This window comes from Rhinolophus hipposideros (assembly GCF_964194185.1).
Source record: "Rhinolophus hipposideros genome assembly, chromosome: 4".
Classification (NCBI taxonomy): Eukaryota; Metazoa; Chordata; class Mammalia; order Chiroptera; family Rhinolophidae; genus Rhinolophus; species Rhinolophus hipposideros.
The window spans coordinates 44,757,302-45,045,659 of NC_138050.1; the positions used below are offsets into that span (position 1 = coordinate 44,757,302).

At 37.7% G+C, this 288,358-nt stretch overlaps 1 protein-coding gene and 1 pseudogene across 2 annotated transcripts; both read left to right on the forward strand.

Moving 5' to 3' along the window:
• Nucleotides 1-100,577: 100,577 nt before the first annotated feature.
• On the forward strand, nucleotides 100,578-221,227 carry KCNU1 (potassium calcium-activated channel subfamily U member 1; the record flags this gene model as incomplete). Its single annotated transcript, XM_081046664.1, has 27 exons — nucleotides 100,578-100,724; nucleotides 103,424-103,543; nucleotides 117,986-118,047; nucleotides 119,163-119,253; nucleotides 120,830-120,941; nucleotides 121,886-121,961; nucleotides 123,372-123,447; nucleotides 128,337-128,507; nucleotides 129,427-129,518; nucleotides 131,466-131,576; nucleotides 136,405-136,510; nucleotides 137,621-137,703; nucleotides 138,916-138,985; nucleotides 142,720-142,872; nucleotides 146,336-146,448; nucleotides 146,838-146,906; nucleotides 150,524-150,613; nucleotides 150,751-150,848; nucleotides 157,072-157,195; nucleotides 195,287-195,374; nucleotides 198,791-199,015; nucleotides 200,385-200,571; nucleotides 207,272-207,346; nucleotides 210,316-210,455; nucleotides 216,302-216,496; nucleotides 218,236-218,346; nucleotides 220,955-221,227. 27 exons carry the CDS (start codon nucleotides 100,578-100,580, stop codon nucleotides 221,225-221,227), a joined length of 3,258 nt encoding a protein of 1,085 aa, XP_080902790.1.
• A 14,362-nt stretch (nucleotides 221,228-235,589) lies between these two features.
• On the forward strand, nucleotides 235,590-237,758 carry LOC308496879 (exocyst complex component 3-like; annotated as a pseudogene). Its single transcript has one exon. The product of its transcript is annotated as an exocyst complex component 3-like (transcript).
• Nucleotides 237,759-288,358: the final 50,600 nt, after the last annotated feature.

Genomic DNA, 288,358 nt, shown 5'->3' on the forward strand with positions numbered 1-288,358 from the left:
GTGAGAATTAAAAATTCCAGAGGTGTCCCCACAATATTATAAGATTTATCTTTAGGAGCTCAACCAGATTTCCACAGTAAATACAAGAGAAAAATCCCATCATGCTTCTGGCAGGGGAGGAGAAAAGAAACCATTTTGAAACATGTCAGAGTACTATTGACATGTTTCAAAATGATTCTATTTTAGTCTATTCTTCTTAAAAAGGCCTTCACTCAAGGGAAATTAGCTAACCAGAGCCAAACTTACTGGGTTATTATCAGAGCCTAACTGATCTGGGGAAGGGAAATACCCAAAGCCAGCCTGCAGTAGCCTTCCACGCAGGAGAAGAGAAATACCCAACTCCAGTTTACTCTAGCTCTCCTGTCCCATCTAAAGGGAGAAAAAAAACGGAAATGAAAAAAAAACAAAAAAAACAAAAAAACCCAAGAAACATGTGTGATATTCACAGTTCACAGACATAGGCTCACTAAAAAAGTGAGACCTGATCCCAGGATTAGAGAATGCTCCCTCTCCCTGCCATGTCACCACCACATTACTAAACGTCTATTTACAACAGTTCTTTTTACATGGCATATTATGTCCAGCAATCAAGAAAAATTACAAGGCACACCAAAAGGCAAAACCACAATTTAAAGACACAGAACAAGCATGAGAACCAGGCATGGCAGGAATGCTGAAATTATCAGACTAGGAATTTAAAACAATTATGGTAAACATGCTGAAAGCTCTAATGGGTACAATAGACAGCATAAAAGAACAGATGAACAAATGTGAGCAGAGAGCTGGAAATCCTAAGAAATAATACTAAAAAGAAATTATATATATATACCGTGTTTCCCCCAAAATAAGACCTAGCCAGACAATCAGCTCTAATGCATCTTTTGATGCAAAAATTAATGTAAGACCTGGTGTTATTTTACTATAAAAAACAGGAATATAATATAATATAATATAATATAATATAATATAATATAATATAATATAATATAATAATAAATACCGGGTCTTATGTTAATTTTTGCCCCAAAAGATGCATTAGGGCTGATTGTCTGGCTAGGTGTTATTTTTGGGGAATCACATATATGTAAAAGAAATAAAGAATGTTTTGATGGGCTTATTATTAAACTGAAGATGACTGACAAAAGAATCTTTAAGCTAGAGGGTATGTCAATAATGTCCTCCAAAACCAAAAAGCAAAGTGAGCAAAAATTGATAAAAACAGAGTATAATATCCAAGAACCATGGGACAACAGTTGCACTATAAATGGTGTAACATATGTATAATGGGATTACAAGGTGGAGAAGAAAGAGACAAAGGAACAGAAGAAATATTTGAAACAATATTTCTTGAGAATTTCCTCAAATTAATGTCAGATGCAAAACCACAGATCCAGGAAGCCCAGAGAACACTAAGCAGGATAAATGTCAAAAATACCATACCAAGGTATATTATTTTCAAGTTACAGAAAATCAAATATAAAGAAAAAATCCTAATTGAAGCCAGAGGGACAAAAAAACAAAACAAAACAAAATCCTTACCTATAGAGGAACAAAGAAAATAATTACATTCAACTACTCCTTAGAAGCAAGAAGAGAGTGGAATCAAATATTTAAAGTGCGGAGAGGGAAAAACCACCAATCTAAAATTTTGTATTCTGCAAAATTATTCTTCAAAAGTGAGGTAGAAATAAAAAGTTTCTTAGAAAAACAAAATTTGAGGGAATTTGTTACCAGTCAACCTGCCTTGCAACCAATGTTTAAAAAAATAAAAGTTCTCAGAACGAAAATAATATAGATCGGAAACTCAAATTTACACACACAAAAAGAGGAGCATTGAAGAAGGAATAAATGGAGGTGAAATAAAATCTTTTATTTTTTTTCTGATTCTTAATTGAGCTAACATAACAGTTCCAAATAATAATAGCAATAAAGTATATATCTTGTGTATATCTATAAATATATATGGCTGTATATATTCACATATATGTGTATATGGCTATGTATGTTTATGTATAAATGAGATAAATGACAGTAATGATACAAGGGACAGGAAAAATAGGATTATTTTATTATATGGTACTCACACTATCCATGAAGTCATCTAGTGTAATTTGAAAGTGGACTTCTATTAGTTGTAAATGTATAATGCAAACACTAGGGCAACCACTTGAAAGGTTAAAAAAAAAGTATAACTGATATGCTAAGAAAGAAGAAAAAATGGAATCATACAAAATTCTCAGTTAAAACCACAAAAGGCAGAAAACGAGTGGAAAACAAAAATAGGAACAAAGAACAAGTGCAACAAATGGAAAAGAGTAATGAATATTGTAGATCCAAATATATCAATATCACTTTGAATGCCAATGGTCTATTAAAAGACAGAGATTGTCACAGTGGATCAAAAAAATCGCACCTTGTTCAGCCAGCACAAGGACCATTCCAAGAGAGGCAGAAAGTCCAAGATTTGCAGGGGGTTCAGAGAGACGTAGATGGTGAGTCAACTCAAGTCATTGGCCACAGGTCTCTCCAGGGAATTGTAGTTCTTGACCAGCTCTTTGTAGAGCTTCCTCTGGCACTTGCCTTGTAGGGATACCTATAGGAGCAACAGGCCCAGTGCCAGCTAGATGCCTCCCCATCAGTGGCATGTTGGGTCCCAGTAAGTTGGAAGAGGCTATTGTGGGAAAATGAAACAATGGAGGATACACAAAAAGAGTAGCAATGTAGGCAGGAGGAAGATGACCAAACAGAAAGAGTCACGATAGAACAATTTCCCTACTCTCACCTTCTTGGATGACAGAAGAAGGCTAGTAGTTACCACGTTTTCCCGAAAATAAGACCTAGCCAGACCATCATCTCTAATGCGTCTTTTGGAGCAAAAATTAAGATCGGGTATTTATTATATTAGTTTATATGATATGATATATGATATGATGTGATGTGATATGATACGATATGATACCTGGTCTTATAGTACAATAAAACCAGGTCTTATATTAATTTTTGCTCCAATAGCCACATTAGAGCCAATTGTCCTGTTAGGTCTTATTTTTGGGAAAACATGGTAACACCAGAAGACACTTCATGTTTCTTTTACTGTTTTTTAAAGTTACACAGTTTATTCTATGCTTCAAATTCTGACATTATGAATCATTTCTGTTATCTCTTTTGAGTGCCAAATTGAAAGAGCCTAGTCAGGTATGGCTAAGAAGAACCTGAAAAATTTTGAGTCCAAACTGACATAGCTGTTATCATTCCAGTGCCCAGAAGATACAGGCCATGACAGTATGACCCTGACAGCCCTACTAGGACATAGACATCCTGTTGGAGTGGTCCCATGGCAGACCCAGTCATTGAGCCAGTACAAATCAGTCTTACCCAAGTACGTAGTCATGTTAGTTCAGCCTTTGTAAATTCAGCATCCAGGGTATCCCTCCTTGACTGGCCATCCATTTCTCATTTTCCTCATCTTATTGGGCCTATCTTCATGATCTCCAAATGTTGGAATGTCAAGAATGGAGCTCTAAGATACCTAATTTCTTTCTATACCACTAAAAAGGGGATTTTCGTCACCTTGTCAGTGGGATGTTCCCTGATCAACCAATTTAAAACTGATCTTCCCAACAGTCCATATCCCCTCCCTTTGTTTTATAGCTTCATAGCACTTCTTCCCATCTGCCATATTATAAACTAATTCGTTTGTTTATTGCCCATTCATCCCTGCCCATTAGAATGTACGTTCTATAAGAGCAGAAACTGTTTTATCCCACTTCTAGAATATTTAATAGATGTTCAATAAACGTTTGTTGAGTAAATGAATTATTAAATAAATGAATATATGCATAAAAATTATAAAAGCATATCTTGAAAAACATACTCTAATTCAAAATCTTTGCTCTCTCAACCATCGTTCCCCTGCTGGAATATCTACTAAGTGGTGTGATTATGTATATATCTTCTATCTCAACTGGATACTGAAGGACAATTGCAGTCAAATAATTCTTTTGGTTTGATATATTGATTCCTGTTCTGCTAAGAGAAAAAATTCTTTCCTAAATTCAAAATAGCTCCTTTAAGAATTCTCATATTCATATCTGATCTAACCAAGTCATGGCTTTCAAATTAGCCAAACCTGGAGGCCAAGAATTTTATCAGGGACAGAGGCTAAGGAGAGGAAAACAGAGGCCCCTTTTTCTGGAATTATTGATGTTTCTTCTGACAGAGGCTCATTTGGCACCCCAAAGACACAGTGCAAAGCTGAACTTTAATTGTCCTTGCAAGGACTGGCATTTCTTATTATTGCCTTATACCCTTTAGCCACTACCATTTTAGTTTTATGCATGTTCACTAGTGCTGTCTTTTTTGTTTTATTTATTTATTTATTCATTCATTTGTTTACGTACTTCTTTTCTTATTTAATTTTTGCTGGAGTTGGACTCACCAAAAGAAAAACTTTTAAAGATAACAGATAACTTCAACCCAAATGAGCCTTCTTACAAAAAAGATTTGTTTGGCTTGTTGGCACCAAAAGCACCCTAATTGCTATCAGGAGCTCTAGATTTTATCAATATGCGTAGTTTAGTATAACAAAGAGAAACCTTTGTTATATAGCTTTTTGTTGTTCTGAGCCATGGAATTTAAAAAAAAAAAAATGAATACACTTTGTGCTATGTTCTCCTTTAGTGAGTGTGACAGAATATGTTTCTTCATTACATATCAGAATATTGGTATTCATTCATTCATATGTTCATTCATTCATTCAACAAATATCGAGCACTTACAGTGTGTTCAATATTGTTAGAAACTGGAGATACAAAGAGAAGTATGACCCTGCTCAGGAAGAGCCCACAGTATGACGAGGGTCATTGTTCTGTATCATTTATTATATCGTACTAAAACTAGTTGATGTCAAAATGTCATGGTTCTGATTTGCATTTCCCTAACAGCCCGTGAAGTTGAGCATCTTTTCATATATCTGTTGTCTGTTTGTCTTCTTGGGAGAAGTATCTGTTCAGGTCCTCTGCCCATTTTTAAATTGGATTGTTTGTTTTTGTTGTTGTTGAGTTATATGAGTTCTTTATATATTTTGGATATTAGCCCCTTATTAGAGGTGTTATTTGACTTTGGGTAATGAACACACAATGTAATACACAGATGATGTATTATAGAATTGTACATTTAACCCCTATGTAATTGTATTAACCAATGTCACTCCAACAAATTTAAAGAGTCAGGAGTGTTACTGGAATCAACTTCAGAGAAATGATACTGACCAAGATTTTATCAAGTAAGATTTTAGCAATTAGGGAAGTTTGCCTTCTCTCTTGCTGGGGGTAGTAGCATCACTGTAGTGGATAAAAGAAGAGAAAAGAAGTTGTCCTGGGGAGGACATTCCAAGCCAAAGATCATGTGCAAAGATAAAATAGGTGGAATAAGGACTGAAATTCCATGCAGCTGGAGCACACGATAGAAGAGAAATACTTGCCTGGGAATGGAAGCAATGTCTGTATTTCTCCATATCAACAAGACTATTTGAATTCAAGACTGCTGTGTGATTTCCCCAAAAGTCAGAAGTCACTTTTGGCCTCAACCTTTACCCAACTCTCCTGAGGTTTCTGAAAAAAAATCAGGAATAATATGCAAATGTGGTGCTTCCAATGAAGTATAAACAGCACTGTTATTGCTATCAGGTAATGGGACTCACATTAGAATTTAACCATTAAACAGGTATTGCTCTGTTGCATATGGCTGAAGATGAGTCGTTTTCTTAGTATCCTTCATCCTCACCATTAAACACATAATAGGAGAAAGAGAGGCATAAAATTTTCTCTCTCCATGCTGCCAATGCTTCAATACGTAAGTAGAACAAAACAGATGAGTCAATTTAAAACTAGAGTTCCCCCTTCTACCTGTCCAATAAAAGTGATTGTTTTGAGAAACTAACATCAGCTCTGATATACTCAAAATAAGAGCTTGCTTGCCCTATTTTGTATGAATCCAAGTGTAATCCTCCGGGTTAGTCTGGAAAGCTAAGTCAAATATTACAAGGGACCATTAAATTGAAAACGAAGTCAGAAATGAGTACAATGCAAACGTATTAAAGGGAGGCAATTAAATGCAAACAAACACTATTGCAGTTTCTTCCTAAGGAAATATAATTAGATTGCCAAGTAGATTGCTTTTGGATTATTTGGATTAAGTGTTGCATTCTTGAAAGCTTAGTGACTTCCTGGCATTTCATTTCCTTGGAAACCACAAGTTTCCACTATTATAGGTTATGCAGATTCTCTCATACACTTTGGGAATTTTTCTACAGTGCTTTTGTTTCTAAAACTGGGAATCACAGCATTTGAAATAAGACATTGACAAGAAGAACAAGGATTAAGGTCAAAGAATTCTGGCTGATTTGGAAAGCATGGGCAAACAGCATCATTATTACAACCTCAAAATACACTCACTGAACTCCACAGATAAGACAGCATGAACAGCCATTCTTGCTCATAAGGTGACTTTGAAAATTTAATAAGCTATAATCCACATTGAACAGCCCTTGCAAGAGTTAACTCAAGACCTTTCTCTTTCTTTCATTTTTGCCTGCTTCCCAGCCCTTGAGACCTTGAAAAATAACCTTTATTTACCATGTTGTTAGCTTCATACTGAGTTGAAAGTCACCTCCCAGGAGGAAACACTCCTGAGATTTCACCTGTGTCTTATTAATAAAGTTTCCATTTACAGAAAGAACTTAGGCATCTAAATAAAGAACCATGCTGCATACACAATAAGAGATGAAAAGGAGAAGGCCAAGGCGATGCCAGTGGCAAAGATTCATTGGGACAGCAAAAAATGCGGGGCCACTGACTTCTTGTCTGAGCTAGCCAGACTCACCAAAGAGCTGGAACCTCAATTACAGCACGAACTGGATGGAGTCAGATTTCACCTATTAAAATACATGGGCATACAGCTATAAACTCGGTGCAGACATCCTGATTTAACTGCTCTGATTTAAGTGTTCTTTTATAATTCTGAGCCTTTCTGGACTTATTTTTGTAGCTAGCCCAACCTAAGAGAGAAAGCAGTATCAAGTCTGGTCCTTAGCAACATTATGACACGGAGAAATTGTGCTTGCATTTCATTTACACTTCTCATAAGTTGGCCACCAGGAACAGTGTCCATCTCTTTTTTTAAGGGCCCAGGTAAGTCCGTTCAACCCAGACTGACCTGGTTGAAGTTTGAACTGACTTGCTCACAATCCTGAACCTTTAACTTCCTTTTCTGTATTCTGTTTCTTCAGGCCTGTGTTTCACTAAGTGCACATAATTAATTGGTTTAATGGATCATATTAATTAAATATGTACAACCTGGTGATATACTGGCTGTTTTATTAGATGCTTTCTGGAAGCTTATCTTCATCTCAACATAAAGTTTTCAGAATTGTGGCAAAACAATCAGTTTAATGGGGAAGGTAATTGGTATAAGAGAACGTTGTTTTGTTGCCTATCTCTGCCCGTCAGAACAAAGGGTTCGTTGCTGTCTGAGGATGGTTCATAATTGTACCAGACAAGAGAACAGCCTAAAGTAGGGCTTTATACCAGGGGTCAGCAAACTTTTGCTGTAAACAGATAGTTAATATTTTAGGCTGTCCATATGGTCTCTGTTATAACCACTCAACTCTTCTGTTGTAGTGGGAAAGTGCCATCGGCAACACATAATAAGTAGAAGTGGTTGTGTTCCAAGAAAACATTTTTTTACAAAGACACTCAGTGGTCCAGATTTGGCCCACAATCTATAGTTTGCTGACCTCTGCTTTATACTAATCAAAGGAAGACACCAGTTACCCATCTGCCCCAGGTAAGAGTCGACATCCAGACACTTGGAAGAAAATAAAAAAATAATTCTTTTAGAAAGAAGATACTCTTGTGTGTGTATGTATGTGTGTTGGAGTAAGAAAATACACACACGTGTGTGTGTATACCGGGTGTGCCAAAAAATGTATACACATGACTTGTATTCATCTTTTGCTATCGGTACATATTGAGTATTATAATTTTAATACTTTTTTCCTTTTACAGACACATATATACACATATATATTGTATACATATATGTATGGAGCATTATTTTCAAGGCTCTTTATAATCTCCTCTGTGGTGGACTTGTGCTGTCAATTCAGCTAACCTGGAACGATGTTTTCTACAATCCCGTCTTTGTATATGTCCAGCTTAGCATGGGTGACAAGTGACATTTTGAGCTGGTTTTGGAAGAAGTCAGGCTGGAAACAACCACCACTGTTTTACACTGTCAAGGTTGGTACAGGGAGCGGGTCCTGTTGCAGCCACGCATGTTGCTGCTGACCTGCTGCCCCCCTTGTTGGTGTGAAGCAGCAGCTGAGCCCCCAGCTCCTCTAGAGCCTGCCAGACTTCCTCCTTCAGTTTTTTCAAATCCTGGGCAGGTTCACGTGTAGCTCTGTGGAGGACACCAGCTTCTTCTGCAGCAGTTCCCTGGCATCAATGAAGCTAAGGGCCTGGAGGTGGTGAGGGGCAGATGGAGGTTCCAGTTTGTCCTCATGGGTTGCCATTCATTGTGAGAGTTTCTGTTCATGCTTCTCCCCACCTTCATCATCTCTCCTTCCTGACTGTCAACGGTGCTGACTTCAGGTCCAGCCACAGATCTAACTGCCTTACATGGACACTAACTAGCTCCCCAAACTGCATAAGGTCAAATTCTTAAAATGATCCCCTATTCTGCAACGCTCATCGTGATTCTGCTGTTCTCATCGAACTGATGAGATGTATGATGATGTAAGGAATTTCCCATTCAGAGAAAGAAAATCCAAAAATTAACAAAGGAAGGTACTGTTTCTTTTAAATATTATAATAATGGTGATACTCACTTCTCCTTTGTGAAGGTCACAATAATTCATGCAACCCTGAAATTCTGTAAATACTGGGTTTCTATAATGATGTTGACCTGTTCACATGACATGGACTCTGATTTCTTCTCCTCTAGGGCCAATGATACACATTAGTGAGGTGGCTGGTGGAAGGCCAATGTACCAGTCTCTTGCCCCCAAACTAAGCAAAGCCATCTGGCTCTAAAACGAATTGAACCCACGTCATTGACCTCAATTAGCCCCAGACTTTTAACCAACTGCAGAAATTAAAGCTGCAATTAATCCATTGTCCTCTCTTTGATTATTCCCAATTGCAATATTGCATCTATATTTACCTTCTGAAACCCCAAAGTTCACGTTCCTAGGCAAGCCACATTGGAAGGCGTGCTATCATAGCATTATCACTATTACAATTTGAAGTATTGCAGATCATACTTTTAACTGCATCATCTAATCTCTGTCCCCAAACTCATGCCACATTAGATAAGAAAAGGACTTCCAGAGAAGTGAATTCACATGCCTATGTAGTTAATGAGAATTCATGTCCATTCCCTCTCATCTCGGCCCTCCTTCACCAGCACTATTTACTTACTTGGCTTCTTAGAAAACAAAAGCATCCTTTCAGTTACATTTTGCTCGTGTTCAATGAGATAATTTTGTTGGTTCAGTTATAATTTCCAGTGTAAAATATATTCAAGTTTCATTCATCTAAGTCACTGGACCAGTTGCAATGTGTTTCATACTTTCTGCTGTCTTAATTGCACTGTTAACAAAATTTAGAGGACAGAGGGAACTGCCTTATTATATGTAATAATGCTTTCAACTACCTAATTGCTTCTGCTAGTTATAGTGGTTTGTTTCCTAAACTCGGAGCATTGACTTCGGATAATTTTCAGCAAATACCCCACATCTATGCTTCTTGATGGATCAGCTCATTTGTGTTTGTTTCTACTGTCCTATAGACCAGCTCAGATAAGAACTAAATCTTAATGGATAAAGGTCACAGGAGAAAGACTGCTGTTTCTAGTTTCTTTTTCCATTTTAGTCATGTAATGCTATATATCTCTATTACAACCAGCAGTGCTCTTAGTTGAAAATCTTTGTGAGGTCCATTTATAGATATAGAAAAATGGGTGCCAGTCTGGAGAATGTGTGGAATGATGCAGTTGGTGTATCAACTAGAAGGATTTTAGAAATGCATTTTTCATAGTGTGGTAGACTGAAAATGGACCCAAAGATACCAGGTCCTAATTCCTGGAGCCTGCAAAAGTTACCTTATTTGGAAAAAGTCTTTGTAAATGTAATTAAGTTAAAAATCTTGAAGTTAGGAGATCTCCCTGAATTAACTGTGTGGACCCTAAGTGTAATGACAAGAATCCTTATAAAAGAGATGCAGAGGAAGATTAGACAACAGAAATAATAAAGTTTAATAAGGTCACAGGGTGCAAGATCAACACATGATAATAATATCTATATACTAAGTTAAAATCATATCATTTATAATCACGCCAAAGAAAATAAAATCGCTTAGGTATATAATGAACAAAATAGCTACAGGACCTATATTTTGGAAGTTATAAAAGTTTGATGAAAGAAATCAAAGAAAAAATTTTAAAAGGTAGAGATATATCATTTTCATGCTTTGGAAGATTCAATATAGGAAATTCACTCAACTAGACCTCTAAGTTTAATGTAATTCCTATCATAATACCAGCAACAGTTTTTTCTAGACATAGATAAGTTTATTCTAAAATTTCTATAGGAAAAAGACAATCCAGAAAATATTTGCAAACCACATAGTATCTGACAAAGGACCAGTATCTAAAACAACCAATCCTATCAGAAAATGGACAAAAGATATACACAAAGAGACATTTCACCTGAGGACATACAGATGACAAATAAGCACATGAAAAGATATTCAACATCATTAACTATGTAAACAAATGTAAATTAAAATAATATTAAATGTAAATTAATGAAAATTAAAACCATAATGAGATATGACTGCACATTTATAAAAATGGCTTATTTTTATAAATAATTTTTATAAATATCAGCCAAAAATACTGATAATACCAAATGCTGACAAGAATGCAGAGAAACTGAATTACTCATATATGGCTAATGGGAATGTAAAATAGCATAGTCCCTCTGGAAAATATATTAGCAGTTTTTTAAAATATTAAACATACAACTACCCTATGACCCCATGATTGCACTCCTAGACATTTCCTCCAGAAAAATGAAAACTTATGTTCACACAAAAACTGTACAGGTAGAATCACCAAGAGGAACCCTGCCACAATACATGGCCTGCACTAGGGAGGCTCTTTGCCCTAGTGGGCAAATAATTCATTGGTCACATTGTCTTTAAAAAAACAAATGGAAACAACTTAAAGGCCTATATGTAAAGGGACTAGTGAAAAATGGACAATCACTGTATAACGGTTAAAATGATTGAAATAGTTTTATGTATCCTAACAAGTTGTACTCCAAAATATATTAAGTGAGAAAAAAGTTTAAAAAAATTTGTTATACTATATTTGTGTTAAATCATATGACATACATAAATCATATATTTATGTATGGATTACACAGATAGGCTATAGGTATACATGCATATAATGCATATATGTATATGTATAAATACATATTTTTAAAAATAGTTCAGGAAGGAGGTATACAGTTTAAATTAATTCTTCTATTTCTAGAGTAGCTTAAGTTGAATTTTCTTTTCCTTCTAATTGAACACATTCTAATGATATGCTCTGTAAGACTGAATACATTAGGCTAATTGAGGAGACACATTATTCTCTATTTCTCTATATCCAAAGGTACTATACATATTTGTTCCTAGTAGAACAGCATAATACAAGGAACAGAACCACATGGATTTATCTTAATTCACCCCCATTAAATGGATTCTAATCCATTTCCTTTCCTAAATATAAGAAACAAGAAATTGTTCCATATACTTTAATATCTTTTCCTGAAGCTTAGAAAACTATAAGGAAGGGCTATCTCTAAATTATACTAGAATTCTTATACTATAGAGTTTTGCATTTTTATATCATTGTGTGGCCATCCGACAATCAGAATTTTTAAGTGGAAAGAAACTTTCTCTAATCTACCATCCTAGATTTTACACTAGAAAAGTAAAAAGATTTACCCAGATCATAAACTAGTAAGAGAAAGATCTAGACTCCTAAGTTCAAGTTTAATATACTTTCCATCATACCATATGGCCAAATAACTAATAAAAAGGTTCTAAAGTGCTTTCAAAAGATTAGTTGGGTTCCAAGTCCTTGAAAGGTTGATACATTTCAACCACTCTGGCAAATGGTCCAGACAACAATATGTGTGAGGAATCTCTACTCTGACCTGTAAAAACAAAAGCTGGAGGTTGTAGAAACCAACAACCAACATCCACATAGACACTGTTTAATGGACGAGAACAAATAGCCCTTGTTCTCATTAAAGAGCTTTCTGTGTTGGCTCCAGAGTATGCTCATAAATGTAATTTACTGTTTGGCTGTCAAGGCCTCCTGACAAATTGTTCCCCAGTCCTTTGATTGTCTTGAATAAGTAATCAGTTGACTGGCTTAAAATATCAGGTGACTCAATTGAGCAGCAATATAGAATGCATGTTTTTCAGAATAGTCTTGTAAATCTGGGTAGTACATCACTTCCATCGAAAAAAGATAAAACAGCACAAGAGATGTGTGAGGCTCAGAAATAAACCCTTGCTGCCAGCCATGGAAAAGAATAATACAGTGTGATATATTCATTATATTTTAAATTAAAAACGGGGAGAAAAGAAAAAAATAACAGAAATTCTAAAATTCACACCCAAAATTACCAGATGTTATAGTTCCCAGATTCTATGGTTTCATTTTAAGTGAAGCTTACTGTGTGATCTTCTTTCAGATTATGTACTTCATGCATGTCCTTGCCATAGCATATACCCTGGAGAGAGAATGACTGGGTTGGAATTCTGTCTCCTCCATTGTGACCTTAGATGAGTTGTCTAACCTCATCTGTACAGTGTAACTAATAAAAATTTCTACGTCACGTAGTTATTTTATTTCTGATCCAATACTTGCCCAATCAACAGGTGCTCCATAAATGAATCTCAACCAGGTGTCAGGAACTCTGCTCTGCTGGGATCATATGAGATAAGTAAAACATGGTCTTATAATGGAATGGAGGAGAGAATAAAAACTAAGACAAGATCAGTGCAATAAAAAAGTACAGGCCAAATTTTTCAGGGATTCCGAGCAGAGTAAAGTCATGTTCAATTGAAGAGAATTGGAAATTTCTTCATGACGAGGGAATGATTTCAGATAAGACCTATAAGATGGGTAAAATTTTGATGATATGCTGGTGGGAATATAGAGCACATTTCTTGAGCACATTGTAAAGTATCATTTGGTTGAAATAAATAGTGGAGAAATGGTGAGACATAATGATATGAAAGCTAGGCTAGGACAATGTCAAACTAACATGGTAAGGAATTTTGAGTTACTTTTGTAAGCAAAACATGCTAATGTTCTGAGCAACATAGTCATGTGATTGCAACTGGGCTTTAAGAATATTAATTTAAACATGGTTTACACACATGTGAATTGGGAAGAAGAAACTGTTAGTAGCAGTAGGGATACCGCAGGTAATATTGTAGAAATCTCCTGAAGACAGCTGGCAAAGTGCCTGCCCTCATGAAGCTCACATTATAGTGAAGGAGATATACAAAATATCAACCAATCAATCAATCAATCAGTAACAGTATGGTCAGGTCATGATAAATAAAGCAAAGTAAAAGGATGGAGTGCGATGAGAGAGGGTTGATATTGTATATAGTGATGACCAGAGATGAATACGGTAAAGAGGTGAATTTTGAACAAAGACTAGATAAAGTGAAAAAAACAAAAACGTTTTCATTGTTGGAAGAAGAGCAAGACAGCTAGCAAGCATCCCTGGAGTTGAGTGAGCAGCGTAGGAAGAAGTTGGAGATGAAGTGGGAGAGGAAAGAGAGGTTCAAGTCCTATAAAGCTTTTAAGCCATGGTAAGGAATTTAGATTTTGTCTTGAAAAATTGAGGATGGTGTTTGGATTTCCTCCACAATCAAGAATTATTTGATGTTTTTGTTTTCTCTCAGTTTCCAAGCCATTAAGAGCAATGTAGACACTAACTAACACAGCTTCCTCTGGTATTTTATATTTGCCCCTCCAGTGAGTAATCTGGACTTATTTTAATGTTCTCTTACTTGTTTAATCTATCGGTGCTCTGGAATGTCACCCATTATGCACAGAGAGCTGTATACTCTAAAGGGAGTTAACATTTACATTATCAATTATCTCAGGGAGAGAGATGCACTTGAGTATCAGGAGGACCTTGGAGGCCAGCTTTTGGCAGGTGAAAAGCATCTGTAAGTCTCTGGACTGTTACCTGGGGCCTGGATTTCACAGCATCTAGTTTAGTGGTGCCCAGTTACACCAGAACCACCCACAACATTTTCAAAAGTAAAGATTTTCAGGTCCTATGCCTGCTGAGTCAGAATGAGTGGAGGAAGAAGGGGAATGGACACATGAAAACAATTATTTAAAGCTTATTCTGAGCAATCAGTCATTTGAAAATCACTTCCTAGTTGAAATTCAGGGTACTATTACCACCTCCTCCCTAAAGCTCCACCCTCACTCCTTCATGCTTGTGAAAATAGACTTTAGTCACATAGAGGCATCCATATGGCTTATGATCACTAAGCAAGTTTAGTCAGTTGTTACTTTTGGTATTCATTCCCATTTTGTTATCTGTCTTTGGAATAGTCTTATTTTTAAAGCTACAGACTGTCTTCTGTTGCTCCATGATGAAATCAGGGAAGAATTTTGAACTCATTTGAGCTCATGGTATCAGTAGCTATTACTAAACAACCAAGAAGGAACAAGGTTAATAGAAGGACAAAAGGGAGTCAAAACTTTGAGGTTCAGGGTACCCACCATGTAGAAATCCTTTCTCCACTGCCCGCCTTGAATATGTATGGCCTGAGTTTCTGCAAGAAGCTTCAGATTTCTTTTTGTGGGGAGCCAAATAATCAGAACATATAAGTAATCTGGCATCATAAAAGTCACAGCTACTTTAGCCATTCCTTGCTCTGCCCAACTCCAGTACTTTACAAAGTAATGAGCAATAGCTCTTCTAACTCTTGCATGGGCTATTGAATCATCTCTCTGCTCAGGGGTATTTTTCCTCCATTGTATTATATGTCATATGTAGAATATTTAGAATAGTGTAGTATAGTATAGTATAGTATAGTATAGTATAGTATAGTATAGTAATTTCTCCATATAGTAATGTTTTCCCTTTCCTGAACAGTTAGTAACTGATTGCCACATAGAAAGCATTTGTGGAGGTGGTTGGTTGGTAAATAGAAGAGGAAGCTGAGGGAACTATCATATCAGAGATAATGTCTGCGGTCTCTGAGGCTGCCACATCCCTCATTCTATTTCGCCCTTATTCCTCTTTCCTAACCTACAGTAAAGTCTGCAGTCAGCCAAATGCCTGCTGACTCTCAAATATAAACCTGACCCTAGAGGCTCACCACCACAACCACTATCAACATCATCAATCCAGATGAACATGGCATACACATCGGAAGATAACCAAATAAAGTCACACAGGCCGTGTGCAAATGCAATGGAACAGACCATAAGTGTGATATAGAACATAATCACAGGAAAGGATAGAAGACATGATAGAGGAGATGAATCTTGGGAATTGAAGAACAGAACGAAATCAAGTGTTGATAGTTGGGAGTGGGCTGAATTCAAACAGGGATTGTAGGCAAACGGGCTTTAGGAAGCTAAATCTGGCCTTGATACTGAGCATAGATTTGAGGAGTTGATATTTAATAAAAGGAAAACAACCAGGAGTGTCTCACAAGGAAAATGGTCAGAGCCTGGATGATAGTGCCAAGATGAGTAGAGATGAATATATGACAAGCAAGTGTATTATTTTTTTCATGGAAATCAGTAACTGACTTGCTTTAATCAATGAATCATAGCCATAGAACGTTAGAGTTGGAATGGTCTTTAAAATGTTTCCCATTCAATCTATCATTTTACAGATAAAGAAATTAAATTCCATATTAAGAAAGCATTTTAACTAAAAATACACTGTACTTTTATTCATCTCCTATAAGAAAATATTAATGAAATAGATAATTTTCTAGGAAACTGTAAGTGAATAGTTAACTGAAGATCAAAGAAAGAAATGTGATCAAAACAATAAACTACTGTTAGAAAGAAATGTAAAAAGATGCCAAATAATTACTTTCAGAAAATATGCTAATTCCAGATGGTTTTATGAGTTAATTATGTCAAATTCTTTTAGAAAAGGTATAATATGAACTCCTTTAGAACACAAAGACAGAAGTCTTGAATCATTTAAAAAATATAGCAAAACCTCAAAAACAGAATCTGACAATGAGTTTTAAAAAATTAGAATCCAGTCCTATTTGTGCATATAGATCCAGTTATCCTTAATAAATATTATGAAATCAAGTCCAGAAGTTTATTGAACAATATATCAAAACCAAGTAAGATTTATTCCAGTAATGAAAAAATGGTTCAACAGCATCTATTAATTTTATTCAAAACAGTATTAGATAGATGTATAAAATCATAACATCAAACAGTAGATGCCTGGAGGATATTTGATAAAAGCAACACCATTTCATATATATATATATATGAAATATATGTATATACATATAAATACATATATATGAAGTATATATATATGATTTATATCTGTATGATTTTTTAAACATATAGTTAGCATACAATATTATATATTAGTTTCAGATGTACACAATAGTTATTCAACATTTATATACCTAAAGAAGTGATCAGCATAAGTCCAGCAACCATCTGACACCTACCAGGTTACCACAATATTATTGACTATATTTCCTATGTTGTTTATTGCATTCCCATGGCTTGTTTTATTCGTGGAAATTTGGACCACTTTTTGCCCTTCACATTTCCCCCCATTTTTAATTTTCAGTTACAGGTGACATTCAATATTATTTTGTATTAATCTCAAGTGTACAGTATACGGTTAGACATAGTATAATAAGTCATCCCCCTGACTAGTCTAGTCTAGTACCCTCCTGGCATAATACATGGTTAATACCATATTATGGACGATATTCCCTATGCTTTACTTTACATCCCCATGATTATTTTGTAGCCACCAATTTGTACTTCTTAATCCCTTCCTCTTTTTCACCCACCACCCCAAGACCCCCTCCCATCTGGCAACCACCAAAATGTTCTCTGTATCCATGAGTCTGTTTCTCTTTTGTTTATTTATTTTGTTCTTTAGATTCCACATATAAGCAAAATCACATTGCTTTTGCCTATCACTGTCTGACATACTCCACTCAGCACAATACCCTCCAGGTCCATCCATGCCACTGCAGGTGGCATTAACCCCTTCCCTTCCCTGGCCGAGCAATATTCCACTGTATATATGTATCCCCTCCTCTTTATCCATTCTTCTATCGACAGACACCCAGGCTGCCTCCACATCTTGGCCATATGGATGCGTACGTCCCCTTGAAGTAGCCTTTTGGCTTTTTTCGGATAAATACCCTGAAGTGGGACTACTGGGTTCTTGTCTCTTGTTTAGTCTTCGTATAAAGTCTGTTTTGTGTGGTATGACTACTACTACAACAGCTTTTCTTTTCTTTTTATTTTTCATTTCCATTTTCATGAAATAACTTTTTCCATCCCTTTACTTTCAGTCTGTGTGTCTATTAATCTGAAGTGAGTCTCTTGTAGGCAGCATACGTAAGGGTTCTGTTTTCTTATCTATTCAGCCACCCTATATTTTTTTTTTATTGCAGCATTTAGTCCACTTACATTGAAAGCAACTTTTGATATATATGTAGTTATTGCCATTTTATTATTCATATTTTTTTTTTACCTTTTTTCTCTATCTTAAAGAAGTCTCTCTAAGATTTTTTGTAATACTGGTTTGGTGGTGATGAACTCCCTTAGCTTTTTCTTGTCTGGGAAGCTCTATCTTCCTTCAATTCTAAATGATAGCCTTGCTGGTACCTCTATGATGCGAATGTTGGTGTCCTTGATGTTGTCCCAGCAGTCTATTAAACTCTCCTCATTTTGGGAGGATTCTTTTTGCTTTTCCAATTGGGTGTTTTCTGCTACCTTGTCTTCCAAATCACTGATCCAATGCTTCATCTACTCTGCTGGTGATTCTTTCTAGTACATTCTTCATTTCAGTTATTGTATTCTTCACTTCTGACTGAAGAATTGAAGGTTCTTTTTTATGGTTTCTATGTCTTTTTTTATACTTGCTATCTGTTTATTGAAGTTCTCACTAAGTTTGCTTATATGTGGAATCTAAAGAACAAAATAAATAAACAAAAGAGAAACAGACTCATGGATACAGAGAACATTTTGGTGGTTGCCAGATGGGAGGGGGTCTTGGGGTGGTGGGTGAAAAAGAGGAAGGGATTAAGAAGTACAAATTGGTGGCTACAAAATAATCATGGGGATGTAAAGTAAAGCATAGGGAATATCGTCCATAATATGGTATTAACCATGTATTATGCCAGGAGGGTACTAGACTAGACTAGTCAGGGGGATGACTTATTATACTATGTCTAACCGTATACTGTACACTTGAGATTAATACAAAATAATATTGAATGTCACCTGTAACTGAAAATTAAAAATGGGCGGGAAATGTGAAGGGCAAAAAGTGGTCCAAATTTCCACGAATAAAACAAGCCATGGGAATGCAATAAACAACATAGGAAATATAGTCAATAATATTGCGGTAATGAGGTAGGTGTCAGATGGTTGCTGGACTTATGCTGATCACTTCTTTAGGTATATAAATGTTGAATAACTATTGTGTACATCTGAAACTAATATATAATATTGTATGCTAACTATATGTTTAAAAAATCATACAGATATAAATCATATATATATACTTCATATATATATATATTATATGTATATAAATATATTTCATATATATATATATATATAAACAAAATGGAGGCAAGCAACCTACCAGAGACAGAGTTCAAAACAACAGTTATAATATATGTTGCCTCCATTTTGTTTAGTTATCTTTCTGGAGTTTTCTCCTGTTCTTTCATTTGGAACATATTTATTTGTTTCCTCATTCTGGCTGCCACTCTGTGTTTGCTTCTATGTATTAGGAAGGGCTGTGTCATGCTGGGCTGCCGTGGGGTCTCTGCTCCCGCTCCCCATATAAGAACACAGGATGTGGCTAGGCCAAAAAGGAACAACCACGGAGCCATAGGTAGGGGAGTCATACCACCACAGTCTCACTGAAAGCTGGATTCACATGACATGCGACCTGCTGTCTGCTTTCTGCCAACTGACCGACTCTCTCCTCGACTCTCACTCTCAACTCGACTCCCCAATGCAGCCGCGGCAGTTATATCAGTGGCCAATGACTCAAGGGCTACAGCTGACGGCCAACCAGCCACAGCTGACAGCCATGTACTACCCGAGCCAGCACCCCCCCGGGTGAGGCCGAGAGCCTGGAAACTGCTTTCTGGAGCTCTGTCCCCATAGGCTGCTATGTTTCCCAGTCTTGCCGGGTGACCTTATGTAGTAGGGGTCCCATGGGGCCCAGTGGCACAGTCTCCCTGGTCACCTGAGCTGGATACTCCAGGAGTATCCCTTGTGTGGGTTGTATATGCCTCCAGTTATAGTTAAGCCTTGATTGCTGTTGGCATGTAAGTAGGTGGTATTGACCCTCAGGCTGAGTGGCTACAGCTTATGGGCTGCTGTTCCAGGGCTTATCCCCAGAGTAGGATTTGCCCCAGTGGACTCTGGTGCCTATTAAGACTGCTCTTTGTGTGTGCTGCTTTGGGGCCTAATTGGGTGGTGCTCTCTTGTGGTCTGAAACCAACCTTCGAGTATGTTGTTCTGGGGCCAATTTGGAGGGGCTCCGGTGCAGACCCAGTTCCACCACTGCCTATGACTGGCCGGGGAGTACCTGGTAGGAGCTACAAAGTGATCCCCAATTGATTGCTGCCTGTGCTGGACCTAGAAGTGTGTGGAGAGGTGTGGGGACAAAACCCCAAAAAACAGTTTCCAGGCTCCTGGCCTCACATAGAAAGGTGCTGGCTCGGATGGTGGCTGGCAAGCACTGACTGCTGTTAGGCAGATTATGTAGATCCTGCTTCCTGTGTCTCCAGCCCAGCCGCCAGCGAGAATAGGGTTTGACTTCCCTATCTATGGCTCCATGGGTGTTCCTTTTTGGCCTTACCGTGTCCTGTGTTCTTATGTGGGGAGCGGGAGCGGAGACCCTGCATGACAAAAGGCCACACTGTGAACTGAGGATGGCTGCCACTTGTACAGGGTCTGGGTTAGCTCGGAAAAAAGCCAGGACTCTCGGAGGCCTGCTGCCATGTGCTGGCTCCTATAGGGTTCAGCTGCTGATAAAGCCTCCTGCGGTAAGCAAATTGGGTTAGGCAGGGTCTCAGTGAGTCAGACAGGTGGAGCAGTGGAGCTCACCAGGCCAATCAGATTCAGATTTGGCCTGTGGAGGCAGGCTCAACACAGGAAAGATGGCGCCTGCCTGCTGGCTCCACAGAAGGAAGGTCCCACACAGAGAAAATGGGGACTGTCCCTCCAGTCCTCCCCCATGAAGTTACACAACTTAATATCTCCCCATATTTCTCTGATGCCCCCAGAGTCACCATCCCTCTGCTGGAGTCCTGGGTGAGTGCCTACGTGGGCCCTTTTTAGAGGATGTCTGAGTTTTCCCAAAACCTTCTGTCCCACCTGGATGGTCAGAATCCCTACTGTTTTCACAGCCAGAAGTTGTGGGGCATCCTTTTCTAGGCACCAGTACTCTGGGCTAGGGAGTCTAGTATGGGGGGTGGGGTCCCTTGCTCCTTTGTGGGGAACCTCTGTGGCCAAAATATCTCTCCTGGTTTTCAACGACCCCACGTGGGTGTGGGACCAACCCGTTTCATGTCTTTGCCCCTCCTACCAGTAGACATAGCTTCTTTATATCCTTAGTTTTAAACTTTCTGTTCAGCTAGACTTCAAATGGTTCTCCAGATTGATTGTTCTATAATTTAGTTATAATTTTGGTGTGTTCACGGGATGAGGTAAGCACAGCATTTATCTTCTCTGCCATCTTGGATCTCCCCTCATATATATATAAAATGTATACATATATATACATTTTAATTTTAAAAAATCCCACCTCAAAAAACTAGGAGTAAAAGTTTATTTCTCTAACAATATAAATATTATGCATCTCAAGCAGGACCATACACCCCACATTAACAGACAACTTTTCATCTTCTATAACCCAGGAATAAGACAGGTACATCTATCACGACTGCTAATTTGCATTGTTCTGGAAGTTTTATCCACTATAATAACAAAAGGACTAAAATAAACTTTAGGTATTAGAAACAAAGATTCAAAACTTTTATTATTGTAATGATATTTTCTAATGCCTATATGAAAAACTAAGATAATCAACCGGAAAACCATTAGAAATAATCAGAATTTAGTAAATTAAAATCTAATAAATATAAAAATAAAAAATCTTTATATATCTACAAAACCAAGTAGAAAATATGGGGAAATGACCCCATTCATAAAATTTACATAAATGAGCCAATAAATATTGTAATAAATCTAGTAGTAGTTATAATAATTGCTCTTATTTATTGAATAGTTATTACTATGTCACACACTATGATAAGTGCTTTTATATATATTATCTCATTTAATACTCAACATTCTCCTGTAAGGTAGATACTGTTATTAATCCCATTAAGAAACATATATGTTAGAAGGTTAAGTGACTTGTTTAAGTTTTCTTTACTAGTAAGTAAATATGCAGAAATGGAAAACTAACTTTAAAACTTTATTGAGTGGCCTAAAAGAAAGCCTGAATAAATTGAGTAATATATCTCGGGATGGGAAGATTCAATATCATAAGTTATCAGTTTCCCAATATACATGTATATGTTAAATCCTAAAGTTTATTAAAAAAAAATAAAGCATAAATCTGAAAGTTTGCAGAGAAAAAAACATGAAGCAGTCTGAGGAGAAGCCTCAATCATGAATATTTGGATGTATAATATAAACCATCAAAAGCTGCAAAAGTGTATTGAATGACTTGGCAAAATATGTATCATACATATTTATGTGGAAAAGCAAGATGCAATATTTTCTGAGGTATTATTTCTTAGAGCAATTCTATTTACGGCAGTGCTTAATGCATGCCTGTCTTTTCTTGTGGCTTCTACAGCTGCTTCAAAGATACCACACCTTCTAGATAATTGAGGATGGCATTCTTAATCATAATTTTCTTTTTCCTGGATTAAATAATGTTCATAGGTAGGGTGACCCATAGAGTCTTAAGTATGATTACAAATTTTCCTGGCTCAAAGTATTTTCCATAAGCTTCATTACAGGAGTGTGTACTCGTATATATGTCCTGCATGCTCACTCAGGATTGTAGAGAGCACTCTAGAATATTTATTTGTCAGTAGGCCTCATAGAGTGGCTTCTCCTAGGTCTTGTGGTTGATCATCAAAACTGTTTCCCGTCTCTCATGGTTATACAATTAGATTACATTTACCAGGCTACCTTGTGTGTAGTCATGTGACTAAGTTCTAGCAAGTGAAGTGTGAGCCTGGCCCATCCAAGAGTCTCTGTTCTTTCCCTCTCTGCTGGCTTAATATAAACACACACGTGTTCAATATGGAAGGAGGCTGGGTTCCTGAATTGTTGCTTAGAAAGTAGTTGTCCACTCATTAGGAGCACCTTATTTCAATTTGAGGTGAGAAATAACCTTGCATTGTGTCAAACCACTGAGGTTTGGGAACTATCTTTAGAATAGTGCTGCCCTGACACAGCTTTATAGTCATACAATAAGATAGAGATATACAATCACACACCAAAGCAGCAAGTTGCCATAATAGCAGATAGAGAAATTCTCCCGATTATATCATCATATGAAGGTCAAGAAAGATTCTGCTCATCTTGTTCATCAGCATACATAGCCAGAGAATTCCCAGCTCCTGTGGTCAGGTTACTAACATCCTTGCAGACCATACAGGCATTCTACTTTGGTTTCTGCAGGAAAGAGAAGCAAGCCCAATTTCCTTTAATGAGAAAAAATAGGGATATTTGATAACTGGACAAAAATGATGCAATGAAATGGGATATAACACCTGCAATCTGTGGTCAAGGTGATGCCTGTACCTATTGCATGCACTTCCCCTGCCCCTGCTGCCAAGTTGTCTTTGGACCAAGATTTTTCTGTTTCTCACTGAATGCAGGTGAGGCCTCATTTGGCAGAGCAGTGTATGTGACCTGGTCCTAAATTAGGATATTTGAGTCATAAAATATTTAGGCTTTTATATTATGAGGTGTTTCTATAGGTGGAGCACTGTAGCAAATGTTTTGTGTGCATTAATTATCACACTCAGTTCTCAAAACTATCCTGTAACATAGCTCTATTATATAATATAGTTCTATTATACCTATCTTATTACTGAGGATATGTTAAGTTCATTGGTGTCCAGTTTCTCAACTACGTAGAAAAATAACAGAATTAAGGAAGAAAATAAAGAAAGAAAAGCTAGAGTATCCTTCATTGAACTGAAAATCATCCCAGTGAACAAGAGATGGCAAGATACAAGAGATACAATAATACAGAAGGAGATAGAGGTCCTAGCATTGATCAAAGAGACCTGCCTATTATCAGATTAAAGATTGATTTATATTGTCATTGTTATTGATTTTTTAAACTTTAATGTGGTTTGTTGGCCCATTTTGCTGGTTATGAGGAATCCACTTATGCATTGGGAGAAAGGCCATTTGTGGACCAAAGGGGAAAATCTGCTTTTCTCAATCAATCCAAAAGCCTACAATTCATTTTATGACGTGCAAATAATAGATGGGCTTATTAAACAGAACAGCTGGCAAATGTACCTTGGATGTGAGTGGAATTCCCTTTTCAGATATACAACTAGGGAACAAGACATTCTTCCCCACAGGCACAGCAGGATTGAGTTAAGAGGCCTTCTCCTGTCTTCACTCCTCTTCTTTGATGTGCAGAAGAGATGAAATACATGAGCAACTAGACTTATCCTGCACCAGGCTCCTCCTGTCTGCACAGTTTACTTGCTGGAATTGTAAATCCTCAAACTCAGTGCTCTACTACCAGCCCCTTTTATTTCCTGTTTTTTTTTTTTTTTTAATTTTTATTTTCTGGAAAATATACTGAGATAGCCTCGAAGTTTTCTGTTGTTGCATCCTCGGGTCTCTTGTTAAAAAGTGGAGGAGGAAAAGGGTGCTGCCTTGAAGTTCTTCAGAAAAGAAAGTCTGATCTCCTTTATGTTTGTATCGCATCTGTCAGCAATCTTAAGTCCCTTTTTGCCACCATGACCTTCCAAACATCGGAAACTACTGTTATAATAATTGATTTGGTGTGTGTGCATGCATGTGTGTGTATATGTGTGTTATAACTATATCTTTTTTTCTTTCTCCAAATTTTCATAAGAATTTCAAGGGAATTGGGATTGTGAAAAATCACCATTTTGAACAAGAAACAACACTTTCTTTTGAAAGGGGACATAAAATGCATAATATTTTTCAACATAAATTATATTAGTGAATTTAAGACTCTTGTGATATTCCCTATTTGATGTTCTTGCCTCTTTGTCTTAAATCATATTTAAAATAGGGAAATGGTCCACTGTTGCTCAAGGACAAGCTTCTCTTGGCCCAAAAAAATTTAGCCTCTTGTTGAAAGCACTGTGAAAATCTCTAGACACCTGGGTCCTAATGGATAACTTCACATTTAATGAAGCATTCTCCTGAAAGAGCCAGGAGCTGCCTTTCAGGGATGGGGTGAATCAAGGTTAATTTACATTTCTGATCCTATTCTCTGCATTATTATATCCTGACATACTTCAGTTTCTAAGAGACAACCAAAATAATACAGTAAAGCACAACTTTAATGTTATTACAAGCCAGGAAAAGCCATGATTAATTACCACCAAAGCTGAAGGGAAGAAGAGAGAACTCCAGGAATCAATTTAATTAATTACTTGGTTTAGAATTTTAAAATCTCTCTAAACTTGGTAAGAAAGGATTGACAGAGAATAAATGGTGTTTGCAATTCATGAAATTTGCACAAGCTCTTAATCTAGAGAACAACTAATGTGTCTTTGAGTCATTTGCTTTATTTTTAAAAAACAAACAAATGACTCTGTTTTATCTATTTTGGTAAAATAGGTAGCCATGCTGTCCGGGGGTTTCAAAAGGCGTTTGCAAAGAGGCGGCTATCTCATTTCTGCTGTGTGCAACTTACATGGTATGCGTGTGCTGGTCCCCCTCATGCTAATCAAAATCTCACAGAGACAGACAGCATCTAGACTACAGGGTAACAGATAGAATTTTGTAAATATACAATGCATTTGATCAATGGACATAAACAACTCAAACTGTATGTTTCAGCTTGAATGATCCACTCACCCACCTGGCACCCTAGATTAACAAAGTGATTGAAAACTCTCTTCCTTATCATATAATTGTAGAAAGGACCCAGGAGATCAACTTTAAGTTTGTTAGGGAAATGATAACATATATTTCAGGCAGCTTTTATTTCTCTGAAGTGGACTGATCAGAGTGAGAGAACTCGCATGCCCAGCTGTGCATAGCTGTACACAACACAGCTGCCCCGTTGGTTGCCTTAAATCCTTCCCACTGAAGCCTGTTGACCTTGTGTTCAGGGAAGAATAACATCAGTGAACACCATTAGCAGTTGCTAATGATTGATGAAAGCTTTCTATTTATCAAGTATGGTGTTTTTATGTGTTATCTCACTTGACTTTTTGACTTGTGACAGTAACCCTCTGAGGTTCTACAGTTAGGAGTGCGTAGGGTCAGAATTTGAATTCAGGCTTACCCGACTCTACGCAAGATCACTTAGAGAAAAAGAAATCTTTATTTTATAGAGATTTTCATGATGTGGTAGTCACCAATAGTTCCTTAACTCAAAGTAGAAACATAAAATGGAATATAATTAGTATTATTTATAATCAATGGCTGGTCATGACCTCTCTCGTGTGAGGTCCCCAAAACTAAAGTTCAGATCATTAATGCACCTTCCCCCTTCCTAAATCTTCCATCAAAATCTGAAATTCTCAATCCATTTTTCCTGAGGAAATACCTTTAGATTTTCACATTCCACAAGGAAAATCTGACCCATCACCTCACTGCAGATATCATTTGGGTAGTCAAACAATGAAATGAACAAGAATACTTTCAGCACGATGGCTGTGCACCAACATTATTTTGTGTGGAAAGTCCTTAAGCAGAACATTCGGGATTAGAAAATATTTCTGAGGTGAAACAAAAGTGAATACAGAATAGAATAACATTTTATATACAGGTTACTCTCTAATGTCAGCTCATAAAACAAAAATCACATATATTGAAAATTACCTGTAAAAAATTCTTAGGAAAATGGCATGTTGGAAGCTATACCATCTCACAAGTTCAATACACCAGTATTTGATAAGACAGCTTTTTCTTTACTCAGGAACAGAAGAAGGAGTTTGTTTAAAATTGGGACTATGTTGTCTAAGAAGCATATACCTCTAAAAATTCTAACTTCACTGGATGTGGCTAAAAACACTCATTTCCTGCTCCTAACCCTGAAGCTTATTGAGTGGGTTATTTAGTTCTACTATTTAAATTCTCCTTTTCCCCCTGTCTTCTCCTTGCCTTTTTTTTCTTGGCCACCTTTCTCTCTCTATCTCAAGTGTGTTTAACTGAATTCATTTAAATTAAAAATGCATGTAACAACCTGATTTAAAATGGGCCAAATACTTTAATAGACATATCACCAAAGAAGACATAGAGATAGGAAATAAGCATGAAAAGATGTTTCACATCATATGTCATGAAAATTTGAACAACAAGGAGATACCACTACAAACCTATTAGAATGACTGAAATCCAAAATACTGACAACACCAAATGCTGGTGAGGATGTGGAGCAACAGGAACTCTCATTCATTGGTGGTGGGAATGAAAAATGGTATAGCTACTTTGGAAGACTGTGTGTCAGTTGCTTACAAAACTAAACATGCTCTTACCATACAGTTTACCAATTGTACTCCTTGATATTTAGCCAAAGGAGATGAAAACTTATGTCCACACCAAAATCTGCACATGATGTTTATAGTGGTTTTACTCATAATTGCCAAAACTTAGAAGCAACCAAGGTGACCCTCAGTAGATGAATGCATAAAGAAACTGTAGTACTTCCAGACAAGAAATATTATTCAATGCTAACAATAAATGAGTTATCAAGCCATGAAAAGACATGGAGGACCGTTAAATGCATATTATTAAATGAAAGAAGCCAATTTGAAAGGCTATATGCTGTATGATTCCAACTATACAAGATTTTAGAAAAGGCACAACTATGGAGACAGTAAAACAGTAAGTGATTTTGGGAAGATTGGGATGAATAGGAGAAACACCGAAGATTTTTAGAGCACTGGAACTACTCTGTATGACACAACAGTTGTGGATATGTCATTATACTTTTGTCCCAACCCACAGAATGTACAAGAGTGAACTCATGTAAACTATGAACTTTGATAATGATGTGTCAATTCAGATTTATTACTTTTAAGAAATGTATCACTCTGGTGAGGAATATTAATAATGGGAGAGTCTTTACATGAATAGAGGTCAGGGGCATATAGGAAGTCTCCGTACCTTCCTCGCAATTTTGCTATGAACCTAAAACTACTCTAAAAAATAAAGCCTGTTTTTTAAAAATGCATATAAAGTAAGTTCACTCTACCTTGTTGACTCCTACCTACAGAAGCGTAAAACTAGCTGGTGGCTCATCCAGCTTCATTTTGGTAAATGGTCATATTATTTTGGAATAGTTAGATAATGGTTCACTCCTATGCCTCCTAATAAATTAGAATAGCTTTACCATCTTATCATTTGAGCCAAAATCATTTAGAAATGATGATGGTGATAAATTGAAGATGATGATGGAAAACAATAGGAAGGGAAGGAGACCGAGAAGGAGAAAGGAGGAGGAGGAGGAGAAAGAGCAAGAGGGGGGAGGGTAGGAGGAGAGGGAGGGTAGGAGAAAGAAGGGTTAATATTGTAATGTTTACAGAATACTTATCATGTGCCAAGTAGGAGAAAGAAGGGTTAATATTCTAATGTTTACAGAATACTTATCATGTGCCAAGTGGTATGCTAATAGTTTTTCTTGGATTGTAGGAAATCCTACAACAACCATAAGAAGTTGGTACCATTTTTATCATCCCCAATTTAAAAATGAGGAAACTGATGCTTAGTAACTTGCCAGAGTTAGTATCTGGTATAGCCAGTATTCAAACCCAGGCAGTCTGACACTAGAGCTTGAGCTTTTAACGATTATTACAGTGTGTGTCTGAGTCATCTCCAATTCTGCCTCCTGAACACTCAAGTTTCTCCTGCCACATGCCCACATGCATGGCTAGATTCAGACTTTCACTTGGGTTTTAACAATTGATATCTGCCCAACTAGCATTTTTCTTAGTCTGCCTAACTAGCTTCTGTCCATCTTCAAACTATTTTTCCCAGTGCTATCAGATGCTACTGAAAAACAAATTTGTCTTTAATTCCCTATGGTAAACCTATTCTATGAGTCCCCATCACTGCATAAATATAGTCAAATTCATTAATGTGGCATACAGAACCTTCTGTGATCTTGCTTCAGTTTATCCTTTTAACCTCATCCTTTTCCACATCCTCACACCTACCCCTAGCTCAGTTATATCAAATGATTCTATTTTGCTTAGAATATCTTCCCACCCATTTCTAGATCCTTCTCTTTCTATAACACTCTTACCCATATTTCTGATCTTACCTTGAATGATCACCTCTATTGTGATGTTCTTCCTAGCCTCACTAGGTGAGGCAGACCCTTCCTTCTCTATTCTCTCATAGTTGCTATGTCTACCCCAATGACAATACTTAACCTCTTGTTTGATGGTTGTGTTAGTGGAGGCCTGTGAGCTCCAAAAGGCATTGACTATGTAACATCCAAGGCCACCTACAATCCAGTCTCCACCTGTATTTGGAGCCTTATCTCACCACACATAACTGACATGCATGCTATGGTCTACCAAATAACATCCTCCATATAGCTCAAGATTTATTGTTTCTGTGTAATTAATTGTTCAGACCATCAATTGTATCTGGATCCACCGCCCCCCCAACCCCTCAAATCCCCACTTACCAAAATTATTCTTACATTTTCAGGTCCAACCCAAATATAACCACCTCCTCAAAATGTTCACCACCCAGAAATGGTCTCTTTTCCTTGAAATTGCCGTAGAGCTCTCTGAACTTTGGCCTCATCTCCCTGCCTCACGCCCAGCCAGGTAAGATGAACAAATAAATCAATGTTAATGACTAGCCCTGTTGGTCATACCACTTATCCTCGTAATACTCTTTTGCAAAAGAAAGGGCTCATGGTGGCAACAGTGGGCTAAGAAATAGTTAATACTACAAAATGGACTTTGGCTTATGCTTCTGAGTCTGGTTTATATCAAGATTAGTTCTGTCTGATCTGAATGTATTGAACTGGGAGTTGATAAAACTCTCACTGGAGAAAAACAGTCATCATAACTAACATATGCTTGTGTTTACCAGGGTCTGTGCCAAACATTTTGCGTGCTTTTGCTGATTCTTCTCAGCAACCTAATAAAGTAATACTATTGCTAATTTTACACCTGAGGAAACTGAATTGTAGAGGGGTTATGTAATTTATCTAAGATCACAGAGCTAAGTGGCAGATCTGGAAATAAAATCCATTTCTTTCTCACTCAAAGCTCAAGCGCTTAACCATGATGCTCCTTTCTTTAGAAGGCTTTTTTGTCTGACAAAAAAACCCAGCTCACTTACCATGGTAGAAGGAGGAAAGCAGTAATGTCCTATTCTCTGTAGACTTACTTAAAGCCATTAGCACTATCGATAATTTTGCTGCATATTTTTGCTGTGGGGGATCTGTCTTGTGCATTTCAGGATATTTAGCAGTATTCTAGCCTCTGTTAGATGTGAGTAGTATCCCTGCACCTCCCTCCCATCCCCATTTTTGGCAACCAAAATGTTTCTAGACATTGCCAAATCACACCCGCTGACAATCACTTGATTGAAGGAAACAGAAAGCCTCCTTGTTAGTATAGCATGTCTCAATCACAATTCAAGAAAAATGCTAAATAGAATAATGTTACAAGAGAAGGAACTTAGACTAGAGCAGTTAGTCTTAGCTGAGTGGCCATTAGAGCTAAATTTCCTGAGGTGTTTTCTTTAACATTCATGACTGTCCAAGCAAAGTGTATCAGAACCTTGGACAGCAATTAGGGCAGCTGAGGCAGTCACATAAATCTTCCCTCAAGAGGTAAGTTGAAGACCAGAGGCATTCCAAGGACGCTTAGTCTATGTGGAGCCAACTTCTAACATTTTACCCTAATAAATTCTAGCTAAAATGGTCATTGAGAGTGCTCCTTCAGGAAGAACTATAAAGGAGCATTTTGAAAGGAAATATGAGGAAAAGGATGGAGGCTATCCCAAGTTTGCCACAGTAACAGGGCCAGGTATTTCTCCTCCAAACCCTCTGTCCAGCATCATTACAGAAAATGAGGGCATAGTTCTTGGGTTTGGTTCTGCTACAGTACCCGATAAAAGATTATAAATAACTAAAGACTAAACAAAGGATGAATTAACTGAATTCACTGAGGGACCTTTGCATTTTTAAATGGGGTAAAAGCTTAAAAGTCACATATTTTTTAAAAGTTCTAATGGTAGAAACACAAGCAGTGGCTTTAGAATCTTTGCTTGGAGTTAGATGTGTTGAGGGCACTCTTCTTATTAGCACCTTAGATTTTACCTTGTATCATCATCCTGGGCTTCCCACTCACTAGAGGAGATTTCATTATAAAATGTAACTCTTAAGCTGACCCCAAAATTAATCAACAAACACAAAGGATTCATGAAAAGTACCCTATGTACGACTTACTCCGAAGAACCATTATGAGGACAGGCAGCCCTGTGTTCTCATGTTAAGTATTTAGTTGCATTTTTGAAGGATGTTCATGTTGAAATGTACTGTTGTAATGAGAACATTTTGGAAATGATGTGGCTTCTTCCCTTAACAGCTCTAGACTTAGGGCATGTCACTCAATTTCTTTGAACCTCAGTTTTCTCTTCTTTAGGATGAGAATAACAATATCTACATTGAAGTGTTGCTGAAGGGTAGTGTGATTTATTTTTTCCTCTTTTTCCTTCTGGGTTTTTTCATGCTTGCCAGGAAGGCTATAAACTCTTTAAGGACATCATATATGCTATTATTCCAGTACAAGATTGTTTCTCTCCCTTTCTGTTTATTCATGGCTGCATTCATTCATCCAGTAGATTGATTTTCTCTGCTGCCAGCCAGCAGTTCAAAACACAAAGAAGTCCTGAATACTCAGCTCCATTCACTTTGGCCAGCTCTTTCATGCACTCTGTGCTGTACAAATATCTGGTATTTTCTATTACTTATGCTGCTGTCATTTCTATAAGACTCCACACAGCTTATCCTTGGTCAAACCTGGGACATTATTCAGATTTTATCACTGACATGTGTTGCCATCCACGGAGAAGTTGGGAGGATCACGAAAGGCTCAGAAGTCCCTCATCTTCATTTTCCCATTTCCAGCCCTGACCATCCAAAGGTCTATGGAGTACCAACCAGGATAGATAGAACAGAGCAGAGAAATAGGGTAAGAAAAGGAATTGCTTAGCAAAATGATGTTTTTTAGACCAAGGTGCCATTTAAATGGTGTTTGGCTGAATTTGGACTTCACTGGTGTCTCCGTTATCTTAAAAGTCTATGATTTTATCTTGTCCTAGGACATGTGCTGACAGCAAGTAGCATTTCTTAGCAACTATCCAGGAGAAGTTTCTGGGAAAAACTTCAGAACAAGGAGGCTGATAGTCTCCTTCAGTCCAAATAACCCTTGAATTAGGGGTAATTTTAAACATGAGTTCTCTGGATTCATAGGGTCCTTCAGAAATGTCTATGAGAGGGGTGTCTGGTTAGTTCAGTTGGTTAGAGTGTGGTAGGTTAGCTCAGTTGGCTAGAGCCTGGTGCTAATAACACCAAGGTTGCCAGTTTGATCCCCACATGGGCCATTTTGAGCTGCGCCCTCCTTAAAAAAATAAAAAAGCCTATGACAGGACCACCTTAGAAAACTAGGTAAGGGACCTGAGTTTGGGGCTCCAGGCCATCCATGCCTACTTAAATCACAGCAGCTCAGATTTAATCTATTTTAAATATATTAGAAGTATTCATGAGATTTTTTTTTTTTTTTTTTTTTTTTTTTTAGAAAACAGTTATATTACTAAAAAGACATTTGAATACATTTGAAGTGGTGCTTTTGGGACTTTATCTGGAAACCTCCAAACCCTGCCTATACTGGATGCTTTTCTTGTTTTTGAAAATCAATGACTTAAATAGCTACAAAAATGCAAAGGATGTTCAGGGGAAACAAATAAAACAACAGTGACAGTGGTCAGAATTTGGAAGTGTTCCTGAACCAGAAAACTTGTGAAAACTAGCAATTGCTTTCTGTCTTTTTTCACAACACAACTTCTTAAAAACATTATATTTCTCACTATCTTCACTTCCTTCTCTCTCATTCACAATTTAATCTGATGCTACCTGACTTCCATTCTCATTGCTCCACTAAAACCAGTGTTCCTTGTAATTAAATGAAATGAACATTGCTCAGCCCTATCTCACTTGATATCTCAGCAACATTTGATACCAATGGCCAATCCTTCTTGGAACCATGCTGATCCATTAGACCTCATGGTTTCAAATGGATCTGGTTTTCCTTCTGCCCCTTATCCATTTTCCTTGCGGAGTCTTTCTTCTTCTCCCACCCTATCAATTCTATCTTAGGTTCTCTTATCTCAGTGTTCTGTTTTCTTTGATGAACTCATTCATGGCCAAAATTTCAATTACATGTAACTGCTAATGATTTTTAAATGTTCCTTCTAACTCTGAGCTATAGACCCACAAAGCTTCATTTGGATTTCCCAAAGTCACCTTAATTTCAAAATGTCTGAAGTCGATTTCATAATCTTCCCTACTACCTGGTCCTACATTTTTTAGCATAGTCATCACTACCACCGTCTGCAGAGTGGCCCAAGCCAGAAACCAGAGCATCATTCTTGACTCCAGAATCCTTAACTTTCCCTTCCCTCTCCTCCTCCCTCATATTTAATCAATCATGAGGCCACCATTTAGTTCTTAAATATTTTTCATATATTTATGCTTTCTTTCCTTCCCACTTCCAGGTCTTAGGTCAGCCCACTCTCATTGTCCATCTGAATGGCAGAAGTGACCTCCTAGCTGGTCGCCCAGCATTCATTTGTGCCTTTTTCAACCCATTCTCCATATTTCAGGCAAATCAATCTTTCTAAAATGCAAATTTAAGTAGAGCTATGCTTTAATACCCTTTATTTGTTTCTCTCTTTTCCTGAGTAAGTTCAAACTGCTTCAGCATGGCTATACAGCAGTGTATAAAATTACTCCATCTTGTCTCTACAACCTCATCTCCTGGTATTCTGTCAAAATCTGAATTTATACATGCTTCTTGTTCTATGGCCTTTCTATGTGCTATGATTTCCTTTGGCTGGGATGGTCTTCTCCCACGTTTTTATGTAGCTAACCATGACTTAGTCTTCAAATCTCAGTGTACACATTACTTCCTGCAGGAAGTGTTTACTAATTTCCCAAATCTTGGTAAACTTCCCACCTATGGCCGTCCTTCCTTTCTGTATATGAGCACTTATCCCATTGTATTGCCACTGTCTGTTTATGTTTTCTATCCCCCTTCTAGACTTTAAGTTTGAAGAAGACAGAAAACTGTTATGTCTCTAGCACTTAGCAGCACACTTGTATTCAGTGAACAATCCCCAATGAATGAAAACTGAATGGCCTCTAGAGAACAAAGGAGAAAGTATCTTAATTTAGAGACTCAAGATAGTTGACATTTGAGATATATAAAAATAAGGACCTAAAGATAGGCAAACAGTGATGAATTTGGTTCCAGCATAACAGGGATCATTTAACATGATTTGAAGTATGAGCCCTATAACTCATGTAAAACAAAATATGTAAATATGTAGGATTTAAGGAAATCGGGAATTGACCACATAGATGTGAAACCCGGCTAAATATTTTAACTGGACATCTGGGACTGATGTGGGAGAGTAAATGTTATAAAGGGAAACCTAAAAAGTAACAGAGACTCCCAAATATAGCCCTAAGCTTTTGGTGGGGGACAGTGCTCAATCAATAAATATCTTCCAGAAGCAAGGGCTATGCTAGGTCCTGAGTAATTCAGAAATCTCTCTTGGTTTAATAAATTCACAACATTGGGCAAAAATCACCATCACGAACAACAAGGAATAACTGAACTGAATTGGTAGGCACAAAAGCTAGGAATGAAGAAAATACTGTAATCGTATACCTAAGAGAACAACTAATTCTACTGTTCAACTAGACTTCCTAGGAAAGATACCAATTTTATTAAGCCACAAAGAACAGATGAGTAGGATTTAATCTGACAGAGAAGAGAGGTAGGGAAACTTTAAGAAATTCTGGTCAGAGAAAGGAACAATCACAAAGCAAGAATCATAAGAAAAAGCGTGTTCAGGAATGATAAGCAGACCCATGACACGCATCATAAAGTTGATATCGGTAGTAGAAGGTGATGAGGTTGAAAAGCCAGTAAAATGCAGACCTTACACACCCTGCTAAGGTGACTAAAAGCATTGAATAGACACCAAGTTTTTCAGGGAAATTAGTAACATAATCAGATTTAACCTTTAGAAAATCTCTCCAAACTGATTGGAAAGTAGAGAGACTAGAAGAGGCAGTGCTTAGATGAGTGCTAAGGCAATAATCCAGGGAAATTTGGGTAACTTTAAACATAAATGGCTCACTCACAGAGATGATGAAGTGTGTGTTGCAGGCAGGTATGTTGAAGGAGAGTAGCTGAGGTACAATCTGTACTTTTCCAAATCTAGATATTTTCACAAGTGGTGCTGTAGCAATCTTATTCTTCCACACAGTTTTAAAAGGTCAAATTCCAGAATTAATTTCAGGAGGTGAAGGGCAACTCAGAGAAAAGATAATGAAGCATATCACAGGAAATAAAACAAGGTATTTCCTAATCTTTAAAATGACTTTGTGCTGTCTAAGTAAATCCATCTGTCATGTTTCATCTTGTCTCTTCAGAGCACCTTCCTAGATGCTAGGGCAGTATTTGTCTTCAGTGTATTATATATAAAATGTTAAAACCCCAGGTATATTGAGAATGCTAAGATCAATGCATTTGTTAAAATATCGATGTAACAAGAACAGCTGGCTTGTTCCCATCTCTCTAAAAAAAAAAAAAAAAAAAAGAAAAGAAACAAGAAAGAAAAGAAAGTCTTTCTGAATGTTCCTGGCAGATCTGTCATCTCTTCCTCAAGCCAAGTGACAAGTGAGTTATACAGTGGGGCTTCAAAAGGTTCTAAACATATTGAACAGCAGATGCTCTGAAACTATTATTCAGAGAGAATACTCAGGCCCCCTATTGCCCTCTGATTCCCTTGAAGCAATTTATGACCTATTCTCTCTTTGCATCAGTTACATTATGACTACATTAATCCAAAAGATGCATTAACCTCTCCTCTACTTCAATTTCTGAAACCTCCTCCCCACACACACACACCTCACATCTCACCACCATATATACACATTATGCTCTTTCATATATTGTCTAAAGCACAATTATTTCAGAAATGTGTTAGTACCAAAAATGACCCATTTGATATATACTGAACTTTTACCTAATTCACTAGTTCTGGTCCTTTCTGCTTTTGTTGCACTATCAATCCTCCAGCAGCTTTCATTTTGGAGAATAATGATCTTTCTTCTTATTTCCATTTCATCTTATTTCTCAATCAATCTCACCTTAAAATTAACCCAGGTTAGCACTTCATATGATGCTTGCCTTATATGAAATTCTATAGATCGTCCTCAGATCCACACATTAGAGGTACTCAATAATGTTCATTATAATGCTACATTCAATGAAATCTTATCTTTGACATATTGAGACTACAAAATACTTAGCATTTATAGATCTTGTTGAATTCATGGGTATTACCTACACAGCAGCAAATCATGAAAATTAGAGTTGGAAAAGTCTTATTAGGACTGAGAGTCTATCCCCAGAGGCTATGTAAGAATGTTACTTATAATTCAACATTTATTAAGCCCCCAAAATGCACTAGGTTTTTTATAGAACAAAGAGCTGGACAGAGTCAGAGGCTAAGTTATGTACAATAATGCACCATCACCCTGTCCATTTTTCTGTCTAAAGGACTCCAGATATGGAGCTTCTAATGTTTTCCACAAACAATAATTCTATGGCTTATAAATTTTTCTTATGAGAAGTTCCTTTTGGTATCTAGTCTATATATGCATTTGAAGAGAAGCTTAATTTGCCTTATGCCAGTTAATAAACAGGGGCAAAATAAACCTACAGAATATGATCACTGGGAATTTCTTCTTTGTGAGTTTCACCCAATTTCCTTTTGTGTCTTAAAGCAAGACAGAAGAAAACCAATTCTCAGTGAACATTGTTTACATATGTTGTAATTATTAAATAGTTGCATAATGTCTCTGTTCTTTCTCTTCTCCTTTCTTCCTCTTTTGATAAATATACATTTGTAAATATTCTTATCACTTACTATAATACTTTACACAGTGCTTGGGACTGTGGTAAGCATTCAATCAATTTTTGTTATGTAAATATATAATGAAGACAATTTTTTTCAATAACATATGATTGTGGTACACTTGGTACATCTTTGTATTGTTAGACTAAGAGAATTGGGGAAAATACACCAGTACTTTGAGTATTCACCGTGCTTTTATTTTATTTTTATTTTTTTCACCATGCTTTTAAAAAGCCACTGATTCAAACATACCATTCTTTAGGGCACCTCTAAGATATATAGATTCATATATCATAAAGAATTCAAGTTAACAAACACTCACACCAGAAATTTTGATTACCATTCAAAAATTATTTTGGCTAAAATATGCCATTGCCTATTGAGTGAGAAGTTTTAATATGAAATAAATTAAAATCAGGTCACTGGGAGCAGGGGTGGTGGGAACTCTCAAGCTAACTAATCTTTTCTCATTTTTTCTTCTTTCACTGAATTGATTGAACTCAGAAGTATTGGTCTCGGATATAGACTTATTGTTTAAATAAACATACAGGTGCTATCGAAACTATATAGCCAGTTGATGCAGTGAATATATTACTACATCTCACCACTATTTCAATGCCAAGATCTATATTTTCAACGCAAATACCTCAGATTGCAATTTATAAACATTCTCTCATCTTGGCTCTGGAAATCACATGATAATTATACTTAACTCTAAGATTTTTTTTAAATCCCATGCTATTTGCCATATTATAAATGAGACATTAATTCTCAGTTCTCTTGCCAATAGGAAAATGGACACTCTGCCATATTTACTTTTCCAAATGCTCTCAATTTATCACAACCTTTCTTCTATCTATCTCTCTTGCTGCATCCCTACCCCAACCGAGCAGGGGACATATGCAGATGTACCACTAAAGTATTTGCCTGAAAACAAAAATATTTGTCATAAGGGAGACCTAATATTCTTAAACCTGTAACTCTGAGATGTGAAGAAATGAAGTGTGAAATATTTGCAATTGAAAGTGCAAAGATCTTCACTATTTAGATTACTTGGTTGGCAATCACAATAAACCTTAGTAATGTGAGAAGGCTTCTTTAGGAATGTAGCTATGGGAGAAACTGGAACAGCTCTAGGCTGTCAGTCGGAGACCTGTGCCTCAGATCTGCCACTAACTAACCATGTGACCTTCAGAAACAATGCACATGACTTTTCTTGGTTTTAGTTCATTTGCTTACAGAATAAAAATATTGAACTCGATTATTTCCAGGGTCTTTGCAGCTAACAAGCTTCATGCTTTTAAATGTTTATGCTTTAAAAATATGTTCTACAGATCTTGATATGATATAGAGGATATGATTTCATGCTTAGTATCATAACTATGTACAAAAAAACACCCCTGCATCCATAAGGTAGATATGAGAATGCCATTCCTTAAGCGTTCAATCTTTCTTTGTCACTTTGTCTCAGTCCTGTAAGGTACCTTCACTTTATAGATGAAGAAACCAAAGCTGAAAGAAGATAACTTACTCTATTACAAGGTGTTGTAAGAGGTGGGGCTAGGGCTAGAACTCAGGTCTAACTGCAAAGCGCATGTTCTTTCCATCATTTTCATCAAGAATGAACCTTAAGCACTAAGTTAGAGTCTGGTACTTCATTTACAATTTCTAATTTTTCGTATTCCAAGAGCCACTGAAACATAATAATTATACCTAATGTATGTGAACCTTTCCAGAGTGTCAGACACTGTTCTAAGCAATTTATGTGTGTTACATCATTTAAATTTTACAACAATCCTAAGGGGAAACAGATTATCAGACTTAAGATTTGAATCCCTATTATCTGATGGCAGAGCTTGCTACCCTACCCCATACTGTTTCTATACTAAACACCTCCTGATTTGAAAATGAAGTTCTTTCTCAAGCAAATAGATAAAATGCTCACAAAGTTGGGCCACTGCATTGTTACCTGAAGGAAAAACATTTTCTGGCATGGGTCTCATTGTGGGTCCTATTTCCAGGAATATCCAAAAATAGAATGTTCGGTCAAATTGTGGCTCCCTCATACTCCAGAGTGCTCAAAAACATTTCCAGGAACCATCAGTTACTGCTGCTCATCTCCCTGCTCTGCCACCTCTTTTAACTTCAGCACTCATCTCTAACCTGTTCCTGTTCCACATTTAACCTGTGAGGGGTACTGATAACTAACCGAGTGATATGGTCCATTGTAATAGTCAAGATGTGCTTCACTATTTTCCACAGTTGAGTATTTAATGTGACATGTAAACTGGATAGGTGTAAAATGAATTTTATTTTAATGGATTTTAAAGTACAAGAACCAAGAAGCAAGAGTGTATTTATATAAAGTAGAGACTTTTCTTTTCAAATGTATCTGCATTGTATTTTCAATTTTTCATATATCAAGTTGTTGTAAAGATTGGCATAGCAGAAAAATTGAATGTTTGAGAAACATCAATTCTTAGGTTTGCTTTTTAAGGAAAAGATTCCTTGCAAACCCTGCTGACATGTCATTCTTTGGTAAGATTTGCATTTATACTAAACATGCCTACAGTATCATATTCAGAGGGTAGAATTCATAGTCTCCCATGACCTAGAAATGCTAAATTGTTCATTTCCTCAGAAGGGTTATGCTTCTGGCTGTGACACACTGAATAAATCCATTATATTTTTGTCAGAAAGTAGTACCCCAATTTAGATTGCTTAACCTAAACAGTCTACTGTGTCCACAGATAAAAACTGACATGAAAGAAAACAACTAGCTATTGACTGAATTTAGCAAAGGTTCCGTTTTACCCTCTTCAAACAACCAGTTCATTAAATTGATCCACTTCCCCAGGCCAGTTTTTATGTGTCAAAATAATTTGGCCCCAAGAATATTTTCACCTAACACAATGAAGAGAACAAGTGTCGTGTGACCTTATTTCTCCCTTAATTTAATAAATACTGGCCACTAATCTTGATTATTGAGCCTCTGAAATGATGAAAATCTGGGAATCCTTCAATGGCTCCACAGATCTGCTCCTTCTTTCTGGAATGTTCTTCCTTCAGTTACCTGGACAGCTCACAACCCTTTCTATTTCACATCTTTATCTGTGAGGCTTACTCTAATCAGCTAATTTTAACCTACCACTGCACTTTCTATCTTTTTCTGTATTTTTCTCAGTAACACTATTACCTCTGACTTTCCATATTTTCTCCTTTTTTTAAGCCTTCCCACACTACAATGAAAATTCCATAAGGGCAGAGTTTTGACTTTCTTGCTAGCTGCTGTACCCCCAATGCCTAGAACAGTGCCTGGCCCCTTGTAGGTGCTCAATAATTATTTTTTGAATGAATGAAGACTTGATATCCCCCAAATATAGGTTTGTAACACTTTTGGTACATCCTATAATGTTTCAGATTTATATCTAAATGTAACTTTTTATCAGGAATACTGTCTATTAAGTGTATTATTTTCTATTATTGTCTATTAAGAGATTTATTTTCTTTTCAAAACAGTTACAAAAATGTTGGTTGAAACATCAGTGTCTTTTTACAAAGATTTTACAACTCCAGGAATCACTAAATTGCTTGATTTGGTCCTAATCTTGATCTAACATTGTCTTCAGCAGGATGACTTTGTTCTACTCACTTAGATCCTTGGAACCTCAGTTTTATGGGAATGTAAATTAAGTAACACAAACTAAATGATGCTTGATTTTCATTCCATACTCTGAAATTTTATAATTCTTGGGATATTTTCTTCCATCCATCCAATATTTTAAGCATTTCATGTGTGTAGAACATGTACTGGTTGAAAAAAGATATAGACAAACTAGACGACCTTAGTGCTTATTCAAAAGATATAGAAAACAACAAATCAGGAAGATCTATTATCCAGATTTTTCCATGTAAATTTATGGCAAAGTTATTTAAAAAGTCAAATGCTTTACCTTCCTTGCCTTTGTCTCCACCATTGACAGTTCTGAACTTGTGAATTATACCCTACATAAGCACGGCTTTGCGATTCTTTTTTTATCCAGATTACAAAGCCACTGAACTGCCTTTTCATCTTGGATGCTACATTGAACATACTATACAATTTTTCAACACCATAATTTGATCTGAGAACATCTGTAAAAAATCTGGAACACGTTTTTCTTCTTCTCAGCACTTGACTACAAGCCTTACACATCAGACATTCTTCCACAGTTTCTGTGACATATTGTTGGGCAAATCGTCAGCAACACTTCTGTTTTGGAGAGTGCCAATATGAACAGAAAACGAGCAGATTAACATCATCATTAACAGAATTGTTAACTACCGGCTCACCTCTGGATAAATCTGTTCTTTAAAAATAATAACCTAGTGGCATTTTTCCCACTGTTATTTTTCCCTTGAAATTGCTTCTTATATACAATCAAGATTATTTCACTCATGTATTTATTTCCCCAAATAATGTAAGTTTCCTAGAAAGAACTATAAGACTTTCCCTGGGGTCAGTTTCAAAAGGTAAAAAAGTTCAACTAAGCACTCAAATTTTACTACTATTATGCACACATAAAACCTAATGTTTACTTTCTCTTATTGTATTCTTCCTTCTATGCCTTATAGTCTTCTAGGCTTCATTTCTTCCATTCCATAGAAAATCAGCAAGAAATGCGACCACAGCCTTTGATTTCTCCCTCCCCATTTTTCCCTTGTTTTCTTACTTATGTTCTATTATTTGTTTATTTTCATCTTATTTCCTTGTAAATTTCTAGCTTTCTGATACTGTTCTTTATTCTTTCTCTTTATCCTTGGAGGATTTTATTTTATTTTCTCATTCTGATGGGTGGATTTAAACAACAAAAATTTATTTTCTCACAATTCTAGAGGATTGATCTGGAAATTTGAGATCAAGATGTCAGTAGGGTTGATGTCATCTGAGGGCTCTCTCCTTGCTTGTAGATGGCTGCCTCTGGCCATATCTTCATAGGGTTTTCCCTCTGTGTGTGTGTGTCCTAATCTTCTGTTCTTATAAGGACACCAGTGACATTGGATGGGACCCATCCATATGACCTCATTTTACCTTAATCACCACTTTAAAGGCCCTATCTCCAAATATTATACAATCACATTCTTAGGGACCAGGGATTAGGGCTTTCAAAACATGAATTTGTTGGGGGTAGGGGGAAACAGGACACAATTCAGCCCATAACTGGTTTCTTCCTTTTTTCTATCTCTGGTTATTCAGCTACTATTATTCTATTCTTTCCTATTTTATTTTTGTAACTTACAGTTTTAGTCGGATCTCCATTCTTTTTCTCCTCCCATGCCTCAAGGACAATTTTATCCCCACTCCTCTCCAGGACCACTCACCCTTCAAAATCACAGCAACAACAAACCCTTGTAGATTTTGGTCTTGAAACTAAAGAGAGGAGTTAGAAGGTAAGGTGCGAAGGTGAACTTGCATGCCTACTCCACCCTGAACCAGATACTGGGAAGTCTTTTCTAGCCAGCATACGACCACAGACAAAAACAAGAAGGGAGAAAAAAAGGACAGGCTGCCAGATTTTATCTTTGTATTTGTTTCCCTGATGGATTAGAAGTATGTTATCAATTTTTTTCATGTTAAACTTCCTGCTGACTCTTCACACAATAACTAAGCAGAAATACATCTGTGTTTTTTTTTCGTTTCCACCATTTTTACAGAAGGAAAAGTTACTAATCTTATCAAATACCTGCTGAAATACTGCTCTGTGACTGTGGAGTCATAGAGCTCCAGAGAAGTTCCCATGGTTTTCTTACTCAGAGGTGTGGGGAGACCAACAGTCAGTCCCTGACTGACCCCTCTGCTGTAGGCATTCTTACCTCCATTCTCTTGCTCCAAGTGTTTGTTCAATATAAACCTCCATTCTTTTCCCAGACTATAGTACAAAAGAGCCGCTACTACTCTGGAGACATACTGTGCTGTGTTCAGTTAGTTCTGAGTCCCAACAGACAGAGAAAGTATATGCTTAGGGTACTCTGCAAAGCAGAAGCACCAAAAAGATGTTGGAAAGAGCTTTATATTTAATAATGATATTTCCTAAGAAAAGTATTAAATGAGCCAACTTTGGGGAAAGAAATAGATCCTCACTGGACTTCCTTTGTTTTATTTTACATCTTAGTATTACTATGTTGTAATTTTAATGACATATCTGGGAGCTATGGTCACAACATAAAATTATAAGTGCCGCTTTTCTAATTGTCTTAGTCCAGCCTGTTTGATATTTCAAGTGCAATTAGAAATAGTAAATTCTTTATTTTAAGAAGTCTAAATACAAACTAGTATTTTTAGCTATTGTTGAACAGTTAGTTTTTTAAAGGCATTGAGTTTGAGGCATTGATAAAAGGCAGGATTCAGAATATTCACGGGTTCTGAACTTGTAGCATTTTTATTTCATTGTGAATTTTACATATATTTCCCCAACTCTTTTAAATTCTTACCTATTGATAAGTAGTTTGTCCATGGGAACCAATCTGACATGAACTGCTGGGTTGCCTCCCTAAGGAGTAAACCATAGAGTGACAGCTCAATCCTTGGCCTGACCCCATCTGCATGCCTCACTTCCATGTAGAAACTAGGCATATCCCTTTCCTGGTAGGGAGAATTAAAGAACTCTAGGCTAAGGGTTTTAAAAAACCATCCAATTAGCCTCTCTGCCCTTCTTGGTCTTAAGGTCCAGTAACTGAGTCCCAGTACTGGTAAACTGCCAGCCTCGCAGACCCCCTGGGATTGTAGACTTTCTCCCACTCTTACAAAAGCACTTGCTTTCAACCCCTGTGGGACAATCTCTTCACAATAGGAACACATTCAATCTAAACACAACCCTGGGAAGGATATGTGACAGATATCAGCCTCATTTTTTCTAAGTATCTTCTACCAGTTTTATTAGTGCGGAAATTAAAATTCAGTGAGTTGCTCTTAAAGCCAGATACTCTGATTTAGCATATGTTGTTCTATGTCAGCTCTATTTCTCTTATCCAACCCCTCTCCTTTGCAGGTAATGTGCTTCTTGCTTTCCACGAAAAAACTGACACCCAATTAAAACTGGAATTTAAATACCCAATGATTATGCATGAGCAAAAATTAGAAAGGAGAGTCAAAGAATCTGGTCTAGACCTCAGAGCAGCTCATCCCCTGGTAGTCCAGCACAGACTCCATGATTGCCCTGTGTGCTTCTGGACAAGAAGGAACCAGTATTGGGACCCACTTGTGGCCTCTTGTCCCACCCTTGCCATTACTACATCACTTACAAAAGCCCAAGGTTAAGAGTCTAATGCTGATCTTGTTCATGTAAATTGAAGGTGTCTTTCGCTCAGCTTCCCTTGCTTAGCAATTTACAGTACAATTTTTGTGTTGAAAGCCACAAAGCTCAGAAAATAAGGTAAATACTAGAATAATTTAAGAACCAATGTTGCATTCACTAGAATTCTGCTCCTGGTTTATCTAGATATTTTCCACCCAAGTGAACTTTAAATGACTTGTATACAATGTATGTCCCCATCCCTTTCAGAACCACTTGAATAATGTTGTAATTAATATGCACAGTCACACAAATTTGCCCATGAATATAAACACACTCTTTACTTAGCATACCTACATTTATACTTATTCTTTAAAGTAAACCTCAATTGATTTAAGTGAGGTGTACAACCTGTAGCAGAACACAGAGCATGCAGAATGTACTGAAAATGATGCATACAGAGTACAAACAGTATTAGGCCCGTGGCAACATGACTGATGGGCGTTCTCTGTAGTAAAGTCCACTGAGTGGGGAACCTCTTGCTGTGTGATTAGACAGGTGATGTGCGAACCCTAATGTACAACGTGTCAGAGCAAATGATTTGAATGAGTCTCTGTTCAAACTTCCACAAGGCTATAACTGATTTTTAGTTTCTGTTTTTGTTTTCAATCAGAGCAGAGCAATAGCAATTTAAATAACCTTTTAAGGCAGTTTCCTTTTTACTGCTGGATATATCGCTTGCTAGGAAAAGGGCTAAATGTTCAGCGTGCTACCTTTCCTATCAGGAAAGGAGGAAGGAGGAGTGTCCTTGGGGTTCAGTCTTCTGTAGGATGATGCCTTTTATAAGTGGGGAGTGGGGTTCATGCCTATCCTCACAATGTCGTTGGGAATAGGGACAGGAAATTTGAGGCAATTTCCTCAATGTCTTCATTTTACAGATGTGCCATTTGAGAGCCAGAAAAGCAGTGTGACTTACTTGGGCTCACACAAGCTGTTGACAGCAAGGTCAGGACCTAACCAAATCTCTGAATTCCTTGCCTCAACATGTTTAGTACTTGGAGATGGGAGGAGTCAAAGATAATCAACTTATACATTAGGCTATAAAAAATTTGATACCTGAAAAATCTTTTTTTTTAACGAGCAAGACTGACCTCCAAAAAATGAGGTAGAAAGTGAGCACTGATATCCAAGGGAACCATTACCATTAAGAAACCTGCCTTTTCTGCTCCAAGAATTATTTACACCCAACTTCGCATACTCAGGTCTTCATGCCATGGTCACAGGCCACTTCATGCCATTGCCACGGTGCTCTGGGAAGTCATGCAGCAGGGGTAGAATGTCTGAGGACCTTAGAGCCCATCTACTAATGTACTACCCATCACAGAACTCTTCCCTATAATACCACTAATAGGTATTGATGGTTCAGCCTTTGCTCTAGAACTTCCAGTGGCAAACGCTTGCCATATTCTGAGGCAGCATGATCCATTGCATAATGTTTTTTTTTTATCTGAAAACTGATGATCAGGACTACAAAGTATGATTGTATAAGCATTTTGAGATGTGCTCAATGATGTCCAATGAAGCAGAGAAAATGGCGACTCAAATGTAATAGCCCTGTGCCCTGCAAGTTATTGTGTCTACCTGAATGAAGGGCATTCTTTGTACAAAAGTACCTGTCTCCCAAGTCAGTCATCAGTGAAGTTGTCAGCAGTTGGGCGAAAGGGAGGAGAGAAAATCCAGCTTTTTCTAATTTACACAGAGTATGGGCTAGGGGTGGCCGTAGTGTCCTTATGTACACTGCTTCTAGGCATCAAGCGAGAACTGAGAAGGAATGGCTGTAAGAGAAGTGTACTGAGCTGGGTACTGAAGCCCAGAAGTGATTTCTCCCATATGGCAAGTAGATAAACCAATACTTTGGTCTTATAGCACCAGCACATTTTGCACTAAACAAAAGCTGAGGTTTCTGGACTCTTTTAAAGATGAAGGGAAGCAGTATGTGGGGAGTCTGGTGGGACAACCTCAGAGGTGAAAGTAAAGAATGTACTACTAAAGGCCTGTTATTCTGGACGGTCTCCTAATGTACTGTGTTTCCCAAAAATAAGACCTAGCCGGACCATTAGCTCTGATGCGTCTTTTGGAGCAAAAATTAATATAAGACCTAGTATTATATTATATTATATTATATTATATTATATTATATTATATTATACCCAGTATTATAGTATAGTAAAATAAGACCAGGTCTTGTATTAATTTTTGCTCCAAAAGATGCATTAGAGCTGATGGTCCAGATAGGTCTTATTTTTGGGGAAACACGGTAGCAACATACCAGACTCTTTGAGCATCCAGCTCCAACCTAACTTCCCAACCTCATTTCCTGCCATTTTGGAATTCCCTCACCTTACTCACCACTTCCCTTCACCAAAATAACACCACACCACGCTTCTCACCATTGCACAAACATCAGGGGTTTTGGCCCTCCATCCCTCTATGTTAAATTGTTCCCTGGGATTCATTGTGCTTCTCTTCTGAAATTAACCTGGCTTGCTCCTATCCATACTCCTGACTCAGCTCAGTAGTAATCTCCTTAGGGAACATGCCTTCCCCCAATCTGTTTCTATAAGACTCAGGTCTCAAAGATGGGGACCGTTTCTTATTTGTCTTTGTGCCCTTGGTATTTAGAAAGAATACATGAATTTTTTGTTGTATCTACTTCCTAATCTGTGTTGTTCCAATCAGCCCTTCACTGGACTTTGCTTTCATGTGGTTGTAATTTTCCTACACTTGTTTTATTCCCCAATTCTTGAAATTCCAAATCAGCATGATTTTTAGAACTTCAGTTTCCTCTTCTAAAATTGAGTCAATAATGTAAATATGTAATAGGTTCAGAGGATTAAATGAGATAACATATGTACAATGCTTAGCAAAGTGCCTGGTATATTAACAGCGACTAGATTATTATTGGTTTATATTCCATTCTCATAATGAATATGCTTTTGGATGTGACTGAAGGGGGATTTACTAATTACTAAAACACTAACCTTCTAAAACCACTGATGTTAAACTAAAAGAAAAATAAATGTAAAATCAAAAAACAACATGAATTTTTCTTTAAATTGTGACCTCGCCCTCCCCACATCTATCACAGCATATTGTTGTTTCTTTGACATTTTGGGGAACTCACTACCAAGTTTTAAAATTTCCAGAAATCCATGCATGGCTCTTCGAAGACTCAGTATCCTTAATTCTAACTAGAAATGAGGCGCAAAATGTAGGGGTAAATAGCTGGTTTACTCTTGATTCATTTCCCTGTTAGCTCCTTGCTTAAGCTAAATATCCACATTATGGAAGAAGCCTGCCCAAGTATAGTCTAAATATTTCATAGGGTATTTAAAATCCGTAATCATTGATCTGAATTCAGTTGACATTGGGATCAGACTATCACTGTCTTCCACATAAAATCCATTTTATTACAATTGCAGGTCACAGGTCGTGACTTACATGACTTAAGATTTTCCTTCATGAGGCTAACTCATCTCCCTTCCTCACAGACCCCATCTGCATCACGTTTTTAAATCCCATCTAATTTAATTTTAAATCATTCTAAAGCATATCAAAATGAGGCCCTGAATATGTTTTCCAGTTAATGAAAACTGGTTTTATTGCCACATCCACATGTCTCAAAGAAAAAGTTTAATCTTACTCAGTTCTGTCACAATTATTGGTCAGGATGAAAGCTATTGATTATTAATGGTAATTACTTGCTTAAGAAATCCCTCCCCAGGTTCTGAATTTCAAATCACAGCCCCTCCAGGCTTGCTGGCAGAAGCTATTACTGGGACTCAAGAGAGGGAGGGAGCGCAGGTGGCAGCTCTTTCCTCCAGGAGGCCGCTGAGGAGATTGATGAAATCACAGATAGTCTTTAACCAAATACCAAGCCCACCTGACAGAAACCACACAGCAATTCAAAGGGTCCAGGAGCAAGAGCGATGCATTTTAAACACACTCCCAGCCATCGGTCTGTCAGTAACAAATTAGACTTGTCACTTTCTCCAAGCAGATTTAGTGAGGACATTACCAATGTTAATGATCTGTGCTTGCCATGGGAGGAAGAGGCTGGAAGCAGAGTTTGGTTGTGCCTAGGGAACGCTTTGATTTTCTATTCATGTCTTTTCTTTTGGCCACATAGTAGCATGACAAGTGCCGCTTTTCCACACTCATCCTTCTCTCAAGTTTGGGAAATGTCAGATGATATGAAAATTGCTCATATGTTCTACTCAACAGACAGGTTGACACATACCCACTGTTTACTCCTATGTAGAAGTTCAATTTAGGAATGTCAGGGGAATTAACCTCTGTGTGTGAGTGTGTGTGTGTGTGTGTGTGTGTGTGTGTGTGTGAATGGAGGGCTTGTTTTCAGGATGTAAGTTTTCCTAGGTTGTCTATGGAGAGGCACTGTTTTAAGAGTAATGTGTTTTAAATAGGATCCACAGTCTCCTGGACCTTGCAGCCACTGAATCCCATTTTCTAGAAGAAGGTTATAATGGTGAACTCTCTATATAAAGCACTTCCAGATTTGGGAAGAAAACTCTTTTAATTTATCCCCAGTAATTAAATTTTTTTCTTTAATGCGTAGCTGCAATGCCATTAAGTACGCTTTACTTTCCTATCCCATTTGTTTTCTGAAAACTTTCTCAGAAAAATAAATAACAGTAAAAACAAGATGTCTCTCCATCCTCAGTGCAGCCATTTACTCTATAGTAGATCATGGAAATCAGTCCACCTAAATCCATTAAGCTCCAGCAGTTATTTCAGTGACCCAAATTCCAAAATTTGAAAAGAAAAAAAAAAAATGAATGTTGATGGATCAGGTTGAAACTGGTTGAAAATTAAATATATCAAGCACCCACATAGATTACTAAATATAAGACAGACCGAAACGTTGTGTTACATTAAAGGACATAAATGATTTCAAAGAGAAGAATATAAGGCCGGGTACATTGAAACTGGGCTATTTATAGACCAAAGTCTTCTGAGTTTGCCATTAGCTTTGCATTTGCTGTTGAAATCAAGCAGCCCCTCACACAACTGACAGGCCCAGGCCCAGTGATCTACAAATGAGTTAATAAAAACCATAACTAAGGATGATGCAGAAAGGAAATTTATTTCATGTTCTTGATATTATGGACTATTCATTAGTCATTACGATTCTTAGGGTTGTGGTGTGTGTGTGGGGGGGTGGATATCAATGGGAAAGAGAACACAAATCAAAGGGATAGATGTTGCTGTGCTCATTTCCCTGCAGACTTGACAGAGTCATCTTTGTATTCAAGCCCTAAGTCTGTAGTGGCCCAGTGGCCCGAAAAAACACCAAGAAGAAGAGGGAAACCAAACAACAAAAGCTCAAACAGGCAACTCCAAGGGAATCTTACAGAAGCAGTGCTAGTTAATTTTTCCCCTTCTGTAGCCCACCCCAACACCTGCCCCAGCACCGAGGCAGAGGCAATGGAGCTGTGTGCCCCTCTTCTTACTGTAGGCTGACATCGTCTTTGCTTTGATTCTCTGGCCTTTGAAGTACACACACATACACACACCAAGCTGAATTTCTACAGGGCAAACTTCAGTGTGTTTTTTAAATTTTGTTTTGTTTTGTTTTTTCAGGATTTTTTTCTTTTATACCCCCTTGTCTTCTTGCCTTTTTCTCATATACATTTCTTCTGCATGCACTTCACCTCCAACCCCATTTTCCTTTTCAGACCTGTCATACCTAACAATTCAGTAAAGAGATGACTAAGTTCTCTGAGGCATCTCCCGTTGGGAAACTTTCCTCGATCAGAGCGGATTTGAATTGACTGCATTTTTGATAAGTCCTGAACATAATGTACTATCAACCAGGGAATGAGGAAGCCAGTGGCATTTGGACTGAGTAGCTCAAGGAGCATATTTTTCAGACATATTGGATTTTGCAATGTCCGCATTGGATTTTGCCCCACAGGTATGCTACTTATTTATTCCTTTAATTTCTAGGCCTTTGTAGATTTAAGAGGGCCTGAATCATAGGAGAAAATTACAATGAAGGCTTTTAAAGTTTAGCACAAAACCCAATATGAAAAAAAATTAAATGGATGGCAATTCTAAATTTAGTGAAAAATTGTTTATTTCCAACATGTTGTACAACTGTTTAAAGTCTAGCAGTCAGCAAAGGATAAACATGAAATAATACATGTTGATGTATATATTTGTCAGCTTTTGCTGTAGCAGCAAGGCTACTCAAGATCTCAGTAGCTTATAATGCCTTTATTTCTTATTTATGGGTCTGTGGATTAGGTACTGGCTCTGCTGGGCTCCGCTGGGCTTGACTGGGCATGGCTCCAGTTTGTAGTTTGGCTTCATATCTGCTCTCCTGGTTCTCTTTTTTGGGAACAGGGCTTAAGGAACAGCTTCTCTCTGGGGCATGATATTCAGGTGACAGAGGATAGAAACTTAAGAGTATGAGCAGAAATACAGAATTTCTCTTAAATCCTTCACTTGGACCTGGCATAATGTCACTGCTGCTCACATTTTATCATTCCAAGCAAGTCATATGACCATGGCCAAAGTCAGTGGGGGAGTGAATGATATGGTATAATAGAAAATAAATATTTGGTCATTGTTTCTAGTTCCTCACACAGAACTCCTAAAACTCTTGGAATTTATTGTTTTTCCTATGCTAAAGAGAAGACTCAAAGGGCGGGGCCTCGAGGTAGCCTTACGATGGGGGCTGGTCACCAGAAAAACCAACCTGTGAATACAGAGTTAGAACTTTCAGCCCTACCCCCAAGGAAAGACAAAGAACTGGCCATGGGGTTCAATCGCCCATGTCTAGTGATGTAACCCTTTGTGCCTATATGACAAAACCCCATAAAAACTCCTATGATGGGGTTCAGGGACCTTCAGGGTTTGTGAATACAGTGATGTGCTGTGAGGATGGCATGCCTGGAGAGGGAGTGGAAACTGTGTCTCCCCACTTCTCCGGCCTTGCCCTGTACATTTCTTCCATTTGGCTGTTCCTGAGTTGTACCCATTGTAATAAATCAGTGGCATAACTGAAGGGCTTTTCTGAGTTCTGTGAGTCATTCTAGCACATTATTGAACCTGAGTATGGGGTGGTGGTGTGGGCAGAAGGGGTTGTTGGGACCCCTCAGTTGGTAATCAACAGAGAGAAGTGTAGGTATCCTGGGGACCCCATTTGCAGCTGGCAACTGAAGTGGGGGCAGTTTTACAGGACTGAGCCCTTAACCTGTGGGGTCTGTAGTAACTATGGGAAGTTAGTATCTGAATTGAATTGAATTGTTGAACACCCACTCAGTGTTGAAGAATTGGAGACTTGGAATGACATGTTTGGTATTGGAAAATACCATACAGAAGGTTATTCTAATCAAGGGACCCAAGCTAAATGAACAAATAATTACTTATGAATAAATCAGACAATTGACTATAAGGTACTTTGGAACATACTTAAATGTGTTAAAAATACTTAGTACTATTGAGTATTAAGTCTATTGATTTTTCAGTCTACTTCCCACCCAACGTAGCAAACAATAGCTTCTGGTTTTTTTCATAAAAACATCAGCATCATTCAGCATTAGTCAGAAGGTGTCCTCTATTTCCTACTATACATTTCATATAACTTGAAACAATTAAAGCAGAAAAATTATGGGGATATATTCTGAGTCCCTAGTTAGGCTTCAAGTACTTGAAGGAAGAGACTCCATCTTTTATATACCCTGTGCTGATTTATACAAAGTCTGACACATAGTGCCAGGTACCTTTTACTTATTGATATCCTGTAGTTCTAGGTAGCAGAACATTTACTCTTATGTGTATCATTATAAAGGCATCTGCTTAAAGAGTGTTTAAAGAATATCATATATTTGTTTTCTCAAACTCCATGCACGTCTCTGGCTTGTTTCCCACTCAAGCCACACAGCAAAAAGAAATAATGATAATAAAACAAAACAAAAAGTAAAACAACACGGACAAGTCCATTAGACTCCTGGGTTCTTCCCTTTCCTTATCTCCTTTGATCCTCATGACAGCTCTGTAAGGGGGATACCCTCCCACACCCACACCCCCTTGTCCAGATAAGAAAACTAAGATTCAGAGACCTAAAGAATTTGCCTACAGTGACACAACGAGCATGTAATAGAACCAACATTTGAACTTCGTCCTGTACAACAGGACTTTTCTCTCTACTCAGTATTTTTTTGTCCGAAGGAAAGGTCATAGACTTGACTTTGTCCCAAGGAAAGACTAAAAAATGCTGTCATGTTGATTATGGAATCTATCAAATGGTACCTGTATTTGGAGAGGAAAGCAGTAAAGTAAGACTATTTTAACCTAAGTAAATGAAACTGGTGTTAGCTCTCTCTGGCATAAGTTATTGTTCACAGCTAGGGCTTATTTGCTTATTTTTCCAGAGGCCTATGTACCTTACATTATACAAGTGTATGACAAATGACAGCCCCCTGCCAAAGTAGGGAAAAGATCTGATCAGACAATTTACCAAAGGAGATAAACAAATGGTAAATAAACACATGAAAAGATAGCCAGCATCACTAGTTATTGGGAAAATACAAATTAAAACCACAGTGAGGTAATACAGTACACCTATTAGAATGGCTAAAGAAGGGGGGAAAAGACAATTACAAGTATTGACAATGATGTAGAATAACTGGAACTCTTATACACTGATGAAAAGTAAAATTCTATTACCAAAATTGTACAACCACTTTGTAAAACAGTTTGGCAGGGTGTTTTTTTTTAATGGTAAACAAACCATTTGACCCAACTATTTGATTACTAGATATTTACCCAATAAAAATAAGATATGTATACAAAAATATTTATTCACAAATGTTCATAGCAGCCTGATTTGTAACAACCAACACTGGAAACAGCTCAAATTTCCATCAACAGATACATTCATAAATATAGTGTAGTATAACCACACAATGAAAACTACTCAGTGATAAGAATAAATGAACTAGATACACACAACCACATGGATCAATCTCCATGCTAAGTTAAATAAGCCAAACCTCTCCAAAAAAACGATATGATTCAGTTCATGTGAAACTCTAGAAAATGCAAATTGATATAATGACAGAAAGCAGATCAATGGTTGGACAAGGATAGGAGGTGGGGAGACACAGGAAGGAAGAATTACAAAGAGCGTAAGGAGACTTTTGGAGATGATAAGTGTTATGTTTTTTTTGTGTTTTTTTTTTTTGATGGTGGTGATGGTTTCATGGATATATAGATATATAAATAAATTTATTAAATTTTACCCTTGAAGTATGTGTTGTATATCCTGCAATTATACCACAATAGTGAGTGAAATAAATCAGACAGAGAAAGATAAATACCGTATGATTTCACTTATAGGTGGAATCTAAAACACAAAATAAATGAACAAACAAAACAGAAACAGAGTCATAGATACAGAGAACAAACTGATGGTTACCAGATGGGAGGGGAGGGCCTGGGTGAAAAGGTGAAGGGATTAAGAAGTACAAATTGGTAGTTACAAAGTAATCATGGAGATGTAGAGTACAGCATATGAAATGTGGTTAATAATATTGTAATAACTACATATGGTGTCAGGTGGGTACTAGTAGACTTATCAGGGTGATTATTTCATAAATTATATAAATGTCTAGCCACTATGTTGTGCACCTGAAACTAATATAATATTGAATGTCATCTGTAATTGAAAAAAATTATACAATAATCCTTTTTATAAAGTACATCATAATAGGCATATTGTGAAGAATAGATGACTTCACACATGAAAACTTAGAACAGTGTCTGACAAATTGTAAGCATTTAATACATGTTAAGGTCTTACAACTATGTTGTTATTATTATTGAGAGGGATGTTGCAGTCATTGCTGCCATTAAATATAATCTACAAAGATCTACTTTCTACTTTCTGCAGCAATTATCTTTCTATGTCACTGCTCAACCATGACAGAGTCGACAAAATCTAGGGCAAAACCTTAAGACTAACTCCGACCAAAACACATTTTGTCATGTCTATATTTCACAATGCGAAAGGTATATTAGGAAAACAGAATCTGTTCTGTCTGAAGTCAGATTATTTCTACTAAAGAAGGCTTTTGCTAATCCTTAATGAGCCATAATAATTTAGCATTACTAAACTCAAGAGGTTAAGTTTTCCTCCATCTTCCCTTTTCACTCACTCTGAATGCTGAATGGAACCCAAAAGTTTCTGAATGTTTTTTACTGTTTCTTGGGGAAAGGGAAGTGAATCTACCCCAGCTCTAAGATTAATCAGAATCCACATGCTTTGGCAGCTGTGCTAATTTCCTGGGTCGTAAAGAAAAAAATGATTTTCTCTTCACTCCTTCACTCACGCACCATGGTGTTCTAATATCACTGCTAGATGGTTTACCTTCATTGTGTACAGATTCCTGTTGAGACCCAAAGACACTGTAAGAAGTGACCTTGGAAATGTGACAGTTTATGAGTTTCTCTTTCGATTAGAGCGTTGGGCAAGAAAGGACCTGTGCTAAGAACACTGGGTACTAGCCAGAAAAGTCACCAGCAAAGGGGCTGTAAATTGCATCTTGGGTGGAAAGGTGACAAGAGTCAGGTCCAGGCTGAACAGTGATCAAAAGTACAAGGAGGAAACTGAAACTTTGCAAAGATTAGGTTAGAAAAACATCGATGCTATTAACATTTCTAGCTTTGAAAATATGCCACCCTGATAACTTTTATCTTCAGTATTTCACAAGATCTTATTCTCCAACTTTGTCCTGGCTACCTTACACATACTCTCTCTATTTTACTGAGCACTAGGAGGGGACAGAGGGAAAGATGAAATTCATGGCATCTTTATCTTCCTCTAGTATAAATTTTAGCATGTTTTGCCATTTTCTTGGCAATGTTCTCTATGGAGACTAAAAGAGAAGGTTGAACTCAGATTGAACCAAATGTGATGCTTCTCAAAACTACAAGTGATCAAACAAAATGCCACTCCATTAAAGGCAGGAGAACTGTTGGGCTCACCATTATATCCCCCAAATTCTAGAACACATTGACCAATAGAACACACTGTACTTAAAAGAGAAACAGACAGAAAAAAAGTCTTATTTTACACATGTAAACAGTTATTCATTCACCTCTATTTTAAAGATGATAGTAATAACATATGGACGATAAGGGATTTTTCAAAGAACAAAACGTTATTAAGTCACAGAGCCAATATTTTTATAAGTAAACCTTTTAGTAAGGTATGACAAGCATACAAAACCCATCATAAGTATCTAGCTTGATGAATTTTCACAAATGTAACTACCACCTTGGTGAAAAATAGAAAAGTACCCCAGAAGCTTTCCCAATGTCCCATCCTAGTAAATACTTTTCTACAAATTAACCACTATTCTTACAGCCAATATTATAGATTAGTTTTGATTGCTTTTGAATCTCATGTAAATGGAAAGATATGGCATGTTCTTTTTGGTGACTGGCTTTTTTCACGCAACATCAGGTTTGTGAGACTCATACGTGTTGTATGTACAATAATTTCTTCACTGTTCTCATTGTATGATATTATAAATATGTTGCCATTTATCTGATGGACATTTACTTTTTGTTCTGTTTGAAGATGTTACAAATAGCACTACTATGAATATTCATAGAAGTGTATGGCTCTACTGGACATATTCTAAGGAATGTTGAAGCTGGGTCCTGAGTATGCATATTTCAGCGTTAGTAAACATTACCAAACAGATCCCTAAAACGGTTGTACCAGTTTACACTCCCACTAGCAGTAGATGAGAGTTCCAGTTCCACATTCTTGATAACACTTGAAATTTTCATTGTAGCAATTATGGTGGGTGTGCTATGGTACTTCATTGTAGTTTAATTTGCATATTGATGATGACTAATGAAGTTGAGCACTTTTAGATATAGTATTTAATGGCCATGTGAATAACCCTTTTGTGAATTGCCTCTTCATGACCGCTGCCCTTTGTTTTCTACTGAAATTTTTTCTTATTAATTTTTCTAGGATCTTTACCTACTCTAGATGTGAATATTTTGATGAAATTATTATTGTAAATACTCTCCTCACTCTATGGCTTGCCTTTTTTATTTTCAAGTATATATTTGAAAAATAAAAGTACTTAATTTTAACAGGTTTTCTAAGTCAATTTTTTTATAATTAGTACTTTTTCAGTCCTGTTTTGGAAATCTTTACCTAAGATCATGAAATCATTATCCTATGTATTTTCAAAAAGATTAATCATTTTATCTTTTCCATTCAGATCTGTAATCCATCTAATGTTGATTTTTGTGTATAGTGTGTAGCAGAGGTTAAGATGCATTTTCTCGATATGAACATCCATTTGACTATACCATTTACTGAGGAAATAAAACCCATAAAATGACATTTCTCCCATTTCCTTCACTTTCAGTCTATATGTGTCTTTTAATATGAGGTGGGTCTTGTGTAGACAGCATATGTGTGAGTCTTGTTTTCTTATCCATTCAGCTATCCTATGTCTTTTGATTGGAACATGTAATCCCTTTACATGTAAATGGACTATTGATAGGTACATAGTTATTGCCATTTTATTATTCATATTTTTGATCTTTTACTTGTTTGTTTTCATCTTTATTCTTCTTAAAGAAGTCTCTTTAACACTTTTTGTAATACTGGTTTGATGGTAATAATTCCTTTAGATTTTTTTGTGTGTCTGGGAAGATCTTTATCTCTCCTTCAATTTTAAATGATAGCCTTACTGGCTAGAGTAGTCTTGATTGTAGACCCTTATTTTTCATCACTTTGAATATGTACTGCATTCCCTTGTGCTCTGCAAAATTCCTGTTGAGAAATCAGCTGACAGTCTTATGGGACTTTCTTTGTAAGTAAGTAGTTGTCTTTCTCTTGATGCTTTTAGTATCCTCTCTATGTCTTTAACCTTTGCCTTTTTAATTATAATGTATCTTGGTGTGTGTCTGTTTGGTTTCATCTTGTTTGGGACTCTCTGCACTTCCTGGGTTTGTATGTCTATTTCCTCTGCGAGGTTAGGGAAATTTTCAGTCATTATTTCTTCAAACAGGTTCTCAATCCCTTTGTCCATCTCTTCTCTTTCTGGTACTCCTATGATGTGAATGTTGTTATGTTTAGTGTTGTCCCAAAGGTCCCTTAAACTATCTTTGTATTTTTTTTTTATTCTTTTGCTGTTCCAATTGGTTGTTTTCTGGTACCTTGTCATCTAAATTGCTGATTCAATCTTCTGCTTCATTTATTCTGCTGTTGATTCCTTCTAGTGTTTCCCACATTTCAGTTATTATATTGCTTATTTCTGACTGATTCCTTTTTATGGTTTCTATGTCCTTCTTTATGCTTACAATGTCTTTGTTGAAGGTCTCACTGAGTTCCTTATATATTCTCATAACCAGTATTTTAACCTATGTCTCTGGTAGTTTGGTTGCCTCTATTTCATTTTGTTCTTTTTCTCAAGTTTTCTCCTATTCTTTTATTCAGGACATGTTTCTTAGTTTCCTCAGTCTAGCTTCCTCTGTGTTTTTGCTTCTATGTGTTAGGTAGATATCCTATGTCTCTCAGTCTTTGCCAAGTAGACTTATATGTTAGGTGTCCTGTGCAGTCCAGTGGTGCAATCTCTCTGATCACCTGGGTATGTGTTCCAGGAGTGTCCCTTGTGTGTATTGTGTGTATTCTCCTGTTGTAGTTGAGCCTTGATTGTTTTTGATACGTCAGTGGGTGGGTTTAACTCTCAGGCTGAATGGCTCTGAGGATTGGCTGTGCCCATAGCATATACGCTGCTGTGTATGGCTGATCTCTCAGAGGGGACTTTGCCCCAGTGGACTCTTGTGCCTGTTGACAACACTCTTTGGATGTGCTGCTAACCAGGTAGTGTTCTGCTGTGGTCGATGCTGATCTCTGGACGTATGATTTCTGGTGTCTTTTGGGAGGGGATCCTGTGCAGGCCACTTTCAGCCATGCCTGTTACCAGCCCGGGGCTATCTGGTAGAAGCTACAAAGCTATAGGCCGTTGATTGCTTTCTGCATTGGGCCTGGAGGCATGTGGGGGTGGCCTCGCTGTCAACTGAGGCTGGCTACCACCAGTATTGAGCCTGGGGCAGTTTAGCAAAAGCCTCAGGGCTCCTCTAGGCCTGTTGTCACCTGCTAGTTGCCTGTAAGTCTCAGCTGAGGAAAGAGCCTCCTTAGGTGTGTGGGCCATGCTGGTTGACCCAGTGTTGAAAATGCCCCCAGTGATGCCTCCTGAGTTGGGTGAAATGGGGTCCTAGGGAGTCACAGGGTGTGGCTGGTGGTTTTCACAGAGTTAATGCAGATTCAGTTCTTGTGCCATTGCTGAACCTGTGGCCACCGCAAAACACCCCAAAAATACCACAGCCAGCCCTTACTTGTTTCAGGCCAGTAGAACCCAAGAGCTGCCCAAGAAAGTCTGCGGCATGAGATGGGGCTGACCATCTACCACAAAAAGTTCCCCAGGCTGCCTCAGGCCATCTGCTGCAGTAAAAGGCTCCCACAACTTGTGGAGCCGAGAGTGCCCCTAGGGATGCCATACTACATGGGTAGAATTCCAGGGAGTAACCACAGTGGTGTGTGCATAGATTTTACGAGACCCATGTGGTATCAGACTTGGCCCTTTGAGGGAGGGTGCAACACAAAAAAGATGCTGCCCTCCTTTAGGCTACACATGAGGTGGGTTCCACACAGGGATAATGGCAGCTGTTCCTCTAGTCCTTGCCATGCAGCCATACAACTCAGTCCTTTCCTATATGTCTCTGGCACCTCTCCAGTTGGCAACCATCCGTCATAGCCCAGGGTGAGTGCTTTCAAGTGAGTGAGTCTGTGTGCAGACCCTTTAAGAGGATATCGGGATTTCCAACTGCTTTCTGTCTCACTGGGACTAACGGGTAGAATCCTCACTGAGTTTCACTGCCAGATGTTGTGGGGATTCCTCTAACTATCACAGGACCCCTGGGTTGGGGAGCCCATTGTGGGATCCCCTCACTCTTCAGGGAGAACCTTCACTGCTGTAGTATTCCTCCTGGTGCTCAACCACTAGCTGTGGGTTTAGGGTCCGCTCATTTCGCATCTCCACCCCTCCTACCAGTCTTGGTGTGACCTCTTCTTTAAATCACTAGTTATAAGAGTTCTATTCAGCTAGTCTTCAGATGATTCTTGAGGTTGATTTTTCTATAATTGAGATGTAATCTTAATGTAATCCTGGGAGGCGACAGGCATAGTGTTTATCTATTCTGCCATCTTGGATCTTCCCCAGAATCCTAGTGACCTCATTAAATTATTCTTTTAATTTCTGTGTAGATTTTTTTGTGTTTACTATTTGCACACTAAGGCCTTGTATAAATAACGACAATTTAATTCATCCTTTCAAATCCTTACCATTTTTACTTTATTTTCTGATCTTTGTGCATTGTCTAAGATTTTCTTACATGTTGGGTAGAAATGGAAATAGCATAAATACTTATCTTTACATTTAGCTGTCAGTAAGACACCACTAAGTATATCATTTGTATAGGTCATTTTTTGATAAATGCTGATCTTATCAGATTAAGAATGTTTGTGTCTATCACTGATTTGCTAGTTTTTATTATGAATGGCTATTAGATTTTTATCAATACTTTTTTGGCATCTTTTGAAATTAGTATATTATTTTCTCCTTTGTTCTATTTATGTAATGAATTTTGTTGATTGAATTTGTAATGTTAAATCACACATACAATCATAAAGTAAATCCACTTAAATTGTGTTACAAAAAATATTCTTATGTATAGTTTGATACAATTGGCTAATGTTTTATTTAAGATTTTGCATCTATGTTCATGATTTACTGATCTATAATTTTCCTTTCTTATATTGCCCTTAATACAATAATTTTCTACCAAGATGTTGGTAACAAAATTACTCAAGCTTCGTATGAGTGTTTTCTTTCTGTCTTTTATTCTATTCTCTGAAAGTGTCCATGTAAGTTTGGTGTTTTTTAAGCTATTTATTCACTTAATCGAAATTTTTTAATTTGTTGGCATTTTTTTCTTAAAAAGATATTATTTTTAAAATCTGTAGATTCTTTAGTGATGGTCCTTTGTCCATTCCTGGTATCAGTAATAAGTGCTTTCTCTCTTTTTTCTTGTAGGGCTTTATCAATTCTGTTGGTCTTTTTAAAGAACCAACATTTTTTGTCATTGTTTTTTCTCTATTGTGTATTTGTTTTCTACTTCATTTATATCTACTCTTTTTATGTTTCATTCTTCTACTTTATTTGAGTTTATTACACTGTCCTTTTACTAACATGTTGATTTTGATTGTCAGATAATTGATTTTTAGCCTTTCTTTTAAAAAATATACTATAAATGACACTTTAAGTATAGCTTTAGTTTCATTTGACAAGTTTTGGCATATTGTATTTTCATTGTCATCCATACAACAAGATTTAAATCCAGAATTTCTAATTATAATCCAGAATTCTTTCAGCTGAATGTATTAGTTTTGTCATTATTTCTGTCATTCATAAATAAATGGCATTCAACTTTTATGTGAAAATACATAGATACCAAAGGGAATAAAATTGTCATTTTTAATTTGCGTATTCTATGTTAGTAAATGATCAAGCTTTTTGTTTCTTCATTTATATTTTTATATTTAATGCTCACAACAACTTTTGATGGTATGCATTATCATCTCCTCTCTACAAATGAAGAAACATGAACAAACAGATTAAGGGATTGTGTCCATCCAACTAATATGCAGTAGAATCGGGATTTGAAGATGAACAAGATAAACTTCTCTAGCTCTAAAGTTTGTGTTCTTTTTCTTTCATTTTTTCCTACTGCATGCTACGTATACATATATATAACTACGTACATATTCAAGTAATAGAATCTAAGAATTCTAGAATGAGCTATTTATACCCTTATATTTTGCAGGTAGAAAAACTAGATTCCAGAAACACTGTAGGGCTTACCCAAGGCCATTTTGCTAGCAAATTGTTGACCCAGAAACAAATCTAAGATGTCTTAATTTCTAGGGCAGTGATCTCCCTGCCCTCCTAAATTGCTTCCCAGTTCACCTTTTAGGAACAGTCAGTGGTAACACCACATCATCAACAAAGCTTATATAAGCACTCAGTTTACTTGATTGCAAACCTTAAAATGAAGTTAGTCAGTATTACTATAAAAGAGTACAGAGCACTGATATTGTAGATTAACTCCTTTAAAATATTTAAATAACTCCTTCAAAAGTTTTCTTGTCTCTCATTGGTCTTTCAAGTCACTGAGGGGCGTTAATGTGGAGAATACAGGATGAGAGTTCTCAAGTTGTCACCAAGAGTATTTTCTGGAAGTGTGAAAAACTGTTATCTGAGTTGAAACTTGACTTCAGGGAACAGAGTATGTGGATTCAAGCATGTGGATTCTATTAGACTTGACTAATAAAACTCCACCTGCCAGTTTTTTCCATCTCTTGGCCTCTGGCACTTTTAGCAGCTTACCCCCTGCCCACCTGGGAATTCTGTTAAGGGTACCTAAAGCTTTGATATGGGGTCCCTGTGGGCTGTGACAGGAAAGAGAAGATTGTAGCTGCATGATTTAACGTCCTTTCACTATCCATATTCTTTGCCAAAGAGAATCTCTGTCACATCAGCTAAAGGCAGAGATGAGGCCAGTGAGAGAAACCAGAAACTATACAATTCTATTCTGAAAGAACACATCATCCAATGAATGCCTAGTAGCTTTTGCTGAGAGACAATAAATGTTAGTGCTCTACAGTAAAGAGAAATGAGAGATCCTACCTATTCCCAACGGAGAAAAAATACATCTCCACGTGTGACAAGTAGTTAACATTATGGATAGCATCTGTCTGTGCTCTTATCGTGATGTAAATTTGTTTCCTATTCGCTGACTTGAATAGTAACAAAATAATATTAAAATGTGAATGAAGCACCAGATAAAAATTTTGTTATAACTTCCATGATAATCTGGCTGTGGCGGGAGAAGTTTAGGAGAGAACAAAAGCAGACAGCAGTTATTCAACTCTAGTATTTACAACCTCTGTTGGAAAGCCAATCTGTTTGTTAATAATAAGCAAAATGCTTGTTGGAATAAATAAAGTTTCTAAGCTTCGCCAACATTCTATAATTGAAGTTTCCATAAAATTTCTGAAGTGCTTTGTACTAACTTGTTGACAAGATTGTTTATCATATCTTTTAGATGAAACATAAAATGAAATTTTGGCCACAAGGCTCATAAAAACTATTTTATACTTATTTCCCCCAGGAGTAGACATACTAGTTGTGAGGTTCTGAATAAATATACTTCAGGTTTATCCTTTATATTAAGCTGCTCAGATGCAGGACTCATATTTTTAATATACTTAGTATAGCACCTAAGTTAGGTGAGTTTGAAGGTGTGCATTTACAGTAATAAACTGGACACTTTTAAGACTTATGGGATGGTAACAGAACTACGTGAAGTGAACTATAGCATTTCAAGTGGATATAGCAGATTTCATTAATGATCTTTTTATTCTTTATATACGTGGTTTCCTCAGGGGGATGGCATGACTTTCAGAGAGCTGCTCACTTTTACCGTAAGGCTAAGTGCTTTTAAGAAATAGAGATACAGGTTTACTCACTGCTAAATTTATTTAAAGAAATTAAATCAGTTTCTTTAGTATTACTTTTCAATTCACTTTCTTTAGTATTACTTTTCAATTCACTAGTTTTATGCGTACAGTCAGTCTAGAGTTTAAATATTTTTAAAAAACATTTACTTCAGTAATTACATTTTTTCCCAAGATTTATAATGGGTTCTCTTTCATTTTCTACCTATTCTTGTTTTGTTTCTGTATTTGTGCTTTTCTATTAATAGTTGTTATATGTTTATATCCTTGATTATATGAACATTTATAGAAGTTTTTCAAAATAGTTTATTAATTTCATATCATCTAGAGAAAATTTATGTTCTGGTTATCGAAATTTTATAGTCTTCCTTAGCATGAGTTGTCTACTTGTGTTTTGGAATTTGGATTTGTAGCTACACATGGAGAAGGGAATTGCTCCTTTTTTCTCTTCATTTATACCTGCTCTCTAGTTGTAGCATCTGTCCGTAGTCTCTTCCAGGATCACAGCCCAGAATTTAGTCTTGTGTTAGTGATCTAAAGACCTAGTTACGGAGCCTGTGGGTGGTTTGGCTCAGATTTGGTCTTCAGACTCCATCATGTCCGCCCAAATTCCCTCCTGAAAGAAGCAGCCACAGATTCTGGCAGCTGCCAGCAGTCGTGTTTTCCAGCTTCCTTTCACAAATGAGTTGGGGAAAAGGGACACAATTTTCCCAGTTCCTAGTTTCAATTTGTCATTTTGTGTTTTACCTATCACTTTTAAGTGTTTCGATCCATAAAGAAGCTTATTTCTGAAAAGCATGTATTTTTATTAAAATAATGATAATAATTTGTTTTAAACACTACTGGATGTGGGATGCATTGGCCAATGGTTGTGAAAGTCAATTTTAGGATAATCTAAGTAAAAAAAGGTGATCTCAGGAGCTACAGAACAATTTCAGAGTTGCAAGTGTTCACAGTTGTCATTGATTCCAACCTCTTTATTTTAAAACAGTAGAACTGAGTCTCAGAGAGGCTGTCAGTTGCTTCTCCAACATTTAGATCCCAAGCACGTGAGGAAGATGGGCAAAGTGACTTCATTCTTTCACTAAGGTGAAGTCTGGGATAAGTCTTCTTTAAGATGAGCTATTTCCCCTTCAGGAATGCTGTCCAAAGGCCAAGGGAACTTGTCTGCATTGTGGAAACAGAAAGAAATCAAATTGTTTCTAGCCTGCGCCACACAAACCGCAAGGCTGAAGGAGCGAGGTCAATCAATATGTGTGTTATTGCATTTAGATCTGGCTGGAACACTATCATAGACAAGCCTTAATTCTGGTTTCTGCTTCTTGTAGTTGCAAAAGTCTTCTGGATCCCTTGTGTTGAATTCTTATTGGTAATAGTTGGTAATAGTTGTTGGAAAGTGTCAGTATTCTGTGTATGGACAAGGCTATTCACATCTATAAATTGATTCCAGGAGCCAAGTGAGAACCCTCTTAAAGTGACAAAGTCAAATTAACTTGAAAAAAGCCACTGACAAGCATAACAGAACTTTCCAAAAAAAACATATGACTTAATAAATTTAGATTTCCTTTCTCTTCCACTCCAGTAACTAAATATAATACTAAAATCTTTCTGGGTTTTACATATCTTACATAATTTAATTCTCAATAAAACTATGGGAATTTATTTTTGTAATAGCTACTGTGATCTTCACTCACATCTCTTTGTCAGGACCCATTTCCCATGCAGCAATTGCAGGGGAATATTAGTTCTGACTATTCACAGCTGCCTTCCTCTGGAGAAAGTACCCTTGGTCTCAGGGAACTGCCACACTTAAGATTTTTGCCTCTTTCCAGCATGTGGCATATGGCCACCTCCAAAGAGCATTCATAGTATTTATGTGGCAAATACATCCTTTTTTTCTCTCAATTAGGAAAAAAGGTTCAGAAGCAATTCTCACTCACCAGGGGCTGACGGACAATAGGGTACATTTACAATCTCACCTGTTACTTCATCTGTCCTTCAAATAGCTTTGGATTGTATGACCTTTCCACAGAATATTACATTGGTCCATTCTATTGATATAATGCTAATTGATCAAAGTGAGCAAAAAATGGCAATTACATTGGAGACCTTGGTAGAAATGTGCTTCAGAGAATGGGAGATAAACCCTATAAACACTTTAAGGCCTACCATATTAGGAACAATAGTATGGCTTTGGTGGTCTGGGTGCACTAGAATATCTTCTGCAAAGTAAAGGAGACATTGCATCTGGCACCTCCCATCAGTAAGAAGGAAACATAATGCCAGTTAGTTCTCTTCAGGTTCTGAAAGCAGCATATTCCCACTTGGGAATACTGGTCTTAATCATGGTGAGGACCCAGTGGACTCAGGCCTGGGTCAAGATTCCATGTTATCATTTGAACCCTATGTACACCACGGCTTAATGGGAGCCTGATGACTTTGTATCCTGGAGTTTCAATGTCAGCACGGACTCAGTATCTAACAGTGCTTAAAAGTTCTGAGTATTTCTCTTTCCCCAGCACACATTTAGCTGGGTAAATGGTGGTAGGTCCCTCTAGAAAGGACAAGTGTAATCACTACTCTATGTTCTTGCCAGAGTGTTGCAGAATCCTTCTTCATTGCAATGGACCTGGGGTCCACTTCTTCCCAATTAAGTGGATTTTAGGTCTGAGTACTGGCTCACATCTAGAACTAGGCAAGAATGCTGACTATTTATCATCATATGGAATAGCCTTCCTCAGTCTCCTGATCATCTATTCTTGACTTATTTGTTGTATAAAATAGGTATTATTTTTGGTGACTGCTCATCTGTTTTGCCCCCAAGAATACTGTGGCCTAGTAACCATTTTCACAGCTTTCCGCATCCCAGGCTTCTCAGCGACTGCTCAGACCTTGACACTCATTCCAATAATCGTTCCTACTTGACTACACTCTGTGAAGTGTAGCCACATGGACTCTATGATATCAGAGCCTATTATCTCACTGCTATTAAGGAGCCCAGTTGTGTTTCAACATCTTCTACTCTTTACCCTGGCCTACAGAAGGCAGAGTACCACTCAGCTTTCCAATGATATGCTTGTCCAATTCTCCAGGACATTCCTCGCTGCTTTGGTAACTATATTGTCCTTTGAATCCTCTGGAATGCAGTTAGTATGTGAGTTTTCTGGACTTCCTCTAGTATGGTCACTTCTCTGGGCTTTTTGATCCCTCCTTCCACCGTGTTCCATGAAGTTCTAGCATTTCAACTTAACTTAGTATGGGCCTTAGCTTTCTACGAGTATCCTATCAGCCTATTTGCATCATCTCCTAATGGTCTTCACCAGGGCAAATACTACTCATATTCCATATATATAAATTCTCCATGAAGTTGGATAACTTTATGTTCTGCCCCTCTTGATTCAGTACCCTCAGGTTCTAGTTCCATATGGATGCTCCTTGCTGTTGCCACCTAAATCTTTAGTTTCTTCAGGCTCTTTCCTCCCTTAGCATACCCAGCACTTCCCAGGCAGGGCTATGTATCACTTGACCTTAGTTGTTTGACCAATGAAGGCTATGAGAGTATGTGGGGGCAGATTCTGAGGGGGTGTTACCATGTAAGACAAAGCATCTGAACAGTCTTAAACAAACAGGGAGCACTAGTCTTTAACTGGGGGAAGTGAGTCACTTCTGCAATCTCAGGCAGTCTTAGGATGTAAGATTTTCAATTGCATAAACTCAGATGTACCAACCCAGGTGTCAGGGTCTTACTTCTTTCCAATCAGGTCCCTGACTTTGGTGTACCAAACTTACCAGGGCTGAGACGTTAACCTTCTTCGGAATTTTACTACCCTTGCGCATTGGATGAAAGGCTGCCCCTGGAAAGGGGGAGTACTTTGAGTGAGGCAAGCTCCCTCTAGTTGAGAGCAATTCCCAGAAAGGAACTCAGTTTGAGACATCGGAAAAAAACACTTCTGATAGCTGGGGGAGGGAGTGTTTCAGTCCTAAAAAGGCAACCTGGACTCTATACCATAGCAAATTTTATAGTAAGCTAGGTTTATATCTCTCAGGGATAAGGGTCTGAGTCATCTCACCAAGCAATCAACCCAAACCAGCAGAGGTGACAGCCAAGCACGAGATTAATCTACAGTGTTTGGAGGAAGAAAGAGCTAGTGAGTGTCAGTTATTACCTTGAGATCAGCTGCACCAGTATAGGCTAATGTGGGCGAGTGACCCCTCTCTTGTAAGTTTCTCTAGGAATGGGACCAGTGAGAATTCTGAAGAAAGTGTTCCTTCATAGGCAAACTTACTGTATGAAGCAAATGGATTTGATCCAATAAGGAGTACAGTGTAGATGATTTTATCTGGATTTTCTTTTGGGCTCAAACCACCAATTCTCCAGAACGGGGATTACTAACTGCTAACAGTTCATGGCTGTGTCCCTCACTGAGAATTACCTTCCACCAAGGGATCTGCTTTGCTCAAGGTTATGCTCTTTTCCAGGGAGGTGTCCCTCAGGCAATGACTGGCTGATATAGGGATGTAAAGACTTATCCCCTTGGCTTACTTGAGACAATAGAGATCTAGGGTCCCCTGACCTGATGTGTCTGACTTCTCTGTAGGATCAGCTGAGTCCTTAATTGCAGCCACATTTCTGGTAGCTTCTCTTTCTGCACAATACTGCCTTTTTCACATCCTAAAAGGCATATATTCCAAGTGTTACTTCCCTTCAGTGTTCAACTGTCTATCTCACAAATTGTTTCCAAGGAACCAGTCTAAAGAGTTATTATCATTCTTATGTATACATTAGAGAAAGTGTTCTATAATCTTATGGTTAAATCTGTCTTTTATGGCCTGTGCCTCTGAGCTGTGACCTTTGCAAATATTTATTTGTGCCCCCCCCAACCCCTATGTTAGGTGAGACAGGAAGACTAGAGGGTACTATAGTGGGGTAAATGCCCTTCTTCCAGGTGAGATGAGGCTCCAGTAGTTTTTTTATCCTTGAAAATAGGCCTTTGGGAGAGTGGCCTGAGCATGTTCAGAATGGGTACCTTTCTGCTGCCTCTGTAAGAGCCATAAGAGGATCTCTCTTCGTTCTTCAATGTGTGAATCTGGTGGGGTTTTTGAAGGTTAAATCTACTAAATTGTGATGGTTCCCCTCAGACTGTGGCCTCAAGAAGTTTCCAGTTCTCATGTTAGTCCATACTCAGCCTCCACTAATTTGTCAAAATTACCAGTTAAATATTTCTACTATTTAATTGCTCAAGTGACAACTACCCCAAGTAAGAAGATCTTGGCTGTGACTCTCTCGATTTTCCTGTCTCCAGGTTTTGATGTGGAGGTTTTTCCTGAGAACTCAACTCTCTAATAGGCCCAAGAAAGGTCATTAATTATCAGTTTTTTTCTTATCGTAAGTAGGGAGTGATGACTTCTAGCTCTTTACATATCAGAACTGAAACTGGAAGTCTTCTAGTTTCTTAAAAGAAGTTAGTGTCACAAAAAAAAAAAAAAGACGGAAGGAGACTATTCTAGAGGAAAAGAGTATTAACATAAATACTACCAAATGAAATGTGTGTTACTTTATTGGATCCTAGTTTGAACAATATGTATTTTTTAATACCACACATTTTGGATACAATTGGAAACATTTTAATATGCACTTGGTATTAGATTATATTAAGGACATACTACTATGTTTTGATAGTATAATGGTATTGTTAATGGTTATTTCAAAAACTATGCTTATTTTCTGAGATGCATACTGAAGAGTTTAGGCTAAAATGTCATGATATCTATAATTTACTTTTAAAAATCGAGAACAAAATAAGCAAAGTAAATATGTCAAAATGTTTATTAAATTATTAAATCTAGGTGATAAATATTCACATACATCATATAGATAGGTACATATGGGTGTTCATAACACTGTCTATTTTTCTAGTTGTTTAAACTTTTTCATTATAAAATTTTCAAATAAATTTAAAATACAACAAAATTAATAAAAATTTAAAGTAAATTTACTTTGCCATGTAAATGAGTATAAAATTGTACATGAGATAACAAATAATGCAAGGCATGTGGAAAGTGCTCAGTAAGTGCTATATACGAGTTCGGACAATTAAGTTTGTGAACTCATCCTAGAAAAAGTGCTACATACCTCCTTGCTAAATATCACTATGGTCACCTTCAAAGTACTCCCCATGGGAAGCTATGCACCAATGTCAGCACCTAGTCCATCCCTCAAAGCAGTTTTGGAACTTTTTTCTGGAATGGCCATCATAACTGTCGTCAGATTACCGTGGATGTCCTGAATATCATCAAAATGTCTTCCTTTCAATATTTCATTTCTCTTCAGGTAAAGAAAGAAATCATTGGGGGTTAGATGAGGTGAGTAGGGAGGGTGTTCCAATACAGTTATTTGTCTACTGGCTAAAACTCCCTCACAGACAGTGCAGTGTGAGCTGGTGCATTGTCGTGATGCAAGAGCCATGAACTGTTGGCCAAAAGTTCAGGTCGTCTAACTTTTTCACTCAGTCTTTTCAGGACTTCCAAATAGTAAACTTGGTTAACTGTTTGTCCGGTTGATAAAATTCATAATGAATAATCCCTCTGATATCAAAAAAGGTTAGCAACATCATTGCAACAAGTTCACAAACTTAATTGTCAGAACTTCATAATATTATCCTCCAACTGGGAATTTTCTATTCTAGAATAAGAATCCATGTGTTGGCTTTGAATAAATAATGTGGTCTTCTGAAATTAGTTTCACTTCACCTAACACTCATCTTTTTAGGGTAATGAAGGGCAAATCAATGTTGCTTGTCAAACAAACACTATTAGCATGAATGCAGCATATGTTAATGCTATTGCATCTTCATGATAAATGATCAGTAAGTGAGGCAGATACTTACAATACCATCCCAGCTGTGAATTTCCTGACATTTGGTAGACTTCCATTAAGTGATTGATGCTTATTGAGGAACTAGCAGGTCAGCAAATTTCTGGATTTTCTGTACTTCAGAAAATGTTCCTGTCCATGAAGATATGCATACAGGAGGTTAACATGCATTTAGTATATGAACAGTTTACAAACATTGGGTTGTATGTCTTCTTACCACCCCATTAAGTTATTTGACAATTCTATATTCTATGAGTTACAAATTACTTTCAAAATGAATTAGGACATAGAAACTATCTGGTACAATTCTCTCATTTCAAAGATGAGAAAACTATATATAGTTCAACAAAATCAAAGAACTGCCCACCAGAAAATGGAACTCTCAAGTTTTGAGAGACATATATACATACATATATATATATATATATATGTATGTATGTATGTATGTATGTATGTATGTATGTATATATATATATGTATGTGGAGAGAGAGAGAGCTATAGGTATAGATATATAGATATACATATCTATATATATATGTATATATATACCATATATATACATTATATGGCATATATATGTGTGCTCAGTAAGTGCTATATACGAGCATATATATATATACATATATATGTATATATATATATATGTGTGTATATATATATATATATATATATATATATATATATGCCATATAAAGGAAGCTTTTCCAAAAAACTTTGGAAGGGACTTCAAAATAACTTAGAAGTTACTTTGTATTATGTTCTCAAATAACTTTGGTTCCATAAAATACACATTTATTAATTGTTTACCATGTGATAAGCAATCAGGATACTAAAAGAAAATTATGTGTTTCTTGCCTTCAGCAAGTTCACAATCCAGTGGGGAAATTTAATGAACAAAGGTAAACAAGTTTACCATGGAAACATCAAATAGAGAGGAATGGATTATGCCAGGGTTGACCATGAGAAGAGAGTAGATGTCACAGAGGAAATCGATTTGATTGGAATTAATAAATATGTATTCACTAGATGAAGTAGGAGTGACAAGGGACAGCATGAGCAATAACACAAAAATATAAAATGTAAAAGAAAGGTGGAGCATGTGGTATGGTTTTGCTATGCAGTAGGAAGGTGGGATATCAGGAGGTAAAACTACCAGGAAGTATCCCTCAACTATGGCTGCATATTAAAATTAAAAAAAAAAAAATCACCAGGCAACTTTCATAAAATACTGATGTCCAGGCCCCACTTCCAGGCCAAATTATACCTGGATATCTGAGGGTGGCTTCAAACATAGGCATTTGAAGAGTTCCCCAGGAAATTCTTATGTGCAAGATTGAATACCAGTGAATTAAGGTGAACTTACTATGAAAGGGAAAGTCTTTAGGTCAAGTTATCTGGATCATGCTTAGCTGATGAAGGTTCAGATCCTGAATATTAGATGACTTCATTTCTGAGCAAGTAGTCTCCCTCTAAAGACAGTGATAACTCAAGAACCTAGCTTTTGCTGGAACTCTTAGTTTTAGTTATTAAAAACCTTTCTAGGGGCCGGCCCGGTGGCTCAGGCGGTTAGAGCTCCATGCTCCATGCTCCTAACTCCGAAGGCTGCCGGTTCGATTCCCACATGGGCCAGTGGGCTCTCAACAACAAAAAAACAAACAAACAACAACAACAACAAAAAAAAAAACCAAAAAACAAACCTTTCTAATTCTCTGTAATAAAGTAAACATCAGAATCAGGATAAGAAACTCAATCTAAAATTAAAAGACTGTATTTCCCCAAATCTAGCTCCTACCCAGACATCTGATGACACTGGTGTTAAAGAAAGACTAATGCAGGACATTTTGAACTTCCATGGTTTTACCAAATCGTCATATTACAATCCCAGCCCAGAAGTTCTCCAGCACTGTTGTAATCCAATCATTCAACTCTCATTCCTTTAAAAAAATGTTTAATGCATATCAACTGTGTGCCCACCACTGACCTAGGTTCTGAGGAAACCACTGCAAACAAGACAACCCCAAGGTCTGCACTCATGGAGCTCACATTCAACCACAGAATTTTTTTTTCAGTTTGTTTTAGCACTTCTAATTCATCCTCTTATTCTTTAAACAATACAAAAAACTCAGAACAAATTTTGGGTTTGATTAAAATGCGTAGTCGTTTTTTTCATCTCTCTTCTTATTGTCCTTTTCCATTCATCTTCATGATTAAATATCTTAAAAACATCACTGTCAGTACATGGCGCTCCCTGTTCAAAAATTTCCAATAAGTCTCCATGGCTTATCGGAGTGAATTTGTGGTCATTTTTCAATCTCCTCTCCCATCTCATCCTTCTTTGAGGATCACTGTTGTGTCAGCTACTATTATTGAGATGAGTGGGACACATTCCCCAGGTGTATTAGGATGGAGAATAAAATACAAATTCCTTACATTATCTGCAGCCATGCCTGAGCCCATAACATCCTGTTCAATTTTATCAACCTCTGATGTAGGAACATTAGTGCCTACACTGTTATTTACATGATTTGTACATCAGCGCCAGAAATTTCTTTCCTCACCTTGTTTCTCTGACTTAAAAAGCTCCATTGCTTTTGGCCTCTTACGTTCTTTGGCAATTAAATTTTTTGTTTTCTTGAAATATTGCTCATGTTATTTATTTTTCATCTCAATTTACTTGAACAGATGAATAGCCTCTTAAGGGATCAAGGTAGTAATTCATAATTGTGTGCATTCTTTACCGCATCTGGAAGTGGTGTGCACATAGAGTAGTGTAGGAGGAATGTGAGAGCTTTGGGCGGAGAAGCTAACAAACCTTGATTCACATCTGGTTTAGAATCTGACAGGCCTTGGTTTATATAGGTGCAAAAGAATAAAAGAAAAACCTCTGTATCTTTTTTTTTAAAAAATATACTCTGTGTCTATTGATTTGCCAACAAAAACTATACAGCAGTGAAGCAATTTACTTGCTTGTTCACTGGGTAGAAAAAAATCAAGAAATTTTAACTGCTAGAAAGAAGGAGATAATAGTGGTTATGCTAGTTAATCACTGAAGACTAGCATTATAGATAGAAAAGAGTGAATCCATGTGTCCAGCACAATTAGTTGAAATAAGTCCCATCTTTCATTGGTTAGGACAGTGTCTTAAGTTGGATCCAGTAATGGTCTAGAATACTGAGATCATTCAAAGTTGTGTCTTAGAAGACGCCACAATGTTGTTCTGTTCAAGCTATTTAGAATCAGTTATTATGAAATACAATGGTGAATTTTGATATCTCCTAGGAAAGCGCTGCTTTAAAATTTTGCTTTTATAAAGGGTTGTTTAAAAAATTAAATAGTATACATGCATTGTTTATCATATAGTAAACACTTAATAAAATTATATGTGGCATGTTTATTATGAGTAATATTTGCTCATTGATTAATTTTTAGATTGGTCCCAAAAGTCATGTCCTTGATTTTTTATTATTTTTGGAGAGGATTTGGAGAATGAGGAGAACTAAATACGAGGTCAGACAATTAAGTTTGTGAATGTGTTGCAATGATATTGCTAACCTTTTTTGATATCAGAGGGATTATTTATTATGAATGTGTACCAACTGGACAAACAGTCAACCAAGTTTACTATTTGGATGTGCTGAAAAGACTACGTGAAAAAGTTAGACGACCTGAACTTTTGGCCAACAGTTCATGGCTCTTGCATCACGACAATGCACCAGCTCACCTGGCATTGTCTGTGAGGGAGTTTTAGCCAGTAAACAAATAACTGTATTGGGACACACTCCTTATTCACCTGATCTGGCCCCCAATGACTTCTTTATTTACCCCAAAATAAAGGAAATATTGAAAGGAAGACATTTTGATGACATTCAGGACATCAATGGTAGTACGACGACACCTCTGATGGCCATTCCAGAAAAAGAGTTCCAAAATTGCTTTGAAAGGTGGACTAGGCACTGGCATCGGTGCTTCCCAAGGGGAGTACTTCAAAGGTAACAGTAGTGATATTCAACAATGAGGTATGTAGCACTTTTTCTAGGATGAGTTTACAAACTTAATTGTCTGACCTCTTATATTGATTTTAATAATAGTATGTAAGGGGCTGAACTGTGGTCCCCTCAAGTCCATACATTTAATCTTCACCCTCAGTACTGCAGAATATGACTATATTTGGAGATACACCTTTGTAGTTAAGGTAAAATAAAGTTTCATAAGAAGGTGGGGGGAGCTAATTTAATATGACTAGTGTCCTTATAAGGAGATGATTAGGAAACAGATACACACAGAGGAAAGATCATGTGAAGACCTCAGAAGACATCTGTCTACAAGCCAGGGAGAGAGACCTCAGAGAAAGCAACCTTACTGACACCTTGATTTTGGAATTTTAGCCTCCAGAATTGTGGAAAATAAATTTCTGTTGTTTAAGCCACCCAGTCTGTGGTACTTTGTTACAGCAACCTTAGCAAACTAATACCGATTTTGGTCCTGGGGAGTGAGGTGTGTGCTACTATAAAAAATACCTGAAAATATGGAAGTGGCTTGGAACTGAGTAATGGGTAGGGACTAGAAGGGTCTGAGGTGCATGTGTATAAAAGCCTAGATTGCCTTGAAAATGCTGTTGGTAGAAACACAAACATTAAAGATGCTTCTGGTAAGGTCTCAGACAAAAAGGAAGAACATATTGGAAACTGAAGGAAAAGTAATCCTTATTACAAAGTGGCAAAGAACTTGGCTGAGTTGTGTTCTAATGTTTTATAGAAAGTAGAACTTGTAGGTGATCAACTTGGTTATTTAGCTGAGGAGATGTCTAAGCAAAGTGTTGAAGGTATGGCTTGCTTCATCCCTGTTTCTCATATGATAATGTCTGTAATGTATTTTGAAAAGGTAGAGTACAAAATATAGGTATAATTTTTATTTGTATGTGGATATTTATTTTTTACTTATATATGTAATTTTAATATGTGATATATATATATATGTATGCTTACGTATGCATGTATACATGATACAAATATGACAAAATGTTGACAACTATTTGATTTAGGTGGTGGATATATGGATAATTGTACCATTCTTCCTGCTTTTAAATATGGTTAAAATTGTTAGAAATAAAACATTTAAAATTAAGAGGTTATCTGAGTTGAGTAGAACCAGATTATAGAGGGCTTTGGAAACTCCTTAGAATTGAGGTGGAAATAAACAGGGAGCTAAAGTAGCTAAACAAGTTCAACATGGTTCAAATAGTCTCCACTTCCAATAATCTTTTATTCTTGTTTCCCTAATATGTATGTGTGACTGTTATAAGCTGGGGATGCTTCTACGTGTAGATCTCAGATGAGGTGACTTTTTACCCCCAGTAGATTGACTATAAGCAATTTGAATATAGCAACAGTATTTTTTGTTCCTTTTGTCACTCCTTATAGTACCTACACATGCACATACTGTAATGATTATAAGTCACCAAGAGACTCCTGAAAATTGCAAATTGAGGTGATAGATTATAAAATGTGCCATAATTCTCCTCTCTGACCTTTATCCTTACCTATTTGAAATATTACTTTATAGGACTTCCCAGCAGGAGGCAGAATCTATTCTTTAATGCTTTGTATCTGGGCTGCACTTCCTTTGACTACAAATTGAGGCAGAAACGATGCTGTACCCATTCTGAACTTACTCTTCAGGAGGTTATGCGTGCTCCATTCTCTATCAAAACTCTCCCAGCCATCATGTGAACGGATACAGGCCAGCCTGCTATGTCTTAAAAGATCTTGCTTTCTTGCCCCAAATACCTCATCTAATAAGTCGCAAACTCTCAGAAGCAGAGCCTCCTAGCTGACCACAGATGCATGACTGAATCTAGTTGAGAACAAAATTGCCAACTCACAGAACTGTGAGCTGAATAAGTATTTGTTGTGCTAAGCCCCTCTATTTGGGGTGGTATTTTACATGGAGAAACAAGTTATGTAAGGAATGAAGGGGAAGAATAGGGAAAAGAAGAAGCAAAAGGTATCATGAAGGAAGAAGAGAGGGGCTGAAGATAGACGGATTTTTTTCATGGAAGCTCTGAATCCAATATTTTATTTAATCAGTCAGGGTTACTGTTGCTTTGGTAGCATTCAGCAAAGTCAAAAATGTTTTGTTGCATTTCTTCTGTTTTAGGAAACTTGAGGTTTGAAATATTCATACAGATAAAAGAACTCATTATAATTCAGGAGAAATGTCTTCATTTGCCATTAGTTCATATGTACAGAAGCAGCATCTGTCTTTTAGCAATAGGTAGCTACTTAGTCTCGCCTAGCAATTTTCCCTTTGATTAAGCCCACAGATAAGAACATTATTGTATTCCTGTTTCTATTAGGGTACCAGTGCTTTACTTTTCTAAGGCCATTGATAGAGTATTGAGTGAGGTGATTTTTTTCAGACATTGACCTGATTCCTGAAGCCACAGGAATTCTAGACTCCATTCTGAAGCTCCTAATTTCTTTCTCCCCCAACCCACCATACACCTCCTCTGAGTATTAAAAAAAAAAAAGGAAATACATGAGGAATAGTATCCATTGAAAAATATTGACAAAGACCTGAAAAAATAATGAACAGTATCAAAGTTTAGATCAGAGATATTTATTTGACTCATCACCGGAATGTAAGTGTTTTATCTTGATACTGTGCAAGGACCTCAGAGAATATCTGTGTACAGAGGAAATATTTTTTTTTAAGTAGAAGAGGTAAAATTAGAGAAATATTAAGCACCAGAATTATTTTAAAACCCCTGTGAAGGGTTTTGAAAAACTGGAAGAAGCTTGGGGAACTAAGAGGATGTGCAAGGTAGTGATGCTTATATTATCAGAGAATACGAGGTCTGACAATTAAGTTCGTGAAATCACTGCATGGAGATTGCTAACCTTTTTTGATATCAGAGGGATTATTCATTATGCATTTGTATCAACTGAACAAAGTTAACCAATTTAGTATTTGGAAGTGCTGAAAAGGTGCATGAAAAAGTTAGACATCCTAAACTTTTCACAAACAAGTCATGGCTCTTGTGTCACAACAATGCACCAGCTCACATGGCACTGTCTGTGAGGGAGTTTTTAGCCAGTAAACAGAGAACTGTATGGAAACACCCTCCTTACTCACCCTGTATGGCCCCCGATGACTTCTTTCTTTACCTGGAGATAAAGGAAATATTAAAAGGAAGACATTTTGGTGATATTCAGGACATCAAGGGTAATACAACGACAGCTCTGATGGCCATTCCAGAAAAAGAGTTCCAAAATTGCTTTGAAGGGTGGACTAGGCATGGCTGTCAGTGCATAGCTTCCCAAGGGGTGTACTTCGAAGGTGACAGTAGTGATATTCAGCAATGAGATATGTAGCATTTTTTCTAGGATGAGTTCGTGAACTTAATTGTCAGACCTCGTACATTACAGAAAAATAGAAGAAACATGGGATAGACATCTGACCTGCTTTTGCTTCTGTAATTTTGGCTTTAGCCACCTTTCTTTTGGATCTTGGTCTTTCCATTCAGTGGACTGCTCTGGCAGATCAAAATAAAATCATTAATGCTAATAAATTTAATTCTACTTAACAATATCCCTGGACCTGTCAAGTAGCCAAGAATCAGTAATCAATGTACTTCCGTGGCCCTCCAGCCCTTTCTTACTCTTGAGTAACAAGGCTGAAGGAGACCCATAGTACCCAACACACTTGTGCAAGAGAGTTGCCCTAGGTATTTTCTTTTCATGAACAAGGTCGATATCTCTGAGAGTTGGAGCCTGATAATCTAGACTCAGAACACTCCCCCAGTTAATTTTCTTGCAGCCACCCATATGCTGGTTCATCACCAGATTTTCAGAAACCACTGGACAAGATGATATTAAGGTCAAGAGTCTATGATAGGATATTTGTAGAGCTCTTGCTAGAGTAATTGATTTCTATAAAATTAGTTCGGGCACTTCCATAAATATACCATTTGAGTGAGGTTCTAAAACAGAGAACATAAATGTAAATACCTACAGAGCGAAGTGGGAAAGTGGAAAATGTGAAAAACTGGAGAATAATGCCATCGCTAAAAGTCAGCCTATTACAACCATCTGGGAATGAAGGTGCAATTTGATTTTTCAAATACATCCAGAAATCCAGATACTTTAAAGTAAAATTTCTTTATCTTAAAATTTTAAAAACTTATTTTTAAACACTTAGAACACTACCTTCTTGGGCTCAACTGGATGTTTCTCTGGGCTGGAACTTGACTGCTTTATAGCTAGCTACCTTAAGGTGTCTGCAGATATGATATTGCCTTTATATAATTTCACTCTGTAATAAACATTCTGAAGTATTCCAAGTATCAAAATATTCTAAGCACGACAAGAAAATCACCCCAGATTGAATAATGAGTAATCTTTACCAAATACAATTTTTTTCACCTTAGTATACATTAGTGTAATATGACCTCATCCTAAAGACAGACTGATACAAGGCTCAGCAACACCCCTCTCCCCACACATAAACTCAAACACATACACGTATTTCTCTTTCAGTATCTTTTTGTGTGAGTTTATGTACAAGAGTGTTTTCTGGCACATTGTACAGGGATACTGGTCTAATAAGGTAAAGGAGCAACAGCAACTGCTCTCAGTGTTTCCTGAGCTGTGGCTTTCCAGTCCCTGCAGAGAATGGTGTTAAAACCACAAGACAAAGCTCTTCCTTTGAGCAATTGTGTGAGACTCCAAGTGTAAAGAGTGTCCAGAAAGTCAACACAGAGCCAGAGAGATGGCATTCTCTCCCTTTGTCTTCTGATTATCACATGGTCCCAGCACCCAGGAGACCGAAACATAATACAGCTTCATTTGGAACTTCTAGGATGTTGTAGCTTTTAGTGGGTTGGATCGGGGATTCAGTATGTTATGGAGGGTGGCACTGTCAGTGAAAAATGACCTACTTTGAATCACTACAAAGCAGCCACCATCCACAAGGAGACCAGAGTTGACATAAGCCAACTCATTCCTATACTCATGTGTCAATGAAACCACCCAAGGAACAACCAGAAAATGGATCCCTGCCTACCTTGATCCTGCCATGATCACCATCAATGGCCCCAGTGAAGGCATGATTCATCCTAGTAGTGTCTATTTAAGGCTGGCCCTAAGCTAATTTAACCATCCAGAGTCCTTAGGTTCTTTTTGGTGAATATTGGTTGTCTCCAGTGATTAGTCAAGGTTGGAGCCAATTGTTTCCTTGCAATGTCATTACCAGATACTATGTTTTCAAAAAACCAAAACCATACCTAATTCTGCCACAACTACCAGTATTTATTAGCAAGCAACCATCAAAACAGGCAAATGAGTTCTTGCCTGTTTGGTGAAGTCCCTACTCTCCATCCATTCTACTCTGTCCTCTCTAGACATGCCACAAGCCCCTTGCATTAAAGGCTCATCTTACCGCAACACATATTTTCAGAAGCCAGAAACAGCTATGTTTCCACTTTAATTAGAGCAAAAAATTCTCTGTAAGTGGGGAACTCAGGAGCAAGTGGAATTCTAGACCTAGGGTCCTACTCCAAAAATATTAGCCTGCTGGGATTGTCATAGTATTAATCATGCAAGGTAGGTTTTTCTGTACAAATGTTTCTCGCTGATACATATATTGACACTATTCATTTCTCCATGACATCGTTTAATATTCTTTATGTTAATTAATAAGCCCTGTGGTGTCGAGTCACACTGTGATATGTGAAGCACTTTCTATAGCACCCTCTGGGGGCTGTGAAGCATAGAATAAGGTTTTCAGATTCTCACCAACCACCTCTGAAATATTCTGAAGTGTAAATTACTTAGCAGCATAATTCACATGTTATATGACCATCCCTAGAGTATTACCATTAGATTAATGGTAACTTAGACATGTGCACACACCTTACACTGTCAAATGAAGTACTTCAAATAAATTTTAGAAAATTTAGAGTAATATGCCATAGAACATTGTTTTTGGCCAACGAACTCACTTTTCAGTGGACTCACTTTACAGGCAAGGAATCCAAGCCCGTGGGACTCACTGATCTTACCATCTAATTCATCAACTAGGAACAGCTAGCTCTGTAAAACAGTAGAGTGGCTTATTAAGACATAATGTTAACTAGAAGGAAACAGCAAACAAGATAGGGGTGTTGTGCGTAGATTTGGTATTCACTGTACATCAGCATCCAGCAATGGAGCCCTTTCTCCCTGAATGCACAGGTGTGAAAGTGAAGGGAGCCCCTCTTTTACACACATAATGACCTGCTCACAAAATTTCACCTTGTTCAGCAATTACATACCCCCCCCCTTGAATAATCAGCATCACTTTTCTTGCCCAATATTCCAATATCATAACCTCCTTTCTTTCTGTTTAATTGGAAGATGGAGAAGCTCAAGTTAGCCAGGTGTATGTCAGAGCTTCAGATTTAGTGGAACCATTTTTAATGGCAGTGCATTGCTCTGGAAATACTAAAATCTTGAAACCATAGGAGCCCAGGGTCTATCTTGATTTTGGACAATGTAAAGAGAGATATATGGCAGTAATAACATTTTTTCCTGAATATTATTTGAGTCTCCTTTCATTATTTGGGGACTTGCTCACATTATGAGTTGCTAACAAACAGAGAGCCTACTTTCCACTATAGAAGTGCAGGTACCGCCTTTCCAATCCCCCTTTGCAGTTAGCACATGGGCACATGATTGCGTAGCAAATTAACAAGCACTCATTCTGGAACTCATATTAAGAAAAAAAACAGATAAAGCAAAGAAGCAAGACAGGAGAGAACTTCCCTGGAAGTAGATGGGTGGTGCATCCAGTTTTCAAGAGCACCAACATCTGAAATGCCAGAAATAGCATTCAGTTGAAGTCCTTGGCCACTCTTGTGCCCCGAGTTCATGTCAGTTTCCTCCCATTGTTGTGTAACAAATTCCACCATCTCAGCGCTTTAAAACAACACAAAGTTATTCTTTTGCAGTGCTGTAATCAGAATTCTGGGGGGCTCGACTTGATTTCTCATAGGAAATCAAGGTGGTGGTCAGCTTGAGCTCCTAGCTGAGGCTCTGTGGGAGAATCTGTGTAGGAGAATGGCTCTGCCAAGGCACCCAGCTGCCCTTGCATGTATCTACATAGGCCACACACACAAAGGCTTGAACCACAGCTTACCTAAACCGTGGCAGAGTGCCTTGTGATTCTCCCAGAACACGAGAGGGTGGGAGGAGTGTAAGGAGCTTCTGTGAGGCTATCTCCCCCTGGACCCGTCTTGCCTGGGAGGCTTTCATAAGAGTCTCATCACCTCCCATGTTAGGAAGAGGTATGGGACTTTTTTCCCTGTCCCTCTTTCCTCTTCCCCCACTGTCAAAATGCAGCTTCAGGACAAAACTGCCTAGATGTAGTCTAGAATTGGCTCCTCAGCAATGAAATATAATAAGTCCTCACTTAACATCATCACTAGGTTCTTGGAACTTCAATGAAACAGCGTATAACGAAACCAATTTTACCATAGGCTAATTGATATAAAGAAGAGATAAGCTCCTACGGCATCTCAACATTATAACAAAATAACGTTGAATGAAGTGGCATTATTTGAGGAGCTGCTGTATTCCACAATTTTCATTACAGTCATCTGACCACTTTGCTTAGGTGCGTCCTTTCTAGGGTGTGGGGCAAGGACCTTGGGGAGCTGGAGCCGTTAGCTATTCTTCCTTTTGCTGTTTATGTAAATAATAAACTAGTCTTGCCTTGTCTTGGGTGTGCTTGATGATCCACTTCCAAGCTCATTCAGGCTGTTGGAAGAATTCAGTCCCAGTTAGTAGTAGACTGATTTCCTCATATTTTGGCTACCTGTCATCCGGGAACCTCTCTCAGCTCTTTAAGGTCACCTGCACTTCTTATCATGTTGCTGCCTCTGTCTTCAAACCAGCAATGGTACAGAGTCCTACAGCAGCTTCAAATCTCTCTGACTTCTCCCCACCCCCCCCCCCACACACACACACCTGCCTCCAGGCAGAAAAAGCTCTTGATTATAGAGCTCAGGGATGAGATTGGACCCACCTGGATAAAACAAAATAGTCTCCCTATCTTAGGGTCCGTCCCTAAAATACATCTGCAAAGCCCCTCTTCCCATGTAAAGTAACATGCTCACAGGTTCTGGGTATTATAATGTAGACATCTTTGGGGATACATTCTGCCTACCATAATTAGCAATGATGATGGTATCCTAAAAGACCAGGTTCATAACACTGTTTAGACTCTTGCTTTGGCTATATGGTCCATAAGCCTGGTAATCCAGCACCATCATCCACTCAAGCTACTGTGAGTTGCTAATATTCTTCTATAAACTCCTTTTCTTTTTATCAGGGTCAGTTTCTGTTGCTTGCAACTGAAACTCTAACTGATAGAGATATACATGATTTTCTGATTTTCAGCACTGTTGACAGTATTGGATGAAATTTCTTGGGGCTTAACATTTTGCTCCAAATGATTACAGCTCATAGATTGCTTACAAATATCTTCTTTACAGCTCAGGTAGAAATGACAGCTTACACCTCCTTTTCTTTATTGAGACACTTTCCTACCTAAGACTTGTGGTATCAGTGTCTGTAACTCTGTCATATGAAATAATGCCTGTAATGCTAACTGTCCATTATAATAGAAAATGATTGAGAAAATAGGTACCCACAGGCCAACACTTTGCTTCTTACTCACAACAAGACTCTTCCCACCTACTTCCCCTCCTTCAGTCCTGTCCCCCAGTCAAGACTGTGATACACATATCATTTGGGATTGCAGAGGAGAACAATCACTCAACATCATTTAGTTAATTTGGGGGAACTATAGCTGGAACTAATTGTTCTCCTTTCTCAAGGAGATTATCAGAGGTAATCCCACAATGCACTGCTTTCCTACTTATGTAAGTACCATCTGTACTCTCATCTCTTTACGCTACCTACACTCTCATCCTCTTCCTGCTTAGGATACCTGATTATCCGCTACATTCCCTGCACGTTTCTGCCCCTGCAAAGCTTCCACTGTGCACCTTGGATCCCCTCACCTGGAAACAGTATATCCTCCTCTAGCTCTTCATGGCTCTGCCTTTATTGAAAGCTGGGTCTTTCCAGAGGGACTCCATTTCTTCCTAATTTTCTCAGTTGGAGGCCTTTTAGCTTCCTCTCGCATTCCCCCTCACTGCAGGACTATGAGGTAGTATAAGTGTTCTCTTTGTTTCTATTGCCTCTTCCACACCACTTCTTTCGGCCATATCCCAGTTTGATAGGCCATCAGGACATACCAGAGGTCCCACCCCTCCTCACTGCTGCCATCTACAGGTATATGACTCCGTTTCATTCCTTTACTGAAGTGGTGATTCTTGAGGCCTCTACTCAGATTCTGTCTTCTTACAGGAGCTTTCTACGACCACCCCATTAGAAGTCATTCTACCTCCTCCCCATTTCTGCTCTAAATCACCATTCTATTCATTTCTTTCATATCATTTATATTGTAAAACTTTTTATTATTTTTTTCATTCACTTAGTATGTATTTCTCTTGCTAGAATAAGTCAGAGTCCTTGTCTATTTCACATTTGTATCCTCAGTACCTAGAAGAGTATCTGACACTTTAAGTAAAATTGCCGAACTGAAATTGGGTTAAAATAAACCTACATGTACTTCATAATTCTATGAAGTTCTACCTTGATATTTTACCTAAGTAGCCAATTTTCCAGATACTACTCATGGAGTAATGGGCTTCCTCTTCACGAACACGTAATGTTTTCTCTATTACATATCACGTGCGGACCTAAGTTCTATTTTGTGATTATTCTGTCACTTGGACGCACATGTCTGGCTGTTTTGCCAAAGCCAATCTATCATAATTATGGGGAATTGAAAAACTGTGTAATAAATGATAGGGCAAATTATTACTTTTCCCCTTTTCAGTTTTTCATAGGAAGTCTTTTCTAGATGCACATGAGAGTTCAGATTTTTGGGGCATTTTCAATGTAGAATGACAGTGGAATAAATCATAGGAAAAAAATCTAAATTTGATTACATAAAAAATGGACTTCGGTACATTGGAAAACATCAGAAACACAACTGGGGGAAGTATTTGCACATTGTGTAGCAGTTTTGGGTTAGGAGTCAGACAGATGCTGTAAGTCCTCACAATATCTGGTCACACCACTCCCTGGAGCCCCCACTGCTCCGCAAGGACCAGTCCCTACATAGTGACAAGCTGCCCAACTGCCATGGAATGCTCGAGACGGGTGGGGATGTTCAAATCAGCCTTTTACTTGGAAGGACCTAGGAGCCAGACTGAAAGAGCAAACTTGAATCTCGAACACATTTCAAATGTGTCCTCAGATCTGATCGACGGACAGGGCAGAAAGAGAAAATTGAGGAGTATGTGTGGAAGAATATGCCAGAGCCTAGAGATCAATGGGAAGACTGGTTCGAAGAAATGTGTGAAGCTTCCCTGGCCATCGCCTGCCACATCAGTACCTCCACCCTTGATCGCCTGTGCTGTCTGAGGAGGAGAGGCCCGGCCTGTGGTACAATCAAAAACCCCAGCTACCTAGTATAGAAAACCCCTTTCAAAGAGCTGGTTGAAAAACAGAGGACCCTACCTACCAGCTATGCTGAAAGAAGAACCCCAGTTTTGGTTGGGGAATGTGGAGAACAGCATCAGGCTGTTGTTAAGGACCCTGAGAGAGAAGAAGCAGCTATCATGGAAAGGTGAGACTATCTGATCTTTGTGTGAGTTCCTCCCTGTTCCTGTTCAAGTCCCTAAGGAATAATATAGTGGAGGAAGGGGTGGGAGGGTGGCTAGAAGTGCTCAATCAAGGGGGAGGCTCTGAACATTAATTTTTGTGGAATTACAGAAAATTTATAATATCTGCGAGGTGAATCTGGGACACCTGTGAGTTACAAATAAAAGAGCCACAGGGTTAATATTATTCTTAATATTGTACGATATTCTTAACACTAAAACAAAAAAGGACTGCCTTTCCAATGGGGGGAAAAACTGTAAAGGATATCAACAGATAATTTACTAGTAATAAAGGAAACCAGAATATGTCACCCCAAAATATGCCTCTTTGACATAAAAATTATTTTGCGCTGGAGGCAATTAGGAAATAGTAAATGCAGAAAAAGCTCCCCATTTTCTGCCTAAGGACAGGATATAAATTCTCCTTTCACTGGAGACAGACTTTGATCAACCCAGAGATGGCACCAGAAGAATCTGCAAACAAACCTTTGTTAAACTAACTCTTATCCTCTTAGTTACTTCACTTACTACCGCCAGAAGAAATAACATTAAAAGAAAGAAAGAAGAAAGAAGAAATAAACATTAAAATGATAAAATACATTAAATTATCAACAAAACTAAAATTTAAAAAATGCTAACCACTACAGTGTGGGTGAAAGAAGACCCTGGAGCTTCATAGAAATGACATGAGCTTTCCAAGAAAAGATTTGACAATAAATACCGAATGCTTAAAAATCCTCATGTTCTTTGATATAGTAATTTTACTTTTAGGACTTAATCCAAGGAAGTCACTAGAGATGAAGTGAAATATTTACTAAGATGTTTATTTTTATAATAAAAACAGCATTTTTATAATAAGAACATTGAAAATTTAAATATCTAGGAAAGGCCTAAATAATTAGGGTAATATAATAAATATACACTAATTGAACAATGTTTTAAAGTAATTTTAGTGACATGGAAAATATTCAATATCTAATGTACAGTAGGAGAAAAAAGGGATAACTGTATAGTATGATTACCTAAAAAGCCATAAAATCACTGAACTGTAGCTCAAGCATCACCCAGGTCCCTGCAATCATTTAATGGATGAAGAAATTAAGTTTCAAAAAAAAAAATAAAAGATGAGAGAAAATAAATGACTTCCCCAACATCACAGAGTTAATTAAGGGCAGACCCAGGCTGGAATTCTAGTCCCTCAGTTCCTCACTCATAGTTCCTGGAATTTGCTCACATAAATTTCCTGACTCACATCATGCATTTTTAGGGGTTCCCAACCTCCCCTTACCTGCCTCACCACACTTGCTCTTTTCATTAGCATTACCCTTGTCAACCAATTATGACTCTACCTCATCTCCTAATCCATATCTGACTGAGTAAAGGGAATTCTTTTTAACTACTTTGCATCCTTTCTAAATTATTTTGTGCTTATCTGCACCATATCATTAACACTTCTTTAAAAATATGCATTCCTGGGGTAAGTGTCCCTAAGCCTTTTCAAATTCTCAAGTTTGAAAATACCACCGTTACATATCATTTCCTCCATAAAATGCCATAAAGTGTAACTTAGATTTTTAAAAGACCCTCTTTGACAATTAATGATTCTATAAATTGAATTCTAAAGTCTTTCATACAGCTATTAAAATATATTCTGGTGGAGGTAATTACTGAAATAGATTTTACAGATTGCTTACTCTTGTTTCTCTGTAGAGTACCTCACAGTTTTGAGTTGAACTCACCATTTGTCTCCTTAATATTATTTTCTGGCTTAGAAACATAACCTTTGGAGCCATTTAACTTTCATTCCAAATTTAGCCGTTGACTTTCTTTTAAGATCATTTTTCAAAAGATACAGATGTGTTGTTTTGTTTTTAAATTTAATCATGAGCAAAAATGAGTAGACGGTACTAAGTAGAGAATAGAATAACTAGTTGAGTCAAGATTTAGTTAATGGAAAGCCAACTAAGTTCACTCACTAAGAGACTCTCCATCTTAGCCCATTCTAGAACATTAAGTTCAAATTCATGAGCCCTGCAAAATTACTGCAACATGTTCACAAATAATTGAAATTTTAGTTTTATATCCCACATATCAGTGAAGTCATATGGTTCTTAACTTTTTCTGTCTGACTTATTTCACTTAGCATAATAATCTCAAGATCAATCCATTTTGCCACAAATGGCACTATTTTATTGTGTATATATACCACAACTTCTTTGTCCAATCATCTATTGAAGGACACTTTGTTTGTTTCCTTGTCTTGGCCACTGTAAATAAAGCTTCAATCAACGTTGGAGCACATATATCATTACAGATAAATGTTTTCAGATTTTTCGGGTACATACCCAGGAGAGGGATTGCTGGGTCATATGGTAATTCTACTCTTAAATTTTTAAGGAACCTCCACGCCTTTCATAGTCGCTGCACCAATCTGCATTCCCACCAACAGCATATGAAGGTTCCTTTTTCTCCACAACCTCTCCAAAACTTGTCATTATTTGTCTTGTTGATGATAGCCGTTCTAACCAATGTGAGGTAATATCTCATTGTGGTTTTTATTTGCATTTCTCTGATGATTAGTGATGTTGAGCAACTGTTCATACTGAAAGCAACAAAGGAACAAGACAAACAAAAGATACAAAAACTCATAGACACAGACAATAGTTTAGTGTTTACCAGAGGGTAAGGGGGGAAGGGTTATTAGAAGAGGGTAAACAGGGTCAAATATATAGTGATTGAAGGAGAACTTACTCTGGGTGGTTGTGATATTTGTGTGTATATCACAATGTGTGTGATATTTAGATGATGTATTACAGAATTGTACACCTGTAACCTATGTAATTTTACTAATCAGTGTCACCCCAATAAATTTTAATTAAAAAAATTAATGTTATCCATAAATGCCAAGAATCTATTGTTTTTCCTCAGTAAGACACTTTATTATCTATAGTCTATTTTTTTTCCTATGCCTATCGTATCTCCCTTCCAATTAACTTAGGTAAATAGTTCATTGTTCCTAACCCAATCCCTAGCACAAATGTTAACATAAAACAGTTGCTCGGTACTCATCTGTTAGTCGGACAAAAGCTCTACAACCAAAGCAGGCTCAAGTTGTTAGTGGAACAAGGAGAGGAAAGACAAAAACCTGTGTTCTTGAGAAACTCCTTTGGTCTTATGCAATTGAAGGTTTAACCCCCTACATTAGCCCAAAGTGAATGCCAAGGGGAAAGCAGAAAATTGCATTTTAACTGTATAGTGGAGGAAGCAAATTCCACTATATATTCCTTTTCGACAAAGCAAAGATGAACAAATAGTCATGTTCTTCTTTCTTTCCCCAGTTCACAGAAATCTTAGACAGGTCTGTATAACTTTGTCATGCTGCAGACTATGAAAGGCTCTAACCTGTGGTCCTAGGGGCCTGAAACCCAGATTTCTAACTGGTGACATAGACATTGGACCTGTTCATTGTTACATATGTATTCTGGACTTTGAACAAGTCAATTATTTTGATTTGGACTTACTCTTGAATATTTTTCTGGTATAAATTTGCTTTGGTTAAGGGAACAGTTTAAAGGTTTGTGTTTGTTTGTTGGTTTGTTTGTTTTTCTAATGATTATAATAAAACTCACCAGCTCTTTGAGTCTAGTAAATAAATTTCATTGAGACTTACATGATAAATACTAGTGTGCTTTACCACCATTGCCATGTGCAATCATGACCAAGTCCTCACAATTTAACCTCCTAAACATCTCTCACATTCATCCACTCTTCTCTATTTCTGCCAGCATCATCCATTATCACACTGCCATATTCTCTGACTTGGAATTTGACAATCATTTTCTATTCTGGTTCCCCACCAATCTCTTCTTCCCATTACAGAGAGATTTTGAAAACATAAAATCTGGTGTCCAGTCTCTGCTTAAAATACTTCCAAGGCTTCCCAGTGTTGTCAGGACAATATTCAAATGCACAGGACAGAAATCCTGTGATCCACAGAACTTGACATGTTCTGGTTCTGCACACCTGGCATGATTCCAGCCGTACCCCCTTCCACTGTCTCCTCCTCCTCCTCCCTTCAGCCCTGTTGTTCTCAGAGCCAGTGAGCGAGTTTATACCGTGTTTTCCTGAAAATAAGACCTAGCTGGACAATCAGGTCTAATGCATCTTTTGGAGCAAAAATTAATATAAGACCCGGTATTATATTATATTATATTATATTATATTATATTATATTTATTATATACCTAGTCTTATAGTAAAATAAGACCGGGTCTTATATTAATTTTTGTTCCAAAAGACGCATTAGAGCTGACTGTCCAGCTAGGTCTTATTTTCGGGGAAACACAGTATCACCTGAAGAGAGGAACCTGGGCCAAAGGAAAGGAGGTTGGTTGTTGGTGGTATTGGGGGAGTGGGGTCAGATTTGTAGGGTTTTCTTAAAAAGCATCCCTGGTGATTTTAATACTCTATACATATGCAGCCAGAGTTGAGAACCAAGCCTCTCAATGGTCAAGGTCAGCTTACTTTGTTTTGAATTCTCACAGAAACTTGTTCACTTTACTCACAGTACTTGTTTTCATTTGTAGTTTTACACTTCTTTAGGGAATTATTTTCTTGAAACCATTTGAACCATTATGGGCAAGTGCTTAGTACTACATACTGGCTTCTCAGAACTTGTTCAATGAGTGAATGAATGAAAAACAACTACAAGCTAGTTTATTATTTTATTTAAAACATTTACAACAAAGCAGTACATATTGATTATAGAGGCCATGAAAAATATGTTATAAAAAAATACCTATAATCTCACCACTAAACGATAACGCATATCCCTACACTACATTTCCTTTCAGTCTTTTTTCCCCCAAGCATAAATATTTAAATGTTATTGGAATAATAGTGTCTATTTAATATTACTGATTTCTTAGGAACTTGTTATTTCATGATAGTTTTCCATACTGTGAGTGGCACGATAATACTATGCCATGGCTATATTTATTCTTTTTCCATTTATTGTTTAGGTGCTTTCCATTATGTTTCCATTAAAAAATAATCTTTTAGAAGTGCTTTCATAAGTTTTCATTACTTCCTCAGGATAGATACCTTAAAATAAATTATTGCGTCATAGGAAATGAATGTTTTGGTGCTTTTGCAACATTTACATTTTCAACAGCAGTAGTTGAGGCAACATGTCTGATTACCCTTATGAAAAGAAAAACTTCCTTTTATTGGAATTTTAAGATTGTTTTCAAATACTTGTTTTTATCTTCATCACTGAATATTCATGTTCCTTTTCATCTTTCAAGTAATGCTTAGTGTTTCTTATAAGTTTTATGTTATTAATAAGAGGTATTAAAATTGGAGCCAATTAATTGTAATAAAAATATATTGCTCGGTTTTAATTTTATGATGCTTATGAACTAAAAAAAATCAATTTCCATATTATCAAAGAAATTCATTTTCCTTTTGTGTTTTTTTTTCTTTCTCATTATGCTTAGAAAATCATTTCCCTTGCCAGATCAGATAAATAGCAACTGTATTTTCTTCTGGTTTTAATTTCTTTTTCTCTCTTCTCTTTCTGTCTCTCTCTACCTGTCTTTGCCTTTTTGAGACATTTATCTCTAAGTTTCATTCCTCTTTTATAGAATCTGAAGCTCTGATTTCTCTTCTATAGAAGCTCTGAAATTGAGGAGATATAGTGTAAAGAAAAGAACACATACTTTAGGGTCAAAGGGTTGAGGCTTCTGCCTGACTAGGCCTATGATCTTTGACAAGTTAACTCACATCTTTGAGTAAACTGGGTATCATAACACCCACCATTCAGGACTATTATAAAGGAGGTGCTATATAATGACTGGATCCCAAAGATAATTATTTCTGTTTTCTCTTCCCTTTACACTTATGTTCACTCTTTCATTTCATGACATAGTCTCATTTGTGAAGATTTTCTGTTTCCTTCCCCCTCTAAATTCTACCTGGTCTTTATTACTGTTCCCCCTTAAAAGTATTATCTGATCTCATGTCCCTCTTTCGTGCTGCACCCCTGAGGTTATAATTAAGTCCTAAATACCCGTTCATAATTTCTCACGACTTTTTATGTGTTTGCCTTCTCTACACACTATCTCCTCCACTAAATCCATCATATAAAAAGAGAAAAGATTTTGCAAGATGCTATGGAGGAGACAAAAGAAGTTCTTACAAGTATCAGCTGACTGGTTTTTCTTTTTTTATTTATCAAAATAAAAGAAACATGCAAGAAGTTAATTCCTACTGCTGACTCTATGCTAACCAAGGAACTTGTACCTTAAAAAATATATTTGGAGGGATTAACCTAATTCCAGCTACAGACACAAAGTGTCAATGGCAAATGATGTGTTATAAGTTATTTCCCCATTCCCAATACATTCGGGAGCTACAGGGATATTGCCCTGTTCCAAACACAGCCTCCAGAGTTGAGACCTCAAGTTGAAGTACTTCTAGATGACCTGGGATCACTGCCCAGGGTACTCTCCTGCCTGTCTCCCAATGGACAGAGCCTTTAAAGTGCCCCAACCTCCTACTCTGACTTCTCCTTAGGAGAGCTCTCCTCCCGCTGGCTGCAAAATGCTGCTAATTCAGTGTGGTGATTGGCCCCATCCCTTCTGTGTGCTCTGTCTTTCCTTTGCTCTACCCCCCCACCCCTTCTTTTCTCCTTAGACTGAAGAGCTCCCCTTGGATGCGTGATTTCCAAATCACAGCTGTGGAGGCAATCAGTATAGTTATACAAGGCCATTAAAGATCCTTTATTCGCATCTATTGCCACTTTGTAATGAACCATGTGGCCTGAAAAGAGGAAGGAGGCTTAATTTCTCTGCAGGGAAGCAGCCTCAGATGCTGAAGATTTCACTGCCCAAGATAAACACAGTAGCTTGCAGCAGACCAGTCCATAAAGCAGTGTGGCTTACCTGTGATGGAGAGGAGGAAAGGGTGTTTCTTGACACTCTTAGGGTCCTTGGCTGTGTCTGACAAAGACACAGGTACTGGAGAAAAGGATACAAATGTTATTGAATTTTCACATGTACATGGGCGACTCCACAAGAAAATGAAGACCCAAAGAAGTGACCAGAGCAGGAAGCTTTTACACCTTTTAGACAAAGAAACAATAAATTTGTGAAGAATTGACGAGACAAAGGGGTTTGGTCTAGGGGTAGTTAATGGTAAAGGGGTAACTAGGAAAATGAAGGTTAGTTTAACAAGGTTTATTTATACAGCCTCCTTGGCCCTAAATTCCCTGCCTCTCGTGATGATCATGTCTTCTTGCACCCAGTACAGGGAGGGTACATTTCACATGGGAGTATTATGACCTGTTTCAGGGAAAGGCAAGGGGAAAAAGGGAGAAGGTCAGAGTGACCTTCATGTTTCTGCTGTTTTTTAAAATTCCTTAAGATATTTAATGTGCCAAGGTGCCATATTTTGGGTAGCATGTACTGAACCCCATCAGTTAGAACACTGATTCTGGAGTCAACTAGACGATCGACTGGGCTTTGAATCAAAACCACCGCTTGTTAGCTTAGAGACCTTTTCAAAACTGCTGAATCTCTAGACCTCAAACTTTTAATCTCTAAAGTAGAAAAATTTGCATCTCTCATGCACATTTTTGATGATTTAGTGAGACAATCTGTATAAAGTGTTTAATATGGAACTCTATGTTCAATAAATGGCAGCTATTATTATTGATTGTCCAAAGTGCTGTCCCACTGAGGGCTCAATACTTTCAATTTACAAAGTGCTTTCCTCGTAGTAGTACCTCACTTGACCCTTCTGCCATTTATGAGGCAGACAGGTAGGTATTTTATCTCCCAGGAGACTGGCGGAGTTTATGGTTTGGTTTGTTTTGTTTTTCCCCCAGATCTGGCAATAGCAAAGTCAAGACTCAAAGCCATCCCTTGAGGGCCCAGGGCACTTTTCCCTGGCCACAAAGACCCCTTGGTTGTGCAGGGGAGGAGTCACCATCTGCAGAGGCTGCAATTCCCCTGTGAATAATGAGTTTCTAAATAATGTGCAGTGGTGTGCTGGGTTGATTCAATTCCATCTATTTGACTCAGCCAGGCAGAATTGAAGCTGAGAAATCCAGCTAGTGTGTATTGTCAGTTTGTCTAATGATCATTCTAGAAACAGGTGATTTCTATTACCATATAAGTAACAGATTGCCCATTTGATAGAAATGCATGTTTTTCAAAGTATGAACTTCAGCAAACAGGAAAGCAGAGCTGGCAGGTCCCCAACCCCACACCCAATACAAAGGTGAATGACATGATTATCTGGGTCTCATGTGGCCTGGCCGGGGTACGAGACTCTGAACATCTCTACCAGTTGTTGCCTTGTTCCAGAAGTGAGAAGCATATGGCACAGGGAGGATAAGGGAGAATGATCATGCGTGTGACACGTTTAGACAGAAGAGTCTAGAAATCAAAAAAGCTTTGGAGGGAGGACTCATAAAGCCCAGGAAGGAAGGACTGCTTCATCTTGCTTCCAGCATCACTGTCTTGCCAATGACGGAAGCGATTAAATTTCTCCTAGCTTTCTGTGCTTTGTTTTATATTGTCACATCAAATGGGGAAAACTTTTGAGAGTCTCCTGCCTATTTCTTGATTTCTGTGGTGAATCTTGAGTGTTTGTGTTTGAGATCACTCTTGTCAGGTGGTCTTTGCAGCAAGAAAAGCCCATGCTAAAAAAGACATTGTGAGTGGAGATGCAATAAAACAATTCATTATTTTGGTTCTTTCATTAAGCTTACTAATCCAAGGATGAGGCTTCAGGGCAAGGATTAACTTTGCAAACATGGTACAGTTCTCTGACATATGGAAATCCAGAGAGGAAAGGTATCCTGTGTAACCTCTCTCAAACTAATGAGATTCATGAGCACAGACCCCAACATCTGTCCTCCTAACTTCTTCGAGGTGAGCCAAGGCTTTGGCAAACAAAGGAGAGCCAATTTATCTCATGTTACTCAGGATTCCATTTCTTTCCCCCTACTCTGAGCAGGAACTGCAAAGGTGAAAGTGATTTTCGAAGGGTTTATTTGGAATGTACTCTGGGGCAAAAAAAAGTCTCTTTCCCCACCCCACCCCCCAAAATAAAAAAGGTTTTCAGTGAAAAAGTTAGTCGGTGTCGCTCCCTTGTGGCAAGAGTCCCAAAGGGCAACCTTTGCCTTGGTGAGTGACTGCAGTGACACCTGCTAGGCAAGAAGCTGACCCTTGGAGCTACTGGTTAGAGATGGTGTAAATGAGGAGGGGAAAGGGTCACTTCCTCACTGATGGTCATTCCATGGAGTATGATTTTGTCAACTGACAAGAGAAATCTTGCCACCAAAATCTCTGCACTTTCTCCTTTCACTCTCTCTCCTGGCCAGAAAGGATTTATCCTTGTCTCTTCTGTAGCTCTTCCCTGCACCCCCCATCATCAATCAGTTTAATGCTTGAAGCAAGATGAAAGCCTTTTTAAAATATTCAGGAGGCCCAAAGATTTTACCAAATAAGCTTACCATTTTACTCCTTGCTGATTACTCACCATCATGGTTTACTTATTTTTCTCCAAAACGCTATACATTTGGATGGGTTGGGGTAGTTCTGATTTTACAAATAGAAGAATAAATTCCTTTGCATTGGTCTGGGTTTCCTTGTTTTTAAAAGAAACAAGTATGACTTAGGGATAAAAAAATTTAATCTTCAATGCTTAGTTACATAGTTTTTGCATATTATATTCCAAAAGGCCCTCACTTCAAGGATATCATGAAAAAAAGAAAATAAATGTATTAATGCAACAGTTACATTTAAACTCTATATCAATGGCATTGCTTATATAGACAGGTTTTGAGAAATGCAGTTAAAATCCCAATACTAATGACAAACATCAGAAATACTAACAAAAAGGGCGACACTACCTTTTGATGGGAGGAATGATAGAGCTGGATGAATAAGAAAGGTTCTGGGTTAGAAGACCTTAACACATTTCAGAGCACTTTATTTGCTTCATGTTTGCACCTTATATCATTTGTTTGGATTTTCTTTAAAATATGTAGATGAAAATAAATTTGGTTTTTAGAAAGTTATTTCATATCTATAGTTGATTTCACTCCTGAGATAACTGAACAACTGCTGGGTTACCCCCATACCAAAGAGGGAGCTAAAGGCCACCTTCCAAAGAGACAGGAGCATTTGGAAAGGAGTGTTTGGGTGAACATACCTGATGCAGAAAAGATGGCTTTCATCTCTTATGACATTGGTGACAACTCAATCTTTCAACATAATCTTCAAGTTGGATATGACACGCAGAGAATCAAACACACACACGCAGTTCACTAAAATTGGGATTTTGCAAACACAGTCACACAGCGTCCTGAGGAATAATGCAACGAGCTGCTGGGACAATGCTTGGTGAATCAATGGTAGCCAAGGAATTCCAAACAGGAGTAGCAGAGAGGATGGGCAAAGGGATGGCATGATGATCACTGCATTGGAAACATGGCCAGAATCTCTATGTGGAGCTGCCAACACACCCCTTTTGCTGGTGGACATTAAGCATTCCGATGATATCACCAGCTTGATGTTCAGCTGGCCTGATTGCTGAAGAGACTGATTGCATTATTCATTTCTCATGAAAAGATTTTTAGGACTCTCAAGGGTCCATAGAGATTATATTAAAAAAAGAAAAACAAAAAAAACCCAGAGTTATCAACAGTTTAATTTATCGTCCTATTCTTTCAAAATCGGGAGTCACAGAGGATAAACAGAGCCTGAATAGAAAATGGATTTTTGGTGAGACTGAGTTTGGAAGCCCTGAGTTTTACAAGAGTGGGTGTCCCTCTTTTGGTCTTCTAGTTTCTGTTTTTCATTGTGCCTTCCTACCTCTCTTCCAGACGGGTCCTCCATCTTCTTTTTTTAAAAAAATTACAACAAAACCCAAACCAAACAATCAAAACCTTGCTGCTTGTTAATTCCCTATGAACTACTTCCACCTACTGGCCAAATGGAGAAGGCTCATGTCTTAACTTTTTTTGTTATCCTAGTACCGAGACTTATGAAGACCGTACTCCAAATATTTAATAATTAGGAATCACAAATCAAAATATTAAAGAGGTTGAGGAAATTCTTCACCTTGCACTTAATCCACCCAAGTAAAACCTCCATGTATTTGATGTACATATGAACACATATATGCAGTTTGCAAATACCCACAATGAAGCATAGCTTTGCAGTACCACAGAAAGCAAATTAGTGAGGAAAAGGAATGGAAGTCTGGACAGAGACAGGGGAAGAGATAGTCTCTCTGGAAATCAGTTAGCGTATTTCTAATTGGATCAAAAAGGAAAGAGGCTCTGGATTCAGAGATGGAATCAGAGACTGTGGTCAAGGTAACCATAATCCCTCTATGAAGAAAAGTAATTCCATGAGATCTGAAAAGAAATCAAATTGAGTTCCAAGTTAATTTATCAAGGGGCACACACCTTCAGTAGAAAGCCACTCAGAAATGGTGCTTCCTCCTTTCTGTTCTTTTTCTTTTCTTTTCTTTTCTTTTTTTTTTTTTTTTTGTTGAAAATGTCCGTCTGAGGAATGAGGTCAGACATTGGATATGCCAAAATGATTACAATCTATTAGAGAAATAAGCTGGAGTTATACAATCAATGATCTGTATTGTGTCAAAGCTGGGAGAAGCCCCAAATACCAGTTCAGTATCCTCATTTTACTGATGAGAAAAGTAAGATTGAGGGAGCATAAGAAACTCATCCAAAGGCTTATGCTTCAGAAGTAAACCAACAAATTTGACAAAGGATAAAAACAAAACTCAAGATTTCTGTATAGATTTTAAATACAATTCCCTTGTTTACAGTATCCGCCTCTCCAGAAATTATAGTTTCTAAAAACAAACCCACAGTGTCACCAAAATAGTTCAGGCATTCTATTGGAATAAAAGGCCTACCAACCACAGTGGAATGGCTCCGTGTGGTATATCCACTTAGAATAAATAGGGAACAACAGAGTGAAGTAAAAAGTGCAGTACCTTTTCTAAGGATTAAGTTTCCTTTAGATCATGGATCTAAGTAGAATATGGATTAAATCATATTCTTTCGAAAGTCAGCTTTCTCTAAAAGTGGTTAAAACACTATCTGTCCTATTTTATGAAAATTGAGGGGGGTTAAACCAAAAATGAAACATCAAGCAGGTGAAAGGTAAAGATTTGGTAGCTAAAAAAGCTTAATGTAAACACCTTGAGAACTGAGGCAATAATCTCTAAGTGACATTTCCACAGTGATAGATGCATGAAATCAATAAGAAGTTTACCCTAGTGACAGCTTACTGTGATAGGCTTTCCCCATGGTGTGCATGCTCTGTGGAGGGGAAGCCATCTTCACCCTTGACTTTAGATCTGGGTCTGTCTTTGACTAGCTGCATGAACTGAGGCCTAGTATGTCTTTACCAGTGTGTTTGAGTGATGGTGTGCAGCAGGTTCTTTGAGGATAAGAAATGAACCTCTGTTTACAGAAATAGAAGAAGGTAGGAGTATATACCATTAAGTGGGACAGATGCATTTAGGCCCTTAAAAGATAACATGACAACATGATGTGTTACTTTCAGGAGCTTTAAACACATACACACAGACACACACACACACACACACACACACACACACACACACATTCATGAGTGTTGCTATCTATATACAATTAAAAATTGAAGTTCTTTGATATGGCACATTTCTTGAAAAGAGTAATTTTTAAAAATGAAATGTATATTCAATCTTATTATAAAGTATAATTTTTTCAGAATATTTGAGTATCCAGAAGTAAATTACAGAAATATGTATAAAGTGAAGCTATTTTTAAATGAAATCATTGACATGTTAAAAAGAATTCACCTGGAAAGAAAAACAAAACCCACTTCAGCAGCATAGTGTTCATTTTGTAGATCTAGTTATAAAGCCGTAGCAGTGAAGGGCCCCAACCACCACCCAGAAGTACCAGCAAGAAATGCAGGGTAAGGCATGACACATCCTCGTCTCCCACACGCAGATGTGCAGACGTCACCTCTTGGCCTTGTCCCACCCACCAGCATGCTCGCTGGACTAGCCTCTTCTCTGGACCATTGTCTTCCCTGTCTGGAAGCCAGGGCGATCCTTTTATAACTGGCATTCAATCATTTAACTTCCTTCTTTAAAAATCCTTTACATGTTTCCTCTTAAGATAAAATGTGGTTTTTTAATCATGAACTGGAACATGAGGCCTTGCACGCTCTGGTTCCCTTCATACGTTGCCAGTCCTCCCCCGCCCAGATCATTGCTTTCCATGGACCACACTCTTCAGAGTGCCATCCTCCTTTCCACCTTTGCACACTCTAGTCCTTCAGCCTAACACGTTTGTCCCCAGCTTCCCCGAGTGCACCACAGGTCCTGGCCTAGGTGGCTTCTCATGCTTCAGACCTCAGCTTCAAACATGACATACTCAAGGAAGCCTCAGGACTCTTCACCTAGATCACGTTCCACCTTCCACTACAGTTTTTTTTTCCCAAAATCCTTTTTCCAGTTTCTAATTGTAAACATCTTCCTCGGTTAACTGTATCCCCTGTGAGGGGATGAACTATGTTTGTTTTGTTGACCCTTGTGTTTCCAGTGCCTGGCACATAGTAGTTGTTCAACACACACACACACACACAGATACACACACACACACACACACACACACACACGACAAAGATTCTGGCTTATATGTAGTAGTTATTATTTCTTATTTCTTTAAACTGTCAAGTACAAGGAGAGTCCTTAGTTATTGTGAAGGGTAATGTTGTTTCAAAGTTGTCTACTTCCTAAGTTCTGAACCCTGAATTATTAAGTCCTGGTGATTTTCCAGGCATGTACCAAGTATTTTACTAGACACTGGGTACTCGGTGATGAATTCAACAGGCCATAAGTTTATGGAGTTTATGTTCTTATGAGGGAAGATGGTAAATAAACTAGGCAACAAGGAAATAACATAATTACAATTATAACTGCTATGAAATGCTGTGAAAGAAAGGGTCAGAATGCCATAAAGAGAATCCTGGGGCATGGGACACGGCCCTCCTTTCTACAGAATTGTCAGGAGGGCATGATGGGACATTTAAATGGAAACAAAAGTAGCAGCTACTAGAGATGTGAGTGCATATTCTAGGCAGTGAAAAGATGTACAGTAAATGCCTGGAGAAAGAAAAGGCTTTGCATGTTCTTGTAGCTAAGAGGTGGCAGGGTGGCCCTAGCATAATATAGATGAGGAAGTGTGGGGTGCAGGTGACCAACTATCCCAGTTTGCCCAGGACTGAGGAGTTTCCCAGGGCATCGGACTTGCAGTACTGAACCTGGAACAGTCCTGGGAAAACTGGATGGCTGGACAGCCCAGGTTCAAGGTGAATTTGGAGAGACTGACTTTAAAACCATCTGCACATATTTGACTCATCCGCAAAAGCTAATGATATTATTATCACAATAACAGAGTATTAGTAGGACAAACTACCTGTCTATTTAAATTGAATTAATTAAACTCAATTTTTGTTCTCATGGGTTAATTTCTGAGAAAAGATACCTAGGCAGTATGTTGGGGAAAAATTGGTAATACTTTGACAATATTAAATAGCAAAAGTTAAGAAAATTAGAAATATTCATTGATGATGACAGCTCAATAATTAATTACTTAAGAAACATCAGACTAAGTAAATGATGTGAATGAACTTTGACATGGAAACTGTGATCTTATTTTCCAAAAAGCTAAAAGTGTGTGTGTATGTGTGTGTGTGTGTGTGTGTGTTATAAACAAATGATTTATTCCTCTCTCCAATTCCTCCCTCCTGCCCTCCCTCTTTTCTTTATAATCAATGCCATTCAGAAAAGGAACTGAAATAGCTTTTCTTGTATAGAGTTTTATGCTTTTCAATATATGATCAGATTACCTTATTGAATCCCCCACAATAATTCTATCAAGTAGGTGTTATCTTCAACACAAAATAAGGCTATGAAAACTAGTGACTTATTAAATGTCACACAGTTAACTTAGTATAAGAACTGGGGCTGGAACTCAGGGCTTCTAATTCCTAGACACTGCCCTGTGCAAGTTAGCTAGCTTAATGACGAGATTGGCTGAAAATTATAGGTAAGCTTAAAGGAAGGAAATATAACTATGGCAGCAGTTCTAGGAAACATCTAGAAAGAGTCCGCCACACAGAGCAGAGTCATGGTGGACTCCAAAGGACAACCACATTTCTCCTGGGTCTCATCACCTCATGTCAGGCCATCTTCACAATAACAGGGGGAATTAGACCCTCCTTCAGGCTGACATTTTTCCTGCCACTGTGCACACTGAAAGGCATGACATTTCTTACACCTTTAAAAACATCCAGAGAAAACAGAAGAAATCGCTGTCATTCTGAACTTTACCTCTGCTGGAACGAAGGGTTTGCTGACAGGGCAGGGATAAAAACAAATGAAAAAAAAAAGGGTGAAGGTCCCACAAAGAAGAGATAAGGGGAACAGATTCCTGAGTTCCAGTAACAATTGACCAAAGTTCACACTGTTAAAATTGCCTTCTACAATACCTGCACTCTATACCAAGCCTTTCTTATTGAAAGGATAAACAAATATCTTGGAGTTCTTCTCTCATCTATCCTTCCAAGATTACTGAGAACGTGGCATTCGTTCAAATGAAGAACCAACTCATTGGCACCTAGGTGCCAATGACACAGGATGTCATTTCACTCAAAAAGAGTTGCTCTGAAATTGTTTGACTGCACAAACCAAATAGATAGCCCATTGAAGGCAGCCATGAAGGATGTAAGTTCCTCGAGATCAAAGAGAAAGTAACAGAATCAGATCTAGAATCCACGTCTTCTGAAGATCCATGTTGTGGAGCCCAGCCTTCTCTTTCTGTTGATTCATTGCATCCTATGAGTCAACATCTTGGTGGTTGGCAGAACCCTGTTCTTAGAACCACTCATTGTACCTGGCACTAGGACTCTGTAATACACCAAACTCTTAATTCCTGGAATCATAACCACGTGATCATGACATCATAGAATTCTGACCATTCGGTTTCCTGATGTTGTGAACAATGCCACAAAATGACAAATAGGGAAGACCTGGGGAAAATGTCCTGCACAGCTGAGGTCCAAGCTGCGTTTATTCTTTCCTCCTTCATGACCTTCTTCAGTGGACTCTTCATCTTGTTCGTTTCCAGGCTAACGTGGAGGTCCATAAAAAAATGGCAAAACATCAAGGGAACAGGAATTCTCTTGGTCAGTTTCCTTATTTGGGATCCTACTGTTTGAAGATCAGAGACAGGTTTGACATGTGTTTGTGTTTACAAAACAATTAAGGCTTCACTCAGTTTTCATAGGCTGATGGAGCCAGCCACCCGGATCTGGTGCCTTAGAAAGGGGATGATCCAGCTTGGGGGTGAACAACAGGCCCCTAGGATGCTATCCCAAGGCCTCAGGTACAGGGCCAGGCCTCCTCTTGGAGGAGAAATGTCTTGTATGGCTGATGATGAATGGAAACAGAGGTCACTTTTCCAAAAAATAACCCCACAAACATTATGTCTATGCCTCTATTTTGAATTTTAAAATGGCAATTGTGCTAGGACCTATGAGGGAGGCAAAAAGGAACACCAAAGTCGCTTTCATAAATACATTGCACAGGAACATGTGTTCACATGTGTACACTGCCTTCTGTATACCACGTTAGCACACACAACACACTGAGGTGCACATGCCTACACACGGAAACCCTTGTAAACAAGCACTTGCCATCCAGCCTCAAATGCACAGGCACTTTTCATGCCGAAACAAGCTTTTCAAAAGTGGGTGCTATTGAATAGCACCTGGCAAATGATGATGGCAAGAATAATGGTATATTACCCAGAAAAGATTTGGCGTTACAGCTTCAAATAAAACTCTCAAATGCTACGAGTACATAATGGCTATTCCTTTACGAGTGGTCCAAGGCAAAGAGCTTTATTATGCCCTATGTGGTTTATTTCCCAAACTTTGTTTATTTCTCCGATAGATCATAGTTAATTTAACAGAACACATTTCATCTGTGTATTATAATATTGAAACTTTGCTTAAAAATATCTCTTAATGCTAAACATTGACATAAAATAACAGAATTTATAATAACTTAGTAACTTTTTAAGGTCATTGGTAATCTCATAATATATAATAGAATTCAGTTTTCTGCTTTCCAAAGGTGCCCAACACTAAAGTTATAGATTTTGTTGCTAAATGAGTCCACTCTGTTACTAATTATTTCTATAAGTAGATTAAAGAGTTTAGTCAGTGACATAAAAATTGAGGAAAGAATTCTAGAAAAGAATTGACTTCTTAACAGCACTGAATACACAAATGGGTATGGTGAATCTGCCTTCTTTCTTTTTTTCAATGCACAACTGAATCGGCAGAACTATTTAATCTCACACTTCTGCTCCAGGAAATGTATCTTCTTCCCATTATACTCATTTGTGTGTGGTTGCAAAAATGTGACAACCCATTTGTCCACAAAGTGTTGCTGTGTTTTCCTGGTTTTGTTTGGATGTAATTCATGTCTACCCTTCAGTCCACCTTTTAATTTCAAATAGGAGGCAAATGTTACAAAGTCTTAAGAAATGGGGGCGAAGCAACCATAAAGCTATACTGTTCTGCTCTGGAATCTTGAGGACTTTGACAAAAGTTGAGAGACTTCCCAACAATTTTTTTGTATTAATGTAAATTGAGAGTGCAATATTTTTCTCTAAGCCTTTGGGAAAGTTGGCCTAATGCAAAAATGTCACAAATCTCGGTACTGTCAAAAGTTCTTTTAAAAATTATTTGGAGAAAGTCATAATTTTCTCCTTAAATTGTTCATTTTTCAAAGGTTTACTACATTTGTAATATGATTCTATTATATCTTAGGGCCAATTTGTTTTTCCACAGAAGGCACTATCAATTGTGTAATGAAATTCAAATGAGTGTCCTATATTAATATCTCATTGAATATTTTAAAAAATTAATTCTCAAACAACATTCCCAGAATGCATAAGATGAGTCATAGAGGGCAAATCGTTAATCAAGATAAGAACTCTATCAAATCGTCATTCAATGAGACTTGTCTTCCTACCACTCAGAAAATATGAGTAGAAAAATGAAGTCATTTCGAAACCCTGGCCCTACATAAAAAGAGCTTTTCTAAAACTCAGAGGGTCCAGTCAGCATGGTGTGATCAGTTCTAACTTGCTTGTGTCTTTCTCAGTAGTAATTCAAGACCATCATCACCAGACATGCAGTCTAGTTTAGACTTTCCTGATTGCCTGCTCATGAGCAAGGCATTTAATTTCTCTATACCTCGATTTCCTTATCAATATAAAATGGTTTTAATCATACTTTATCTATATCATAGTATTATTATAAATTTCAAATATAATAAGTAAAGGCATTCTGTAACTATGAGGAAAGATTATAATTTCAGCAGGATATGATACCAGATAAGGAACTAAAAAGCAACATAAAATTGCTGAATCTTTCCTTCTTTTTCTCTCTCAAAAAAAAAAGTAATCACCTAAAAAATCTTAAGTAATCACCTAAAAATCAATTTGTAATCTTTTTTCTTTGTTCATGTATCTTGACAGAAAAAGCATAAGAACTTGTTCCCAGAGCAGAAAAACGCATGCTGCTCCCAATCCTGATCATTACAATAATAATGTCAGTTTGAAGGGTCTGGGACTAAGTGTACATGAGAAAGGCATGATGAAGACTGTGGAATTCAGAGTTAAAAAGCTGTGCAGAAGACCTGTAAAATGCAAACCCAGTAAAATTCATCTCATGAAATACTGAATGAGCAACTTCAGGGTTCCCTGGGTTGGACCAAGTGGAGTGATTTGGGGCTGATTTATCAACAAACATAAAAAAGATCGCTTTCTCTGTGATCCAGCTCACACTCAATTCCTTTCTGTTGCTTACAGAAACTCATCTTGTCAAAGATCGTCAGTAATAGACATTTTAAAAGTTTCCACCTCCATGGAGTGTTTCGTGACCGTATAGAAATGCTGCTTTCAGCACAGACCATTGTGGGGCAAGTGTTGGTAAGTATTTCACTGTCACCTTGCTAACAAACTTTAGCCATGATGAGCATGATTATAGTCAGTAAATATAATTGTATCACCCAGGTAAGCATCTAATGTTCCCTCGCAGACTTATCTAAAATATTACTACCTCCCAACCACTGTCACCATGTCTACCCTTTCTATCCATTATTTTGCTTGCTTTTTCTTCGGAGTGAATATAATTACTTAGCATTATATTTTATATTTGTTGTTAGCCTATCTTCCAGAAGAAAAGCTTTATTAGGGCAAAGGTGGTATGCATTTTGTTCTCCTTGTATGGGTGTCTGGCATATAGTAAATGTTCAAGAAATGTTGTTGGTTGGTGTATTATCTGGCCTGAAATGTACAGCTATTGTTCCCTCCTTTAAATTCAATAGCCTCTTTTCTTCATTATACAAACGAATCTTTTTTGCCCTTCTAAGATATTTATCATTTTACTTTCTGTTTTAATCTGGGTAACTTGGACATATTAAAGCTCAATCCAGATATCATGTCCGTGGGGAAATCTTACCTTATCTCCACATTAGGCTAAAAGTCAGTCTCTAAGTTTCTGTCATGTGCATTGAAGACTGTTATTCAAATTATCTGTGCATATGCCTCTCTCCCAAGCGTACTGTGATCTCCTTGAGAAAATAGATTATGCCATGGAAAATTTTATATCCTATTGTCTGGAAATAGCAGATGCTCTACAAATGAATATTGCACTGATCATCATTTCAGTTGTATAGTTTGATTTGAAAAATTTAAAAATCGGACTCTGTAATTTGAGAGTATACTGCCATCAGATGGTGGTATGGTGGAAGTAGACGTGTGAGCTAGAGTTTATCCTCTACCTTTTTGTTTATTAGTGAAAACATTGCTCTTCTAATTAATGTTGTTTAATTCAGATATAATTAATTTTTAAAACTTATTTGGAAATATGTAAGTAAAATTGCTTTGATAAAGTTTGCAGGGAATGTTGACTCATCTGGAAATGTGCCTCTCCTTTCTCTTCTGTCTAAAGTTTTGCTCTTCTTTTCTGAAATTCCCGTCAGTGTGACCTGTTAGACAAGGATTTTGTGATTCTTTCTGATCATAGCAGGGATTTCTTGGTTATGATCTCTTCAAATGTTCAAATCATGTTTGACTGAATGAAGATAATACTGGAAATAAAGTATTAAAGTCACTGAGGTGAGGCAGAAGAGAACTGATACCATCTACCAAATTTCCTCTTTTTATAAGGACACCAGTCATATTGTATCAGAGTCCATCCTCATGACCTTTTCTTAACTTGAGTACATCTGCAAAGGCCCTATTTCCAAACAAGATCACTTTCTGAGGTACTGAATTTTGGGACTTCAACTTATCTGTTTTGGGGGACACAATTCAACACATAACCATTGTAATGATCAATGTAATCAACCTCAACCAAGATATGACATCATGAACATCACTATATGAAATATGTAACTTCAAGATAATTAATAAACAAAAAATGTAAGAAATTAAAATATATTAAAAACACATAGGTAGTTGGAATTTTTAGTTTACTTATCTCATATCAGGACATACTAAATAGAAAACTAATCATAATCATAAATAAGACCGCAGTAGCTTAATTAATGAGAGCTGATTGAAATGATCAAACTCCATATGCTGTGAACAGAAATTAAATTTACAAGTGTCTATGGAATATTTGTAAAAATTTAGCATATATTGGGCCACAAAAAATATCCCAATTATAAAATGTACAAAGTACAGACAGATGACAATAACTGAACAGAGTGTAATGAATAGGTGAAAATAATTTTAAAAAACTCAAGGAAAAAAGAATCAAAAACAAAGATCTTACAGCTAAGAATTTTTAAATTTCTCTTTTTAATGACTCAGAGAAATCAAAATAACAACTGCAGTATATTTCAAGTGTAAAGATAATGAAAACACATATCACCTGCATCTAAAGTATAAGATAGGAGTGGTTCTGGGTTAAATGCATAATAATAAAAACTTATTTAGATAAACAGTAATTAAAATCATTGAATTAAATATCAATCTCAAAAAGTTAGAGAAAATACATTATTAAATTTAAGCAGAGTAAATATAGAGTCAGAAATTAATGAATTATGAAACAGCTGAGTATTTGAAACAAACTATAAAATAGAGAAAGCAATAACTAGCCTAAACAAGGATAAGAGGGGAAAAAACATAAATACATATGAAATAAGACATTACAATGAGAAAATAAGTACAGATAAAAAGGAATTTGAAAGATGTTTTTAATTAAATTTGAAAAATGGATGATTCGTTAGGACAGTAGAAATTACCAGAACTGACCATAAAAGAAAGAAACTTAAATAGACCAAATATCTGGAAGAATTAAAGATGTTGTCAAAGACCTGTGTTATCATCACCAAAACCACCCCTTCTCCTACAGCAAGGCCTAGTGAACCAAATCTTCAATGAGTGAATTTCCCTAATGCTAATTAAACAGTCCCAGGACATAGAAAATAAAAGAAAGAAAACACTCACTTTTCATTTTCAATGAGGGCACGCACAGTATCTATATCAAAACTTCCAAATATAGCAAATCAAAAACATCTAGACTAATGTCCTTAATACTTTGGGGGAGGATTCATGGCCAACCACCCAATGCAAGAAGAAGAAAAGTAAGGGGGGGAACATTAGGAGAGGAAGGTGAAAAAGGCAAAAAGAAAAAGGAGGAGGAAAGAAAAAAAAAGATGGAAAATGAGAAGAAAAATTCCAATAATCAAAGGGAAAAAAATGTTATCTTCAAAATAGGATACCTTCTAGAGATCGAACATGGCAAAGTATTAATCAGCTCTATGGGCTTGTTGTTTTCATTATCACAAGGTATGGTTTTACAATTATCTGTGGGAGATTTTATTCTTAATTTAGTTCCAAATATCGTCCTAGACCTAAACCATCTGTTCTTTTGGGGGTAGGGGTGCATGCTATTAATTGTACAATGAGCTATGTTTCTCTGTTGCTGTGATGGCTAGAACATTTAGAATCAAAATTGTGGTTCATCATTTGTAAATGTATCTATTTTTTTCAGGTAACATAGTACTTTATGTGTCTTTATATTCTGTCTTAACTCCTTTCTGTAAATGTGCAATCTTTTCTGTGATTGTGTAATCCTTTCTGTAGATAAGTAAATAAACCCTTAGCTAGAGCAATAGTTGCCAATCTTAGTATGCAGAACAACTGAATGAACAAAGGAAGCATCACAATTCATTTGGAAATGAGAAAGAATATTTCAAAAATGATACTGGGAAAATTGACTAAATAAAAATTTGTTTTGCTAGGTTTTCTTAATTTTTGTGATGTAATACTGTTTCTAGGGAAAGAAAAGAAAAATATAAAACATACTAGAAATGATTGGTCTTTACATCATAATTTATGTCAATGTTAAAATTAAAATTGTCTGTGTTAAAAATAAGATTATATTAAAAAACCTTTGTTCCACCTTGAGATGTATCTTCATCTATTTTTTTCCATTTCATTATTTCATATTTTATATTTAATATGCCATCAAGTATCAGGAATTATTTTTTATATAGTATGAGACTATGCTTTAGTTTACAGATATTTATCATATGAATAAAGACTGGTAGGAAATATTAACAATATTCACACTGATTGTTTCTGGATGATTACATTGTCTTTTTGTGAACACAGTAAAATATTCAAAAAGTATTAAAGAGTACATAGGAAAAAACTAGTTTTTTTCTTACCCCATCTCCATCCACTGCTACCAGTTTCTTCCTTCTAACCTGCAGATTTTCAACAACATTGTAGGACACATTTTCTTTAAGTGTTTAGGCAACTTAAGACAGCTCTTCTCCCCCAATTAGTTGTGTGGAATTTAAATTTTGAAATAATAAAATGCAGTATTCTTTGTAACAGTTCTTTACGTATTGTAGTAAAATGAATGACTAATGGAGCCACTGGAGGTAAAATAAGATCTGAATTCAGGTTAGTCCACTGATCTTGTGTCTTCAAATTGGAAGAAGGGGGAGGGTGTTCCAAAAGATTTCCAAAGGGCCAGCAGGGACCTGGTAGAAAGGGCCACTCTTGGGGATGGGTCCCACCCACAGTTTTTCATGTTTGGTGGAAGGTAGTGTAGGAGTTTTGTTCGACAGTTGTCTGTTCCTCTGCAGAAGTAAAGCGGTACTTCTCAAACTACTTCCTTTTCACAGCTTCCTGACTCTTTGCCATAAGGATCCTGGCCAATAATTTTTTTGCCTCCCAGACTGGTCACTAAGTCTTCAGAGACTTTACATATTTTCATCGCCGGGGTAATGATGAGTTGAATCTCCCTGAGGTCTCGCTCATACTTCCTTCTGAGTCAGTTCTGCCATGGGCTTCAGGTTCTATTCCTCGTCAGCCTGGGGTTTCTGTGTTCAGGACCCTGGCGGCTCCACCTGGTGTGGCTCAGCCTGGAAGGAGTAGGACTGCATTGCACATGCCCAGCGACAGGTCCCCCCACGCGTGCGCAGACTTCGCCTTGGCCAGTCGCGGCTGGCCTCATCTTTCTGGCTTCTTCAAGTGATTTGATTTATAAAGATTTTTGTTTTCCCTCAGAGTACTACTTTGGCCATATCACATAGACTTTGGCAAGTAATGTTCTTATTTTTATTAATGCATAATTCGTCTTTAAGTTGTTTCACATTGAAATTTAAATTACTTGAGACATGATCTATAGAGAGGAATGTAGTATGCTTTTATTTTCTTCTGGATAGAGTGGCTATCTTTTTTACTTTGGTAAAATTTATGGACCAAGAATATCACTGCCTTAATGATTTCTAGTTTATGGAAGTTATGGGGAAATTCTTTGTTGCCTAGTACATGATCAATTTTTATTACTACTTAATGGACTTATTAAAGAATATGTGCAGTATTATCTATTTGATATCTAAGCACTATTAATTATGTTATACGTATTTTCCATATTCTTAATTATTTGCTGAGTGATTGAAAGGGGCATGTCAAAAATTTTTCATTTATGATTTTATAGTTTTATCATATGTCTTGCATTTCCAACAGATTTGGAATTATATATTTTATATAACATCAATTAGTGAATAAAGTTACCTATTACATCCTTTTGGCTGATTATGCCTTTAATCAATATGAAATATCCATTTTTGTCACATTTAGTGGTTCCTCTTTTTGTTTTTATTTTGGCTGGAATATTTTAGAATACAATGTTAGTATGTAACATTGTTTTTATTTTACTCATACTTCATTGGGATGTCTTTGCCCAGTTCTCTTTCAAACTTTCTGTCAAACGTGTCTCTTATAAACTTATGTAGTTAGATTTTGTCCTTTTATCAACTTAAAAATACATTTATTTGTTAATTTACTGAGGAATTTAATTATTCTCCTTATGGTGATCCATTTTGTTGGTCCTTATAATATTTAGGGATTGAATTTGCTGCATAATAAATAGAATGTCTAAGGTCAGTCGCCTGAAAAAAAACAAATGGGAGATCTATTAGTTTAAAAGGAGAGAATGGGCATTCAGTTCACAACTAAAAGCTGTTACAGTCTTAGTTTCTTATCTTACTGGAGAGGAAATATTACATGATAAATGTAAATTTTGAGAGACGTGGAATCAAAATTGGCTCCTCCACTTCCTACTGTTAATCTTGGAGAAGTTAATTTTTCTAAATTGGATTTCATTCATATAATGTGAGTAACATCCTATAAAGTATTGTAGGGATAATGATATATTATATGATGATACATGTAAACCAATCAGAGTACATTAAGCACGGATCTTTGGTTGACATTTCCATTTCTGATTTGTTATTCATTATTACTTTCATTTATTTTCTTGCATCTTTGACTTGAATAATTCCATTTTTAATAGCATGTCACAGTTATCTTAGGTAAATCTAAGTCAAAACGAACTTTCCATTATATATCTCTCTATGTATCTCTGCATGTTTTATATCTATATTCTGGTCTTGCATGGGACCTTTGGTATGTCTTTCCTCTACACCACCCTCCTTCCTTTCAGAAATTGTTGGACTAATCTGAACACTCAGTTCTAGGTTATAATTGTGGTTTACTTGTTTGCTTTTATATACACACACACACACACACATATGCATACATATATATGTATATATGTGTGTATATATACGTATATATGTACATATATATGCTTTCATATATATACACATATATACATACACATATATGTATATATATGTGTGTGTGTATATACATATATATACGTATATGTGTGTATATATACGTATATATACGTATATGTGTGTGTATATATATATATATACGTATATATATATATATACGTATATATATATACGTATATATATATATATACCTTTTTTTTCTTATATTTGCTTTAGGGTTAAAAATTACACTATTTTTACCTTTCCTCAGGTACCACTTTTTCTTACATATTTTATCTTTCTGAATTTTTTCTTTTTTTTTTTTTTTGTTGTTGAGTATTTCCCATGTTCATTTGCAAGGGAAAGTGAGGGTAGTATACATTTTGAATGCTTGAACATCCCAAAGTGATTCTTATCTTGCTCTCAGAAATGAAGAACAAACAACCCAATTGAAAAATGGGCAGACAACCTGAAGAGACATTTTTCCAAAGAGGACATACAAATGGCAAATAGACATATGAAAAAATGCTCAACATCACTAATCATCAGAGAAATGCAAATAAAAACCACAATGAGATATCACGTCACCCAGTTAGAATCGCTATCATCAACAAGACAAATAGTAACAAGTGTTGGATAGGCTGTGGAAAAAAAGGAACCCTCATATACTGTTGGTGGGAATGCAGACTGGTGCAGCCGCTATGGAAGGCAGTGTGGAGGTTCCTCAAAAAATTAAAAGTAGAATTACCATATGACCCAGCAATCCCTCTCCTGGGTATCTACCCAAAAAATCTGAAAACACTTATCCATAAAGACACGTGTGCTCCAATGTTCATTGCAGCTTTATTTACGGTGGCCAAGACATGGAAACAACCAAAATGTCCTTTGATAGATGAATGGATAAAGAAGTTGTGGTATGTATACACAATGGAATACTATTCGGCAGTAAGAAAAGATGAAATAGGACCATTTGTGACAATATGGATGGATCTTGAGATTATAATGCTAAGCGAAATAAGTCAGACAGAAAAAGCAGAGAACCATATGATTTCACTGACATGTGGTATATAAACCAAAAACAACAAAAGAACAAGACAAAAAATTAGAAACAAAAGCTCATCGACACAGACAACAGTTTAGTGGTTACCAGAGGGTAAGGGGGGTGGGGGGTGGGAGATGAGGGTAAGGGGGATCAAATATATGGTGATGGAAGAACTGACTCTTGGTGGTGAACACACAATGGGATTTATAGATGATGCAATACAGAATTGTACACCTGAAATCTATGTAACTTTACTAACAATTGTCACCCCAATAAACTTTAATTAAAAAAAAAAAAGAAAGAAAGAAAGAAATGAAGAACAATTTAGCTGGGTATAGAATTCTTGGCTTGTAATCCTTTTTTCTCTAAAATCACTATAAATGCTGTTTCTTTTTCTTTTTCTTTTTTTTGACATTCCACATTTTAAGTGTACAGCATAGTGGTGGGGCATTTATATGCTTTAAGAATTGATCCCTCTGACTAGCCTAGTACCCACCTGGCACTATGCATAGTTATTACCATATTATTGACTATATCCCTTGTGCTTTACTTTACTTCTCTATGACTACATAGTAACAACCAATTTGTATTTTTTAATCCCTTCCTTCTTTTCACCCACCACTCCAACCCCCACATGAGGTAACCATCAAAATAGTCTCAATATCTATGATTTTTTTCCTATTTTGTTTGTTTGTTTATTCTGTTCTTTAGATTCCACTTATAAGTGAAATTGCTTTACATCTGTCTTTTTCTGTCTGACATACTCCACTTGGTGCTATACCCTCCAGGTCCATACGTACCACACAGATGGCAAGAAGCCATTTCCTTCCATGGTTTAGAAATATTCCGTTGTTTATGTACTACCTTCTCTTTATCCATTCCTCCATCAACAGACACCCAGCCTGCTTCTAAATGTTGGCCATTGTAAACAATGCAGCAATGAACATATGGATGCACACGTCCACTTGAAGTAGCATTTTGGGTGTCTTTGAATAAATACTAAGAAGTGGAATTACTGGGTCCTTCTTTGTCTCTTGATACAGCCTTTGTTTTAAAGTCTATTTTGTCTGGTATAAGTATTGCTACTCCAGATTTTTGTTTGTTTCCATTTTCATGAAATATCCTTTTCTATATATAACTTTACTTTCAGTCTGTGTGCTTCTTTCGTTCAGAAGTGAGTAGGCAGCATATGTAAGCGTCTTTTCTAATCCGTTCATCCATTCTATCTTTTGATTGGAATTTAATCCATTTATATTTAAAGTAATTGTTGGTAGATATGTAGTTATTGCCATTTTATGATTCATATCTTTTTTTTTTTTTATCTTAAAGAATTCCCTATAACATTTCTTGCAATACTGGTTTGGTGGTGATGAACTCCTTGAGCTTTTTCTTGTCTGGGAAGTTCTTTATCTGTCCTTTAATGCTAAATGATAGGTTGATGGGTAGAGTAATCTTGGTTGTAGGTCCTTGCTTTTCATCACTTTAAATATTTCATGCCAATCCCTTCTGGTCTGCAAAGTTTCTTGAGAAACCAGCTGACAGTCTCATGGGAGCTCCCTTGTAGGTAACTAACTGCTTTTCTCTTGCTGCTTTTAAGATTCTCTCTTTGTCTTTAATCTTTGGCATTTAATTATGATGTATTCTGGTGTGGGCGTCTTTAGGTTTATCTTGTTTGGGACTCTGCACTTGTCGGGCTTGCATGTCAGTGGTCAGTGTACTTCACCAGGTTAGGGAAGTTTTCCAGCATTATTTCTTCAAATAGGTTTTTAATTCTTTGCTGTCTCTCTTCCCCCTCTGGTACCCCTATGATGCCAATGTTGGTATGCTTGATGTTGTCCCAGAGGTCCCTTACACTATCCTTATTTTTGTGGATATTTTGTTATTTTCCATTTTGCTGTTCTCTTTGGATGTTTTCTGCTACCTTATCTTCTAAATCACTGACTTGATCCTCTGCTTCATCTAACCTACTTGATTCCCTCTAATATAATCTTCATTTCAGTTATTATTTTTCTTATTTCTGACTGGATTTTTTTATGGTTTCTATCTCCATTTGTATGTTTCTTATCTCTTTGTTAAAGTTATCTCTGAGATCACTGAGCATCCTATTACCGGTGTTTAGAACTTTGTATCTGGTATATTGCTTGTCTCCATTTTGTTTAGTTCTTTTCCTGGAGCTTTGTTCTATTCTTTTATTGGGGATATGTTTCTTTGTTTCCCCATTTTGGCTGCCTCGCCATGTTTGTTTCTATGTATTAAGTTGGGGGGTCTTATGTCTCCTAGTCTTAGTAGAGTGGCCTAATGTAGTAGGTGTGCTGTGGGGCCCAGTGGTGTAATCTCCCTAGTCATCTTAGCTGGGTGCTCCAGGTGGGCTGTGTGTACCATCCTGTTGCAATTGTGCCCTGGTTGTTGATTGTACATCTATGGGAGGGATTGACCCTCAGGTTTATTGGTTGTGTGGACTGGCCATGATTACAGTGAAGGAGCTATGGTGCAGGGGGCTGACCCTATGGAGCAGGATTCACTTTAGCAGGGCTCTGGTGCCTGTCCAGCCTGATTTTTGAGTGAGTCATCCTTACAGGCAGCCTGGTGATGATCTGGCTTGGTCAGAAGCTGGCTACCAGGTGTGCCAGCCACAGAGACTCGTGAGAGGGGCCCCTCTACAGGCCAAATTTGTTGCAGCCCATGCCCTGCCTGGGACCACCTGTTATTAATCACAAAGTAATCTGCAGATGGCCACCACTGTGGGTTTGTGCCTCAAGAGGCCCTGTGCTGTGTTTGTGCCTCAAGAGGCCAAGCCGTGACCCAAAGCCAGCTGCCACTAGTGCTGGGGTTAGGGCTGCTCAGCAAGAGGTTGGGATACACCAAGGCCAGATGTTGCTTGTTTGGGGTTTGTGAATCCTTATGGAATTTTAGTAGAGTCCTCAGTATGCACTAAGATAGGCTGTTTGTATGGAAAAGCCACTGGAAGTGGCTTGGGTATGCCAGAAAGTTGGGTGAGGTGGGGTCTCAGTGAATCACCAGGGCAGGGCTATCAAATGGTGTTAGCCATGTTAATGGAGACTCAGATATGACCGCTCCTATGTCTGCACACTGGCACAGAGGAGGGCTCAACAAAGGTACAATGGATTCAGCCAGCACTTCTGTCTGGTAGAACACTGGCCCTCCAGCCCTCGCCCAAAGCTAGACATCTCAGTTTGTTTCCATATGTCTCTGGCACCTTTCGAATGGTCGCTGCAGTGCTGGATCTCAGAGTGAGTGAGTCCATCAGCGAGTAAGTCTGTATGTGGGCCCTTTAAGAGGAGCATCTGAGACTCTAGCCACTCTCCGTCTCAGTCAGACACAGTCATTGCTGGTTTTTATAGCCAGAAGTTATGGGGACTTCTCTCCCTTTCACTGGAACCCTGTGCTGGGAAGCTCAGTGTGAGATTAGAACCCCTTGCTGCTCCCAGGGGGACTATTGCAGCCAAGATATGCCTTCCAATTTATAACGGTCACACCTTTCCACATCTCTGCTCCTCCTATCAGTCTTGAGGTGACTTCTTATGTATGTCCTTAGAAGTAGGACTTCAGTTCAGCTAAACTTTACGCATTTCTCAATGATGGCTGTTCTGTAGCTTAGTTGTAATTTTAATGTGGTTGTGAGAAGAGGAAAACCCAGTTTTTACCTATTCCACCATCTTGACAAGAAATCCCTGTAAGCACTGTTTCAATGTCTTCTAGCACTTAAGGCCACGAGCTAGACACTAAGGTCTCTTAGCTCCAAATTCAAGCTCTGTCTTCTGCCCTGTGATGTGAGGCCAGGACTCAGCAATTACATGTCTCTTGCCAGCTCTCTTATGCTCATAGTTAGGCTCTGCCAACAGTGGGTACAAGAGGAGAAAGGAAGCCAATAGGACGAGAAGTGAACTGCCCATTCTGTGTTTTGCATCTGTATTTTCAACCTCACCTAGTCAATAGTTTTTTTGCTCCTATAAACATACTTAGATCCTGTTTCTAGTTTCTTCCCAGCACTGCCAGAACCAGGCTCACAGCATCTCCTCAGAAGTACCATTACCAGCCAAGCTAGGGTCCCTCCTCCCAGGTCTGAATCACAACTCCAAAGGGCACCTCTTGTAAGGTGTGAAATGTTGATAATCCTGACCTCTTTTTGTTGATCGACCAGTCAGTGTTGGGGTGCAGATTCTTGTAGTGACAGCCTCTATGTTACCCCCATATTTTTTGCCTTTTTAATTCTCCAATACTATTTAACAGATTTTTAGAATCTCACTAGGTACACCACTTATAATTTTTAAAAGATTAATTACATAGTCTATGTTAACTCTTTCATCGGAGGTCATTTCATCTACGTTGCCTGCCTGACCCGCCCGTTTTCTTACACTTCACATATAACTGTCTTCCCATATAACTTTCTTACACTTCCCATATAACAGACAATTTTCTATTATCTGCTAATATTCATAAATGAAGATTTAGAGTGTTCATAATGTCCCTTGTTAACTGTGTTGGCCTCTGTTTGTATTTTGAAGACACCCATAATTATCTGCAAACTATTCAGGGGGTTTTAAGCCCCACTGTGGAATTCAAAATCTCAATTTACTGGTGTGTTTTTCCACAAAGACAAATCTGGAGTGGTTGGCTATAGCCAACAACTCAGCAGACAAGGCTCTCTCTGGATGAGGTCTCAAATTTTTCAGTTTATTTTTCTCTGGACCACTTTCCAAGGTGCTTCTGAGAAAAGAAATGTTGCTGCAAGCTAAGAGGTTCCTCCTCAGCAAGTGCTTGGCTTCAGTGTCTCCTCTAGGCCCCTCTGGCTTTGTGGCTCCATCTTCAACCTATACCTCAGGTGGAGAGCTTTCTACCCTGCCAAACAGCCAGCACTTCTAGATTTTGTGCCACCAATGCAAGAGAAATGTACAGGTCCTTTCAGACTTACTATCTCCTATTTCTGCTTGACTAACTGAATAGTGGGAGCTTTGGGCTCCCAGTGCCTTCTTTTGGTTTGGTATACATTTTGCTGTTTTATATATTATTTCTGGATAATGTTCTTTAGGTTTGAGGCATGAGATTGGTATTATTCTTAGTTTTAATAAAACTAAGTTTTTTCTTTCTTTTGTTAATTTCTGTGGTTTGGAGAGTGTAAATATATAGCCTGTCACCATCTTTCTGAAAGCCTGTCAATATTTGATTTATACTTGAAGAATCACATATGAGATTTAGTAAGAGAGAAAAAATACAGTCATATGTAAAAAGAAAAAAGATTTCATGAAAACTATTTATTAATAATTATCAGTATGCTGATATCTACTCCCAACATTTTCCCTGAACTTTGGATTACATTTCTAACTGAGTATCTCCATGAGACCCACAAACTTAGTAATATCTCTGGCACTTATTTTAGATGTTAAAATGGAACACATAGTAAGAGCTGAAACCCCAAGGAAATAGATGCCAGTAACAACTCCCACGTTTTAAGTAAACTACAACACTGCCACTTACAAAGCAGTTGGAAGAAACTCAGTCAAAGCTCTTAGTATCTTACCTAATCACATGTAAGTTAGGGTAAGTTGGAAACAGAAGAAGTTTTTGGAACAAGCTCTGTTGTGGTAGAGGTGTGGGAGTGCTTTCCTCTTGTGTCAAACCTAGGAAAAGTGGCTTAAGAGAGACCACTCAGAAATTTCAGTTTGCATCCCTAGGAACTTTGAGATCACAGAGGTCTGACATTTGGCTCATTTGTAATGAGGGACCATCCTGCTAGCTGCTCCATGCCAGAGAAGTTGCCACAATGGAGGTATTCTATCTTTCCAGTGTCTGCTATGGCAAAGAATACTTGAGCTGGCCCATAGTCTGGATGTGGATGCCATGAGAGAGTCTTCTCTTAATTGCTCAAGAAGGCATCTGGAGGGTAAGGATTCCAACAGAATATAGGAGTGTGAGGTGTACTTAGAAAAGATTTGTGAGCAACCAATGAGAACATGCTTTTACCCAATTAAGGGAACCACAAATTGGACACTTAACAATTAAATATTAACAAGACTGCAATGCTTCTGCCCCTCCTTTTGAGTTTCTGATCCCTTTAACTTCCCTCTGTTTTCCTAGTATGTATGTTAGAAGACACCATACCATCTTCTAATATACCATATAAGTTACTTATTAATTACCTAACTATTGTCTAGACTGTAAGTTCCATAAAGGCAGGGGCCTTTGTATACTCGTATGTGATTCACCGAGATGTCCTAATCACTGAAATAATTCTCGGGTCATGATACTTGTTGAATCTGAATATGAATTGAACTGGGATCTCCAAAGAGCAATGAAACACTTCTCCCCAAGAAGCACTCACCTACCGTTCTGGAGAGGCCAGAGGTAGCCTAGTCAGTGGGAAACTAGGGAAAAAAAACCCTTAAGGACATTACTAGAGAAGAAACTGACCCCTTCCCAATACAGTCCCAATACACCTGAGCTGGAAAGGAAAGCTTTAATTATAAATAAAATTCCATTTTATTATTAGTATTAATGCTACACTGGACTGAACATATTAAAGAAACAAATGGTTTGGAAATGAGTAATAGCTGGAGAAATATTCAGCTTCTTAAGGTGACCTGAAAATCATAGGGGCTGTGAAAGATTTCATCCAAATGCATTGAGGGTTTGGAATGGATAAATTTCTAATTATATTCTCCAAGCTCTGCTCATTTTATAGATCAGATACATTGACAGGTTAAAAGCACTCATTTTCTTTTTCTTACTTGTGGCACTTTCCCTCCTGTCAAAATTCTGACCATCTTTTAGATGGACACGTTTGGTACTCTTTCTTCTGCACTATCATGGGCAATTGAACTCCAGAGTCTATATGCAGTAGCCTTCATTTTCTAGCATCTAATAAAGTACATAACAAATATTAAACTCTTAATAAATGTTTGATGAGTGAATGAATAAATAAATGTTAGGACTTCTTGAGATCAGAAAGCGTTAGGAGCATCAGGAAGGACAAACTCTTTGTTATGAAGTGCATGAGAGTTAAAATTAGGTAAGTAAAATGGGTGGGCACGTGTTCATTTATTGAATACCTGAAAGTCCAAGAATGAATGAATGAATGTTTACAAATGAATGTTTGCAAAAATGGCTACACATACATAGACAAGGTAAAAACAGAAAACACCATTTTATTGGTTTGTTTATTCATGTATATTTGTGTCAATAAAATGGATTTGTACATTTGTCTCTTTTTTTCCCCAGGTGATCCTTGTCTTTGTACTAAGCATCGGGTCTCTTATAATCTATTTTATCAACTCTACTGAGTGAGTACAATCCCTAGTCACCTTTGTTTGTTGTATCATTAGGTTGCCAGCTAATTTAGAATTTTCTGTCAGGAAAAATTGTTAATATATTTTCAAACGTATTCAAATAAACAAGCTCATTAAAAAAAGGATAAGTGTTTAGTTCCCTACAGGAAGCACTAAAAACAACTCCCTAAAAAAACCCAAATAAGTAAAAAAAGCATGAATTGCCTCTGCGTCCCGCCATGCTTCCTTGCTGCGGGCTGGGTGCCATGCACAGATCTACTCTCAAATCTCTGGGACTGCAAGCTTTCAGCTGCCATCTCCTCCCTTGGACCACTTGTGAGGGCTTTATATGCTTTGGTTTCTTTACATGTTGAAGCAGAAGTTCTGTAGTCATTTCAGGGTTTCTCATAGGTTTCGAACAACTTTGGGTGGTTTGGGGAAAGGAAAATGATAGACCTCATCTGGGATAAAGGAGCAAATTATTATGTGCTCATCTCTGAAGGCATTCCTTTCTTCTTTGCCAAAGTGAGGACAGTTTCTTGGACACAATCCAACTTAATCTGAACTTTATGCTGACCCTCTGGGAATTACCTTGGATTTCCAGCTAAGGTAAACTTGGGATTTCAAGGACACAAAAGTCACGCAGCTTTAGAGTTTCTAGTGGAACCAGTAGTCTTTGCTTTGTGAATTCCTTACTGATCTTTTAGGAAATTTTCTTTGAATTTGGCTTAGGTCAGTCTGCTTGATCTAGAGTAACTCTATATCAGAAAGGTACAGGAATTGAAATGTCCTAGCTGGGTACGTGGTTGTGCAAACCAAGAAGAGCCACATAACCTCAAGGCCTCTGAATCCACGTTGATAAAACAGAAACAGAAGCAATAAATTCTATGAAAGGAAAAACAAGTATTTTCCTGTTATTTTTCAACTCCATGCACATTCTAGTGGTTTTATTCATGCTTCCAAGGGAAAAGAAATTGCCTTGAGATGGAAACTTAAGTGTCTGGATTGACTATTCATAGTGAATAAGTAAAAAAAAAAAAAAATGCTTACCATTTCTTTTTATTTGGTTCTATATAGGCATAGCTTTTAAAAATGTACCTCTTTATAAACTGTCCTTGTTTCTTTTCCAGCCCAGTTGGAAGCTGTTCTTCATACCAAGACAAAACCATCGCGATTGATTTGATTTTCAATGCTTTCTTTAGTTTCTATTTTGGATTGAGAGTAAGTACCTATTAAAAGTGGGAATAAACAGACAAACACAACAAGTGCAACATAAAGAAATCTGTGTGTACTTCGGTTATACAATCAGCCTATATTTTCAGACTTTAAAGGTAGAGGGTCTGTGCCATAAATCGTTAAATGTGTATTAAGACATAATAACTCTCTCCTGTGCTGGAAACTGTAAACCAGGTCAAAAATTTCAACACAAATGAAAATGATTCCTTTTTAAAATATTATGACCCTGTCGCACTGTCTTCCTTATTGGTTTCTGACCTACCACTGGGAAAGCTTTATTAATAATCACAAGTTAGCAGAACCTGAATAACAAGCTTCTGAAAATGTCATTGGCTCCACTGAAGGCACATGTGCCGTACAACTATGTAAAATATTTTTATATCTTTGTTTTATTTTTGTTACACCCATAATTTTAAATAGTTCCCTCATTCTACAGACATTTATTGAGGACCCATCCTAGATCTAGATGTAGATGTATTTATCTATCCCATGTTTGTATGAGACTTTTATATATATATATATATATATATATATACACATATATATGTATATATATATACACACATATATATGTATATGTATATATATGTATGTATATATACGTACATATATACATACATACATATAAAAGATACACACATACACACACACACACACACACACTGGGGATGCCAAAAAATGTATACAAGTGAACACTTTGGTCAACGTTATTTAAGCAGTAGTTCACCGTAATCCTAAGTGTCTGGACACTGATGGTAACCACTTTGAGCACCTCTTGTAATTGCAGAAGTCAAACGTGACTTGTATTCATCTTTTGTTATCAGTATATATTGAGTATTACAATTTTAATACAGTTTTCCTTTCTTAAAACGTGTATACAATTTTGGGGAACCCTCTGTATATATAATATATTTTTATGACCATCCTTCAGAACTTACTCTGACTACACTGACCATTGAAACCTTTTAACAGCAGACTCTCATTTCTGGAAATGCCTGCTTTCTTTATCTTGATAGGAAAGCTCATAAACACAGGCCTTGACCAGCCAAACTTCTAGACAGCTGTACCTTTTCCACTGAAGACCAAACTAAATTATGTATCCTTATTGCTCACAAATAGGCTCTTTTATTTATGTAATTATATATAATTTTAATACAGTTTTCTTCTTTTCTTAAAATATGTATACAATTTTTGGCACCCCTAGTATATGTCAGAAAGTTCTAGGAATAGCAGGAAGGTCAAAGTGTTTATTCTGAAGTGTAAGAGTTAAAATCCAGTAAGTAAAATGGGTTCGTGTTCATTTACTGAACACCTACTAAAGGTATGATCTTTATATCTACACACACATATATATATGTATATATATACATATATATATATATGTGTGTATATATATATATTCACCTGTGTAGTCATAAATATATATGTGTGTACGTATATAATAGAATGAGATCAAATCTTCAATTGATAAATGAAGTGTAGATGACTAAAGCCACTCTTGTGTTCACTTTAAAATTCTTGAGGGTAACAGAATTTGGGGTCTTTTGTTTCCATTTCATAGTTTTTGGCTGCTAGTGACAAGATCAGGTTCTGGTTGGAAATGAATTCAATTGTAGACATCTTTACCATCCCACCAACCTTTATTTCTTATTATTTGAAGAGTAATTGGCTAGGTGAGTATATTCTCTAAGAAAAGCCTCAGCATTCATTCATAAGTATCCTTCATTTTCCTTTAATGCCTAAATGCCATTTTAAAAACTTCCTCACTGTAATTGTAAGGTTTTGTAATGTATTTTCAGAACCCATTTTCCCCCTCAGTACCTGGAAGCAATGCCATGTGCCTGATGCACAGTAGGTGGCAGTGTTTGTTTATTGTTACTGGACTAGCTCATTCACTGGAGAGGCAGGGCCCCGCATCCTACTCCCCAGTGGTACCTTTATGCTGCTAACCCACATGGGCTGGGAGAGATGAAAAGCCTCCCTTGGGCTTTAAATGATATAAATCATCATATCCAGACATGCCGTGACATGTTAGAGATTTATTTAATTAGTACTTAGTCTTTAAGATGGACGAATTGACATTGCATGGGTGTTATGTGGCTTTTATCAGTTTTTACGTATTTTTATGTTGTTATTTATAATCTACAAAATATTCCTTGCCATCATTATTATCTAACTACCTAATATAAAGCATCACACAAACACTGAGGAGTACATCATAGAAATTATATAGTCAGGAGTTTAAGTGGTTTATGGATAATTTGTTCTCCATTCTAAAGAAGGGTCAACCAAGTGTAAGATGTGAGTAGTGCTTCTGATATGCTATATATTGTCCCAACAACCTTATGGGACAGGTACTATTCTCATTCCCATTTTACAGATGAGGAACTAGAGACGTTGAAGGGATCGCTGTAGATTATAACTGCTATTAAGTATCAGAACCGTGATTTGAACTAGAGCACATGCCCTTTAACCTATGATATTATAATATGTTATATTATAGTTGAGCATTTCAGGAAGAGAAAGATTATAAGCAGTCCTAAATATGTTATAATTCAGACCAATCCCTGGAGTTACGCTCTCTTTTGGCAGCTTTCTCCTTTCAATTGCTTTGTAGGTTTGAGGTTCTTAAGAGCTTTGCGACTGCTAGAACTCCCTCAAATCTTGCAAATTCTGAGAGCCATCAAGACCAGGTAAATGCGAGCCCTGCCTTAAGTACTACACACTCACTGGTTTGGAGTAGGAAATTTAAATGTTAACTGAGCCTTCCATTCAACTCATTTCTCATCAGAATTTCAGTGCAAAAATCAGGAAATCCTGTAGCTCCCAAGATATTATTCACTCACTTTTCACCCTCGTATTGACATCACACATTGGCTGTAAAGTTTGCTGTCCTTTTGAAGGTTTTGTTCTTCTTTGTTTTGTAGAACTACAGAGTAAGTGCATTTAAGCTTTAATCCCTCCTCCCTCCCCACCCCCACCGGACCACCAGCCAAGTGAAAAATCAAAGCAATTCGGAGGCTTTGGTTCCGTACATTTGCTGTGTTATGGATCGTGCCTTTCCTAGCTAGGAGTGTAAGACAATTCGTCTGAGAATGAAAGGTGCCAGTGTCAGCAGTGAACTTACCGTGTTTCCCCGAAAATAAGACCGAGCCGGACAATCAGCTCTAATGCGTCTTTTGGAGCAACAATTAATATAATATAATACCTGGTCTTATATTAATTGTTGCTCCAAAAGACGCATTAGAGCTTATTGTCTGGCTCAGTCTTACTTTCTGGAAAACAGGGTATTGCTTACATAAATAGAGCCACCCAATGTCTCAAGACAAACAAACAAACAAACAAACAAACAAACAAAAAATCCAAACTACCTTTGAGCAGGAATACTTCTAAAGTTTGAAGCAGTTTGGACTTATGTTGCCCTCTCAAAATCACTATACCTCTACGTTCTCACTAAAAGCACTAAATAGTACAGGCCAGGTGGATTTCCTTGTTAATGTTTATGCATGATGGAGAAGTTGAGATCGGAAAGCACTATTCTTGTGTGACAGGTGGTCCTGCCTGAAAAACACAGAGATTTCTAAACTCAATGGCTTTATTTAGTAGGCAGGAGCTTGTCTGATCCTGTGTACTCAGAGATCCTCGGATGAGGTTAGCAATATGAGACTACCTTTCTGTGGTCTACTCAGAATTTCATTTAGGAAGCCCATTCTGGATTCCCAAGACACTGCATTTCGTACTCTTATTTTAGTCAATATAGCAGTCTATTAAATTTATTTTATGATGACACATGATATTTTAAAAGTAATATGATATCAGGCTAGTGGATATCATAGCAAAATCTAAGCTTTTTGAAGAAGCTTTTTGAAGAAGCTGCTCAAAGTAATATGTATACAAATCAAGCAGAGGATCTTGTAACACTGCAGATCTGTAGATCAGGGCTGGAACGTGGCATTCTGCATTTCTGATACACTCCCAAGAAAGTGTATTACTGCTTCAGGTCCGTGAACCATACTTGGAGTAGCAAGATTTTAGAGGATGAGGTATTTGTGTTGTTCTAGAACCTGTCAAAACCTAACAGTTCTTTGTCTTTCTTCCTCTAGCAATTCAGTGAAGTTTTCCAAACTGTTATCAATAGTGCTCAGTACTTGGTTCACGGCTGCAGGATTCATTCACCTGGTAAGCATCTCGTCAAAATTGCTGATGTCACCAGTCAGCATGAAGGTCTTTACCAAATGGAGGTAATCCTTCGGAACTCCTGTCTCCATCACTTTAATGTGAGGTTTATCTTTTTGCTTCCCTTTTCTGGGTATTTTCCACCCTCATAGTTCTGACAAATACGAATATGTATCTCCTACATTCAAGGTATCTCTGTCCCTTCTTCCAGCTTTCAAAATCTACTCTTAAAGAAGGATCTAATAAGCTTTCCCTTCAAAGGTATAAGCAATAGGTAAAATTTATCACTATATCATCACAAGGGTTTCAGCATTTAAAGAAATAATGTAGAGTCCAATGTATGAAGCCAAGGAGAGAATTTCACACTTACAAAAGCTGGAGAATTGTTGGGGAGGTGTTCCTGAGTTGCAAAGGGGAGCTTTGGGGGCTTGCCTGGTTCTCCTAAAATTGATCTGTATGCATAGCTGTCCCCTTTGCCTAGAGAAAAGGCTAGTTTTTAGCCCATATTAGTCAGCAATGTAATAAAAGGATTTCAACAATAGGAAAGAAAATCCTAGACTTAATTGAGTGAAGACAGGTGAGGAACAGTCATTAGAAAATGCAGAAATTGAAATGGGATGTTAAAAAGTCTGCACAGGACTTTGAGAAAAGCAAAACAGAAAAATATAGCAGAAGTATTTTTCACATGACTCCTCTCAAAATTAATTAAAACAATAACAAGAAAAAAGAAAAATGTCAGGCACCAAATGCAAACTTTGCTACGAACCTTCAAGATATCTGACAGTAGTCATATCCTTTCTCAGCACTCAAGCAAGAGAGATTTCCCTGGAAAAAAAACTGTCACAGCAATGAAGGAAGGACTCTGGATCCAGGGGATTGGACCTAGGGTCATGGGCCTGCCTGTTGGCCATCACAGAATGGTAGGAAAGTAAACGCTAAAGGAGAAACCATACCGTGTTTCACCGAAAATAAGAACTAGCCGGACAATCATCTCTAATGCGTCTTTTGGAGCAAAAATTAATATAAGACCCAGTGGTATGGTATGGTATGGTATGTTATGGTATGGTATGGTATGGTATACCCGGTATTATATTATATTATATTATATTATATTATATTATATTATATTATATTATATTATACCCAGGCTTATAGTAAAATAAGACTGGGTCTTATATTAATTTTTGCTCCAAAAGACACGTTAGAGCTGATTGTCCGGCTAGGTCTTATTTTGGGGGAAACACCATAGTAACAGGGCTTTTTTGCCTTCAATAGCCACAATGAGGGGCTCTCATGCTGAATGTGGCCTATAGGCATATTTTATTTGACCTAATTATGTTTGTATTTTATTTTTTTTATTTTTTTATCTCTTGCTAACTTTTGTGGAGAATTCACATTAAAACTCAGATTTCTGGATTCTTTGGGAAAATACAGATTTCTGGCAACCCACTCTCCCAAGGCCACCAACAGTCTTAGTCGAAGACTAGCTGCTTCTTGTAAATAGCGTGTGGTCCTGGGTTGGACACAGTGTCTGCCAGGCTTATTTGAATCATTAAAGTCTTTTGCTTGACCCTTCTAGGTATGTGAATATGTGCCCTTGTTGGACATCCAGTCATCCAGACAAAGAGATTTATCACTTTTAAAGGGATCTACTTTGAGTCACACCAATATCTGGAATGTTAAAAACCTAGAAGAGCTATATCCCAGAGCAAAGAAAATAGCAGAGGACATTTGAAATTGCAAACTAAAATAAAAGCTATGATTGCCCCAACCTACTATCTTCCCATACTCACACTGCCGTTCAGCTAAAAGTTGATACCATTTAACGGGGAGTATTAACAAGAAAGTAATCAATATAGTGCCTATCCTTAAATTCTGCCAGAAATAACAATAGGGTATGATGGAGAGCCAAGAGACAACAGTATTACAACAGTAACATAATACAACCGTTATAAGAACAATAATTACAAGATAATTTGCCTAAGGAAACAAAGGAAAATTTAAGAGAAAGCCTTCTATATTTAAGAAGAAATACAAATGAGAAACTTTAAAAATGGAAAATGACAATTCAAACACAATATATAAGATTTTACATAAAAGATTATTAAACAGTCGCAGGAGTTCAAAAAGGGGCTAAAAGATCTCAGAGAAAAAAGAAAAAAGGTATTATACACCTGAAAACCACATTAGGGGCAACCAAAATGTAATAAATGTGAAAAAAACATGCTCAGAAATATAGAGGGCATGATTGAGGCAAAAACACTGACGTAGAAAAGAACATATCGTTGTTAAGAAGAAACAGGAAAGATGGGCAATATCGATTCAGCATGCTGTAAAATTAATGTTCCTGAAGAAAAGGACACACAAATGGCACCAGGAAAAAATGCCTAAAATAAAAGGTTGAATCTGTAGATTAAAGGATATACCATAATCCAGGGAAAATGACCCTAAATTATTTATTCCAACCATATTTTGGAGCAGTTTACTGACCTTTGAGGATAAGGATAGAATACAATCAGAACAAAACAACGTCTATAAAAGGGGGAAAAAATCAAACTAGCCTCAGATTTCGTGGCAACATCAATCAATGCAGGATGATGATACAGCAGTGTCTGTAAAGTTTGTATGTAACCCATCCTCTCATTTAAAGCATGCAAGAGAAAATAGCACCCATGAGCCCCTTTTAAAAATGGATCTTGATGATAAAATACAGCCACAAAGGGGATGAATCAGAACTAAGAACTCAAGAATGAGAAAACCATGATAAAAATTAGTGGCGGTGATTACTGAATGAATTTAAAATAGGACTAAGGCATAATCAAAAGAATTATGATTACAGACTAGAACATTATGTACAATGTAAAACTAATATAAAAATACAAACGATGAGGAGGTAAGAGTAGTGACCGAATGTCCTTATATCCTCCTCCTCCTAGCATATCCAATCTAAAATTGAAACATAAAGTGTAAAAACATATAAATTCAGTTTTGAAATAGGGAGTTAAGAATAGGTAATAATTCAGTATCTTAGCATTGGTCCATAATCATTTATTTTGACTTTAACGTACTTCTCATCTGGGACTGAGTAGTTGATACTAACACGGTTAAGAGGAGAGCAGACTGGACAAGTAGAATGGCAGAAGGCTTCCATTTCTTAGGTGTTGCAGAGTGGGGAGGGATTTGAATACCCCCAAGAGAGTACATTAAACCTTAAGGAATTATTTCAATTATTGTGAAGGAAATTTCCAGGGTGAAATAAATTTAGATTTAGTTGGTACAACATGTTGTGCAAGGATATGATTGAAACGATGTACTAAGATGTTGTTAAAAGACACTATAAAGTTTTAACATAAATGAAACTGTTCCGAACAACCCTTGTATTCCTGGGGAAAAAATATATATGTATATATAAATCATATATATATTTATGTATATACCTGGGGTGCCAAAAAAATTGTATACACATTTTAAGAGGTGTTATCTTAAAGTGTGTATACATTTTTTGGCACCCTGTGTTATATATCTATATATATGTATATGTGTGTGTGTGTGTGTGTGTGTGTGTGTGTGTGTGTATATATATATATATATATATACACATACAAAAAATATATATGTATATGTATACACAAAAATGCATATGTATATATATACAAAAATGTGTATATATATGGGTATATATATATATATATATGTATATATATATATATACACACACTTTTGAGGATATATGTATCTCCCCAGGAATATATAGGTTTAGATCTGTATGATTTAAACTTCATTTTCTTATAATACAATAGTCTCAGACAATGATGAAGACTCCAAAAGTCAGTGGAAGCAGATTGGTATACTTTGTAATACAATTAACTATCAGCCCTGGGAGTTAAGTGTAGATATGCAATCTCTTCCTTATTTTGGAGTGAGGTATTATTATAGGAGTCCACACTCATAAGCACAGGCACATCACTTTTAAAAAGTGATCACATACCTGAGCAAACTACATTGTTTCTAATTTCCATTCCAGTTCAAAACAAAAAACATACTTTCTCCCACTTTTTTCTAGCATTTTATCATTTTTGTGTTAAATAGAAATGGAAAATATCTAGGAAATACGTAAGTTATCCGGAAAAAATGGAAAAACAAAGGAAAATTGTACATATTCTATATAATTGTTATATGTTATTTATAATGATATATGACATATACTATATATGTGTAATAAGTTTATATATATATTATCATTGTAAAGTATAATGCCATTGGCTAAGTTACTCTTTTTATTTAATAGAAAAAGATAAATTTAGTGTCCTTAAAGGATTTAGGAGGGAAATCAGAGGAAATCTTTTTCAGATTTTTTTATTTTTGTTTTTATCACTAAAAAGATTTTTGTGGGGAATGGGGAGAAATAACCTGGAAAACTTGTTGGTTTGCTTTTCCCTAGACACTAGTTCGTGTGATAAGCTCACTGAAGCTCACTGAAGTGAAGTGCTCATTTAAGTGCTTCTCTCTTTAATAATAATCCTGATGTGGTGAAAAGTGACAGTGAATAATAATTGTTCAACCTGAGAGCCTTTGCATTCCCATGATGGCTCCAGGATGTGGAGATGAAAGAGATATGAGCAGTGAACCCCCGCCCCGCCCTCCACCCCCATACACACACTCCATGGTGGAGCATTTCAAATGTGGGCTTAGTCTACATGCCCCTCATATTTCAGCAATAATCACAATGAAAACAAGACCTCACAATCACTACCCACATTTGCAAACCCTTCACAGCAGCCTAGGAATCTTTTAATATTTCTTTTGAATTGAATTAAATGAAATAAATCCAATGTTTTGCCTGTTCTTTATAAACTTACCGTTGGATTCCTGAGTCTTCTTTCTTTGGACAGGTGGAAAATTTTGGTGATCCCTGGCTCAAAGGTAGAAATTCACAGAACATATCCTATTTTGACTCCATTTACCTGGTCATGGCAACAACATCAACTGTTGGCTTTGGAGACGTGGTAGCCAAGACATCTCTAGGACGGACTTTCATCATGTTCTTCACTGTGGGGAGTTTGGTGAAAAATATATTTATTATCTTTTGAATATAGATACATAATGGTGAGAAGTAAAGCAATATAAGTTGAGTGTGAATATTACATTATTCAGAGCAGATGTCAAATGGAAACGAAGTCATACAGGGATCCCATGTTTTCCCAAACTGCATGCCCTGGAGCATATAATGTAATTGCTCCGTTATCATGGATAAAGATGGTCGACAACGGAGAGCAGACTTTCCCTTTTAGCCTCTACATTAATTTGAGCAACACTCTCTTCTTTGATCTTTTGCCCATCAGATTTAAGTCTTTCTCCCCAAGAGGAAGGAAATTTGAGATCTGATCTGAAGAAAGTTCTGTTCTTTCCAGCCCAAATGAGGAAGCTCTCTCCAAAGCAGCATTTTACTTCGGATAAGTGAACATCTGTGTGGGGTTCAGGAGTGTGTCAAGGACAAAGGGAGTCTCCTTTTCTTTTAGTTTCTAATTTCAGTTGCTTAAAAACCATACCACAGTTATCCACTCCCCCTTTCCGATATTCCCTGTCTACATTGTTACATCCCCCATTTCATTTCATCTTAACTCTTCTCTGTCCCATATGCTTCTTTTTCCCCCCAAGTCCCCAAATAGTATCAAGTCAAAGAGTCAGAAGAACGTTTTATAGTGAAGAGGGCACAAAACAGGCAGAGAGGTTGCCTTACTGCTTATCCTTGCTTTCATCATTTTTATGATTTGGAATGCTGAAAAGCATTTTATTAAACTTTAACCAAATGCAAAGGCTGAAGTAAGGAAGAACATAGTCTCCTTTTAAAAATATAGTTCACAGTCATGCCCCTCCACAATGAGAGAAAGTTTTATGTACCTTCTTTCTCCTTTATAATATTGAAATTTTGGAATATCCTTGAAACAATGAGATCTAAGCTTTTATTTATTGATATTTTAGATATTATTTGCAAACTATATCCCTGAAATGGTGGAACTTTTTGCTAACAAGAGGAAATTTACCATTGCCTATGAAGTGCTCAAAGGAAAGAAGTAAGTAGTTTGAAGAATAATTTCTACAATTTGAGATATTCTACTAATCACATATCTCTTTCTAAAACACCTATTTCCTGGCCTAAATGAATATATTGACAAGATCCTTCATTCACTAAAGAGGGTTGTGCTAGAATAATATAATAATAAGATAATAATTGCTACATAATGTGAACTATACAGATGCTCAGAAGAGCATTAAATCAACTAGAATGACAGCTAATGTCATTCACTGTCAAATATTGATTGTGTCAGTATTTCTACATTCCTTATCACTAACTATTCTCTTATATCCATTACTAATTGTCTAATTCATTTTGATCATGTGGTTCATTCATGACTAACTTTACATAAAAAATGGGTCAAATTAAAAACACAGTTCGGACTTAAAATAATGAATTCAGCTGTCTTAGCCCAAACTCCCCTAAACTATATGGAGCTCATTCATGGGCAGAGGTTTGCTAGAATGAGGAGCAAGTTCAGTCTCTTTGCCAGTACTTCATAGATTGCCTCTTTTGTCCATGCCACAGCCACTTGTTCCCAGAGGCTATTTCTCTGTAGATACAGCTTACCTCAGTTTCCATTAATACTTTTTCACATCTAAGAAGAAAAGAATGAATCGATGATCTTAACTTCACACTGGTTCTTTTTTATTTAGTCTCTATCTGCTGTAGAGGAAAGAGACACAGTGGAAATAAGCTCTCTTGGAGTGGTCTTTTAATGCATTTCGATGAAAACCAAAATTAACTGAGGAGTATGAAGAGTAAAAATAATAATACTGAAAGGAGTAAAATAATAATACTGAAAATAATAAAATAAACTAGATAAGCCAAAGTCTGATCTGATTTATTTCAAGAAAGGGATATGTGACACATGCTAAACCAGCCAATAAGGTCTGGAAATTTTAAGGTAAACTTAGGCTAAAATTATGCTTTCCATTTTCTGACTGGAGGAAATGACTAATGGAGGAAAAAATAGCTTCTTTATGTATAAAGCCTAAGAAAATTGATAGCTATTTTTTGCTAAGTTACATGCTGAAATTTTTGCACCTATTCTAGGTATCTCTCCATTAGACTTACTTTTTTGTGACTACTACATAATTTTAGATATGGGAGATAAACTGGAATAACCTAGAATCTAGTTCTACCTCAGCCATAGCATTTGACTAAGGGAAAATCAGTGAAACATTCTGAGCCTCGGTTGTTTCTCAGAGAAAAAAAGACTTGATCAGCCATACAGGAATCCAGTAGAAAGTCAAGACAAATCACACATATGCAAGTCCATTATAAGTTACAAATCACTATAAAAAAACCTAACAATTATGATAGTTTTTATTGTATTCCTGAAAAGCTATGTGCATTATATTGCTAAGCGAAATAAGTTCAGACAGAAAAAGTAGAGAACCATATGATTTCACTGATACGTGGTAATATAAACAGAAAACAACAAAAGAACAAGATAAACAAATGAGAAACAAAACTCATAGACACAGATAATAGTTTAGTGGTTACCAGAAGGTAAGGGGGGAGAGATGGTAGATGAGGGTAACGGGGATCAAATGTATGGTGATAGAAAGAGAACTGACTCTGGGTGGTGAACACACAATGGGATTTATAGATGATGTAATACAGAATTGTACACCTGAAGTCTATGTAACTTTACTACCCATTGTCACCCCAATAAACTTAAAAAAAAAAAAAACAACTATGTGTATTTCAAATGTGTGGAGTCATACCCTACGTGAGATGAACTAGAGAATACAGAACTCTGATACTTTTGTATAATGGAGATACAGTCCCGAATGTTTCTATTTTTAAAATCTGGGTGATTCAAATACCACATTTATTGAAAACCAAGTTTAAGCTAATTGTCTGTCCATTTCTAAATCTAGACAGGAAGATACTTCTGTTCCTCAGATGATACACCTCACATGTTCTTGCCACCTAGGTTCATTGTGGTCTGTGGAAATATCACTGTTGACAGTGTGACTGCTTTCCTAAGGAATTTTCTCCGCCATAAGTCAGGGGAAATCAACACCGAGATTGTTTTTCTGGGAGAGTAAGTGCATCTATATGGCTCATGGGCTATAAATTAGTATTTGAAATATGTGTGAATATTTTAGTAGGAGAAAATTGCCCTTGTAACATTCATAGAAAAATTAGAATATAGTAGTATAGGCATAAAAAAAAGAAAAAGCAATCTCATGACAGAGTTAACCTGTGAAAATATTTTGGAATGTATCTTGCTTTTCTGTATACATACTAATATTATTTAAGTGATTCCTGTCATTTAGGTTATTCTATATTTTGGTCCTGTTATATATGACCGTAATTTTTGTGCACAAGTCTGCTACACTTTATAATTATTATTCTAACTGTTAATTATCAGAATTGGAAATGTGAAGTTCAAATAGATGCACAAAGGATTATTTTGATGATGATTTTGTTCTATGTAGTTTACCTTTTCCCAAGCATATTCTGAGTCAAATATTTTGTGAAATACTGGGAAATGCATATTTAATACAAAAAGATTTTGAAGTAGGCAATGTGATTTCTAATTGTTTTATTTTGCAATATTGATTCCTAGTGAGATTGAACAATTTTTGTGTGTTTTGACAGTTTGCTCTCCTTTCTGAAATTCATTTTTTTTATCCTCTTTTCTATAAGGTTGGTCATCTGATTTTTTTACTGACTTTTAAGCACTCAATATGTATATTTTTTGTGTTAGTTATTTGGTGTCATATGATGTAAATATTTGTTTTATCTCTCTTTGCTTTTCAATTTTTGTGTGCTTTTATTTTAATATAGGAGCATTTGATTTACATGTACTTTAACCCATCCACTCTCTTTTTTTTTGGCTTCTTGCTTTTCTTACATTCTTAGGCCTGTATTCTAGAATTAAGTAAATATTTGTCTAGCGTTTCTATGTTTTCATATGAATTTTTTTTTTATATTTAAGCTCTCTGGAATTGATTTGGTGTAATGTGAAAGGTACTAACTTCTTTTTTTCCAAATGGTTAATCAATTATTTAGATCTCACTCACTAAATAAGTCATATTTGAAATGACATTTTGACCATATATAGGAATGTATACAGCATCACCTCAACCTTGATGTATTTCATAAGTAAATCTGTGCTGTTCTACAATATGACATCTTTAATCCACCATAACTTTGGGCTCTCATGTAGCAGATAACCAATAAATATTTTGAATTCCTTTATGTTACTATCGTGTATCCCCGAAAATAAGACCTAGCCGGACAATCAGCTCTAATGCGTCTTTTGGAGCAAAAAGTCATATAAGACCTGGTCTTATTTTACCATATTATATATATTCTATATTTATATAATATATATTTATTCTATATATATATATATTATATATATACACTATATATATACTATATATACACTATATATAGTATATATACTATATATTTACTATATTATTTTACTATAAGACCAGGTATAATATAATATAATATAATATAATATAATATAATATAATATATTATAATATAATGTATTATAATGTATTATTTTACTATAAGACCAGGTATAATATAATATAATATAATATAATATAATACATTATAATATAATGTATTATAATATAATACCAGGTCTTATATTAATTTTATTATTATAATGTATTATTTTACTATAAAACCAGGTATAATATAATATAATATAATATAATGTATTATAATATAATGTATTATAATATAATGTATTATAATATATTGTGCTATAATATAATACCAGGTCTTATATTAATGTTTGCACCAAAAGACGCATTAGAGCTGATTTTCTGGCTAGGTCTTATTTTCGGGGAAGCCCAGTACTGATGGATAGCCAACAGTTCTGTGTCTGTATCATTGTCAGGCCTGTCTCTATCATAATTTGTTCATTACTTGAATCCTTATTTAAAAAAAATGTTTAAAAAAGTGCTAAAACTGGTGATAAGAAGCTAATAATTATAATATGATTGAGACAAAGAAGAAATTAGTAGATGAATGGAAAGTGATGTATTTATACACTGCTGTATTTTCATAGGTACTTGTCAAGATAATGAATGACATTTTGTAAATGGTACAAAATGTTGAAAATACCTATCTAGAATTTTGCCAATTGCATCTATACTCCAAAGACTCCAAAATGTATATCCTCTAACAGACGTTTCCTGTTGTTCCATATTCACACAATTAATTCCTCACTGGATATTACACCCCTAAATTATACAAAGGCCCCTCAGACTCAACATTTTCAAAGGTAAATGCACCATCTTATGCCCCCCTTTCCATCTCACAAGGCAAATTTAAAACATTTAAAAAAGAGAAAAAAACAGCAACAGTAAAAAATAACTAAAAAAAATAAGTAAAAAAAAATGGGACCTCGTCAATGCATTTCCTTAAAACAGAAAATAGACGTTGTCTGTGATACTCCTGTCTCCCTTAAACTCTATGTACACTTTCATCAGTATCATCAGTTTATCTCCTCAATAAACCCTAATTCTACTTCTACTCTTTCATCTCCACTATCACAACCCTGTTCAAAGTTAATATTTTGTCTCTCCTTAATTTTTATAAAGGCCACTTTATTGACTGATTCTTTTTGCTCAGAAGTTCTTCACCTACCTTTATATGATTAGTTTATTTTCATCCTTCAGCACTCAGAAAGACCTTTCCTATTCCAACCTATCTAAATTAGTGTCTTCTAATCATTCTACTCTTTACTCCATTATATTTCCTTTAAAGTGATTATAACCATCTGTAAGTATGTTAAATTTTCCTTTAATATAGCTGTTAACATTTTCTTCTCTGTACATTCATGCTGCTCCTCTCAATAAAAGATGGAGTCTCTTTCTTCTCCCTTTGCATCTGGACTGGCCTATGACTTGATTTGATAAATAAAATGCAGCAGATGTGACACTTTGCTAGTTTCAGGCCTGACCTTTAAGAGGAATGGCAATTTCAACTTCCACTACAAGAGAGTCCTAAGCCCTAAGCAATCACATATCAAGTCAGACTAGCTTGCTGAGGAGAAGGCCCAGTCAGCTCTTAGCTACTCTAGTCACATAGCTACAACAACGATTGTGTATAAAGTCATTCTGGTTATTCCAGCTCCCAGTCGAGCTCTCTGATTAATGTACCCACATGAATGGTCATAGTCAACACAGTGGAAAAGAAGAATTACCTTGCTAAGACCAGCCAACAACAAAATCATGAGAAATAATATATTGTTTTAGGTCAGTAAGTTCCAGAATGGTGTGTTTTGCAGGAAGGGATAACTGATACTGGAAGTGGGGTGTTATCATAACAATAGCCAAATGTGGTATTTTCTTGAAACTAGTGGTAGGTGGAGACTGAAAGGGTTGCATGGAGACTCTTAGTAGAGACTGGAAAAACAATGATGAAATTGCTCTTTGGTACTGGAAGAAGAGCAGAATTTTGGTAACAATGTCACCAAAAGTAACATGGAAGATAGCAAATGTAACTAATGAAATTGTGAAACTGGCTAAGAAAATTTCCTGAAAGAATATTGAGTGTCATTTGCCTTTGTCTAATTATGTATGATAAGGTAAGAAAATTGAGCTGAAGAGGAAACTCTTTTGTTTTCAAGCAGAACATAAAGGAAATATAGAGGTCCCAGAAGAGTCTCTCCAGCTGACCAAAAAATGTCAAAAAGGAAAATGACCTCAGGAGAAAAAAAGTCAAATTGAGGATACAACCCATAAAATATGACCTTAAAGTCAAAGGTCATGATTCAATCAAGGACGTAGCTGTTAGACCCTTAATTAGGGTCTCAGAAAAATTTTACATGGTGACTTATAGATGCTTCTCTCAGTCAGGCAAAAGGCTTCTAAGAAACTGAGGACATTCTTCCCAGAATCTTGACATTCTCAAAGTAAAGACCTGTCACCAGAGGAATCGTGGATATGACTTCATGGGCATGACATGAACCTGAATAATATTTACAGGAACTTGCCAATGCTTTAAAGATAATTTTACTGGTAGAAGTCCTGCCAGCTTGGAGTAAAAGGGACAAAGAGTTCAAAATGAAAAAAAAAAAAAAAAGCCTCTGGGCCTCCAAATGGGCACAGACAGGAATTAAGCCGATAAAGCTACTCAAGTATAAACATGGGCCTTTGTTAGGGAAAAGGAAGGATAACTCAGAGAGTCAGAGAGCAGACACATGAAATCAATGGAGTAGCTCATAAGGACAAAATTGAGCTCTAACCAAAAATCATCCTCTGCCCCTGCAGTAGGAGGCCCTAGTAATACGTGCTCAGATAGATTTCCGAATTTCTATAGACCAGTGATTTCTATGTGCCTTCCATTACCACCCCCACCTCTTTTCATTGGGAGTGTCTATTTGCAATTTTCCTATCCCTGCCTTATCTTGGTATGTTGGTGTTGAGATGGGGATAATAAAACTTGTCTGTTTAGTTCCAGAGGAAGAGGGAGAACTATACCTAAGGAGCCCCATTCACACCTAGACCTGATTTAAGATAACAAGATCCAAGATTTTGAGCTATAAACAGATGAAACTTTTGGGGGGTGAACATGAGAATATTGTATACATGGCAAGAATTTTGTGGCCAGAGGCAAGACTGTGGTAGATTGTTTTTAAAAGATGGCTACCAGAAATTTCTCCCAAATGTTTACATATATTCTATTCCTTTACCAAATTAGAACTGAGCTTTAGAGCCATCCCTGGAATCAAGCTGGTGGTGTCAACATCACCTAACTATGTGGAGTAATAATGGAGTATGGATATTTTCCAAGAGAGGATTAAGAGTTTTACTAAATGCAAATAAGTATAACAATGTCTTAAGCAAAGCCAATCATCTTTTTCCATCTGTGGTACTACATTCTTTGTCCAGGGTTCTTCCTTCTTTCGAACTGGAAACCATATTTAAATGCTACATGGCCTACACAACTTTTGTTTCTGGATCTGCCCTGAAGTGGGAGGATCTGAGGCGAGTTGCGGTAAGAACTAGTTCTTTTCTTTTTTTTTTTTCTCCTTGTAAACTGCAGCAATTAAAATGATAGGATATATTGCTCCTTGAAAAGCATTACTCCAGACCCTTAAATTGGAGAAAATATGACTTTTTCAATTTTAAGAACTGGTCATAAAGGAAATTGTAGTAATTGATCTCTAAATCCTCCTTGGTTTATATCCAGCAGACTTCACTGTTTACCGACACTTATATTTAAATTATTTATTTCACTAAGTTCTCTATCTAGAGCAGTTTTATTTTAAAAGTCTGAGATCTGAAAAAATTATAGATAGCAAAACTGTGTTTGATCTTACCATCAAAATAGGATTCTTACCAAAGGACATGTTTACCAACTTCCAAACACACTGATATACCTTCTGATAAAATAAACAGGACAGAAAATAGCAGATATCCCATTAAGGTTGGGACGACAAGTAATGATTAGAGGCCAACCCTCAAGAAAGCTTAAATTTAAGATCAAAGGCAGCTTTCTCTCATTTTGTAGGTTTCACAGAATCATATAAACTGAAAAACTTCAGTTTTTTAAAGCAGAGATCTATAGAGTCAACATAAAGAATTGAAGCAGAAAATGACAGACTGAGAATCTCTTTCCTATAGCTTGGTGTTATAAGAGACACTTCAATAATTTTCTAGTCTTGAGATTCAGAATCCACAAATTCTGAATGACTGCTTACTTTGAGCCAAGCAGACTTCCAGTTCCTCCATTCTTGGCTGTCCTGAAGGCAAATAAATATACAGGCAGTTGCTTAAAAAGATGATATTACTCATCACTAGGTATAAATTGATGGTTCGGATAGTAGGAAAAATAGAACCCTGCACTTTACCCATTTTAAAGCAATCTAACATCTATGTTGGAGACTCTGTGCCCTAGTCCATCTGCTGTAGCCCTCGCAGCCCTTTGATGTATTTGCAGGACTAAGATCCTGATGACATAAATGTATTCTTATCACAACTTCTCAAGTGTGTTCTCTTTCTTATTGGAAATTTTATGACAAAACCATAAGAAAACCCAAAAGAGGAACAGTAGAGATCTCCCATGTAATTAATAAGATTATTGCTGTTTAATCTTGAAGAATAGGTGGAATCTGCAGAAGCATGCCTCATTATAGCCAACCCTTTGTGCAATGATTCACAGGTTGAAGACACTTCAAACATTATGAGGTAAGAAGCTGGCACTCTGTTTTTATGCTCCAATGCTGATTTATTTCTGCCTCTTTTAAAATAAAGCCCAGTGGATAGGACCAAACAGGAGAAGATGTCATGTATCCCAGGTTTCTGAATTTTTTTTTTTTTTTTTGCCTCCAGAGACTGCAGATGTATGAAAAAAGTAATTGAGAAAGAGTATCCCAAGTGTCTATGTGCTTTTCCACACAACTTTCCTGAAGTTTCATGTGTATGATAGCTTTCTAAATTTAAAAAGCAAGCATATAGATAATTGATAACTATTCAGATAGCACTATTATAACTAACATCTTCTCCCCCTCAAAAATAAAGATGCCATTGTTGATTTTTGAACCCTATTAGTACACTTTATTTATTGTTTTTTTTTCCAGTAGTTCTGGTGAAATATGGTACACAGTTCAGTATGATGTGCTTGTGAGTATTTTCAAGATGGCTAGAATTAGAATCTTTAACTGTGAGCTCTCTATAAACAGGAAGTTAATGTGGTAACAGATTCAAACCTTGATGGCAATGACATTGTGCCTCTGGCCCCAGAGCAAAGTAAATAGACATAGTTGAAGATGACTCTACAAATAGTGACAAACAGCTGAAAATTTGCACCTTGCACAATGCAGTAAATATGAGATAGACTTTCATTTCTTTTTTTTTTTTTTTTTTTTTTTTTTTTTTTTTTTTTTTTTTGTTGAGAGCCCGCTGGCCCATGTGGGAATCAAACCGGCAGCCTTCGGAGTTAGGAGCATGGAGCTCCAACCGCCTGAGCCACCGGGCCGGCCCGACTTTCATTTCTTAATGCGTAAAATGAAGAATTTGGATGAGACAGTTTATGAGCTACTTCAAGCTGCAGACAGCAATTCAATCTCTAGTTTTTCATGTAATTCATGTGTTTGAGTTTGAAGGCTAAAATATATGAAACTGGTTATTTCCTCCTCATGAAATGGTCCCAGAAGACCACAGTTTCCTAACAAAGAGCTGGACTTTCCATAGATTTATTTTACTAAGTCACTAAAACAATAGCACCCTTCAGTTGGTAGGCTATTAAACAGAACATTTTTAAAGAACAGCATAATAATGAACTTGATAATATGCCATTTTATTATGCTTACCCACACATCAATTTAGCTCTGAATTGAATTCTATTAAAAGCCTTTGTATATGGCACGTCACTAATGAGCATATTTGTTGTTTATGTAGGGTGCTTTCTATCAAGAACTATAGCCCTAACACCAGAGTCATCATACAGATACTTCAATCCCATAACAAGGTATTGTAACTTTCTAGTCTATCCTGTCACCTTGTCTTTTACTCTGTGGAGCTAGATGAACTTAGTTCATCTAAGTAATAGATAAATTTATTATTTTCTAATGATTTTACACTTGAAAAGTTTTTGCCAAATGTAGGTGAAACGTGCAGTCTCATTAACATTGTTAATCACTTAAGAATGTAAATTTGGAAAGAAGTACATTTGCATGTTTTAAATGCCGCTTCCTGAGAATCTAACTTCCAGTCAGCTTTAATCTAGGTGCTGGCTGAAAGCCTCTGTTTTGGGACACTGACAGATCTTGGCATACTCTCAACTACTGGGAGCCACTAAAAATAAAGTAGGTTGATTAGACAATCACAAAGGTTTGAGACACAACCAAGACCTGGGTCAGGGTTGATCAATAAGGTTCATCTTTTATACTAGGTCATTCCTTTACAACTAGGAGAAGTCAATGTTTTCTCTAATGCATAAAAACCAACACAGAGCATCAAGGAAAATGAAGAAACAGAAATATGTGTTCTAAACAAAATAAAACAAGATAAAATCTTAGAAACAGACATTAATGAAAGAGTGATAAGTGATAACAATAACTGGTAGAATAACTGTTACAATAACTGTTACAATAACTGTTTATATATGTCTCAAAGTAACCCCAAAGCAAAAAAAAACCTATAGTAGATACACGATAGATAAATACAAAGGAATCTAAGATATACTGAAAATCATCACATCACAAAGGAAGAGTGCAAGAGAAGAAAGAAACAGAGAAATCACAAAACAGCCAGAAAACAATTAAGTGACAATAACTAAATACCTATCAATAATTACTTTAAAAACAAATGTGCTAAATTCCCCAATCAGAAGACACAGAGTGGCTGAATGGATTAAAAAATAATAATAATAAGACCCATCTATGTGCTGCTTACAAGAGACACATTTCAGATAAAAGGACACACACACACACACACACCACACACACACACACACACACACACACTAAAAGTGAAAGGATGGAAAAATATATTCCATGCAAATGAAAACCAGAAGAAAGCTGTGGTATCTGTACTTATATCAGACAAAAGAGACTTGAAGACATTGACTGTAACAAGAGACAAAGAAGGTCATTACATAATGATAAAGGAGTCAATCCAGTGAGAGTATATAATATTTATAAATATTTATGTAGGCAACATAGGAACACCCAAATATGTAGAGCAATATTAACAGACCTAAAGGGAGAAGCAGATAGCAACAAAATAATAATAATGCAATGAACCACTTTCATCCCCTTAGTAGTAATCTTAATGCCCCCCTTTCATCAATACATAAAGAAGATTAATAAGGAAACAGTGGTCTTAAACAAGTTGAATCAAATGAACTTAACAGACATATACCGAACATTTCATCTAAAAGCAGCAGAATACATTCTTCCCAAACTCACATGAACTATTCTCCAGAATAGATTACATGTTAGACCACAAAATAAGTCTTAATAAATTTAAGAAGATTAAAATCATATCAAGCATCTTTTCTGGCAACAATAATATAAAAGTAAAAATTAATTACAAAAAGAAAATTGCAATGTTCATAAATATATGGAGCTTAAACGACATGTTACTGAACAACTTAGTCAAAGGAGAAATCAAAACAGACCTTAAGACAAATGAAAATGGAAAGATCACGTATCAAAATTTATAGGAGCAGAAAAAGCAATTCTAAGAGGAAGTTCACAGCAATAAATACCTACCTTGTGAGACAACAAAGGTCTCAAATAAACAACCTTTTGTTGTCTTTAACTTTTGACACTTTAATTATAATATAACTTGGTGTGGGTCTCTTTGGCTTCCTCTTATTTGAAATTTCTGGATTCCTGGATCTGGATGTCTGTTTCCTTCCCCAGATGAGGAAAGTTTTCAGCTATTATTTCTTCAAACAAGTTTCTCTCCCTCTTCTTCTTCTGGAACTTCTTAATGCAAATGTTGGTCCACTTGGTGTCCCATAAGTCCCTTAAGCTATCTTCTTTCTTCTTCATTTTTTCTTTCTTTCTTTTTTCTTTTTGCTCTCTGATTAAGTGAGTTCCACTACCCTGTGTTCAAGTTTGCTGATCCTTTCACCTGCTTCATTTAGTCTGATCTGAACCTCTATATTGTATTTTCCAGTTTAGCTATTGTATTCCAAAGCTCTGTGACTTCTATTTGACATGTTTTTTATATTTTCTATCTCTTTGTTGAAATACTCACTTTCTTCATCCATTCTTCTCTCAAGTTTAGTTACTTTGAGACATATATAAAATAACATATTTATGACAGTATTTAAAGTTGATAATAACTTACATTTGATCACATTCTGAAGCTCTACATTTCTACTTACCCTCCAATGTTTTGTTTCTATTGTTACAATTTACATCTTTTTTTCTGTGTAGCCATTAAATAATTATTGTAGTTACAGTTACTTTCACTACTTTTGTCTTTCATACTAGATTTGTAAGCGTTTAATCTACCACGTTTACAACATTAGGTTATTCTGCATTTTACTATATATTTGTCTTGTACATATATTTGCCTTTACCAGTGAGACTTATAATTTTGTGTGTTTTCCTGTTAGTAATTATTGCCTTTCATTTCAGCTTAAAGAAGTCCCTTTAACAATTCTTGTAAGTCAGGTCAAGTGGTGATGAACTCCTTTAATTTTTGCTTATATGGAAAACTCTTTATCTCTGCTTCAAATGTGAATGACAGCTTTGCTGGGTAGAGCATTCTTGATTAGCAGTTACTTTATTCTTTTTGTACTTCTGTACTCATATAGTGGGTCATTCGCTTATAGTCTGGAAAGTTTCTGCTGAAAAATCTGCTGATAGTCATATAGAGGTTCCCTTATACATGGCAAGTTGTTTTTCTCTTACTTTTAAGATTATATGTGCATATTATATTTTATATATATATACTAGAATATTATTCAGTCATAAATAAAGGAAATTTTCCACAGTGAGAACATGGTTGGATCTTGAGGACACTATGCTAAATGAAATACATCAGAAAAAGACAAATACTGTATGATCTCATTTATATATGGAACTAAAATAAATAAATAAATAAACCCTGAACTCAGAGATACAAAGAAGAGATTGGTGATTGCCAGAGGCAGGGCCTGGAAGTAGGAGAAATGGATGAAAGGGGTCAAAAGGTACAAACTTCCAGTTGAAAAATAAATAAACCACAGGGTATAATATATAACATGGTGTCTAAAGATAATAACGTTTTATTGTATATTTGAAATTTGCTAAGAGAGTAAATCTCTAAAATTATCACAATAAGAAAAAATTTTACAGCTACTCTGGTGATGAATGTTAACTAGACTTATTGTGGAAATCATTTTGCAATGTATGCAAATATTGAATCATTATGTTGTACACCTGAAACTAATGTAATGTTATATATCAATTATACCTCAATAAAAAACAAAAACAAATAAACAACTAAACAAAAATATTGTAAATTTGGAGTAGTATTAGAGGTTTAAGCCATTTGACCTGATTTTGCAACTCGAGCTGTTCTTGTTTTAAAAAGTGGGGCATTTGACCACTAACCATTTCTAAATGTTGAATTTGTTCTTATTACTTCTGCTGACCTGAGCTCAATAAATTCTTTAAAGTAAAATATAGACATCAATCCAGAAAGAACTTTCTCAAGTTATATTTATTCCTAATGTTTGACCTACTTTCTACCATAAAACAGGTTTTTCTGCCAAAGATTCCCAGCTGGAGCTGGACTACTGGAGACAACATCATCTGCTTTGCTGAGTTAAAGCTTGGATTTATCGCCCAAGGCTGTTTGGTGCCAGGCTTGTGTACCTTTCTCACATCTCTATTTGTTGAGGAAAACAAAAAGGTAACCTTGTAAATTGATGTTGAATCTTGGCTCTATCCTCATGTTCTCACATATTAGGATCATAAATAGATATAAAAATTGAGGAAAGCAAGAAGACTGCAAGAAATAAGATTTGACTTCTATCTGACCTGAGAAGGGATTGAGAGATCTAGATTGAATTCCCAGATACTGCATTGATCTTGAAAAAGTGATTTATCTTATTCTTGCCTAATAATATTTATCTGCAAAATAAAAATCATAACTCTGCTTCCTGTGTGCTCTGCAATGTTATGAATGTAAATGTATTCATAACCATAGAAGCACTTTGAGTTATTGAAAGTAGAAATATAATTAAAGGTTACATTATTACTGGAGAAGTCATAAATTTAAATATAAATTACATTTTTAAAATAATTGACATAATAAATAATGATATTCATCAAACAAAAATAATAATACAAATAATAATTAAAACCTAGTTTTCCAGGTTATTTTTGGGACATTCCATGTAGTAATAATAGTGACTACATATTGAGTGCTTACTATGTTTTACACTTTAAATACATTGTTTCTCTTCAGTAATATTTCAAGGTAGTATCCCAGTAATGGGTCAGTGAAGCTAATTTGGTTGTATAATTCTCCTGAGCTAGAATTGTCTGATCCATGCTCTTACCACTATGCCCTGTGCCTCTGCTAGTTGGGTATCTACTCAGAGTCTCCCACATCAGGTTCTGTCATATGTTTGTCTGAGACAAAACAAGCAGCTAAAAGGGACTTTTGGGATGAATTAATATAACACAAAGTATGGTCTTTGAAATGCCATTCCCATGAAATGCTCAACTGGGCCTGGTATCCTATTGTTCAAAGCCCTCCAGATTTTGACCTTTCCCTCTGTTTAATTATGTATCCACATTTGCCTCTCCTTACACTCAATTTCCCTCTTGGTCTCTCATCACACTTTATTCCCCTTGTTCAATAAATTCAAAGAATTTTTACATCTTTTCCGGTTTCTTTTCTGGTGCTGTTAAGGAAAAGCAAAGGAGGTGAATGATGCTCTGGCCAGCAAAATGCTAACTGAAACACAGAGCGTTCTTCTGTAACTATAAGTAGATATCATCTACAGGAAACAGAAATGACCATGAGGCAGTAGTAAATGAGCCTTGATGCTCCTACAATGAACATGCTTTAACCTTCACTTAGTGGCACTGTATGGCCTAGGGAATGACTTGTAAGGAAATTGTCTTTGTGTTGTATGCTTAGAAAGTGGAAGCAACTGCAATGTCTGTTGTATGCTTGTGATTTTCATCTCCATGGCTGGAGAAAATAAAAAGAATAAGAATTCTATACGAAGATCTCACTTCTTTCATGGAAATATAGAAGGTAGAAATGTAAAACCTGCCCTGTTAGGTTTTTCCTCCTTCTTTATCTAAAGTTGTAACCTCCTCACTGATGATGGTCACCTGTCAATATTCATCACAAGATGGTTTTGGAATACAGGGATTGAGAGAGATTTGTGGTCACGATTGTTTATTTTATTTTTTTGAAGTGACGTCTGGAAGTCACTTTCAGAAATCCTAAATTGGGCAGTCAGGGCAAGATTTTTTAATGTACTCTGCCCTGGTACTTTAGATTCTTTAATAAACTATTAACTTAGGTTTAATAAGTAAGACTCCAGTGTCTTATGTCCCATTTTTCTCAGATTAGGCACTTAACTTTCTCTGTCAGTTCCTGCATCTATAAATGAGAGTTATTAATCTCATAACCTGGTATTTCCAAGTATTGAGTTAGTATTTGTAAAACTTCTGAGTATTGAGATTAAAAGGCCTTGGATTGGGGTGGCCAGATGGCTCAAATAGTTAGAGCACGAGCTCTGAACAACAGGGTTGCTGGTTCGATTCCCACAAGGGCCAGTGAGCCGCACCCTCCACAACGAGATTGAAGACAATGAGCTGCCGCTGAGCTTCCGGAGGGGCAGCCGGATGGCTGTTGGTTAGAGTGAGCGCTCTCAACAACAAGGTTGCCAGTTCAATTCCCCCATGGGATCTGGACTTGGAGCTGAGCTGCGCCCTCCACAACTAGATTGAAATCTAATGACTTGGAGCTGATGGGCCCTGGAGAAACACACTGTTCCCCAATAAAAAACTTAGAGAAAAAAAAAAGAAAAAGGCTTTGGATCAATACTATCTGATTCTTTTTTACTATATAGATTAAACGGTGAGAAACTGTACTCTAAAGAGCATTTCTGGTTAGTTCTAGGCACAGAGCATTTCCTTCCAAGTTTAAACTTAGATTAGACACAATCCAACTGATTTACTTGAGCTCCCTCATTCTATTATCCAAATCTAAAATTCATCCTGTCTTCCTGTTTCTCTTTTTGATCTTTTAAAAACTAACTCAGGAAGTCTTCTCCATCTCTATGGTTATCATTTTTTTACCCTCTTTCCAAAACTGGAACATTTATATTAGAAGCATTAAGCCTATTTCTTTAGCAATAGAAACTTAAATAATGATATGAACTGCCCAATGAGGTAAGCAAAATGAGTGGTATGAACTGCCCAATAACGTGAGCCATCCTTAATAGAGGAATTTAAGAGAGTGGGAAAAGACCGGAAATTCAGCTGAATTTTGGGAAGCGGTAGAGGGTGCCTAAAATTGTGGGCCTTTTTAGTAGGGCTGAAATGTTTATTTGTGTTCTCATTTTTGTTTTGTTTTCCTTAAACCACAAGGTGGCCATCTGAGGACCATTTCTGCACTGGCCTTAACTCTCCATGGCCACAAAGTTTCAGAGTTTATAGAAATTCCAGACTTTCACCTGAGAGTCTGGTCTTTAAGGGGTCCATCCTGCCATGTCAGAGCAGTGTGATATATGGTTACAGGACTACCTCAGAGATAGTGCAGGTTTGTTTCCAGGCCATCATAATAAGTGAGTAACTGAATGAAATGAGTACAGTAGTAATCTTTTTGCCTTGCCTTCAATTTGTAAACAACAACAACAAAAAAAAACACAACATCTGTGAAGCGCAATAAAGTGAAGCACGGTGAAATGAGGTATGCCTGTAGTTAGTCAGTAGAAAACTAATACGTTTAACCAGCCAATCTTGAACAGCCATATCTAGGGAGAGACAACTTAGATTCTGTATTATCCTTCCCACCTTATTGTTACTGACTCAAAAAACAGTCCACTTTGCTGAAATTATTGGGAGAGGAATTCTAATTTCCAACAAGGAGTCTTGGATGCTATCTGGGAAGAAACTAAGTTGTGATGCTTCCCCTTTATTCAGAGTTCTCTAGTGAAAATAGTTGAGATGTATATTAGAGTTTTAGTACTTTCTTAGACATTTCTACAGCTAAGCACTAGAAAATCTTTTTTCTATGGCCTAAATGCAGTGGGTACTGGTTTGCTGCTTAGAAGAATATACAACTTGAATTATCACATCCCATATTCCATGTCAAGTGCCTCATGTGACATGATTGTGTATTCCAGGTTTGTCTTAAAAAGCCCTGGCAGAATCATTTTTTAAGTAGCCTGAAGAACAAACTCCTGACTCAACGTCTCTCTGATGATTTTGCTGGAATGACTTTTCCTGAAGTTTCCCGGTGAGTTAAAAGAAATACTTTCCTCATTTTTCATGCAATGACATTCTTTCAACAATGTTAATTGATGGCTCACTGTAGGCCCGGCTTCATGACAAGCACTGAAGATGTAAGAATATAGGATATAAGAATATAAGATATAAAAGTGAATAAGTCTGTGTCTCTGCAACCTGGGAGTTGTGGGACAATTTCATCTCTGTCCCAGTTGGCACACTGGCTATGAGTTACTTCAGGATAGATTAATTTATAAGTGAAAAGTACATAGTTGGGAGGCTCTTCCTCTGCTAAGGGGCTGTTCTCCCAGCTGTAGAGCACAGAGTGTTATTCCTATTACTGGGAACTAGCATCCTGCTGCCATCTCTTTCCTCTCAACTTCTTGTCTTCTTTCCCAGGCTCTGCTTTGTGAAGATGCACCTCATGCTGATAGCCATTGAACACAAATCCGTGCCTTCCAGTTACTGGTACCCAAAAGTCTTTGAATTTCTTCTGGTGTTCTTGTTTCTTTGGGTTTTTTTTTCTGTTTGTTTTTGTTTTTTTAGGACAATCTTTATGATTAAGACTTTTCTAAAAATACAGCCATAACTAAGCTTTTTGCCATTTGTTGAACCCCAGCCTATTGGGCACCTAAGCTGCTGTGGTGCATTTAGTAATAACTCTAATAATTGGGGTTGGAATGGTTACCCTAGTGGGTGGACAGGCTCTTTACCTTTCTTCCTATGACCCTGCCCCAATTCTCTTTCATGAGCCAGGAGAGAAGAAATGGTCACCTTCTCTGATCTGTTCCTCTTAATATATTACCAGATCTTGCAAGTCTTGACCAGGAAACTATACTATGAAATAGAACTATTTGTGATAAAAATGTTTTCACAAACTCTAGTCTTAGAAACAAATCTGCAAAATATGGCAAGATGGGAATTAGACTGGCCTATTAAGTAAAGTCTGCTATTGAAAGGGTAAATAAAGGAAGCAGGTAACATTATCAGACCACCAGTGTTTCCTGAGAATCCATATTGGGTAATATGAGAAGTAAGAGAAGTAATAAAAGGTAATAAAATCTAGGACTAATAGAAAGAGAATCAGCTACAATGATATAGAGAGAGCAAATGCTGAAAAATAAGAAAAAGTGGGGGCTTAAATGTATCAGGAACAAGAAGATGTTGGCTTATGTGTGGTTTTTAGCTTAAGACTAACTTGAATTAAATTGGAATCAACACACTAGATTCTGATCCTGATTGTGATTTGCTAACCCTGTGGCCTTGGAAAAGTGTTCAATCATCTGTAAAATGAGGAACTCATGTTAATTAATACTTAAGACCTCTTCTAGCTCTAAAATTGACATTACCAGGAATCCTGGAATTGTAGGGAACAGTCAAAGTTCAATAAATTTGAGTGATAGCAGATGGACTACAAAGAAATGATTTTATATACAATGTTGGAAAGAACAACAGATCTGTGCAAGTGGAGAGAATGCAGAAGGAATCCAGCCAAAAGAAATCTGTTGGGTACTATGCAAAGCAAGTCATTAAGGAGAGAATAACAAACAGTACTGTCTGGCTGGCTAAAGTCTATTTAACGATCCTGCTCAAGAAAATCTCAAAATCTAAACCTATGCACAAATGGCCCTTCTACTGGAAATAGGTCATGGTGAAAAGGATGAGTCTGAGAATCTTACACCAGGAAGTTTGGGTTACAGACTGGCTCAAAACTTCTTCAAGTTATAACATCTTTGGCATTCAACAACCTAGACTGTGTATCAGAATTATTTGCAGTTTTAAACACATATCTATTCCAAAACCCATTTCTGAACTTGACAGAATCAAAATCTCCAAAATCTCTGAGAATTTTTTAAATCCCCATAATATAGTCACTTTATTCACTGGCATTTGGAAACTACTGGACCAAATGCTTTTAAGCTCCATTCCAACTCTGCCATCCTACATTTCTATAAACATTATTAGGATGACTATCAGGACATCATAGACCAGAAACATGGACTTGATGCTGTTCACTATGTAGCACACATCTACCCATAATGAAAGAGGAACCTGCTGTAACATAGACTTAACTTTGGGTTCCCACCAAAAGTCAGGTGAATCAAAGGAATTAAATCCTGATTTGGCAAAGACATTGATAATAACCATCTCTTACATGATTGCTAGTTCGTGACCAACAGTGCTGTAGGCACGTTACTTATATTAACTCTTGAATTCTCACAATAATGCTGTGAGATGTGCACAATTATTCATCCCATTTTACAGAGGAGAGAGGTAAGGCCCAAAAAGGGTGAGTAATTTCCCCAAGCTCACCCCACTCTCAAGTGGAAGTACCAAGCCAGAACCGAACTCAGTCTTTCTCCAGGGGCTGCGCTTCTGATCACCAACCTGCACTATATCCACTACAGCCATAGGTAAGTAGAAGAAAAATAAGGCATCTCAATGGCTGGGCTTTAGGCGAGTATGTTGAAAAACTGGGGAAAACCTCTTTTCTCAGTTTTATTTTCTCTTTTAATTGATACACTTGAATATACACGATTTGTCTTAGGGAATACTTTGTCACTTGCTAAGAAATAAAGCTGGATCTGACCCAGTCAGATCATGTTCTGAGTTTGTTCCAGTAGCGGACATTCTCTAGTAAAGCAACTGGCCATGACTCACGAAGAGGGGATTAAGCCATCATGCCAGTTTGGAAAAGTCCTCGAAAGAAGTTCACCGCTTTTTCAAATGCAACCAGAGATGTTGTCATGATAGTATCTTCATAACTAAATATTTAACAAGAGTTCAGAAGACCATTCCTTAAAAATAAAGGGGAGAGAGAGAGAGAGGGAGAGAGAGACAGAGAGAGAGAGAGAGAGAGAGAGAGAGAGAGAGAGAGAGACAGAGAGACAGAGAGACAGAGAGACAGAGAGACAGAGAGAGAGAAGAAGGTGCAAACACATGTATGCTTGCTAGCTAGTGAACACCAACCAGTGATGTTTAAGGCTGGTGGCACAAATCCACTTTCTTTCTCTTTCAAAGTTAAAGCAATCAGTCCACTCATTAATATCGGTCAGTAAATACTCGGAAAATGCCATCCAATATTTTAAGTAATAATCTACCTGAATACTGCTTTTTACTCTTGGCACTGGGCTGAAGAGCTTTTGTTGTACAAGCCCTTTTATTTTTATAAGGCCCAAACACTTGCAAGTTACTTTGGAGTACCCTAAAAACAGGATAAGTCTTGATTTCTTTCCAATGTAAGGAATATAATAGGAATGTGCTTTAAAGGATGAAAAGAGTACTTTGACCATGCACAAATGAGATGCAGGGAGTTATAGAGTTATAAGACTTCATCACAGGAGGTCTGAAAAAAAAAACAGGAAATAGAAACAGGAGATCCTGACAAACATAGGGAGAAATGTAAAAACTCAAGTAGTCAAGATAGAGTATTGCATCAAGGAGTATCATGGATGAAATTTGTAAGAAAGCATTTTCCAAAACACAAACCATAAGAAAATCGAAAATCAAAATGTTCAAGTAATACAGAAATAGAAACAATTCACGTGGTTCCTTCTCTCAAAAATTCTGCAATCAGGAGACAACATTGAATTCAAAAGAAATATGCAAGTTCAAAAATTTTGTAGCAGCTAAAAGGAACTTTTGAACCCAGCTGGTTAATAGATGTAATTAAATTTTAGAGGTCAAGTAGCCTAAGGATGGATACCACTAGTATGACCATAAGACTAGCAACCGTGTGGCCTTGGCATAGATGGCGTTGGTTAGCCTAATGATAGCCTAAGTTGGTTTGGCCATCTCAGATTCAGGACACAGTCCAGGGAAGAGCTTTCCCTTAGCTCAGCTGTGTGTGCAGCTCAGCAATTGTGTTGTGACCCGGCTCCCCTCAGCATATTAAACAGCATGTTTAAAACAGAGTTTAAATATAGTCAAATTCACATTTTCTACTTTGTTTACCAGTAAAAGAGTATTGAGTCCTATTAACTCTGCCATTTAGAAAATCCATGGGTAATGACAGAATGAAACACAAAATATTGGCATAGATATTGGAGGGAAAATTTACTGTGTTTTTATTTTTTTCTTTCTAGTGGTCTGGTACTAAATCCACCTGCACAAGTTAAGCTGCATAAGAACACATTAGGGTTCTTTATTGCTGAATCTGCAAAGGAAGTCAGAAGGTAATTTTGTTTTATTACTTTATGGGGAGAAAGTCCTAAAGCACATACAACTTAATGGCAGGCAGACTGAGTCAGCGCCATGCTTCCTTAGTGTTAAGCCTCACATAAGTCATTCTTGATTTGCTTTCATTGTCCAGAGCCTTCTTTTACTGTGCCACCTGTCACTGTGATGTGTATACTCCTGAGCTAATTGGAAAATGTAGCTGCAAAAGCAAGAACCATCGACACTTCACAGGTAACTAACTGCACTTTATAGCTGGCTGTCTTGAGCCCAGTTTCTGGGGGCATGACCAAGGAAAAAGGAGAGGTTCCATCTTTTAAAAGAATGCCCATTTGAACTTGGCCAAGAAGGGGCAGACATTTCCCCACTGGTCATACAAGACCTGAGTAGCAGTCTTTTAGAGCTGAAAGAAACCTTACTAGTTATCTAGTTCAACTTGTTCACAGGTCAGGCAGTGAGTTCCAAATGAAATTCGCTAAGGAGCAGGTCTGTGGAGCTTCTCATGCTGTCATTCTACATGTAAAACTAAAGTCTCTACCTTAACCCTGTTTCATTTTCTCTGAATCTTTCAATTTCCCATTTAGAATCTAAGACAGTTTGGGGCATAGAAAAAATGTATGCCTATGTAATTTCCTGAAATGCTTCAGTCTGAGAAGTATTTTTAATTAATTGGACTTCAATACCCTATTTTGGATTTAAAAATTAAACATTGACTGTTTTTGTATTCTATAATAATATGAATCATTCTTGAGGCAAACATGAGGCTGACTAAATAGGAGAAACATCCCACTAAAGAAGGTGTGAATAAAAAAGAAAAAAAATGCATTGAAAGTATAATCTCACATACAAATCTTTATATTATATGAAAAAAATAGCATGTTGTCTGTAGCAGACATATTTGTGTAAACACTACAAATCAAACTTTTACAAATGAATTATAAACATGCATATGCTTGCACTGTCAGTCATTTTGCAAAACAAATACGTTTTATAAAAATGAGTAATATGCCCTTTATTCAGCTGACTTTTAAGTGTGCTTTTACTATAAATTTTTTAAAGCAGGAAGTTGCTCTAGTATAAGGGTGTAAAAATTTTGTTTAAAGAGAAAGGCTCTGCCTTCATATTTGTAGATATGCCAAATTTTACTCCTAGAACATGTATTTTATAGTATCTGGGGAGTAAATTAGTAAGACTTCCAATTTACAATCTAATGTTTGAGCTTTGCTGTAGTTATTACGTTCATCAGAATTTTTTATTCATCGCATAATGGAATCATTTCTTCTTCCTGCTCCATACTGATCCTCAATCACCACTCCTACCAAGCCTATCCCACTGCTTTCAGAACTATTAATCTGGTACCGAGATTCTTAAATAGCTTGCAGTGAGTCAGCTGTTCGTGACTTCAATTTGCCAGACGATGGCAGCAGAGTACCATGAAATGGGCACCAGTCTGGTGCCTAGAGAGTGGACTTGAGTGTGAATTAGAATCTGAAGAGTTAGCTCTCGCCAAAATGTGCCAAAGAGGACATCACTATAGAGCAGACTGCTTGTCCTAATATATTTACAAGTCATGATAATGTCTGGAAATTCTCCCAGAGAATTAACTTTCAAAAAGGACTTAGGAACTTACCAATGGATGACAAAATATATACTTTACTACCTTTGGATTAGTACAAATTTCAGGTTGATCATTTCACATCTCAGAGCCAGGTGAAGTGTATCCCCAGTCCATCTCTTCAATAATTTTCACTATATTGAGATAATTAAGTTTCCTAGGTCCCACCAGTTTCTTCCTTCCATTATACTGCATGACACTTCAAAACCTTGAATTCTGACCATAGTTGTACCACTCATTAGCTGTGGTTAAGGGAAGACACACTACCTTTTGGGGCCTCAGTGCCATCATTTCGAAACTGGGAAGTCCTCATCACCGCTATGGCCCTTTTCCATTCTGATAGTCTATGATTTATAATCCCTCTACCGTTGATTACCTTAATTTTTTAAAACTAGAACCACACCAGAGGTCCTCCACTTAAGTTTATAATGTTATGTTTTAGAGAGGCAGCATGGTGCAGTGGTTGAGATCATAGATTCTGCATTGATCATGTATTAGCTGTGTGTCTTAGTGCAAATTATTTAAGGTCTCCTTGTGCTTGAGATTTCTGACATTTTCATTATGTACAATGTCGACAGTAATGTTAGGTATCTCAAGGATTAAATGAGAATACTTAAAGAGAATACACATTGAATATATTAATATAAAAAGCATTAAGACTAGTGCCTGGCAAATGGTATGTACTACATACATGTTAATCATTATATTACCCATGGGAACATAAACCCAAAAAGAATCTTTTCTCATCAATGAAATACAGATGAAATAAGAATTGGAGTTCTAGTAGAAATAAGAAAAGTTCTAGTAGAGTATACTTATTTTAACCTATTACTTAATTTTACATATATATTTTGTGTGTGGGGGGGAAAGGGGGTCAGAGAATGAAGACTAGTAGGGCTAGACTTCAGAACAGGAGGAGTAATTGTCTTTCTGTTTTTCTGAGTAATGTAAGTTAGATAAGTTATTGGGCAGGAACTTTCCTAGTTCCAACTATAGAATTCACTGACTGCTATTCTAATGCCTAATGTTTTAGAGTAGTTGTTCTCAACTAGGGCAAGGAGGTAGACATAAGTATCTTTGTATGTGATGGAGTGGAGGGACTGGGCAATGTGAAAATGATCTTTAGGAAAGTCGTGGCCAAATATCCCTCATCCCCACCCCCTGAGGACTGTTTAAGAGTGCTCATTAAAATGCTATTTTTGTGTGTGAGTGTGTGATGGAGTCACACCTGAAAGTGAGGGGAATTAGGAAAATGAAATTAGAAAGAGAGTGTGAAAGGAGTTAGGTATAGAAAAAATGGTAAGAAATGGTTTGAATAGGTGATCCAAACTTGAATTTACCTTACTTCACAGTTTTCTTTAGGTTTAGACGTGGGTCACTTTTTTCATAAATATCCAAGACCAACTGACCGCTTTAAGAAAGGAGTCACCCCAGCCAATTAGGGAGAAGAATTCCAAACCAAGAACATAGAGATATGACCACCCTAATGACTCCACCAGCTCGTCTCCCTAGCTTGGCTTACCTAGGCAGCTCTGAATTCCAGTTCAAGCTCTCCTCCTATACCAATGGCCTTACATAGGAGAGAGAGATGTTCCTTCATGATTCTTCTTCTTTAAAGTGGGGTCAGGACCACATGACCACTGAATTCCAATAAAAATGAAAGCAATTTGGTATTATAATAAGTCCACAAAGAACATACAGAAATGTCTTATATTCCTATATTGATGACAGATGCCATTGTTCTTCTAATCCTACAGTTGACTATGAGGCTCCATATTCTTCAGTCCTTGGTATCCAACTCCACCTCAGCTGTGGCCCTCTTTATTTTTCATCTCAATGATTACAATAGTTTCCTAGCTGGTTTCCCTGGATCTAGCCTCTTTTCATGTCAATTAATGCCATTCTTCATGGCTATAATAACTTTCTTGAAATAAAGTTCTGATCATGAATGGATGGGAAAATAAATAAATAAACAAACAAACAAATAAATAAATAAATACTATCTCCACACTTGCAAGATTAAAGTATTGGCTGGATTTACTGCCCTGCTGCTTCTTCAGCTCCTAAGAGTAGTGGTTCTTATCCAGAATACATGATATTACTTTTTAGGTATATCACAATGATTGGTAGGTATAAAATGTTGTAAACAATTGCAAAAATTAGAGCAGATTCAGAACCATCCAAATAACATAGGGATTATTTTCACTCATTTCAGCTATGATAAGATTTTTGAGGGAGATAGAAAGGAGTAGAATTATTGCTATCCATATGGAAATAATATATGAGGCATGTCTTAACATGTGGTCTTATCATGTATGCTAGGAAAGAAAAATATTTGCATGTAGCTTTTGCTTGCTTGAAAAAGAGAGAAAGATAATTAAAATGTTGGCCATGTATAAGACTTCCAATTTTTTTCAGTCATTCATTGGTCTCAGATGCCGTGTCTTTTTTGATGTCTAATGCTTTATCCAGAAACCTTCTTCAGAATATCCATAGAGAAGTCATAGTAAGACATAGCAAGACATTATCAGTCTAGCTAGATTGTTAGACAAAATTCACTCCATTTTTTTCTTGCCTGAAATAGGAAAAAATAATTACTTGCATACTGTCAGCTATAGACAAAAATATAAATAAATAAAATGATCAAACTGCCTTAGAATGAAATCAAAGAAACTTCAGTTGCTTATCTACTGCTCCAAGAGAGATGACTTTGCCTTCCTACTTTTATTTTATTTTTTGCTTTATTCCCAAATGTTTAAAGCGGCATAGAAATTGGGGGCAAGGGCAACAATAGATTGTTGCCTTAACTACCTAACCTGGTAGAGAGAACACCTTTCCACTTTTTTTGAAGGTCATTAAGATTATAGAATTTAGAGTTGGAAGGACCAAAAAAGATCATGTGGGCCAGTTCATCTTTCACCTTCAGGCTGCCAACACACAGCCAGAGACTTCACCAGTCCTCATAGAGGCTGTTCTTTCCAACCCTCACATACATGCATGTACTTCGATAATTATGAAAGCTTCCAAAATTATACAAATCGTTAATACGTTTCCAGAAAAGACTTTATTAAGAATGAAGCTTTAGCAAAAACATCCATAAGTTCATAGGCCTCACCCCACCCACTTATTTTCCCTCCGCACATACCCTTTTTTTAGTACCTGGCAAATGTTGTTGGCCAGAAAGTTAGGCTTTGAGAAAGCAGACTTCCCGAAAGTTCCATTGTTCCTAAGCCAGTTTGAGCATGTTCCCTTTTACATTCCATAGCTCAGCCTTCTATCACATATACTAAGCTAGCTAATGATTGACAGTGGGTAACACACTATTTCCCACTCAGATTTTTCTTCAGATGTTCCCTTCCTGAGCCTTTCCCTTAGGGCAAAAGGTAACCACAAAATAAGGAAACATCAGTCAACTTGAAAATCCTCATCAAGCCCCCATATGAAAGTGAAGACTTCTGAGGATTACAGGTAGAGAGCAATCTTATGCCAAGCCTGGCTCTTAGCACAGCTGTATGATGTGATTACTGATGGTTTAAGCAGACAAATCACCTATGCAAAGGATGTCGCTCTTCTTCTAGAAGTGTGTTTTGACTCAATTGATATTTTCTGTGGATTAGAATGGTTCAGAAAGAATTACAAGGAAAGAAGAGGGATACCAAGCTATTTTTGTGGCTTTTCCTGTCTACCCTTGTCCCAAACCTGATGATATGTGGGTTTATAGCCTTGTTCCACCTGAACTCCCCATTCTGAATAGTCTAAGTACAGAGATGGTCCTAAAACTGACACTGGAATAAAAGGCCACGTCTTTTTTCTCTGCTTGGGTGGGTGGGGAAGAGGAGTAGCAATGATGGCTACTCTTTGAGTCTGTCCCTGTCCTTGATAACTTCTCCTCAGACAGTCTCCCCATCTCTGATTCTGTTCGGGCAAGCAGATAATTCAGGGTCCTTGAAGAATGAAAGAGAAACATTTAACTTCCAAAGCATCCTTTAGAATGTTATTTGTTTATTACATTACCAAGTGCCAATTCTTATTGATCAACAGTGGTTTCCTAGCCTAGTTAATGTGTTGAAAGGATTGTTAGGTTGGATCTGGGTTCCAGAATAAGAATGGTATGATTGAGTACCAACATATGGGTGCAGGAAGAAGTAATGGCTCATGTGTCAGTTTTTTTCCATCTCAGTGCAGTTTCATGTTGCTCATTGAATTACTAAATTTCAAACATTCTTGCATTTATCCTCACAATCATCCTTTGAAGTCCCACTATTATCCCCATTTGCAGATGAGAAAATTACTTGCTTTTGTGTTATTTCCACATTTTGAAATTCACAAATGTTTGGAGACATAGCCCATGTAAAATCAAGATTCTCGACAAGTTAAAATGAATAATAAACGAAGCCTTAAAGGAAAAATAAAGTACAGGGAGGCAATATTCCTGTAGCATGGATTGCAACCTGAACAGAGAAGGGGAACTTGGATAGTATTTTTTTCTTAAGAGTCCTATAGTGGTTCCAGACTGTGCCAGTAGCAGGAAGGCTCCTCAGGTGCTATACTCTTGGGTGAGATGGGAGGAGTGATGGATTAGAAAAGTACAGCAGCCAACTCAATAGGTACTTATCTTAAGCATATTGTATGGTATTAAAATACTCACAATCATTTTCTAATTCTGAAAAAAGAAATTAAAGGGTTTTCTATAATTCATCCTCTTAGAACTAGTGTTTACCTAAGGGCCCCCAGCCTTACCCTAGTCCAGGACCTGGAAATGTCTCAGCCAGTAGGAATGGTACAAAAATCTCTCTCAAACAGATATTATGCCAACTCACTAAGATTCTTATTCTATTGCAGGGACAATAAAAGCAAAGAAAAACAGCACGAAGGAATTCTGTGGCACACCAATGCCAGAGTTTTTATCAGGGGAACAGCCAAGCGTAGTGACTAGCAACATGAGCTGTTTGACTAGCGACATCAGGTAAGAGCCTCAGAGAACTCTGGTCCCCTATCATTTTCTGAGAACCATGGGGCAATAAAAATTTTACTTAAGCCAGAATATTTGCTTTCTCAGCTCCTATACTGACCAGTAGAATTTTCCTAACCAACATGAATTCGTGCATACTTTACCCAGGATCCTTAAGCTAAGCAAATTTACCTTCCTTAAGATTCCTCAAATAAGTTGTACCTGTGATACCCAAAGGTTATGATGCTTATGATACCTGAAGGTTATGTACTCAGTTTCCTTCATGTCACCTTTCAGGCGTTCTAGAAATGTGAGTTGGGACAATATTTCAACTATTCCCAACTGGCTTTTCTATTATTAATTTATTCCCTATTTCCAACAAACTGATGATGAGATTGCCTTTGTTTTGGAATCTGCAGCATAGGGTCCTTAAATCCTTCCTCCCCTCCCTTTGCCCTGCAGCTCTTTAGTACATTAAAAACTTGATTAACTACAGTGCTGGTTTGGAGGTGGAAGGTGATCTGTCTGGTTGAGTTTAAGTAGAGCATTGATCTAAAAGTTCTATTACTCTGAACTTTATTGTGGATAACTGTAATATGTTCGCTGAGTTTCAGTTTAGTAGCTGTAGTGTACCGAGAAAACCCTTCGTGACTGAGAAATATGATTGCATTATCAGAAAAGCATAGTCATTATGCTCTGGCATTGCATAATGTAAATTTAAATGCTAGTTCTAAGCTATGTGATCTTGGGAAAGTTGCTTTACTTCAAGATGTCTCAGTTTTGATATCTTAAATGAGTATAACAGTAATGAATACTCCGTAGATTTTTTGTAATGATTGAATAAGATTAGGTATTTAAAGTACTTTTTCTGGATTCCTGGTTGAGAGTAAGTGCTCATTAAATGTTCCTTATTATTACAATTACTATACCTAGGTACGTGCACAAAATTGGACTGAATATGTATTAAGGGCAGCGCCTTCCAAAGATGTGGATTTTGAAATAAATCCTTGCTATAATTCACCTCTTTCTTTTAATACATGAAAACTCATGCTGTTGTTTAATTAAGGATTCTGGATAGATGGGTTGTGGATCTGGTTAACAGAGGTTTGACCGTACCTGTCCTAGAGGTGAGGCAGGCCTTGAATGTCTGAGCCAGCACTTCATGTGTGCACTGAGGAATATAAAAGTCCTAGGAGTTATAGTTTCTGTCCTTCCTTGCCTTTCATTCCAGGATTTTACGAAACTACGTGAGATAATTTATGAGAAAGGATTAAGATCTATTTAGAGGAAAGGTGCTATGGAATTTCATGAATTTGTATTTTACCTCTCACTTAACAACAACACAGCTACAGACCAGCATTAGAACTTGCAGATAATTTTTTCTTTTAAAGAGGTTGGTAAATGAGTATTTATTGAATACCTGTATGTGCTATGGTAAGTACACACTGTAGACACTGTGCTCGATGCATTTGTAGATACGGAAATCATGCTTCCACTCCTATGCAATCTAGTTGGGTAAACAAGATGAATTCACATAAAATCAATCAGAGGCCAAATGAGGCAGCATTCCTTCAAGTGCTGCATTGATGATTCTAGCAGGAAGTCAAAGGAGGAAAACGTCAAGGAGGGCTGGATGGAAAGTGTCCTGTGAGCGATGGGATTTGGGAGGTAGAAGAGAGTGGGAATCTCAACTCCTGTGAAGAGTACGACATAGGCCAGGCCTGGAGAAAACGTGGAACCTTCCATGTACCAGCTAGCCTGACGAGAGGTGAGAATTTATGGTAGAGTGCTGTGAGAAATAACATATCAAATTTCTTAAGGATACATTCTTGGCTATTGGTATTGTGCATGCATGTATATGTGTGTGTACATTATATTTATGTTAATGCAAAGTTATCACAAGATCAAAATTATTCAACTTTGAAAACTGTTTTGATAATATAAAGGCAATATATATGATAACACATGAAGTGCTCCAACCATGTTTTTGCTTTCGTTTATTCTTTGTGATGTCTTCTCTGTGATAATAGAGGATTGGCAATTCATGGATAATCAGAGCCATACACAAAAAAAATCCTTGAATGTAATTTTAGTTATTCAGTTTCACAGACTCCCCACATTCTTTAACACAGCTTTAAAAACAAAATTATTTAACTTATTTGTATTTTTCCCATTGTCTTTAATTCCCCCATTGTCTATGATAAATAAAAAATGGTCCAAAGCAGGCATCTAAAAGGAGAATTGATCCAGATGGCCTAGTTTATCCACAAACTGGGTCCATCAGCCTTATATCTAGCTGGATGATCCCTGAATATGCTTTAAAAACTCCTAAAAATGTCAGAGATAGTGATAGTTACCCATCCCTGTGTAGGTGATAGTTACCCTTAAGATCACCTCTAAAGATGATGATTACTTAATTCACTTACACCTCTTAATTCAAAGTAAGATGTGTTTACATGGACTACAGAGACTTAAAAAGAACACAGCAATCAGGACCATACTGCTGATTAGACAATGGTATACCCTTAGATAGATAAGTGCCATTTGTGGGTGAATTTCTGCGATATTTCATCAATGGAGTTTGTTAGCTCAGTTGATTTAACAGTGTTAATGGGATCAATGACAGACCCTGCTCCTACTTAGCACTATAGAATAGGGTGCCTTTTATTTCTTTGTGTGTGTGTGTGGGGCGGGGGGCAAAGATAACTCCAGCCAGCAAATTGGCAAACATAAATCCTGGGTAATAACAAAGAGTGATAAAATAGACTTGATGGCTTAATAGATACAAATAGGCACTATTGGGGAAAAAATATCAAATGCATAATATGTGCTATTTGTAATCCATTTTTGATGTGTTAATAGTATTACATCATATACCAAAAGCAGCCTAATGTTATTAATAGTTTTGCTAACATTGGGCTTGATGATTTTAAAGATGTAATCTTCAGGCCACGAGTGCGTTTTCTGGTCAGCCCAGAAACTGCTGTCTTCTATTCTTAGTACTTGAAGCAATACAGACAGTCCTAACTTATACAAAAGTTATAGTCCAATATTTCATTGCATCCCTGGTATCTTTTCTTTCCCATAAAATAAGCAATGTTATAAATAGCAGTTACGTTCTGAGACTAACACACACAAGTCTATTTAATAGATAGTAGTTGAATATGTATTTGTTAAGTAAGCAAACACAGGCTCTATTCACCTAAGTTCTGTGTCCTTAAATCAAGGAGTCATGTTATATGAGAGAAAGTGAATATATCCTTTTCCTTTTCAGGTTGATAAAATTAGACCTATGCAACATTTTATGATAAATAAAAATGCATCTTGACCACTCCTGGAACCCCGTTGTCTTTGCTTCCAGTTTCTTTATCTGATCACCCTACTTTGGGTGACCCGAGGAGAGTTCTGCCCATTTTACCTGTTATACAATTATCTATTATTTTCTTCCTCTTTTCTATCAAAATTCACTTCTTCAATAAAACTAATTTTAATTAGATATTAACAAGAAAAGATTTTACAGCTAATTCATATTATGGTGTGACTGACGAATAACACAATAACCACACTAAGCCATTCAGTATTTTTATAATAGAAGTAGGTGTTTATAAACTCAAGTAGATATTGATATATATTTAATCCGTAAAACAAGGAGCAACAGACATTTCCAAGCAGTGTATGATACATCTGGGTCAAGAGAGAAAACCATTTCTAACAGAAAGGTTTGTCTTCTTTGGGCATAGCAGCCCTTCCATAGAAATCCTCCCTGTGGGTCTCTTTGATTCAACTCTAATAGACTACATTGAAATCTAAATATATACTTTCCCACATAACTTCTCTTCCCTCTATGTCTCTGTGAAACTTATAACCAAGACCATATTTATAACATCAACTTCTTCATATACTCTATGATCTTTTGGAGATACCAGAGACCATGAATGTTATGTTTTTCTTTCTTTTCTAATGCTCAACCCAGCTTTAGCTTTTTCAAGGTCAAGTGGTCCACAAATATCAGCCATGAGATTGTCAATATAGCAGGCATGAGCCCTAGTTTACCATTCTCTTTATCCTTTAAGCTTTGGTTTCTTCATCTGCAAATCAAAGAGATAACATTTGAACCTAAATAATTGAAATGTTGGGAGGATCGAATGAGATAAAAGTTTGTCGTACCTAACACACAGTAAAAATTGAGCAAGTGAAAAATGGTTCATGTTATTGTCATTCTGGTTCCCCACCTCACTCTGCCATCATTTTTCTGGCTCTTAAATGTCTCTGCTTTGCCACCAATTTCTTTTCACATTCAGAGGGAGACGGTTTGAAGTTTAAGACCTTCTAAAATTTCACTGTCTACTACCCCCACCCATAGACCATCAGCTCAAAGGTGTGTATCAATAGGGTTTTCAGTGAATATCTATAATGTAGTACCTCCCACTGTTTTAGTCACTTTGCCACGTCTAAGTCTACCCATAGTTTGCCATTCCCCCTCTAAAACACTTTTTCATGGCAATTCCAGTTCCTTCCTTGGCTATTTCCCAGTGCCTTCCAGCATAACTAATCCCATGGCAGTCTTCAGTTTCTGAACAAATTACAGTCCATTCAGAAGGACTGCCAGGATATCCTCTTCCAGGCCAGACGCATGTTAGTGTAAGAGGTTTAAAGACCATAAGAACATGGAGAAATCCATCCAACTGGGAGAAATTATTTGTTTCTCTTCTGGCAGACCCACTCCTGGCCCTATATAATTTATGCCCAGGCATGACTCTTGAAACATTTGTCTTCATGACCTCTCACTTTTAGGTATTATGCCCCTTCCACCACACAAACACACACACACACACACACACACACACACACACACACACACACACACACACACATACTGTTCTCTTAAGAAATGAAGCAGGACCCTTCCTCCATTTTTATTCTCAGTTCTGCACACCTCATTGAATTCTGTCCCTGAGGTGATCCAGACAAGAGAAACACCATCTTTTAGCATCAGTGATGTTTGAACTCCTACTGAGGACCAGCTTCCAGGGTCTTTCCAGAGGCAGAATAGTAGATATAAATCACCATACATGGTTCTTCTCTATTCATGCACATCTTGTCTGAACTTTCTACAGAAATTCATCATACAAGATCTGAATAGGTGCTTTTTTTCCCCTGTTCTTTCATATTCAGCTTTTAAAATGACTTTCTCTCTGGACAAGCATAGACTTTTTTATATAAGTAAAATATAGTCCTTAACTAGGAAATCAAAAGCATGCCATTGGTATTGAGTTTAATAAGCATCTTAATCAAGTCTCAATACAAAGTCCAAAGTCCAAAGAAAACAATAATACAATATGCATTCATATATAGGTATATGCATGGGGTACAAGTATAGGTATGCGGTAGAGATAGAAACAGACTTACGCATACACATATAGAAATGATATTTTTAAGCACAGTGAGCCTGAGTTCCAAAGACAGATGAAAGAGTGAAGGTAGTGGGATAATAGGAAAGTAAGAATTTAGAAAAAAATGTCTAGGTACTTTCCTTTAAACCCTCTAAATAACTTTCTTTTCTAGTTCTTGTCTGTCTATAGACAAAAATTTGATTTCTGAGAGGCAATGTGCCACAACTCTGGGAAAGCACCCCATATATAAGAATAATTCATCAATTATGTATAGTTGAATAAATGAATTCTTTAGATTAACAAACTATTTTATTATTATTTAAAATAAAAGACAAAAAAAACTTCAGGGTTCATAAAAGTGTCAGACTAATACCGTAGAAAATTCAACGTATATTTTTCCATTACTCTCATCGTCCTCTCCATATCTGTTTGACTAGATTAGGAGGCTGTAATAAAGGAGGGACAAAGTCCTTTTTAAAACCTCTTTGTGATTCTGTGGACAGGTCTTAAGAAAAATGAAGTCATATTCTCCTAGGACTTGTGGTTATGGAAATTTCCATTGATTTAGCTGGGTGGTAAGATGAGGAGGCAGCCCTCATATCATGGGAATAAAAATTACAGTGTGACAACTGATCATTTACTGAGTATGTATATTTATTTGCATTAAGTAATTGGTTTTTGCATGTTTTCGTTCTTATATATAATCTCCTAAAAGGCAGGGATGAGACCTTTTCTGTTTAGGGTCATGTATAAAAGACCAACCTGACAAGACAAAGTGAAGACTATGGCAAGCTTAGTCACTGTTTCTAAGTAAAACTCTATTCAAGGACTAATGATATGACTTACATAGTTTCTAGGGGGGAAAAATGTGAAGTAGACAGTTGTTACGGACTTTTCATTCTTATTCTTTGCCCTCTGTTTGACACCCCACTGTCACCCTTTTCAGGGGCTCACAATCCCCCGCTACTTACTGCCCCCATCAACATCTGTCTGAACCATTATTTGCAAAAACAGAAGTTTACAATATTAACTCTTCCAGGGATAGTTTTTCTTTCATCAGGGATCAAGGACTTCAGCTAAGGAACCTAACTGGGAGATTTCAGGTATCAACCAAAAGGGGGAGGTATGATTTTAGGTGACATCAGTAAGAGCCTATTGGGTATATCCAATACCATACCTCAAAGCCTATGGCATGCTATGACATGTTAGTGTCTAGGTGGCAGCAAGAGCTATCAAGCAGGAGGCCGCCTGGTCCTATGACTATAGCGGTGGCTCCAGAAGTGGACTGTCAAGCCTCAGATCTCAGCTCTTTGACTTCCAGGCTGCGTGATCTTGAGCAAGTCCCTCACTCTTCTGTGGCTCCGATCTCTTATCTATAAAACAACTCGTACCAATCTCATAGGGCTGATGAAAAGATTAAGTGTGAGACTCTTGGCCAAGTTCCTAGCAGAGAGTACACTCTCAATAAATGTTAGTCCTCATCATGACACAGAAGACAAGATTGTCTACGAAATAATTGAACCCATGGTTTGGAGACGCACCTCCAAAGCAGGTTTCTGCTAAAATTTTGCTAGCATTGTATATTTGTATTAACACAAACAGCACGCTTATGAAAAAGAGGACTTGAGATAAATGTCATTTTAGTTGAAATCTGAGGGGATAGCAAGGCTGCAGTCGAACTCACCTTTAGTTATATGAGAGGTAGACCCAGTTCCTGTCTCCCCATGAAGCAATGTGGTCTTTTCCTGGTAGGAGTGGTTTCTATTATTAGCCCTTTCTCTAAGAACTTGACAGTATAAGAATTCCTAGCCTATATTAGACAGATGTTTGGTTCCCAAAGACCACACTGACTTTGATAGGGAAGGTCAAGAACAAGACCAGAATTGTTAACTCAACATCAACTATCAGGGATGTTTACTCAATATATTCTTGACTTTTGTGTAATTATCTATAACTTTTCATCCAGACTTGCCAAGAACAAGTTAGTTTTTGAGCCTCTAACAGTCCCCTAAATCACTGGGAAATCTGTCTTGCCAAGACAAGAGTAAGAAAAGTCACCTTTAACAAACTCCTCTCCTCCCCACTCCAGACCCTGCTTCCCTTTTCCTTCCTATGTCCGGTCCTATTCTACAGGCCAGGTCAATGAAGGCAGACAGAAGGCAGGCAAAACTTTAGGGTTTCAGTGTAGCTTTACACCTTAGCAGCTGTCTTCAGCACATACGCAGCTATCAGAACAATAAAATATTGCTCATTGCTTCTACCCCACAACCAATTAGGTCAGCTGTAAATATTGGAATTGCTTGGTAAACATGCTGGAAGATTGTGCTGACTTGTTAATATAAGTGAAAATGTAATTAGATTTATAACACTTTTTTTTCCCCAACCATAATTTACAACAACAACAGAAGAAAAAAAATTCTCTTGCAACCTGCTGAAATATCATTATTAAAATGCACATGAAAAGTCAATTATGCCAGAGGGAGGCATTTAAGAGAAGCGAGTTTCCATACCCTGGGATTACACCGTGGGGATTACATATTTCTTATTTATTTTTTTTCCCTGAGATCTTTGCTGCTGCCAAATGAAAAGGAACAGATATTTTACTTATTTCACTCTGAAATATTGCTACGGATAGTGCTAAAAAGTAAACTAAATAAACCTGGCTGCCTGGAAACCTGCACTGCTCTCCTCAAAGCCCCAGGAACAGCTGAGTCGTCACCATTCTTTTTTATTTACAAGCCTGTTCTCTCTATAAGCAGGAGTCACAGTCCTTAAAACAAGTGGAAACTAGATACTTTTTCTAAATGTAACTCCATTTTACACTCAGAATGAGTAGGTTATTAAGTATAATTCTACCCTTATGGAAAGACTAGAATTAACCCCTTATTTTCATTTTGTTAAAATGTGGAGTTTCCTGTATTCCCAGGGTCATACTGGGAGTACAACTCTCTCCACAGACAAGATGGCACAGGTGCCACCACTTGCTCTGCCTGGGCCAGGAGATGCTCGGCATCCACATGCTGGGCTGGGCTTCCTCGGCTGCAGGGGCCTTTGTGTCAGGTGAGGCTCCCTCCACTTCTCTTCCAGAGACTCGGATTTTAATCCCAGGTCCAATTGTAACCCACACAGTTTGCTGCCCCTCTGCTTTCTGGTTTCCTGATAATGAAATGTAGGCATTATTATATCTTATCTGCATTGAAGGTACCAGTGGGGAAAAGCTAGTTTAAAAAATATCATAAAGCAATTTATAAGTGTAGAGAAGCTGCTGATTTCACTCTCAAACTTCTCCTAAAATGTTCAGTTTCGATAATGGAATAAATTTTTAGTACATATTTTTTAAAATCGCTAGTGCATATATTGTGGATAAATGACTCTTTGGGGAAAGATTCTGGTGTTGCTATATAAAAATCAATCAATAAAGTAAATCACATATCTGTGCATATATATGTATATGATTTACTTTATACAATTATGCTTTATACACCCCTATAATACATACTCTACAGGTACACCTATTTACAGGGAAGTCCATAAGAGCCTGAAACAGGGATTGGCAAATTTACAGACTGATTCAAAGTAACGTCATAATCCATTGGTGTGGCTTAGTAATTGAGAACAATGCAAATGGTCTTCCAACATAAAAATGTTCACAGTTTCTCTTTATTGATTGATGTAATCCTTATGATTAATACCTTTGTATTTACATTTTATTACAAGTCAGGAGCATGTTAATATTCCTAGTTCTTAAAATAATATTCTATGAAAACAATTTTCATACTGATTAGCTTAGATTTGCTTCAACTGAAATATTCTGTTTGATTTTACAGTCAGCCAAGCCTGGCTTTTACACTGTTTGGGGGTAAATCTGAATATTCTCAGACCTTTCTAAATATCCCTGGTTTCAGCTTTTGCCCACAGCATAGGTATTCAGCTGCCAGAACCATAGGTAATATGTTTCCTTTTTTTCTCACTTGAATTCTCCTTCAAGAAACTCCTTTTGTGGATCAGCCTCAGAAACCAGTTTTAAGAGATTTATAAATGGCTCAGAGGGAAAAGACAACTGGGAAGGATTTGTAGGGCCAGGTCAAATATCTATTTGGCTCAGCTTTCCAGGAACAGTTCTCAGCACCCACACCCTACCCAAACTAATTGATTTTCATCTGCATCCCTTAAGCTAACCAGGGAATAAGTTCTGAGGTGGGGAGGGGGGCGGGGAATCAATGAACCCAGTGGCATAAGATTCTGACCTCTCTATATGGAGTCTATCTTTTTCCCCTCAGCTAATTTAGGGGAAAAGGGTGAACATATTAAAGTGTAAAATAGGCAGAAACCATCCTAGGTGAGATTAAATTCATCTCTTTTCTAAGTTAAAGGCTTATGTCAGATGACTCTAAATCTTAAGGGATATTTGGGACCAGGACAAATACAGGAAAAATATGTGTTTACAATATATATACGCAGATGATCTCTAAAAATCCTGATTATGTTCCTTCTTCTAGAAGGTCTTTCAAAGTTTACCTTCCTACCAAGGATCTTTTTCTTTCTTGGAGGGAAAAGAATTAAAGGTAAATTATTCTGAATGAAACATTCTTTTACCAGATAGTCTCATCTCTACTTCCAGATCTGTGGAACAACCTTAGGTTCTCTTTTTCCCTCCACTCACTTCTTTACTCTCCTTCATTTTACTGTTTCAGCCACTGCATCATGTCAGTATTTTTCCAGGTGTATTTTCCCAAGCCAAGAAATAACAGAAGAAAAGAGGAGGTATGACAAAATAATTCCCAGGGTGTGTGTATGTAGGCAAGGATATAAAAATTTCAGGGGACAGAAGCCTTCTTCAAACTGTATCCTGACCCATGATCTAATACCATCCCCTGGCTGGCTTATTTTCACACTAAGAATCACAGTGTACAAGGCTAGATGTTAATGACAGAACCAGTGAAGTTGAAAGGAAGTGAGGAGAAAGGAAAAAGTACAAAAAAATAACTAGATTCTGGAACAATTTCACTATACGAAATTAGAGAATAAAATTAAAAATTGAAACTTTCCCCAAGTACCTGAATTTCTGCCTCTGTTAGCTGCACTCAGAAATATTCTCTCAGGTAGGCAAAAACTAACAATGAAACAAACAGTGAATCTAACCTGGTGTCAATGACTAACACCTGGACTAGCAGTCTGGTTAAGGGATAAGAGAAGCAAGTGAGGAAACTATGACGTACATTTTTCTGTTAAATTCAATCAGTTCTCCTGTTTTCTCTGTTTTAGCCCTAAAAATATCTTGAATTTCTCTACCCTTTCCATCTTCACTTCCAATCCCAATCCAAGCTACCATCTTCTCTTTCTAGACCACTGTTGAAATGGCTTTTGACCTGATCTCCCCACATCTCTTCTTGTCCCTTATTATCTATTTCTATATTATTCTTAGGATGATGTATCAACAGTGAAATTTTGACGGTATTGTTGCCTTTCAATGTTTTTTCAGTGCCCTTAGGAATGAGATCGAAATTCTTAACACTCCCCTTGATCATGTGGGCCCTGCCCCTCACAAAAGTCCTCTGAACTCAAATACTACCATATTTTCTCACTTCTCCAAATATTTCCTGCCTTGGGCCTATGCATACACCTAGAATGTCCTTCCCTTCTCTTCTTTATCTAGTAAATTCTTACTGTGTTCCAAGGGTGCTCCAAAACTCAACTCAAAATGCCCTGGATTACGGAAATACAAAGTCCTTTGTATTTGATTAACATCCAAAAGAAGTTTCTTATCCTTTTAAAATAGATAAGAAACTTTCTAATAAGGAATCATGGAACAGAAAATGTATAAGGGAGAAAGTGTTGTATGTCTTTTGGTGAGGCTGAAGCCAGGAAGTGGAAATCTGTGTGCCCTGAGGCGGCTGCACTGTGCCATTGGGTCAGGGGGGCTGTCGAATAGGCCTCATACCATGCACAAAGACTTCCTGTAACTCTCTGTTCTGTGGAATCTGGCTACTCCTGTCCTACAACAACATCTCAGCTCCAACTACAAACCCAGTGACTAGATTCCCAGTATCCCAATTTCCCATTGCAAGAGGAGAGTGTCTGATTGGCTCAGCTCAGTCAGGTTCCTGACTTGTTCAATCACATCCAGGAAGTGGAATCTTCAGGAACAAGCTTGGCTATTATGTGGGGACTGAGGCAGTTCTCAAAGAAGTGCAGGTGGTGGGCTTGGTAGATACCCCAAAGGATCTATTCCAAATAAACACGAGAACCATAATCGTAATACATAAATACACTTAAACAATATCATGTCAAACTATATATATACCATGCCCCTATGGGGTACACAGTAGTATAGTGAACACTTGTAGTGCCCATTAAATAATAAATCGATCCTCAAGGAACATGTGTGTGATGTGCAAGAAAAACCTAAGGCATCAATTAATTGTAGAATATATTGAATAAATCAAGGTACTGCATGTTTTCATCTAATATTTGGTAACTGTCTTTGATGCGTATTGTGCTTTTATGGATTCATTAATTAGAAAGTTCCTTTGAGGGATGAGTCAGTTATTGTGTTAGAGATCAGAAAATTAGTGAGATTAATAAGGAAGCCTTCCTGAAGGAGACAGATCTTGAGCTGCATTTGAAATGCCAAATGCTGTAACAGCTGGCACACTGTGATCTGCATGAACAACAAATAATTAATACAAGGCAAAGTAAACCTGATTGAAGGAAAATGCAGGTTGGCTTTCCCTACGTGAAATTTACCCGGCAACTGGTAAACCATCAGGACTTTGCTCAAGTCAGTTTCTCAGGTATTTTTGCAGGCCTGTCTATAGTGGGCACTGTAAAGATTGGTTTATGGCTCAGATATTTGTTACATTTTAATAAGGCTTGGAAACTTAGATGTTATTCACTGTAGCTGCCAATCAAGTACCTGTGTGAAAGCAAGACAAACATAACAATAAATGCTAAGCACTCCAGTGTTCAGCGATGCTGGCAAGATGCACTGCAGGCTTTATGAATGTGTGAGAGTGAATATACAGAAGCTTGGGAAAAGGTCACTGGTATTTTCAGAGCAATAAATCAAGTATGGAAAGATTTGCATTTTGGCAGTATAACATACAGAGCTGGATTAGAGGAAGAGAATACTTTGAAGTAATATTTCTCTGCTGACTTGTTTTATTAGCTTCCTTTAAACATGTTACATTATTGCTTATAGAATTTCATTTACTCGGATTGGCAGCTTGATAAATACGTCTATTGGCGATGATTTGGATTGCTCTGGGCATTAATATTATTAAAACCTGTCACAAGGAAATGTCTGAAAGATGACTTACTGTAAAGATTACAGCATGAAATAAATCATCCTGTGGTATTTGTTACCATTTATGGCCTCTTGGAGCTGAGTCAATCCCTTTTTATGTTGCATTATTTTTCAAGTTTTTATAGCCTTACATTATATATTGCTGTCAGGAATGAACAGATGGGGTGTCGAACATGAGCTTTCTGAATAATTCCCACCCTCCAGTTATTTGTATGAAGGACAAGTGTAAAACTGTGCGTTCTTGAGTGAAAAGGAGAGAGAAAGAGGTGGAGAAGCTGCTGTTGAGGAAAAGGGATCCCTTTTGTCAGATTGTTTAGGCCAATTCTACCAGCTGGTTGGAATCCCTGACTGGCATTCACCCTGTTTGGGTTTCAAGCAAGAGCTGAGGTAGCTGTATTTGGCTCCAGTGAGCCAACAAATGCCATTTTCAAATGCGTTTTCTCAGATTGCCTCTTGCTGAGACACTTCTGCATTTGGAGGTGAAAGTGTCATTCTCTCTTCCTAAAAAGCTGAGAAATTTGAAGAAAAAAACCCGACAAAAACAGTAGAACAAGAAGAAAGACATATTGAAAAGATTTAATATTCTTTGAGTGAGTGACGAATGTGGACCATTCTGTGGGGGTGCACAAAGGATTTTGTGCAATCTGAATTGTACAGCAATCTAAATTGTTTAGAATCAACACAAAAGGAGTAAAAGGAGCCCCATGGAGATTTTGCGGCCCCTCATAGAGGAGGCAAGAACAGAGGTCTCCAAGGCCTGTACACATTGAAGCCAGGTGTGCCCTTAGGATTTTTAGCTGTTCTCCCCTTTCTCTGAATGAGGCCAGTCAGCTGCTTAATTGTCCCACAAGCCCCTCTGCAAAGTCTTAAGGCTCTGCCACCATTGAAGGAGAAAATGAATCCATGAAAAAGCCTGCCAGCTTTTTAAGAGGACAGGGGAAGTCTATGTAAATTTTCTTCACTTACCTTCCCTACCCACCACTACATCCATTCTGAGCAGTTCTGTAAAGTACCAGCACATAATAGGTACAGAGTCTGGGTGACTGGCATCCGAAATCATTGCTGTCCATCTTGGGACTTTGAGTGAGTTGCTTAATTTTGTTTGCATTGTCATAAATTATAGGTAAGAATATTTTTTTCTGCTTACCTCATGGTGTTGCTATGAAATGTCAAATCATACAACACACACACGCACGCACACACACACACACACACACACACTCTCTCTCCTCTCTCTCTCTCTCTCTCTCTCTCTCTCTCTCTCTCTCTCTCTCTCTCTCTCTCTCTCTCTCTCTCTCTCTTTCTCTCTCAAATTTACCGGCTCCTGCATCCATCAAAGGTAGGTATTTTAATTACTGTGTTGCAACCAGACTCTTGCCTTCTCTCCTCTAAAGGCTACATTTTCTCGAATGTATCACTGTCTTTTACTCATCTCCTCGTCTCCAGATCCCTTAATGACAAGCCCTTCCTCCAACATCTCTTAAAGTTGTTGTCTTACTAGGAGTGATTTGTAGACAAATACTCTGAGCTTCGCAGCCCCTTCCCAAGACCAGACCCATTTTCACACACTGTACTTCTGACTCTCTTGTTCTCTGTCTCTTCTTATTTGTCACTTTCCCAAGGACCTTCCATATTAGTTTCTGTTTATTTGTCCTATTTGTAGGAGAATGCCATCTGGATACACCCCTATAAATATTTCCATTCACCAGTCCCACCAGAAAGACACAGGGCTGAGGAGGATGGCTTCATTCTAAGCAAAGTTCACAGTTTTGTGTCTTTCATTTGAGATCTCACGCTCTAGCAGCACAGAAAGTTTTCTGTCCGTAACCCAGGGAAACAGTACCAAAGTGTAAATTTTAGATAGTTGATGAAGTGGTAAAGGCAGTCAATACGTTATGCAGAGTTGAATTTCTGTATCACTGTAAGAAATGCCTCCCTCTACTCCTCTTTCTTTCTCTTCCTTATTGACTCCCCCAAAAGAACATTTATCTAAATCCCATCTCCACCAAACCAAATTGGCAATGTTGAGCTTCCATAGTCCAACTGATACATAAATTTGTATATCTTGCATCTTACATCTATCTATAAAGTATGCAGTTCCCTTTTTTCCTTTCTTCTCTCTTCCCTCCTTTTTTCTATTCCTCCCTTCTTTTCTTCCTTCCTTATCATTTAAATGTTATTTACTTCTGCTTCCTCAGAGATGTACTGATTGAGTCAACAAAATTCTTAGCCTCTTTTGAATGAGCACCAAGATGTCTGTGTTTCCATATACAGTAGCTCTCTTGTCTCAGATGAGACTATGATTTGCCAAGTTAAACAGTCAATGAATTACCTTTTCTGTACTCTGGAAACTTGTTGTGGACTTTACTTCGATGGTCTCTCACCCAGTCCTGTGCTGAGAAAACTCTGATGCTCACCAATGTCCCCATCATTCTGTGGCCTTCCTTCCCTACAAAGAGAAGTATAGCACTAAGCTTAGAGTCTAGCTCTCTTATTCACTGGCAGCTTGATAATTTATCTGGCTAAATCCTCTATCTGTAAAATTAGACAGGAAATGAGATAGGATCATCTAAAGTTCCTTCAAGATTTCAATTATCACTTGCTCTTGCCAGCTGCCATAGCTTAAAGCATCCTCAAAGGAACTGATTTCTCTTTGTGGTGGTTTGCCTTCTCTGGAGAAAAAGGATTCCCCTGATGATAATCACCAATCTCTTTCTTTGACCAATGCCAAGATAATACCTCATGCAGAATTTACAAATTCTTCTCCATGTTTTAGCTTTCATTTAAAAAGTTATCATAAATTCACTGAAGCCATTAGCCCATTCATTAAGCTATCATAAAGGTGTGTGTGTGTGGTGTGTGTTGTGTGTTGCATGTGGGGTCAGGAAGAGATGCAATATGACACAGAGTGACCTAACATAATAAAGTTTCATAGTAATATCTAATTACTGCTACTCACCTCTTTATTATTAATTCCACAATTCCAGCACATAAAATAACTTAATCATTTCAAAATTTGCATGACTAATGGAGTGAGTTCTGATAGAATAAGGATAAGTTTCATAATTAGGTTTTGCAGGGAACTTGTGCAAACCAGTCCATTTATAATTTGGTCAGCTCCTGCTTTTTAATGAGGACACTGAGAGTGACTGAAGCCTCTGGCAGCATTCACTTTATATTTTAATTACCCACAGTAATTCTGACAATTACACACATGTCATAAATCACATCATAATGACCCATGAAGAAAGTATATTTAATTACTGAAGGGGGAGTGCTCAGATTAAACAGGTAGATGGGATATGCTGAAATGTGAACCACATTTGAAACTGAGCTGCCTGATTTTGTGACATGAAAGAACCAGCCTCTGTAACTTGCATTATAGAGAATAAGGAAAGCCATTGCCAAATTTCCAGTTTTAGATCCAACACATAAAAAGTTTTGAAGTCATCACTCCTGTCCCTACAACAAGAAAGACCTGAATAAACTGAAACTTAAAGAGTTTTCTTCACCCATCAGGGAACTGAGGTTGCAGGGCAAACCATCACCCTGAAATCTAGAGAGTCACAGCCAAGGTACACTACCTGGGAAAGGAGCCACTGGAGCCCTAAACTTATAGGAACACTTAACTGGTAATTTTGTTGAATTACTGCAGGTTGAGTGTGGACTTGGTGCAGAATTAGAAATTCCTGGGGGCTACAAGCTTAGAGGGACCTCCATACTTTTGGGGACTTTACCTCCAGGAATTCTACCCAGTTCTCACAGTGAAAATCCCCTCAGTAACTTGCAGCCGAAGAGGAACTATAGTGAAATACACCCAGGGGCTTCTCCATGACAAAGGCCTACTCTCCAGGTAAAAAAGATTTTACCAATGCCTGAGGTAAAGGAATGGCATTTCTCCCACTCTAGCCTTTTTTACCCTTACTGTCTCACCTGAGGAGAGCAGGATGGAGCTAAGATACACTTGTGAAGATCACAAGCCTAAGATACAGGCCCCACCGAAAAACTGAGATTTAATCATAAAATTACATAACCTTCTTCTCTCCTACACTTTACCTCCATACTAACAGGGCTCCAGTATAACAACAGCAATTATAGTTGAAAGAGCCTCAAGGTACAGACTATTCAAGAAAGAGTTCTTAGAGAATCCCAAAGACAATAAAGGAGACAAAATTAAGGACACTAGAGCAATTTGTAACCTGTGGAAGCTACAGCAATAGCAAACATTAAACACAGTGCAACTGCTAGCCAGATTAACATAAAACCTCACATTAGAAATCTATTTACCTTAGTCCTTGTTACCTAATACATCATTTCTCATCTTTTTTTTTTCTCATCATAAGAAGGTGGGGAATAAACACTGTCTGAAGAGAAATAGCAAGTATTAGAATAAGACTCAGATACGACATCATTTATCAGACCGGAAATTTAAAATGAGTGTGATTAATAAGTTAAGGGCTCAAATGAAAAAGGTAGACAATGTGGAAAAACAAATGGGTAATGTAAGCAGAGAGATGAAAACTCTAAAAAAAAAAATCAGAAAGAAATGCTAGAAATGAAAAATACTGTAACAAAATCAAAATGCCTTGATAGGTCACCGGTAGACTGGATAGAGTGAAAGAGAGAATAAGTGAGTTTGAAATTATGTCAACAGAAATTTCCCAAAATGATATGGAAGAGTAAAAAAAAAAAAAAAAAAAAAAGGATAAGAAGACAAAATATACTGAAGAAATATGGGATAATTTCAAAATGTGTAACATATACACAATTGGTATATGAGGAGAAGAGAGAGAATGGAAGACAAAAAATATTTGAAGTAATATTGGCTGAAAATTTTCTAAAATTAATGACAGCAAATCACAGATTCAGAAAGCTCAGAGAATACCAAGAATGATAAATACCCAAATAACTACAACTATGCATATAATATTCAAACTGCTAAAAATAATAGAGAGAGAGAGAGAGAGAAAGAGAATTGTGGAAGGAACTGGGGAGGGTGGGGACACCCCACCTATGAAGGAACAAGGATAACAAATGCAGTGGTGTTTTTTGTTGTTGTTTTTTGTTTGTTTGTTTGTTTGTTTTTTGTTTTTTTTTTTATCAGAAACCCTAATAAAGCATAGAACTGGGTGAGAGACCATCGAAGTAAAGTGAAATGTTTACATTACTGAAAGGAAAAAAAACACCAGCCTAAAATTTTATATGCTGTAAAATTTTCCTTCAAAAGACTTCTCTGGCAAACAAAAACTCAGGGAATTTATTACCATTAGACCTCCCCTGCAAGAAATATCAAAAAGGAGGTAAGATAGCCTTCTCATGAACAAACAAAATGATATAGCTTAGAAATTCAGATCTACATAAAAAAAAAAAAAAGAAACGCATTAGAGAAGGAATAAATGAAGGTAAAATAACAACTTTTACTTTTCTTAATCTAAAATATAACTGTTTAATAATAAAATTGTATTAGGTAATTATAGTATATAGGCACATGAAATGAATAACAACAAAATTATAAGAGATTGGAGGTAGGAACCGGGAAGACTTTCTTATAGGTTACCAGCACTAAACATGAAGCAGCAGAATGTTACTTGAAGGTGGACTTACATTAGTAAAAAAAGTATGTTTCAAATTTAAAGTCAACTTTTAATTTATACACACAAAAAAGTACAAGTAATATGCTGAGAAGATAAAATGGAATCATATAAAATGCTTAATTAAAACCAGAAAAGGCAGGGGGAAAAAAAGGATGGTAAAGAGCAAATACAACAAATAGCAAACAGTGACAAACATGATAAGCAATTGAACTGCATCAGTAATCAGTTTTAATAAGAATGCTGTAAATAAAACAATTAAAAGACAGGTATTGTCAGAGTGAATAAAGAAACAGAACCCAACTATATGCCATCTATACAAAACCCATTTTAAATGTAAATATTTTGATAAATTAAAATGAAAAGATGGAGAAAAATAAACCATGCCAACACTAATTAAAAAGAAAGCTTGAGTAACCATATTAATTTTAGTCATGGATAAAGAGACACATAATGATAGAGTTCAATTCTTCAAGAAGATACAACAGTCGTAAATGTGTGTGTATCTAAAAACGGAACATCAAAATACATTAAGCAGTGATTATTAGAACTGAAAGGGTAAATAGACAAATCCTTAATGTTGGAGATTTCATGACCCCTTATGCAGTAATTGATGAAGTTAGCAGTTAATCAGTAAGGATACAGTTGATCTGAATATTATCAATCAACTTGATTTAATTGATATTTGTAGAATACTCCAACAATAGCAAAATGTACATTCTTAAGTGCACAAAATAGACGACATTCTGGGCCAGAAAATATACATTAAAATATATGAAAGAATTGAAATCATACAAACTACGTTTTCAGAACACAATGTAATTCAATTAGAAATCAATAACAAAAAAGAAGGTGGAAAATAATAACAAAAAGGGAGCTGGAAAATCACCCAAATATGTGGAAACAAACAACTTCTAAATAACATGTCAAAAAAGAAGTCTAAAGAGAAATTTTAAAATGTTTTAAACTAAAGAAAAATGAAAATACAAATTATCAAAATTAGTGGAATGAAACAAAAGCAGTACCTAAAAGGAAATAAATACATATATTAGAAAAGAGGGGAGAAACTAGAGAAAGAAAAAAATTTAAGCCTAAAACACGCAGAAGAAGAGTAATAAAACTGAAGGATAAATCCATTAAAGTGAAAACAGGAAAACAAAGGAGAAAAATCAACAAAAGGTAGTTTTTGAAAATATCAATGAAATGTGTAAACTTACCCAGACTAAACAAAACAGGGGGCATAACTACTGACCCCACAAATATTAAAAGAATCATTCAGAATTCTATGACTTCTATGCATATAACTTGGTAATTCATATGATATGGAACAATTCCTTGAAAGACACAAAGTACCAAACTCACACAAAGAAAAATAAATGATTTGAATAGACCTGTATTTATTAAATAAATTCATTCAGTAATTAATAAACTCCACTGCCTTCTGTAAAAAGCACCAAGCCCAGAAGTTTTCACTGGTGAATTCTACCAAACATTTAAGAAATTATATCAACTCTCCACCCTCTTTTTAAAAAAATTGATGCATAGTGTATACTTCCTAACTCAAGGCCAGCATCACCGTAATACCAAAACCAGATATAGATATAAGAAAGGAAAACTATAGGCCAGTATCTCACAGAAGCATAATGCAAAATATCCTCAACAAAATAAAGGCAATTCAATGCAACAATGTATAAAAACAATTATATTCTACAATCATGTAGGATTTATTCCACCTATGCAAAACAAATTGATCCAACATTGAAAATCAATGTAATTAACTACATCAACAGACTAAAGTAGAAAAATCACATGGTCACTTCAATCAATATAAAAAAAGGCATTTGACAAAATATAACACTCATTCATGATTTAAAAAAAACCTAGGAAAAGAGAGGAACGTTTTCTCATCTTAATAAAGAATATCTACAAAAAAAAAAAAAGACCTACAGGTAACATCAGACTTAACAGTCAGAAACTGAATGTTTTCCCCTTAAGATCAGGAATAAGGCAAGGATACATCCTCTTATCACTCCTACATAACCACATACTAGATGTACTAGCAAGTGAAATAAGCCAAGAAAAGGAAAATAAAAGTTATATAGATTGGAAAGCAAGAAATAAAATTACCTTTCTTCACAGATGACATGATTATCTATAAAAAAACCCAAAGTTTCTACAAAATATACCTGAAGCTAACTGATGATAGCAAAGTCACAGGTTGCTATGAAAAAGTCAATCATTTTCCTATATACCAGCCACAAACAACTGGAATTTGAAACTTTAAAAATACCATTTACAATAGCACCCAAAAAATTACATGTAAATTTCACAAAATATGTATAGGATCTATATACAGAAAAACCTTCTTATGAAAGAAATTAAATTAAATATCAAAATAAATGCAGAAATAGTCCATGTTGATAGACTCAATATTTTAACAATTGACATCTTAACGATGTCGATTCTTCCCAATTTGATCTATGATCTGTAGATGTAACATAACCCCAATCAAAATTCCAGTAAGCTATTTTGTAGATATTGACAACCTGATTTTGTTTATTTGAAAAAGTAAAAGATCTAGAAGAGCCAACACAATACTGAAGAAGAACAAAGTTGGAGGACTCATATCCCACTATTGCAAGACTGACTAGAAAGCTACTTTAATCATGATATCATGGTATTGGTAAAAGAATAGACTCATCAGTCAAAAGAACACATAACAAAGCTCAGAAATGGGTCCAAACAAACATGGTTAATTGATGTTTGACAAAGGAGCAAAGCCAGTTCAATGGAAAAAGGATAGTCTTTACGACAAATGGCAATGGAATCACTGATGCCCATATGTGAAAAACAAAACGAAAAAATCTACATGTAGACATTATACCTTTAACAAAAATTGACTGAAAATGATATGTCTAAATGAATGCAAAACTGTAAACTGCTAGAAGAAAGCACAGGAGAATACCTAGGTTAATTTGGGTTTGTGGATGAGTTTTTACATAAAAATCCAAAAATACAATCCAGAAAAGAAAATATTGTAATATCGGTAAGTTGGACTTGATATTTACCTCTCACTGTAATCCCCATGCACATACAAATAGATATGAATTTCCCTAAAATCATGGAGGGTGAAAGCGATAAGGAAGTTGAATTTGATTTTTGAGTGTGAATCTCTTAGTAAGAGAGATGATCTGGGCTTATAATTATAATTGTCTTAAACCAATAACGAGGCAACACAACTGGCCAAGTTCAGAGATTCAATCAATAGCTCGAATCAGTTACTCAATCTCCAAACAGTAAACCAGCAAATATTTATTGGAAATACAATGGATGCCTCCAGTAATTTCAATGTACCAGACATTGTGCTAGATCCTAGATCACACAGGTGATCTCTATTCTCATGTAATTCAATTAAACATATAGACATTCTCTATAAGCCTTAGAGAGGATGTTTCACTAGTCCCTCATCATCTATAAATCTCAATGTCATATGAGATACTCATAATAATTACAAGGTGTTGTCAACTTCAGTGAGTCAGCCTCTTGGAATGAATCATTCTGGGCAGCTTTTCTAAAACTGTTCTAAGCATCACCATTGTTTACCTAATTTTAGATGGAAATAATCCTAGAAACATAGTAGGCAATTTTCTGATTCTTTATGGATTTCTGATTCTTTTATAATCTTGTATTGATTATAATTTAACTTCTAGATTATTCAGTTGTCATTATGAATGTCAGTAATTATATGTGTGATAATACACAGGACAGTTATAGTTCATTGAATCAGAGAACTTAACCCTATAGGAAAATGAATAGTAGAATGCTATGCTTTGTCTCTTCTTGTGGCTACATTTTTTTAAATGAAAGTTTTGTTGAGATATAATTCAAGTATTATAATAACTTCATCCTCTAAACTGTACAACTCAGTGGTTTTTTAGTTTAGTCACAGAATTATGCAACTATTATGTCTTAAGTTTGGAATAGGTTCATAACTCTCAAAGGAAACTTCATAGTCATTAGCAATCAATTCCCAGTCACCCCTCCCCACATCGTCCAGCAGTCATTAATCTACTTTCTATCTTTATGGGTTGTCCTTTTCTAGACATTTCATAACAATTGAATTATACAGTATATGACCTTTTGTCTCTGGCTTCTTTTACTTACCCTAATGTTTTTAAGGTTTATCTACGCTGTAGCACATCTAGTCTTCATTCCTTTTTAGGACTGAATAATAGTCCATTGTATCAGCACAGTACATTTTATTTATCCTTTCATCAGTTGATAAACATTTGGGTTCTTTTCTAGGCTATTATGAATAGTGCTGTAATGAACATTTATGTACAGGATTTTGTATGAGTACATGTTTTCAATTATCTTGGATATATACATAGAAGTAGAAATGTTAGGTTATAAGATAACTTACATGGATACCATTTTGAGGAACTGTCAAAATATTTTGCCAAGTGGATGCTCCATTTTGCAATTATACCAGCAATGCATGAGGGTTCCAATTTTTGTACATCCTCTCTAACACTTGTTATTGTTTATCTTTTTTTTTATTATAGCCATCCTGGTGGGTATGAAGTGACATCTCATTATGGTTTTTATTTTAATTTCCCTGATGCCTAAGGATGCTCAGAATCTTTTCATATGGTATTGGTCATTGGATGTTTTCTTTGGAGAAATGTCTATCAAGCCTTTTACCCATGTTCAAATTGGGTTGTCTTTTGGTTTTGAATTGTAAGTGTTATTTATATATTACTGACAAAGTTCATCATCAGATATATTATTTATAAATATTTTCTCACATTTCATAAGTTTTCTTTTTAGTTCATGGAGTGTTTTGAACCACAAAGGTTTTTAAATTTGATGCCATCCAAATTGTCTGTTTTTTCTTTTATTGCCTGTACTTTGGTGTTATATCTAAGAAACAATTGCCTAATCCAAGGTTTTGAAGATTTGTACCTGTTTTCTTCTAAAAGTTTTATACTTTTAGTTCTACATTTAAGTCTTAGATTCATTTTGAGTTAATTTTGTGTAAGGTATAAGGTAAGGGTTCAACTTCATTATTTTCCGTGTGGATATCCAGTTGTCCCAGCAGTATTTGTTGGAAATACTTCTCTTTTCCCCCATGAATTATGCTGGCACACTTGTCAAAACTGAATTGACCATTAAGGTAAGAGTTCATATCTGGACTGTTAAATCTATTTCATTGATCTATGTATCTATCTTTATGTGAGTAACACCCCATCTTGACTAATATAATTTGTAGTAAACTATGTAGTCCTACTCCTACTTGGAGTATGTTGAGCTTTTTGGACGTGTAAATTAAGGTTTTCATTAAGTTTGGGAAGATTTGGGTCATTATCTATTCAAATATTCTTTCTGCCTCTTTCTCTGTCTTTTCTTTCTAGAACTCCCATTATGCGTATGTTGGTACACTTGATGTCCCAGTTTTCTGAAATTTTGTTCAGATTTCTTCTCCCCGCCTTTTTTTCCCCTCCTATTCTTCAGACTGGATAATCCCCATTGACCTATATTTAAATTTGTTGATTCTTTCTTCCACCAGCCCATATCTGTTGTTGAACCCCTATAGTGAAAATATTTTCAGTTATTATACTTTTCAACTTCAGAGTTTCTGTTTGGTTATTTTTATATTCTATCTCTTCACTGATATTCTGTATTTGGTAATACATTGTTCTCATAGGTTTCTTTAGTTCTTTATACATGATTTACTTAAGTTCTGTGACCATATTTATAATAGCTATTTTGAAATCTTTGCCTAGTAAGTCCAAAGTCTGCTCTTCCTCAGGAGCACTCTCTATTGACTGCTTTTTATTCCCTCCATGTGGACAATACTTCCATCATCGTTGTGTCTCATAATTTCTTGTTGAAAGCCACATATTTTTAATAATATAATGTGACAGCTCTGGAAGTTATTTTCCTCTTTGCCTCAGAGTTTGCTGTTATTGTTGTCTCTTCTATTTGTCTAGTAACTTTCCTGAACTAATTCTCTAAAGTCTATATTCTTTGTGGTGTGTTGACATTGAAGCCTCTACTCACTCAGCTTTGTGGTTAGCAAATGACTGTACTGAGATTTCCTTAAATGTCTTGAATCAGTAATCTCTCTGCCTTTGCCAGGGGGTTCTGTGTGCATGTTGAGGAATGCCTTCAACATGTTAGCAGTTTACATCTCTGCCTTAGCCTTCACTTCCTGCTTGTGTAGAATCTTAAGGTCAGCCAAAGGGAAAGGATTAGGGATATCTTAGGTTTTTCCTGTGGTTTTCCTTTAGATCCCCAGAATGAGTTAAGTCAAAGTTTTTCAAAGCCTCCAGTAGACTTCTCATTCTTCAGCTTTTTCATTGAAGGTTTTGTTTAGCCTTTTATTTTGCCACACTGCTATCTCTACCTCAAGTATCCAGAATTTTAAGCAATTGCTGCACATCATTTTTGGAAAATTCCCCAGGGGAACCAGCTCTTCCCACTGAGAAAACTCTGAGTCAGTTCAAATAAAGGTAAACCTTTTTATTGGGTATCTTGAGGGAGCTGCCATAAAGCTGAAATAATGATATTTTCTGTGAATAGGACTTCTGGAGAAGCTCAGATCTATTATCTCCTCTTCAGTGGCTGCTACACTGCCAGTTTTTATAGCTATATGATTATGACTCCATTGGATTTAAAGACTATGGTAGAGCTGAGGAAAGAGGGATAGGAATAAGGCAAGTTAAGATGCCACAAAATTCACTTATCAAAAGTCTTCCAATTTTATTCAAATTAACAGTTCTTGGATTCTTCAAACCTTTGGTTACTTTCCACAGTTCTGGAAAAAATTGATTTTAAGAATTTTTGTCAGTGTTCTCATGATTTTATCAAAGAGTGAATTTTTGGAGATCTTTATTGCCATTTTGGAAGTGCTTTCCTCCATGGCTACTTTTTAGTTTGTTTTTCATCTTCCTATTGAATTTTCAATGACCCCTTAAGCTGATATAAAACTGTTTACAACAGCTCTTTTCTTCAACTATAATTTGCCATTTTTACTCTGAAAATCAAAAAACTAAACATGTTAGAATTATAGATAATGCATGTAAAAATTTACTTTTAACAAATGCTACAGGGACTATGTGATATGCTCTGTGCAAATGTTATGTTAAAATGACGCCAAAGTCTGTTCTAGATCAGAGGTCAGCAAATTACGGCCTGAAAGCCAAATTTAGCTTACTACTTGTTAGTGTATGGCTTGCAATGGCAAAGCTACATGTTTAATTTGCAATTACAGTGTAGTTGTGCTACAAGAATGCAATATACGTTGACATTATTCGATTAAGCACTTATCCTAGTTCACAGTAAAGCGCTGGTTTAAAAAATATATAATTAAAAAGACTATTTTATCACGACAGAATTTGTAAACAAAGTTTGCTTGTGAATGGCTCATTTGATAGCCAAGCAATGGAAGTCATTTACTGATAATGAGTCAATTAAATTGTGTTTGATTCCAAGATGTGTGTTCAGAGAAAATAAAGTTGTTTAACACTATTAACCTTTCTGCAAAAAGGGTTGAGAAATCGACATTGGGAGCAATATCAATAGTGAATTAAAAAATAGGGCAAATGATTTTGAGTGGTTTTCCTTAACTCCGTAAAAGACAAGAAATGTCGTTGATACTGTGTAGTTGTTTATTAAAAAAGTCAATGCCGAGTTTGAAGCAACTGAAAAATTAGCCTATCTGTACAGTCTACATGGCACTGTAGACTACATTTCCCTGTGAAAATATATTTTAAAAGTTGAGAAAACACTAATTTAGTACAATCTGAAGTAGAATCTGCTAAGATGTGTTACAATCAATAGTAGTAAAAAATACATGTGAAGCAGAAAAAAATTTTTATTAGACAAATTTACAAAACTTCTGAAATGCAAAGTATGTAAAGACTGGTTATCCATTGTATTATTCATCAACAGATATTTTGTGGAAAATACTTGAATATATCACAAGTTATTTGGCCAATAGTGTCAATGGTGAACTTCATTTGCTTTTGTGGACTTCACCATTGTTAGTTCTGTGAGTTTTTTGTCAGAAATAGAAACTGAATATTATGATTAGCCTCACTAAAAAGCAGTTCAAGAGCTTAGCAGTGGTAAAGATTTATTGTAATTTTTTGAGCTCTGGGTCAAGACAAATTTTTCTGAATGAAAATGCCCTCAGTCACTGTTGTTGAACACTAAATGGGCTTAAAACTTAGCATTCATTGTAGGTTTGATCATTTTTCTTAATGAAATCAGCATACAATTAAAATACAAAACAGAGCTTACATGTGAAATGTATTCTATGATGAAGTCATTACAATGACAATTACTGTTCTTCCAATCACAAGTAATATCGTGCTTCTTTATACACTTTTCATGATGTCAAAAGTTAAAACAGGAAGTGAGAACATTATTTCCACACAAATTTACAGGGAATATATTTTCTGATTTTAGTTTCACAGGTTTTTGTTTTTCATTTTTTAATTTGATTCAAATACAAAGGAAATTTCTGTATTTTTAGTTTCATTTCACAATGAAATTGAGGAGTGTTCCACCTAACCTAATATTGCTAGTGATTAATCTGCTGTATAATGACATGCTAAAAGGCAAATATTGAGAGAAGAGTCTAACAGAATTTCATAAATGCCTTCTCAGTGATGAATATGCTCAATTAGAATCATATGCTCATGGAGAACTATCAATATTTGGAAGTATTTCTCTGTGTGAAAAGACATTTTCAAAGATGATATATGTTAAAACTCATTAAGGTCAGCATTGACATATGAATCTTTGCAATTGATTTTGATGATAGAAAACACTAAGTTTGAATGCCAATTAAGTGAAATGCCTTTTAAAATTCCTTTATTTTCATTAGTAGATCTGTAATACAAAAATACTTATTATTATTATGTTTTGCATATCCTCAATGAAAAATTTTGAAAATTTATTCTCTCTTGTTATACAACAACTTACATAATATTAGTTTTGCCTCTTGGCCTGCAAAGCTTAACAGTTTTACTACCTGGCCCTTCACAGAAAAAATTTGTCAGTTCTGTTTCAGATAGTTAAGTTGACCCGTATCACATCAGAAGTCTGGAAATAATGGGTAAAAATGGGTAAAGATTAATTTTAGGATAATTTGGTGAAAGCAATAATCCTTATCACAAACTACTACTAAAGTTTTGAGTTTAAAAGGGTGTTGAAAAGCTTGGAAAAGTAGAGATGAATAAAGAGCACCCACATAAAGAACAATTGACTCTTTAATAATATAATCTCAATTTTACACTGAAAAAAATATATAATGCATATTTATATATATACATGTATATACATATATATATATATTTATATATACATATACATGTATATACACATATATATTTATATATATACATATGTGTATATATATAGAATCAAAGAGTAAAATAAAATAATCATTAAAAACCTGAAATTTTGTTTAGTTACTGTTAGACTTTTGGCCTGGAATCCTGAGTGAAAGAGAATGGGTTCCTGTGAGATGGTTAAATGAAAGAGGTTGGGAGATTTCAGAGAACATGTAGTTTCTTTACTCTTTTACAGAGTGATGAGAGCTCAGATATAACTTGGAATCCATCTCCATGGAAATTTTCTTTTTCTTTTAAGAATTTTATTAAAATATAACTCACATACAATATTATATTAGTTTCAGGTGTACACCATAGTTATTCAATATTTATATACCTAAAGAAGTGGTCACCATGATAAGTCCAACAACTATCTGACATTATCACAATATTATTAACTATATTCCCCATGCTGTATGTTACATCCCCGTGACTTATTTGTTTATACTTGGAAATTTGAACTTCTTACTCCCCTTCACCTTCCCCCTCCTTTTTTAATTTTTCAATTACAGTTAATATTCAGTATTATTTTATATTAGTTTCAGGTGTACAGCATAGTGGTCATACATTAATATACTTTATGAAGTGATCCCCCTGACTAGTCTAGTACCCACCTGGCACTATACACAGTTATTACCATATTATTGACTATATTCCCTATGCTGTACTTTATATCCCCATGACTATTTCATAACTACCAATTTGTACTTCTTAATCCCTTCACCTTTTTCACCTTGCCCCTAAACTCCCTCCCATCTGGCAACCATCAGCTTGTTCTCTGCATTTATGAGTCTGTTTCTATTTTGTTCGTTTATTTTGTTCTTTAGATTCCACATAAGTGAGATCATATGGCATTTGTCTTTCTAAGTCTGACTTCACTTAGCATAATACCTTCCAGGTCCATCAATGTTGTTGCAAATGGTAAGATTTCATTCTTTTTTATGGCCAAATAATATTCCATTGTATAATTGTACCCTATCTTCTTTGATTGTCTATTGGTGGGCACTTAGGTTGCTTCCATATATTGGCTGTTGTAAATAGCACTGCAGTGAACATAAGGGTGCATATATCTTTATGAATCAGTGTTTTGGATTTCTTTGAGTAAATACCCAGAAGTGGAATGCTGGGTCATAAAAAAAATTTTATTTTTTTTTAAGGAACCTCCAAACTGCTTTCCATAGTGGCTGCACCAATTTATAATCCCACCAACAGTGCACAAGGGTTCCCTTTTCCCCACATCCTCACCAACACTTTTGTGTTGATTTATTGATGATAGCCATTCTGACAGATGTGAGATGATATCTCATAGTGGTTTTTTTTTTTGGTTGTTTGCTTTTTCATGGTGGTTTTTATTTGCATTTCTCTGATGATTAGTGACATTGAGCATCTTTTCATATGTCTATTGGCCATCTGTATGTCCTCTTTGGAGAAATGTCTATTCAGGTCCTCTGCCCATTTTTTTAATTGGATTGTTTGGGTTTTTGGTTTTGTTTGTTTGTTTGTTTTTATGGTGTTAAATTATATGAGTTCTTTATATATTTTGGGTATTAACTCTTTATCTTATGTATCTTTTGTGAATACCTTCTCCTATTCAATAGGTTGTCTTTTCATTTTGTTGATGGTTTCCTTCACTGGGCAGAAGGTTTTTAGTTTGGTGTAGTCCCATTTGTTTATTTTTTCTTTTGTTTTTCTTGCCCAAGGTGACATATCAGAGAAAATGTTGCTAAGGGTAATGTCTGAGAGTTTACTTCCTATGTTTTCTTCTAGAAGTTTTATGGTTTTGGGTCTTACATTTAAGTCTTCGATCCATTTTGTGTTTATTCTTATATATGGTATAAGAAGATGGTTTACTTTCATTTTTTGCATGTGTCTGTCCAGTTTTCCCAACAGCATTTATTTAATAGACTGACATTTCCCCATTTTACTTCATATTCTCATATCCTCTTCTTCTCCTTCTCCCTCTCCCTCTCTCTCTTATAAATGGCTACAACTAAAAAACAGTATTGGAATGGCAACAAATGCCTTGCAAAAGTTCCTTCTGGAGCTTAAAAAGTAGGGGTAAGAGTTTAGGCATTCAGATTGTTTCTTGATGCAACAGGCCTCAGTTTCAAGAAATTCATATGTGAATGTCATCCATATAGTCACATATAAGACAAGTCAAGGACTTGATGTGTTGCAGAACCTTAATTTCAGATTAGAGGGGAACGGAACTGTATGAGCATTCTACTTTATCCCTTTTGTTCTGATTCATTCTTAATTTAAAAGGCTAAAACATAGGGAAAATCTAACTAAGAGTGCTCATGACTTTCCTGCCTTTTACGGCTGTCTCACCCTGGGACTCTTATGTCCCACACACACACACACAAAAACCTGCTCTTACCTTTCATCCCTAATAACAGCCCTACTTTAATCACTTTTTCTTGTTAAAGAACACTAGCCCCAACCTTCTCCCTCCCACCAGAGACCCCTAATTCTAACTTTTCACCTCTAATCAAGGCACAACACTTTTAAAAAATAGACATCATGTAACGCATAGAGCAGAAGAGGGCTCCATGTCATGAGTGATCCCAAGTGGCTTCCATCTCCATTATCTCCATTGCTTCTTGACAGGTCACTGGTGCTAAGTAAAATGTTATAATACTCAGGATGCCTTTATTCAACAGGCTTCCTTCCAGTGATGGCTTCCAGATGTGAGGAAAATTTAAAAGTCTGTGGCCCTCAACACATCATTAGGTCCTTCCAATGTTTCCAAAAGTCTGTAATCACCAGCCCACTAATAATTTGTCTCCATTTTGACATCCAGCCATAGGTATTTCAGAGAAATTAAGGAATGTGGATAAGAATATTTCACAAATAACTTCCTCTTTCTAAGGGGAAAAACTCTAATAGTATTCATGTACCCTGAAATTATTTTTATTTCCTCTGCACAATTTGTACTTTTCAATTTGACACCCCCCCCCCCGACACACACACAGACACATACAGAGATAAGCACATGTGCACACTCACACCAGTAACATTTTGATGGATGCTATTTTTTCCAGTCCCAGTTTCTTTTGGGGAGTTATTGTTAGTAATTGCCCAGGCCAAGCCTCTCATCCCACTACATAAGGAAAACATTTTTGTGATGCTACTCTCTGACCCAGGCTTAATCCTGTAAAACTTTAGAAAGTATATCAATACAATGAAAAATGAGCTTATTTTCAGATACTTCAAATTTCTACTTCCCACCTCCCTATCCCACCAAAAATATAAAAATAAAAGTATTTTGCTTAAAATTTCCATTTGTTTCAGCAATGTGTTTTAGTGTAGAAAGTATCGGAGTAACTGATTTAATCATTCAGTTCCTAATCCATTGAACAGAGAAGTCTATATACCAAACTGTCTATGGAAGGAAAAGATATTTCATTTAGGTCAACCTCTATATTTACTAAGTCATTTGATATTTAAAATGTGTTGGGGGGTATGGGAAAGAGCACCTAAAAATATAATCTCATGCTGTACAGATTGGCTGAGGAAATTGTTGCCAATTAGATGTGAGGCTTGCTCTAAGCCCCAGGCTCTTCTGCCCAGGGCTCAAACTCTAGCCTTTATTAAAGGTACCTGCGGCTAGGGGTCATGCCTCTTTTGTCCTCACATTGTGAGAAGTCCCAAATGCAATATCCATAAAATATACAGGCATTTAAATAAGGTTCCATCTGGGGAATGGGTGAGGAAGAGGGAAGTTGTGTGGTGTTTTTTTTTTAATCTTTCTCCTTGATCTTTCGTCTGGTAACAATTTAAGTTCTGAGATGCCTACATACATGTTTGCACAGAAAACACTTTGCAAAAAAGTGATCAGTTTGTACTCATCTGCAATAAAGCAAACCATAGCAGAAGTGCTCAAATGTGAGCTCAGATGTGGGTTTATCTATTAGAAATACCAATCTATTATTCTTGCCTTCACCTGGGTTGGGGCCACTCTGACCTTGGATCTAACTTCTAAGCAAGACGGTGGGAAAAAAATGTCTTTGCAGAGATTTTAAATGTAAACATTGAAAACAGAGGCCATGGATTTGATAGAGTCCATCTGCAAAGCACCATTTAAAGGCAAACAGAACATTCTATTCCTAGCTGATTTGGTTTACTTTAGAATACAGTTTACATTCTCCTATGTAGACTGAAATAAGATAACACTGACTACAGTGATATCCTGAATATTAATACACCTCCTTTTTAAAGTGCCATTTACAGATTTTTTTAAAAAATCACACCTACAGTCTTTATTATTAATGTTTATAATTCCACAATGATTTCGTGAAGACTTTACATGTGCAAAGAGTCAGGAGACAGAAATCAGAGGGAAGATGGAAGATATAATTCACAGGAACCTGCTTGTCTTAAAACATACAGGGCTCTGGCCACCCAACTATTTTTTCTTCCACTGAACATATAGATGAGCCAAACTCATCTATAGATGTAGAAGTGTGGGCAATTTTCTGAACACACTGTGAAAGGTTTTCTGGGCATACTGTTTCAATTGTTTTAGTCTTTCTTCCCCTTTCTAACTCTTTCCCTAGGAACTTTTCATATTAGCATGGAAAAGCATCCTCACTCTGACGGAGGAACCAGTTTCAGTCCTGAAAGCCTCCTGTCCTGGAAGGCCTTCAGTATTAAAGCATGTCCTGAACCAACCAGAATAGTCAGTCACCCAAGTTGCCCCACAATGGGTTTCTTATTCCCCTCCTTTCCTAAGGTTTTCTCACATGACAACCAAGAGGGCATGGTGCTTATATAGCTAGCCTGCTGTCAATGTATGTCCCATCCCATGAGATTTCATGGCAGGTTTTCTCTCATTTTACCCAGTAAAGGAGTCTCAGCAAGGATATCTGGTCAACCTGGAGGGAGGGCACATTTCCAGTTGTACGCTTTCCCTTTCTAATGGAAAAGGAAGTGATCACAGAGGCCTTGCTAAAAGAGAAGGTAGATTGTGTTCTGCCTTCCTGAGATTCTCCATGGTTACTTCATTCTGAAAGTTTCTCAGAGCTCCCAGGAGCTGTTTTCCCCGTGCTCATGCACAGATTCCTAGGGGATTGGACTAAAAAATTATCCATGTTTTTAAACCTTTAGCTTCCCTCCAACGTAAAAATAGTGCTTTGTCATGAATAAATGACAACCAGATGAAACCCAGAAAAATAAAATTGAAATGTGGCCATAAAGGCTCATATTATGAAATTTGACTATAGCATGTGTGTAGGTGTGTAAGGATGTATGTATATGCGTGTAAGATCTAGAGAGAGAGGATAGGCGGGAGAGGGAGAGAATGGTGTAGGATAGAGGGAGAAGCCCTAGTTATACAACTTGCCCTCTCATTTCAAATTTCAGGTGATTTTCTTTTTCTCAATTCACAAAATCCCGTGGTCAGAATTGACAATCAATGAGTATTTTCAGGTTAAATATGGGCTGAATAGCCTTGTCACTACATGCAAAGTCATTGGAGAGAAGGCAGTTGTAACCTGCAAATCACAAAATCTTCAGTAGCATTAAAGGCGTCCTGGGACTAAGGATTTTTCCTCCAGTTTTGGTGGGAACTAGATCACTACCATCAGGAGACTGTTGCAATGTATTTTTTCAAAGATTGAACCAAGGAGGGCACTGAAACTGCTGGATACATTCCTCCCTTTCTCCCAACCCTCAGCCAAGGGAATTCTTTCTATGCTAAGACTTCATGAAACTTGTTATTTTTATTTAACTTAAGTCTTGAGCAAAAAATATATTGTTCTACATCCAGGCCACAATACTCCCTCCTAAGAATTGACAAGTCACCTGTGGAGTTTTAAGGTTTCAAATGGAATGGTCACAAGCCAAGATTTGTTAACATATCCAAAAATGAGGGTTGCGAGAGAAAAAGAAAAAAAAGACCTGTAGGTGCCTTTTGAACTTTCTAATAGGTATTGTGAACAGTAGAGGATCTCACCCATTGGTAGATCATCTTCAAGAATAATCTGAGTCAAGTCTGTAAGTTAAAGGAAATAATGATCTGGCACTGAAACCTACCCTACCTTCTTGATAGAGGTTTTTCTGTATAGTTGAATCTCTTTCTCATCAGGTGCTACCATTGGAAACAAAAGGCACGCTGTCTTTCATTTATATTTCTCGTTAAGTGATAGAAGTCATACAGGCTAAGTTGCTATGGACAAGGCAGAATAAAAGTTCTCTTCAGAATAGTTCCAGAAAGCAGAGAGGAAAAGCCTGCCCTCCTTAACTGGGTCATGTTTAAGCATGTGCTTGCAAGACATTGACTTCATGCATATGAAAACAGCCTGAAGAAAGGCAGTCATCAGCAAAGAAAACTGGAGGCTTTATTCACATGCTCTGCATGTGCACAAGTAGACTGGCTGCAAAAACTGTTCTCACCCAGCACACTTGACCCATCAATTTCCAAAGGTGGATGTCAGAGATATGACTCTGAGAACATTTCAAGGTTCAATGCATCCTGGACAGTCCATGTGGAAGTACCACACTTTGCTTCTACAATAAGAAACCTATCTTGTGATCAGTGAACCAACCCCACCTTTATCCCAAACATGTCTTGCTCAGGGTCCTCTCAGATAACTCCCACCATGTTTCTTGCTAGGTTGTCTTACATAGAAAGCCTCCTCACTCAAGAAGCTTCTACCTGTGGTCAGAATGTGGCCTTTTCTTTTGTCTTGAATAACCTGGATGGTGCCCTGTGGCTACCTTTTTCTCCGCGAGCATCAGCCTTTATGTTATAAAGAAAAAAAAAGAACTTCTTTCCAAGTTGTAAGACTGCTAATATTGCACATTCTCATAGATGATTTATTAGTCTCTTTAGGAAGGTATATTTCTGCAAGGATCATGTCATTTGCAAGGCATATGGCAGAAGGGAGCTTTAGTTCAGGGATGGTGAACTAAATTGCATCAGGTTTTGTTTTGGCAAGGACACCAGATGGATGCCTTTATGATGAAGTGGGTTTCCTCCAGCCTTTTCTTTTATGCAGGTCTCCAACAGGTGTTTCCTCTAAGGCATATCTGTTTTCCATAACATCAGAATGAAGAAAGGAATGAAGAATAAAGATGTGTGTGACAGCTTGTGTACATAGACCATGCTTTTATTATGATAGAAAGTGTATAGTGAATGATTTGCTATTCCGACTCAAGTTAAAATGTGCTTGGGAGAAGATCATCTTCCATTGGCCAAAAGGGCATGTAAAATCAGACCAAGGACTCTTCATTCATTATGGGGAGGAGGAGAAGTGGGGAAAAGCTAAAGAAAGTGACCAGAAAAAAAGTAGTGGCAGTTGTTGTAGACTTGAATGCGAAGGTCAGAGAGCAGGAAGCCACTTCCCTAAAGGTAACTTTGTACATTATATCAACATTTGAGGGAAGGTGTCCAGGAAACTACACATGGAGAGGAAAGAAGGTTCTATGAATGAGTAGCATAGTCAGTTCTCGAAATCCTGATAAAAATCAAAACCAAACTCGGGTCTTAGGTGTGTTCCGTTTACCAAGCTTGGCATAGCCATCACCATGATCTTGTCTAGTACCATTAAGAGAGGCTGTGAGGCTGAGGCTCCTAGGTTCTGAGTGATAGATATTTAAACCACCAACAGTCATGTTAATTTAGTGAACAAGGTAACCCATTTTGGTCAAACTGACCTTGAGGCTTACATTATAACATCTTCTGGCTACGTAAATGAACAGAATTCACTAAATTTATAGGTAGGTCTTAAATGGAGAAGGAAATGAGGATTGAATCTTGACTTTGGCTGATCTCATTGGCAGTTAGCCTTTCTATTCTTCTGAACCCTTCTCCAGTGCCCTATCCTCCCACCCCAGCTTCTCTTTCTGGGCCCTCTCTCTATCCCACTACTTTAGGTCTGACACTTCAACTTCAGTTTAAGTAAGTTCTTTTGTCTGAAAAATGATGACTTAAGATACCTATTTAGAAACTAACCTGGTTAAAAGAGAGAAAATTTGCTTAACATTATGCTGGAATCTGAGTCTTTGGACCAAGTATTGAATAAAAAGCTATATTAATTCACAGGGAAAACCCCCTAACCCTTCAGCACAGAGAACAATAGGTTGTATTTCTCCCAGGATGTATAATACAATCTCACAGGAGAATGCTGTCATTAGGTACTAATTACCTGAAGTATGACATGATACAACATGTCCCAAAAGATGTTTCGAGGGATAATAAAAGATATTTTACATAAATAAATAAAATAAGTAAGTACATAAGTAAATAATAAAACATTTTGTGGTCAAGTAAGTATGTGAAAACCTGGATTATACAAATTTTAAAGGATTTCTTTTTTGGCAAGGCTTTTTAGAACCTTAATAGGCTACGGTGCAATATGAATCTCAAAGAGGGGATATTCTTTAAAAAATTTATTTGACTACAGAAAACATTTCCTTTTGACTTATCCAGTTACTGATATTCCATGGAACATGTTTTTAAGAAAAGGTACTTGTGTTAAGATAGGATGGACTTAAGCTATGGTAACAACCATGAAATGTCACTGGCTTAACACAACAAAAGTATATTTCTTGTTCATATTATATGTCTAACACAGGTCAAGGAGGGCAGGGCCCTCTCCTCCACATAGTCACCCATGTACTCAGGCTGGTCATCTGTACAGTAGGTTAGAAGAGAGCTTGAAGAACTGCATGGGGGCCTGTCGCTATGGCAATGTGAGCAGCAATGATATGATCACCTTGGGCCAAGGCATTTAAAAGCCCGGGTTTGATTCTTCAGTATTTTTCTTTCCCCTGGCCTTAATGACTGAGGAGGATGCATGTTTCATGTGTGTGGTCTAAGATGATAGAGCCTCTGTCCCTCTAAGATTCTGAGTGGCTATGTGAAGCAGAGACACCTGTTCACCTGAGGAAAATATATAGTGAGAAATAACCGATGTTGTGTTAAGCCCCTGGGATTTTGATGTTTTGGTGTTTAATTTCTGCAGACTACCCCTAGATTCTCTTGATTTAAATAGGTCCTTTTGAACCACATACTCTCTGTGATTCTAAAGAGTTTTGTAAAGTACAACATAGAGAATATAGTCAATAATGTCATAACAACTATATACAGTATCACGTGTATACTAGACTAATCAGGGGGATCACCGCATAAATTATGTAAATGTCTAACCACTATTCTGTACACCTGAAACTAATATAAAATAATATTGAATGTCAACTGTAACTGAAAAAATAAATAAATAATTGTTTTAAAAGGTTTCTCTCTTTCCTAACAAGCAAATATGCATTCCTTAGGATATGAGTGAGTTTTTCATAAGATCATCTAACCCTTGTGGTGACTGAATATATAATATGATAAGTGTTGTGCCTAACAGCAGTGTGGAATGATCACATAGAGGGCTTTGCCAAGACTTACATCAAGATTAGAGAAAAGTCTAGCCAAATGCAGGCCAGTATAGAAGCTATAAAAATTGCAAAATTCATTTAATCAGTAAAAATGTTTCAACAGAGACACATAAGGAAAGATATCAAAAGGAGAGAGAGGAAAATAGACTAGAGAGAGAAATGCCACCCGTGACTTTATCTCGCAGCCTTCTAAATTGTGTGTTCAGGCAATCACCTCTTGTGATTTCTCCCAAGCAATAGTAGCCTCATGAAAGGAGTAGCAAAATTAAGAGCAGAAATAACTACCTTCAAGGCACATATAATCAAAGGTAACAGGACTGATGTGTTTGTTAAACACACAAAGGTGCATATGCACGTGTGCACACACATGCACACACACACACACAATCCTTGTGGTTTTTTATTTTTTTTTAATTGGGCAATGTTGGGGAGCAGTGTGTTTTTCCAGGGCCCATTAGCTCCAAGTCAAGTTGTTGTGGAGGGAAATCTAGTTGTGGAGGGCTCAGCTCAGCTCAAAATCTAGTCGCCATTTTCAATCTTTAGTTGCAGGGGGCGCAGCGCACCATTCCATAAAGGAATTGAACCGGCAACCTCGTGCTCTAACCAACTGAGCCATCCGCCCACCTCTCCAGTAGCTCAGCGGCGGCTCCTTGTCTTCAATCTAGTTGTGGAGGGCGCAGCTCACCGGCCCATGTGGCAAAGCTCACCTGCCCATGTAGGAATCAAACCGGCAACCCTGTTGTTCAGAGCTCACTTTCTAACCAGCTGAGCCATCTGGCTGCCCCAATTCTTGTGGCTTTTGCCCAAAGTGTTTAGGATGTCTTCAGCTATGATACAATCTGGACATCCGCTCCTGGTATCTTTCAGGCACAAATCTTTGTCCTGGAGTCTCACAGACCTGCGGTCATTCTCCTCATGTTATTCTTCACTTTAGGCTCGAAACTCTAATGAATTTGACCTCTTGGCTTTGTTACTCCAGAGCCCCAAATGTTCTCAGGCTAACTCTCCATTCTGTCTCGTAGGCCTTTTCTCTATGAAGATTCTGACTGTCTTGATAGCAGTGGCATGTTTCACCGGTGTAAAGCAACCCCTTTGGATGAGGTGATTCTGGTAGGTGATCTTGCACCAAATCTTAAATAAAATAAAGTTTCTTTTAGGATAAATGATGCCCTTCACTAAACATAAGGACCTGCCATTTCTCTTTGTAATCTATGAAAATTGGAGGAAACACATACCTCAACAGCCAGATAAATGGTTTGCAGGGTAACAGATGTGGCATTTGAAAAAGACTATGTGGATAATATGCTGGTATTTAAAATAATTAGATCAGATTCTTCAACTACTTCTCCCCTCCTTTAACAGTTTAGCTGAGTCAGTTATTCAGAATAATGTTCTTCTGAAACTGTTGTTTTGCTAGTAAATCTAATTAATTTAAATGCACCAGGGAAACCTATTTACAAGAACTCTGCAGTCTTTCCTTTTTTAAAGTAAATAAACATTTTTGTAATTTTTTAAAAGTTTTTTTTAAGTTTAGTAGTTTTTCTTAAAGCTGGCTATAATTATACTTAACACATTAGCCATGAATGTATCACCTAGACATTTGCCCCTACAACATGGGTGAATCTTTAAAGATATTAGAATCCTATCCCTATCTCTGTTCTCTCAAGGAGATAAACTAACTCAGCTCCCTAAAATGCCATCAACTAAGATGTAAAAAGCCTTGTATATCCTAACCAAGGCTCTGATACCTGCTTTCTGGATCCCCATGTAGTCTCATTTTCCAGACTTAGAAACTCAAGTATGATCTCAGTGGTTTACCTTGTAAGCAATAGTTGGTATACTAACTAGTAAAAGTGGTATACTAACTAGTAAAAGTGATAGACTGAATGTTGTATGAACCTTATATAATTTTTTAAACTGTGACTAATTAACAGTTATGAATTTTTCTTGCTTTCCAAAAGTAGTTTAGTTCACTTCTTTCTGTTAAACACACACACACACACACACACACACACACACACACACACACAATCCTTGTGCCTCACTCAGTGCCAGTGCCCTGACAGAATATGTTTCAATTTTTGTAAAAGCATGATCAATAATTCGATCAGAAGCACAAAATTGTCAGAGCTGTTATGTCAACTAGAAAACTATTGGGATTGCTGAAACTCACCATTTTAGCAATTATGTCCTATATTAACCTGAGTGAAATAAATATCCATTGAGCAGGCAGCCAAACATATTTTCAGGGGAGGGAAATCTTTAGAAAGGTTGGGAAGTTGGTTGGAGACATCCAAAAGACCAAGAAATGGAAATAGCAGACATTTTATTATACCATATTTATTAAGCATGCAAACAGGTGTCTATGATAGATACCTCCTTTACGACACTCGATGTGGAATATAGTTCAGAACACCAACTGAGTCTTTTGATAAGTGCAGAAAGGCTTCTAGTTTAAGAATTACTAAGAATTTTGACTCTTGTGACCCCAGAGGAGAAATGTCCAGATTGCAAATTTCAGGGAAGCTTTGAACTTAGTTTAGTTCGCAGAAGGGTCAAGTGGAAATGGTCAATTTAAGTTACTTTGAACAAATAGTGCACCCCCTCCTGCTCCCAAAAGCCAGCATCTTTCTCAATAGGGAGACAGTTTTGAGTCACAGTTTCTTGGAGAAATTGCCTCTCTAGCTGTACCCATTACTTCACTGTGCCATGTATCTTATTTCTAATTGTTTAGTTTTACTCAGAAGAGTAATTGTTGAACTTCAGGCATGTTGCATTAAATAGGGTTAGAGGCTTCATTATTCACGTTAAAACTAATCAGATTAGCTAGATAAGATTATTTAATAGATTTGGTTAAGATTCATATCACTCTCTGGGAAGGCTCACCAGACAAGTAACTTTATTTCCCCTCACAGGGTGATTCCCTTTGGAAAGAGTATTTCCCGGTATATGCTAATTTGACAAACTAATTGTTCAGATGTCAGATGTTACTTACTTATCCTGTTAGATTTCATCAGCCTCTGTTTCATAGAAGCTTGTCATTAAACCCAGCTAAGGACTGGCATAAGGGAGAATGATATATCCATTTGAAATACTCTGAGTCTTTGTGTGCTCAGGGATATAGAACATACCCATAATGATGCGCTTTCAGATACATTTAGCCTGTTTTGTACCAGCTTCCAAGAGTGCTCCTTTGAAAATCTAAGAATTCAGTAAGATTCAGATTTCATTAATAGTTACTGAACAACAGTTAATGAATCGAATACTGTACTTTCAATATATTAGTTTCCACAACAGAATTAACTTCTACTTGTGTTTAAACCATCTAAACTTAGAAAAGTTGAGTGTTAGAGAAGTTAACTACTTTTTTCATAAGCATACAGCTAATGACAAAACCAGAATACAAAATCAGGTCTGACTCCAGGTCCAGTGCTCACTCTATTCCATCCCAGCTCCATGAGAGGAGACATTGACTCAGTCCCTGAAAGAAATCAGACAAATGCTTAAATTTCCTTTAGGAATATCATGCCTTTTTTAAAAAGTTACTTGCTTTTACAAGTCTCTATGAAATTGGAGAAAACCTAATGTAAATATTCATATGTATATTATTCTGTTTTCAACTTAGAGATATAGGGGACATGTTAACAATTGGCAATGCTGATAATAGTATAAGACATATTCAGATGTTTGGGATCCAACGGAATTTTTATAACCAAATTTATTTTGTGCATGTTGCAAGATGAATTTTCTCAACTCTGGAAAGAGTCTATTGAATCAGTTAAATTTGTGTAAAAGCATGATTAATCATTTGATCAGAAGCACAAAATTGTCAGAGCTGTCATATCGACTAGAGGACTCTGAGGATTGCTTACACTCACCATGCTAGCAATTGTGTCTTATTCCGAACTAAGAAACCTAGTTATTAAATATAAATATTAGGTTGAACCATGTGAAATCACCAATATTCAACCATTTTGACCCAACCGTTTTTGACCCACTAAAATGGTAATTTTATATGGTTCAAACTAATATGTATTTTCGTGTGTGTGAAAATCCCTGAAAACTACAACATGTTGTGCAACTTGGTATAATTTTCAGGGCTCACTAGAAAACAGAAGTTTGGCATTGGAATTTAGAATGTTTCAATTGGTCACTGAATCTTACTATAGCACTCACAAGGCTAAAACCATATAATGAAAATAAGGGATATTTTCCCCATTTGGTTCAATGATTTCACACCTAGAAAAACGATACAGATCTGTGTTTCAGTTGTACTCCAAGCCAATGGAAAACTGAAGAGAAAAAAAAGTGAAGTAAGAAAGAACTCCGCAAAAAGACCAAAAACATAATTGCCCCGCTGTGAACGAGTTCCATATTTTATGAGCAGTTTGGAAAATTCCGTTATCCTTAAGAAAATATTCCTATGGATGTTCGTAGAAGAGTTGGGGTGATGGGAAGGAGCCCTTTTTGAGGAATTCTCATCTGATTTCTAAAAAATGACCAGATTCTGGCATGCTTATACTTAGAAACGAACTGACAAGTCAAAACATGAGTTTCGGAACCACATTGTAGCATGTATCTTTGGAGATGCCCAATCAACACTGATGGGGCTTCGGAATTTTGTAATGCCCTTGAGAGCCAGCAGCTATACCCGGCAGGAGCTGAAGGACATCGTGTTCATCGGGTCTCTGGATTACCTGCAGAGAGAATGGCAATTTCTCCACAATTTTCCCCAGATATACATTTTGCCCGTAAGTATCACATACAGAATAGTGAATATTTACAATTCTAAGAATACAAACAGTACCAGTATTTATAATAATAATAAAATAATAACTTGCAGTTATATGATGCCTACTGGTGCCAGAAACTATTCTATGCATTTTATATATATTAACTCATTTAACTCTCAAAATACCCTCATAGTATAGATTTTAAGGATGTTGAACTTCAGGCACAGACAGAGTGAATAACTTGTCCAAGTTTACACAGCAGGTAAGTAGCAGGACCAGGATTTAAATCCAGACGTTATGCTCAGAAGCCGCCATGTTTTATGGTCCTTATATAACTAAGACTTACTCTGCATTTCTGAATCTGATTCTGACTTAATGGCTAAACCTAACCTGATATTAGCCAGCCTTTGTGTTCTAACTTTTTCATCTTTTCTGGAGACACATCTTTTATGGAACACATAATGCCACGTGGTCCTTGATACCGTAGGTATATGGAAAAAAGGAATTAAGTTTACATTTCTGAAAAATGGATCCATTATGCATATGTGGCATTGTGATTGTAATTGTATTTGCTCTGAACCTTCATAGGTCTATATCCCATTATATGCTACCATTTCTCTGGATTAAATATATATATATATAATGTGCAGTGTGAAATGCACCAAAGCATTTGATTTTTTATGAAAGAATACTGGCAATATGTAAGGAATATTTTTTCAAATTTCAAAAATTGTTTCCTAAGAAACAAATTTCATTTGCTTTTTGAAAAAGCCACCATAAGGTTCCTCTCGCCACCCTCTTACTTTACTTCAAAGAAGGGAAGAAAAGTAAATTACTAGAAGTCTCTAGATAAAGCTAATGTTAAGAATTACCAATATTTGAGTCTAAGCTACCTGAAGGCAGGGCCATATTTATCCCAATTTTTCCACCAAAGGAAAGAAGCAACTGACATTCTGATAGTTAATTCAGAGAGCAGAAGCAGAGTCAGCTACAAATGAAATTGTGAGGATACAAAATTTGCCTTTAGATCCACAACTTCCCCTTTCTCTCATTTTGCCCCCTCACCACTGTTTCCCTTCCTCTACTTCTCTTCTCCCACTTGAGTCATCTAAATGGATTTAGGCTACCCCATGTCCACCCTCCGTAGTCTCATCCAGACTTGTTCTCAGGAAAGGATCTGTTAAATATGATCACACTAAGATGTTAATGATTGATGAGGCTAAACGTGTCAGATATCAGGTAACTAAGTCTTAAAACCAAGTCATTTGGAAGCTGGAGAGGCTTTGGCTCAAAAATTGTGTCCCCCACAAAGAGCCACTACCATGAGCCATGATAGAAAATCTGTCCATCTGAGAAGTCCCTCCTCTACCTGGTTTTGTCTCATTAGGGATCTGCACTCTATTCTGGAGACCTCCGTGCAGTCAACATAGAGCATTGTTCCATGTGTGCTGTCTTATCCTCCCCATCCAAGTCATCAGGCAGCCAGACTTTGGTAGACACAGAGACCATCATGACCACCCTCAACATAGGATCACTACGGATAAGCTGCTCTGCCTGGACACCCTCAGAGCCAGGTAAGAGCAATACCCTGACAGGAAAGGCTAGGGAGAATGGAATAAGGAAAGAGAAATACCTCCTCTCTGAAGTACCTTAATCATGGGGAGGAGGAGAGGTTGGGCTAGATGTCCTCTAAGATCCCTTCTGACTCTGAGAATTCTGTAACAGAAGTGGTGGACAGTTTAGCCTTTGAGAATCCTACGTCAACTGAAAAATAATATCCATCTTTGAAATAGAATACATGTAACACTTTTCCCATTTTAAGTAAAATCATAGAATTGTAACTGCTGTTGTTGGTAATCAAATATCAGTGAACATATCAATTGGCATATTATTATAATTAATAACAGGCATTATTATCAAGCAAATTCTTATTGGATCTTGTAGATGTTCAAGTTATTATTCTGAGTTTCATGGTTGAGAGAATGAAGTATTATTCTTTTTTATTCAAGATGCTTTCAACACGTGAATTTTAGAAGATTATCTCTAAGGTCCCTTCCAACTTCTATAGACTAAAAATGTCACACTTCAACTTCAGATTGGAAAGAGATGGTGAAAAGCAGGGATCTCTGCAGGATGGACATCTTGTCTTTTCCTCCTTCATATTCCTCTCAGTGCCTAGCACAGTTACAGCCAACTAGTAGATACTTGACACATATTTATTGAATTGAAACAAATGAGCCAGTGAGCAGGACTCTTGAGTAGTTTCCACGCATTTTCTATACCAAGTGTGCTTGGATACATTCCCACTGTACAATTGTGGTTTCCTTTCTTCCCCAAAATGCAAAAAGGCTTATATGTTAGTCTATTTCTAAAAATTGACTATTAGCCACTCAACCAACTACTGAAGAATTTTCTGTATCTAAAGCAGATTTTCAATTCAAGAAATAAAAATAAACCATGACTGGAGTCCCCTGGATCCAGCCATTTCCCTAGGGGATATTGATCCTCTGTGTCAAAATTAGGTCCTCTGTCCACATACCATGTTTCCCCGAAAATAAGACCTAGCCGGACAATCAGCTCTAATGCATCTTTTGGAACAAAAATTAATATAAGACCTGGTGATATGATATGATATGATATGATATGATATGTTATGTTATGTTATGATATGATATGATATATGTGATATAATGAATATATATGATATAATGAATATATATGATATAATGAATATATATGATATAATTAATATAATATAATACCGGGTCTTAATTTTTGCTCCAAAAGACGCATTAGAGCTGATTGTCCAGCTAGGTCTTATTTTCAGGGAAACAGGGTAGCTGCTGACCACAGTTATTCCAGTTTGCATGGAGCTTGGAGAGGTCAGATATTGAAGGCATTGCAAGGCTTTCATGATTATGGATGTAGGTAAAAATGTTCACGAGTCAAATTGGGAAACCAAAAGAACTCTCTCTGACTCCTAGACGCTGTTGCTAGGCAGGAAAACACAAAGTTACTGGGACAAAAGAATAAACAAGTCATGTGTCTAATCTTTGGTAGGTGAACTGAGCCAGCTTTGTGACACACCCTTGCTGAGCAACCAAAGCGCACTCAGCACCCAGAGTTTTGGGGTTTTTTGCAAAGCAGAACTAATATCAGATCACTTCATGAATGTGAAATGCATTGAAAATCCAGATTACGGACATGTGAGCCAGACCTTTGCTGAGCAAATCTGAAGATCCATAAAAATGCTGTTGTGTTCTGCACATAAATCCTTAGCTGAGCAATTAGGGTCACTCAGATTTACACAAGATTTGTGCTTGGTGTGTGTGTGGGTGAAGTGTGGAGAGGGGTACAAGGGTGACTGTATGCTGTGTGTGGGTGTAGGTGTTGGGCTGCCTGTGTGCATCATGCTTGCAACTTCTGGTAATTGGCCAGAGATGTATTCTCTGTAAAGATAGTACCGTCAATATACAAATGAGAATGCCCACTCAATGAAAGCCTGGGATAAACGGACAACACCATAAACCACCTAGTTAGTTATCTGGGTGACCTATCCTTCCTATTGTTATTATTTTTTTAATCTCACATCCTATATAAGCTAGAAACATATCAACCTATGATTTTCATCCTGTTTTCCTTTGTATCCAGTTATTTTCATCCTTTCATTTATTTATTCATTCAACAAAAATATATTGATTCTGTATGATATGTCATGTATTCTGTTATAGGCAAGAAGGTTGCCCTTAAAGGAGCAGCTGACTGGATTCGTAGAAGGAGGTTGAGGACAGAGGGGAAAAGGACTGGAAAGCAGGAAGAGGAAATGAAAGGATGTCAAAATATCTGAATTGTCATGAAGCATAAATAGGTTCTTTCCCTAAAGATAAAAGGGAAAATTTAGAGAAGAATGTATATTGTAGGCCTTTCACCATTCCTTTTATGAATGTCATACCCACTTGTGTGGTGGAGAAATATAGGTCCAGACGGTCTCTACTGAGCTACCTAACCAAAGTCTGCATATCTGGTGCTATAGCATCAGTAAAGTCACATTTTGAGCCCATGTGAATAGCAAAGGACCATTACTCAGAAACCCCACCAATCACTCTGCCATCATAAGAATCTAGTTAGAGTTTATATAGAGAAATCCCCAATCCTCAGAGAAGTCTCTGGTTCTCCTCACCACTCTTCCCACTTACACGATACCTAAGAGGTGGAAATGGGGACACCCATCTCCAAAAGTTGACAGTATAGAGGATTGTGAAATTCTGCCAGTAGATAAAAAATGTCTCCCTTGCTGAGACCTATATAAGACTAGCTGATAGGTAGTTTTCTTTCCCTTCCTCTAGGACAGTGGTTCTTAACCAGGGGTAGTTTTGCCTTGAGAATTTATCTGACAATGTCTGCACACAGTTTCTTTTGTCACAACTTGGGGGGATGCTATTGGCACATAGCAGGCAGAGGTCAGGATGCTAAACATCCTACAATGTACAAGGCAGTCCTAAATGGGGGCCCAAAATGTGTGTAGTACTGAGATAAGAAATCTTGCCCTAGCATATCTGATGAGCCCTTTGTGGGATCAGTGGGCTTTTTCACATCTATTCATAGGTAGGACGCCTATCTATTATAGGACCACCAAGGCTGCTCCATACAGTGATGTTTCAGAGAATGTTGGGGGTGGGGAAACAGCACAGTGGGGGTTCTCTGAAGGATCCTTAAGAATGCTGGGCCTCCTGGACTTCTCCATGTAAAACTTTAGGGTTTTCACTGATGCTTTAATTACTGCCCTGTCATGTCATAAAGAGAACAGGTTGGCAAACGTAGGTACTGAACTAAATAATCTGTGGCATAATCTAAACATATAATGGTAATTAAGTCTGACAACTTAATATGCTACTGAAATTTAAATGTACAGTAGTAATCTACAATTAAGCAATCTTTTGTAATAGCACCCTGTCAGCCTGGAAGATTTCAGGTATAATACTGTGTACTATTAGGTAACAAAAATATTGACATTAGTAAAATGTACCCAGGCTATGATCTGACACATTCCAATTAACCATTACTCTACAAGAAAAGATAAAGTTAAGACAGAAATTCAGTTGCTGTCCTTCAGCCTGTGTCAGAAACAGATATTCTAGCAGTCACTTCAGTTAATGTGGATTTATCTGTATCCGATAAGAATATTTAACTCTGAAAGTCTGGCTATTCCAAGATCCTTTTTAGAGGGAACTGGAATTTAAAAAGTGGTGTTCAAAGGAAAATTTCCTCTCTGAGGGAAACTGAGCTCATTTTTAACTGAAAATGCCAGCCAAACCTTGTGTATTTTAATCGGGCTACAAAGTAGCTCTGAAAAGGGCATGGGCTTTGAAGTTGATGCTGATTGGGGTATCAAAACCCATTCATAAGCCATTTAATCTTGGGCAAGTTATGTAAACCCTGAGGCAGTTTCCTCATTTTCCTCATTTTCGAAGGTGATCTAACTATACTGGGTTCACAGATTTGTTATGACCCTGGTGTAATTCTTATCTCTCTACAGCTTCTACTGCTCAAGCAGCCAGAGGGATCTTTTACAAATATTTATCAGATCACGTCAGTTCCCTACTTTAAACCCTATAATGGTGACTCATGACACTTATAGGAAAATCATGTAGGGTCTTGCAGGCCAGTAGGGAGTGTGCATTTTCTCCCATTTCATCCTGTTTATACTGATTCTTTCCTGTCTTATGTCCCTTAGCCCATTCCCTCTGCCTGGATGGGTTTTTCTCACCTCTCAGGTCTCCATTCCAAGTCAGAGAAGCCTCTCTTCAAACCCTACCTGAATACCTCTCCACCTCAATCAGTAGACCCTAAAAGTCTGTTTTGTTTTGTTTTGTTTTTCAGAGTACTCATTACTATCTGAAAATATTTTGTATTGGTAACATGTTATGTAACTGGAGCAGAGGCTCTTCACAGTCCTAGAATGTATTAGCTACTCTTTTACTATTTGTAGAAGGAAGAAAAGAAGGATAGAATGATGGTAAGAAGGAAGAAAAGGAACATAGAACAGATAAAGCGTTTTGCACAATTCTGAGAATAAAGTAGAATCTCAGTTCCCCCAGGACTTCCTGCATTATGGAAATCCTAGAGAAGCTTTTAAGGGAAAACAGTTTAAGGTATTCAGATCTCCTCCCAAATAAGATTTACCAGTGAATTAGGATATATGATCTCTAATCTTGATGTCAACCCTCCGTTTTTTTAAATTTTATTGAGGTAACTGTTTTATAACATTATATAAGTTTCAGGTGTACAGCATTATAATTCATTATCTGTATACACTATAGCCTGCTCACCACCAAAAGTCTAGTTTACATTCCTCACCATACATTTAATCCCCTTTATCCGTTTTGCACTCTACTACCCACTACCCCTCTGGTAACCACCAATCTGGTATCCGTATCTGTGCGCTTGCTTTTATGTGTTCATTTGTTTCTTTTTGTTGTTGTTTGGGGTGTTTTTGGTTTGTTTTATATTCTATGTATGAGTGAAATCATATGACTTTTGTCCTTTTCCATCTGACTTATTTCGCTTAGCCTATTACCCTCAAGGTCCAACCTTCCTCGGAAACAGCTGTGTGAACAAAGTTAGCCCTCTAAGCTTCCATTTCCTCACCTAAATTCCTAAGGCCACCGCCAGCGATATCTGTAAACCAAATGCGTTGGGCTCTTCCTGTGCAGTTTCAGTCCCCCCCCCCCAAATTTATCTTGAAGCATGACTCAGAATTTTAGTGCTTCTCAGAAATAGCTTCAGTTCTACTTCCCATTAACAAGAAGTGGCTCTTTTACCGAATATTCCTTGGGGCGATGGAAAAGGTGGTAAATATTGCAGTACATCACAAAATCTCCTTTTGGGTTTGCTCTTTTCCCCCACCACACCGCCCTCCCTTTGTCTGTCTCCTAGGCTGACTCACTTACCTGTTCACTCCATTCATTTCACATCTCAGTCTCCTCCCTACCATTTACCTGGCTCAGTAAACAGAGGGCGCTCTAAATATTTCACCCTCTTCCAAGGCAGCATGAAATTTTGATTACAAGCAGAATTTTAACTTGCACAGTATTTTTTCCCTGTTACTAGTCTTCTCAAAAAAGTTAAGAAAGGTAACCAACAGTTTTAAAGCATAACTTCTGATGAATTGTTTGTTTCTTCCTTCTTTCCTTCCTTCCTTGTTTCCTTCCTTCCTTCCTTCCTTCCTTCCTTCCTTCCTTCCTTCCTTCCTTCCTTTCTTCCTTCCTTCCTTTTTTCCTTCCTTTCTTTCTGTTTTTTAACTGGATCCCAGCTTCCCATTTCTCTCTTCCTTTACTTTCTTTACATTTTCTACTTTAACTTGGAGACCAAAACTCTGGTATCGTGCTGGATTTTGAAACTCTTTGTAGTTCACTGCCTGATAAAGCTGTTTCAGGCCAGTGCTGTGTGTCGTCTCTCTTTTGGAGTCAAGGCTCACAGAGGTTAATGAATGGTCTAATCTTCTAATGCAGGAGGGAAATCTGTCTGTAAATTGAGCACAAAGGGCAAAGGCCCCAAGTGACATCCCACTCCAGTTTTTAAGGAACTGCCAAGGCATTCATGGTTGGAATGGACCAACAAGAGATGGGAGGCAGACATTTCTGCTAAAGAAGAAAGAAGACATACATGGGTAGCATCTCAGCCCAGAGAAGATCTCGAAAAGAGGCAGATAGCACCAGCATCCAGAAAACAGTTGCAATGTTATCAGATATTCCCATGGAGCAGCACCACCTGTTTATTCAGTTTCCTAAAAGTTCTATAAGCAAATGGGTGTGCTGAGAGATAATGCCTGCCTGAACCATTACCCAGCGCTACCATGCTGTGGACAATCATCATGTTTTAATTATCGTGTCAATAACAAGGACCTGTAGAGCTTTACCTTTTTTGTAATTCATTGGAAGTGCCATTTAGAACACACACACGCGCACACACACACACACACACACACACACGCGCGCACACACACACACACACGCACACACACACACACACACGCCCACACACATACACACACACATACCCCATGTTCAAAAGGAGACCCTGAGGTTGCCCCAATTTCTTTTTTTTTTTTTTCCTAAATATTGTAAAGGATTTGGGATTTGGGCATGAGAGTAACTTTACTAAGATAAAGCACCGAGTTACATAGTGTGCGTCTATATCCTTGTCACGTTTTGCAAGCCACTTTGTTTGCATTTATCAATCTCTTTTCTTCTTTGTTGTTGTCTGTGTCCACAGAGGGGTTTTCACAGTATACTGGTGGATGTGGTGGGAAATCAAAATACCGAAGAATCCCCATCCTCACTGAACTCAGTAAGTTGTGTTTCAAGGACAAAATTCAAGGAAGACACCTATAATCCATAATTGACGTCTCAAGTTTCTTGTTCAAGTCCACAGTCAAAGGACTGAGGAAGCAGAAGGAGGCACACAGAGTACTAAATGCCTGACTGGACAGTACCCAAGTGGTGACATCACCTAGCAGAGCCTGTTACATCTCTGAGTGCAGGAATACCATCTGCCTTCTCTGCTCTTCCAGTTAGCAGGAGAGGGAGATCCGCCCTGGCTCATCCTTATTCCGAGGGACTCTCCCGTGGGAGGCAACACGGACTTGAAGGCTGCTAGAAAGGCTGTCCCTGTACCAGGGACATTAGGTCAGGCGCCTGCCTTCCCCGTAGTGATCCCAGGGCTAGCACTGGGGCAAGGCAAGTGAGGCACCCAGGGTCCAGACGTTAAGGAGATGCTTGCTCTAGGGGTCCTTCAATTTTGCGTCCCAGGTGTCTCTCTGTATAATCTTAATCCTGGGCCTGAGTGGCACTATTCTAAAATGGAAATACTTTATGCTGAAATACCAGAATAAACTGTTATCTCTCACCAACGCCTTATGAAAAATGCACCTATATGAAACGTTCCTAGGTATGAGAAGCTCTGGGAATAGAGAGCAGCGTAGGGAAGGCAGGGAAGGTGCTGTGTGCATTGGGGATGTGTTTGTGAGGTTTGTGGGATTTAACACTGATAATAATAATGAAACAAGGGGAAGATACCTTAGAGGGAGCAGTTGCTTTAACAGAATGGACCAACTCAAAGATATCTGTAAAGCTGGTCTTATGCATGTGATTTGACTGGTTTCCATAGTATAGCAACATTCTTCATGGGTGTTTTCTGACCTAGAATATATAAGCTGAGTGAAACTTATACCAAACTAGATGAACAGTCCTCTTAGTCCCAGAAATGAAGCAGGGGGACAAAGAGGAATCAGTAGGTGACAGCACCACGTGATCTGGGAGTGACTGTACAGCAGGTAGAAAATAGTCTAGTTACCCTGGATCCCGGAGCAGCAGCGCTTCAGATTCAGCTTTGAAGATCTCAGATTGCTTGATCCTGGCCAGTGACAGCCAGCCTATTTGTACCTATGTACCTTTAAACTGTTGGCTGCATTTTTCATTTATATTTTATTTTTACTTCTCTAGCCTTTTGAACCGTCTTTAACCCTGAGGTGTATGTACACTGAGGACACTGATTAGAAGACTCTAATGGAAGTTAGAGTGGCTGGGACGCGGCCAGTCCGGGCCTTCCTGGCCCAGAGGAGCATCTGGTCACTCTCGCAGGACTCAGAGCTTTGTTTAACTCAAGATTTCTGGCAGCAGAAGGCCCTTGTCAAATTAGCTTAACAAATCACCTGCCAGCTCACGGTTTTTTGTTCTTTGGCTGGAAAGGGTCACAATGACATGAGAGCTGTAGATCTGACTGCCAGCACTTTGGTGCAGAATATAGTGGCCTGCAGGAAAATGGCTAGGAAAACTGAGGCCACTGGTTTAGGATGACACAGCAAGACATGGACAAGGGCTCCTGGGAAATGTGTGTGTGTGTGTTCGGGGTTGGTGATGCAAGGAGAGGAAATGATGTGTTCATAGGAAATGTGGTTTGATATTAGTCATACCTTGCTCATCTTTTATAAAAATATATAGTTCTTGGAAGAAGATTATTTACTAATACCAGCAGTACATCACTTCTGCCAAACTTACTAAGGAATAATTTAAAGAATTAGGGAGTAATCCAGTCTTAGTTAGAAATGTGTTTTGAGTTGTGTGTCCAGTAGATTTTGTTTTGATCTCTAACGTGACTTCAAGAACTGTAAAATGTCTAAGACTTTATGCTACTTGCAAACTAGCAAGTTAACCTGCCACAGTTTCATGGATGCTGGCAGAAGACACAAGACCACTGGGTCAGAGAAAAAGAATAGTTTATTACTCACAGCAATGCTATAGCCAGAGTATCATCATTTCTGTGCTGGTTGCCACAGGGTGACATGAAAAGGGCCAAGTGATACCTCTACCTACCATGGATTACTTTATAGGAGAGGAACCAGACTCTCGTATAATGGGCAGTACACATGACTTCTCTTTACTCCACTGAGAAATATCCTCTCTGTCTTCAAATGCTATTCTCTGTGCAAACATTTCTAAAGCAATAGTCTTAGAACCAAGCCAGACTGTACCTCTGCTGTCACTCCCACAAATGACCAGTTGCATTCACTTCACATGCTTCCTACAGGGGTCTGAGTTGCTGTCCTGGGCCAGTATAGGTATGCTAATGGATAATATGGCCACTGCTACACTGGCCTCAGTTAGCATCTTTCTTTGACTCCTTGTTACTAAAACTGTAGTCCATGAATCAGCAGCATCAACAGCATCTGGAAGCTTGTTGGACATGTGGAATCTCAGGCCCCACCCTAGACACAGTGAATCAGAGTCTGTATTCCATCAAGCTCCCCCAGGTGATTCATATGCACATTAGATTTTGAGAGGTACTGTTTTTAACTCATTCTGGACCCAGACAATCTAGGACCACAAGTAAATACCAAGCCATCTATGGCACAGTCTTATTAAAAAGACTAACTGGGGTGATCACATATTTCTATTTATGCCTATTGACCTAGTGCAGTTATTAAGAAATCTCCCTTTTACTTCCAAAGTGTCCAGATTTGAAAGATACATTACATAAGGGTGACAATCAGGACACTTGCATGGAGAAACTGAACCTGAAGTACAAGGGTGTCCCCTTGATGATGAAGGTATCTGAGAGGGATATACATCCTTAAGGAATGAAGAAAATACTTGGGAAGAAGAAAAATGTACTGAAGTAATGGCAGCTCCCACAGTGACCCCAAAGTAGGCATAAAATCCTTTGATCAAGTGGTCGCCCCAGGCTCTGCCTTGTATGGCAGTTCCCATATTCTTAACCTTGCCTGCCTGTCTTTCCTGTTTGCCCCTTTTGTCTTGCAGAAAATCCTTCTAACATCCACTTTATTGAACAGCTTGGTGGAATGGAAGGGCGTCTCCCAGGAACAAGCCTGCATCTCAGCACTTCCTTTTCCACAGGCGCTGTCTTTTCTGGCAGTTTCTTGGATTCCCTCCTGGCCACAGTAAGTGCAACTCAGCTGAGGAGCCTCCAGGATGAAGCCCTTAGGAGAGGGGAGAGCGGATGGCTTAGGGCATGGGTAGATGATGATAATGTCTCACAATTCCAAATTCTCTTTGATTTTTTCAAAAAAGCTTGTTCACATACAATATTTCACCTTTGCTCACAACTGCCTGACAAAGGCAGCCAAATCTTCACATTTTCAAAATTAAAAACTTAAGAGCTGGAACATTTGATACCAGGGGGATTGAGCAGGTAAGCTGCCGAGTACCTGCCTTTCCGCTTCGAGTGCATCTCAGCAGACCCGGCCCTTTGGTGTCAGAGCTTAGGAGATACTATTTTCTCTTCTCTCTCAAATATCCCCAAAAGCTTACACAGAAATCAGCCATGAAGAGACGTGGAGTTCACGGAAAAAGCTTTGGCCTCTGGTGGTGTGAGTTTTGTTCATAGCCAAGTCAAGTCTCCCTCCACGTTGCCCTCAGGTCTCTTGTATCAATTATAGGATTTCTATAAGTAGAATGAATTCATTGTACAAATACCTACTGAACAGCTACTCTTCTGGGTGCTGGGGACACAGCAGAGATGAAACAGACAAAAATCTTTACCCATGTGGAGCTCATGCTAATGGGAGAGATTGACGTACACATAATAAATAAGGAAGGACATGTCAGATAAGGTATGTCAGATAGATACAGGGGCTAAGGTGATGTGATGTAGGAAATGTAGGGTGTGGGGAAGGGGTTGCAGATTTTAATAGCGTTGCCAGGGAAGACAGCACTGGGAAGGTGGCACACGCATTGAGTCTGGAGGAGGGGAGAGTGCCTGCCATTGTGACCTTTGGGGAAGAAACTCTCCAGGCAGAGGGGAGAAGGGCAAGGGCAGTGAGGTAGGATCCGTCCTGGTATGTTCAAGGATCTTTACTAAAACTCACAAAATCTGCATGTACGCATGTGTGAATGGCCACAAGAACTCCTCCAAAGGAAATCCTTGTAACCCACTGCCTCACAGACTGCTCCTGCCGGGATTTTCCAAAGAAAGGGCTGCACAATGACTGAAGATCTTTATACAGATGCTTACATGCACAAGGCTCTGAGCACAATGTGACAAACTTCCTGCCTCCTGGAATTCCACGTAGAAGAGACAACATCCCTGAATTGTATGCGTGCCTCAAAAGTGCAGTTTGCACTTTTAGGGTAGTGTGGCTGGGGCACATACATCCCCCTCATGGCATCAGTCCCCCAGGTACTGAGGAAATTAAGTTGCCCTGGGCTCTGCCTCCCCGAAGCCTTAGGGGAGGTGGGGTCTCATAAATCCCATAGGGTTCTCAGAGAATGCTGCATCGATGATAGTTGAACAAGCTGGGAGTTTCCTAAAGGGTTAAGCAGCCTTTAGCCAGGGAGACATGCACTGAAGGGGATCCTTTTCTGGGAAGGTGGCTCTGTGGGGGAAAGGGTTTTGAAACATTGTCACTGATACGTCAATTACCTTGCCTGTAATTAAGGACTCCTGTGTCAGGCAGGAGGTGACTTTTGATGAACTGGACCTGTCTACAGGAAACATTTTTGATGACTTTAAGTCCCAGTTCTTGTCAGAGATTTCCTAGATGGCAGGCAGCTTTGTGCCTTAAATTAAATTTGAGCTGTAATGAAACTCCACTGGCCCACAGGCAGGAACAGAGTCACAGATTCTGCTTAGAGTTGGTGGGAAGAGCAGAATGGGCAGAGAGGGGCTGAAACAAATGAATGCGTAATAAGCTTAGGAAACAGGAGCTCGCTAATAGAGTCGGCACCTGGGTTTCTCATCACTCACTACACTATTTTTCCAATGCATTGATATTGAAGTTCTGCTTAGAGGAGCCTGTATCCCAGAGTGCTCCGGGGTTGCTGAGGAGCCCGGCAGGGAGAATGACACCAGGATCCACCCACCATGCTCACCTACATCTTCCCACCTGTCAGAACGACTCTACTCTCATCTGTGTCGTGTAGGAGGTTCCCCTGTAAGATTTGATTTGGAGAAGGATTTCTGCTGTTAAGACTTTGAAAATCACTCCCAAGAGGTTAGACTGTGACAAGCAGAGAGAGACATAAAATAGAAGAACCAAAATCCTGTTCTCCTCTTTTCAGAGACAGGTTTGCCGTTTCTGGTCAGGAGTCCTGTATGGGAGACAGCTGACAGCCATTCTGCCCCATTTTACATGCCCTTTCTGTCCCATAATTTCCCCTCACCAAAGAGCATCTCCCTGGTTTGGCTTTTCCAACCTGCTGCCCAACTCAAAGCATCAAGAAGTGTGTTTGCAGTGCTGCACAGTCAGAGGTTATAATTCGATTAAAGTGTTGGTTTCTTTGCTGCCCATACTATACAGTAAGGCAAGGCTCACATTCAGATAGATTCAGAACAGACTCCCTCAGCAGAAAGACGGCTAACACCTCAGCAGTTTCTGAAACAAGATGAGACCACCAGTCTATTGACTCCAATCTTGGTGGACTGTATTCCCAACCTAATACTGAAGGGTCCTCTTCCTTCTCATGAGCACTCAGAAAACTTCCCAGTGCATCTCCACCTTTTCCTCCTAGTCACCTGTAAGAAACACAAAGGAGACCGAACATGCCAGCCCTGAACAAACCCTGAATAAGGTGCTGTGAACTTGCCACTGCTCAGAAATGCTGAAGTTTTATTTCAGATTTTCATGCAGTTTTTTTCCTCCCATCCCTTGATATGCCTGTGATTTTTTTTCAACATAAAATAAGAGATTTCCCCTCCAAATCTCTTGATTCGTTTGATACTATGGCTTTAAGTGTCCCCTAGTATACTACTGTAAACTCCTGCCCCAATTGGAGAAACATGCCGATAAGGGATAATTCAGACTCACTTTTAATCCTCTCTCGGTTCAATGCCATAAACATTAAAATATGGAGAGGCACTCAGACCCATAAGCAGGATTCCCATGGAGCTTTACAATAATAGAACTTCAGGACTGGGCGTGAATTAGAGAGCATTTTCCTTTATTTATAAGGAAAGTGAGGCCCACAGAAGTTACATGACTTTCTCAAGGTTACTCTTCAGGTTCGTTGCAGGTTTCCTATCATATAGTCTTATTCTCAATTAGAAGAATTTCTCAAAGAATGTTTGGTCATAAGGCCTTTTGAGATTCTCAGAATAAAAATCAGCAAGTAGATAAAATGTTAGTATCCATGTTATTAATTAATATTCTAAGTTATGAGAGAGACCTCAAGCTTCATTGTCACAATGTAATAGTTAAAATTCTTTCAGCTGCAACATTTTCTGACATTGGAAGTCTAAATTCTAGTCAATCGGATTACATTTCAATTTAGGTAATTTCTTGAGAAAGAAAACAGAACAAAAGGTAGGAAGGAAGGAGGGAGGGGAAGAAGGGACGGAGGGAGGGAGGGAGGCAGGGAGAAAAGAAAAACGAGACCAATAGGGCCAATCCCATAGAACCCCAAATGATAAAAATATGAGGTGAGCCCACAGAGTAAGGATGACATGTAAATCCCATTATTTTCCCCAATATAGAATTGCAATCCTTTTGATGTCAAAACCGAAGGAATGATATATTCAAAAGCTAAGCCTCTCTCAGTTAAATATGTAAAGTACATGTTTCCTTAGTGCATTTGACACCAGGATAACCCTAGAATTTACTCCTTTTCTTTAATCAGTGGTGAATTATTCTAACAGCATTGTTTGATCACTCTACACGATGGCCACTTGTTCTTAAACAGATTGTGGCTCAACCTAGATTTATATCCTCTGTTCCCTCCAGGATTTCATGGAGCTGATTCCATAAGCACACTTTGAATGGTAGTGGGAGGGAACAGAGGAGAAATTTAAGGAGGAGGCCATCACTCAGGGTGGAGGAAGCGTTTGAAGTCATCTTCTAACCTGAAAACTACCATGAAAGTTATATAGATTGTATTATTTCCCAGGTCACTTTGTCCTAATGGCCTCTATGTTTTACTAGCAATATTTCGTTCATTTGTTAAAAATCAACTTTCAGTTGCAGTCAGTATTCTTACAGCTTTTGAACCGTGCCTTGTTCAGTGCACTCTGAGGGCAGGAATGTTAAGTTGACAAAGTGCATCCTCTGCAAGAGCACATAACTTAAAGTGTTGCTCAGAGTATGACCTGAGGACTACCAATGTCAGAACCACCAAATATGCCCTTTAAATTCTGATTCCCACTCCTGTCCATAAATTCTGATCCAGTAGATCTGGGATCCCAGAAATCTGCACTCATGAGTATCACTCCTGGTGATCCAGATACATGAGAGCCAGTGTTGAAGAGAACAGAATTTAGTAATGTTTGCTGTGTATCGCATTTCATCCAGCAAACAATGTTTAGAGATAGGTAGGTATCATTATGTCATCTTTAAAGAGTATAAGACTGTTGCTGAGAAAGAACACATGACTCATCCAAAGGTATGCAGCAAGGACGTGCCAGTCCAAGACTTGAACTCAGGTGTGTTTCAGACAAACTTCTAAACAGAATAAAAGCCAGTGGCCATGGGATCACAAAGAAAGGAAAACTTCATTCTGAGAAAGAGGCCAGCACAGAGCATACCAAGCTGATAAGAGAGGAACCAGATATTCTAAAGTAAAGGCATGAAGGAGCAAATGTATAGTTTGAGCAACTACACAAACCATTGTGTACTGGAGGGACCATTCCTGGAGGAGATGAGCTTGCTTTTACAGCAGAGATATGACACTGAAGCTTTCAGGAGGTGGACGGCATGATGTGATTTGTTTCTAGGGAATCTCTCTAGAAGCATTTTACATAATGAATTGCAAATGAGAAGAAAAACAAGGAAGACTAATAAAAAGGTCCCCATGATAACCCAGGCTTTAGAAGATAAGTTCCTGAATTTGGGAGTAGAGAAAGTAAATTGTAATTTTTTTAGAAAAATAACAATTGAAGTCATTCCTATAATGTATAATAAAAAACATTATTGACTTTTATATAGGTAATATATAAATGTATGGATGCTTATTTCTACTGAAGTAAAAGTCTAACAGATGACAAAGCGTAGAAAATTTAACACATTATATATTCAGTAGGTTTGAGAAAATCTAATGGGTAATGTATTACACTGTTATTTATATGCATGGCAATGCCTAGTCTGCACTGAATGAGGTAAGAATCCTTTGGAAAAGGAGTTTCAGAATATGACTAGGGTTATTCAGACTCGAAGTAGTTTCAAAATAAGAAATTGGCGCACATGTCCTCCTTTGGTTTCATTTTGATGCCAAAGATTCTAAAATTCCATTCATTTATTCAATAGTCACAATCTGTGAAGTACATGATAAGACTTATGGGAGATCTAAATATTAATATGACCTAAATCAATATTTGTCCTCAAGTCGGTCACAATCAAAAGGAAAAGAAGTAGATTCATATCCAGAAGATTCAAGTATAGATGACAATATCAGTAGTCCCCTCAAGAAAATCTATAGAAATCTCATCAAATCCATATTTTAAATATATGTTGAAGATTACTAGGATTTCTGTGGCCTGATGTATTATTCTTCTGGTCATTTTTGGAAGAGAGGACTTCCTTGGTGGCAGTATAATTACCCAGTGTTTTCTTCTGTTATAGCGTAAGCCCCAAAGGAGCAGGAACTGGGTCAGTCTTCCTTTCTCTGCACTTTGCCTAACTCAATGCCCCATCCAAAGTGCCAGCTTTTAGTTGATTTAATAATAATAATGAGAGACACTGCTTTGCACCACTGGGTCCATTTCAAACATTAATGTCCAAGCAATCTCTAAGACTGTACGCCCTCACCATTTACGCGTTGGCTTTTCTGACTTCACACATGGCCTGTCCTTGCTTTCCAGGCCTTCTATAATTACCACGTCCTGGAATTAGTTCAGATGCTGGTGACAGGAGGGACAAGTTCCCAGATGGAACACCATTTGGATAAAGATAAGTTCTATGGGCCGACTGACTGCAGCACTACAATTACGTTTGAAAGAAAGCGGTGTAAGCTGGGGCTTCTGCCATTAAACAAAACCATTTTGTCAGACATTCAAGTGAGTCTACTCTTAATAGAATTTCCCATTTCCTTCCTTCTCTGAGTTTTTGAAAATGGTCCATTCTATTTGGATTTTGAAATGGCCTATAGCACAGAAATAATAACATTAATAGTAACAAGAAATTATTACAACTTAGAGTACTTTCTAATTTGCAGTGCGTTTTCACACATGTTATAACTCCAGGAGGCAGACAAAGTTGTTATTATCCCCGTCTTCCATATAAAAAAATCCAAGTCCACAGCAAGCATCAGAGAGGTCCAATAACTTGTACCCCAACAAGGGTATTATTAATAAGTGTAACAGCTAATATTTGCTGAACATTTCCCCTGTGCCTGTCTGCATTTTTTTTTTTTACTTAATCTTTCCAAGGTTTTACGTAGTAGGTATCATTATTAATCCCACTGACTAGATCAGGAAGCTGAGTCCCAGAGAAACAAGTACTTACCTGAGACCACATTGTCTGCCAGTGGCAAAGCAGGGCTGCTTCTAAGGCAGCCTGACACAGGTCTGCCCACTCTTCTTATACGTGAACCACTAAAGAAATCTGATCAGGTCAGCTGAAATCAGGCATTAAGTAGTCTGTGTTTGGGTGTAAGAAACTGACTGGGCTAGACACTGAACAATGCTCGAGTTTTCTTAGCCCAGTGAGCTCGTGAACAGTAGATTATAGCAAGAGAGAAGTGAACCATGATGGCAGATTCCCCTGGAACATCTGGACATTTGGGGATCAGAGTAGAGTTCTATGCTAGGAGCAAGTAATTTACTTCTCAGCGTGGTGCCTTTTGGTTTAGTTGACACTAACATTGCATTTAGCTTGCCAGTGTAATTGTAGGGGATTTGTAAGGAAATACCTTTTGTTGGTTCAGAGGACACCAGCAGAACCCCTTCACAAGGAGCAGGCTCTTCCATGCCTCTGTGCCTGGTGTGTCTTGACAAATACTGCAAAAGGCAAGCCCATGCTCTGTCATCTCCCTTCCAGGTGCAAACAACATTCCGGAATTCCCTCGGTGTGGTTGGGTCCTTTGTACTTCTGTGGTCCTGGGTTCCTCACCTATGGTTGACTTGGGTGATAACTCCTACTTGCCCAGGACAACAGCCATCAGCAACTTCCTGTTGGTATCGAGGTGACAGTGGACTGGTCAACACATGTGTCCTTCCTTTCTCAACTTAGGTCTTGTCCTCACATTGTTCTTTACCCTGAGGAATCACACCAAGAACTGACCAGACCCCCCCCCCTTTTTTTTTTAATTCACTAAACCTATTAGCTGCTGCTTTGGAAGCTGTTGTCTACTTGCAATGCCCTCGTTGGCTGTAGCCTGAGAGCAATCCCAAGACGAGAGCTCAGGGCTATATCTGCTGTTGAGTGGGACAGAAAGGTTACTCTCTGGAGGTCACTTGACATCCCAACTACTTACATACACTGCACATGGGATTGTCCAACCTGCTGCTGATTAACGGTTACCAAAGCAGCAGTGGTCATCAACACAAGCGTCATGACATGCCGCACCACACCCACCGGAGGCTCCTGAAAGACCAGAAAGATAAAAAGTCATTGGGATTAGATGCACACAGCCCATCCGAAGCCTCACTTCCGAGCTACTTAGCACCACCACCCGAAATACCTTAAGAAATATTTTTGGGTTTTCCAAACTTGTACCAAATGACACTCCAGTAAGTGCTTGTCACTGCTTGATTAAAGTGCCAACAGACTTTTGTGTTTCCTCTTCTCTCCCCAGCCAAGAAAGACCTTTGGGCAAGTTTTCTGTGGCTCATTAGATAATTTTGGAATCCTGTGCCTTGGCTTATACCGCATGATAGATGAAGAGGAGCGCAACCCAGAGCACAAAAGGGGAGTATGCCCACATGGGAAGCGCCCACCATGGCCAGCCCCCGTAAAAAACACGGCTGCTTTGTTCTATGTGAAAGAGGAGCCTAGAACTCAAGGTTGACAGTTGCAAAGAAGGGTGCAAGGGGAGGGGATTACGATTTAGGAACAAGGAAGCACGCGCATAAGTAGCAGGAATAAACCCTGGTAATTAGGATCCGATGTAAGCCATGTAAGAATGGTGTCTCTGTCTCCAATGAAAACTGAAACAGAGATCCAGGTTTTAAATCAGGTGTTTGTTTCTTTGTTTGTCTGTTTGTAATGTACCCCTCATCCATGTCTGTGTATCTTTTTAAAGCTGGATGACACTGTGCACATTGGAAAGATTTACTTGCTTTATACTGGATTCATTGGGTAAATATTTACTAAGTGCCTCTTTTCTAGCCACCGTGCTTTGCACATATAAATTATTGGAGTGATATGTTCAAATCTAAGTTTAAAGAAAGATCAATATGACAGCAGTCGGGAAGATAGAGGAAATGTATGTGGAGGGTAGGAGGAGAAAAGAGAATGCAGTCAACCCAGGAATGTAGATCCAAAGTAAGATTCTCACAGTGGGAATGGACAAGACTCAGTAGAGGAACAGAAACTAAAAATAATAGAGTAGAAATAGATTGATGGAACCTGTTCCAAGAGAAAGGGGAAGGAAGCCAAATTCCTCAGAGTAATCTTGAATAGAAAGAAAGACAATTCCTCTGCTCATAGGAGAAAAGAAGGTAAAGAGTGTATGTCGAAACAAACATAGCTATAGATGAGAGGTGTACTTAAGGGAGTTTTTATGTAACACTGTTCTTTCTCCGTGAAGTACAAGCATAGCCATTGATAAAAGAAAAGATGGAGGAAGTATTACAGGGAGTTGAGACAAAGGTAAGAGTTTAGATTAACTACTGAGAGGAATGGAAGAAGAGGCTACGGTGGATTTCCTCGTGCAATACTAAACTGCAAGGACAAAGGATCGGAGGTCCTGATGAAGCTGAAGAGTAGCTATACTCTTTCTCTGTCATTCTGGAAGGGAATGACAGAGAAAGAATGATAGAAGTTGTGGTCAGAGAGTGATATATTGAAGCATAATATTTTAGAGGTGGGACATGCCAGGAAATGATAACATCCAGTTTGTGGCCAGGAGATAAAGATCACTGGGTAGTAGAAGTCAAAGGAATGTGTCTGGATGTTGGAGTTGTAAACCACATAGACACTGCAGGTATGTAAGATGATAGGGACACTAAAGTTCGAAAGAAAAAGTGTCCCAAGTGCCAAAGGCCTAAATAAACATGGAGGTCTATAGATGACACTGATGAATCAAGAGGGAGGGTGATAAGGCTGTAGAATATTAACCACAAAGATGGTGGGGAAGAGTGATGTTCTGGAAGCAGCACTAGGAAGCATGAATGATGCTTCTCTCTCTCTCTCTCTCTCTCTCTCTCTCTCTTTCTCTCTCTCTCTCTCTCCCTCTCCTTTCTCCCTCTCCCTTTCCCTCTCCCTCACACCCTCCCTCTCTCCCTCCTTCTCCTTCTCCCTGAATTCCATCCCCATTCCCCAACACCTCTGGAAAGCTTGTGGAACATGGTAGTTGGGAGAATGTGCAGCCCATACTTGAGAAGACCTCATGGAAGGAAATAATATTTCTGTTTTAAAAGGAGTATGTGATTATAGTAGATCTTGTTTAGAATATTATAAAGGTTACAGAACACTCAGTGGGCAAGATAAAAGCAGGAAAATTATTCAGTGAAAGAAGGGCAGTGTTTCATTGAGTTTGGTGTTTAGGAAAGAAGAGGTGATTATTTGAGCAGCAATGACAAAATGCAGGATGAAAGGCCTAAAAGGTTATCCTGCCACAGCGTTCTGACATGAACACTGGTGTATTAATTAATGTAACTCACAGTTATTAAGGATTTGCTGTGTGCCTGCTATTGTCCTGAGGCATCCTGCCTCCCTGCTTTCTTTCCATGTAGGTCCAGGCTCCGAGTGTTCTTTAGGACTCATCGACATTCACTATTTACTTACCAGCCAAGGTTTCAAAAGGCACTTTAGTCTAATATTTGTTTCTGTTTTTCACTGACCACACTAAGTTCTGTGTGAAAGTTGGTGGCATAAGCATTAGGGTAGGCGTAAGCCAGGATGGAAATAGCTGAGTGCAAGTAATCTTCCAGTTTTGATAAAGCGTGTTTAAGTATTGTGCCAATGGAATTTTTTATTGCAGTGGATATTAAGAACATAGAAACCTGGAGTCAGAAAGGCCGTTAGAGATCTGTCAGTCCAAACCCTTCCCCTATCCCTCTCCCAGCAAGATAATGAGAAAAGCAAGGCCCAGAGAACGGAGATGCCATGGGTATGGTCAGAGATGGTTAGTGTCAGAGGAAGGGACAAAACCAGTCACCCAGTTCCTAATGTATGACCTCTTCTACTGCACTATTTCAGAGACATTTACTATTCACAAGAAGTTAACGAAGCAAAGCAAAACAAAACATTGCCTCCGTTGGCCCAGCCCACTGACTGCCTTACTTTGGCCATTGCCTATAGCCATACTGTCCCAGCTGCGGAGGCTCAGATTCATCTTTACCTTTTCTTACAGGTTTGTGATCACTCGGCCAGCCAATGAGTTTAACCTGCTGCCCTCAGATCTTGTGTTCTGTGCTATCCCTTTCAACGTTTCTTGTTACAAAAAGAGTAATACTTCATATCAACGTCCAAATGAAATTATAAACGTGATTCCACTGACATCAGAGGCACCTACAGACATAAATTGTCCTCCTGTTGAACAGAAGACAAGACAATCCTTGAATACATTAGTCCATTCTTTGGAGTCAGAAACTACTCTTGCTAGTGATTCTAAGCCATTTTGACTCAGAATGGTAAACCATTACCTCAGACACATCTAGGTGAAACCATGAAGAAAAATGGAAAGGCAAACATGAAGGAGACCATAAAGGGCAATGTTTCTGTGTATCCAAAGTCAAACTAGACCTGCCGATATTCTCCACAAGCTCCTAGCTTGTTACTTATAAGGCATCTCCAGAGATGGTGACTGAACAAGGAAAATAAAAATGGAAGCATGCCATTTTCATGCCCATTGCTTAGTGGTCGATCAGCAAACCCACACTATTTGGGAAGAAGCAAAAGGCTGATCCAATCCCACTGGATCTGGGTGATAAATAAATATATGATAAATGCCTCTGGAAGGAAAGTTCTTTGCTATGTGTCTTTTAAGTAGGAAATATGTTAGTCTGAGCTGTGTTAAAGAAGTCCTTCAGCGCTTGCTGAGTTCCTCCAGTCAGGGAATACAAATAATCATGATAACAGTGAGAACTAGACACCAGAGACAAGAAATAAAGAGCCCCCAAATCAAGAATCTTACATTCTTTATCCTCAAACAGGCAAATAGTACACTAGTATATTAGCTCTTTTTCCCTCATGCTTTTTCTTTCTTCATCTCTCTCTATAGGAGGTAACAAAGACCAGATGGGAAGATGGGAAGATGCTGGTTTGAACTGGCAACCAGTTTGTATAAAACTAAGACCTAGGTATGTGCCTGGCTCAAGAATGAATATTAGATTACACTGAGATGAGATAGATTTAAACGTATCACGTAGATTGAAATATAACCTCCCAAATTCTCTAATTCAAGAATAAAAACATCATGGCATAAAAAGTATAAAATATTTCCCCATATTCCAAAAGGAACCAATACACTGTTCTATAAACGTTATCTTCAATTAAGTAATTTAATCTAGGTATTACCCTGATAACACAGTAAACAAAAGTTCAGGACATCCAGGAAGTATGGTGGTCTTATAATGATGAACTTTATGAGCTTTATAAGCAATGCCTTCTTGAGTTATACATACAAACTAGATAGAAAGGAAGAGGGGAAAAAAAACATACTTCTCATAAATTGTTTTACATAATGTTTATGATATCCTTCACATTTTAAATACCATCTCGCTGATTTGATATTATTACCTCACTTTACAAAGGAGGAAACAGTGTCACGATAAGGTTGGCAAATAAAGTATACCAGGTTAAATTTAAATTTCAGACAAATAACAAATTTTTAGTTTGAGTGTGTCCAAATTAGCTAGTAAATAATCAAGTGAATATTTAAACCTGGTTTATTTGACTCTAGCACTTATACGCATTATGCCTCCAAGCACACAAATAAAATAAGTAAAACAAAACTAAAAAAAAAAAAATCATCCACAGGAAATAAAATTTCGTATTAGTTAAGCTTTGGTTGTGATGAAATCAATTTATGTGGGAAAAAAGTGTAAGGAACGTTGTCAGAGACCAAGGAAATTCTTTTCCCTTTTTTTATAAATTTTTATATTGAAGGTTTAATATACAGTTAGGTTTATGATACAAATGCCCCCACCACTTTTCCATTATTTTTTCTTTATATTATACTTAATTTTCTAAAAGATTTTTATTAAAATATAGCTAACATACAACATTATATTAGTTTCAGATGTACACCACAGTTATTCAACATTTATATATCTAAAGAAGTGATCACCATGATAAGTCCAGCAACCATCTGACACCGTACCATGCCATCACAGTATAATATTCCCTATGCTGTACATTATATCCCCATGACTTATTTGTTTTATACCTGAAAATTTGGCCCTTTATTCACCTTCACCTGTTCCCCCTCTTTTTAATTTTTCAAGTACAGTTGATATTCAATATTATATTAATTTTAATCGTACAGCATAGTGGTTAGACATTTGTATAGTTTAAGAAATGATCCCCCTGAGTAGTCTAGTACCCACCTGGCACTATACCTAGTTATTACCGTATTATTGACTATATTCCCTGTGCTTTGCTTTACATCCCCATGACTATTTTGTAACTACCAGTTCTTCTTAATCCCTTCACCCTACCCCCCAACCTCCTCCCATCTATCACCCAAAAAGTCTATTACCAATATGAGACCGTACATAGTTATTACAATATTATTGACTATATTTCTCACGCTATACCCTACATCCCCATGATTACTGGGTAACAACCAATTTATACTTCTTAATCGCTTCCCTTTTTTCACTCATCCCTGACTCCCTCCCATCTGACAACCCTGAGTATGTTTCCTGTATCTATGAGTTTGTTTCTGTTTTGTTTGTTTTATTTCTTCTTTAGATTCCACATATAAGTGAAATCATATTGCATCTGTCTTTCTGTCTTACATACTCCGCTTAGCACAATACCCTCCAGGTCCATCCATACCACAACGGATGGCAAAAAACCATTCCCTTCCCTGGCTGAGTAATATTCCAGTCTATGTACCACCTCCTCTATCAATTTTCCATCGACAGACTCACAGCCTGCCCCTACAACTTGGCCAATGTAAACAAAGCTGCAACGAACATATGGATGCACATGTCCCCTCAAAGTAGTGTTTTGGGTTTCTTCAGATAAATACCCAGAAGTGGGATTACTGGGTCCTTCTTTGTCTCTTGTTATAGCCTTTGTTTTAAAGTCCATTTTTTCTCGTATAAGTATGGCTACACCAGATTTTTTGTTTTTAAAGTTTCCATTTTCATGAAATAACTTTTTCCATCCCTTCACTTTCAATCTGTGTTTATCTTTCAATCTGAAGTCATTGTCTTATAGGTAGCATTATGTAAGGGTTTTGTTTTCTTATCCATTCAGCCTTCCTATGTCTTTTGAGTGGAGCATTTAATTCATTGACATTGAAAGTAATTGTTGATAGATATGTAGCTGTTGCCATTTTATTGTTCATTATTTTGATTTCTTTTTTCTCCATCTTAAAGAAGTCCCTCTAAAATTTGTTGTAACACTGGTTCGGTGGTGATGAACTTCTTTAGGTTTTTCTTGTCTGGGAAGCTCTTTATCTGTCCTTCGATTCTACATGATAGCTTTGTGGGGTAGAGTAATACTGGTTGTAGGTCCTTGCATTTCCTCATCACATTGAATATTTTGTGCCAATCCCTTCTGGCCTGAAAAGTTTCTGTTGAGAAATCAGCTGACAATCTTATGGGGGGGGGGGGCTCCCTTATGAGTTACTAGTTGCTTTTCTCGGGCTGCTTTTAGGATTATCTGTTTTCTTTAACCTTTGTCATTCTAATTATAACGTGTCTTGGTGTTGGTGTGTTTGGATTCATCTTGTATGGGACTCTCTGCACTTCCTGGGCTTATATGTCCATTTCCCTCACCAGGTTAGGAAAGTTTTCAGTCATTATTTCTTCAAATAGGTTTTCAATTCCTTGCTTTCTCTCTTTTCCTTCTGGTAACCCTATGATGTAAATGTTGCTACACTTAATGTTGCCCCAGAGGTCTCTTAAACTCTCCTTATTGTTTTTATTCTTTTTTTCTTTTTGCTCTTCCAATTGGGTGTTTTCTGATACCTTGTCTTCCAAATTTCTGATTCAGTCCTCTGCTTCATCTAGTCTGCTGGTGATTCCTTCTAGTGCATTCTTCATTTCAGTTATTGTGTTCTTCACGTCTGACTGGTTCTTTTTTATGGTTTCTATATCCCTTTTATGTTTGCTATCTCTTTATTGAAGTTCTCACTAAGTTCCTTGAGCATCCTTATAACCATTGTTTTGAACTCTGTACTTGGTAGGTTGCTTACCTCCATTTTGTTTAGTTTTTTTTTTTTTTTTCTGGAGTTTTCTCCTGTTCTTTCACTTGCGATGCATTTTTTAATCTTTTGTTTGTTTCCTCATTTTGGCTGCTTCTCTGTTTCTATGTATTTAGTAGGTCTCCTATGTCTCCCAGGCTTGGCCAGGTGGCCTTATGTAGTAAGTGCCCTCTGGTGCCTTGGCACAGCCTCTGGTCACCTGCTCCAGGTGCTCCAGGAGTGTCCCTTGTGTGGGTTATATGTATCCTACTGTTACAGTTAAGCTTGATTGCTATTGGCACATCAGTGAGTGGGATTGACCCTCAGGCTGATTGATTGTGAGGTTTGGTCATGTCCATAGTTTATAGGCTGTTGTTCGGGGGTTTACCCCACTGAATGGGATTTGCCCCAGTGGGCTATGGTGTCTGTTCAGATTGCCCTTTGGATGTGCAGCTTGTGGGGCTAAATAGGCAGTGCTCTGCTGTGGTCTGAGCTAATCTCCAAGTATATTGGTTTGGGGACCTATTGCAAAAGGCTCTTGTGCAGGCCCAGGTCACCCACTCACTGCCTATTACCAGCCAGGGACTACCTAGTAGGAGCTACAAAACAACCTATGGTTGTTTGCTGTCTGTGCTAACCCTGGAGGTAAGTGGGAGAGGCCACGCTGAGAACCAAGGATGTCTAACACCAGTACTGGGCCTTGGGTAGCTCCCCAAAATGCCAGGACACCCCAAGGCCTGATGTCACCTGCCAGCTTCCTTAAGGTTTAGCCACTGATAAAGCCTCGTATGGTACACAAGTTGGGTGAAGTGTGGTCTCAGGGAACTACAGTGGGATGTGTTGTGGTCACCAGGTTAATGTAGACTGGTTTGGTGCCAATGCTGAGCCTGTAGCTACTCAGCAAATGTCTCAGAGCACCCCGAAGTCTGTAGCTGACCCCTGGGGCCTGTGGACTTCGATGCTTTTCCTAGAAAGAGTGCAATGTGTGCGGGCCTGGCTGCTCACAGAGAAAGTGCCTCTGGTGTTGGGCAAGGTCCCAGTGAGTCAGCAGAGTAGAGGAAGCAGAGCTCACCAGGCCAATCAGATTCAGATTTGGCCGTTAGGGGAAGGGCTCAACACAGGAAAGACGGCACCCGCCCACCTGTTGGCTAAAAGGAAGAAGGACACCACACAGGGAAAATGGCGACTGTATTTCAGGCCTCGCTATGAAGCCACATACCTCAGTCTGTCCCTCGTATGTTTCTGACACCCCCTGAATTACTGTCCTGCTGCCAGAGCCCAAGGTAAGTGCCTGGGAGTGAGAGAGTCTGTGCATGGGCCCTTTAAGAGAATGTCTGGGTTTCCTGCAGTTTTTTGTCCCACCCAGGTGGTCAGAATCCCACTGTTTTTCACAGCCTGTTGTGGAGTCTCCTTTTCCCAGCACCAGTGTTCCGGGCTAGGGAGATTGGTTTGAGGCTCGGGTCCATCGCTTCCCGGGGGAAACCCCAAAGCTAGGATATCCCTCCTGGTTTTCAACTGCCACATAGAGGCTTGGGGCTAGCTCGTTTCACGTCTCCACCTTTCTCTATATGGCTTCATCTTTATATCCTTAGTTATCAAAATCTTGTTCAGCTGGATTTCAGATGATTCTCCAGGTGATTGTTCTATAATTTATTATAATATTTACGTGTTCATGTAAGGAAGCAGGCAAAGTGTTTACTCTGCCATCTTGGATGTCTTTTTTTCTCTCTTTTTTCTTTTTTAGGCTTACCTGGTTTCTTCAACTTTCTCTTTTTACAAACTGACCCTCTTTGTTTCTCCATATATATGGCAAAATATATTTTCCTGCAATTCCAGATTCATAGGAAGAGTTATAAGTGAAAGATTTAACTGGCCTATCTCTGAATCTTAAACCCTAATTTCTAAAAGAAAGTATGTATTGGGTTTAGCTTTGGCCACTCCATTCCACTATCAATAGCTGAGGAACAGGTGCCTCTGAATGGAGGACTTGTCTTCACAGAAGGAAGGAAGGATGATTTGTGGCCTGGAAAAACATCCTACCAACATCTACTGCAAAGACAGTATCATTCTTTCTCTCCATTTCCTGGGCCTTTTAATATACATAGCAGGTTTAGTAGAAAGAAAATATTCCTGAGAAAGAAAGTGTGGAGTGGCCCTATGTATATTCAAAATACAAAACTCCACTGCTGTACACATATTGACCAATCTGCTTAGCATCTCAATCTCAATTCTCCAGAGTAAAAACTTATCCCACAAATAATCTCAATTCCAATACAGCAGAAAAATTAGAATGAGAAATTCTTTATTCTTCATATTTTAGGGGAATGTGTACTAGAAATATGGCTAATGAAACATTGAGTTATATGCAACTATAGCCAATGTGTGAGTACTCATACTAACAGTATGGATAAATATATTAAAATTGGCAGAGTACCCCTAGACTCATGTGCCAAGTGATTCTATAACTTCAGAACCAAACCCTTTGTCTATAGATGGCAACATTTTAATACAAATTATAACACTAGATCCTTTGGCAATATAGTAGATACCAAATTCATAATGATTGTTCTATTCTTATTAAAGAAAAACTTATATAAAGACAAGAGAAAATATGCAAGCAACTTAACAGCTCATAAACAACATGTGGGCCAGTAGTTTTTAAGTTTTTTTTCAGTCTTTGACGCTTTTGAAAATTTGATGAAAGCTACAGCCTTCCTCCCCAGAAAAATTAACATCTCTATTTATTCCACAAAATTCATCATTTAAGTGGGAGGGAAGTCATGGATCACCCTATAGTCTCTCCATCATCTTTCCAAATTCCTAATATAGGTCTCCTATAACCAGTGAAGTAGTCTCCAGAAATAACATAAGGCAGGAGAGTCAGGAGACCTGAGCACTTAGTTTGGTTCTCATTTAACATTTGTGATCTTGGGCAAGTTCTTAAACCTGTCTCAGCTACTTTCCCAGCTCATTTTATTTTTTTGTAAAAGCAAAAATTTGAACTAAAAGATTGTGAACACTACTTCCATCTTTATTCATTGAACACATATTTTTCACTGCACATTGTGTATCGGGCACTGTGTTAGATGCTGAGGTAGAGTGATTACCAAGAAAAAAGTTCCTTTCCTCATGGAGCATACACTGTATTTGGAGGAGGCAGAAAATAAAACACGAAGCAAATGAGCAAGATAATTACAGATTGTGAGGGAAAGCACACATGTTGATGTGATAGATAATGTGGTGGTCATGGACCATTGAAGGGTGGGATCCTGTAGGGGGAAAATGTGTTTTAGGAAAAGGAACTTGAAATGTTCTAGAAAAGAAAGCAAGTCAATGTGGTTAGAGCATAGTAAATAAATCAGAGGAAGAGTTACATGAGATGATATTGAAAAATTAGGACCTGATTAGAAAACATTCTATATACGAAGAGAAACAGATTACATTTTATTCTAAGTGCAATGAGAAGGTCTTAAATAACTTTAAATAATGGAATGATGTGTTATTTATATTTTCAAAGATCACTCTGGCACTTATGGTTTCAGCAATATAACTAACTGAATTCAAATGGATTTTCTTCCTCATTCAAACATTCAGAAATACTAGGTAAACTATAACGAAATTTTTAATGTATAGCAATTCTTAAAATAAATGGAAATTTCCAGCCAGAAGCAACAGGGAAGTCATATTCAAAGAGGGTATTTGTAACAGATATTGGACTCATATATAGGACTGTTTAGTCATTGGCTGAGATTATAATGTCATGTGGAGCCAGGAGATATATAGATGAGAACTGAGACCCAATTTAACCATCACCTGGGAATGATCAGCCCATCTGTGTAAGAGACAATAAACAGATTCCTCCTGCTAATCCAAGATAGGAACAAGAAAATTTATCTTTGCTTAGGGATGTGGGTGTAAAAACACCTATCATGAGAAATTGAAGCCCCAAGCTCATATCATGTGCAGATGTAGTATCCGAATTTATATCCTGCGTGGCAGGAATTTAAACTGAGAAAGTAATGGAAAATAAAATCTGGTTCCAGACCAATAACACCCTTGAGGCAACTGGTAGAAAGAAATTAATAATGCTTGGCAGGAAAGAATTCTACAACTCAGGGCAAACAGGACTCCATTGGGGTGGGAGGGGGAATTGGGTGAATTTAAAACTTTTAAAAACTGACAATAAGCCCACAAAAACTTAGAAATAAAATGAGAAAATTATCTTCTTAAGTCAGAGTCAGCAGACAAATCAGACAAGGTTAACATGACCCCAGACTTTAGATATTAGAACAATATAAAAAAGATCATAAAATTAATACATTTAAAATGATGGAAAAGACTTAAAAATGTGATTATAAGTCATAATGAAAGAAAAATATACTGTGAAAAAAATGAGCAGTCAGAAATGAAAAACAATCCAAACTTCTAGAAATCATTGATTAAAATTTAGTGTAGAAGTTAAACAATAAATTAGATATGGATAAATCTAAAGAATTTACTTGAAATGTAAAATGGAGAGATAAACACATGGAAAATATGAAAGCGGTGTTAAGAGATATGGAGGAAATAATGAAAAAGTCCAATATACAAATAAGTCAATTTCCATGTGGGGAGATAATGAAGAAGATGCAAAAAAAAAAAAAAGTCTTAACATTTTTAGAATTTATAAAACACAAAAAAGAATCCCGAGATATAAGAAGTCCAGTGAGTCATTATCAGGAAAATAAAAAAAAATCTACATGCAAACATAGCCATACTTAGACAGTAAAGCAGATTTCCTACAAAAAGATTACCACTGAGAAACTGAGAAAAAATAATAATAATGATAATGAACAAATAACATCAAAATGCTGAGGGGAAAATAACAGAAGATGTAAACATATGCATGCTATATTATCTAAATTACTCTGCAAAACAATTTTATGTGAACAAAGACTAAAAACTTTTAGAAATTTTTACTGAAAGAATTAGGGAAGCATATACTTCTATAAAAAGAGAATGCACCCCCTCAAAATAGAGAAATATGTAAGAAACAATGATAAGAAAATAATTGGAAAATTTTTAGGTAAATATTAATAGGTATTGTTTGCAATAATAGTAATAGCAATAATTTTAGAAAGGTTAAGAACAAGTGGAACCAACAGGTTGAAATAATAGAGAATATGAAAGAGGTGTGAAAGTAAAATTATTGTAAGATCATAACATTGTTCAGGAGAAAAGCAAAGATAATAGCTATAGCATTTGTTGAATCTAATAGCATGTAAAAATTTTGAGCATAAGCTAAAGATAAAAAAAAGAATAGATGACTTTCAAATCAGTTGAGAGAAACTTAGTAGTAAAGCAACAAAAAAAGAAGAAAAGAAATTAAAAATGTTGACTCAATTCATGAGAAGCCAGCAATTTTTTTTTCTTTTTTTTTTTTTAGAAAATCAAATTAAAAGAATCACATACAGAAATAAAGGTAAAGGGTAGTAATGAATATAAGTACATAAGATATTAAGTAAATGTAAATGGATCTATCTTGTTAGGTAAAAGATAAAGATTTTCAGAATAGATTTTAAAAGAATAGTTATTATATGCTGTTTATATCATAAACTATAATGATTCAGAAAACATGAAAATGAAAGAAAATAAAGAGATATATTAGAAAAATATGGACCAAAGGAAGTGGCACTATTAGTATCAGATAAAGTATACCTTAGAGCAAAAATCATTACTGAGGAAAATAATTTCATTTTGTAACCATAATAATAGTCTTCAGCTAGCAAACACTATAACAATTCTGAAATTTTATGCATATAACATGGCCTTAAAATATATAAAAGTAAAACTGACAAAATTACAAAGAAAAATTGAGAAATCCACAATCATAGGGAAGACTTTTAACATACTTTTCCCAGAAACTGACAGGTCAAACAGAAAAAGTTAGTACCTACATAGAATAGTATGAACTACAGTTAACTAGCTTGATAAAATAGAGATTAGATAGATTGATGAGAGAGAGAGAGAGAGAGAGAGAAATAAATAATCTAACAAGTAGAAAGTGGACATTCTTTTCCAGCACATGAATTATGTTTTAAATTTCCATGAAGTCATCAACAAGGGCACTCCCTACAAACCAATGATACTGTATCAACCACATTAAAATAAAATTCAAAATTGGTAACAGAGACCCAAACCTCAACAAACAAAATCTATCAACATATTTGGAAATAAGCAAAACAACAACAAAAAAACCCTAAACCAACCATGGATCGAATTTAAAAGTTCATATGGGTATTACAAACTTTTGAGATCTCAGTGATGATGAAAAGACTATATATTAAAATCTGTGGCATACTTCAACAAATGGGGATGGGAAAAGGCTATACACATGCAAAGAAATGAACCGAGACCCTTATACCATATACAAAAATTAACTCAAAACAGATTACAGACCTAAATATAAGCCCTGAAACTAGAAAACTCCTAGGAAAAATATAGGGGAAAAGCTTCATGACATTGGATTTGACAATGATTTCTTGGATATGGCACCAAAAGCAGAGACAACAAAAGCAAAAAATAGATAAGTAGAAGAACACCAAACTTAAAAACTTCACAGCAATGGCAAAAATCAACACAGTGAAAAGGGAACCTGTGGAATGGGAGAAAATATATAAAGAACTTCTACAGCTCAACAAAGAAACCCAAACAATCCAATTAAAAACTGAGCAAAGGACTTGAACAGACCCTTTTCCAAATAAGATATACACACGGCCAACAAGCATAAGAAAAGATGCTCAATAGCTAATCATCAAGGAAATGTAAAGCAAAATCCAAATACATACATGCAATGAAATATGATTCAGCCTGAAAAAAGAAGGAAATCCTGTTGTGTGCTACAACGTGGGTGAAGCTTGAGGTCATCAAGCTAACTGAAACAATCCAGGCACAAACAGATGATACTGAACATTATGCTTCTATAAGGTTTCTACAACAGTCAAAGTCTTACAAACAAAAATGAGGATGGTGATTGCCAGGGACTCGGGGAGTGGGAAAAGGGAGTTTTTGTCCAATGGATATAGAGTTTCAGTTTTGCAAGATGAAAAAGTTCTCGAGATCTGAGCTCTGTTGTACAACAACGTGCCTATAGTTAACACCACTTTATGGTACACTTAAAAATGGTTAAGACGGTAAATTTGTTATGTCTTGACCACAATGAGAAAATGTTATGCTATACATATAAATCAGTAGAAAGAAGTGAATTTGTAACCTTATATGCATTATGTGGAAAGAGATGAAAATTAATTAATTAAAAATTAATGAGGTGATTGTTCAATAAAGCAAATTAAAGACATAATAGTAAACTAACATAAATCTAAAGCAATTTCATATTACTCTTGGAATTTTCCAATGTACTTGTCTGGAACAGGAAACCAGAACACAAATCCAGAGTCTCCTTTATTCGATAGATAACCATTTGTTATTGTGAGAAGTAGCAGAAATGCCCTCTATCAAACGGACTGTTCAGATATCCTAAAGAATCACTGGAGCAACATTTGAACAGAACTGAGGAGTAGGGCAACTAGGTTAAGATGAAGCTGAGGAGAACATGGAAACATCTCTTTAAGATTTGCTCTTCAAATTGTGGTCCCAAACCAACAGCATCTACGTTACCTATAAATAGGCTCGGTCCCAGACCTGTTGAATCAGAATCTGCATAATATGTGGTATCTATCTGTTATATTTCGCATTTATATATATATATATATATATATACACATACATACATACATACATATATGTACATATATAAATACACACACACATATCATGGCTTCTGAAAAATTAAAACATCTGGAGGTTTGGTTTTAATGAAAACTACCTCTTCCAACATTTAACTATTTGGCATGTTAACTTCTATTTAAGACCTACAGTACATTCCAAACACCTCTAATTAACTATAAAATCCTCAGGCTAAGTACATTCAAACTGTAAAGGAGTTAAGGGAGGTTGGAGTTCAGTGAAGTTGGTGCATAGTTTCCTGGAGGAACAATAACTTACAGCTCAAAGCCATGAGTTGTTTCTTCCAGGCCAAAAACACAAAAGAGCCCAACCTGTAAAAGTAATCTTACTTCAGTTTCTGGATTGGCATGCTTAGGGAGTGCTGGAAAGTGGAGATGGAGGGGAGGCAGTCAGAGTAATGCAAGCTGCTGGGGATGGGAGGGAGAGAGGGAGAAAAGGCCCTAACACTAATTAGGTTTGAAAGAATACAGGATGAGTCCAGCCATTGCGTGCTGAGAAGAAAGGAACCTGAGCAGCTGATGCTAAGTTTCAGACTAAACTAACTGCAAGTCCCCTGGGGATTCACAAGGTAAACCTGATTGTCTTTGTCATTTACAATCATTATCAGGCAGGCTGCTTCTGTAATTTTACTGGGGAGCCAATTAGCAGATCCCCGGAGCTAGTAGGGAAATAAATGTCCCAGCCTTCCTCTTGTTTTTGAAAAGGAAAAATAAGGCCACATTTGTGCCGCTGTCTCCTGACTGTTGCCTCTATAAAGGCAGGGAAGGGGGATAACTTCAGACAACACGTGACTCCTCAGCTCAGGTGAGTGTTTGAAGTCAGCCTTTTCTCTGTCTTACTTCCTCAGTTCTCTAGCAACCTAAATTAGCTTCCAGATAGCCCAGCAAAATGTGTTACTTTTTTTTCGGACATGTGCCATCTTTTTTGTCTTCAAGAAAATATCTTTACAGAATTTCATCTTGCAAGTAAGCGGGAAAAGGCTAGCTCATGCACTGAGAAGGCAGTAAAGAAAGGCCACTCTTCTCTTAAATTTATCTCAGCCCTTCTCTTTCCCCTGACAGAATCCTTTCTCCTGTCTTCCTGTCACAGTCAGACTTTCTAACTAGTTGTCTACATTCACTGCTTTGTTTCCACACCTCTGATTCACTGCTTAAGCCACCCCAAACTGGTTATAACTCCCATTCTTGTGCTAAAAATACTTTCTCAGATCATGAATCCATTAAAGTCACTCGGTATAGTAGAACATTTAGAACTAGCTTGACTTGAAGTCTCCACAGGATTCAGCACAGTTGATTTCCTCCATTCCAAAATATTATCTTCCCTTAACTCCCATGAAACAGCAATCTTCTCGTTTTCTTTTTACTTTTCTGACGATGCATTCTCACGTTACCTTCAACTCTCCTTTTACATAACACAATTAGGTATTAGCATTATTCAAAGCTTGATTTTGAACCTTATTTTTTTCCTCAGATAATTAAAACAGGAGAGCATATACCTGAAATTACAAGGACAGGAACTTCTTACTTCTAGCCATTATTTCCATGCAAGAATATGGGCCCAGTTTTACCAGATTTTTTGAAAAATTTTGAGAGAAATTGAGAATTCTGATTTTAAATAAAAATATTATGCTTTTAACTTTTGTTTACAGCTATGATAGAGTAGTTGTAACAGACCAACATTTACATCAAGAAAAAAAATTTTAACTGGATACAGATTTTTAAAAATATATTTTTGAAGTAATCATAGAACAACACAGTAAGAACTGAAAGTCTAAGAGCCAAGACAAAAGGAAAACATAGGTGAGCTCACCATTCTATGCTGTTTTTCCCTCAAGGCATTTACCAGCTACTACAGTAAGTGGTGCTTAACAAGAGATCAAATTGAATTTTAAGGCTAAGAGCTTTCAGCAGTCTCATGGGGCTAGGAGGAAAAAAAGCATTGGAGTTGCAGGTTATCGAGGCAGCTAGGAATTGAGAGGACTTGGTTTTTGGAGGAAAGAGAATTGGAAACCTGAGAATATGACTTTCTGTGGTATTTTTTTCCTTGAGGGAATTATTTATTCCTAATGTTTTCAACATGAGAGGCTGAGACGCTAAGAAGAAAGGATCAGCTGTGAAACTATAAAGCTAAGAGGAGCTTTTGTTATCCTCTGAGTGTAAGGAGGTAGAAATTGGCATTCAAGGCCTGGGGGGGTGCGAAAGGGGAGGGCAGGTAAACAACCTTTGCTTTCAATTGAGAATCCTGAAAGGTCCTACTTTAGGATTACTTTCAACTAGACGTAGAACAGTTCTCACAAAGCTTGAAATTAGCTTTAATGCCTCCCATTTCATTATATCAAGGTGATCAATCCCTACTATAACTACTTATGGGTAAAAAAATTCTCTCTGCAGGAAGTTAGCATTATTCAGAGTTTCTACACTTTTTCTACACAGATCAGTAAAATGGTTGGAGTCAATCTTATCTCTGCCTTAATTTGTGCTTTTCTCTAGCAACCTAAACTAGCCTCCAGATAGGACAGCAAGCCTTTTTTTTTCCTTCTAGTTTCTGAGATACAGCAATGTTGATAGTCTCTGTTACTCTTTTATTCCTTTAAGAAATAAGTAAGTAAATATTTACCATGAATGACAGTGGAGAGACTCAAATGGCCAAAACCAAGAGAAAAGAAATAGAAAATGGAGGCAACCCCCATATCATCTATATATAATACATAAGGCATAGACTTGAAAGTAACTGCTTAACATGTTCAAGACATTGGAGACACTTCCAGTCGGGCACTGGGTGGCAGCATGGAAGGATAAGCCTAGTATGAGAGGTGTGGGGGTTCCACTTGCTTGTTAACCATGAAGGAGACAACAGACCTGGAGACTGTTGTAACAGTGGTCCAAAGGGTTACTGGGGTGCTTTGGCACCCAGAACAGCTGGACAAAATAGGACAGTATTACAGAAGAGAGGCCCAGAAAAAGGCCTCTGTGACAGCCAAATTGAAGGTCCCTATCCAGATGTATAGGGTGTGCATGGGCCTGAGTAAGCCCATAATGCACTAAATAAAGACATCCACTGACACCCGCAAAGACTGGAGTCAGAGCATCACCACCAGACAGCCTCAAGACATGAAGGATGCCTCGTGTGCTGCAGTTCAGCCAGCTTGCTACAGCTGTGGAGAACCTCAAGATCATCTCAGTGCCCCAGGCTGTCAGGAGACCCAGCACCTCATTAAACAAGGGGCTCTCCTGCAGGCCCGCGGATGTGCAATGCTGCCAAGATGGGCTGACATATAAGCAGCACTGCATGGAAAGTGGGAACATACGCAATGTGACCCTCATCCATGGCCACTTGGGAAGCATGATGGACTCTCAGATGAGCTGGCTAAGCAGATGTGGATGGTGCTGCAGAGGTTGCTGATTACTGTCCCATGATTCCATTTTGCTAGTCTCAGTCGGGATCACAGAGAGGGGAACATAAATTGACAGGTGCATACCTGACCAAAAAACTCAAACTAGCTTTGCTCTTTCTGGGAGGTCCAAGAATTGGAAGGAGAAAATGTTTGCTATCTTGGACAGAATTGTAACTCCTAGAATTGAGGACACACAGGCAGGGAGTGTGCAAAGATGTGGTTTGTCTCCCACCTGGAAATCACAAGGAATTATGTCCTGGATGACCTCATCTTTGCCAAAACCCTGATGCTTAAGTGTTTTCCTCCCTATTATGAGGTTTTCAGAAACCTCCTGAATATGTACCACCAGGCCCTGAGTACATGGATATAGGAGCTCGAGTTGGAAGACCGAGAAGCAAATGAGATCATGAGCCTGTTGATGTGTGACTTAAACACATACACAAGCACAGAGATGATGGGGAATGTGGAGCTGGTCCCAGAAGTGGACACCGATGCCCTGGAGTTTTTATAATACTTGCTCCAAACCTGGTCTCTGAGCTGTACCACATGTGCATGTCAACTCTCACTTCAAATATCATTGCCTGGCTGTGGAAAGCACTAGAAACAGACAAGAGACTGAGCCTGAAGCTGACCACACAATACTCCCTGCCATCATCTTCCAGACGTTTGAACAGATTCTTCAAGTTGCTGCTCACATACATTACGATCTGAAAACAAAGGTAGTACTTTGTGTCTTCAGTAAATGAATTCTTTGTTAAGTAGATACAAAGATGAAGCTCAGTTGTATAAAGAAGAACACTTGAGAAACTGGCAACACCCACATTATGTTCAGTATATTATAGCAATCATCATCAACTGCCAGAATCCACAGTCAGTTTAAAAAGGAGGCATTTAAAAAATGAAATGGAAGCAGGCGTATCTCTGACCCAACCACACATGGATGGGATTTGAGATACCATTGCAAAGGAGAGCTGCCGCAGCCTGCTGGAGAAGGTCTTCTTGGATCTGAGTAACATCTCAATGAGCTGATACCACAGAAGTGGCTGTTAGGCTCGAATGCTGTAGACATCATCTGTGTCATCATGAAAGAATATTTTAATGATTTTGTCAAATTGAGAAGTCATATATAAAAGGATGAGTAGTAGAGGCGTACCTGTGGGGCCTCCCACAAAAGCACATCTCATTCTGGAGAGCAAAGGAGCACACAGAGGATGGTCAGGGAGGCTGAGCAGCACCACTTCCTGTTCCAGAAGCTTGGCAAAGATACGGACAGGCATGGTGACACTATTGTCACCACTGAAGAAGTTATTAAGCTAACAGACCCTTCTCTGCTCTACCTGGAGGTCTTGACTCTGGACAGGAAATACCAGACATCAGGGGTAAACACATCAGCATGCCACTGGCCATCCCAGCTGGGACATGCAGCTGACCATCAGCAAGACTCTGGAATAGCCTGATGCAGGCGAATCCAAACTACGTGCCCATCTTCGAGGAAACCATAGTTTTGAGTCTAAACATGGTAAAGCTTTTCAAGCAGCCTGTCAGTTTCCAGCTTTGTGTACATTATTCTGCACTCATCATCCCCAATCTCAGAAATATATTGAAGCAAAACTGACTCTCGATGGTTCACATTAGATGTTTTAGCTCCTCGTACGTGTCTCTTGAGGTGCTGAGCATGTTGTTTGTGAGGTGCCCGTACACATGGCTGCTTGACTAACCAGTGCTCTGTGGGTTGTGATTCTTCAAGCTTTCTCATTTTTATCGTCAACATCCTTTCTGAGGCAGGATGTTGATGTAAAATGCCTCATGGTTGATTATTTATCACAGTGGTTAAAAGGTGTTTGGAGGGGGAAGAGGCTCTGTCATTATTCACGTCTTCGTCTTCACTCACTCCTGCATGGTATACAGACTCCCGAAAGCTGCTGCTTAATAAAAAAAGTCTAAACTCCTGCAAAGAAATAAGGGGAAAAAAGAAAAAGATTGCATGACAAGATAGATAAATTTACTGAATTCATTTATTAGCTCTAATAATTTTTTTGGTAGAGTCTTTAGGGCTTTCTACATATAAAATCTTGTCATCTGCATACAAAGACAATTTCCCTTCTTCCTTTTCTATTTGGAGGCTACTTTTTTTTTGCCTCATTGCTCTGACTAAGGCTTTCAGTACTCGTATGTTGCATAAGAATGAAGAGAGTGAACACCCTCGTCTTGTTCCTGAAATTAGAGAATAATCTTTCAACTTTTTTAATGGTATCGTAGTTTTCAGCCTATAATTCTTTCACCTTTTTGGTTAGATTTATTTCTAAGTATTTTTATTATTTTTGATGCTATTGTAAAAGGGAGTGTTTTCTTAATTTCCTTTTCAGACTGCTCACTGATAGTATGTAGAAATACAACTGACTTTTGCATGTTGACTTTGTGTCCTGCAACTTTACTGAGTTCATCTATGAGTTCTAATAAGTTTTTGCACATATAAGATCATGTCATCTGCAAAAAAATATAACTCTATTCTTCCTTTCCAATTTGGATGCCCTTTCTTTCTTTTACTTGCCTAATTGCCCTGGCTAGAACTTCCAGTACTATGTTGAATAGAAGTGGTCAGAATGGGCATCGTTTTAAATGTGCATGTTTGCGGTTGTATCCTTTACTTTTTGTTAGCTTTTTATACATAAAATGCCTGACAATTCCAATATTTCAGTTCTTAGAAATTGAATTTTTTGTTTTTTTTTATTTCTGCTGCTGACTTTTGTCATTACTTGTGTCTCTTGGCTTGCTGGTATTTTATTTCAAGCTTATTGTTAATCTTAGTCTGCGGAATCATTTGAATCTGTGAAATTTTTAAAGCAGTCTACCGCCTGATAATAGCTTTATAAGAGTCCCCTAGGTCAACTGCATCCCTGCAGGCTGTCCACTATTGGAGCCCAGCTACCTGTTACATCTCTGGCCATAGTATATGGATTTTTCGTTCGTTTATTTTTCTCTGTTCAGGTGGGGACCATAGAGAAGTTCTCTACTTTTTGTAGCCAGCAATGCCTCAAAACACATTTCCCATACAGGGTATATTTGTTCTTCAGTGAAAGAGACCTCCCAGAACACCTGTCAACTGTAATAGCAGAAGCAACAGTGCATGTTTATTTTGGCTAGAGAACAAATGAAATGTTTACATGAGTAACTTTGATAAAGTCTGGTCAAATGCAATGCTATGGAGGGGCCAGGTGAAAGTATGAACAGAGATGGTAGAGTGGGATACCAATGAGCTCAATTATTCTAGAATTTCAAAACTATCCATCATTTTGAGAAGTGACAGTATGGAGGGAATTAGGAGGGAAAACGAGTTCTTGGCATACACACTGGCATTCTTGTGGAGGGCTTCTTTGGCAGAGATAGTGGCTTAAATCAGATTGGATGCTGTGGTGTAGAGGGTGCACATGCAGTTTATACCATAAAACTATTTGCTTCTAGAATTCTGTGTACATATAAAAACTCACGTTCTTGTCCTCTTTATTTTACTTTTCTTAAAAGGTGAGTTAAGATAATCTATTAAAGAACCAAATAATTCATATTTTGGCTAGTTTAAATTAGACTGTTCCTACTACATAGATTTCCTCTGAGATCTCCCAGGTTCTGGGTCTCTCCACAGTGACTTGAGTGGAATTGGGATTGGAAGAGTGAATAGAGCCTTTGCAACCAGGAAAAGACCAAGCTCATGTGTCACTCTACCTGTGGTTGTCTTCTGTTAGAGCACGAATTGTCCCATTGTTTTGAACAGCCAAAGCCAATCACCTTAGTAGTTCAATAATTTTCCTGAGTGGTCAATTGATTTTACACATAGATTTTACCTGTGTTTTTAGCACTTGAATCTGCTGTCAGAGCCTACAAGCAAGCTGACTCAGAGTCAGATGATGGGCTATGGAATTCAACCAGCACGATAGTGCACAGAGTAATGATGAAAATCTGCTTCCACCTGAAAAACAGGAATAAAATACACAGATATTTGAGAGATGGAACGTTTAAGTGGGGGTGGCTCAAAGTCACCTTTATTCTCATAAAATTCAAAGAAGGCCGCTACAATCTCAGCTGATGGAATTGTTGTTGTCCTGGCTCCTAGAATAGTGTTAAAGTGAGTTTTACTTTGATAGTAAAGCAAGAAAACACATACTCAATAAGCTTTGGGCTGTTGCTGAGAAGATCAGAGGCTTGATCGGGGACAAGAGAATTAATTCTGAATCTTATGGAATCTGTGTAGTTAGGGATTTGATTTAGAAGTCTCTTTCAATGGACATCTGCAAATTAACCAGCACTAAAATAGACTTATCTCTACAAAATTATCAATAGTGAGTTGACTGCTACCACGTAGCATTTGAATTCACAGATCTAAGCAGTAGTGCTATCTAAAACACATGGAGATTACAGACATCGGAAGTCAGATTGAATGCTGTCTGTATAGAGGGAGCAGAGCCCTTGATCAGCAACCTCTCCCTGACATTGTCGGTGGAAACATTATTGTTGAATTCTGAATAAGGCTAGAAAGCTAGGTCACTTGGTATAGTGAAAGGGCATCTAGAGTTACTTAAGCCAGTGAAGTATTTTAATAGTATATCATTGAAGTATTTTAATAATAATATATCAAACAACATTGTCACACAAGTGCATAGTAGCCACATATCAGTCTCTTGAGAGACTTCTAGGCCTTCTACTTTCCAGATGAAACGTGGTATTTATTTGGTCATGTGGCTGAGATTATTTTGAGAGTCCTTATATTATTTTTTTCCAATCAAAGTTATTGTTAGTTGCTTGGCTTATTTTCATACCCCCTATTCGTTCTTCAACTCACTCCATTTGGTCTTTCTATTAGGTACACCATAGAAGCAATTCTTTTCAAGGTCACCAGTGACCTGCATGCTCTTCACTAGAGGAGCAAAATTTCTGTTCTTATTTCACTTGATTTCTTATCATTTTACATAGATTATCATTGTTTTCTGAAAAAAACAAAACAAAAAACACCCTTCTTCATTTCACTTTCATGTTACTTCATGTCCTTACTGGCTGTTCCTTCCCAGGCATATTGAATAGATCCCATTATCTACACTGTAGTGTTGGAATGTTCCAGAGCTCAGACCTACAGTGCCTATCTTCTCTATGTTTATTATCTTCCTTGGTGATTTCGTTCAAGTCCATAACTTCAAATGTCTTCTATATGTTGATAACTTTATAATTCATAACTTAAGCCCTTACATCTCCCCTGAATTTTATGTGTCTACTAATTTCAACACCAGGATACCTGATAGTATGTGAAATTTAATAGGACCAAGACAGAGCTATAGATTCCACCATTCTCTTGGCCCTAATTTTCTCCTCCTCCATGTGCTACATCTCAGTTAACTCCACCTACATGTACCTGATTGCTAAGGCCAAAGGAGGAAGGCCCTATCCTCTCCTTTCCACAAGTTCATATCCAAATCATCAGCAAGTTCTGCCATCTCTGCCTCTAAAACGTATCTTGGTTCCATCTACTCATTGCCTCTCTATTGCCACCACCTAGTTAACCCTACTTCATCATTTAGGAGGCCAGGAAAATAGTCCAGCCTCCTAAAAGATTTTATTTTAAATTTAAAGTAAATCGGTTTTGAGATTTTTAAAAAAGACTCATTGTCCTATTCACTACTTACTCTTGACACAATAGTGCTTTATACTTATTAGGTGCTGAATAGATATTAGATGAATGGATTAATAATAAACATGAGATTTCATACCAAAGGAATACTTTTCATAGTTTTACAAAATCTCACTTGATTCATAAATAAATGTATAATTTGTTAGAACATGTGTCCTGAAGTTTCATACCACTAAAGACATGAACAAAAGCAGTTCAGAATAATGGCAGCTCATTATTTTACTGCTATCAAAGGTACTCTGTGTTTGGGCATCTTCTCACATAGTGTTCTGATCTGAGACTCAAAGGAAATCTTCCTAGCCAGCTGCTGAGGAGTTAATACTCTAAAAAGTCTAGAAAGAACTTTTTTTAAAAAAATATTCTTCAGAAAGTGGGTCCTTTCTTGATTCATGCATTTAGAGTAGACTATTAAAAGTTTCACACTTAATAGAACCTACCACTTTCTTCATTCACTCCATTTCCCAAACATACTTCTTACAGCATTCTTATTTTATTCTTGTTTTTCAATGATCTCTAAACCAGATAACCTAATAAACCCTCGTTAGGTATACACTGTCTTCCTATTGGGGTAATGGAAATTCTGAGCACCAGTCATGTGTGGAATGTAGGATGAAAAACAGAAACTGATTTTAAAGGCAGAGAGGCCAGGGCTCCAGTTCTGGCTCTGCTGGTTTGTTGGACATGAATTTGGAGAAGTGACCTAACTTTTCTGAATATCATTTTCTGACCCAAGGATGGTTACTAATAACGCCTTTTTTTATAAGGTGCTTGTCAGTATAGGCAACTTCTAACAGGATTAGTGCACATAGGTGAACTGCAGGTCCCACCCCTGGAGCTCGTTAGTTTTGGAAAGCTACTCTGTTCTAGATTTTCCCTTCAAGAGCTCCATTTTGGTCTTTGTCCATAAACTATTACTAGAATCAGTGGCAGTGTCTACCACTTCCTAAGATCCAGACAACTTGAGGACAATGAGAAATGGGGGAATCCTGAGACAGTTGCAATGTCTCATTAAATTAAATGTAGCTACCTGAGCTGACTACAGTCACTCTGGAGATAATCAATAAACATTTCAGAATGAATTAATAGGTAAAGATGGATGTTTTTTCCTTCATCATTTACCTTCTAGAGAAATCTGGTCGCATTTTTCATTAGTTTGCAGTACTTTACAGGTAAGAAGCTCTTGGATTTATGAGATGATACACAAAGCAGTGTGGCAGGGCAATGATGAATGAGTGACTAGAAAACCAGAAGGGATAAAGGTGGAGGGGGAGGAGTTCTGAGTTCAGGGAGAGCAGAGATTTGATTCTGAAGAGAAAATCCTTACTGGGTCAAGGCCACTTTTGCATGATTCTATTATCACCAGGAATAGAAGAAATAATCATATTAAGTGTGTGCTGTACTTCTCCATGTAGCTTGGCTTACCTTACTTTTGAAGTTAGACAGGTTTAAATGCTTTGTGTGAGCGAGTTCTTCAGAGGGCAGCCAATCAATAAGGCAGGTGCTGCCAAAGCCAAGCAGGAAAGTTTTTGATGTTGACAATGACATACATTCTTGTGCAGAAAAGAGTAATCTCTTCAGTAACAGATAAGGAAAAGTTATATATGGGTTGCTTTGGGGAACAGAGGCAGTGCCATTTGGGAGGGTGGCCTCTAGGCAAACCAGCTGCAGAATATCAGTGTGGTGGTGAGTCACCCAGGAGCAAGGGCAGCCATTTATTGAGCCTCCCTGGCCTCTGAATTGAAAAGAGGACATTCTCATGCACAGTTCTATGGGGCTGCTATCAGCATTTGCTCTACCTAATCTTGTTTACAGATCACAGGCATCTCAACAATTTGTATCCAGTTTATGCCTGCCATTGCCTCTCCATGAAGTCCAGTGCAATCCAAAGCAAGGCCTGTGCTCATCCGGACTTCTGCTGCTTCCAGGTCAGGATTCTTAGAAGCCTCCCCTACAATGGATGAAAGGTGGCCAGGGAAACATTTCTTTACTTTTCCCCCACCACAGAGATACCCAGTATGAAGAAAGAGAACAAGAGCTGTGGTCATGTGACAGTTAACTATGAACATTTCTTCCATAATCCAGTGATGTTGGTAGCTTAAAATTGACCATAGTGGGAGTATTTGCACCATGGAAATCAACAAACTACAAATAAGGATTTTTGGTGTTGTTTTGCATTGTTTTGTTTTACTTTTTGAGGCTGGTTGTTAAACATTTGCCACATAACACTGGGTGAGGTGTAGGGGGCAAAAAGAGAGTCTGTAATTCAAAGTCCTTAATTATCCTTTCCACCTCCTCTCGTAGAGGCTACTTAGGTGGCTCAGCTTCACCTCTCCTCTATAACTTGGCAACCACTGCAGGCAACAGCCAGCCACAGAAGGTTTCGCATGCTTTTGTTTTTAATCAGATTTGTATTTTAGAAAGGTAATCCTGGCTACAATGTGTTGGATAGACTGAAAGGGTATAAAATCAGAGATAAAGAAATCAGATGGTAATAAAATTGTCCTTGTCCAAATACAAATTATGAGGGCTTACCAGTGGGAATGGAGAAGATAGAACAGACATAATACTGTATTTCCCCGAAAATAAGACCTAGCCAGACCATCAACTCTGATGTGTCTTTTGGAGCAAAAATTAATTTAAGATTAAATCTTATAAGAATATAAAATTAAACTTATGGTCTTATATTAAAATAAGACCAGGTATGTAATATAATATAATATAATATAATATAATATAATATAATATAATATAATACTGGAAATTGTATTAATTTTTGCTCCAAAAGACGCATTAGAGCTGTTGGTCTGGCTAAGTCTTATTTACAGAGAAACACAGTAAAGGTCAGAGAAATAGAGATCACAGGACTTATTGATTGATTGGGTGTCAAGGTGAGAAAAAGAAAAAACTAGACGATAACATCAAAGTTTCATCGACGTTGCCATTCACTAAGACAGAAGGATCAGCAGATTTAGGTAGAAAATTTATGACTCATGTTTAGAGAAAGTTGAGATGCCTGAGAGGCAAGTAGATGGTGCTGTAGGTCACAGCAGCAGAGTTGACTAGAAAGCATTTTGAAAGTCAGCAGATGGTGGTAAGTGATAGCAGGTGATAAAAAGTGACCACTCAGGTATAGTATGAAGTAAAAAGAGGTCTAAGGAAGAAGTATGCATGGAAAACACAGTATTTAAGGCGCATGCAGATAAATAAGAGTTGACAGAGGACAGGAGAATGATACGTTAGGTTTTCCAGGTGGAAATTCTTGCCTGTTCTCAGGAATTTTTTTCACTTTCCCATTCCCGAATCCCAAGAAAAGTTGGTCGGGAAATCAGGAAAAACAGCTCCTTAAACCCCGCAATACCCACAATGGGAAATAAACATACTACTCACAATGTATCTCTTAGACATTTTTCCTATTTATTGCTAGGGTTTCTGGGCAGGTATTCCCACCCGTTCTTGGGAAATTTTTTCACTTTTCCATTCCCAAATCCCGAGAAAAGTTGGTCAGGAAATCGGGAAAATAGGCTCCTTGAACCCAGGTGGTTGGTAGTATCGGTTGTCACTTTGTGGATTATTCGTGGAGAACAGAAAACAGTTTATATCTCGAGATTCGGGAATGGGAAAGCGAAAAAAATCCTGAGAATAGGCGGGAATTCTTGCCTGGAAACCTTAGATACAGTTAAGTAGTGGAGAACTAGGAGAGAAGCAAAGAGAGAAAAGAGAGAATTGGATAGCCATTAATGTAAAATATTAGGTCAAAGTCAAGAAAGAGGAAGTCAAACAAAGAATGCATTAGATTTAGCTGGAGAAGATTGTTAGGGCTTTTTGCCAGAATAGTTTCTGGAAATGCAGAAAAGAGCCAGACTTCAGGTGTTTGAAGAACAAGTGACCGTAGGTGGAAATAACAGAAACAAGTGAAGAAGCAAGAATTCAAAGCTTGGAAGGTAAGGAAGGCAAAAAGATACAGGATCAAGGGAGGACTTTATTTTTGAGATGAATAAGAGACTTGATCAAATGTTATGCAATTAAGATGAAGTTGCCAACGTGGAAAGGAGAAAGGGAATCACTGATGCAATAAGGTCCTAAGTGAGTCAGGAGAGTCAGTCAAGAGACATGTGAAGGGAACAGCCTTCAGAACAGAAATAACAGCTCTTACTACAAGACCAGAGGATGGGGGTGAGAATAATTGCAAATATATATAGATTTTTAATTGCTAAAAATTGATGAAGCTTAAACCTGAACTTCTCAGATTTTTTTCTTGAAGTTCCAAAAAATTTAAGGAGAGTGGTAAAAGTTTGAAACAAGCACCACGGGTAATGGGAGAAGGCATAATACTCCATTTTAAGCCAACGTTATATTTTAATGCCTTATTTCACAAACATAATTTTATTGTTCTGTTGTTTTTTGTATATTTTATGCCCCCCTCTTAGCATCTGTACTATCACAGACATAATAACACATCTCAGACTGCATAACTATTGTTCATTTGATTACGTCTTTCCATCTAGCAATACACCCAAATAAGGTAGGAACAGCACTTCTAGCCTAGCAGAGTGCCTAAAGTGTAATGGGTGATTAATAAAAATTTGTTGAAAGGAAGAGTGGTTGAGTAAATGAATAGATGTCTGAATTTGTCCAGTCTTTCCAACTAAACTATAAACTCCACTGTGTCTTAAATTTGGTTGGATTATTCAACCTTTTCAGTGTATATGAGTTGCACAATCAGGATGAATTAAATGCATTCCCGTTTTTCCCCGAAAATAAGACCTAGCTGGACCATCAGCTCTAATGCATCTTTTGGAGCAAAAATTAATATAAGCTCCGGTCTTATTTCAATATAAGACTGGGTCTTATAATATAATATAATATAATATAATATAATATAATATAATATAATATAATATAAAATATAATATAATACCAGGTCTTATATTAATTTTCGCTCCAAAAGACGCATTAGAGCTAATGGTCTGGCTAGGTCTTATTTTCGGGGAAACACAGTAGGCCACTTCAAGGCCAAATGTTGATGGAAAAATCAGGAAGTAGATTCCAAGGGAAAAGCTTGTGATGAGATGACAGAGGAATGGAATTCAAAACTAGCTAAACCTGTAAAAAATACAGCTATCTTCCTCCTCCCAATAGCTTACAGTTATTAATTTTTTTTCTAGTTTTAGGGACAATATCCTTTGATCATCCCAGTGCCTAATGTTTTCCATTTTTTAGTGGAATCGGTCATGCAGAAGAATTATAGCATCCTTCACCAAGCCTATTCTCTGGCTTCTTGGACAATAACACCCATGGTCTGGAGACCAAGGCCCAGAGAAGTTAACCTGTTAGTGTCAGATGTGTCCGTGCATTATTATCTGTCTAGATCTAAAACTGTGCTCTCAGTTGCCAGCCCTCTGTACTGTTAAGACAGAGAGCAACCCTTCAGGCAGGCAATGAGAGGCAGCTCCTCCCTGCCCTGCTCTGAGGTGTCCCACAGCAAATGATAGTGGCAGGGAAATGTCTTAATACAGCATATTGTTTAGCATAATTGATGTTCAGAGGCAGCGTTGATAGAAACAAGCCCAGTTAATTGGTCTCTCAACCTACATTAGCTCTTGCATTTCAGCCAATTAGGCAGGGGCCAGAGGGCCCTTCGCTTGGCCATTAGAGCCCCCCACACCAGGACAAGGAAGGTGCTGGCAGTTAGGCAGCAGAGCTGGTGTAAATGACTGCGATGAGCTGTGTGTACAGCTGCACCACAGTCAGAGCCATCTGTCCATTTAGGAATGTGAGACCTTAAACAACCAGTCTTAAAGGTGCAAAAGGAAGGTAATGTTCATGAAAGGAAAATCTGGGTTCTCGGAGGGTGAAATGTTGGAAGAATCTTTGAAGGTTATAGATTTGAAGAATACACACCTAATATTAGTCCTACAGCAAGATTTCTAATGAACAAAGAGCACGTCTCTGTTTTCTGAACCTCAGTGTTTTTGGAATGCCCTGCACCTATTAGGTTGGTGCAAACGTAATTGTGTTTTAAAGGTTAGAAATAACTGCAAAACCACAATTACTTCTGCACCAACCTAATAGAAAGGAAGAATGGATTTCAAGAAGTCAGAGTAGGGTTGCTGCTCAAAGTGAGTACTGCAGAGCAGCAGCACCATCACCACCTGGTAGGGTGTTCGGAATGCAGAGCTCAAGCCCACGCCTGACTCATGGAATCAGAATCTGCATTTGGACAAGATCCCCAGGTGTTCCACATGCCCATTAAAGTCTAAAAAGCAGTGCTCTAGGCCAGGGGTCAGCAAACCTATTTTATTAGAACACAGCATGTTCATTCATTTGCCTCTTGATTATTCTGCTTTCATACCACAGCATCAGGGTTGAGTAGTTGCAATGGAGACCTTGTGGCCCTCAAGCCTGAAATGTTTACCCTCTGGCTCTTTGCAGGAAGAGTTGGCCAACCCCTGCTCCAGGCAGAAATTTCAGTGTCAACCCATGAGACTAACATTTCTGTTAGTTCTCAGAGGGCAAGTTAGTACCAAGTATTTAATTTGCTGTTTATTGTTATGGACCTTGTGGGCAAATGGAGCAATATATGTTAGATGATAATGATCTCAATTCTACAGGCTTAAGAGTGTCTAAGTTTATGCAGACACCATCAACAGTTGGCAAAAACTTTGAACTTTCTGCCACCTTGACTGAGTCAAATGGTTTGAAGGATCCACTCCCTCCCTCATTCACACAAAGAATAAAGAAAAAAATGATAACCTGGCACTTGCAATGAAACAATCACCACATTTCTGTGTTGCCTCCTTGATAGCATATTTATTGTGACTGGAAGCACTTACTTTTTTCCAAATATACCAAGAGGTTGCTTTGACTTTATGCCAGTGTTTGGGGATAATTTTATACCCAATGAATTAACCAAAAATACTGCATTCTTCAACTCCTGATTTTTACCAGGGTGAAATGGTAAAACAGGTGCGACTGCTCTGTTTCACATATGCCAAAAAGATTGTTGAAAATATGCATTCCTTAGTGCATGCCATAAAAAGAGCTTAGGCAAAAACTCCACAAAGGACTTCAGTGACTAATGGTGAGGAAGAGGCCTGCTAAACCAACATTTCTGAAATTGCCGAGATATTTTGATAGGAGATCCTGGCCTGGAGCTTCTAGACTTGCACTTGCAAGAATATTAAAGAAGCACCTCATTGTGTTTTTAAAACCCTTGGAGTTTTTCCAAGTTTGAGCTTCGCAAGTCTGTCTCTGTCCACCACCCCCCCCCACACACACACACCAACATCAACAAAAGTCAGTCTGCAGCCTCAGACTCCAGACGCATGCATCAATCATAATTGCAGCACTGCCAGCAGTCATGTAACTGCTTAAAGACCTCAACAGCCTTCTGGCACTTAAAGGGAAAAAAAAAATCATCTAATTAATCACAGGTGAAACAGCTTGGACTGTCTCCAAAAGCCCCTGAATTTACTGCCAAGCTTTGATGCTAATTTTCTTCCTAAGTAACCCCCTAAAGAAATTTACGATTAGGTAATTAAAGTAATGAATAAAGAGATACTTAGGTGGAGGGAAACGAGGAAAGAGAGGGAAAAAGTCTGTATTTCCATTCTACAATAAATGCATCTGGGCATGCATTGTTTGTGAACCCCACCTTAAAGGTCCCCAGGTGGCTTTCCCCTGAAGAATATCTTGAAAATCAATATTTGAAAGACCAAAATGAGACATATAAATGAAGTTGGGAGCAGGTCACTCTGCTAGAGCCCATGAGACAGGGAAGGAAATCTACTTTCTGCCCCCATCCTCTTTGTTTTTAATATCACAGCCTGTGTCCTATGGGGAGATTGGTGGTGGTTCCTCCCTGTGAGCTTATTGGTTGGCATCACAGGGTTTGATCTGGAGATTTCACCTTCCTCATAACCCCCATGTCCCTGCTGGGATAGACCCTAGATTTCTGGGTTTACTTGGCTGGAAAGAAATTGCCCCACTCTTTTGTTCAGAATGTGTGTAGAGAAGGGCTTTGGATTTTATCATCCCAGTCCAGATCCTTCCCGCTAAGTCTGACACTCAATGTTGGAACACTCCAGGAATAGGACCTTTAGAAAACTGGCTGCTCTAGATTTCAGCATTCAACAGAAATACTTCTCATTTCAATGATGAATCAAACAAGTTTCTGCTAAACTCTAAAGTGCCTAGAGCTCCAATCGTTGCTGAAAACTCTAGCAACTAGTTTTCTGTCTTAATAAATATAGTGTAATAAGCAGAATGCTTTTTTAAATAATTCAGCATCTTGAATTTTTGATTGAAAAGCTCTGAGTTATATCTACCTTCAAAGTAGTTTGTGAGATTTTTTTAAAGCAAAGATCAAAGCAGGTCCCCATTTTGTCTCCTTACCAAGTCTAGCAGAATATGAGTACTAACAATTTATTATTGCTTGATTGTATCATAGGTTTATATAAAGAAGGTATGGGAGGTTGTACTAAATAAGTACTGATTCAAAGATATTCCCTGCAAATTTAGTTTTTGTTTTTTAATTAAGTTACCATGTTGATTTATGTGTTTGCTTTTTTCCCCTTCTCAAAAGGGATGGATGAAGAAAATACAGTCAGAATTTTGATTTAGAAGCAAGGTTAGAGATTTTTAGTTTTCAGCTTCATTTCAGAGCTGAAGAGAGGAACTGAGGCTCAGAGAAGTAAAATGATTTGGTAAAGATACGCAGCCCCTAATGAGTAGTTAAGATTATAGAAGCAGGACATTTTTCATTTGTAAACTGCTCTGCTACTTACCAGCCATGGACTAGGATAAACTACTTGTCTTCTGAGCTTCTTTTTCTGACTTACAAGATGAAAACAATAACATTTACAAGTTACACAAAAGATTAAATGTGCTAATATAGGTAAGATTCTCAGTATTGGGAAAACACTAAAAAATACTTAGCTCTTATTAGTTTTATTTATTTTTAATTATTATGTACTTAATTGTAATTTTATTTTAGTGAACGAATTCTTTTTCATTATTTACAATTCCTTACTGCCTTCCAAGGAAGGTAGAGTCATAATCAAAGGTGGCCCTATGATTGCTCAAGGCCAGAGCTCAGTAGCTCTTTATATGTAACTTTACTAACCATTGTCACACCAATAAACTCTAATTAAAAATTAAAAAAAAAAAAAAAAGAAATAGCTAGCATTTCAGAAGCCTCTCTTGCAGACCTTCACTTCATCCTAGACAATACAGGATGATAAGAATTTTGAACCTCATTCCTAATAGAAGAGTGAAAGATCTTTCCCCCAGAGGAAAGAATTTCAGGACATGAGCAAAGCCCAAAAGAGAGGTGGAGGGTAGGAGCGGGGGGCATTTGGGGATTTAGGTTCCTTCCAAGTCTTCCTGAATCAGCCAAGGTTGAAGGTCACCATCTACTCAGACCCATCTCCCTGATCTCCCCAGTCCTAAGAGCCTCAGTGCCTAGTTTTTCCCTGAGTCTTTTATCTAGAAGGCCAGGGAAGTTGCAGAATTCTGCCAAATAAGAATTAAAAATGACAAAATAGCTGATTAGATCTGAGGTGACAAGAATGAGAAATAAAAGCCATTAGAGCCCATTTGCAATGTGCCCTCAGCAAGTCAAGTTTCAAGGTGTTCCTCTCCAGATTATTAATGACATGACAGTGATTTCCGTACAGGAATCTGATACACGAAATAACACCAGTGTACACACACTGCATTCTAGAATGTAAGAGGGGCCTGCCCTCATTCATTTAGTTTCACAGATTTGAAGAGACGCCCTAATTTGGCTGTCAGGGTGAGGACTAGTATAAGCACCCAGTGCTTGGAGGAAGAGATTTCCACAGTAAATGGTTTTCTTCTATAGCAGGGGTTGGCCAACTATGACCCATGGGCTAAACATGGTCAGCTGCCTAATTTTTGTATGGCCAATGAGCAAAGAATATTTGTCATATTTTAAAATGGTTTAGAAAAATCAAAAGAAGAGTGACATATCCATGACATATGGATATTTTATGAAGTTCAACTGCTGATGTCCATAAACTTTCACACTCATTTGTTTATGTGTAATCTGTGGTTTTTGCACAATGACAGAGTTGAGTACTTGTGATGGAGACTGTGTGGCCCATAAGCCTAAATTATTTACTATCTAGACCTTTACAGAAAAAGTTTGCCAGCCCGTTTTATAGGATTTTTCAGCCAAACTACTTTCCACTGCAAAAACAAGAGTCACAACTTAGCAAAATACCATAATGGTTTTTCTATAGAAGAACATAACCTCATTTTAGAGTTACAGCATGGAAGTCAATTTATCCACCTTTCCAAAGGATGACAACGCAACCCCAAGAGCAGCAAGTTTAAGGTTTCATAAAAGGTCACACTATAGTTGAGGTCCACGAGGAACCATGTGGCCATTCAAACACAGGAGAAGGCAGCAGTTCCAAATGGCAATGTAAACATCTTTCAGAAGTGGTCAAGAATCCCGTGTAGTTGGTGCTCTCACATTTTACCCTCATCTGTAGATATAAGTGAGAGCCCAGGAAAGGCATAAATCCTAATTACTTCCGTATCCACTTCTGAGGCCTCATGCATTCCTGTTTGGACTTTCTCATGCTTGGACATTTTTAGAAGGTTCTACATAATTACCCTCTCCCCTCAAAAATGATTGTGGCCCTCAACTAGCAAGACCAGTAGTGTCCAAGATACTCCAAGATACTTATTATCATGAGTCACAGATTGCTTACAAAGTCCTTTTCCAACCAGTTTTTATATGAGAGCCAGTGTACTGATGTGGAGATGGAGAACAAGTTTGGAGGACAGATGGAAACAGACTGACAATGAAGGGCTACTAGCCTGGGAGCCTCAGACACCACATCTTTGTAGGATCAGTCATTAAGTCCTTCACTCACAGACATGTTCCAAAGAGCTGTTAGGAGCCAGTGACCAATGGACTTAGCATTCAGTAGAACACATACACCCACATATTCATAAATCATGCAGGAAGAAAGATAAGACATCAAAGAGGAGGGACAAACAAAACAAAGTGGCATTGGGACCACACCCTTTGGACAACTTAATGGAAGAGGTGGAATTAGAATTGAGTAACAAAGAGGGGTTGGAGTATACTAGTCAGAGAGGGAAAATAATGGAATTTTTGTGGTGAGAAAATCCTTTAAAACTTATTTAATAGCTCCATAATAGTGGCAGAGACAGTCTCTTGACTTCCTAATTGAACGCTCTTTCAGAAAAATAAAGAGTAGACAAAGAACTTTTAGCCAGTCTCTCAATTGCTTGAGGTAGGAAGTTTTGTAGTTTATAGTTTTTAAAACATAAAATGCTTTTTGGGTACTCGCATCTTTGGTGCAGTGGAGGAAGGAAAATGAGAGGAATTTTGAATCCTGCTCGTATATCAGAAGAGATAAAATTTGGGCAAACAATCCCATTCCAGGATTAATGACACCACAACAGCCTCAGTTTTCAGGGCTCCTGTGCAGGATAACTAATTTCTAGATTGAATTGGGGAATGCAAGTCAAGTGCCTCCCAAAAGAATCCTAAGACATATGCAGGAGCTGGATCATAGAGATGACTTTATTTCCCTTTAGTTTTTTAGAAGATCTTTCTCATAGATCTTCCAGTATTTTTCCCCCTATTTTCCATAGTGCAGAATCTCTTCTCTATGGATATTAAGGTTTCTTTACATAAAATTTGGAAGAAAAAAACCTCATTTTGGATGGTGACCTCATGAAGTAGAGGAGAGGGAACGTGAGGGGTTGATTTCAATGACTTCAAAGGGTCTTTTCTGTTTTCTCTAAATTTCATACCTTTAAAAATGCATCCCTGAGTTATAAGTAGGTGCCGTCACATCCAAGTGGATAGGAATTGTGAGACACATCGATAGTCTTGCAAAGAAGTAGATCGTGTAGGAAGCTGGCAGAAATGGCGTCTGAAAGCAGAAACTGTGACATGATACGTAATTCATGAATAATATCAAAATCCCCTCAGAGCATCACAGGGAAACAAGCCCTAGGAGCAAATTGCTCACTCTAAGCAGAGCTCCCTGTGCCTCCTTCTGGAGGTTGCCAACAGGTAAATTACTGGGGTTGAAATTTTGTCTGAATAGGGCCCTGACTCCAGGTGCTCTCTATAGCTCTGCCTGTGACGTCAAGTGCCTGTCCTTTGAGAAACGCAGAGGAATGTTCATGCCAGTGGGTCATATTCGGTGCTTGAGGGTAAATTTCCTAATAACTGAGACCCTTGTTGATCCCCCCCACCTAGTCATCCAGCTAATGGAAGGGCAGTTTCACCGAAGGATTGGCAGTAATCGTGTTGTCCTGCTCATTAATTCCAAATAGTCAAAACGGATCTTCCAAAAGGCAGAAGACCACCTCTAACCCAGAAAACATCAACAGAAAAGTGAAGTTGAGAACAATTGCTCTATTTAGGTGTTAAGGTATGCTTCTATGTACAGAAGGCAGCTACCCTTCTTCCGTCATGTACTACACAACAAGAAAAAAATAAATAAACTCACTAATTGGCAGCATGCAATTGTTATAATTAAAAGCCTCTTTAACTAGAACAAGGTTTACTCCCGTTGAATCTCAGAAGAGGAAAAGGTGACTGAGAGTTTCACCGGGGATGTCAGCAGGTTTGAACTCGCCGTTCTCCTCTCCTCTCCTCTGCCAGTCACAGGAGGCCTGAAACCCCTTTGACACTCACCACAGTGATGACAGATCCTCCCTGAAGACTCTACAGCTGCAACCAAATGCATTGTTCTTCTTGTCAACCCATTATTGAGAGGTGATCCACAGCGGAGCTGCAATTGGCCTCATTTGTTAGTGTTAGCACGTGCGTCCGCTGAAGCTTATTACCCAGAGGAAAGCAAAACCTGAGAACAAGTTCCTGAAATCCAGCTCCCTGTGGAATCAGGGACCTGTCAGCAAGCCTGGGGTATGAATGTACCACCTCCAGCTGGTGACTGAGACCTGCTTGTCTCTCCTCGGGTGCCTGCTCATTCCCAACTTGATCAGCCCATCTCCAGAGAGTACAATCACACCGCTGTTTTTGATCCAGGACATGTGTCCTGCGGGGCGGCCTGCAGGGTCTCAGCTCCTGCTCCCCACATAAGAACGCAGGACATGGTGAGGCCAAAAAGGAACACCCACGGAGCCATTAGTAGGGGAGTCATATCACTATAGTCTCACTGGCGGCATCCGCCTCTCTGCAATCTGCTCTTGCTAGCTCAGCCACCACCTTCTCGCTAGCCCCCATTTTCTGCTGGCGTAGCCACGGCAGTTATATTAGTGGCCAATGGCTCACTGGTTACAGTTGACGGCCAACTAGCCACAGCTGATGGCCATCCAATCACAGTTGATGGCCATTTACTACCTGAGCCAGCACCTCTCTATGTGAGGCCAAGAGCCTGGAAACTGCTTTCTGGGGCTCTGTCCCCACAACATGCATATCAGTTTTCTAGTCCAATCTTCTTTCCATCACTATGTACTGCCTCCCTATGGAGCAAGGGAGCCCAGCAGCTGTGACTTTAGGAGCACTTTGGACACATGGCCTTCTCAGGCAGAAGTGGTCACACCATTGCCCTAGTCGCCATGCAGGAAGGTATTACCCGTTTCAGCATTACACACACAATTGCATTTGTAGTGTACATTAATAGTTCATTTGTGGGTCAATCATTCCTTATAAGACTGTGATTTCCTGAAAGACAGGGGCTTTATGTACAGGTATGGGCCAGTGGGAGCATAGGCTTTGTTTGGCCTAGGTTCAAAAGCTGACTTTACCATATGTTTAAGGTCAACTCTTGAACCTTTCTAAGACTGTTTCCCCACCTACACAATGAAGGAAAGAAGGAAAATTATAGACTGAATTGTGTCCCCTCTGCCCCACCAAATTCATATGTTGGAGTCCTAACCCCTGGTACTTCAGAATGTGACTGCATTTGGAGACAGAACTTTAAAAAGGTAATTAAAGTTAAATGAGGTCAGTAAGGTGGGCCCTAATCCAATATGACTGGTATCCTTGTAAGAAGAAAAGATTACAACTTAGACTGGCAGAGAAGGAAGCCTATGTGAAAATCCAGGGAGGTGAAGACAACCGTCTACAAGCCAAGGAGAGGGGCTTCGAAAGAAAACACTTCCAACACCTTGTCTCAGTCTGTTTGGGCTACTATAACAAAAATGCCATAAACTAGGTGGCTTATAAACAATAAAAATATATTTCTCACAGTACTAAAGGCTGGAAATCCAAGATCAGGGAGCCAACATGGTCAGGTGAGGGCCCACCTCCAGGCAAGCAGACTTCTCCTTGTGTCCTCACATGGTGCAAGGGGCAAGGGAGCTCTGTGGGGCGTTCTATAAGGGCACTCATCCCATTCATGAGGGCTCATGACCTAATCACCTCCCAAAGGGCACACATCCTCCTACCATCACGCTGAGGGCTAGGATTTGGAAATGGGGGCACAAACATTCACGCCATACCACATATATTTCTCATATATATTTAGTCGTCATCTGTGGTTCTTGGCTCACAGCTCCCAAAGCCTTGGAATTTCCTGAGTGATAAGAGCAATCGGAGCACCTTTTGTCCTAATATTTCATCTCCTGTCCTCAGTTCCTGAAATCTTTAGAGCCATAAAGGTAAAATTGGTGTCTTATTATTTATAAGCCCTTTCCACCACAACTGGGTTTATGTTAAAGAGATGACTTTTGGAAAGCACTTAAGGATGGGAGCTATTTGCTACGGGAACCAACCATTAATAGAAGGATGGAATTTTAAGTCCCACCCCCTGATTTCCAGGGAGATGAGATGAACCAGAGGTTAAATCAATCACCAATAGCTAAAGATTTAATCAATCATGCCTAAGTAATGAAGCCTCCATAAAAACCCAAAAGACGGGGTTCAGAGAACTTCTGGGTTGGTGAACATGTGGAGATTTAGGGAGAGTGTCATGGAAGCTCCACTCTACTTCCCATATACCTTGCCCTATGTATCTCTTCATCTGGCTGTTGATTTGTATTTTAAAAATATCCTTTGTAATAATCTGTAATCTAGTGGGTAAATGGGTTTCCTGAGTTCTGTGAGCTGCTCTAGCAAATTAATTGAACACAATAAGGGGGTTATGGGAACCTCTAATTTATAGCCAGTCAGTCAGAAACACGGCTTACAATTGACATCTGAAGTGGAAGGCAGTCTGGTGGGACTGAGCACTTGAACTGTAGAATCTGATGCTATCTCTGGGGAGATCATGTCAGAATTGAGTTGAATTGTAGGACACCCAGCTTGTGTCCCAAGCATTGCTTGGTGGTGTGTGAAGGGGAACTCTCCCTCCACACATTAGAATTGAGTCCAGAACCCAAAATAGCAGCCCTAGCCAACCAATGCAGAGGAGTCTGAGCTAGAGTTCATTCAGCCCTAACAATCTAGGCTGATAATCTATGACTTTGAGGCTCACATACCCCTTTGAAAAGGTACTGGAATTTAGGAAAAGTGTAAACACACAGAAGTTTGCAAACCATTCAAGGCCTCAATGACCTACCTATGGGTTCTAAATGTTCTAAGGCCTTCTGGAAGCTTGAGTGATGACTTGATCTTTCATGAGGCAGGACAAGAAAGGGAATAAAATCCTTAGGTGGTAATAAGACATTTTTGTGAAATTAGAAAGGCCCTTAGAGAGGGTGAAAATCTGGGAAGAAAGGATGTCAGTCTCACTTCAACTAGCATTCCCTGAAAGTGACTTCAGTCTCTTGTTTTAGGGGAAGAAAACTGATCCTTAGATTTTTAGAGAATAGCTTTGCAGATATCAAAAGACACCCCCCCCCAAAGCATTTCAAGCTTTGTTTGAAAACACAAATAAATGAGCCAAACTTAGTATGCTATGATATTCAGAGAAAATTCCCTTTTCTACCCAAATCTAAAGGATGAAAGCGTTTGACTATCTCACTTTTTTTAATAGAAAATGTTATGTGATGGGCAAGGAAGGGAGTGACCTTGGTTCTAGTTGTGAAATGTTTAGCTCTTACAGTCACAGAACATTCGTTAATAACTAAAATTTAGCATGTTAACCCTTATTCTTCCCACTGTAGTCACCCACTCCATGGCCCACGGTTTAGCATCACCACCAGGACTAGATATCTCTGGCTCTAAACTCCCCTCCATATGCTTCTTCTTCCATCCTCCCCTCCTCCATTACCCCATCATGTAAAATCAGCAGGTTGAAACAATCTCTATGGTCCCTTTCAACTAAAAAAATTCCATGATTTTATGATTCTCTGAATCCCAGTGCTGTGGTAGCTCTAATTTCAGGCTTGTCTTTAATTCTTTGCTTTGCTTCACAGAGCAGGAGAATAGCTTATGTTGCAAAATGCATCCCAGAGAGCAGCGCCCCAGAGACCAGGAACAGGGTGAACGCAGGCGCAGCTAATGTGGAGCACAGCAGCCTGACCAGGTAGAGGAGGGGCGAGGCTGTTTGTGGATTGTAAAATGCTTTGCTTGGCAATTTGGCTACACTGATAATTACAGGGCAAGAAAAGCTGGGAGCAAAGTGATAGTGGAGATATCTTTAAGAGAGTTGTTCTAGGGGTTTCTCCCTAACTTGGCTGTGTTGGAGAATGGGGCAGTTGGCAGAGATCCAAGGGTAAACCTTGAAGGAAGTACATCAGCTTCCTTACCTACTTAATTTTAGTCCCGTGCACATTCCTTTTTTTGTATAATACTGGAGGGGATCTTTCTTTGACAAGAAATGGAAGGTCACTGACCCACCCTTAATCTACTGTAGCATGTTTTCTCAGACAATCCTATCAGACAGAACCTAGGGTAAGTAACGCACAATTTAAAGAACTTCCATAAAAATTAAATGAGATAAAATGGGCAAAGGGGACTTGGAAGTTGTCATGTGATAATCCAAGGAGGCAGGGGTATAGCAGAAGAAGCACTGCCTTTCTAGGCCAAAGAACTGGTTAAGATGTAGCTTTGTGTTTGGCACCTAATGAGACCTGTGGCCAACCCTCTTTAAGTCACACTTCCCCTAACTTTAAAGCAGTGTAGACATTTTGTAATTGTAATAACAATTACAGGGTCAGTTAGAGTTGGTAATAATAATAATAATAATGATAATAATAATAGTAATAATAATTTTTTTTTCAAAAGGAAAAGGAACCGTTCTCCAGAAACTGCAGCTTTATTCTTGACTCTGAAAGATTTTCTTCTTCAAGTTCTTCTCTCTCTATGGAGTTGGCTCATCAACAATGTTCTGATCACAATAGCTGCAAATGACATTTTTAAATTTCAGAGTTCTGAACCAAACCCTAGGCAGTCTTTAAAATCATCCAGTGAGGAATCACTCACCTTGGGCCACCAAGGAGAGATTTGCCTTTTTTAAATTTCTCCGGAGGGCATCAGAAAGGTAATGACACAAACTGGTCAGTCATTTACCACAAAAATAATTCCAATTGTAGCATAGATATAAATATTATATTTAGAAGTGTTATGGTCATATATAAGTACATGTTGTAGAGACACAGTGGATATCTCTGGGTGATAAAATTATGAATGATTTTTGGTGTCTTTTTCCGTATTTTTCTTTATTTTCTAAGTTTTCTTCAATGAGCATGTATTTTTCTTTTTAATCAAAAATAAATAAATAAATAAATAACGTTGTCCCTAACAGTTGTTAAGTTAGTCCAGCATCTTGTCCAAGTATAATCTTTTCTCATAATTACATCTTTTTTTTTTACTGATAGGCTCTAGTGGCCCTTTCCCTGATGTGTACATTTCCTTAACAATATCTGGGAGAAGCCAGTTGAGAAAACCATTCACTTCTTTCTAAACCTGTAATAGTTTTGTATTGCCCCTTCCTTTACAAATTCTTAACCAAAGAATATGAGGCCTGTTTCATGTCAAAATAAACCACAACCAACCAAACAAACAAACAAAAAACCCAGTACCTACAAAATCAGAAATGCTTAGCATAGGTAGAAAGTTGTACTGATTCAGGATTGGTGTTTTGCCAGGTTAATATTATGAAAGAAGAGAAGGCAAGGGTTTGGAGGGTGTATGCAGGAAAATTACTACAGTGATTTACCATGATGCCTAAGCTAGATAAAGAATAAGATGAAGTTATTGTGGGTGGTGGGCTGTAAAGAATAGTGAAAAAGAAGTAGGATCAACAGATAAATTGGCAATCCTTGTTAACCCAAAGATTTGTTGGAGTTAAGTTGCTTAAAAGAAATGAGCAAAAACATCAGGAAGTGGTGATCAAAAGGTGGGATGCTAGAAATCAGGATTTGGGGGGCTCATAATATTATTAGTAAGGGTAAAGACTAAGCTGTGACCAAGGGAATGTGTGGCCAAAATGAAGTAAAAGATGCAGTGTATTAAGAAGCAGGGTAAGGCACTGAAAGGCCAGGGTATTAGATACATTTTTCTCACCTTAATGTTGAAATCACCAAGAATGAAAACAATAATAGGTGAGGGGAGGACCTGCCACAGTTGGGGAGGGCTAAGGAGGAGGAAACAGTGCTAAATCTTCAGTGAATGAAAATGGGAACCCCAGGAGCAGCACAGTTTGTAACTGGGGGAGGGTGGTATGCTTCAAAGAGCAGGTAAAAACAAAACGCTGGAAACTGCAAAGATGGAGAAAGTGGGAAGTACTCCACCCCAAGGCTCTACAGAGAGAGAAAAACAGCCCTCACTGGAGAGCACAGCAGGGGGCCAGTGTCCTACAGGCAGCTGGCTTCAGCTAGAACAGGAGAATGAAGAGATCAGAGAAGAGCATGAACATACACAGGTCTGCGATAACAAAGAGCACTAAGGAAAGGATTGAAGGGATTGAGAAGGGTGAAAGCCTGGGGTGTGTTAAAATATAAACGGAGGCATATAAAAAGTTTTCAGTTTATTGGAGCAAAAATCGATTTGAATTGAGCAGTGCCAAACCGGGAGTGGTTCGGAGTGCTCCGCAGACTTTAATAGCAGGGGGAAAGATGGCATAAGGAAGATGCAGAAGCAAAGCCAGGAAATTACTTGACTGGCTTATCACTTAAGCCTTTATTTGCCTTATTTGGAAAAATCCTAGCTGACTGTTTGTGATTGATTTGTTAGGCTTGGGGTATTTTAGGCATAGGTTTTGGTTTGCTTACATAGGCTGGTAAGGCAAGAGAACCGCCTCAGTCTAATGGTCTCCTTTTTTATCTAGACCAGGGGTGTCCAAACTGCGGGCCGCGGCCCAACTGCGGCCCATGATCCATTGTTAATTGGCCCACAGCAAACTCCAAAAATATATTTAGTTTACTTAAATAAACCAGGTGAGGCAATACGTACTTCACCTCGAGTGAGTGGCCCTGCTGTTGGTGTATTTTACCGCATGTGGCCCTCCGTGAAAAACATTGAAAAAAGTTTGGACACCCCGGATCTAGACAGATGGTTCAGTTAATGTACAGAGCCTTATGGGATGAGAGTCTTGGTATCAAGAAATGCCCAGGAAGGCTTAGAAGTTTTGTGAAGAATGAGAAACAGGAGCACTCAACATAACTGATGATCCCTTATGGTGAGCTGAGTGAATCTTTCTTGGGGTTGATCTCTCAGGAATTCAGAAGAGAAGGGACTATGACAAGAGATAAATGGGTGTCGTGCGGGGGACCCTGCTCACTGTGCCATGTGTCACGCGGGGCAGCCTGTGGTGTCTCTGGTCCCGCTCCCCACATAAGAACGCAGGATATGGTGAGGCCAAAACGGAACACCCACGGAGCCCATAGATAGGGGAGTCACACCACTATGTTCTCGCTGGCGGCTGGGTTGGAGACACAGGAAGCAGGAGCCACACTGTCGGCAACACGCCGTGCTAACTGCAGTCCGTGCTTGCCAGCATATCACTTCTTCCTGTTAGTCCCCATTTTTACTAGCGTAGCCACAGCAGTTATATTAGTGACCCATGGCTCACTGGTTACAGATGACAGCCAACTGGCCACAGCTGGTGGTTATCCAATCACAGTTGATGGCCATTTACTACCCGAGTGAGCACCTTTCCACGTGAGGCCGAGAGCCTGGAAACTGCACTCCTGGTTCTGTCCCCACAAAGGGTGAGTAGAAAAAAAAGTGTGGGGGGGAGGACAGAGTCCCAGAGAGCAGTTTCCAGGCTCTCGGCCTCACGTGGAAAGGTGCTGGGTGGCCATCAGCTGTTACCAGTTAGCCATTAGCCACTAATATAACTGCCGTGGCTATGCTAGGGGGTTGGTTGGTTGGTTGGTTGGTTGGTTGAGAAGGAGAGAAGAGAAGCGCACATTGCAGTTAGCAAGTGGGGTTTGTTGGTTGGCAGAGATGGATGGCAGATTGTGGATCATGTGGATCCTGCTTCCTGTGTCTCCAACCCAGTCGCCAGCGAGGATATAGTGGTATGAGTCCCCTGTCTGTGGCTCCGTGGGTGTTCCGTTTTGGCCTCACTATATCCTGCGTTCTGGTGCGGGGAGCGGGACCAGAGACCCCGCGTAAGTGTGGCGCTCTGTTTATCATTGCTATAGATAGGTTAAGTAAGGTCTGGGTGAAGGTGATGAGGAAACCCTTCCAAAGGGAAGGGACCTACATGATGTAAGGGCAAAGCATCTTTATCTTCCCCATTACAAGAAAAATTAAGAAGACTCAAGATCAAGACTCAATGCAAACAAATTGAAAAACATATGTCTGGTTCAGGAAACTTGTTTCAGGTGCCTAATTTCTTAACCTTCTCACAGCAGGCAGGAAAACTAAAAGCCCCACTTCCCAGGCAGCTAATGGCCTTTTTTTATTATTCCACACTTTTCTAGTAATTGTATTTATTCTTTGGGTTAAAAAAAAGAGAGAGAAATAGAAAAAGTTCTACAACAATGCCCAGGCCTGCTTTAAGGGGAAACAGAATCTCTGACTGTTAGCAGAGGAGGTGCATGTGTGTCCAATTCTTCCTGAAAGCCAGCCCTGTTTTCTGATGCCTCATGGCAGACACATGAGTGATTTATTGCTTCTAACTTCTCTTAGTTTGTAATAAAGTTTTCAGCAGCTCTTTTTAGCTGCTGCAACCTCTGCCCCTACACACACACACACACACACACACACACACACACACACACACTTCACTTTGTTCTTTTTTCATATAATGTCAACTCATAAAGCTTTCATCAAGTCAACCAGGTGGAAAAATCCCCTTGCTGAAAGAAGTGTTCATTCAGGGTGGTGGAGGCAAGCCATTGGGCAGGAGAGGGGTGTGGTGGACAAGGTGGGGAAGAGAAGAAAGTGTGCTGAAGGAAAATGTTTTATTCGTGGGGAAGTGAGTGTAAGCTTTCCAGGGGTGTGCCCTCTTGATGAAAGGTCTCCTCTCCTTACATACCTCATCTGCCAACATCCACAGAAGCTGACAAATCTGTCATTACAAGAATAGGAGATAGAATTTATAATATACATATTCAAAGAAATAGAGCTTTGGGCCTAATACCCAAGGATGATAAGGAGGCTTAAGCAAAAGTCAAGTATCCTCCCTGTGTTAAAGCCCAGTATCTTGTGAGGAGGTTGGTTTCTGCTCTGTTCCTCTCATGATCCCACTCACCTCTGGTTTCCATTCCCAGTTCTGCTATGTCCTGCCACGGTCATCCCAATCACTGCACCCCATTCTGCCCTTTAGAGCATTCTCAGCCCACTCATTTAACATTAGCTCTTATGTACCCCAGAGACAATGTGGGACAGAAAAGGCTGCTAGAATATGTATTTGGAGAAGGACAGACCCAGAGAAATCAAGAATACAAGGAATAGTAGAGTAAGAAGATTTGTGATGTCTCTTATTTCTCAAGTATTAGTATCACTACCTAGGAGTTTAAGATTTGGGGAAAGATTGAGTACGGCCAGAGCCCACATTTCCTAGGTTTCCTCACAAGAAGTTCATTTGACAGGACTCCCTAAACTCCTAGGATCTGGAGGAAAGCCCCATGATAAACAGGATTTTGAAGGATCCTGTGAAACACCTGGATATTAACCTCATCCTTCCAGAGATTAAAATAGAAAAGACTAGTCTCTGAATTATTATTTTCCCCCACTAACTCACGATACTTGATGAGAGTATAGAATACGTACTGCTGTGTGCTGTGTAGCAAATTAACTTTATCCCAGAGCCATGTTGTAAACTGGAGAATAAGAAGCAGCAAAGTAGAAATATGAAAATACCAATAAAGACACCACTGCATTAATGTATTTAGTAACTATATCCTTTCTCCCCTCTCTTCAACTTCAATACCAAAAATTTGGATTTCCAAAATATAGTGCATAGTTCTAGTCAAATACTGTTACTACTTTTATTAGTATTTTCTCTTTTCCTTTGATTTTCAGTATTTTGAATATAACATATGCTCATTTTTTCTTATTTTGTTTTGCAGTTCAGCGAGCTTCCTGATCTGTAAAGTTGTGTCTTTCACCAAATTGGGTGAGTTTTTGACCATTGTTTGTTCAAAAAAATTTTTTTTCTACTCCATTCTCTCCTCTTCTAGCACCTCATTTTCATTATAGACTTTTTCAATATTGGTATTGGTTCACACATCACTGATGTTCTAGGTTATTTTTTTTCTTCTTCAGATAGGATATTTTTTATTATTCTATCTTAAGGTTCACTAATACCTTTGTTATCTCCAGTTTGTTGTTAAGTCTCTCCACTGTATTTTTTAAGTAAACTTTTTATTTTAGAATAGTTTTATATTTACATCAGATGTGCAATTTCCCCTCTGTACAAAGATCCTTAGCCAGCTTTCCTCATTTTTAACATCTTATAATACCATGGCATGTTTGTCAAAATTAAGAACTGACATTGGTATTTTATTAACTACGTTCCAGACTTTATTTGGATATTAACAGATTTTCCATTAGTGTCCTCTTTATGTTTCAGATCCAGTCTAGGGTGTTGCATTGCATTTAGTTGTCATATTTCCCCAGTCTCTTCTGGCCTATGCCCCTTTCTCAGTCTCTCTTTGTTTTCAATGACCTTGAAGATCTTGAGAAATATTGGCCAGGTATCTCCCAGAATTTCCCAACCTTGGTTTGTCTGATGTTTCTCTCATGTTTAGAATGGTCTGAACTGTTTTTACTCACAATACTTCTTCCACCAAATATGTGGGGGTTTTCCCTCCACACACCAACCATTTCTGCCACTAACTACCTAGAGTCAGCATCAGACTTCACAGGTTAAGGGCTCAATACCACAGTACTGCCCCACTTCCGAAGTCAGTCACAAGGAACAGGTCCCCACACTGTCTGACTTTGCTACACAATTAAGGATTCCCCTGACTTCCTCTCAGGTTCAATAACTAGCTAGAACTACTCACAAAACTTAGCAAAGCACCATACTTACCATTACCAGCTTATCATAAAGAATATCTGAACATTCAGATGAAGAGGCATGAAGGGCAGGATCCAAAAGTGCCCTGAGCACAGGAGCTTCTGTCCCTAGAGATTAAGGGACTGAACCCGTCAGGCATGTGGATGAGTTTACCAACCTGGAAGCTCTTTTGTTAGTGGTTTGCATGGACGTGTCATTACATAGACATAATTGATTAAATCGTCGTCCATTGGTGATGACCTCAATCTCCAGCTGCTCTCCTTTCCCCAGAGGTCAAGTGATAGAGCTGAAGGTCCCAACCCACTAATGATGTCTTGGTATGTTAGGTGACCAGCCCTCATCCTGAAGCTATTTAGGATTCCCCAGCCACCAATCATCTCATTAGCATAGAGATGACACTCTGATCACTCTGGAGACACTTAGGGTTTTACGACCTGAGTGCCAGGAACCAGGGATAAACCCCACATATATATTTATTGTAACTGGGCTTGTAGATTTTTGGAAAGAATACAACAGAGGTAAAATGGCCTACTTGTCACATCATACTAAGGAGCTCATGATTGTTCATATGACATCACTAGTGATACTAACATCCATCACTTAGTTAATGCCATGTTTGCCAGGTTCCTCACTATAAATTTACTATGTTTCCCTTTTTCTACTTGTTTCTTTGAAAGTGAGTCACTAAGTCTACCCACCCCTGGACATGATTAGGATTAAGTTAAACTCTCAAAGGGGAGTTTGTCTACATATATTTAGAATGCTCCTATAAAGATTTCCTCTTCTCCCCATGATTTATTTATTCAGTCATTCATTTATATTAGTATGGACACAGAGGTATTTATTTTGTATTTCAGGTTATAATTCAGCACTACTTTATTTACTTTATTGCTCATATTTGTTTCTGCTTTTGTCATTAGGAGCTCTTTTAGTTGGCTCCTGTATCCGTTTGCTTATATATATATCTGAATCCTTTTGTTTTTTGTGCACTTCCTTACTTTCTGGTACTACAGGCACATCTTACATCCCTACCTTAGCCGTAGACTCTAGAATCAGCCATTTTTTTAAGGAGGCTGTATTTCTTTCTTTTATTTTTATTTTTATTTTTATTTCTATTATTATTATTATTATTATTTTAAATGATATTTAGAAACCAAAATCTGGGTGCTAGGTATGCCTAATGCTAATCAGTTGGTTTTTTTTTTAATTTCAGATATTTATTTTTTAGAATTTATTAGGTTTTTTTTTTATAGTTTCCATTTCTCTGCTAATATTTCCTATTTGTTTATTACAGGCATGCCTTCCCTTACATCCCTGAGCATAGCTGCTTTAAAATCTTTTCTTGCTGATTCCAAAATCTTGTCATGTTGCCGTTGATCTTTATTAATTGTGTTTTCTTTTGAATATGTGTCATGTTTTTCATCGTGACATGTATTGTAATTTGGGATTGCATCCTGGACATTGTGAATGATATATTGCAAAAATTGTGGGTGCTTTTGTATTCCTCCAAAGAGTCTTGGTGTGTATGTGTGTGTGTGTGTGTGTGTGTGTGTGTGTTAGCAGTCAGTTAACTTGACAGAACTCAAACTTTACACTGTTTCGCTGTACTCTGTAGTGGATAGCAGCTGATATCTCCATCCAGTTCTTTTAGACTTAGTTACATGCTTGGAGTCTACCCTGAATGTGCGTAGTTCAGAGATCAAGCAGATATTTAAGCCATGTATGTACAGAATTTGGCCTTCTTGTTCTCCAGATAGTCTTTCTAAAGTATGCCTTCACTTTCTCGTTTCTCTGGTCACTCCTCTGGTTTTTTCAATCAACAAAACTGCAAATTTCTACCAGAGTTTTAGTCTTCTTACATGAGGTCAAACTAAAGCCTACCCTAGCCAAGAAGCCCTAAAAAATAGGACCAATGGCATTCCCTTCTGCCAAATGTATACCTCCAATTAAATTTCTGTTTTGAGTCATTCATAAGTATCTTTGGGTAGTCGTTTTTATATTCTGTCCAGAATTGACAAGTGTTATCTGTGTAATAGTTTACCCAATTTGTGCTACTGCTCATTACTAGAAGCAAAACCTTGCTATTGCTTTTAAATAATAGGAAAAATATCCACTGACTATACTATTTTCACATTTTGAGTTGTCCAGAAAACAATTTTAAAACCTTAAAAACAAAATTTCATATTATATGCATTTAATAAAACATGAGATTTCATCAAGAACTTATTTCCAATATCTATAAAATTCACTGATAACATATTGCACTTATGACACTATAACTCTCCATCTGCCTTAAGGGAGGGTACAGTCCACTCAGAGAAATAAGACTTAACCATAAGAGATATGCAGCATTATACAACAGCAAAAGTAAATACTGACCTAGTGATTTGATAATAAATACTGAGCAAGAAGAGGTCTGAACGGACTGAGCTAGTTCAGAATGTCTTCTTGGACTAAAAAATTGAGCTGATCTTGAAGGAAAAGGAAGATTTAAATAAATGAATAAAAAAGAATTTTTAAAGAGGGGAATAAAGTGTGAATAAAAATCACAGTTTGATTTAGGGACAAAATAGACCAGTTAGGCTAAATCAGAGGATTCAAGTAGAGAATCTATGAGATATAATGTTGGACCAGATGTTAGAAGACCAGGACTTTAAAGCAAAGTTATTGGATTCCATTCTGTTATGAGCGTTGGAGCTAAATTCCATTATATAGGTTATGTGCTGAGCTCAGGACAAGATAAAATAGAAATAACCTGTGATTCTACTTTTGGCTACATTCTGACATGACAACTGTAAAATATGGGGAATAGCCCATACCTCTTTGATTGAGGGTGATGTTTCTATCTGAAACGAGTAGACTTTCTTAATGTTAAGTATCTGTGAAAAAGCTGGATGTTAGAAAGGAAACTCAAACCAGTCTGAAACTATCTACAAAGGAAATTGCTTTCCCTGGGTCCTCATTCTCTTAAGTCTCTACTTTTATCTCTAGAGAGTAGGAGAAAAATAATCCCTCACATAAAGGACAAGTTGGAAACGAGGTAAGGAGCTACTCGGACTGTGAGCTCCATTAAGATCCAAGATTTACATATCCAGATGTTTCAACAACGAAGGCCTTGCACAGTGTCTGGCAACTAGTGGACACAAGTATGGGCATATGTATGCAGATGAATGAGCTAGACCATACAAGCTAATTGCACATTATTCTTTACACTTATTTTTCCCACTCCTTTTTTTTTTTGGTTGTTACTTAAAAATATTTTAGCCTGAGATTAGGCTTATGCATTAATTAAAAGTGAGCAGTGGTTCTGGGAGTCGAAATTAATGGTAAATCCTCAAGGAGAAGGTAAATCTCTGGAGTCACAAATTTTGTCAAACATGGATCCTCTGGGTTTGCTTGCATTAAAAAAGCTGAAATATTCCCCAATGGGTAATTCAAAATATATATTTTTTTCATTTTATATTTACACAACTCTATGAATGTGGTATCATCATACACACATTAAAGATGAGAAGAATGAGATCCGGGGAGGTTAAATATCTCGCCCAAGACACACAGCTAGGAGGTAGCAAAGCTAGCATTTAAAACCACCTACCTCTCAATTAGACTATCGGTTAGAATTAAAGACTTGGGATCACAAGCTTGGCAAGGTGTCATGTCAATGAAGGAGTCTACAAATAAAGGGAAATTCACCTTAGAGAGGGATGGTGGGAGGAATAGGCTAATTAAGCTAATGACAGAGCTCCACAATGGAGCAGACTTGAGGTTAAGAATGAGACTATATCATCAATGTGCTTTTTCTTGTTTTCCTTTTCCTTCTCCTCCTCTCTTCCTCTTTCTTCTTCTTCTTCCCCTTCTTTTTCTTCTTGACACAATCCACATAAACAAAGAGCAGAGTCTGGCTGAACAAATAAAATTTAGACCAAATTTTCTTGAATCATCTCAATTACCAGAGCTTATGGCAGGCAAAACTAAAACTGTAAAGAGATCTTCAATTGTCAGAATGTGAAAATTACTATGTTCTCCCTCTTGGAAATTCTACATTCCTCATTATTCCTTTATCCCCTTCTCCACTACTCCAAATTAAAATAAAGTTAAGGCTAAAACTCTGTTCAGAAAAATCACTGAAGACTCAAAGTTCATCTCCACTTGATTTAGCTCACTGAAATAGATCCATCGAGAAACTAGTTCTCTTTCACTTAATTAACTAATTCAACAAAACTTACTGAAGACTTACTATGTCTCAAGCATTTTTTATAGGCATGCAAGGCATAAGACATAACCCTTACCCTCAAGTAGCTCCTAGTACAATTATATGATGTAAAGAAAGTGACTTCAGTCCTCAGGCTCAATTTGTTCACCTGTTAAACAGATAGAACAATTCTCACTTCTTTTTGAGAGGCTAAATATTTCCATAGGTGTCAAGGCAGCCTGTGCTGCTTTGCAGAATGAAAAGTAACCTATGAGAAAATTATTTTTACCTTTTAGACACTGCTTCATTTAACAGTCAATAAGCTAAACCTAAACTACGCGGATGAATTAGGCAATTTTCTGCCAAATGCTCTGAATTCCTATGAAACGATTAGCAGAGTAATATGAAGTCATCTCCTCTTTTAAAGATTGGGGATGTGGAAGTACAACAATAGGTATTGTTTTATAGATTCACTAAAGATAACATTATTTAGGATTAGGTTTTTCGGTAAGTAATAGGAACCCAGAAGAGAGTAAGTAAGGTGGAAGTTTATTTCTCTCTCACATAAGAGAAGTTGGAGGTAGGTAAGTCCAAGACTCAGCAGTAGTTCCAAAGTTGTCTGGATGGAATCAAATTTGATATAGTCTTTGCCCACTTGGTCCAAGAGAGTTGCCATAATTTCAGTCACTGCATTTATTTCCCAGTAGCAGGATGGACAAAAATATTTGGGAAATCATACCCTCTTCCACACGACCCATTCATTTGTAGAGCATTAATCAAAACTGAGATACATGGCCACACTTTGCTTCAAGGGAGGCTAGGAATTGTGCTCTTCAATCAGGGGACACTGTGTCTAGCTAAAAATCAAGTTTCTGTTGAGAGGGAAAGTTAGAACAAATATTTGTAAGGCAACTAGCTATCTCCACCACAAGGAGCATAAGAAAGACTATTGATAAATATTCATTGACATCTCCTCCAGACCTATTTCCTTTCCTGAGAGCTACCATCTGCTACTGCCTAGGACAACTCTAATTCTAGCCAGTGGTTTTCAAACTTTAGCAGGTATCAGAGTTACCTGGAAGACTTATTGAAGCACAGATGGTTGAGACCTACCCCCAGCATTTCTTATTTACTATGTCTGAAATGGGGGCAGATAATTTACTTATTAACAAGTTCCCAGGTAATGCTGATGCTACAGGTACGGGAACCATACTTGAGAATTACCGCTCTAAGCAAATGTACAAAACAGAAATAAAAGGAAAGGGGGGAAAGCAAGAGATTATGAGTATTAATGATGGAGTAGGCAATAGCGAGTAGAACTGGTAAATAATTAGGACATCAAGCAGTGAAGATCGGCACACTATAAGCGCCTCTAACCCACCTACTAAACCTCAGCAGAGTTTTTCTAATGTTCCAAGACATTTTGGCAAATAATGTAAACCAGAGATCAAGAGATCCTGGGTGTAACTGTGCGCTGACCTGTTCAACCTGCCTTTTTAGAATTAGCAGAGGCCATGCTTTATTGCTCGAAATTGCTGAAATCTGATTTCTTCCTCACTTCTGACACATCATCTACACCCCCGTTGGAGATGCTGCCTATGATCTGCCTGGGATATTTGACTCAAGTTTCCCCTGGGAGGGTAGAATGCTGACACTGAAATAGCCATAATCAGCTTCCCCTCGCCCACCGTCTCATGAATTCAGCTCCTAGAAGTTTGCACTTTCTTTGTCATCTCTCCAGGACCTCCCAGTCATGACCTCTTCCATTTGTGGAGCTACCAGGCATGTCAAGTCATAAACTTCTAGCTACTGATCAAGAAGGACAACAACATTCTCTGGTTAGGTGGAGCATCTTATCACCAGGGCCTAGTTTTTCTATTTATTTTACATGTGTTCCCCCAGAATGTAATTTTACTAATGGATACATGTGCGTAGCTTTGATGAGAACGTATTTTGTGTATGCCATCTGCATACTCCAGTCATTTGAGTATATCCTCTCTCCTTCAGCCAATGTGAGCACCTGAAGCACCCAGCATTGTGTCTGACATCTAATCAATCACTAAGTGTTGAATGGCTGACACTGAGCCTGGGGTTTTTCCACCCATAATTTGTCAACAGGGCTTTGAGAGTCCCTGTTGGCTCTCCTGTCAAAAGCTCCAGGCCTTACCACAACCTGCGAGTACCACCAGTTGTGGTCTCATTCTCTTTGCCCCCTCTCTCATCTGAAAAAAAGATACTGTGTTTCCCAGACAATAAGATCTAGGCAGACAATCAGCTCTAATGCGTCTTTTAGAACAAAAATTAATATAAGACCTGGTCTTATTTTACTGTAATATAAGACCTGGTATTTATAATTAATATAACATGATATGATATGATATGATATGATACCTGGTCTTATATTAATTTTTGTTCCAAAAGACGCGTTAGAGCTGATTGTCCAGCTAGGTCTTATTTTCAGGGAAACAGGGTAGTGCTCAAAACACAAACATACTACTTTTGAAAGAGTGCCAGGCCCTAATGCAGGCCTTTGGCAGGGACAGACAGAGATAAAAGGGGCAGAACATAAATCCTAAAGATTTTCTGTGTAGCACAAATAGCAAGTGCCTGAACGCTACCAAAGGGACCCCAAACACAGCAGCAGAATCTCAAGAATTGATCCGGACCCATCGGGTCAGTGAGTGTTCAGTGAGAAGTTGGTTTACACTACTGTTCTGTGTGTGTGTATGTTGCAAATAGAGTGTAGAATTAGATTCACCAGCTTCATGCCCTCTCTGACTAATCTTGCTATGAATCGTCACCTCCCTCACAATGCTGCCCTATTGAAGACTGCTGGGAAATGATTTACTGAGAGATCTTCGAGGGAGGTATGGAAAATCAAGAAAATATTCATACTCTAAAAACCTTGCTTCTTCCTTATTCTTCCCTGTTTCTCTATTTGGCATTAGAAACCTAAACCTCAGCTGAAAAGCAAGAACAGATGAGGTTTTAAAGTTACCCATACCTCAGCTGCCGGGCTGTCTATGGAAAATGAAATTGATCTGTTTTCAAGACTTGATTAGGTTTAGGAAGATAGTTCCCTGTGCTCTGTTCATCTACCCTAATCAGCTGCATTTTTTTTATTTTATTTTTTTTGGTTTCATTTAACTTTTCTTGCCACAGGGATAAAATGAGCGAGAACAATAAAAAGCAAAGGAGTGATGAAGGGATAGAAGGAATTAAAGGGCTCCTGAGTGAATAGGTAATTTGATTCACTGTTTACATTGCTGGTAGAGATATTTAAACAGTTGACCTACTGATGACCCTTTAAGTTGAGATTTCAGAGAAATTTTTAAAACCAAATAAACCTAAGAGAAATGAAGACTATTTTGTAAACTCAAAACTAATCCAGGTGGTCAGACTAGGAAAGTGTTGGACAGCGGTCATTATTGGGGAGGTATCTGAAAAGACAGTTTTTCTTTTTCCGCTTAAAAGCTAATTGTTACAAAATACTGAAAATTTATGGCAACTTATTATGGGCAAAGAATTATGTTGGTCAATTAAAATATAGTTGGGGAGAAGATAGGGTATAGAGCACACAGAAAAATATTATATCTTTGTATGTCCAGGTACCAAATGGTACACACAACAACAACGTAAAATGGTGGAGTTGGAGAAATTACCACAGGATGTTTGGTTCAAGAAAGATTTTACATAGTAGGTGAAACTATTAGGGTCTTGTGTGATATGTAAAACCCAGATAGCCAGAAGGGAGGTGGTTGTAATTCTAGGAAAAGAAAAAGGCATGAGATTAGATAATGGAAGAGAGAAGGCATCACAGGTTACTGTGTTAATAGCCGCTTAGCAAAGTAATGAGCAGAACCCTATGAAGAATTTTTGGGAAGGATAGTAAGGTAAGCAAAGGTTTACAAACTCTCCTTCTTGTATACTGCCCAAAAGAACCAAAAAAAAGCAAAGTAGAGGAAAATACTTTATTACCGCCAAACTGGGGGGGAATGATCTTCACTTTATTCACTAAACCCTGAGAAATATGTGTCAGATATAATCTGGTCCAAATTGAAATGAGTCATCAAAGCCTGACAGCCCACCCCTACTTGCCAAGAAATCTATGCAGTGTTGTAGAAGATGAATACATTCTATATACATTTTTTAAAGACTCTAATCCCCAATTTATGAAAAATGAAGATTGAGTATATGAACTGGCCATAGGGGGAGGGAAAAAAGAAGGCAGACACCTTATTCTGATATTCTTTTCTGACTGAAGTTAAATGTACCCTGTAAACCCAACAGTTGGGACAGAAGATTGCATAGTCATGCCACATTTTTTTTCTCTTGAACATGACTTCCTAGGCTGACCTTGCAACAAAGACAAACCCTTTCTGATATGGAGAAACATGGTTTGAAGCAGAAACAGCCCTGGTACAGTTGTGTCTATTACTATAGAGAGACTGAATTTGCACACCAAGTTCTTTGGTTGCCCATGGCTTGAGCTCCTCACCCATCCATTGACTGTAGAACAACTGAACTTTATTTCAATCCATTATCCAGGCCTTCAGAAAAATTTAAAGGGAGGATTAAAATGGTGTACAAGTAAACTGAAAATAGAAACAAGAAAAACTCATTTCAGTTGGGTAAATAGAAATCCTAGGAAGTTTCTCTCATTAAACAATGATGAACCGGAACACAATCAAACAAACACAAGACCCATGTAAAAATCCTGCAATGATAAACGTATACCCCCAAAATGAAAATGAATATAAATAATAAATTTTAGATGAAATTCATCCTCTAGAATAAGATTTAATAAGAAAATATAAGAAAAATTTAGACTGCATCATACTCTCAAGAAAATTAAAGAAAATAGACTCAATAAACAAATTGAAAGTGGGGGATAATTAGTACACTGAGTATTTTAAAGAGAAAGTTGCTAGAAATAATAAAACAAGTTGATATGATAATGTCACTGCATTTAAATGACATAAGATCCAGCAAAGAACATGGAGATATGTTCTTTGAGAACATATCCATGTTTGAGAGATATGGAGAGTAGGCTTGGGGGAAAAAACTAAACCATAGAGAAAAATAAAAAAAAACTAAAGCATCAATATTTATGGCGAATTAGCATAAAACAAGCATACAGGTTATAAGTGAGAATGAAGAATAAAACAGAACAAATGGGACAGAAACAGTAATCAAAGACATAACAGAAAAAAAACTCCTAAATTTAATGATGATATTGATATACAGACTTAAAGAATTTGCCAAAATTAATCAAAATTATCAATAAACTTCAAGACATATCCTAACAAATCTTCTGAATTTCAAAAATAAAGAAAAAAATTGCTACAGGTAGCCAGACAAAAGCAACTTATAATGGAAAAAAATCAGACTGACTTCAAAGCAACAGAAAGACGAACTCAAAGTTTGATGCATAGCCTTCCCTTAAAAACCTACTTGAGGGTAGACTCTAACCAACTAAGAAATTAATCAAAACAAAGAGGTCATGAGTAAAGAATATTTTGGAAAAGCCAATGTTAAACATTGATTGTATATAAACACAGAGTTTGGCTCAAGCAATTTTGCTAATTATGTTGAAGGAGAAGATTGTATCTAATTCTTCAAGGACAAGTTATGTAATACAGAGCATAATAACTGAAGTATAACTTAAAAATTTAATGAAATAATAATAATCCTACTGAGAGAGCCGTACAGGGATATAACAACAAAACCCAGATCTAAAAGTCCAAATGACCTGATTTCTCTATCTTTAATCGGGGGGGGGGGGGAGAATCAATTAATGTTATTTTCTAATTTTTAGTAATAAGTTTTGGGGCATTAGTTAAACACATCAAGTATTCACAATCACAAGAAACAGTGATTGTGTACAGTTCTCACAAAACTGACCCACAAGGAACATAAATATACATCAAAAGATACACAAATAAGCTCATATCATAAACTCAACAGGGAAATTATTTTAAAATAAAAATAAATAAATAATAAAATATAAAAAACATAAAAAGGAGAAACATAAGATAACAAAATAATGTCAAATATATGTTTTGTAAATATAAATATAAATTGATACTTTACCTATTCAAAGAAAAACTTCAAGATTGGGGTTAAAAAAAAAAAAAAGATATAAATTCAGCCTACAAAAAACATACCCATAAAGCAGATATTCATTAAGACTGAAACTAAAATGGTGTGCTAATGCAAAGCAGACAAATGAAAAGTAAAATAAAATCATGTACAACTAAACCAAAAGGAACCAGGTTGCTAAAATTATGTCTTACAAAGTTGAATTCAAACTTAAAGGATTAAATAGGACAAAGAAAGTCCTATTTCAATGATGAAGACATAATACTCAATGAATGTGTATTTAACCTCTACCTATATGTGTCAAGCAGAATAAAATTAAACTATATAAAATAAAAATCTGTTTAAAATGTAATAAAAATTTTACTGAAATACTAGGAGTAAGAAACACAGTTCAAATCAAATATGAAAAGATTTTAATGTTTTAAGTAGAATATACCTGTTCTGAATAATATAATCAATAAAATTATAATGCACATTATTCATTTCAGATTCTATATATTAAACTCCATAACTAATAAATAAAGATATATCTACTTTTTATGTGCAAATGATACATTTTTTTAAAAAGGTGATCATATAAGATGTGAATAAAATTTAAATAAATTCCAAAGATAACTCAACACCTTTTTTGACCATACTGCACCAAAATGAGGAATAAATAACAGAAGTACAAATAATTTACAAACTGAAATATTTTAAACTCTAATGAAAACCTCAGGTCAAAGAGAATGTAAAAACCATAATTAAAACATTACATAACAATAAAGTTATTGAATGCAAACAAAAGTGTGCTCAGAGAATTATTCATAGCTTTAAACAACGTCATTACTTAACAAAAACTGGTATAAAATTTTGGTTTAAAATCAGAAAGTTGGAATAATAAATAAACAAATCTAAGGAAAACATATTAAATAAATTCACATGGGTAAAACCAAAACTCAATGAACTAGGGTTTTGTAAACTTTAAACAGCAAAACACATAAATCCACTAACTTGTCTAGGAAGAAATAAAAAAGAAAATACCAATATACAATAGTGGAAGAGAGAAAGGGGGTATATTCACAGATTTAATGGAAATTAGAAAATTATTTTAAAAGTCCTTCATTTGGTACTACACTAGTAAAATTCAAAAATGGATGAAAATAAAAATGTTATTGAAAAATATAAAGTATGCAAATTAGCTCAAAAAAAGTATGAACATTTAAATTGATTAATAACTGCTGGGGGTGAGTGGAAACAAGAATACTGCAAAAACAAAAATACATCCACCCCCCCAAAAATAAAGACAGAGCTCAGGTGATTCAAAATGTAATTCACAGGACTCAGTAGTTTTTGAATGAAATACCAAATTCTGAAAAAATGAGGATTCTTTCTAATGTTTTCCTGAGGCTGTAGCCCTGGGAATAGCCTGAACTCGTGGCCAGCTAAATCAGAAATAAATTTTAAAACCTTATTTTTCTAGGCAGCGTCAGGAGCCAGGAGAAGGTGGACAGTTAAATAAAACATCAGTTCACACCTATTAAAAGCAGTAGAGGCAAGGTTCCGTGCCAAATTGGCTTGAAGAAATAGTGTGGCAGGTATGCTTTTAATGAAGATCATTTCTCCACCTTCCTGTTTTAATTTGATTTCCCTGGCAGAGTTGTGTTTCTTTGGCTTAGAGGAAATCTGCTTAACTACCACCATCTCAACTGGGAGCCAGACAGAACTGGATTCCTTCACCATTTTTGCAGTTTGGCTTTTGACTTCCACAGGGATAATAGCTTTACCTCCTCCAAAGCCCTGGAGAGGGTCCAGCAGGAAAGGAGAGGCTGCTCCGTTTGGCTGGGACAGGCCATACGAAGTCAGTGGCAGAGGCTGTCCCACTTTAAGCTAAATTATGAACTATATCCTCTTCCCAGATTCATAGCAGCTACATAGACTCTCTTTGTAAACTGCTCCAAACTGCAAAGTGCCCCCTTGAGCGGGGAGCACGGCTAAGGCCTAAAGCCTCTGTTTAGTTTTAGAGCAGGCTGGGACTGCATTCTTAGCCTCTAGGGCTCTCCATATACAACCACACTTTCCTTATAGATTACATAAAAATTTCATGGCCATTTCATTGTTTTCCAAATAGGTTCAAAATTATATCAGCCTGCAGAATGTCCCACAAGGCCTTAATCCAGGCAGACAAGTGTTTGCTGAACATGTCTGTATTTGTTTTCTATTGTTGCTATAGCAAATTGCCACAAACTTAATGGCTTAAAACAATACACATTTTTTTATCTTACACTTCAGGAGGTCAGAAGTACAAAATGAGTCCTATGGTTAAAATTAAGATGTCAACAGAAGATTCTGGAGATTCTGGAGATTCTAGAAAATCCGTTTCCTTGCCTTTTTCAGTTCTAGAGCCCACCTGTATGCCTTGCCTCATGGTCCTTTCCTCCATTTTTAAAGTTCATAACTCTAACCTCTATTTCCATGTGTCCTAAGTTCCACTGTTACATCATCTCTCCTGACTTTACCCTCTTGCCTCTTTCTAAGAAAGACCGTTGTGATTACATTGGGCCCAAACAGATAAACGAGGATTATCTCACTATCTCAAGGTCTTTAACATAATCACACCCACAAAGACCCTTTAGCCATGTAAGGTACCATATCCACAGGTTCCAGGGACTAGGACCTAGATGGGGGCTACTTTTCTGTCTATTACAATGTCTTCAATAGATAGCTCACCCTGGCCAATAAAATTCAACCAGGCAAGAGTTGCCACAAAGTTGTATGTAATTAAGATCCAAAGAACAAGAGGTGTAACAAATGCTAAGATGTCAAGGGAAAGAGGACATCTTGTTTGAGAGCGGTCAGATGAGCCATCGTGAAAAGAAGGCCAGAGAATTGAACTGGATCTTGAAGGATAAGGGAGAGGTTTGCTTCCCTGGGTTCTAGAGGGAGCCCTGATGGGCAGTAGTCAGTTAAGGAGATGAATGAAATGCCAGCACTTTCACCACACTCCTTGCAGAGGCACCTCCTGACATACAAACACCAAATAAATGCTCTTGAGAGAGAAAGAAGTAAGAGTTTCTCTTTGGAGCCACCCCTTTCACTCTCATCTATACCCTCCTTCAACCCCCAAAGAAATTGGTCGTTATCCCTCAGAATATACTGGAGGTAACTGGGTCAGTGTTATGCCCCAATGGGCTCTCTATTCCTCTTGGAAGAAGCCTTGTCAATTTATCTATTGAACAGGAAGGGCATGTATCCTAATTTCCTCAGTTGGAACTCAAAATCCTTTTCTCACTGAAACAATGTTTATAATGAATGTAAGACATAGTTGGAAAGGATTTCAGAAAGCATCTCGTCCAACCTTCCTCAAAAAGCAAGCTGGTAGTACAAGGCTAAATTATTCCATCTACACTAAGGTATGTGAAATCTCTGTTCTGCCCTTTCCAGGATTTTAAAAAAGTATGTATTTTTTTAATTCAAAGTCTAATGAACTCTACCATTCATTCAACAAATATCTGTTGAGCCAGGCACACTCTTATTCACAAATCTAAGTGGACATGGCCAGGAAGAACATTGTTCCTGCCACTAATAAATGCCGGCAGACTGAACAGATCCCTAAACTGGTCCCAACACAGTCTCACTGATGTGCAATTACACTCCTCCTCCTAATTTCTAATTGAGATTGTCAATTCCCTCCTAGGTCATCATCAGACACATTAATTCTATATCCCACAACATCCTCTTTCTCCAGATTTGCCTACCAATGCCTACATACGTTCCATCCCAGCTCACCCCTTCAAAGGTTTTTGTACCTATTCTTAGAGTTTAGAATGTGAGTGGGAAAACGAAGAACAATGTACACCTGTATCACAGCCTTCTTCCTTTCGAGGACCAGCATGCTATAAGACCAGGGATGAAACTACAGAGCTAGACACTGTATATATGGAAGAGAAAAAGTCATGCTTAGAGCATGCTGTCATGATCTCACAAGGTTTACAGTGTAGCTCAAGAGAAAAAAAAGCAAATAATCATCCAAATGAACACAGTGATTCCATATTTTCATAAGCATTATGAACTATGTACAATGACTCATATTTCATTTGAGTTCTCTTTCTTTTCATCCTCTAAATTTGAAGAATAGATATCCACTCTATTAAGGCCCTTTGATTATACTTTAGAACTTTCTGTGATGATGGAAATGTTCCGTATCTGTACTGTCACATGTAACTGGTGAACACTTGAAATGTCACATGTAACTGTCACATGTAATTGTTGAACACTTAAAATGGATTAGTGTAACTGACGAAATGAATTTTAAATTTTATTTCATTTTAATTAAATGTAAATGTAAATAGTTACATATGGCAAATGGCCAGTGTATTGAATAGCACCGTTCTAGATATTCAAGCTGTGTAAGAACAGCAGCCATGATTTATTCATCCTTCTATTCCCAGTGCTATCACAATGCCTGATACATATTTTGCACTAACTAACTATTTCCTATTTGACTGAATGAAGAGAGGAAAGAAGGAATAATTAAATGATCCTCCTGTGCTAGCATGGAAAGGGGCAACAATTCCTTGCTTGAATTCTGTCTCTACCTCTTACTAGTTGTATGAATTTTGGTAGGTTATAGTTTTAAAGTGACATAATAATATTTAATAATAATTGCTCACATACATTAAATGCTCAGTGTGTGAATTCCTTTGTAAACATTAGTTTGTTTGATGCATGCAACAAGTCCATTTTTCAGTTGAGGAAACTGAGACTATTGAGGGGGTAAGTCAGTGATTTCAAACTGAAGGTCATGACGCATTACTAGGTATAAAACCAATTACGTTGATTCCACCAACCTGAATGTGTACAACACACATGCATGCATATGCAGACACACATACATGTATATATACTAACATATACACATATACGCATGTGTATGTATGATATGGTGTGTGTCTATGTGTGCATGCATATTCATCAGTGTTTGAAAGTCACTGGATTGAATAACTTTGTCAAGATTATTCAACTAGCTAATGGTGATTTGGGATTTTTACCCAGGCTATCTGACTCCAAGTCTAAAACTTTAACTGGTATACTCTACAGCTTTCTCTGGTTTTGTACGAAATGTGTTTAAATTTTAAACAACTAATTTACACATAAATCCCAAGATCATCTCCCATCCACTAGGTATGGAATGTGCATGTGTATATGTGTGTGTGTGTGCGTGCACATACACACATACACTCACTTTGAATAATGCCTACTGTCTTTTAGATTTAGTCCATTTTCTGTGGCTATGCACCAAGGAACATTGATTCGAATTTAAATGTCTCTGAATCAACCTAAAGGATTCCACTTTAACAGAGATAGCCAGGGCTCACCAATATATGTATTTCTCCCTTTCCTACTGGGTACACCATGGGGCTATATTTTCTATTTGCCTGAACGGTGGGTTGAGTTCTGGCCAGCGGGGTATAAGTAGAAGTGAAGTACACTATGTCTAGGATTGGCCTCTAAAACCTCCCACATAGTCCTCTAGATTCCCCTTTTGCTCATCAACCGGCTGGATGCATGAAATGAAGTAGAAGATTCTGAAGTTTAAGTGGATGGCAGAGCCACAGGATGGAAGGAGCCTTAGCCCTGAGTAACTATAAGGAGCACAGCCCCCTGCCCTCTCCCCTACTCTGCTTTGGACTGTAACATGAGTGAGGAATAGTCCTTTGTTGTATTATGCAAATTGCGATTTGTTGTTTGTTACAGCAGTTATCCCATCCTGACTAACATATCACTTTAGTTGATGAGACGCACAAGATAAACCAAATCTGAGATGCGTCCTTCTGCTCCCATCCCATCACCACTGTCATACTGAGTAAAGGAGGAATTTGGGACGAACCAGGAACTCCTAAAGTCAGGTTGGTGAGAGGTCTACATCCAGTTGTTGGCCATCAGAAGAGAACAATGGGCATCCGGTCTTCTTAATAACCTGACCTTCAATTAGTGTAGTGCTTTGAAATTTCATAAAGTACTTTCTCAAATTCATGATTTCTCAATACATGATTTCATGTGATTAAACTGAATAGGGACAAGAATCCCTATTTTATTAATGAGGAAGCTGAGGTTCAAATACTATCGTAATATTTACCTGCAATTTCACGCACACATTAAGAATAAGGATATGATTCAGACTCTAAATCCAGTGACTTACTGGAGAGAAGTTGGAGCAAGAGGCAGCAGGCATCCCAAAGCCAAGGTTGAGGTTGGTCTATTTTGATCTTGGTTTGTATGCTCAAGCTCCTATCTGCTTGCTGAAAGGAAGGCACACATTATATGTGACGTTTTAAGCTTTCCAAAGTATTCCTACGACTATCATCTCATTTGAGCCTCACAATAACCCTGTGAGGCAAGCGAGGCTGACACTATTAACCCCATTTTACAGATGAGTCACGTGAAGTCCAGAAAGATAAAGTAGTAACTTTCCCAGATACATAACTGGTTATGGGAGAATTAAAATTAGAATCCAGGTCTTGTGATTACCAGATCTAAATTATTGTTCCTGGATTATGCTTCTTCTTGATCCCTGATCTAAAAGAACGTCTACCTAAAATGATCATTCTCCATCATCCCATCCAAGATTTTGTTTTCTAGGACTCAATAGCTCTACATGAACTGGGCATTTTGCTCACATTTTTTCTAATGCTTTTTAGTTCAGGGGAAAGCAATGGTTTTAAGGAAGATGGAAATGTTCCAGAATTTGCTAGTTGCTTTTTTTTCTTAGTCTTTCTTGATGTACCTCACCCGGATCAAGGAACATTTCTGTTTAGTCCTGCTGTATTTGGTATTGGCTGGATGGGCTTCCTGTGAGAAGATGTCACTGCTCTGGAAGGGCAAAGGATGGGATGGATCAGAGAAGACGAGATACAGTGCATCCCAGCCCCTAGGGGAAGGGACTCCAGGTTCCGATTTTCCATCTTGGAATCCAACAGCTTACTGACAAGAAATTTAAAAAATAAAAATAAACAAAAATAAGAGAGCAAGGGTAGCCATCACTGTCAAGCACACATGTGCTTCATTGCACCTGGAATCGGAGAGGATCGAGGATAATTCCTGGGACAGAAGATCCTAAATCATTTCAGCGATGTGGCTCAAGGAGGAAAAGACCTGCCACACTACGAGGATTGATGGCAGGAAGTAGAAATAATACAAGAAGCGGAGACAGCGTAGTGGGCTGAGTGGTGGCCTCCACCACCTCGTAAACATCCGAGCCAGAGAAGATTCCCTTACATGGCAAAAGATGTGATGATGGTAAAGAGCTTGAGCGGAGAAGCGTTACTTGGGTTTTTTTTTTTGGGGGGGGGGGGATATATCTTTCTAGGTGCGAGGCAGAGGAAGTTGTGAGACAGACACACCAAGAGAAAGCCGTGTTACGACGGAGAAGAGAGAGATGCCGCACAAGCCAAGGAATGCTAACAGCTACCAGGTTGGAAGAGGCCAGGAACGGCTTCTCCCCTAGAGCCTCCAGCGAGAGTGCCCCCCTGCTGACACTTTGCTTTCAGACCTTTGACCTCCAGAAGGGTGAGAGCATAAATTTCTGTTGTTTTAATCTATCAAGGTTATAGTAATTTGTAAGGCATCTCTAGGGAGTTCATGTGGCTGGATTATATCGTCATGTGAGTCAAGTACAGAAACTCTGCAGAGAAGCAATTCCTGGAGCATCAAACCTTGGGCCTGATGCAGAATGAGTAGGGGACAAGAGCATCGTACATGCAAGGCCCAAAGCGTATCAGACATAAGTCAATTGGCTCAGAAGCTAACTCCAAACCGAGTTCTACTGTGAAGCTACAATGGAAAGCAGAGTATGAGAACTAAAATTCTAGGTGAGTTTGGAGGCTGAGTTAACAGACCAGTGAGTAATTTATTATAAACATAACATGATTATGATCTTTATACCCCCCAAAGACACACCCACTTTGATATCCTCTTCTGCAGTCAGCGGAAAAACCCAGGAAGTCAGACTAACAGGAAAGAATTTTGAAATGTAATTCATAGTGTGTGTGTGTGTGTGTGTGTGTGTGTGTGTGTGTGTAGGTGTGTGATGGGGGTGACCAAGGCCATATATGAAACAGAGAGAGCATTAACCTCTCCATGGCCTATGGGGCGGAAGTGTAGAGAGGTATCTGCCAAATGGACAATGCAGACGGAGAAACCGTAAGGTTGATCCTTACAACTTCTCTCTTCAGAAAAAAGACCATAAAAAGGGCAGGTACACAGATTACCTAAAAACTAAAGCATTTTTTAAACCCCATCACATTTTCCCATGTCTTTCGGGAGGTATAGTGAAAAGAGAACAAGCATTTTAATCAGACAAATTAAGTCCCATCTCCAGCACTTAGCTGTGCGTCTTTAAGTAAGTGACTTAATCTCTCTGAGCCCCACTTTCCTCTTCAATAAGAAGGACCAGTGTCTACTTCACATACTTTTTAGAACTGAGTAAATGATATATGTAATTCATTGAATATATACACGCAATCAACATTAGATCTTCTTTAATGCAGCATTGGCTTCACCATCCCACGGAACCAGACTGGTATCTGAGATGGCCTTCTTTTAACAGGGAGCTCAGAATTGACCGGGCTCTTCTTAATCAGCAGCGATTACTTCTTTCAAACCTCTTGCTCTTGATCCATTTGCTTCCTAAATCAAACCTCATGGAACATACTTTCTTACTGACAGAAAAATTCAGATTTAAAAGTGGATTTTCTATCCTTTCATCTGATATTTTCATTAAGTTTTATATTTGCAGAGATCCCGCTAATTATTTATAGCCATGCTTTTTTTTTTTTTTTAAACCTCAAAGGGTTGCCACAGAGCAGTAAAAACCAGGGACAATCAGCAAATCAGGGGCAGAAAAAGTGAGACCTCAGAGCCCAGAATTCACTCTGTGGCTGCCCCAGGCCCCTCCCTCTAAGCTTTCTTTCTGCCAAGGGAACAGGCAAAGGCCTCAGACCTCAGCTCTGCACCAGAAAGAGAAAAACACAACAAAATCACCAACCTTTGCCTACTGTCCCTTTCCATTTCATTAAGTCAGTGAAAAGCAGAACCAGCAAAAAACAATTTTTTTCTTTTCATTTTAATATTGTCAGTTGTAATAAACTCAAGTAAGTTTCACTAGCAAACTGCTTTCTGTTTGTTCAGGGGAATTAAACTGTAGTCTTCAAATCCTGCCTTAACTAGATATTTGGTTTTGGAATAAAACTGCAGTCTCTCACTGCACTAATGAATTCTGCTGGATGCTAAAGATCTGGAGCTGATGCTGAGCTTGGTGGGCTATTTGATTCATTTATCTCTAGTGACTCACTTAATGCAACATATAAACAAAAGGAGAAATGCCTTCTGAGGTGTTGGAAGCACTTAACAGCATCAGACAAAATAGTCATAGCAAGTTTGTTGACTCTTTCCACAATTTAAATAGTGGCCCAATTATCTTTGCATAAACATGCAGTTGAGACTGAAGCATTATGCAAACAGTGAGATGAATAAAACTTTATTAACTGGGGCTGAAATTGGGTGACTATACACAGTTGAATATCAGATGAAGGTAGCCAAACCCCAAGAAAAGGGCTTCTTGTCTCCAAGGGGTTCCCCAAGAAAAGGGCTTCTTGTCTCCAAGGGGTTCCCTGGTTTCTTCCCAGGAGCTCCTGATCTGAGAGTACTCTCAGGGCTAACAGGCTTCTTAGACAGGCAGCGACAGTGGGTGTCCTGGTCATGTCTGGGTCAGAATGACAGCCAAAACACAATCATTGCTCTCGACGTTTGTAATTTCCAGGTTGAGAGAAACAAGGAAGTACAGAGAAATCTGAACTCAAACCACAAAGCCACAAACTTAGTAAATATCTTAAACCTGAGAAAGAATAGTAGGAACATGTTGGCCAGTAGGACGTCCCAGTTCTTCTCTAAAGTGAATTTCAGATCATGCTTCTCAGTGACTTTTAAAGGTATCATCTGAGACTGAGCTGTTGATAAACTCCTTACCACAACTGTCAGGTTCTGATTAGATTTTTGCCTAGTTCTCCACTCTTACTCTCACTACTTCCTGTTCTATTTCAAAACTCACTGGAAGTCTTGAAGCCATCCTCCCTCCCCAGGTTCCCTCTTCTGAAAGTTCTCTGCCAGAGCATCCTTCTCCTGAGTAACTTCCATTTATTCTGTCTTCAGTGCTGCCCTTATCCACCCTCTTTGCCCTGCCCAAGTCTGAGTGAAGTGCCATTCCGTCTGCAGGCTGTTGGTATCTTCAGTTCTCTGAGTACGTGTTGGTTTGATCCTCCTCTGATCTGAGTTTCATAAAGGATGGGGCACGTCTACCACATTTACTGCCCTAGTCCTGATATCTTGTAAGACTTATGGCACATGCTTATTAGATCTTTGCAGTCTGAATGGATAGTGGAGAATCTGTGTGTCTGTAAGTATGCATATGTTTGAGCTTAAGAGGTGAGGGGTGTGGAGGAAGAGAAGGACTCTAGATCAAACCTCTGATGGTTTAATTTCCTGAGCACAGGCCATTTGTCCCCTTATAGCAGGGATTTGAACATTTCAGATAAAAACCAAGGCAGCTCTCTTGTTGGTATAACTGTCTTAAAAAAGGCCCAGGATGCCTCCAATCCTTATAATTTCTAAAATACTTACGTGTTCCCACATCTGTCTGGGCTCAGTGTGCCCTCTGCAACACACCACTGTATCCCTCCTTCTATGCTTGGATCATTCCCTCTATCCAGCTAGCTTGATTCACTCATTAGGCTCAGCTCCGGCGTCTTGGTCCTGGACTCTACTCTTTGGCTCAGGCTGAACATGCAAGATTTTCCCTTCATCAGGCTAATGAAGTAAGAGTCTTATGTCATCATTAGTGCTGGTGTTAATCCAAGCAGAACTAATATTGGTGTTGTTCCAAGTAGAATTAACCAAGCCCAGCCCCCAACAAGCCAGATGTTAGTCAGGCATTCCTTACTGATGTTAATGAATAACTCCTTTGGGTTTCACAAACAGCTGAGTCCACCGAATGAACCTCAGGGACCCAGAAGCAAGCTGCCTGCCTAATAGAGATTTGTCCTCAGAAAATACTGAGGACTTGGAACTTCTGGGCTGAAAGAAAGAAATGAGTGCCCTTTCCTGGGTAGTAAATGCCTGTACCACTCCTAGCTTTCCAAAGAAGGATGAGAGGGCCACCTGGGGGCAGCTGTCAAGCCCCAGAGGCTTCCTAGGGAGTGTTTCTTTGCAGATCCCTCTCTTCTTCTGTGCCTAACACCATAGGGGTTATGTGTTTGTGCATTTATTTCCTCCACTGGACTGTGTCTTTTCATTTCTATGTTTCTGGTATCAGGTAGAGAGACTACCTAACTGTTGTATGGAAATAAATGATGGTAGAATGTCTACTGAGATGGTGTGCTTCATCTTCTAATTCCACGTGGCTTTTCTCTCATGCTCCATCAGGTAAAATGTATCAACTCTAGACTTCCCACTTGTACTTGATTACTGCTGTCATAGGTATGTGATCATAAGAATAGAAAGCATTTATAAGAAGGGCTAGACACTGTGCTAAAAAGAAAAAAAATGCATGCATTTTTCAAAATACATGACCAAGACTTGGGATCTGGGCAAGGTGAGGGAGGAGTTGGTTAAATGATTTGCTGATTTGCCTGAGGTCACAGGACTAATCCAGAGAAGATCCAGAATGGCTGGTGACACATCTGTCCATTCCACTAGAGTTGGATGACCTGTTCAACAGGAAATTACCCATCTATCCCACCTGGAAAAAATGCAGCAGATGTTTGTAATATTTCCTCCCCAAGGCACAAAATCCCCATAGTAGGAGAATTTATAAATGAGAGGCTTAAAATATTATGAGGGAGAAAAAACAGAAGGGACAAGGAGGATAAATGGAATTTTCGGACTGCTAAAATAATGAGGACAATACACTAAAAAGACTATCAAAACACAATTTGCAGATGTTTAATTATTGCTATTGGCTACTCTACAGTTGATTTCCATTTACTCACCACACCCCTTATGCTAGAATGTTTTCAGGCTCTCAGTTTCAGGGAGATGCTTATAAAATGTCTTTTGACTAGCAGCAGATAATATGGATCCCAAGAGGATTTTTCCCCCTGTGGTTGTTCCTTCATTCAGATGTTCAGAGTCCTATCCATAGTGACTCAGCTATTGACCCCTCCACCCCCCTGGATCCCACCAGACCTAGAGAGGAGGAAGATCTTAAACTTCTGCAGTGGAAGAAGTGAGGCTTTGTCAATCCTCCTCCCCACTACACTGCAGACTCCCTCCACCCTTGATAACTCCACACAAGAGCACAGCAGAACACCCTGACCTAACTCTGCCCATCGTCTCACTCAAGTCTCAGCTCCCCCTTGGTATGAGGACAAGTGTGTGTCCCAAAGGCCGGGCTTAGTTTGTCTCCATTTCCTTTTCCTCTCGTAAAGCGGCATGGCAGAAATCTCTGTGACTATTCTTTCTATTATCTATCCTATTTTATGCCCTTTCTCTCTGCCCAACCTACAGTTTCTTCTTTTTCTAAATATCCTTGTCAAGAGTGACTAAAACTTTCAGTACACTCAGACTGAAATACTCAGTTGGAGGAAAAGTGTATAGAAGGAAATTTATTTATAGTAGGCTTTTCTTAAACAACACTCATGATTGGGAACAGTTACTGTATGTAGATTTTTTCCAAGAGTCAATGTCCAGCCCATTTGTGCACATCTGTTTTTGGAAAGCCAGACTATGATAATAATAATAGACACGTTTATTGAACACTCAACCCTGTGATTCTAGCTCTGTGTTGGACTGGCTACTTCCCGTGAAATATCATTTAATGACCCTATAAAGAAAATATGATTGTGTATATGTTACCAACGAAGACA